General features: G+C 45.7%; 8 protein-coding genes and 2 long non-coding RNA genes across 42 annotated transcripts in view; 5 read left to right on the top strand and 5 right to left on the bottom strand.

Moving 5' to 3' along the window:
• LRRC55 (leucine rich repeat containing 55) overlaps window positions 1–5,403 on the top strand; it is a 9,568-nt gene extending 4,165 nt beyond the window's left edge. Inside the window, exon 3 of the mRNA XM_081852023.1 lies at window positions 4,182–5,403. Within this exon, the coding sequence (XP_081708149.1) occupies window positions 4,182–4,417 (236 nt within the window). The 3' untranslated portion in view covers window positions 4,418–5,403. The remainder of the gene's footprint in view (window positions 1–4,181) is intronic.
• A 31,153-nt stretch (window positions 5,404–36,556) lies between these two features.
• Window positions 36,557–41,551, bottom strand: APLNR (apelin receptor). The gene has a single exon (XM_081839640.1). The coding sequence runs from the start codon at window positions 40,388–40,390 to the stop codon at window positions 39,272–39,274; it is 1,119 nt and encodes a 372-aa protein (XP_081695766.1). The 5' UTR covers window positions 40,391–41,551; the 3' UTR covers window positions 36,557–39,271.
• Window positions 41,552–52,911: 11,360 nt separating this feature from the next.
• Window positions 52,912–83,599, bottom strand: TNKS1BP1 (tankyrase 1 binding protein 1). 6 transcript variants are annotated; one of them, XM_081877241.1, is made up of 12 exons: window positions 83,489–83,599; window positions 74,019–74,160; window positions 72,377–73,142; window positions 71,477–71,549; window positions 68,802–70,250; window positions 65,275–67,064; window positions 60,345–60,753; window positions 58,585–58,726; window positions 57,873–58,006; window positions 56,788–56,939; window positions 54,763–54,838; window positions 52,912–53,047 (listed from the first exon to the last, which is right to left on the bottom strand). In XM_081877241.1, the coding sequence occupies exons 1-11, from the start codon at window positions 83,513–83,515 to the stop codon at window positions 54,778–54,780; spliced, it is 5,145 nt and encodes a 1,714-aa protein (XP_081733367.1). In that variant the 5' UTR covers window positions 83,516–83,599; the 3' UTR covers window positions 52,912–53,047; window positions 54,763–54,777. The 6 variants fall into 6 exon arrangements, with proteins under 6 accessions (XP_081733367.1, XP_081733364.1, XP_081733365.1 ...); XM_081877238.1 differs by having other exon boundaries at window positions 83,423–83,560; XM_081877239.1 differs by having other exon boundaries at window positions 60,345–60,750; window positions 83,423–83,560.
• Window positions 83,600–94,938: 11,339 nt separating this feature from the next.
• SSRP1 (structure specific recognition protein 1) lies at window positions 94,939–108,485 on the bottom strand. 5 transcript variants are annotated; one of them, XM_081881087.1, is made up of 17 exons: window positions 108,327–108,485; window positions 107,594–107,877; window positions 106,068–106,253; window positions 105,462–105,567; window positions 105,093–105,283; window positions 104,778–105,008; window positions 104,308–104,411; window positions 103,506–103,634; window positions 103,157–103,378; window positions 102,578–102,650; window positions 101,840–101,981; window positions 100,422–100,467; window positions 98,767–98,887; window positions 97,718–97,888; window positions 96,972–97,063; window positions 96,655–96,835; window positions 94,939–95,459 (listed from the first exon to the last, which is right to left on the bottom strand). In XM_081881087.1, exons 2-17 carry the CDS (start codon window positions 107,645–107,647, stop codon window positions 95,391–95,393), a joined length of 2,118 nt encoding a protein of 705 aa, XP_081737213.1. In that variant the 5' UTR covers window positions 107,648–107,877; window positions 108,327–108,485; the 3' UTR covers window positions 94,939–95,390. The 5 variants fall into 5 exon arrangements, with proteins under 5 accessions (XP_081737213.1, XP_081737214.1, XP_081737215.1 ...); XM_081881088.1 differs by having other exon boundaries at window positions 108,262–108,442; XM_081881089.1 differs by having other exon boundaries at window positions 108,271–108,442.
• Window positions 108,486–112,750: 4,265 nt separating this feature from the next.
• Window positions 112,751–146,293, top strand: P2RX3 (purinergic receptor P2X 3). 8 transcript variants are annotated; one of them, XM_081877538.1, is made up of 12 exons: window positions 112,751–113,055; window positions 124,390–124,525; window positions 136,626–136,697; window positions 137,333–137,396; window positions 138,143–138,236; window positions 139,117–139,194; window positions 140,356–140,497; window positions 141,942–142,078; window positions 143,259–143,352; window positions 144,512–144,577; window positions 145,105–145,182; window positions 145,861–146,293. In XM_081877538.1, the coding sequence occupies exons 1-12, from the start codon at window positions 112,937–112,939 to the stop codon at window positions 145,984–145,986; spliced, it is 1,206 nt and encodes a 401-aa protein (XP_081733664.1). In that variant the 5' UTR covers window positions 112,751–112,936; the 3' UTR covers window positions 145,987–146,293. The 8 variants fall into 8 exon arrangements, with proteins under 8 accessions (XP_081733664.1, XP_081733667.1, XP_081733663.1 ...); XM_081877541.1 differs by lacking the exon at window positions 112,751–113,055 and adding an exon at window positions 123,041–123,123; XM_081877539.1 differs by lacking the exon at window positions 112,751–113,055 and adding an exon at window positions 124,261–124,280.
• Window positions 146,294–148,939: 2,646 nt separating this feature from the next.
• SLC43A3 (solute carrier family 43 member 3) lies at window positions 148,940–197,341 on the bottom strand. Of its 12 annotated transcripts, none has more exons than XM_081877465.1 (14): window positions 196,128–196,198; window positions 194,607–194,674; window positions 168,505–168,729; window positions 167,004–167,133; window positions 163,789–163,835; window positions 161,898–161,974; window positions 161,601–161,693; window positions 157,896–158,035; window positions 156,231–156,385; window positions 154,920–155,102; window positions 153,136–153,255; window positions 152,835–153,021; window positions 151,169–151,292; window positions 148,940–150,502 (listed from the first exon to the last, which is right to left on the bottom strand). In XM_081877465.1, exons 3-14 carry the CDS (start codon window positions 168,686–168,688, stop codon window positions 150,350–150,352), a joined length of 1,593 nt encoding a protein of 530 aa, XP_081733591.1. In that variant the 5' UTR covers window positions 168,689–168,729; window positions 194,607–194,674; window positions 196,128–196,198; the 3' UTR covers window positions 148,940–150,349. The 12 variants fall into 12 exon arrangements, with proteins under 12 accessions (XP_081733591.1, XP_081733592.1, XP_081733586.1 ...); XM_081877466.1 differs by lacking the exon at window positions 196,128–196,198 and adding an exon at window positions 195,734–195,835; XM_081877460.1 differs by lacking the exons at window positions 194,607–194,674; window positions 196,128–196,198 and adding exons at window positions 173,533–173,677; window positions 175,730–175,833.
• A 23,253-nt stretch (window positions 197,342–220,594) lies between these two features.
• On the top strand, window positions 220,595–231,572 carry RTN4RL2 (reticulon 4 receptor like 2). The gene is made up of 3 exons (XM_081851998.1): window positions 220,595–221,283; window positions 228,433–228,908; window positions 229,811–231,572. Exons 1-3 carry the CDS (start codon window positions 221,253–221,255, stop codon window positions 230,606–230,608), a joined length of 1,305 nt encoding a protein of 434 aa, XP_081708124.1. The 5' UTR covers window positions 220,595–221,252; the 3' UTR covers window positions 230,609–231,572.
• Window positions 231,573–260,481: 28,909 nt separating this feature from the next.
• Window positions 260,482–264,643, bottom strand: LOC309351109. The gene is made up of 2 exons (XR_014160694.1): window positions 264,280–264,643; window positions 260,482–260,576 (listed from the first exon to the last, which is right to left on the bottom strand). It is a non-coding gene; the product is annotated as an uncharacterized lncRNA (long non-coding RNA).
• A 44-nt stretch (window positions 264,644–264,687) lies between these two features.
• LOC309351119 lies at window positions 264,688–271,438 on the top strand. 2 transcript variants are annotated; one of them, XR_014160696.1, is made up of 3 exons: window positions 264,688–264,837; window positions 269,604–269,665; window positions 270,443–271,438. It is a non-coding gene; the product is annotated as an uncharacterized lncRNA (long non-coding RNA). The 2 variants fall into 2 exon arrangements; XR_014160697.1 differs by lacking the exon at window positions 264,688–264,837 and adding an exon at window positions 265,837–266,022 and having other exon boundaries at window positions 269,512–269,665.
• A 10,762-nt stretch (window positions 271,439–282,200) lies between these two features.
• LOC309350633 (immunoglobulin lambda-1 light chain-like) overlaps window positions 282,201–287,495 on the top strand; it is a 13,474-nt gene continuing 8,179 nt past the window's right edge. Inside the window, exons 1-3 of one of the 5 annotated variants that reach the window (XM_081877664.1) lie at window positions 282,201–282,315; window positions 285,231–285,296; window positions 286,876–287,195. In XM_081877664.1, coding sequence (XP_081733790.1) covers window positions 282,240–282,315; window positions 285,231–285,296; window positions 286,876–287,195 — 462 coding nt within the window. In that variant the 5' untranslated portion in view covers window positions 282,201–282,239. Of the gene's footprint in view, window positions 282,316–282,470; window positions 282,803–284,857; window positions 285,057–285,230; window positions 285,297–285,919; window positions 286,705–286,875; window positions 287,196–287,495 lie in introns of those variants that run through there. The other 4 variants (XM_081877663.1, XM_081877665.1, XM_081877667.1 and 1 more) reach the window with 4 other exon arrangements.

Raw genomic sequence — 287,495 nt, 5'->3', positions numbered from 1 at the left:
TAGTCACTGGTCAGCACTCTGAGGGGACAAGGGATTCCCTAGTTTCGCCGCTCAGGACTTTGGGACATGGAAGCTGGAAAAGAGCCCCCCTGGACCTTGCATGCATGCAGAGTCCTGGGGTTTGGGGTAGTTACTCGGGGGAGTCTCCCACGACACCTAATGGCATCGCCAGATGGAGTCGAGGCAGGCAGAAAATGCCGGGAAGCTCTGCCTCAGCCAGTTCCCATTGCCATCTCCTTCTGTTAATGTTAATAGTTTGGGGCCTAGTTTATCCACACACATCTGCCTCACTTTTTTATTATTTATGGGACAAAGGTGGGGCAAAGAAGCAGGTGCAGCATGGCGGCTGCTAAAAAGTCCTGTGGCAGCTCTAACTGCACACACAAAAAGGCCTGAACCTCATCACACACAACCCGACTCTTCACATCCACTGATTTCCAAGAGCGCAGTGAGGATCACCTCCCCATGTGGCTAGAGGCAGCGGCCCAGGGTGGATAAAAATCAATAATTTTTAAAAAATCAGGTTTTTCTAAATTTAAATCGGATTTTTTTTAATTTAAAATGGATTTATTTATTTTTTAAAATTTGATTTTTAAAATAAAATGCTTTTTGGAGGAAAAATCTTTCTGAAGATAGTTTTCTACACAGTCTAAGCCTTTAAAAAAAAAGTTTAATCACATCAGTTAACAAGCATGGATGCATATGCTATAATGTTATTGTTTTAGTTAAATAAATTGTTTAAGTTGTTATTAAGGAAATGATGATTTTTCTCCTTCTGATAAAGTACAGCAGAAAAGTTGTCCAAATATAAACAGTTAACATATTAAACCTCACAATAATTTCATAATTATCAGTCTGTGTATTTCTAAGAGTATAACCAAATCAGGAATTTTTGATATAACTGTAAAAACTACTCTGAAAAATTATTATTCCAAAAATGAAACCTTCATCTGGTTGTACATATTAAGATTATACCAGCAAGAATTAGTCTTTCTGTAAAAAAAATGATTTAAATCAAGTCTTACTGACTCATGATTTAAATCGTGATTTAAATCGTGATTTAAATTGATTTGATTTAAATCAAATCCACCCTGGTTAGATCCATTGCACAGAGAGCTTTTAAGGAGCAAAGAGACAGATGAATGAGCCCTTTGGTACCTGGAGGCTGGCAGTGGCAATGCTCACTTCACCATATAATTGGAGGCCACTGACAACCAGATTTCCACACAATAATGCCACCATGTGTGGAGCTGCCTAGTGACTGCCACCATGCTGCAAATGGCCTTTCAGAAGCACACCGAGGCTTTCTGCTCATTAAAGCCGAGATTTTGTCAGAGCTAGAAGGGAATGAGATGTGCTGTACAAGCTGCCCTTGTGACGTGTCATCACGCTGCTCTGCTCTCCCTGCGTCCTTGTAGTGACAGATCCCCAGCTCGCATTGGGAATCATAAATCAGCATCCTCTCCCACTCTCTATTGATTTTTTTCTACCCTCCCTGACATTAGTCCTTTCCTGACCTTCTTGCTTATCTCACGAGCTGCAAGCGAGGGGACCTGGAGACAGGAAATCCTGCCCTTGCGGAGCCAGAAGAAGGCAGTCCTGCTTTAGCAATCATTCTCATCTCCTTGGAGCATCAATTCTATTTACATTTCCCAGCCATCTCTGTGATTGATGCATAGCAGACAATGACGGAGAAGGATGCCATCCATCTCCAGCTTTGGCAGTGATGCACGGGGTGGCTGTTGGTTTTCTGATTTGGTGCCCTCATCCAATTGTGCACCTTCTTATAGTTTCTTAAGATGGCAAGTCTAAACTTCCCAGTGAGTTTTCATTAGTGCTTAACATTCAGGTAGTGGTTACCCTCTGCAAAGCTCGGTTCCGCTAGTCCAAACTGACTCTTTGCTGCTGAATCAGAGCAAACGTCTGTTGGCTTTTTCAAGGATTGACAAATTGCCTGCAGACAGCAAAGGCAGGCAGATGGAGCCTGAGAAAGTTCTGACAAAGTACCTTCTTGGGCTCCACCTATCTGCACCTTTGAGGAAGCCCCACACCACTTCAGCTAATGCGAGCCAGAGTGGTATTGGGGGGTGGGAGACTTCCTGTCCCCCAGCTGAGCAGTTCAGTGAAGCCTCTCTGCCCCTCTGACTCTCCTGAGCCAGAGTGGCATGGAGGCTTGCTCAGTAGAGCTGGGCAATATATCTTGGTTTCCCTAAGGTGGGGAGGAAGAAGCAGCTGAGAAACATTCCAGACATTGTGATATATCATTATATATCACAATGATCTCTACCCCCATCTCATTCTAATTTGTAACACAGACTATAAGACAGCCTTCTGCATCTTAGTGACCTCTGTTCTGGTTGCAGTGCAGTCATACCTTGGATCTCAAACGCCTTGGCCCCTGGATGATGGAAACTCAGAAGTGAGTGTTCTGGTTTTTGAATGTTCTTTAGAAAGCCGAATGTCTGACAGGGCTTCCAAGGCTTCCGATTGGCTGCAGGAGCTTCCTGCAGCCAATCAGAAGCCATGCTTTGGTTTCCAAACATTTTGGAAGTCAAACTGACTTCCATAGCAGATTCCATTCAACTTTCAAGGAACGGCTGTATTTAGTTGCTGAAAACCAGATATCGCCTAGCCCTACTCCCCACCAGATACACGCATGTAGGACCAATCTATGCTGGTGAGTTATAATGTTATAAATGTGTTATAAAATGTGACAGCAGGGGGTGCTGTACAGCAGTCAATAGAAAATTTCATTGAGAGCTATATAACGTTTTTTCCTAGTGTTTTTTTAGATCAGTGTAGATCCAGTCGTAGTCTCCCTGAACAAAGAAACATTGTTTATCAGGGAGAATATCAGTGTGCAGCCCTTCTCCCTGGCATTCTAGTTGTCTATGAACAAGGAGGATTTTGGTTTTGTTTTGCTTTTTTCTGATGGGGGAGCATTCAGAAATGTGACACACACACCTCTCCCGTCTGGCATGTTATAAGCCATGAAAAAAAACGCTTCACAGTGTGATTCTACTGCAGGTGTAAATTGGTTTTCTTGCAGCAGCTTTCTCCAACCTGGTGTTCTCTGAAAGTTTTGGATTATGGCTTCCTAGCATCCTCAACCAGAACAGAGGTCACTAAGATGCAGAAGGCTGTCTTATAGTCTGTGTTACAAATTAGAATGAGATGGGGGTAGAGATCATAGACTGGTGATGGGGTAGAAGAAAGAAAATTGAAGAATGGTTAAGGTGAGCCCAGTTGTTATTTCTTGAAAGCATCTACCTAATTTAATCTGGTGTGTGATACAATCCCTAATAGTTATGTTCTACTTCCCCTGTCAGGGGCAATGATGCTTCTGAATACCAGTTAATAATAATAACAATAATAAGCATCAATAATAAGGGGGGGCTGGGAGTATCTTCAGGGGTAGATAGGAAGAGGCACTTGCACACATATGGGGTGGAATAGCAAACAACACTGAAACTGGGGTATTAAAAAGAGACTAAAGTAGCTGTTTGTATATGTCAGGGGGTAATGTGAATTGAGAGGTTACTGTGCATAACAACCACTCATTGTGCACATTTACCAGACCTCATGGGAAATGTGCATTTAATCTCTCCATGAATGGATAGTTGTACACATTTCCTGGTCAATGTACATAATCTCCTGTAGGTCTTGGAGAGTGTTGACTGAATTTTGCACAATCTCTGGCTGTTGTTGTTGTTGTTACTCTCATTGTGCATAATCTCCCAACAGACCTTGGGGATAGCTGTGTTTTGATTTACCTATTGTTTCAGGAATTCCACACTGAATTCATCCTGCATCCCTAATTACAGCTAGAAGTCTGGGTGTTCATAGAACATACCTTGTCATGAAAACGTTTGAGAATTTATTGCCACCTGCCTCTTGGTTCTTAAGAGTCATTGGTAGAGCATCTGCTTTGCATTATTTGCACGTAGGACTATGATTGTCCCCTGCCTCACAAAACCCTGGAGAGCTGTTGCCTGTCAGTTTTGACATCATGGAACTAGATGGACAAAGATCTAATTTCCTATCTTCCTGTAGGCAGCTTCCTATAATTTCTGATGAGACCAGAGAGGCATGGGTTGGGAAAGGAGGAGAAATGGCGCTCTTCTCTGGGTGTTGCTCTGTGTTTGTGGGTGCTGGCATGACCTTCTTGGTTCTTGTTGCAGATACTGAGTTGGCGGAGTGCCGGGAGCCACCCGAAGTGGAAGGAGCCCCTTTGTTTTCACTGACGGAGGAGAGCTTCAAGGCCTGCCACCTGACCTTGACACTGGATGACTATCTCTTCATTGCCTTTGTGGGCTTTGTCGTCTCCATTGCTTCTGTGGCCACCAATTTCCTGCTGGGCATCACTGCCAATTGCTGCCACCGCTGGAGCAAGGCGAGTGAGGATGAGGAGATGTAGCCACACGGCCTGCTCCTTCCTGCTGCTCCTGCGCCACCCACTGCCAGGGGGGAGCCAAGGGCTATCAAGTTCAGGGAAAGCGAAGTGACTTGTCTTTTCCCTGGTGTGCCATTTCCTTGGGCCTACCCCCCAACCACCAACCCCTGTACAAGAGCAGCAGACTGCCGCTCACCAATCTTTCTGAGGGCTCATTCAGACTTCCTTTCATGCTGTGCTTCTAGGCACAATCCACACTTGTAAGAGCTGTGTCCAAGTGCTCCCGCCACTGAAAACCCGCTCTGAACCAGAGCAAATGGCAATCTGCGGAAAATCTGTATTGCCAATTCAGGCAACCAACCAACCGAATTCTCCAGCCTGTGCTTGAAGAGCAGGTTTTCAGGGGGGGGGGAGAGAGAGTGCTTGGACATAGCACTCTAAAGTGCAGACCTCTGCCTAGAAAGCACAGGGTGAAAGGTAAGTGGGACTGAGCCCTTACTAGGTACGGGGGATGGGGCCAGCCAGGGTAGGGAGACTGAAGCGTGCCTTGTACAATCCTCTTCGCACTGGAAACCGCCAGCAAGCCATGTCCTGGAAAACGACTGAAAGACATTGATAGACACTCAAACCATTCGCCATCCTTTGCTTTCCTCATCTCTCATGCCTTGTTGCACCTTTCTCAGTCAATGCCTTGAATGCACGGCTGTAGCATAAACACACTTTTGCACACGCACATCACACTGACTGGCCTGGAAAAATCAAAGGTTTCCTCTTTGGAGGTCTGAAGCGCTCTGTTTCTCGAACTATCCCATGCCATCATTTCATACATTCTTTCCCAAGCATGAAAGAACTGTGTTTTTAAAACCATTTTTAACAAGTCCCAGTGGCCCAGTCTCTCAATCTATTCTTATTTGCAGCAGTGCCATCAAGCTCCCCAAGCAGATTTTGGAGACCCCCAAAAATATGAGGGCCAGAGAACCCACCTCAGATAAAACTACTTTCCAGTCCAACTGCTAATCATTTAGCATAGATGGTGCTATGATTTATACAAGTGTCTCCTGCTTTTGTGACTGGCTCCTTGAAAGCTGTATATGGCTTTTTGTTTAGGTAGCCTTTCGTGGAGTCCTTCCCCTGAGAAGAATCTCCCTCTATAGGTGGCCCACAGAGAATCACTATATCACAGGAGGGGAAACCTTAAAACAAGTTCCCTTGCCAGTAGTGTTTAGCTCAGAAGGGAGGAGACAGTGCACAGTCTAGCCAAGTTGGTCTGAAGTGTACATGGCTGAGGTTAGACCGAGGCTATAGACCGGAGCCGATGATATTGGCAGACTCCCTTTGAAATTAAACATGAATGGAAAAAATATAGGCTACAAAGGGGAAACCCAAAGCTGCCAATGCTAAAACTTTTCTGGAGAAATATGTTTTTAATGGGGATAACGTGGTAAGATCTTGCCCAAGGAGTGAAGGGCTGCCTTGTTTTTTGAAACATGTAAGGATATGATATATTATGGTTTGCAAATCCTCCCTAGTATCTGCAGAACTGTTTTAGACTAATTTGACGAGGGTGCCAAACATTCCTGATTGCAGATTCCTATTACCCCAGAAGGAATGAGTGTTCAAGCACTTTAAGGGTGCTTCCAGACTTGTTTCTTGAACATTTGTCCTTCCTAATTTGTTTGCAGGGAGATTAGATGCCGCTGGCAATTTATTAATTCTGATTTGTTCGCAGGGAGGTTAGACAACGTTGGGGGGGGGGGGAAACCAGTCGACTAGAATTATGCAACCTGAATTTGCCAGTATGTGATTGAATCCCACCCTAAAATAGCAGCCTGTTTGTCCCTGGTTTGAGAGTTGTTGTTTTGTTGTTGCACTCAAAGCTCGGGCAGCAGGTGGTGCTACAAGTCAGGGCTGAAAGCAGCGAGGCACAGTCCAAGTGAGGGGGAGCTTGGAAGGACTTGTGAAGCTGAGTTCTGCTGGAGACTGCTTGTTTCTATTGATCACAACCAACTATTCTGGAGGGAAGAAAGTTTGCATTGGAAGGGAAGGTGACTCTGGCCAAAGCCATCTGATTCTCACGGCCCTTTGCTGTCTCCATTCATTCAGCATCCCCCAGAACATTTTCATCTGCCGTTATCCTTGCAAAGCCACCAAGGTGCGAGCAAAGGGGCAAATTCATATGGGAGTATAAAAAGAGGCAATGCATTTCCCAGGTCACATAGGAAGCCTATGTCAGGGGCGGGATTCAAATTGAATTCATCTCAACTTCAACCATTACATACACAGTCTTCAGTCTGCAAATCCGCCTCCTATAAATTGGTCTGAAGACCAGACGAATGCAGCCAAGGACCTTCATTGATGACTGCGCATCATTGTTCCCATCCAGACTCGCCGTGCCAAGGCTCATAGCAACAAAGCCGGACATGAGGATTCCAATGCCTAGCTGGCGTGTTAAACTATAAGACCACAGCCAATGTTCCCCGCTGGGGAACCACCTTATAAAGCCTATAACTATCTCTTAGAGATTTCTGTGTGCGCTGAGCATAGCTAACGTATTTTGAAACTTGTACTTTTTTTAGGTTTTGCATAGAAATAGGACCAAACAAGATACTGAACGCTGCAGGGATGGGGGGATTGGAGAGAGGAGGGTGGGAGGAGAGAGCACTTCCACTGTTCTCACCCAGTCTCACCCAAATCAGGAAGACAGCAGGTAAAACTGTCCTTAAAGGGCAGGATCTTTTCAGAGTGCACTCACATAACCATCATTTCTTCATGTGCCATGCTAGGATCTTTCCCCCTCAAACACTCCATGGTGAGATCAGCTTGGAGTTGAGTGTTTTCACCAACCGCAGCTGATCTTTTCATTCTTTAGGGTGAGGCAACCTGCATCAGGCAGAGGATGTCAGGCAGCAAGTTGTCAATCATTTATATGGATGGTGATGATCAATTCGACTATGAGGGAAGCACTTCAGTGTTCAGCTTCAGACATCAGAACGTGTTGGACTATCTCTGACACTGTTATAGATTCAGGAAACCTAAGAAATCGTCACATGCCCTTCACAAAAATCACATTTTCACACTGATCTCACTACCAAGTGATGGGGAGCACTGTGATGGGGGGGGGGTGATATCAAATGACCCTAAATGTTTGCCTTTATGTGATTTTCAGGATCTGGAAACTGGTTTATTCAGGGCTAAATTCTGATAGGCCTTCATTTGCGAGCTAGAATGGCATTATTGTTCCCATACCCTGTAGTGAATTGCCTGTATTTAGCTGTCATGAACTGCAGGGGACTATTTCAAGGTGCGCTTAAGGATCTCAGCCCCACTGCAGTTTTTTATTGGTATTGGCTTGGTTGTCCCTCTGATGGCCACACTGAGAAAATGGGCTTTCACTCCAGAGTTGCAGAAAATAGAACAACATCCGCAGACAGCCATGGCTAAGGGCAGCTCTCATTTTCATACTGAAAGTTCATGCCACCCTAGTGAAAAAATTATTTGGAGATCTTTCCAACAGAAAAAAAAGCAACATAGGTCTGCTCTAGTTAAAAACAACTACTACTACTACTACTACTACTACTACTACTACTACTACATAGAATGACATCTGGTACTTCTTTTTTTCTATTATGTATATTGAGAATAATGTCTGCTGGCCTGTGATAAGTAGGTTCCTCTCTTTCTTGTAGTTTTGCACAGCAATGCAAAACAGTAGATCTCATTCATCCCAGCAAGACTGACTTGATTTTTGTCCAACCTTTCCAAAACTCATTAAAATAACAAGCATCATTTATACATCAGGATGCCTTTCAGGCTGCGTCTTGGTTTTTGATTGCATTGACATAGTTGGTTCCGGTTTAAAGAGGATCGATGTGGTTTACCAGAGAGAGAGATCGAGAGAGATCATAATCCAGCGCTTGTTTGGGGGAAGTCAGAGGCTGGCAATGACCAAAAGGGCGTTTTGATAACCTGAGCAGAAGTTCAGCAGCAGTTCAGCTAGTGAGAAGGAGGTCATATGATTGACACGCTCACGTCACGCCTCCAACCACATTTACCGTCCCATTGCATAGTCACTAAAAGTGGGTCAGGTGCAGAGCAATAAATGTTGGTCTCAGCACAGATCCTCATGTCCATCTGCATCAAGCAAAATGTCCCAGATATAGAGCAGGAACCAACATCAATTCACAACCTTTTGCAATTCAGCTCACATGGGGCAGTTATGTAATCAGTGTGGAGCTGACCAGCAGCTTTTTGCTGGTGTAGGCATAGCTGTGTGAGAATATATTTTCTGGAAAGAAACCTAGTTTGATACCCTGATCCCAGAGGCTGGGAATCCACTTCCCAGGTCTGCTTCTAAATTAAAGATATGAGTACTCTTTTGTGTCAAGTCTGGATCTGAGAAAAGAGGTTGTGGAATCAATTAGTGCAGAAATATACAAGGAGAATAAGCTTTGCCATGCCTTCTGAGCTAGTTTCATGTATTATCCTTCTCTCTTTGCATTCAGCATACTGTATTTCTTCAGACACAGGGATCATTGAAAGATGATTTTGTGTTTTTTAGATATCCAGCAAAAAGCAACAACTGAGCATTTATGTATCCTAATTGAGTGGGACATAAATGCTTCTGCTTGTAAGCTGAGCACATTTTGCTGGTGCATCTCTTAAGGCTGGCTTCCCTCAAATTGGTGCTAAAGAGCAGGTTTTCCTAGGGAAAACCAGTAGGATAAAAGCAAAATTGCCTAGAAAGGTTCCAAGCGTCGAAAGCACAGGACAACTGCTTTCTGGGGTGCTTTCTAGGCCCAGAACAAACAGAAGTGTGGACAAGCCCTGTGTCTTACTAACACATGCTGTCTTCTCTCTTTTCTCCAAATATTTCACTTTTTGCTTTTGAAAGATTTGAGAATGTCATGAGACATAAAGTTGTCAAATAAAAAAAAATCCAAAAGCAAAACAGCCCACTTCAGAATTGCATCATCTCATCCATAAATATACCCTGTCAGGCTCTATGTAACCTTGTAATATGTTTTAAGGAATTTCAGAGCTAAGTCTTTGGAGCTTTGTGAACCAACAGCATCTGTTCTCCAAAGATAAGCAGAACTGAGCTGTCTGTTCAACGAAGATATGTGGAGAACTTACAGGGCTTCACTGAACATTTAAAACTAAGATCTAATTTGCATATCATTATATATATTCAAAATTCGCTATGCAACTCTGAGGGCATAGTCCAATCATCGGTAATGTTATTTGAATTATGGCCAAGCCAGGATTCCGTAGCCCAGAATCTGACTATCACCAGTGCTTTTTTCTTTTCTTTTCTTTTCTTTAGAAAAAGAGGTGCTGGAGCTCACCATTAACGTCTCCCTTGCTCTGCTAGAACGGCAATGGCACCCACCTGAGAGGTGCCAAAGCTGAGCTCAGATGATCTCTGGTTGAAAGAAAGCTTTGACTATCACAATTACATTTTGGTGCAATTCCAAAAATTTACATTCGCAGGATAGTTTTGAAACTGAAAGTATGGACAAAATTGGTCTGGGCACTTCTTTCCCCTCCGTCAAACTCTATGAACCTGATATTGCCTCTTTTTGTTGGCGATTCAGAGAGCATTGTTAACTGAGAGATAGGATCAAACATCCCTTTACATTCAAAGCATCTGGCACGGGCACAACCTGTGGCAGGAAGAAGTTCAAGATCACCAAGATCTGAAAGTGGAAAAGGAACAGAAGCCATGCATGAGAACTTGGAAAGTTTGGAAGCAAAAGTCATAGAAATGTTTGTATGTGTGCGCAAGCATGCGTGCGCACGCCAAAGTGTCAAAGTAGTAAGACCCCTATGTTAAAAATTACAGCGTGAGCTGAGCCAATTTCCTATAAGCTATGCAGGGACATTTAAAGCAAACCATAGGTAAGTAGAAGGAAGTACTAATTCCGTACTCTCTCATGAAAGCCACAGATTATCTCCAGTGTCAGAGGCAATATGCCAGTTGCTGAAGATCTGGAGAAGGAGAAGGCTATGGCTCTCATCCCCTGTTGGAGGGCTTCAGAGATGCATTTGGTTGGCCGCTATGAGAAGTATGGTTAGTCACTATGAGAATGCTGGACAAGATGGGACTTTAGTGTGATCCAGCAGGGCTTTTCATATGTTCTCTCCATCTCTCCCCCCCCCCTCCTCTTTCTCCCCCTCCCTCCCTCCCTCTCTGTTATGCACACATGCACACCCATCATTCAAAAACTGCTCCTCTTTAACCAATGCAACACTGATCCACTAGGGGGGGACCTGCTAGGGGAAAATTGGGTGGGGTGGGTATGCTACAGACTGACTAAAGGTTCATCACAAACATCCTCCCACCTGCCAGTGTTGCACTTGGAATACTCCCACCCCAAATTCTAGAAAATCAGTGCAGCTCATATTGGTGTAGCGCAAAGATTGTGCAATCTTAGCAGCCGATTTGATCCTCAGCTGGTGGATTAAAAGAGGAAATTCAATTTATTTATTTATTTATTTATAAATATTTATTAAGGTTTTTTTTATATATAAAAGAAATGCACAAATAATAAACAACATTAGTTATATCATAACAAAATCTCATAACTTCTTTGGACTTCCTCACGTCTCCTGCTCCCACTTACATCGTTGAAAAATTTTTTCAAGCAAATTATCATCTTGTTTACAATCTTATTTCCACTCATTTAAATATAATCTAACAATTCTCCAAAAGGTTTATGTTTTCCTTAATCTCACTTATCATCAAATTCCAGTCTAATTTAGTGGTGGTCAATTATTTTATGATCAAGCATCCTTCTTAACATTCAACCAAATTACAATATTTTTGTAAATAAATCTTAAATTTCTTCCAATCTTCTTCAATCCTTTCTTCTCCCAGGTCTCGGATTCTGCCAGTCATCTCCACCAATTGCATATAGTCCATCAGCTGCATCTGCCACTCTTCCAGTGTGGGTAGATCTTGAGTTTTCCAGTTCTTAGCGATGAGTATCCTTGCTGCCGTTGTTGCATACATAAAAAATGTTCGGCCCTTCTTTAACACCTTCTGGCCGACAATACCCAGGAGGAAGGCTTCTGGTTTCTTAGTGAAGGTATACTTAAATACCTTTTTCAACTCATTATATATCATTTCCCAGAAGGCCTTCACTTTAGGGCAAGTCCACCAGAGGTGAAAGAATGTTCCTTCATTTTCTTTACATTTCCAACATTTATTATCAGACAAATGGTATATTTTGGCAAGTTTAACTGGGGTCATGTACCATCTGTATATCATTTTCATTACATTTTCCTTCAGAGCATTACATGCGGTGAAGTTCAGCCCAGTGGTCCATAACCTTTCCCAGTCCTCAAACATAATGTTATGCCCAATGTCCTGTGCCCACTTTATCATAGCCGATTTAACCATTTAGTCTTGTGTGTTCCATTTTAACAGCAAGTTATACATTCTTGATAATACCTTAGTCTTTGGTTCTAACAATTCTGTTTCCAACTTCGATTTCTCCACCTGGAACCCTAACTTTTTATCATTTTTAAAGACTTCTTTAATCTGAGCGTAATGTAACCAGTCTCGCACTTTATCCTTCATTTTCTCCAAACTCTGCAATTTCCAATTGTCTCCATCTTTTTCTAATATTTCCCAATATTTTGGCCATTTGGCCTCCATATTGGGTCTTTTTCGGGCCTTAGCTTCCAGAGGGGAAAGCCACCTCGGAGTTTTGTTTTCCAATAAGTCTTTGTATTTTGTCCAGACGTTGAATACTGCTTTCCTGACAATATGGTTTTTAAAGGCCTTATTGATCTTAACTTTGTCATACCATAGGTATGCATGCCAACCAAAAGCATTGTTAAAACCTTCCAGATCCAATACATCAGTGTCTTCGAGAAGTAGCCAGTCTTTTAGCCAGCAGAAAGCTGCGGCTTCATAGTACAGCTTTAAGTCTGGCAGGGCAAAGCCCCCTAAAAGAGGAAATTCAATTTAAAGCACACACACACACACAAACACACACACACGTTTTCTCATGTTATCCATGAAGGAGTAGGGTTGCCTAAGATCCAGGATAAAGCACCTCCTTTCGGAAATCCCCCCCCCCCACGACGTCAATTCTGCCTTTGAAATCCCAGTAATGTCTGGGAAAATCTGAACATATGGCAGGCCTAGGAAGATGCCATAGAGTGAACGCTTACACATTTCAACCAGCAAACAAATTCCAGTCAGATTTCTGGAACATTTTCAAGTCAGGCAGCCTGATTAAAATAATGGATGGACTGATCCCCAACCACCATACAAGTTTTTGAGGGGAGGGATCAACATAATTGCTCTATATCCAGCAAATGCAAAGGGACTCAGGATTTCCACTGCTCACAAGAGATATCCTGGGCATTTCAATAGAAGGAGATGCAACTTTGCAAGCCAAGTTTGGCCCCTCTATTGCATGGGGACCTCATAAGAACTTAAGAAAAGCCCTTAGAAAGGAACCCATTCCTGAAGGGGCTTCATGTGCACATCATAGCACACAAGGAACTCTGGAGGTGAGGAATTAACTTGCACTTCAATCTTTTTTTGTATCATTTTGTCTTACAGTTTTTAAACAGTTAAATAGGTGCATCTATAACATTTTCACGGGTATTCACAACTGTTTTGGGGCAAAATCAACGAGCATTCAAAACACAAGCAACTAAAAGTTCAGAGTCTAGCACTTTTGTTTGGCAACAAGTAATTCCAAAAGCAGATAACATTTTAGCATGAACTAAAACTTTCACAAGGGACAGTATTTTCTTTTTTTAAATCTTGTAAAAATCTTGTGTTTTGTGATACTTCCTCTTAAGAGTATCTTGAGCTATCTCTCATGATGTTCTGCTTCCTCTTCATGAGGCTTTCCTTCCTATTTTCATTCTCCTTCCCTTTTGGTGGCTCTGTTCCATCTCTCTCTCTCTCTCTCTCTCTCTCTCACACACACACACACACACACACAGAGAGAGAGAGAGAGAGAGAGAGAGAGAGAGAGAGAAATGGTTGCACAAAGTAAGGTGAATTAAAACATGGACATGTTTTCCAGAATAAATTGAAACATTCTTAATTGTTTCTCTGTAGACCTAGAGATTCATGTAGTTTTTAAATCTATGTAGATTCAATATATAGATGTAGATTTGGTGGCTGCATATTATTATTTCCCATACCTCTTTTGAAACTCATGAATGCACAACTTGTGGCCAACTAAGCCAAATTCAGCCCATCTATTGTGGTGTGTTCATGCCTGGCAAACCCCATGTGGATCCCATGCTGGCAAAATCAAAGGAAAGGACAGCCAGCCACATGTTTCAGGGACCCTGTTCTCCTTGTCATTCATTGTTTTATGTATCCTGTTGAGGCCTTCCCCCCCCCCCCACCAATGACAATACAGCATTATCTCTTACTTGACTGGAACACCCAGTGAGTGCTTTTCATGTGCGAGTGGGTCATCAAAGATCAAATACCGCCGATAGCTGACACCTCAAATAATGACACTTGTCAGTGGGGTCCATTCTCATGTTCATCTCGGAGTCATCGAGTGACGAGGAGTCAAGCAATGTGTATTCATGTGTGAGTGTACACTGAGCTTGGCATCTTTACGAGGAGTCCTGAATGACAGTGTCATGGGTTGCAGGGTGTCTGTGTCAAGTCTGCTTTTCTGTTTATATCTGTGCAACAGTGTTTTTGGAGACTACCAGCCTGCCCGTCCATTCAACCTGGGTGGTCATAACTTTGAGCACAATGCCTGCATCATGCATATGCAGCCGTTCCTGCGAACTCGCAGCCTTGTGGTCTTCTGTGAGCAAGAGGATGTTCAAAGAAGCGAATGCCTACAGGGATGTGGCAGATTTTTCCTTGCTGTACATGTGCCTTCCTGCTCACACAGGGTCCCGGTGGCCAGACGGAAAGAAAAGTCCTTCTGTAGCTATAAAGGGAAAAAACAAAAAGCCACATGCAGTCTGGAGAGTGCATTAGGAGTGTTTTCCCTGGTTCTTTCTCCCGATCACACTTCCTGTTATTCTTCAGCACAGCTTTGAGAAGAGCCTCGCTAGATCAGGCCAAAGGCCCATCTAGCCAAGCATCCTGGTCTCTCAGGGGCCAACTGCATGTCTATGGGAAGCTGGCAAGGAAGACCTGAGTACACCAGCACCCTCTCCACTTGTGAATCCCAGCCCACCTCAAAAGGAACTAGATGGGTTAGCATGGTTGATGCTGCCATTGGTGCAAAAAGTCAGCCTCAAAATTCCTAAAGTTTCGTCTGGAAATTTTCATCAGTTTTCACTCAGGGGTTAATTTGGGGGTTCTTGTGAAGATTCCCTTTCACAATAGAAAATAAAACAGGAAAGGGATGTATAAAGTTTGCTTTCCTCATAACTTGGGGGGGGGACACACACAATAACCTCTCTTCCTAGTGTCTTTAATTTCCCACTATTCTCTGATGGCTATATTATCTTATGAATGTACCCATCGCATGCAGACAGGTTTATATTCCAGCACATTTTGAAAAGTCTTTCGGAAAACTAAAAATGTGAAGTATACAAACCTAACCACATTAGAATATTTGTGCAACGACAACAATCTGACCACAGCAGAAATGAAGGAAAAGTCTCCACTCTACTTGTCAAAAATGCTTTTGTACGAATTTTTGTCTATTTTTGATAGTTATTTGTCTGTTGGTTATGCACTTGCACACCTCTTAAGAGCTAGTAGCCAAATTTTCCATCATGGTTCCTGAGATTAAGGAGCAGGCCTTCATCTATGTTTGGATACAACTGGACAACATTTTGATTCAAGGTTGTGGACTGAACTTTTCGAAACTGCACTGAGTTTTACTCCTGATTTCAAAACTGCACAGATTTGGGGGTTTTGTATAATTCCCATGCAATGTGAGGTACAAGGACTGCTGGTGCTCTTTTTGCAACTGGAGAGCACATATGCTTAACACGGGCAAAGGTTTGTCCCCTTATGCTTTACTGAAAGAAAAGAACCATTTCTCCCAATATCATGTCTGCAACAAAAAGAACCATTTCAGGAACTACAATAGTAACAAGCAAATAATGCCACCTAAATCGCAATGAATGTAAAGATCAATAATGAAAACGTACTCCTTTTCTCTGGCTCTTTTATTTGGAGAGCACAGCGAACAAACACTCAACACAGAAAAGTGTAGAGTGCAGGACAATGTGAAATCAGAGCCATAACCCAGAAAATGGTCCCAAAATACACTTGAAAACAAAAATAGTACATTTTCAATTAATCATTCATCAGTGAAACATACCGATTGAGAGGCCTCGTTTCAAGCCATCAAACCACATTAGTCTGGGTTCTAAGATAAAGTTGAGCAAGTTCATGAAGGGAAAGTTTCCTGTCTGTTCCTTCTTCCTGTGACCCCCAAAATGCATATCTGTTGATTCCAAGAGGACATCTTGAAAAATGTATCATGAGGAGGCTGTGGATGGAGTATCTGCTTCTGGCAGAAGGGAAGAATCGCCTGAAATTGGGCAAGGGGTTGTGGGCTTTTGAAGCGTAAAAACGGACTGGATACTTTGAACTAAGTCTGGAGAGACCCAAGTTCAAATCCCCACTCAGCCATGAAGTTCACCAAAGTCACCTTAGGCCATTCCCCACCTCTCAACCTAATCTACCTCACAGGGTTGTTGAGAGGATAAAAAGTGGGGGAAGAACCATGTGTGCCGCCAATGAGCGAGCCTTGGAGGGGCTGTATTGCTGACCTGCCTTCCCAGACCTGCCTTCCCAGAACTTGCTGAGAGGCATAGATGCCAACTCCTTGGGGCCCTGGATGCCAGAGCACCCTCAGAATTCCCCATGAAGGGGCTGGGCACTCACAGATTTTGGTGCCAGGGCCATGCACATTGCGTGGCACCTATGGTCCTGAGCACCCACAGTCGTGGGGACAAGTTGGCACTTCTGCTGAGAGAGAGGGGCAAGGCAGTGGGAGCTCAGCATGGTGTGGGCACAGCATGGACACAGCATGGACACAGTGGCAGGAGACTGCCTCTGTTGCTGTGCCCACATCACTGACTGCTCCACTTTTCCCTAGTCGGTCCTATGGGCATCCACAGGCTAAGATTTTTCATATTAAAGACGCTGGGTAATTCAGGGTAGGAGCCAGGCGTGTGGAGAGCGACTGGTTTCTATTTTAAAGTTTCCTTCTAATGTGGACTCAAAACAGCATTTGAACATTAGCAGGAGTCAGAGGTCACTGCAAACATTGTGTATTTGGAGGCCACAAGTCTCAGAGGTCAAACAGCAGCTGGCACTCATGTCCTGGCGGAGATTACCTTACGAAGGCTTGCCTTGCCCTGCTTTCTTCCCCAAGGACCAACAATATATCTTATATCATCCCCAGATGCATTGTGCTGGCAACAGATTCCATTCACATCTCCTCGGCTCATTCATCTGCATCAGACCTTTCTAATTGTGAAGCTAAAGGTGGATTTTGGCCGGAAAACTTGAGGAAGTAACAGAAGTGAAGGCAAACAAAACTTACTGGGGGCGGGAGCTTAGGTCACTGTGCCATCTATTCTCAAGTGTCTTTTCAATTCTAGGCTAGTCGTCCTGAATCTCCGTTTAAATATTGCACTGGATTAATTAGTCAATGTTAATTACTATTAGGCTTACATTTGTCCACCCTGCAACACTTCTAACTGCACTAGTATATGCCACCCTGATTGTCTTCTAGAAAATGCTGGGAACCAAAGGGTTGGTCTAGCTGTGAATACCTGTCTTTGCTCGCACGACCCACTTACAAGGCAAATGCATATAATTTTTTCCAAGACTACTTGTACATAGCAATATTCATTAAGGGTAGGCATGCTGACCTACCTCCAAGATAGGGTTGCCATATCTCAAAAAGTGAAAGTCCGGACACAAAAGTTGTTGAACGTTTTTTGGCAAAGTTGTTGAGCTTCAAGATTATTGCAATAATGTATGTCAAGTACATTGAGAGGAAGTGTGGCAAAGTGGTCAGAGTGCTGATCATCTCTCAGCCCGCCCTACCTTATGGGGTTGTTGTGAATATGACACGGCCGTCGCATATGCAGACGGCTTCCATTGACCTGAACAACTGCATCCTCGTGTGGATGGGAATGGAGGGCACACCTGCAAGCCCACTCCCAAAGTCTTTGCACATGTCCCCAACCATCCTTACATTGCCCAAGGAAATCTGGAAGAGGTTTCTGCCTGTGCTTGCTGGAATGGGAGTAGCCTCCTTTGCACAACCAGGGACCTTGCTTTGTCAGGTGATCAGATCACAAAGAGGGTTCTTCTACTCACATTTAATCAAACCCTAGTAGAAACTCCCACATAACACAGGGGCAAAGAGGGCAATGCTCCTGAAGACATCTGAAGTGGAGTGGATGCCCCTGTCTCTACCCACACTTTCAGCATTTGCGCCTGCTCTGAATCTGAAATACCATCACGCACTTCAAGGGAGGTAGGAAAGGAGATCCATATTTCAGTTGCTGCTAGACCACCCCAACTCAGGTGATCAGTAACATGTTGCCGGGGGGGGGAGGACAAAACAAGTGGCCAATTTCCCTAATTGCATATGCTAATCCATACAGATCTAGAAATAATTTCTATTTATTATTTAAATAAAAAAGTAAGTCCTGTCTTACTATCTAGTGGCAAAGCTTCATGCTCCAGCACCAGGGGACGGAAAGCAGGCAGGGGCGGGGCTTGCACACATCCTGGGGGCGTGGGGCGTGTCCTGGGCATGTGGGGGCAGGGCTTGCACACATCCTGCAGGGGCATGGCTCCCAGCGTGGGCGGGGGAGCAGCTGCAATGGCACCCCAGCGGGATCGTGGTGCCAGGGGCAATGCGCTCCCCCCGCACTCCTCTTCCTCTGCCAGTGTTACTAACTTTTTAAGAGTTATTTGAGACGGGCAGCAAGGCTATAGAAAGAGGTGGTACAGTGAACTTTCGAAAAGCTTTCAACAAGGTAGCTCACCAAAGACTCCTGAGTAAAAGGACTCAGTCACCCACACTTTCCTTTATCCCTTGATTTCTTCCATTTGTCCCATGATTTCTGGGCACAGGTCCAAGATGCATTTCTTTTGTTCTGTCACTTTCCCCAGGAAAACCTGTTGTTTACAGCTGAATCGGAACAAGCATCAATCTGCAGAAAACCCTATTGAAGTTTGTTCCGATTCAGCAGTAAACAGTGGGTTGCGCAGGGAAACGGCAGGGCAAATGAAAAGCCTCTTGGACCTATACCTAAAAATCATGTCACAGATGTAAGTGTGGATGAGCCCTAAGCTTTAAAATCATGGAATAAGATAGGGCTGCCATGCGTCCTGGTTTTCCAGGACATGTCCTGGAATTTGCCTCTGAAAATGGTGCCCTGGATTATTTTTTGGAAACTGGCCAAATATCCCAGAAAACCGTGCCCCAAAAATGCCTTTAAAAGCTGCAAAACTCAAAAATTATTGTTGCTTTTACTAAAAAAAAAAGTTCAACAAGGTGAGCTTTTTCCTTTAAAAAGCACTTTCAGGGTGTCCTGGTTTTTACTTTTTGAAATATGGCAACCCTATATAAGAGGTGAGGTCCTTTTGTAGCAGGAAGCAGAGAGTGAACATAAATGGACATTTTTCTGAATGGAGAGATGCAGAAAGTGGAGTCCCCCCCCCCCACAAGGATCACTATTGGGACCTGAGCTTTTAAAATCTAGAGTTATGGAGTGAGCAGTAAGGTGACCAAGTCTGCTGATGGTATCAACTTGTTCTGTATGGATACAACAAAAAGGGATTGTGATGAGCTCCAAAAGACCTCTCCAAACTGAGTGAGTGGATAGAAAAATGGCAGACATGCGTTGGGGCAGGAAAATTCTAAATTTCACATATGTGTTCTTGGGGACTGAACCAGTGACTGACGAGGAACAAGATTTTGGAGTAATAGTGGACAGCTCAATAAAGATGCCAGTGCTATCATTCCTCCCAGCTTTTATGTTTGGAAGCAAGTTAACACCCCAGCTGCTGGTACATGTGTAGCGAGGAAATACATTGTGCTCCCACTGAACTGGTAGAGATGTATTTATTTATTATTATGTTTATATCTCACCTTTCTTCCAAGAAGCTCAAGGTAGCATATATGATGAAGAAGAAGAAGAGGAGGAGGAGGAGGAGGAGGAGGAGGAGGAGGAGGAGGAGTTTGGATTTGATATCCCGCTTTATCACTACCCGAAGGAGTCTCAAAGCGGCTAACATTCTCCTTTCCCTTCCTCCCCCACAACAAACACTCTGTGAGGTGAGTGGGGCTGAGAGACTTCAGAGACGTGGGACTAGCCCAAGGTCACCCAGCAGCTGCATGTGGAGGAGCAGAGACGCGAACCCGGGTCCCCAGATTACGAGTCTACCGCTCTTAACCACTACACCACACTGGCTCTCTAAAATATGGTCCTCTTCCTCCATATTTTATCTTCACAACAACCCTGTGAGGTAGGTTGGGCTTAGAGGCAATGACTGGCCCAAGATAAGGTTCATGGGGATTTTCAGTAAGGTTCATGTGGATTTGAACCCTGATCTCCCAGGCTCCCACATCCTCACCACTACACCACACTGGCTCCCATTTGAGGGGTTGCATTCCACCCCCCACAAAGCCCTTTTCCCAGGGGTCTTTTTGTTCTTCCCATTTTCGACTTGGATCTCACACACACAGGACATTCGGCTGTGCCTCAATAACTCAAAGAGGAACTTCAGAATAACATTTGCATCCTTTTGACTGTCACCTTATCCTGCTCAGAGCCCCAGAGATATTTATTCTTCCTGTTTGTCCATGTCACAGGTTCGTGACTGATTTAATGCTGCTATCTCAAGGCCATGTAGCCCTGGTTCACAGATGCTAAAGAAGAGTCTTCTCTCCAGGGAGCCATCAACAACCCAAAGACACATGGCAGAAAATTCCTGCTGCAAGAGTGCCAAAGAGTTATCAGCCACAGTGCTCCTGTTTGTTCCTAAGGGGGAATCAGCATCGTCTCCTAGGCCATTGCAGGCAGATGCCATGTCAGCAATTTGGGAGATAAAGAAAGGGAAAGACGGTAGCTCAGTGGCAGAACATCTAGGTCCCAGTCTCAAACCTACTTCTCCTAGAAATGAGAGTAGGTTATATCATTTCTTTATGGAAGACCCTGTCACTTACTTTTGTCTCCTCGGTTGTACATTGTCATCCTGAGCAACAGAATTTATCACCCTCTCCCAATTGTTAACATCCTCACTGAGTAGCAAAGCTTAGAATGACTCTTACTGCCATCTGCATTTTATTTGTCCTGCCCAGCAGTATTTATCTTTCCTGTTTGCTGGAAGCAAGAGGCCTGGAAGCTAATTTTCTTGAGCCTTCTTTCCTGGTTTACGGTTCCAGTTTGCTCCTTTTGTTTCCCACAGGGGAAGCCTGATCCTTAACAGCTGGGGCCAGATCTACCAAACACAAGGTACCATGGAGCCCTTTGATCTGAGGGTTTGAAATTCCTCACCTTGTCTCCCAGGAGGAAGGGAAAACAAAACAGGCTGGATTTCACTTTGCTGGCAGAGAGGTCCTCAGGACACATGTTGAGTTCATCTCAGTGGCACCTTGCTTGCAAGATTAGCGAGGCAACCCAAAGGTCTATGTCAAATTCAGATGTGGTTGTTTCACAGAGTATCTTATTTCACAGAGTATCTTATTAAATCATCATTTTAAAAGTGAAGGAAGCCACATGGGTACATGAGAAGAATCCCCAAACCCACAGCCACAAATCAAAATGTGTTGACTTCATATATCCCTGGTCACACACCCTTTGGTTAGGTTCCCTGAACAATTCAAGACCAGGTTACCTGAACGACCACCTGCCCCTGTATAGACCTGTGAATTACTTGGATCATCTGGGGAAATTATACTCATGGCACTGCACCTTACAGAATATCACATAGCTGTGATCCAAAAATGAGCATCTTCTGCCATTGCCCCTATGATTGATTGATTGATTGATTGATTGATTGATTGATTTACAACGCCCCTCCCTCTGCCACACTTGAAACATCACCCATCAGCTGCTTCAGACGTCTCAAGTGAACACATATCTTCTTGTCCCGCCTTTCCCTGAGCCCTGTTGTTACTCAATGCCTGCTTCATCTGCTTTTAAGTGGCACTTTAGCATACCACTCGGGAATACTTAAATATCAAGTGATTTAGAAATGCTTTAAATTCAATCAATAGATTGCTCCGTCTAGCATGTGTCTGTCCTTCCTTGTTCTTCATACTTGATTCTGCAGTAGCTTTGTGCTATGATGATGCCATCTCCGTTTTCTTCTCCCCCTGTTCTCATCGTTCAGAAGAGACTTACTTTGGCATTTTAGTTGGAAAGGGATTTTTAGACAAATTTGTGGCATATATAACTCTATATGCAACTTCTTGTATCTGTGAAGAATGGAACCTATGCAGGGAGAGGCAGGTGATCAAAGATTGACAGGTACCCAGAGGCAAACTTCAGAGGGTGGCTGTGAGCATAACACCCTACTTGTGAACTTTACTTCCACAGGCTTAAAGATGCCAAGTTGCACCTGCTGATATTCTTTTTTTCCCCACACAGCTGAGAGACCATATGGGGTAGATAGAGGTTAGCCTTCCCCAAGCCAAACATAGCACAGAATTGGGTTGTGACAGCTGGATTGCCTCTTTAGTCACATGCTTGAATCAGGAGGGAGGAAAGAAGATCTCTGGTAGTGGCTAGCAACTAGTATCTAGGCCTGCAGAGTGCAAACTTCATCTAGCACTTTCCTATATTATCACATATAATTGGCTAATTGGAGACCAAACTGACTGCCAAGTAGGGATGCCATACCCCCGGAAGTTCCAGGATTTGGCTGCTAGAAACAGTGTCCGAGTGGGAATCGCTTAAATGTCTGACAAAATCCGGACGTATGACAACCCATGTTGAGTGTAGATTTGGGCAAATTTCCTTATTGCAACCCTGCTGCCAAGCCTATTTTGAAAATTCCTCTCTGGCTACAATTTGCCTCCCAGCCTCTCTGTTTTGCCATGCTTTTGCCAAACGCAAAGAGAGCCTTAGAGCAGGGATGGGGGAACTGTGGCCCTCCAGATATTGCTGGGCCACATTTCCCATTGTATTCTGGTCATTGGCCATGATGGGTGAGGCTGATGGGAGCTGGAGTGACACTTGCAGGACCACAGCTTCTCTAGCCCTGTGCCAACGGATGATTCACTTATGGTTGGTGTTAAGTTGTGGGCGAACATAGCAGACAACACAGCGATTTCTCCAGAGCAGCTCTTTACTTGCAAGCTGGACAGAACTGAACAGCAAACAGCTCAGCCGGCCTGACATTGTAGCAACAACAACCCAGAGTTTCCCGCCTAAAATAACTGACGTGGACCTGAGTGAAAACTATCTACAGACCTGAGTGAAAACTATCTACAGTATCCCCCTGCTGGCCCAGGGTGAAACTTCACTACATAACAGTTGGATTGCCTGTTGTGCTTTCATGCTGAACAAATTTCAGCCTCAGTCTCTTTCTCTGAAGCACCCACAGTTTTTACCCTGGCAGCCTTTTTGAAATTCTCAGGCCCAGCAACTACAGGTGACCAATCTAAGCATGCAAGAACTGGTTCCTTTTTACTTAATGCAATTTTGAATACTTCTAACGGAATCTCATATGATTTTTATTTTTATTTATTGTGCTTAGAATCACAGAACTGTAGAGTTGGAAAAGAACCCAAGGGTCATCTAGTCATCTAGCAAATTTCTACCCCACCTCTTTCTCCAAGGAGCTCAAGCCAGTATACATGCTTCTCCCCCTCCTCATTTAATCCCCACAGCAACCCTTTGAGGTAGGTTTGGGCTGAGAAGCAGTGACTGGCCCCCAAGGTCACATCCAGTGAGTTTCATGGCCAAGTGGAGATTTGAACCTTGGTATCCTAGTCTGACCCTCTAACTATTACACTGCACCTGCTCTCCATTTGAAAGCTTCATTTGAAGGCTTGAAACATTGCTTGTAATGAACCTTTTGCGGGGATTTTGCTGTTGCTGTTGTTCATTTGTTTAATACAGAGCAACTGCAGCACTTCCCTCCTCCTATTTTTGGGTCATGCTCAAGCACAACAACACTTTTAAAAAGCTACTTAGCCCTCCTGTATTGAAGTCTGTGTCAAGAGCTAATTATCACCATGTACATCTACATTCTTTGTTTCCGCCAGCTTTCAGCATATGTGTGAAAATGGGAGTCAACTTGCAAAGGCATAAATGGTTGCTAGGGGAGGTGTGAGCTCTTTCCAGACTCAGCTTTGGGTGGGCAAGGAGGAATGGCGCCTGATGAGTGTTACTTGAAATATCCCAGTCGTTGCAATTTTGATAGCTTGGGTGAGCAACTTCAGGTTCTACATACACACCATACATTTAAAGTGCACACACACACACACACACACACACACACACACACACACACATATATATCCTGGGAACTGTAGTTTGCTAAAGGTGCTGGGAACTGTAGCACTGTGCAGACTACAGATCCCTACATTCTTGCATGGGGGTGCTTTAAACGTGCTTAAGACGTGCTTTAAATGTATGGTGTTTACACAACCAGAAGCCAGTAGGGCAGTCTCTCTCTCTCTCTCTCTCTCTCTCTCTCTCTCTCTCTCTCTCTGTGTGTGTGTGTGTGCTGCTGCAATATTTTTGCTAATACAATCTGTACATTTGTGAGGTTCCTTTCATTCCTTTTCCTCATCTAAGCATGTTATCCAAGGATACCATCACAAGGCATTCAGCATTATTGAGCATTGAAGGCAATGCCTTTTTAGTGGTGGCAACACAGCTGTGGAACACTCTTTCAGTGAAGATCCATCAGGAGGCCTCTCGAAGCTCAAGTCAGCAAAAATGGGAAAGTCTTACTTTCTACAGCCTTTCTACAGTGTTTGGTAGTGCTGTATTCATTAGCTATAGCAAGAGAACCAGGGAAAGCGAGAATCTAATAACTATTCATTATACACAAAGGTCACTATCCAAACTGCAACAGCCTTTTTATTCCAGGAACAACCATTTTGTGACAATGTGATTTGGAGAGGAGAAATGGCTAAGGAGGCTGTTGTTAAATACTTCATAGTAATCTGATCATTCTTGGAATAAATTAAAACCCCATATTATTTGGAGCTGGAGCAAGAGTCCTTCTAGTCAATTTCAGTTTCTGTCTACTGTGTTTCCAGCAATGAACAGCCCATTTCTGCGGGCTATGAAAAATAAAATGAGAATAAGTTTAAGTTATATAACCAGTGTTACTGTACAAAAACCTTCTTCCATATCACCCCATATTAAACAAATGTTCTTAATTAAGCAAGTATTCAAGGTTCTGTTGTGTGTAGGCTCTAAGAATGCATTTCACCATCACTTTCCAAACTGCAGTCCATTTTTTAAGGTGGATTTGTTACATGCTAGGGCAAGAGAGCACTTTAATCCACCTTAACCGTGCAAACCTAAAACTGTATATATGTGCTTGAATCCCTCCCACAATACAGACAGTTATGCTTTAGTCTCATTCAGATCAATAGAATAAATTAGTCATGACAAAAGTAAGTCTTATTGATCACAATGGGCCTAAAGTGTGACCAACTTAATATGCGTTCAATCTATTTTTTTCTACACAAATGAATACCTGTACCTCTCCCAGGGATTTTCTACTCTCTGTCCCCTTGCCATGCCTCAGGATGTTGTCACCTTTCTTATCGCCTTCAGACATTTTGCTGAATGTTGCTGCTTCCTCCCCACTTTGCCCCACTCCTCTTCTTGAGGCAATGTGCAGGTTTAAAGTCTCTGCTTCCTGTCATGTTGCTTAAATTCTCTCTTCTGGTGACTCCATTCAGGCCATTTCCCTCCTTGAGAGGAAATGGAAAATGAAGAGGCTGCATGACAATTCTAATAGATAGCACTCTGGACTGAAAACAACAGCAGCCCACATCCCTTGTCCCCACTCCTGAAAGGAAATAGCCGACAAGCTTCTTTCTCCCCCTCTTTTGCTTTCATTCTTCAGTGAGACACTTTGTTCATGGTCTTTCAACAGTTTCGTATCTTCCAAAAGATGTCAGATGAAAAGAGGTATATTTCTTTGACACTATGTCATTCAATATTGAGCGGTAGTGGAGAAAATGAGTGGGGAAAGTCACTTCCACCACCACTGCTTCCTCTTAGAGCAATATGCCTGCAAAAAGTATTGCAGTGAGTAGAGAGTCAGGCTGCATATACAAATTTCATTCTCTATAAGGCCACCATATGTCCAGAATTTCCTAGACATAGCTGGTATTCAGCTCTCGTAAACAGCGCCCGAGCAAAAATCGCTAAAATGTCTAGGAAAAACCCATGTCAGAAGTGTAGGTTTTATTCTGGCAATTTTTTAATTTTATTTTTAAAGAAAGCTCAAAAACTCTTTTTTCTTTCTTTCTTTTTTTAGATTTTTCAAAAAAAAAGGCTCAACAACTTTTGTGTCCGGATTTTCACTTTTTGAAATATGGCAACTCTACCATAGGAATTGTACCTTGATTTTCGAACAGAATGCGTTCCAGAAGTCCATCCGACTTCCAAAACATTCAGAAACCAAGGCACGGCTTCTGATTGGCTTCTAATTGCACAGGTGTGCCGGAAACAATAGCAAAAGCCACACTGGATGTCCAGCTTCCCAAAAAAAGTTCGAAAACCGGAACCCTCACTTTCTGGTTTCGATCATTTTGGGAGCCAAAACATACAAGTACCAGGGCATTCAACAACCAAGGTATGACTATACTGTAAATTAATTTAAGAAGCTGTATTCTTAGTGGAAGCCAGAAAACACCTGAGTCTTTATTACAGCCCCACAGTTTTTCATACAGTATGATTACAATACCAGATGATGATGATGATGATGATGATGATCTTCATGCTTCCTATGAAGCATCTTGAAGCAATTTCACCATACAATAAAACCATATACAAAATCATTGCACACATTAAAATAGTTAAAACAATTTCTTATATAAAAACAGGCAAAACTTATACACACACACACAAACACACACACTCAAAATTCAAAACAGATACTGACTGAGGTACACTTGTTGACAGAAGAAAGACTTGGACAGATGCTGAAAAGACAGTAGAGAAGACTGACATGAAGAGAGGGAGTTCCCAAAGTTAGATGCCACCACCCTAAAGGCCTGACTGTGTAGAAAGGAATTCCTGATGAGATAATATCTTTATACGGTATCCTGCAGAGCACAGTAGGGATGGGGATCTGGTGGTGACAACAGTCCCTGGAATACCAAAGCTCATTTTCAGCTGATTGCTTGCTATCACACTTTTCCTCCTCATCTAATGATAGATCTGATAACCAGGGAAGAGACTATTTGCATCAGCATTAGGGCACAGGACTCCACCCACCCCAGGGTTCTATCCACTTTAATTCATATTTTATTTTCGCCATTGCTGCCAAAAATAGTGGGCAGAAAAATTGGCTTATTGGGTGGAGTTCAAGCCCCAAAACTGGGCATTAGTCACCCCTGGTATGGAATTAGTCCTCAGGTCGCCTCTTGTATCCAAGTTCAGAAACTTAAAAACAAAGCAATCTACTGCACCCTTCCTTTAGCTTTGTTTCATGTTAGATCATGAGACAAATTAATCCCACTAGAGTTATGAATTTGGCACAAGGTGCAAAATTATGAGATCACCGTGATAAGAAAAGTCACACAAACAAGACCGAACAAAAGAAACCTTGCCAGCAGTATCAGCCCTGCATCCTTCCCAGATCTGAGCCAAGAGTCAAGAAACATAATTAGAAATTATGCATAGAGACAGAAAGGATAGAGACAGAAAGAGTCCTTGGCTTCTGGTTGGAGGTGGGACCCTCATTTTGCAGCGTTAGGAGGGGTGAATGCGCAGTGCGTCTGCATGAAAGTGAATGGGGTGCAATTATGTCAGAGTTCAGCTTTGAGTTTGAGGCTACAATCTGGAGAATTTGTTGGTGTCCAATCGTTCTTGCTGGAAAACCAAAACAACAACTACATAGCCCCTGGCTGCACATTGTGGGTGTTAAGAGCTTTCACTACAGTACTTCTGAGGGCTTTTTTCTAAAAAAAAAAAAAAAAGTTTAAGAGGTACTCTCATTTTGACTCAAGAAAATCACCATTTTATAGTTTAAATTGGGGGAAAATAAACACAGTAAATGGACAAAAGTACAAAGATTCACAAAAGTTTTGGGCATGGGTAGGCAAATTAAGGCCCAGGGGTCGGATCTGGCCCAATCGCCTTCTAAATCCGATCAGCATGTTTTTACATGAGTAGAATGTGTGCTTTTATTTAAAATGCATCTCCGGGTTATTTGTGGGGCATAGGAATTCGTTCATTATTTTTTTCAAAATATAGTCCGGCCCCTCACAAGGTCTGAGGAGCAGTGGACAGACCCCTGCTGAAAAAGTTTGCTGGCCCCTGGTTTAGGGGTATGTGTACTCCTGCGTCTCCCCAGAAAAAGAAGCACTGGATGACCCAAGGAGATAACACCAAGCTGCAGGCTTAGAGTTCAGCCCCCTGTATAATGAGAGGATAAGAATACTAGACTGTTACAAGGGGCAGTATGGTGTAGTGGTGCGTGTTGGACTAGGACCTGGGAGACCAGGATTCATTTCATCACTGGGCCCTGAAGCTCACTGCATGCACATGGGCCAATCACAAATCTCTTAACCTAACCTACCACACAGGGTTGTTGCAGGGATGAAATGAGTTTCTTGGGGGCAGAGGTAGAATATACTGTAATTTGAATAATAAATGAAAATTAAAAATAAGCTACTCTTGGGCAGCCACCACTACTCACCACAAATATGGACTGTATTTGTATTGGCATTAGCGTGGATTACTGTGTTTAGTGATAATAACCTTTTTCCCCGCACAATAAGACCTGCATGTGAAAAAGCATGCAGTCCCTGCCTTGACATTTGTTTCCTGTGGAAGCACAGGATGATGCGCTGCTGCCAAACCACAGCTATGATCAAGTCCAGCATTTCTGCATTGCCTGACACTTTTAACCCTGCTCATAAGAGACAAAAATAAAAAGGTATCCAATGTAGCAAGGAAGTCTCATTTCCAAACAAAGGGATAGTCTAGACTCCAGGCATTTTCCAAGTCCATGCACAGAGAAGTTGAAAGAGCTGGAGGGCCTAGGACTTGCCTCAGGCTGAATTTCTACACAATCTTAACTTCCAAGCTTTTCTATCTATCTCAGCAAGCAGCCTGGTCTACTCTAGCTTATTTTAAGCCTGTGTTAGCCAGCACTGAATTTAGGTTGGTTGAGCCATGCAGTATCTATTCTGAAAACACCCAGGAAATTGTGATTGCTCAGCTCTGTAGGTAAAGGTAAAGGGACCCCTGACCATTAGGTCCAGTCGTGACCGACTCTGGGGTTGCGGCGCATATCTTGCTTTATTGGCCGAGGGAGCCGGCGTACATCTTCCGGGGCACGTGGCCAGTATGACTAAGGCGCTTCCGGTGAACCAGAGCAGCACACGGAAATGCCGTTTACCTTCCCGCCGGAGCAGTACCTATTTATCTGCTTTCACTTTGATGTGCTTTTGAACTGCTAGGTTGGCAGGAGCAGGGACCGAGCAACGGGAGCTCATCCTGTCGCGGGGATTCGAACCGTCGACCTTCTGATCAGCAATTCCTAGGCTCTGTGGTTTAACCCACAGCGCCACCCGCGTCCGTAAAACTCAGCAAGCCTCAGAGACCCCCAAATGAACTCTGGTATTTGCCCATCATAGCTCCCATGACTTGGTCAAAGCAGGCTGCCCTTGTACCTTCTCCCTCAAATCACCACTTCTCTGGCCTGTTCCATCTGGTACAATGGTGGTGGTGGTGGAGGCTGTGTACCACAGTGACCGAGTTGAGTGGCTTTTTTGGTCATAGGATCTCAGCTGTATTACTTGGGAGAAAGTCCCATTGAATTCAGTAGGGCTTACTCCCCAGTAAACAATGCCCAGGTAGGATCAGGCTATAGGACTGAGTTCATAAGAGACACAGACTGAGATGCCAACTGGGCCTCTGGGTAGCCCATGTGGGTGGTTGTCAGCAGTTTTAGATTGAACTAGTAAGTAGGCTTCTTTGGCCCAGCTGCTGTCCTCCTCAGCACCTTGGCTGCTAGGTGAAGGATTCTCCTTGCCATCAGTACCATAGAGGCTGGGAATAGACACCCAGCCTCGGAAGCAGCTCCATGTAGGAGTCAAAAGAAGTCTGCCGAAGTTTCTTTAGCTTAATTTGGGGGAGGGAAGGAGACATTTCCCTCAGAGACAAGTGCACTTACAGCTGCTGCACTCTGAAACAACACTATCCCTCCCACGAGGGCTGCCTCACACAGGAACACAGGGAGGGCGAAGTGGGCGGCTGTTTGAGCATGCAACTCCCTCACAGTGTCAGCTTATTCTTTTCTGTCAGCAATGACCGTGAGAGGGGTGACTGAAGAAAATGGTTCTTTGCTGTGGACTGCTGCCCTGCTGGTAAGCGGAAGACCTTAGACCCAGAGCATTGTCCATCAATGCCTAAATAGACTTCAAAACAGTCTTTATTTCCACCCCCCACCCCCGGTGCTGTTGGCCTGCTTAGATCAATTAGCCTGGCCTGAGGTACTTCTAAGGTCTTCTTAATTGCCTTATTAGGTGTCAGTAGGATGTGTTTTTTCCTTTTGCCAAATGCTATCTTTAGTCTGATTTCCATAAGCAACTGTCAAGTGTTTGCTGTTTTGCTTGTGTGCAAAAAATAAAAAAGCAGAACCTCAATTAACCCAGCTGTAGCCTTCAAACTTTTCTTCAGATAAGAAGCAAACAGCAAACAAACACTCCCACAAGCCCAGCTTTTATATGTGTGGGCAGTAATTGCCTGACTAGCCTCATGGGGGCATGTTGAGGTTTCATCTAAACATATATTTGCAAGCAGGATCAGGTGAACTGGCATCTATTCTTGTTCCTTACCAGTCATTCTTTTTGCCCCACATTCCTACTCCACACAACAAGGGGGCGAAGTGAGGATGGGGCAATTCTAAGGGGTTGTCAATGTGGTGTCCATGGGGACACATGTGCTCACAGATGCCATCGTTGCTGTCCCCAAGATACACCCCCTCCCCTCACTGAAATTAGAAATTTGGAAGAATCATTCTGTGGTAACCCATAGAAGAGGCTGTTGTGCTGCAGTGGTGGGTGGGTGGTGCCCACAAAAGTTTTTCATGTTTGCAAATCTGTCCACAGGCCCAATAAGGTTGGTGACCGCTTGCTCTACACTTTTCCCATGGGGCAGGGGGCTAGTCTTCTGTGGCCAACCATTCAGTCAAAGCAATTTATCACACAGAGCAGGAATTTGGTACCACAATATGTGATGATGCCACCATGTTAGACAGCTTTCAAACAGGATCGGACAGACTCATGGAGGATAAGATTATCAATGGATATTGGACAGGATCTGTTACCTTCAGAATCAAAAGCAGTGTGCCCTGGGTTACCAGTCAGAGCAGCAGGAGAGGGTTATTGCCCTCATGTTTTGCCTGTGGGCTTCCCATAGACATCTGGTCAAAGACCATTTTGGGAAACACAATATTGGCTAGGTAGGTCTTCGGTCTGATAATGTAGAGGGGGTTTCTCATGTTCCTATGAAGGAATTTTATTGATAATGGCTTATCCAGTCTCTGTTCCTCAACTACTCCCTCTCTAAAATGGGAAACAGAGTGAAGGCAGCTGACTATTTGCCAAATTAGGGTGGGGGAGGTGTATGATAGGCACTGACCCACAAAGTATGTCAAAGACACAGGGAGTGAGCCCAGATTAAAACCAATGGAAAATATGAGGAGCCAAGTATAATCAGTTATACAACGTGTTTAAACTAGGGAAGAAAAATGGGGTTTTGGACCAAAGTTCACAGTATGAAAGACAGTTATTACAGAATAAGGACAACCTATAGTCTAAAATATATAAATTACTGCTAGAATGGGAAACAAAGGATGAGCAAGTTAAAGCTTCAATGACACACTGGGCAATGGATATAGGGCATAACATAAATCTAAATCTAAATCTTTGGGAGAAACTCTGGAAGAACGATTTGAAATTTACTGCATGCGACGCACTGAAAGAGAATCACATGAAAATGATCCATAGATGGTATTAAGCAATCTGAGTAGATTGCTTAAGATGTATAAAGTAGAATCAGATTTGTGTTGGAATTGTAAAGAAACGGAGGAAACCTTTTTTCATATGCGGTGAGCATGTAAAAAGGTTAAAGAGTATTGGGGAAAGAGTACTGGTCATCACTGTCAAATGGAAAGTTTTATTTGTTTGTTTGTTTGGTTTTTCCCAACCCCAGTTAACTTATACACTACTTTCAGCCAAAAGCCCCCCCAGCAGTGAACTGCACAGCAAAGTGCCATAAACCAACCAGCAAGTTTAGCCTCCCTAAACAAAAGGATTAAATGTACTATTTGATGTAAATACGTAGTTAAATAGTTATCTATAATTCAAGAGGTCACATAAGCACTGAGGTAAATTGCCTTTTTGATAAACAGTCGTCTGGCTTAATCCCAGTCACCCAGAGAATGTGCAATTATGTTGCCTGGTACCCACAAGTGCATTTGTTGTCTTCTGAAAATCCCAGGGGTGGCTATTTTGGCTAGTACGCTGCCTTTAAGGATAAGCCCTGTCTCTTATTACTGAAATCAAAGTGAGAAAACCAGGATAAACATTTTATTATTTTGCACTGATTCACATGGTATCCCCTCCTTCCCCCCCAAACCCACCACCGCCATTAAAGATACTTCATATTGCCATGTTTTAAGGCCACTCTGCACGTGAAGTCTGATCTTGGCATCTGTTTCAGTCAGAGAAAAGGGAATTAAGGCCTTGCCATGAAATTTTCTGACAAACTCTGTCACCAGGGATTCCCAAACTGGTGTGTGGGCCACAAGCTTCATTCAGGTGGTCCTTGACATTTCTGTGGACTTGGGACTGAAGATGGGAGATGGTGGGATGGGAACTGGGAGCCACTGCCTAACTACTTAGCAGTTCAGGTTTAACAAAGTCTATTTTATTTAATTTGCGAATGCTGAAGCTTTGGGCGGGAACTTTGCCTTGATCTAGCAGTTCAGATTTTAAAACCTTTGTTTTATTTTAAGGAGAGACTATTATACAACATGCTGGCTCTGCTTTGATCTAATTGCCAGGGACGCAGTTAACAGAACTCCAGGAAGAAATTAACATTTTGCAACACTTGAAGTGGAAACTAAACAGAAGGAAGGCAAAGTAAACAGATCCAATTTCAGGGACATGGGGAAGTAAATCAACCTTTTAAAAAAAAAACACACCTCACTAATCCACCACTCAAAGTGATCGTGTTGGTAGTTTTGGTACATTTAGGGAATGCTTGGCTGCAACTTTGTACCCATTAAAATTTCAAGATGCAGCCCAGAATCCACGCCTCTCCCGAAGCAACAAGAGAGGGATGAAAGAGTCACTGTGCCATCCCAACGCTGTTCCGTCATTATTACTGTTGTTCTCACTTCTCTTACACTGTAGCAAGAGAACTCCAGGTTTACCCTCAAATCAATGGATGCCACACCTTTTGTAGTCTTTCATTTCTTCTTCCTAGACATTCGTAAATATTACCTCCACCTCTCTTGCCTCTTCTATAACAGCATTTCAAAACTAAACATATCCATTTCCCTTGACCATTATTCATTTAACTTGTGCGCCAAACCTGGAGTTTATTCACTTATTTTTGCTCTTGATGCAGCTAGCCATTCACGGGCAGAATTCACTTAGCAAGTTCCATCAGCCGAAGCCCCTCTCCTCCCCCCCCCCCCACGCTTCAAAATTGTCTCTGCTTTTCTCTACCTGTAGTTGACTTGATAGGGTCCTGATGACAAATGTATCACAGAGCTGCCAGCTAGAGGTTTAGCACCATTTGCCCCTCTTTATTTTCAGGACAGGGAAGACTACAAAGGAAGAGCTGAAATAATTAGGTGGATTTGTTGGGTGAGAAGAAACGGATGGAACAGCAGAGGACTTTTGAGAGCCAGTTCACACAAACATGCACATCACTGGCTGAGCGGCTGCTGAATGTGTCAACTGCTTGTTTCCATAGGTGAAACAAGCACTCTTCAGGTGGTGGAAAAGTTCTTCCATTGATGGCTGACCTGATGCAGCTGTTTCACACAAGCAGAGCATCAACAGGGGATTCAGTTATTATGCCTGTGTGAAGTCGTGCAGGCTAGATAGAAATGAAACGGCTGCATATCCTCCGCCATTTGAAAGTGGCATTGGTAATTTGCTTACGGTCATTTTGTATGTCCACGTTGCTGTTCGCCTTTCTCCCAGTTTGGAAAAAGAGTAAATCTGGGAGACCATGTAACTCACCAGGTAATCTTGGGCCTGCCTCTCAGCCTCACCCACCTCGCAGGGGTGTTGTGGAGATTAAATGTGGAACTGGAGAGCCATGTGCATTGTGCAGCACCTTGAGCTCATTGGAGAAAAAGGTGGGATAGACATGCCATAAATAATAAACAATAAATCTTTCCCATAGGAACATCCATGTGCTTTCCCCAAGAAATATATAGCCCAGCCTGCACATTCTTCCCTGGCCCTAATACTCAACAGATAGCAGAAGCTGCCGTCAGGGTGATGCACCCAAGCCATGTGGAATGTCAGGATAGTATTGGTATAAAAGCAGCTTGCGAAGGGGAACTTGGTAAAACAGCATGTGCACTGATGCTACTGTATCAATTATGTGGTCACTTTAGTGTTATAGTGAAGCAGTCAAGTCAGATTCTTCATCACCTGTTGAACACAAAGCTGCCTGATACTGACTCTGATCATTGGTCTATCCAGAGCAGTTCTATTGACACTGAGTGGCAGCAACTCTCCAGAATTTCAGGCAGGTGTCTCTCCCAACCCTACCTGGAGATGCTGAGGATTGAAGCTGTGAGCTGCATCCCCAATCTACCGTTCTAACCTACTGGTGTGCCCGCTCCAAAGAATTTTTGAGAAGCTCTGTTAATTGTGTCTTATGACACATAAAGTACCATTTTAGATTTAGATTTAACCAACGTACCCACTTTAATTAGCACACATCTCACTCCCAAAATAAGTTTTACACTTAAAATAGTTGTGGTAGCAAAGTTCTGAAAAGGGGGGGAGCATGGTGGCAGTCAGATAGGTACAGTTACAATGCATTTCCATGCATCTCTGCTCAGAAGAGAGCCCCACGGAGTTTGATGTAACTTACTCCCAGGTAAGTGGATGTAGGGTCACAGCCCTCTCCATCAGCTAGCTGGACAGCGGGAATAGGGGAGAGCCCAGCAATGAAAGAAGGAGAAGGCTTCCACTTGTCCCATGCTTTCTAGGCACGATTCCAAATTGTTTTCTGCTTGTCCCAGTGCTTTACCAGGGAAAACCCGCTCTGTTAAATCAGAGCAAACATCAATCTGCTGAAAACCCGGTTGATGTTTGCCTTGATTCAGCACTAAAGAGTGAGTTTTCTTGGAGAAGTCTGTGGGATAAGCAGACATCTGGGAGCCCTAGGAGACATCATTGGTGTTTGTGACTGATGAAAAGCATAATGGTGAAGAGTAAGAGAGAGTGACACTCTTTGGGAATCTGAAAGTGGAAAGTTCAAGAATTCTGTGGTGAAGACACTGGGGCGTCTAGCAGTTATTTGCACTCAGGCATCAGTTTTTATCTCTTTTTGCATTTTGAATGTTTGGTTTCTCTTGCATCTGGCTCCAGCAAGGAATCTGGTAGCAGAGCAAACTAGATTGTTTGAGCTGGGGCTTTGTCTGGGAACATTGCTCTCTGAAGCTTTCTGCTATGTTTCTGCAGTGGGAGGGAGCAAAGAGGGCAATGCCACCATGGATGGGCAAGTCTTCCCCTAAAGCATCCAGAGGAGAGGTGTGCATATGGACACCTGGGTGGTTCCAGATACAATAGGCAAGCACCAACATGATCCATAGGCACTAAACACCAGAGCCAGTGCCTTCACTATATATGTAAGTTGAGCAATTAATTTACATAACTACCAGACATTATGCACATTAACCAGGCCTCATGGAGAATATGCACATAAAAGGCAACTGTGCACATTTCCCAGGCAATGTACATAATCTCCAACAAGCCTTAGGGAATGTCCATATCTCAGCCAAATGTTGTATATTCTCCAGACATTAGGAGATAATCTCCAACAGGCCAGATCTTGACTACATTTTGTATGTCCTCTGGGCAATATGCATAGTCTCCAAGAACCTCCCCCTAAACCATCTCTTGTTCAGAACTGTGCAATCTGCACCCACCCACCCCTGTTACCTTTGGGCCCTCTTACCCCCCCACAAAATACCCTTCCATGATCAGCTGAGGAACAGGAAGAAAGGTGAGACCCCATATTATTAATGTTTTTTTTCTGCAGTCTATTCCCCTTTTCACCACTCTCAGCTGTTCTCCAGTCAGCTGAGCAGCACAGGGAGCATCCCAGGAAGAGGAAAGCTTTAAATCCTGCCCCCCAGTTCTACTATCAAGCATGAGATCAATCATAATAAAATTCAAAGAGGAATTTTAACCAGATTGCCCTCTCCTATTCTCCTTTCTGCAGTCTTTTCAAGGCTTTAAGACAAGGGCATTGACAGCTCAGAAACACATCACATATGCATAATCCAAATTAGGGTGTGCACTTTCTCTGCCCAAGGAGAAAGAAGCTGACACACACAGAGCCCTTTTAGACATTAGCCAAAATCAATTGGGAAAGCTTGTTCTGGATTGCGTGCTTTTCAGGTTGCAGCTGGGGGTGGGGTTTCATGTTTAAATCCACCTATCTAAAACTTTCTCTTCATCTAGAAAACTAACATTCCATAGAGAATTGTTCAACCTCATATTTTCCCTGAAATGCTACCTTTCTATATCCGGGGAGGTTTTTTAAACATGAAACCTCCCACCTGCACCCTGAAATGGTACAATTCAGGGAAGGTTCTATCGCTTGGTTCTGTTAAATGCATCACAACCTCAGTCAGCAGTACGTCCTCTCCAGAACGAGAGCCATCTGCACATCTATTTTTACCACTGGGAGAGAGATTCCCCTCCCCCACCCTGCCCCAGGAAGACAGCAAAGATGTAGACTTCATACATTTTAAGATTCTTTAATTCAACAACAGAACATTACATTCTCAGGTGGAAAATGAATTTGGATTAGGCAGGATAAAAAAAAATAATGATGATGAATACTTTTGTTTCAATAGGATCTATACAAAAACATTTGCATTTCCCAGTTCGCTATTCTTTATTCAAGCAGAGTATTTGATTGCTAAAAGCCTCTTTCCAGTCTGCAGCACTTGCTAAAATTTTAAAAGGTCAGCAGAAATCTTATACAAAAAAAGTTTAGAAAATTAAACATGAGTCATTTTTAAAATAATCATTCAGATATAAAAAAAATATAGCAAGTGAGAGATTCAATTTATTTATTTTTTTTTTTTTTTTGCAATTTTGTCCTAGGGTCTCTAGATTAATAAGAACAGAGAATGCATTTTTAAGGTCATTTCATACATAAACCTTTTGCCAACAGACAAATTCCTCAAGGCTTGTTCATACGTTGCAGAGAGCACAGGTACAAGCTTTCTCTACACACTTGCAAGTCTTTGTGCAAAAGAGTGCAACTATCTGATACTGTATGTACAGCTCCACTATATGTGTAGACAGGTACACAGACTGCACACTCCTTGAATGCAACATGTGAACATGCCTATAATAGTGTTCTGGAGCATTTTGCTGCATGGCTCAATATACTAAACTGAAGAATGAACACAAGGAAATTATCAGAAAGTTGCCATTTGGTCCCAACCCCCTTAAAAGGAAGCTCATATGCAATAGTAACTGCATTTTGCCATTTCCGTTCATATTGCCTGCAAAGGGGGGGGGGGCGGGTTCTGTACACATTCTGGGAGAAACCAGCTCCCAGTGAATTGTGGGGAAAGAGGGGGATTATACCATAAAAAAACTGAAAACCCAAGAAGTCACTCCTACTAAACCATCCATAATTGTGTGTGTGTGTGTGAGGAAGGGGAGATAGTTTCTCACACCTCACATCTTTCCTTCACATCTTGTGGCAGGAAATAAAGTGGGAGGGGGTGTTAAGGGACAGGAAAAGAGGGAGAAGAACAAAGGGAAGGGCAGCCTGGAATCTGTTCTCAGTGTATCTTATAAGGCACATTTCAACTACAGTGGTACCTCGGGTTAAGTACGGTACTTAATTCATTCCGGAGGTCCGTTCTTAACCTGAAACTGTTCTTAACCTGAAGCACCACTTTAGCTAATGGGGTCTCCTGCTGCCGCCGCACTGCCGGAGCACGATTTCTGTTCTCATCCTGAAGCAAAATTCTTAACCCGAGGTAATATTTCTGGGTTAGCGGATTCAGTAACCTGAACCTTATGTAACCTGAAGCGTATGTAACCCAAGGTACCACTGTACAGGGAGCAGGCCGGAGACCTCTGTCCATGGTGCCAGTCCTAGTGCTGGATCTTAAAAAGGATACATTCCTTGAGCTGTGGTCATTTTGCTCCAGCGGAGGTCTAGAGCAACTGGGAGCTGTAAATCAATCACATCCCCAAGTGTCTCCTGAAGAAGAATGAATTGTGTGGGTGGTGTGAGGCAGGGAATCCTGACTAGAGGCTGGCTCAGACAACAGCAGCAGCAAAAGCAAAAAAGTAAAAAATAACAACAGCCAGCTACAGATAATAAGTTATTACTCCCAGGTTTGGTGTTATTTAGGGAGTGTGGGGCAGAATGAATTCTGACATTGCTGCATTGCAGGGGGTTGGACTAGATGACCCTTGGGGTCCCTTCCAACTCTACAATTTTATGGTTCTATAACCAGGGGAGGCGGGATTCACTATAAGCTAAAAATCCTTACCCAAGGTTGCAATCCTATGCTGCTTACTTGAAAGTAAGCCCAGTGGAACCCAGTGGGACACACTGGATGATACTGTCCTGATTTAATTGGAAATGAGTCCCATTAATTTCATGCGCATGGGATTGCTGCCTTTCTAGAATGCCCGGGATTTGCCTAGAAGTTATAGGCTGACTCCTCGGTGATCAAACAATCTGTGCAACCCCAGTTATGCCTGCTCAGAAGTCTGAGTTCAAGGGGACTCGTTCCCAACTATGTGTGCGTGGGATTGCAGACTTTGCTTGCCTCCTAAGACAGCGGGTCACCTCTTAAGGAACTAACTCATCTCTGCTCCCTCTTTCCTGCTGCCTTGCTACTGGAATGTCAAGTAACACGAATTAAGGCAGATTTATCTTTGCACCATATCCCCATGCCAATAAAAAGCACAGATGTGCAGAGGGGGGGACAGAAGCAAAACTGTATTGAAAGTGCTATGGGGCAGGAGACAGAGCCAGTGCCTAGCAGAGTTATGTTTCAGCAGCACGGCCTGTATTTTTTGCTCCAGAACAGCTGGCAGAGCTCCTAATTGTTCCTTGGGAGCTTAGCTCATCCCATCATTGCAGGATATTCCATCCTAAGAAGAGGTCAAGTGGCAAAGTTAAACATGGATGTTGGACCACATCTCCCATCACCCCTGACCTTTGGGCCATGATGGGAGGTGGGGTCCAGCAACAATTGAAGACCACCAATTTTTCCAGCTCTGGTTTAGGGGACGAGGTGGTGGGCAGAGAAAGACAAAGAAAGGCAGAATGGGGTGTAAGTCAGAAGGGGTAAGGGAACCCTGAAAAAGAAAATAGCATTAGAAAGGAAGGGCCCACAGAAGAGGGTGGAAGAGAGGAAAACAGAGCCCCTTATCTCCAAAGTCCTTTACATGTGTGTGTGGCATAGTCCAGCTTTTATCCCCGGAGCAGAGTCTCCTGGCTGTCAGGGCACTGCTTCTCCCTCTGTGCATCTGCTCCTTTCCCCAGGTGGTTCTGGCTGTGGCCGGAGGAGTAGCTGGCCGACTTGTCCCCGCCAGATCCTGCCAAATGCCCTGGGCTGCAGCAGAGGACGGCGGCGCAGGCCTGTCGGAAGCGGGGGTCAAAGAAGGCGTAGAGGAAAGGATTGAGGCAGCTGTTGATGTAGGCCAAGCAGCTGCTGTACGGGTGGAGGTTGCTGAGGAAGGCGTGGAAGCCGCAAGACAAGGGCATCACCCCCCAGTCCATCAGCATGTAGATGGTCTTCACAAAGTGGAAGGGCAGCCAGCAGATGGCGAAGGTGGCCACCAGGACGATGATGATGGTCAGCAGGCGCTTCCGCTTCCTCAGTGCTTCGGTGCGCTCCTTTCGGAAGTGGCCGGCAATGGTGCGGGCAATGAAGAAGTAGCAGGTCAGCATGATGGCAAAAGGAAGCACAAAGCCCAGGAGGGTGGAAGACAAGCCCAGCCCTGCTTCCCAGACCTGCTCGGTCTCATCAGTGGCCACGCTAGAGAAATTCATGTAACACGTCACTTTGTCTGTCCCGGTGAAGACGGTTGTGCTCCGGAAGATCATGGCTGGCAAGGCTAGGAGTACTGCCATGGCCCAGAGGGTTAGGGTCACCAAAAGCCCACTGACCTTGGACCTCAGCTTGGCATTTGCGATGGGGCGGACGATGGCCAGGTAGCGGTCAAAGCTGAGCCCTGTGAGGCAGAAGACACTGGCGTACATGTTGACAAAGACCAGGTAGCTGCTGAGCTTGCAGGCAAAAGAGCCAAAGGGCCAGTCGTAGTCCAGGATGACGTAGGTAGCCCAAAGCGGCAAGGTGACCACAAAGGTGAGGTCGGCCACTGCCAGGTTGGCAATGAATGTGTCTGCAGACCGCCGTTTCTCCTGGCCTCCACAGAAAATGGTCCATAGCACCAGGCCATTGCCGGTGGTGCCTAGGAAGAAAACCAGCAAGTAGATGGAGGGAATCAGGATCCTGGATGAACTCCAGTCCTCGTAGTCACACTCCAGAATGCCTGGGTAGCTGTCGGTATCGTTGCTGGACTCCATGCCTGCTCAAGAAGGAGAATGTGGAAGAGGCCTCTCTTCCAATCTTGTAGAATCCTTCACCAATCTGGATCCACTCCGTACAAGTTCCTTCCTTGTTGCAAGGAGGAAAAAGTCCCAGTGTCTCAGCTCATTTGACTCTCCTGCTCCTCCTTATCACAGCTTTAGGCAGATCTGGCCAGGGGCTTGCTCAGCCTGTGTGTCATCTCCTCCTCACTCTCACACACACACTCAGGAGGCTGCAGTTCCTTCCTTGGGATTTGTCTTAAAATCCAGGCGACCCAGCCCCCTTTCCCACCCCTCCCTTTGCTTTCACTCAACATCCTTATGTGAATTGGACGACTTGACCCCCTGCAGTGCTGGGCAGCTCCATCTGTCATTTGTATCCACCCACTTGCAAACAAACCATACACATCCTCTCATCCTAAACTCTCCAGAGCAAAAAAAGAAAGAAAGAAGGGGGGGTGGAATGCAGCTGAAGTCCAAGCAGAGATGCTGGTGGGTGCGGGTGGAAGGAAGGCTCACTGCCCCAGTTCACAAACGCCTTGCTAACCTGATCTAATTTGTCTGTCAGGTTCATCATGAGCCTCTCTTAGTTTTAAGAGCAGTGCAACATGGAACAAAAGAGTGCCCAAAGCAAAGAAAGCATCAACTTAAGTCAATCCTACTTAGATGCAGTAATGCTGTATTTATTTTGAGTGGCATTTGTTCATGCAAATAGGTTTGGTGGGGTCAAGGATAGTGTCACGAGTGAGCTTGGAGGATGCAAAACCAATCTGAATTTTAAATAGGTTCTGCTTGGTCCTTGGGAAGGATGGAGATAAGCTGGAGACAAAATGCAGATGCTGCTTATTCTTCCAGCAACATCTCAAGCCTAACTGCAGCTTATGTCATTGGTCCCAGAGATGAGAAAAAGAAGGCTTGGTGTGTGCAGAATATACGAGATGCATTTCCAAGCTTTAAGGAGGGGTGGGATTTACAGGGGGCCCAAACATCTGAAGAGCGTCATTGATCTAGGAACTCTCTCCCCACAGTCTAGGGCAAGGATAGGGAACCTGTGCTGGTCCGTGTTGTTGGACACCATCTCCCAACAACCCTTGCCAAAATGACCAGAGGTTGGCCGCCACTCCTCTGGACTAAACAGATTTACCTGTTCTGCACCTCTGAGATCAATAATGGCACCTTTTTATTTTTTAAAAAAATAATCCAAATAGCTTTTTATAAAAAAAAACCAAAAACCATTGCTGCAATCTTGAATTAGAATTTTGAAATCCAGATCTTTTCTATTTTTCCAAACAAAATAATTTACCTGAAATTGGCTGTAACTGATGTGGGCAGCAGTCCTTGCCATCTCCGGCATCAGTCATTTAATGCAGTAAAAGTTTTCCCGCAGCAACATATGTGAGTGGCATATGTATGTTGCATGTGCTACTAAGGAATCCAAAATGAAGTTTGTTAACTACAGTAAATGGTGATTCCAACCAGACACTACCCAGGAGGAGATGCACAGGAGAAAGAACGATGGTCTCTAGAGCCTGCTAACTCGCTTTCTAATATGAGGCTGCAGAGTAAAATATTCGTAGGACCGCAAGTCTCATAAAATGGCAATGTCCTCATACTTATAGGGTATGGCACTGTGGGTTAAACCACAGAGGCTAGGACTTGCTGATCAGAAGGTCAGCGGTTCGAATCGCCATGACGGGGTGAGCTCCCGTTGCTCGGTCCCAGCTCCTGCCAACCTAGCAGTTCAAAAGCACAGCATAGTGCAGGTAGATAAATAGGTACCACTTCAGCAGGAAGGTAAGCGGTGTTTCCGTGCGCTACTCTGGTTCGCCAGAAGCAACTTAGCCATGCTGGCCACATGACCCGGAAGCTGTACGCTGGCTCCCTCAGCCAATAAAGCAAGATGAGTGCTGCAACCCCAGAGTCGGCCACGACTGGACCTAATCGTCAGGGGTCCCTTTACCTTTTACCTCATACTTAGGGTAAAAACCAAAACAGAAATTCCATGTGTTGATTGGAAACAAACTGACTTACAAACCTTTGATTGAGATGAATACAAATATGGAGAATCTGGAAGAGCTTTGAGAAAGAGTTGCAGGAAACCCTATCAGACTCAGCCCCTGAAATGGTACCTCTGACCTGACTTGCCAAAAGGTCATATAAAAAGTCTACTCTGAAGACTAATTTGAACCCAGGTCACAGGAGATCTCAGGACAAGACCAGACCCTCGTTGCTAATAGTCAACAGCAGCTACAATCAATTTCTTTGAAGTGTCTACAGTAGTGCCATTGCTTATTGGATTTTATCTGCATTCCAAGAACATCTGGCTTATTGTACTAAAAAATGGCTTTTGTGCTGACCAGAATGCCATGCCTTATGGTCACGTATGGCTTTGGTGTTTGATCTCTCTCTGATCATTTTATCTGCTCTTTGTGTTTTGCTGGTCTGCCTGATAACTACTGATATCTGTCATAGTCAGCCTCAGTTCTCTTAAGTTTATAGTGCATGCGTTGTGATACCATCAGTATAACAAGACAGCCTCTATGCTGTTTAGGCTTAAGTTTTCCTCCCTGAAATGCTGGACTTCTCAATTGCTTAAGAAAACTAGGAAAGAAGTGTACTTTGATCTAGTTAAACAGACCCTGAATGCTTACACTATCTTGACTGTGATTTGCCTGCCTTCAAGGACTTCAGGGTGATATACAAATCTTCTCCCCACCCACCTCCAATTTATTCTTACAACAATCCTGCAAGGTAGGGTATGGTGGCCAGTCTAAGGTGAGCATCATGGCTAAGTGGGGGATTTGAACTTTGGTCTTCCCAGTCTTCGTCCAACCAATGCAACACACTGCCTCTCTCATTGTTTCACTCTGGAAGGATTAACAACAGATATCTGCTCAAGTCTACAGCTGGGGAATTAAAAACAAGAAAGCATGTCTGGCTTAGTCAAGGGAGCAATTTCCCCAAATCATGCAAGCCATTTGTTGAAAAGTAGAAAATCAAAGCGAGCCTGTGTGGTACTGATGTAGCAGGCCAGCTTTGATTATCATTATATGATCAAATACCATTCTTGTTTTGGAAAACATTCAGTCTAGATCCTTTTGCCAATGGGTAAACCATCTCATTCTCCTCTTCACATACCAGGGAATAAGCAAGATGTCATGGTTAGTGGGAGATCCAAGTCTCCAGCTGCAATAATATTTAAGAGTTATTTAGCACAACTGAATCATACACCTTTTTTCAGTAATTCTGAAGCATACAAGGTAGGTCAGAATCATTAGCCCTGTATGGCAGATGGCCAAGTGGCTGAGCCTATCAGTTTGCCTAAGGCTAACTAAGTAGTGAGTTCATAGCAAAAGGTGACATTTGAACCAGAGACTTCCTGATTCACGGCCCCCTTCCAACATTATCAAAACCACTAGATGAACTTGGGTATCAGTATATTATGGTGTGATCCTATACTAGCATCAAAAGAAGCCCCATTGAGTGCAATGAAGCTTATTCCCAGGTAAGTGGGTACAGTGATTGTAGATCACTAGGTAGCCCTTGGGAACATCATCATTTCTAGAAAACCTATCCACTTCATGTGAGGAACTAGCCAAAAATGTCAAGCCTCTCTTTTGCCTCATTTGAAATGAGAACACAATTTAGAATAAACCTCGGTATGTGTGCTTCATGAGCCAAGATCTACAGTTCTATGGCAGGCAAGCTATATATTGTGAAATACTTCTTCAGAAATGCTAAGCCATTAGGGGTTGTTTCACCCATGAATGAATTTCCATGGAGGACATTATGAAACTCTCACATGGAGTGGGTCACATGTGACAAACACGTGGGCTTGCACATGTACACACATCCAAATTCATTGTGTAGGAAAGCCAGTTTAGGTGATAAAGCCCTCAATATAATGTTTTAAAACACACAGGCAACTAACTGAAAGCACTGTTTTCACTAGCCTTCCAAAATTTTGGGACTACAACCACCAGCCCAGTCAGCATGAACATTTTGTTTTAAGTGGCACATAGATCACATCAGGGTAGCCTGTCTCTTGATGGAAAGGACATTGATCCCAGTGCTTCTGGGTCTATACTGCTTCCATACTGCATAAGAACATAGGTGCCTGCTGGTCAGACAGATGGTTTATTTAATCCAGCATCCCATTTTCCACAGTGGCCAATCAAATGCTTCTGTGAAGCCCCCAAGCAAGACACGAGAGCAACAGCATCTCCCATTCATGCCCACCATCTTAAGTTCAATAAGTATATTTTGACCTTGGAAGTTCTAAATGCATTCTACATAAAGACTACAATCTGCTATGCTCCATCACCAGCCTCAAGGTTAAAAATAAATTGAGAGATTTCATGTTCCAGCATTTCTCAGAGTCACTCCATACAATCTAATGGACTTTTATCTCCTGAAATTCAGAGGCTACTACTAGTCAGGGCATGTCTTGGGAGTCAAGGAGGCTGGAGGAAATGCTGTGCAGGTGAAAACAATCCCATCCTATTTTAAAGAGGTTAAAGATGTGTCATAATCACGTCTGACGCTTGAGCTATTCAAAGAGACACGTGGAACAGACCTTGACTTCAGTTCCTGTACCAGAAACAGGATTATTCCGAGAATCTTACAAACAGCATTTTTTCACCCCTAAATTGCTATTTCAAGCCTGTGATAAACAGGTAAGGTAGAACAGCAATTTGATCAGCAAAGAGCAGTTTTGTAAAGGTGACAAAATTTCAGAAACCTCCTGAGTCATTACAGCGTTACAGTCTAAATAGACTCCAGCAGATCTTTCTTTAACCCAATTGCTTAATTTTAAAAACACAATAACTTCAGCTAAAAAAATAGAATATGACTGAATTATCAGTCATTTACATATATGCTATGTGAAAAATCCTCAAAACAGCTATTTAGGCCAGCGATGAGGAACCTATGGCCCTCCAGAATGTTGCTGGAGTAAAATTCCCATCATTCCTGATCACTGATGGGAGATGGAATCTAAAAACATCTGGACAATCAGTGGTTCCCCACCCCAGCAAGGGACATCTTTCTTTCCACCTCCAAGATTAAAAAGCATATTGGGGGTGATATTTTGAGCTGGGAAATTGCCAGAATAAAAATGGTTAAGCACCCTTCCATCTGTCTTTCTCACACCCCACCTTGTAGCCTGCCCAGACCAAGTTTGGCTTTTAAAAACAATAATGAATGGAGAGGACTACAACTGTTGCTGCCACATCACGTGTAGTTTGGAGCTGAATGTTGGAAGACCCAGGACAGACAAAAGGAAAGACATCTTCACATATTGGATTCACTTCCACAAGTAATGGTGGCTACCAACTTGGGTGGCTTTAAAAGGCTAACAAGGGCTACTAGCCATGGTGGCAATGTTCTACCTCGACTAAAGGAGGCCACAAGTTTCTGAATACCAGTTGCTGGAAACCAGAGAGGGTGCTCTTGTGCTCAGGTCCTGCTTGCAGGGTTCCCAAAGGCATCTGGTTGGCCACGGTGAGAACAGGATTCTAGACTGGATGGGCCACTGTGCCTGATTCTGCAGGGCTTTCCTTATGTTAGGGCTGGTCCACACTCCCGTTTGCCCCATGCTTTCAAGAGATTTTTCTTTTGTCCCACCACTTTCCCTGAGAAAACCTGCTGTTTACTGCTAAATCTGAACAAATATCCATTGCATTTTCTGCAGATTGACATTTGTTTTGATTCAATAGCAAAGATTGGGTTTTCCAGGGGAAAGCAGCAAGGCAAAAGAAAAAGCTCTCAGACCCATGGCTAGAAATCATGGGACAAATGGAAGGGGGGGAAATGGAAGTGTGGAGAGAGCCAGGGGCTTGATTAAGGTCACCTAGAGAGCTTGTGGCAGAGTGCAAGATTGGTCCTGGTTCATCTAGCTCAATCTCATAGTACTGCAGGTACTCCCAGACTCTGAAATATCTTTTAAATTAAGTTGATGGATGGGAGTAGGAGCTTTTCTAGGAAAACAAAAGGTGTGCATGATGTGACTTTATCATTACTATTTAATATGGGTCTGGTATTGACACGACGTCAGATGTTAGACAGCTTTGGGAAAAGCAACTCGTATTTTAAATTGCAAATTCCAGCCAGGTCTAGTCTAGAAACTGGTGTTACAAATCAAGCTCAGAGAGGAAAGATTGTGAATTTGAGAGTGGCACAGATGAAAGAGTGGGGAACAGACACGGCAAAAAGGGGTTAGACGTGACTATGCAATAAATAAACTCAGAGAGCGGCATCTCCAGCCTCTGGTGTTCCCTTTGATTCCATGCTGCCCAATCTCTCCCGCCATGCCCTGGTCAATTACCTTATTATTACATACAAGCAAGTACAGTGGTACCTCGGGTTACATACATCTCAGGTTACATATGCTTCAGGTTACAGACTCCGCTAACCCAGAAATAGTACTTCGGGTTAAGAACTTTGCTTCAGGGTGAGAACAGAAATTGTGCAGCGGCAGCGCAGCGGCAGCAGGAGGCCCCATTAGCTAAAGTGGTGCTTCAGGTTAAGAACAGTTTCAGGTTAAGAATGGACCTCTGGGACGAATTAAGTGCGCAACCAGAGGTACCACTGTATGACCAAGTAACTGCCCTGTTTTCCTCAGAAGGGAGGGAACTAGAAATACCTGGGGGTATCATATTTGAAAACTTCACCTGTCTAATGCAGCCTTCTCCAACATGATGTCCTCAGGCATTTTGGACCACAATTGATAGCAAGAGCAGCCAGCACAGCCAGTGTTGAGGGATGATGGGAATAAGTGTTTGGTTCAACAACATCAAGGGAGGGTGGTACCTGGTTGGGGGAAGGCTGGTCCATAAATAAATGCAAAGGAAGATTCAACTTCTAAGAGATTTGGCCTTTTGTAAAAGCAACTCTCCTACACTCTCTTCCATCTTTGTTGGGGACACAGCTACAGTCCTACCCTCATACCATACATTTAAAGCACCAAGACTCCTAGAAACTCAAATTTACTTCTCGTAGGGCTACAGCTCCCAGCACCCTTAGTAAAATATAGTTCCCAGGATTCTATGGGGGAAGCCATTGGGCTTTAAATGACAGCCAGTGTGATGTAGCGGTTCAAGTCCCCACTCAGCCATGAAACTATTTGGGGAGCCTGGGGCCAATCACCCCAGTCTCACCTACCACCTATCCACTACCTTGAACTCCTTGGAATAAATAGAAATGTATGTTGTGTCAAAGAAATATCTTTCTTCGATTGCTGTCAGTGTTTTGATGTGCTGGGCTAGGCTAGTGAGCCAACAAGCATGCGCTACTAGCACAGAGGTACAATGCCAACCAGTTTAGCTGGAACATTCCCTTCTCTGCAGTCAGGCCTGGAAACGTCAGCCAGGCTCCTTTCGATCGATGGAGATGTGTAGCAACAGCTGCAGGGGCCTCCCTCCAAAGCGCCGGCTGCCACTCGCCTGTCTATTTCCGTCCCTTTTCCCTCAGTGCTGCAAGTGCGCCTGGATGTTGGAGAAGATGCCTGGCTGAGATTGAGAGGGGGGGCAGGAAATGGAAGGGAGACAGGAAGGAAAGGACAGGAGAGCTGGGGCCAGCATACAGTAAGCAAAGTATTTATAGCGTGTCTCACTGTAACAATGAGGGGATGTGAGCAGTGGAGAATCTCTGCTTGGATGCAGAGGGATGCATAAGGAGATAACAGAACTCTTTCCTCCCATCCAGAGCTGAATGACTATCCACTGTAGGCATTGCAGCACAAGTAAATAAGGCCCCAAGCCCATTATCCTTGGAGTGCCATAGACCTTCTCAGCACAACAGATAGAATAACAGAATTTCATAGGGTCATCCAGTCCAGCCCCCTGCAATGCAGGAATCTCAGCCAAAGCATGCAGGACAGAATGGGAAGTGAAATTCCAAAGGTATGTGGTCTTGCTATTGTGAGGGGAGGCAGCACTTGATGCTTTGCACTCCCAAGCACAGGTGAGGATTTGTGCACAGCCCTCAAAAACTGAGATACATCACTCTTCCCTATTTTGCCAGTTTGCATTCTCCACTAGATTGCTATAGTGTAGTCTCTAAATAATTTTGAAAGCTAAATGAAAAGGGTCTCAACTTAGCATAGGCAAGGGAAGCTTGCTGCTTCTCATCAGCCATTTTGCACACAAAAATCATTAAGCAGTTATGACTCTGATGCAACAGACATTGTCCACCAGGAAAGAGGAACCATTGACCCTCCAGATGTTGTTGGACTGCAGTTCCCATCATCCCTGGCCACTGGCCATGCTGGCTGAGGCTGATGGGAGCTGGAGTCCAACAACAGTGTAAGATTATCTACACCATAATTATAATATAAATGAATGTGCTAAGTGTTCTTTAGTGTAGCATAGCCTTATGGGCAGGAAAGGGGGAAAAATCATCTCAACATGCAATTCCAAGATTTTCCTCCCTGCCAGTTTAACAAACATGTTTTTAATTTGCACTAAAACAAATTTATCCACAATTGTATGCTTATGTCCATATGAAGCGGGAGGGGAGAATGAAACACGATGAAATGACGCTGATTGGAAACTTGGTTTTTTAATTGCTTGTTTTTATTAGCACAGACATGGTTTTTCGTTTAAGCGCTCTTCTGCAAATATTTCAGTAATTAAATATAATAGCCAAAAAAAGTTTTAGAAATGCAGCTAACACAATGCTGACTAGAAACATAATAGTGACAATGTGTGGGGATATATATGTGTGGTCTTGAGCTTGCACATTTCATATGACACTGCACGTATAAAAACTGAGCTCTTAACAAACTTTTGTTCCATTCTTTTAACAAAAAAGCCAGATTTTCTGCTGTTGGGCAGGGGGAGGGGAGAACATGGAGAGGAGGGAACACAGGACTATGATTTAATGGCATCGTATAAATACCCTGTAAAGAGTGGGTGAGTAGTGTGACAATTGCAAAGCAACAGTGGGCTTGACAGCATCCAAGTCACAAATCCACACTGAAATGAGACAAACACCATGACATCACATCATGTCTCTCTCCTCTTCACCCCCCACTCCTTGCCAAACACATAACACATACTTTACATAGAACAAATACTGAAAATGTGGAATGTTTGTGCAAGCGGAAAGATTTAGGAGCATCTGCAACATCTGTAGTGATGGAGAAAGCAGCGGAACATTCTCAGGCATTTTCATGCTTACCCAGGTCTGTTCAAAAGATGGCAAGGGGGAAGAAAGTGAAGTATTTAAAATATTTTTCAAGCTTTATTAAGGCAATAACATTCATTTTAAAATACGGCAATTTAAGACTTAACACTCTTGTTTTTCTGAAACCCTTGCAACTAACCATATCCATAAGCAGGAATACTGGAAACTTATATAAATTTGAATTTTTGCAAACATCGCATGTGCTTTCCCAAATACTTCAATAAAAATGATGTAGATTTCGAAGTGACCAAACATTTCTCTTCAGCCATAAATCTTGTAGAGGCCAAGAGAGCCCAATCTTATTGTTTTCCTTACTGGCACTTCAGTACTGTAATTCTTCTTTTTCCACTTTGGTTTCCAATGCAAGTTATCGTGTTTTGACCATATTCAAGTGTGCACATGGATAGAGCTGGACCACTCAGCATACAGATGGAATTATGTTGGTGGCCCCACTCAATTTTAACCCAGTTCAAGATGCATGTGGTGAGATAATTATTTTTTTCCATCTGTGGTAGAACTGCTTTTACTCTCTTGCTGTTTCTTACTGCCTTCGCTTCTCCTGTCCATCTGTAGCAACTGAATGCACAAAGCAACAAGACATGTCTGCTGCCAGTTTACAAGGTGCCACAGTGCCCTCTGGTGGGTGCAAGGCACAATAGTTTCAGGCAAATCCCGCATGTGCAATGGCATGTTTGAAAAGCAAAATAATAATAATAATAATTACACTATAACATTTGAAAATGGGATCAAGTTAAAGGCACTTCAAGATTGTGCTGTAGTTAAATCGAGGTGTGTAAAATCCAAAGTGTGCCTCCCTGGTAAACCTGTGTCCAAGAATGAATAAATCCTCTTTTCAGAAAATATTGTAGCTAAGGTGCTAATCTACTGTGGGCTCAAGTTCAATACTCTGTTCCACTAGTAAAGCTGGCTGATTTGCCAGCCATAGTGAGCAATGGTGCAACAGCCATACCAGAAGAAAACTATAGGACCCCTGCTTCAAGAATGGCATCTGTCATTCTCACCTCGTTGCTTGCAGATCCCACCGGGTGGGAGTGGGGAGACACATAAGAGTTCTGAGAAGGGGGTACCAATTTAAATTTGAAGACTGGCTGTATGCACACCTGCATAGCTGTCATCTAGGAGGAAGAGGAGGATGTTTGCACAACTACATGTTAAGGCCAGCTAGTATGTGTCCAAAAGGAACCCCAGACTCATTTAAGATTGAGAAATACTTGTCTTGCATAACTGAGGCTACTATGAAACTGGAGAGTGGCCAATCCACTTCTGGCACAGGCAACATGTGAAAAGTCTCTGTGTAACAGTGCCAGGTGTAAAATGGGGTTGTTGTACTTCCTAATGAAATTAACTGCATTAAATACCCCATGCTGTATTGTGACTGTGACCTGACTTATACCTGTTCTGAATCAGGGCTGGGGAACCACTTTTGGCTCAAGGACCGAATTTGTTGTTTCAAAGGTGGAAGTGGGCAAGCCACACCCACCTGCCCATCACCAGACATCAGGCAGAGGAAAGGTAAAGCCATGCCTGCAAAAGAACAATTAGGAGAATGCTGTAAGCCTTCAAGTGAGTTCTCGATTGTGCCTTTGCAGCTGTGGCTTGAATTTGGGGGTGTCTGAACACGGCGTATTTCCCCATAGCGCTACTTTCATCATGGCTCTGATATAGCTGCAGTGAGCAAGTGCTTTCATCCTCTATCATAAGTAGCAAAACTGGTGAAAGACACCTAATTTAGACGGTGTTGAATTCAAGTTGTGGCTGCAAAGGAACAATGGTGTCAGGAGTTGGACAGGTGGGAGAGGATCACCTAAAACAACCTCACAGGCCTACTCACAGGTTGGAGATTCCCTCCACCCCAACTGCTCTTTGGGGATTCAGGAGGTACGAGACAAAGCCAGTTAAAGAGGAGTGAGGATGTGTGCTGATGTATATAAAAGAGGGAGGGGAGAAATCTGGTGCAAGCTTTTCCCCCTGCAGAGCAAACCTGGATTCATCTCCCCCTACAGTGCCATCAGCACACATACTTACTAGGGATTACATGACTGAATCAGCCACAGATCTTGCCCCTCCTGCCATGGGTAATGTAAGCTATCTGACTTTTAAAAAATATATATTTTTAAAGCCATCACTTGTACATCTAAGCACTCCAAGAGTTTATTTGCTACCTCAGTCCTGGAGAGGATTACATATGTATAAGTAGGACTTGCAACAAAAAAAGTTGCATTGTGGATGGAGTGCTCCTGCTCAGGGGTCCAGCTCACCCTGCGTTGCCCTCTTAAAATGTACTCCATTCCATCTCCCTTTCTGTTTTTCCTCCCCACACCCACCCACTAACCAGCATCCTGAGCACACTGAAGATACTCAGTTCTAACTGGAACATTTTGGGTCTTGCACTCTGAGTTTTTTTCTAAGGATTTTTTGTGCTTGTGGTTCCCATATATGTGTGGTGTAGTTTAGATACACAATGATCAATACACCAAGAATGACCTCACTACTCGTACATAGGACAGGACAAGAAGACTGGTGAATGTACTTTCAGAGCTCAGAATCTTTTCATGCACATCTTCAGCCTTATGGGTTGAAGATGTACGGTTGGGTTTCTCCCCAGAACTAAAATTCTCCACATTTTAGCTCCCCAGAACTAAAATTCTCCACATTGATTCATATTGAAACTAGCTAATGAACCAAGTTTCATATTCTAATATTTACACTCATCCTACAATTCCCAACAGGACTAAGCCAATGAGTAGTAAAAACTGAAAATCAATTTTTAAAAAAGGTAAAACTATATTGAACAAGCGCCCTGTTTTTATCCACTAAAAAGCAAAACATCATTTCACCACCAGCATTTTATTATAACCCCTGTTTGTCTGCCCCTCTCAAAGAATAGGTTGCCAAGTAACAAGGCTGGCTCAGGATACAGCTCAGAGGATCACACACAAGCACGCGGGAACCACAGTGCCTCCTTAACCATAAAACCTTTATTTGTTTCAAGTGGCCAAAGGGGGAGAAATCCATTCTTCTTTTGTCTGAAATGCATTATATGGCAGCCGAGAAAGCAGAAGCCTCACCTCTTTGTCTTCCCTCCCTACCTTGGGGTGAAAGAAAAGGGGGCCAGCAAAAAGCTCCTTGACTGGTTACAAAAAAAGAATAAAGATACTTTATAAAAATGTATGTGGTATAAGAAGGAGGGAAAAAAGGAGAAAACAGCCAGGACAGCAGCAGAGAGCATCTGACCGTCATATGCATGAGTGACTGAATGTGATACAAAGTGCATAAATGTGCCTCGTCCTCCCTCTCCCCTCCCCACCTCCCCCCACCCCACCCCACCCCAATCCCTCTAAGTTGTTAGGTGGGGATTCTGGCTCCAGACCCAATATGCTGCCTCCCACCCGTGAACAGCTCACTGGAACTTCAGCTGTCAGGGCCCCAGTAGCAGGAGAGCAACACCTGCAACAAAAAGAAGAATATGACAGGAATTACAAAGCTTGGCAGGCTTATTTGCTATAGTGCAGGAATCCCACCTACAGATTTATGCATCACCGCCCAACTTTGGCTCATGGGCAAAACATGTTAAAGGCTTAGTCTCCCACACAAGCCTACACACCCTTTGGAGCAGCACGTTCAAATCAAGGTGACCTTTTGTAACTGCATAGTTATTTAGTATGCCAAATTCCGTCTTCAGTTCTCTTTCAATTAGAATTCCCAAGGAACCAATCTTCCATTTCCCCAACCAAAATAAACGGGAAGTCATGTGCAGCATTGCCCACTAGGTGGCAAAAAGTTCCTAGAATAACCTGCAAGTTGCAGACACAGGATGTTTCCCGCCACATGCGGTTCCAGCTGCTAGAATGCTACTCTAGTTCCTGGAATAATGGTAGTGTGGTGCAGCAAAGACAGCCCAAAGAGTAACAAATGTATTATGACCTAAACTTTTGTAGACTAGCATTCATTCTGTGCAATACATGGAAGTGCTATGCCACGACCTGTACTTTTTGCATTTCATTTGCTTCTATCCTCATACACCCACGCAGCCCAAAAGCGCACATGTGCATATATTGCATGCATGCACCTACTTAGGACAATATGTCTTGCATCTGACAAAATGGAGTCTAGTCTACAAACATTTGTGCCTTGATATACATGTAAGTCTTGAAGGTGACGGAAGACTGTTGTTTTTGCAACAATTCCCAGGTCAACCAGTGCAGCACTCATTGGGAATTGCTCTATACCAGTCACACTTCTTCAGCCTGGCAGCTAGTTTCCTCACCTACAATATGCACATACCATTTACACAGGAATCAAAGCACATGAATCATCCTGTGATGGTCATGTCACTTTACATTAACTGCAATGGACCTCTGACAGATGGCAAATGTTTTAGGCTCCTTTACTGCAGCTGGCTTTGGGATTACAAACAGCTAGGCAAGAGCATGATTATCATGAACATGCATGATAATTCACATATGTAGGAATCCAGAGTGCCAATTACCACAATGCAAGCACAGGTAATCCACTAGTGCAGCCTTCTGGGCTCATGCAGTTCTACTAACTATAGCTTTGTCCTTATAGTACCAGGATTAACCCAGTATACATTACCAGAGTGGTAAATGGAAAGGTCAAAAAGGACAGGAGGATTCCCCAAGCTCCCTATCCCCACCCACACAAACACAACAAAAATAAATGTGTACTGAAAAGCATTGTATTTGAAATCACACTTATGTGCTAACACAAGCAGCCTGAAGCTGCTGAGTGCAATCTGGACAAGACTTCAGTGAGAGCTCACGGAAGAGAATTTGGGGTATATGGATACTAGCAGGGAAGAGATTTAATGGCCACTCTTATAACTCTGTCCAACTGACATCTACTATGAAGAGTGCTTCAACTTCCAGGAGGCCTAAATGCCTCATCCTCTTCTCTCAGATAACAATTCAGAGGTCTTAATGCTTGATGTACAACAGCCACAGAGAATTTTCTGTGAGCATGCTTGACAAACTGCCAAAATTCCAACAAACTTTTCTTGCAGCTGCAGAACAAAAATGGCCAGCTGTGCAGAATGTAGTGCACTTGGAAAGCAATGATGATCCCACTTGCACAAATATTAGGGATCAGATGCCCATTTGGAAAGCTAGACTTAAGCCCTGCATCTGAGAAGAGAAACTTGCCTGAATGTTTTTATTTCAAGACTTCTTCTTTTTCAACTTCAGGACTTGCAGCCAATTGGGTGAGGATGTTTCTGACCTAGGGGAGTCAGGAAATGGTTAAAAGCAAAAGGTGGAACTACGATAGGAAAAAAAAATGGGTTACCCACATTCCAGAGGCAAAATGATGGACCTGGATGCTAAGAAATAGTCTGAATACCAACGCTCAGCATGCAGCCACACAGACATGCCACTGTATACAATTTTCCAACCCCTCCAACACTACACAGGCAAGGAGGCAGAGTGCAGAGAACAGGATCTAAGAGCCCTGCACCACTAATCCCCCCCCCAATCTAATATGACTCATGAGCTGTGGGCAGGAAGCCTGAAGGAGCAGGTAGCGCTGTGACCCATGGCAGAACCCAAAATCACAACACTAAGTAACAAAGTTTGCCCCAAAATTATATATTTATTATGTTTCTCATTTATTTCAGTTACTTCTACCTGCCTTTGCTCACAGAAGTGGGCTAAGGCAGCTTACAACAAGACCACAGCTACAGTCATAAAATACAAATCATAAATACAAACCAGTAAGACAACAGTTGAAAACAACAATTAAAACATCATGGAGAGAGGCCAGGTTAAGTGAGCACCTGCTGGAATAAGATGTTCTTCACTGCTTGCTGAAGGGCAAGCAATGAGGAAGTCAAGTGCATCTCCCTAGGCAGGCTGTTCCTTAATGTGGACACCACAACAGAGAAGGCTTTCTCTCTCTCGCTCTTTCTGTCTGTCTGTCTGTCTCTCTCTCTCTCACTTTCTTTCATACACACACACACACACACACACAGACATCAGCCCGTTAGTTGTATCTCTAACAGCAAGTGAATATAGTAGAGGGCCTCTGTAGCGGAAAAGGATTCCTGCGCAGGTTCTCATGGGAGAAGGCAATTCCAAAAGTAAGAGTACATCCAGTTTCAAACTTTTTGTAACATTAATTTTTGAATGCTCAAAGAGGGAGCAGACAACTGCAAAGTTTACTTTAAAAATGAGAAAATCCCATGAGGTCATTTGCTGGGAACACATCACTGAACTCCAAAATCTGTTTTAGGACAATACTTTTATTAGGCCAACCAAAAATGTCACAAAACAGCAGACAAGCTTTCAAGTTGCCCAGAACTCTTTATCAGGCTGGATGTTCAAAAAGCAACAGTGGGGAGAGAGAGAAGAGGAGGGAAAGGCCATGAGTCTGCATCAGGTAAGAGTCTTAACCCAAAATGCCTTTGTCCCTTCTCCTCTAGCTGAATGCCAACCACTAAGAGGTCTTGACTAGTTGGCATGCCAGAGTCTCATTCGATGCCAGCACTAAAAAGACAAAACATTCCACCAACTAAGAATGACTATGCATTGTTCAGAGCAGAGAAGGTGGGGCAGGGGAGTAGAACTTGTGGTCTTCCAGATGTGGATAGACTGCAACTCTCCTCAGCCCCAGCCAGCATGACCAGCGGTCAGGGACAATTGGAGTTTCAGTCTGATAACATACAGAGGACCATAATTGCCCACCCATGACTTAGAGGGGCACATGGTATACAGACACCTGTAACTGACCAACAATAGGCCAGCAAAGTCCATAAGATTGAACAAATGCCCTTCATTTGGGATTCCAGCTGTTCCATTTCATTCTTCCCCATCCCTGGTTTTCCCTAGTCAAGGAACATTATGTACTCATTAAGCACACTTAGTTCTCAATGGGATGTTTTTTGGGGAAGGAGCCATTCCCCTCAAAAAGGTTTCTTCCTTCATGATTTTTTGTACTTCTGCAAACCTGGGGTGCTGCCTCTTGTGCATGGGTGGTGATGTTCTGACTACATAAGCAATGGCACTTGGAGAATTGAGAACACTGATAGTATATATGATTTTATCCTAATTTCCTGTGTATTGTTGGCTGCTGCCTTTCTTCTGCTATAGTTGCCAGAAAGAGCTGCAGCACACTCGCGTTCTGCAGCAAGCAGGATAACCAACACATGTTATTTTCCACCACCACACACCTACCCTGAGGATTTCTCTGGTTTGGGTGGCAGCACCAGAGGCTTCCCAGTGATGTTGGCAATCTTGCATGATTTAGAGCGCTGAACATGGGTTTCCTTGGCCTCACTTTGTGGGTCCCCTTCCTCAGCAGAACGGTTTCGGCCTCGCAACTTGGCCTAGGATTGAGGACAACAGATTTACAAAAACAGGCATTTAGCAAAACACCTAACATTTGCTTAGAGTTGTCCTACTCCCTGATCTTTCATTGGCAATTTTCTGCTTTTTCTCATAACTGCCCCCTGCACTTCCTTTACCATCAGGGGCTGGATGTTAGATAGTAATCTCCTCTGACAAAGCAAAGACCTATCTCAAGTGTGTGGAAGTTTTTGGCTCCATGGGCCAGGATTGCCTTGCAAGCCAAACTGGACACAACTAACCCTGTGGGCCAAAACAAGCCTTGCAAGGCCACCCATTTGTCAATCACCTCACTAAAACAGTGAAAAACGTTTTGTTTTAGCAGGGCTTTCAATGCCAACACCTTTTTATAACAGGAGATTTGCATTGAACCTACTGCTAAAGCAAAGGTTTTTCGTCCTTTCATTTTAGCAGGGGTTTCAATGCATACACTTCCCTTCCTTATCACAATGGGTTCACATTGAAACTCCTGCTAAAACAATTTCCCCACCACCACCATTTTAGTAGGATTTCAATGCAAACCCCTTCCTAAACCCCTGAAACCCCTGGCCGCCTATAGGCCAGAGGTTTATCAGCTATTTAGTACAGCATCCTGGTTTGTCATAGTAGCTAACCAGATGCCTATCAAATATGAGTGCAATAGCATTCTACCATTGGTGATCCTCAGCAAATGATGTTCAGTGGCATGATGGAAGTAATGTTTATCCACCATGACTTGGAAGCATTGACTGTCTCATTCTCCATGAGTTTTTCTCCCCCCTCCTTTCATTCAGTACTTTGATTTCAGCTTGGAATTCTAACATAGAACATTCCACTATCTGATAGCAAAGGCCACTCGGTTTCTAAGAGCCAACCCATATTTTTTAACATTGTGTCATTCTTTATCCTGTCCCCAACCCCTTTCCAGGTACTACCTTCAATGCCGATGGGTTCAGCCCTGGGAAGAGAGGGACCTTTACCCCCTTTGACAGTGGAGATGTTCGTGACTTCCTGCTCCTTGGTTCCTCTGGGGCTTCTTCATCAGAGACCGCAGAAACTATTCGAGGCTCTAAACAGGGAAGAAAATGGCAATACCATAATGCAGAAGAACCCATGCTGACACCATGTGACGCATTTTAATCCATGCCCCAACAGGAGGAAAAAAATGACATAATCTAAAGTGCAGTGCCTAGAAAGCAGCAATGACAGGCAACCTAGGACACTCCTGTTGGAAACCTTTGTCACACCAAGTCATGCTGTATGTGGCACATCTGCTAAGCCTATTAACAAAGCCTAAGCACATGTAACTGAAGCAACCACATACTGCTGCTTTGGTTATCCCCTCTTCGCTCTGTCAAATTCTGGACTGCAAGCTCTAGATTGTAGCATAATATAAACTACCTTAAGATGACCTAACCCTAATCAGTGCCTCTGTAGTGAACGCTGCCTGGGAATCATATGCAAGCTGCCTAGAGCTTTTTGTGAAGAAAGGCAAGAATGTAAGTTAACAAAATAAGCCACGCACAAAATGACATAACCAAGAAAGACACAAAGAGATAACACATCCAAAATCGCTTCAGTAACAGGTGTTGGGAATACACCAATGAAGGCTACATGCCAGGCCCAGCATGCAACGCTCCATGCTACCTGTGGAATCTCTGAACATCCAATTGTCTCCGTCGTTCTCGGAAAGAGCCCCTCCAGAACGGGTGGCTGGTGCACGATGACCTCGCTTACGGCCCAAATTAACACGGTCGCGATACACAGTGTTGTCAAGAACCTCTGTATCCTGAAAGCATACAGAAGAGGAGAACAAAGGGATCAGAGAAACACATTTCTCCCTCAATGAATGCAAAGCAACACCCAGAGTGTCCCCATAGATCCTTCTCAGCTTCAGTTCCTCCAAGGAGCAGAAACTGAAGAGTACTTCATACACTTTCCAGCGACATGCACAGCTTGCAGGACCACAGCTAGCAAAGCATCCACATATTCCCACAAAGCCTGAGCTCAACCATTAACAACTTGTTCTTTCATTAAAAGGGACGCGGGTGGCGTTGTAGTTAAAACCTCAGCGCCTAGGACTTGCCTATCGCATGGTCGGCGGTTCGAATCCCCGCGGCGGGGTGAGCTCCCGTTGTTCAGTCCCAGCTCCTGCCCACCTAGCAGTTCGAAAGCACCCTTATGTGCAAGTAGATAAATAGGTACTGCTTTCTAGCGGTAAGGTAAACGGCGTTTCCGTGTGCTGCTCTGGTGCCGGTTCGCCAGAGCAGCTTCGTCACGCTGGCCACATGACCCGGAAGTGTCTGCGGACAGCGCTGGCTCCCGGCCTCTAGAGTGAAATGAGCGCACAACCCTAGAGTCTGTCAAGACTGGCCCGTACGGGCAGGGGTACCTTTACCTTTACTACCTCTTTCATTAAAAACTGTTAATATGTGTCGGTTTTCTTCTATTTCCTGACCCAAATACTCTTCCATGGTTGGCTCACCTTCTAAATTTTAGGTGAACGACTAACAGCTATGAGTAGAGGAAGGCAGGGAGAACAGCTTATGAATTTTTCCAACCAGATTGCACTGCATCAGGCTGCTTACATTTTCCTGGGATGTCACTCAAGTCTAAAGTGCGGGATGAGGCTGCTTACCAAAAGCCTGGACACACTAGCTCTGTCCATGTAGCACAACACAAGGGCATCACCAGGCTATGTGGGAAGGCTTCTGGGCAGACTGGCATGGGTGGTTGGCTAAAACCTTTCCTACAAATGATTTACAGCTTGCATGAAAATCAAGGGACAAAAATAACTTTGGTTCAAGGTTGCCCAACTGAAATGGCAATATTAGAAAAAGGATTTAGATTTCTCTTCTCACTCTCTAGTCTTCCAGCTTATTTCTACTTCAGCAGCAAGACATAAGCTGTTTGTTGGAGGAGTCATGACTCATGAGTCAACTTGTGAAGCCTGAAATATTATCTGGGGTCAGCCACCAAAATACAGCCAAAAAAGGCAAGGTTATGAGCTATTCTTTATACATAGAATCACAGAATCATGGAATTGTCATTGGAAGGGACCATGAGGGTCATCTAGTCCAACCCCCTGCAATGCAACATCTTTTGCCCAACGTGGGGCTCAAACCCATGGCCCTGAGATAAACAGCCTCAAGCTCTACTGACTTAGCGATCCCTCAATCCAGAAGCAATTATAGAAGATGACAAAACCCTTTGTAAAGCAGGTCTGAAATGGAGCATTTGCCTGAAAGAAAGCATTAGGAACCCATGTTTCTATATCAGCTACGCATTTAAATGTAATGTAAAAGCCCCTCAAACCTTAGAATTGCTGTGCACGTATAAACCCTTATCTTGCAGAGAAGGCTCAGGGGTCAAGCAGGTACCTCAGAAACATCTTAAGTACTACTTACCTCTAAGAAGATGAAGTTCTCCCCTTCAGGAGCAATAGCTCCCTCTGAAGCAGGAGCCTTCTGTGATATGGGCTGTGCAGCTTGACTTCCATTTTGCTCTGGATGATTCAACACTCTCAGGTCCACGGGTAGCTGACTCCCATTTCCACTGTCTAACTGGCTGTCCCCACCATCTGCAGCAGACAAAGCTTTTCCATCCTCCTTTGCTGAGAAGGGCAGTCCTTCAGCCCTTTCAGCAAGAGCCCCCTGGTTATTACGAAAGCTGCGCAGTATCCTCTCTCCTTCTGAATGGCAGCTGTGGAAGGAGGCAGGTCTCTTCTGCTGGGCCACCTCTTTGACAGCACTATTGGAAACCATGTCTTCCTGCAGGCAGCTGGGGCTGGAGAGTCGCTCACTACGGAATTTTCTGCTTGGATGTCAGATAATGAACGTTAGGGTAAGGTTCTTCTTAATTCTTATCAACAGGGCTCTCACTATCCTAGCAAAATTCCCCCTCCCCGACTCCAAGCATCCCCATATCTCCTAATCATCCCAAAGCCGTTTTTCTCCTCACTGTACAAAAGAAATGACGGTATGTAAAGGTCAGGACTCGACAGCCAAAGGGAGAATGAATACCTTACAAACATGATGCAGGCCTAAGGAGGCATCAGAGATGGACAAACCCACAACAGAGGATTCAAACCTACAATTGCCAATGGTCAAAGAGTACAAATACCTCAAAGAGAACTCAAATCATGACCCTACGCTTAAGCCACATGGTACAATCATCGTAGGGATATCCACTTCACAACGCAGGTGGAAGCTCATGTGATCCAAGGCAGCAACAGTTTGCATTAGAGAAGACGGGAGGAAAGATAAACCTGCACATTTCCAGACTGCCAAAATAAATACAGGCTATACTATATGACCATTTCAAAAGGCTGGACTGTAATGAGGAGTGTGGGATATGTAACTGTAGCTACCCCACAGACTACAGATTCTTCAGGCCAAAGGCTGCCGTTATGACATGTCTGCCCAATTTACAACCCACAGCCTGCAAAAACCCTGGCTTGACAACCTCCCTAGTTTTACATTCCCTTAAGGGCAACTCTAAAAGAACAATCCTATGCATGCTTACTGAGAATTAAGTCCCATTCTGTTCAATGAGGCTTACTCTCACATAACACACATAGTCCTGGTTAGCATGTAATGGTAAACCATAGCCTAAAATTACGGTTTACCATGACCCCATGTTTTTGGAGCGTTTTCAAACAAACCATGAGTAAGAAATCAAGGTTTGTCTTTGGTTTGCCACTTGTGGTTTGTTTAGTGGGAAACAAACCATGAGTGCCGGTTTGCATGCAATGCTAAGCCAGAAATGATTTGCTTCTGAAAAAGGACAAACACAGAGGTCACAATCCGACCACCATGTACAAGTATACTGCTTGTTTAAGATAAGCTATAGTTCATTTCAGAGCATGGCTGCTACATGCAAACTGGACAATAGGATTATAGCCTTAATCAACTTCAGTGAGCTGCTAGGCACCGCTGCATTCTGTTCCCTCTGTGGCCTGAAGAATGTAAGTATGAAGAGGGGGAGTACCCAAGACACGACACATTAATTAATTTTCATTCCATTTACACTGGTTTGGATGGTGATACTTCCTGGTTTCTCATTTTGAGTTGCAGGGATTAGCAGAGAGATTCAATCACTCCATGCATGGCTTAAGGGTGTCAAGTGTACAAAATTACCCAATATACAAGAAAGCCTTTGTTTGGAAGTTACGCAGCAACCAAAACAGGCAGAGGCAGCTTCAAAACAAAGAGTATGACTACGCATGCACAGGAGAAGGATTCCCCATCAGAGAAAGGCAGCATGCTAGGCTTGGACTAGGGAGCCCCAAATTAATATCCATGCTCAGCCATGATGTTCACTGGGTGACCTTGGCTGTACCCTCAATTCTCTCCATCCCCCATTTTAGCCAAATCAGAAGGCACATCCTTTAGGTAAGAAGAGTCCTTGAGTGAAACCTGCACCTTTTAAAATGGCTGTGTGCATGACATTGAAAGTCACACCTTGTTGTTCTCCTTGAATTCTCTCTACAGTTGCCAAGGCCATCTCTATAACTATCCATTTTCATTAGGTTACAAGGACGAGATGATGGCAATCAGTTATTTGAGATTAAAACTGACCCAATTCTTCCCAATTTCTACACATATATGGAGGGCACGATGAGAAGACTTCAGTTCTTTCCCCAGGCCTTTCAACGTTTTCAACATATGTTACCAATCAGTGCTTTTAACATTATTTTGTTTTGTTTTGATAAACTTGATGACAATGAGGCTTATGCTCAAGAGGAGTTTAGCATTTAGACTGTTTGTTTGCTATGGTTCATTTTTGCTGCTGTACTTGATTAAATTTAATATATTTAATTTTCACTGTTGGCCACTTGGGGCTCCAGCATAATGGTGACTAATAAATAATAGTTTCCCCTGTTTCATGGTTAGCTTAAAAAGTGCAGCACTGCAAACTATCTTTCTTGTCCCTTTTGCTTTCCATAATCACAATCCAATTTGATGACTTCGCATTTAAAAGAGCTCACAATCTGGAAGTCTTATTCCAAGCAGTGACATGGGTTCCTCAAATGATAGAACAGAAAGATGCTGGTTATAACCCACAGAAAGTGATAGAAACATGACAACAGCATTAGCTGTATACAAATAAAATTGTTTCACATTTAGGAAAGTGGGAGAAAGGCGACAAGGGTTTGTGCGGTCTGCTACTCCTACTCTGTTTTGCATTTCAAAAAAGCTGGACAGTCATCAAAAATGTTATTTCCCCAATGAAAGCAATACAGGTATGGATCCTGTATTTGAGGGCTGGGGGGGGGGGAATAGCTACCACTTCATTCCAGGAAGAGACCACAAGGGCCTGATCCAACCCCTTCTGACCTACTTCAGTTATGGGACCTGTTCCTACCTCTGAAATAGTGTGCCACTTCCACATCAGCACAATCCTTAAGCCATACTTGCTGCTGGTCTCTTAAGTACCTAGTTGTGGAGAATGTATTGCCAAAAAAGAGGTGCTCAAAAGCACATGTTCAAAGGAGGGAGCAATGCCACCTCACATCCTGACAAAGCACTCCTACTCCAGTCTAGAGCAGTGTTTCACAACCAGGGGTCATATGCTGGGGCCCAGGATATTCCAAGGGGGCCACAGGAGAAAATTGCGTAAATGAGGGACCACAGCAAGAGGCATGGGGGGCACAGAGGGAAGTGAAACATTTTTTAAAAAATACTAGTCAGCAAATCCAAGGCTGAAGAGAAACAAGTGATGATGAAGAGAGATGTTTACAGAATACAATATAGGAAAGAGAATTATAGATACTGTCACTCATTTTCACCCATAACAAAGAGGTTGTGACTTCAGAGCATACTGAATGAGAGTGCTAATTATGTGCATAAGACATGGGACCTGCTGGTACAGGATGTTGCTGAAGCAAGACAGCTAATTGAAAGCCAAACACTAGAAGCAATTCATAAAAGAATCCGTCCTCTTCTCCTCATTCCTGCTGAACATGGCACCAACCCAAGACAAGACAGTGGAACTGATCATACGACAGCAAAGGTGACAGCTCTTGCAGAACAGCAGCTGTATCATTAGGCATTTGCCTGGTCAGCTAAGGAAAGTAAAAATATACCTCCAGGTAACCTGCTGCAGCCCCCCCCCCACCTGCCTGATTTCATTCTGCAACAGCCACAGTACTCTACTGTGTTTCCACAGTTAGGAAAACAAAACAGTGCACATCATGGCTACTGGGTGTGCAGTCGCTGTCATGACCAGCTGGAGGGTAGCAGTGGAGCATCACTGGATTTTCTCACCAAAGAAACAAGAGTTACACACTATGGTTGTTGCTTCTAAACCTCGGAGCCATATTCAACTAATATGTTGAGCTAAAGTTCCATCACCACAAGGATTTTATTTGTTGGATGGAACCTTCTCTCTCTCTTCTTCCCTCTCCCACACCACCAAATGTGACCCATGCCATCCCCAAATCTGCTATGGAGAACTGGGGGAAAACCCATAGTAGATTTAGGGGCCACACAGGGAGTGAGGGAAAGAAGTTCCATTGCCTGAGCAGTGTTTCTACACTACAGCACCATAGAAGTTGCCTATCCTGGTTCCCACAAAGATTTCTGGCTTCAAGAGGTAGCTGTAAGGCCTACCTCAGCAGCTGTGCACCACAGACACAAAGTAATATGTGGTACTGGCGTGAAAGGGAACGGTTGCAAATCAATTAAAAGTGTGCAACCGTGCTTTTGACTTTACAAAAGGAATTTACAAAAGGAAATCAATGCAAAAACAAAATCAGTACTTCAATTCCATTGTCCACTTGTATTCATTTAGCCTTCCACTTCCATTCTAACTTTCTTAAGAGACATGGGGCTATGCCATCACTTGCTTCACTCACCAACCCCCCTCCCATCTGACCCACATTAATGATGCAGTATAAGCCTCAGTGGTACAAAGCAAGGAGGAGGGGAAGCAGAGAGCACAACAGATGCTGGGGAGCTGCTCAAGGGGTCCCGACTGTTCCTCTATGACTCACTTGGGCAGGTCACCTGCTTCACTTCCCTTGTTGTCTGACACTGCTGAGGCTGAAATGGCATCACTGGTGTGAGGTGAATAGCAACGGATGTGGCGGCAGCAGCAGGACAGCTACTGGGAAGATGTCCTGGCAATTCCTCTGCGGATCGCCTGGGCAACCTACCCACCTGCCTTCATCTCCTCCTCCTCCTCCTCCAATACCACTGTGATAGCTCTCATAGGTCTGTTGTCACACTGCACTGCACTGCACTGCACTGCACAGCATCACCTGTTGGAGGCCAAGTGAACTGAAGCATGAAAACATCCGAACCTTCTTATAATACATTAGGATACAGCCTTTACCTTTCTCCAGAGACTCCAGCTGCTCTTGGATGCTCCATCTCATCACCATCCAAAGGTGTCGCTCCAAACTGATAGCTGCTGTCCTTATGCTTTATCCCAGTTGCACCTGTCCAGTCCATCTGTATTAGATCTACTTCCTCAGCCCCATCCAAAGCCTTGGGCCTCAAATCAGACACTTCCATGCTTTCAGTGCCAGATCTGTAGGCCAAATCTGCTTGTCCCACACCAGGTTCTCTGGTCTCCTCTGGATTCACAGTCCTTACATCTGATGAAGCAGACAAGGTTTCCAGACCCAAGGAAGGAAACCAATGAAGCTGCTTCTCTGTAGGTTTTTCAGATGCATCTGGAGTCCCAACTTTCAAGTCTTTTGAGAGATCCATACCTCTGAGGCCAAGATCTTGAGTCCACTCAGGCTGCCCCTCTCCAACTCCTCTAGGCTCATCCATAGCAACTGCTATTAAGTCTCTAGACTGACCTACCAGGCTGCCAGCTGTCTCCTCCAAATCCACTGTCACACTTAGACTTGGTAACTCTATTGGACCAAAACTACCAGCTCGGTCCTTCCCTATAGCACCTAACTGGTTATTTTGTTTAGCTGCTGAGAGATCAGTGTCTCTGACCCATTCTCTTGTGGCAATGGGGAAATCACTATCTTGTAGATCAGATTCCCTAAGGTTGTAATCATCAGCCCAGACTGGCTTCCGGGCACAGTACTCCAGATCACCAGCCTCAAATTCAGTGGTGCTGCTTCTGCTTGCAATGCTGAGTTCTCTTTCCCAGCGTGTTTGATTATCATCATATTCACTGGCTCCATCTGGTTTTTCAGCACTGAACACACCATCATGGCTTTGGGGAATACCCATGACATATCTGCTGGGCCAATCAGACTGTTTGACACTCAGTTCAGACTCCTGACAGCTGCCATCATCAAAGCCATATGTATTGGGTCGTAGTCGCTGTTGGATGCTAACCTGGGATTCTGGATGATTGGCACTATATTCACTAGGTTGCTCCACCTGGTTGGCATGGGACTCTGACTGCACTGGGCTAGCCCTGCTGTCAACATTGGAATCACTAGGCCAGCCTGACTGGCTGGCACTGGATGTGGCATCCTGAGAGCCAACATTGACAGCACTGTGATCACTGGGCCCCTCTAAATGCCTGGCACTGAGCTCTGCATCCTGGTGGCTGTGAGTACTGTATTTGCTAAACGCATCTGATGATTTTGTGTTAACCTCCAATTCTGGACAGCTGTCCTTTTCTTCACTGTATTTATTGGGCCAGTCAGTTCTTTCAGTAGCACCAACGTGATAGGGGCTGCTCCAACCCATTTTCTCAGCAGCAGACCTGCTGCTCTCCTGATCATCTTCATTACTGCAGAGTCTGGGCCAGCCTGGTTTTCTCACATATGGCTCTCGGTCCTGACACTCAGCAGTGCTGATGCTATATGTGCTGCTCCAATCTGGCTCCTCAATCTTCTGGTCACCACAGCTGCTGCCATAGGCAGTGATCCAATCTTCTTGCCCTGGATTAGAACTGTCCTGCAATGGTGTTCCTCTGGTCCAGACTTTCTGGCTGGAACCAAATTCCATATCCTGCCTTTTGGCATCACTGTACGAGCTCAGCCACTCCTGTGGGCCAGTGCCAAATTCTCGATCCTGCTCTGTCTCACCAGGCCAAACTACCTTGCCAACACCAGCAGCCCAACCCATGCCAAAGGTAGCAGACCGATCAACTTCTACAAAGCCAAACTCGCTGTGAAGATCCTTCCTTGACCATCCCAGAAGATCCTAATAAAGAAAGGCAAAGAAAATAAAGCAACATTGGAAAGGCATGGGACAGTGAGCCAAATTTAGTGGGGAATTTGATCTAGTAAAGATGTCCCTTCTCCCAACAGTCCAATATGAGAAATACATTAAGAAGACAGAAACTGAAAATGTAAATTCACTAAGCCCTTCCTGTATTTATTTTTTTAAAAAACCAGTTTGAATATATTTCACTTAACATGCACAATTTAGGAAAGGGCCATTACTGAGTAGCAGCACGTTTTGCATGTAAAAGTGCTAGGTTCAATCCCTGCCATCCACAGACTGGGCTGGTAAAGATCCCTGTCCAAAACCTTGGAGAGCAGCTGGTCAGTGTAGACCATTATATCTTCAAAAATGGGCCAGATCTACTACCAGATCAACATGACTGAAGGTGGGCTCAACAACTACATCACAACCTTATAAATATATGGTAAAAAATTAAGATACTTATGCCCAAAAGCATGTTTGAACTAAAAATGGGTCCCAGGTCTAAACTAGACATGAACTAGAGGGATCAATGGTCTTGGTTCAGTCTAAGGCAGATTCCTATGTTACTAACACTGCAATCTTCCATTTAGAAAGTTCCTCCAAATGGAAAAATATATCAAACCCACATGTATGATTTTAGAGGAAAGTTTTCCTTTTATTCTCTGTCATCCATTGTAAAGGCCTTTGGCTATATACAATAAAAAAAAAATTGACCATACATAGAGTGATAAGCCTGCACTTGGTAATCATCCACTCATGTGTAGATGCAGCAAGTTACATGCATTTAGTATAGAAACAATTATTTACGTAAATGTGTATCGAGGGGGACCTGGTGGCAATTCTTTCTTTGGTCTTTCATGCTTGCTCAGTTTCCTACATAGAAGTGTTTTCTATGTAAGGAAATTATAGCTTGAAACATGCCTGTTAAAAATTAGTTTTCAAAAATAATTTGGAATTTTGGCAAGTTCCATATTGGTAGAATGCAAGGAAGATTAAAGAGGTACTTATATGGCCAGGAAAATAAACTAGTAGCCACTGGTACTGAACTGTTCACTGGCAAAGAACCCCCTTGCAAGCCTGATCAGAATGTGAGACTTTTGGGCTTTCAGAAGCACCCCCTATTATAACCACCTAATGAACAGTTAATTCTTGTTCGCTAGAGCACGTGAGCCTACCAAGGTATGCATATTAGTTTTGGCATACAACCCAGTACATTAAGTGATGTGCCTTGTAGCTACATAGCTATGGAGCCCTACCAAACTAAGGAGACCAATTCATTCTTAGGCTGAGTCTGCTGGAGCTCAAGGCACAATTTCTTGGTGGCGAAGAGGGCCAATCAAACAGACAAAAGTAACTTTGATGTGTACGGGCAGGCTGGATTCAGGGAGGTGAGGGAAGCTGCTCCACCCAGGATGAATGGAGGATTACCCACGCAGCAGCACCTTTTGGCTCAGCCTCCTCTTTTGCACGCTCTGCAGCCATCTAACCTGTTCAGCCACTTTTGCGGTTTACTTAAAAACCAAGACCCGCCCTTCCCAAAGACAAGTTCAGTCTCTGTTATTTAACTGGGCAGGAATGCACATTCACCTAGCCATGCTTGTGCCCATTTAATGCCTTCTTACCAGGTTCTAAAAGCACTAGAAATAGGAAGCCAGTAGAACTGTCTCCTTGCAACCCGTTTTGTGGTCTTCAGCCATCCACCCATCCCCGCACTAAATACAGTTCCTTTACCTCCGGTCCTGTAGGGTCTTCTGACTTGGGCGTACTTCTCTTCTTTATGTCATCAGCACTAGGCGGAGGAGATGCCAGCAGTTCATCAAGCCAGTGTGAGCCTGGATCAGGGTCAGCCCTCCTTTCGGGTTCAGCAACCCCCAACTTGCCTTCACGTGCCAGACCTACAGCACCATCATCTTCTTGGCAGGAAGCAGCTGTCCGCACCTGGACATCTTCAGAGAATAAGATGCAAGGCTCTGCAGGAGGGGCAGCCTGCTCTACACTTGGCAATGGCTCCATTGCCCTTAAAGCCCCTTCCTCAGGGGTTGGGACCAAGGGTAAGAAACCATCATGCTCCTCTTGACAACCAACCTCTGCTGCTGCTATAGGGCCCTTGAGCTTGGGGCTAATAGGCTCCCTCAGAGTTGAGGGACCTCCAGGTGCTGATATCTCAAGGGCTGAAGGGGACTCCAGCTGGTCCTCAGCCTTTCTCCTTATCCCTGGGGAACTCCTGGAATTGCTGTGGCAGAACAAGCTCCCATAAGCCTCAGTCTCCTCTCCTCTCTGGCCCTCTGAACCTCTTTCCTTATAAGACCCTTTGGGGCTGAGGCTCTCTCTATCCAATTCTGCCTCCAAGAGACCAGTATCATCAGCCTCCTCAATGGGAGATCTTGGAGGAGACCCCAGTCTCCTTCCACCAAACTCAAGAGCCCGGTTAGGGAACGACCATTCAAAGGACTGTGACAAGCTCCAGTTGGACTCTCCCCCTGCAGCCTGCTCTAAAGCTGGGTCCCCTCCTCTTGGCAAGACAGCCAAAGACCCTCCCAGCTCCTCCTTGTCCATTTTTTTACCCCGTGGTTGCAACACCCCTTCTGAGGCACGCCGTAGAACCAGTTGAGATAATTGGGGGTCTTTACCCTCAAATGGTAATGTTGGTGCTTGATTGTCGAGGGAATCCTTATCCCTGGAGAGTAAGGGGGAGGCTTGTGCATGAGAGGGAGAGCCAGGAGGTTTATCAGAACTAGCAAGGTACTCAGAAGGAGTGCTTGGGGAGCCAGGGGACTCCGACACTCCTCGGAGACCACAGGGAGGTGCCAGGCTGTGCTCAGCAGGAGGATGAGTCAAACTGGCAGATGGCCCAGCACATCTTGCAGAAAGGTCCCCAAGACCTGAAGACAAGGAGTGTCCTAGGAAACCACTGGGGGATCCTGGGGGGCAGGGATCAGATAGGGCAAGAGGGGAACCTGGAGCCTGGGCATGACCAAGGGAGACCTTAACAGGAGATCTGAGGGGTTCAGTAGGTGCATCAGGAGAGCCTGGGGGAAGCTGAGCTTCAGCACTTGGGACATCTGCTGGAAAATGTGGGCTCTCTGGGGACTGGGCTGATTCAGCAGGGGCATCAGGGGACCCAGGAGTGACTCGAGAAGAAAGCTTCGTGAGGAGTTGATAGGTCTTGGGGAGAGAGACCTGGAGAGAAACAAGGGAAGAATGGGTTTTTAAAATATGATTCCTCCCTCCCTGGAACCTTCCTGAGCATCCTAATCTGTCCCCTCCAGCCCCAAAGAATACAGGATGTCTCCTCCAATCCTAACCTCTTCCCTCTTTTTCTAGACCTTAGAGATTGTCCTTCATGTCTTGGAAGTTCTGGTTTCACTACAAGACCCCACAAGACCCTCCCCAACAATATTTCTGCCCGAAGGAAGCCAGAAGGAAAGGAAATTCAAAGAATGGAGGAAGGGGAAAAGAGAGGCTGAAGAAATCGTTCAAAGTGTTGCAGTAACAAGGCTGTATGCCCCACCCCAGGACCTTGCCTCCTCTCCAACTAGGCCTTCAGAAAAGTGAAGAACTAAGCTAAGTAGATCACACAATAGGCTGATGACCTTCCTCCCCCCCCCCTCCTCCTCCTCCTCTGGGAGAGGCAAAAGGAGTTAATCATTACCATCACCCATCCCTGAACAAGCAGCAAGAGGTTATAGTGCTTTCACTGCTAGATTATTTGGCCACAGGCCCAGCTGCTGGGATCTGCTTCATACATACCTTGTAGGTCACCAAATTGTATTCACTGAGTCACAGCTGCTCCCTTCCCTCCAGCTAAGGGCCTGGTATTCTGCATTAGGCTTCCACGCTTTGCCTGGGCTAGGCTCAGGTTAGCTAGCTAGCCTAGGCCAGAGTTTGCTCTCTAAAGAGCTGAAGAGTCACAGATCCATTTTTCTCATTTATTTTCTAACTCTTCCAAAAGCATAAGGCAGTATTGGGACTGTTAGTGGGAGTGCTATGTGCTATACCAAATGCCAAGATTATGCTCTGGATTTTTCAAAACTGTACCATGCAAGGTAGAAAAATGAAGACTTCCTCAGAGTCGATGTCACCATGTCTTGCACATGAGGTTAGGGGATGAATCTTTCAAACTGAAGGCACCTAGGTAAGCCAACCCATGGGATTTTGACAAGGACATACCCAGTTACTGAAAAAGCAACAAATATGGCCTGGGACACCCCATAGCAGTGCAAGATAGTGCATCGTTTGCTTGGGCTACCAATCTCTTCTTGAAGAGAAGCATTAGTAGAGAAAGGAGACACGCACCCTACAGAGAGGGAGCCCGGAAGGAGAGAGGTGGCAGATACCCCTGAGACAGAGGAGAGCCAGGAAGGAGAGAGCCCAGTGGAGGAATTGCCGTGCTGCAGATAACTCACGCCAGGAGGAGACAGTAGACTGCTATATCCAGGTTGGCCTCCATCACAGCTCATGCTAGGTTGACTGGAGCTGCTGAGAGAAAGATTACATCACCATCAGGAAACAAGCCTGATTACTGATGGAAAAAAAATGTATTTCTAAGGCAGGAATGGAAAACCTGTGGCCCTCCAGATGTTGCTGGGCTACAAATCCTATAATATCCAACCATTAGCCACGTTAGCTAGTTGTTGATTGGAGCTGCAAGTCCAACAACATCTGATGATCCAGTTTCCCCAAAGCCTGCTCAACAGAATTGTGTGCTATTTTTGTCACAAAAGGGTTTTCTGCCTGACACTAGGTATCACATAATGAACGGGAGATGGGGAACCCCAAGGATCATCTAATCCAACCCCTACAATGAAGAAATGCTCCAAGCATCATCTGAGTTCTTCTAAAATCAGTTACCTGCGCCTGATCAACCACTCACCTACAAATAAATCCCAAGAGTTGCTAACACTCATGACATCATTGTAGGATTTAAGATTACCGAGATTTCACAGAAACTATAGTTGGGAGAAGCATGCCCAATTCTAGCCACTGAATTCAAGTTGTGATTAATTCAATGGTATTTATTGCCATGTATGTAATGCCCAGGAATGTAGCCTTCAGTTGTGCCAACCCTCAGTTTTCATTCTTAAATCACAAGAATAATTTAGCTCTGCTAGAGCCAAATGTGAAAGAACAAAGAAAGAACTGCCAGCAGGTCACCTTCTAGACACATTTACTGTATTGCCTTCATTTTCCTAGCACTGTTCTATAGTTGCTGACCTGCATCCCATCTCAGTCCTTGACAGAGGGCACTCTGTGATGTATTGCAAAGCTGATCTTCTAAGATTATGTGGAATGAATCTGAACCTCACCTGTCCTTAGAGAGTAAATCTAAGTTTCTCTCCGTTGCTCTTGCTGGTAGCTCAGATTCAGGCAGATGCTGACCATTTGAGCTTGTGATTTCCTCCTTGTTCCTTGACAATATGCTGTCCTCAACTTCACAAGAGGCTCTGCAAGCAGGACCCTCCGACTCTGTTTCACCCCCTTCTCCACTGGAATATCTCCGGAATGCAGCATAACCCTTAGGCCCCAGGTGGACAGCTGTGCTACTATCCTGGCTGAAGAAGGAGCGTACCAGCCGAGGCCTGTCAGGGCTGCTTCCCCCTTCTTTGTTGGGCTTCTCCATCTTGGCCAAAATCTCCTCCACTGTGGTCCCAGGAAAACGCTCTGGTTTGGCTGCTACTGGCACTGGTATTACTTTGAAGGGAACAGCACCCTTGCGAACACTGGAGGACTCTCCACACTCCTCTCCGGTTGCTCCCTCCACAGCACTTGACTTATTTGCAGACCCAGTTCCTTCTCCATCTCCAGCTGGTTTGGCTGTAGTGGAAAATGGATACAAAACCTCCTTCCCATTGGTAGCTTCTCTTGGAGAGGTCTTTAGACCAAAAGAAAGACGCTTAACAGCATTGCCAGCCCCACCACTATATGGCTTGGGCCCAGCCAACAAGTTGATCTTTTCAGCAGAGGGCACCTCAGAGAGAGCCTGACGCTGTCCAGGAACAGGCTTCACTGGCAGGGCTGGCTTTGGCAACACACAGGGCTTGGGTTTCACAGGTGGCTTTGGACGGGCATCCCCTGAGGAAAAAAGGATGTGGGGAAAGATGCATTTTATACAGAGCTCAGTCAGAACACAGGGCAACTAAATTATATGGATCAAAATGATAATCCATTGCCTAAGTACACAAAAAATAAAAATAAAATGAGCTCTACTAATAATCCTTGCTAAATTTCCAAACTACTTTGCAGGAAACAGAGAAGCCACTAAAACTGCATGCAGCTTTGGACACAGGTCAGGCTAGAGGATCTTCTAGTCCATTAAACCAGAAATAGCAGTAATAAAGATTACCAACAGAAGCCATGAAAATGCTTTTGGAATGCATTTAAATTGCAAATGGTAGTATTCAGAGTAGACCCACTGAAAGTAATAGCATTACTAAGTTAACTCTATTACTTTCAATAGCTCTGCTCTGAATATAACGTAGTTGCATACCACCCGTTGTTCTCAGGTCCGGCAGTGGGATCAGAGCCTTTACGTGATTAGCAGAACTGTGTGGTGCAACTTTTAGGGACGACACCACTTCAATTATAGGTGCAGGGCTGCCTCCTGGGGCAAAGAGGAATCCCCCATGCACACAGAAAACAAGCATGTCAGGAAGAAAGGTTCTAGGTTAGCCTTCTCCTGGACACAATAGCCTCCATGTTTTGTTTTTCACACATTCAAATATGTTGTCCCCTACTTTCAGAATGAAGAGCTACAATCCCTCAAGAGCTGCATTAAGTGATTCTTCTGCTTGCTATTTGATTCCATTCTTCATTCTCTGGTGCACCACCACCCAACATAAACAGAAAAAATTAAATACCTAGCAACTTGGCACACCATCTCCCATATTTAGCTCTCTCAAACCATCAACTCAGTTCTGCTGAGCTGAAGGCTCACAATGCAAGGCATACCTATCTCCGGACTGCTTGCTAGTTGTTTGGGTCCTCTCCGGCCATTAGCAGCAGTACAGGGAAATGGGGAGCAAAGCGACTGAGGATTAGAGTCCATCACATCACCGGGCTGGGACTCTGAACTCAGCATAAATGTCAGCCCCTAGGATACAGGAAAAGGAGTTTAGGCAGTCTGCAAAACTTGTAAAGATAGCAAAGACCTTCAATGCAACATCAGACCATAGATGCTTCCTCCCAGAATGCAAGTTTTCCAATATCCTCCTTTGTTCCTTTGAGAGAGGAATTTCTCTCTCTCTCTCTCTCTCTCTCTCTCTCTCTCTCTCTCTCTCACACACACACACACACACACACACACACACACAGAAAGAGAGAATGTATCATGTTATGCCACTCCCAGGGCAGGCTTGAACAAGGGTGAAGGAAGCAAGTCTCCCACAAATATCCAGGCCATGAGTCATGCTAAAGGATGGGAATCTCAAACTTATAAAACTTTGGCTTTCTAGCTGACTTGCTCCACTCTCCACAGGGCCACCCCTGCTCCACCTTTCTGTCACACCCTGTCCTTCCCAGCCAACTCGCTATCACTCCTTCCCTGCCTTTCTCTTGCCAGGTCCAGTCACTTTGCCAGAACATTTGGCTGCTTTTCCAGTCAGAATCTCCTTTCTGCTCCCACCCCTTCGCAGCAAAGCCGAGTTTCTGCTCAACCCAATCCCAGCTGTATACACTCCCAACCCGGATATACTGAGCAGGGAGCAAACATCTGGAGTACTTCCCCCTCCCACCCCCCCTCCAGATTTCTCAATCGCTTGGCACAGCCCCTGGAATTCAATGAGGTAAAGCTGGGGCCTGCTCCTGTCACTACGGCAACGGCCTCCCGCTAGATTTCAGGAGAGGGCCAAACCCTGGCTAAAAAAGAAAAGCAAAGCCAGCATCTTGGTTACAAGGAGTGTGTGCCTCAAGAGATTGTTCTAACAGAACTGATCCCCATAATGAGGCAGGAGGAGGAGGGGGGCCTACCAGTAACTCCCCCCTCCCTTAGTATGACAGAAAGAGCTGGAACAACAGGCATACAGCTGAATTTAAGGCATAGCCACAAGATTGTAAACAGCCCCCTCCTCAGCCTCCATCTATACATTATGCCATCAAGCCTCTCCTTCCAAAGCGAGGGTGATTTAAAGGCACAGTGCCTCAGATGAGGGAAGGCAGATCAGCCGCCTCTGCTCTTTCTGCTTAGGCCCCTCCTAGTTTAATCTTGATTTATAAAAGATGTTTTTAACATCATTTTTCAGCCCTAACAAGGTCCCCCGAGGCAGTTTTACATAAAAGAACATGCCAAACAAAACCTGAAAACTTAAAAGGAACAGAGCTAAAAGCTTCAATCATATACTGAAAACCATTAAAAGCCATGCAGAATAAGAATGTTTCCCCTGCCAGTCGAAATGTCATCAGAATGGGACTAGTCTCTCTACAGACAGGCTGCTGCCACAAAAAGGCCCTGTCTCATTTCTACAAGGATACAGCGCCTTAGTCCCATCCCCTACTTCTAGCCTGGTAGCACCTAAGCCCAACATTTGCAAAGCCCCAGACCTTATTTTTGCCTAAGCTACTTGTTCATATAACCTCTCTCCCCTCATATTCATTTGCCTTAACTTAAATCTTTATTGCAACTTTGCACACCCCTGTGTCTGAGGTACCATTCTGTTTATCCTACTCAGCAAGAACTTCCTGAGTGAACTATTGCTTCTGAATACAGAATCCCCTGCAAGGGGGAAAGAGTTTCATTTAGTGGAGAAGATAGCTGAAGGAGAGCCGATGAAACCTAAGTGGACATTGAAAACCAGCAACACATTAAGGTACCCAGAACCCCATCCAAAATCTATTAAGGCAGTGAATACCTGACACACAATAAAATACGCAAGACAAGATGAGACTCTCTCCAAATTCAGAACTAGTATAACTAAATAAAGGTAGAATAAAAAAAGGCAGAGAAACAGTCCAATCCTATTTCCTCAGCTCTCTTACTTTTCTTCATAGATGAAGTATGGTTTTTAACCTGTCAGGCAAAGAGGCTCCTGAAACAGACAAGTCCTTTCTACAAAATACAAGGAAGTACACAAACTATATTTCATCAAGCAGTTAAAACTGCCAAACATGTTGTTTTGTTATCTACACAAACATTATTTCTATGTGGGAAAATGAATGCATGGTCATTTTGCCATGGGTACATATAAAGAAACATGTGTCAGATTAGATGGTATATGCTTGTTCCTGTACTAAAGAAACAACAATGTCAATGCAGGAAAATCATCAAGAGTAAAGCAGCCTTCAAAGAGGAAATGCCTTGGTAAAACACATATGCATACACACAATAAGCTAGTAAACAAATACCAAAAAGAAAGATAAGCGAGGGTGGTTACTTTTGGCTTCTAAAGTGAGGGGGGAAGGAATATTAAGAAAAAACTGCTTTATATTTAGACACTGACTGACAACCCATCCTATATACATGTCTACTCAGAAGCAACTCCTAGAGTTGAATGGGGCTCACTCTCAGGTAAGCAGGTATAAGATTACAGCCTCAGTCTTGAAATGGAAATTATCACAGTACAATTTCTATTTTCCCAAGAGTGTATCTCATGTTATGAGAGACTCCTGAGGAGAGAATTCTTTCACACTTGATCAAAAAAATTAACTTGCAAGACCCATAAGATAAAGTGACATTCCACTTATGATCTTTTCAGATAGTTGCAAAATCTAGTTTCAGCGCCTGGACTTTCTACTCAGCCAGATGTGCGGGGTATAAATAATAAATTTATTATTATTATTATTACTACTACTACTACTACTAACAGAAAGGGGCATATATACCCAAATGGTACTTTCTGCCCCAGCTGCAACAAAACGTATCTTTCCCACATGGGTCTCCACAGCCACAGCAGGCGATGCAACCTTCCAACAACTTGACCTCACCCCCAGAGGCACACTCCTCCATTGTCTCCTGAGACACACGGATGCCAACCAGACTTTAACTTTAATAGTGATGCATTATTAAAGACAATCCATAATTGTTTCAAGAAAGGAACAGAGAGATCAGAATTAGAAACCGCTTAGGAAGAAGGAAGCACATAATATTACAGCTGAGCTTTGGGCTACCGTGATGAAACAGAGATATGCAGAAAGGCAATTTTTAAAGATCAAGAGTGAGGCAATAGAAGGCAGAGAAGACGGGCAAGTTCACAGTGTAAAGAATAGAAAGGAATATCTAAAGCAAAATAGTTGTTTTTGTCATGTATATAGTTGCACCTCCACAACCCTATGACATAGGATGAAGAAGGCACAGACTTCTAAATGAGTACAACTTGCAACAGAATCCACTCCTGCTGGAACCCAGAGATTTTCAACTGGAATGCCACAGGAAGGAAACCACTCAGAAAGACTATAATAAGGATTTGGTTAAGGTAAAACCAGGGGATGAACAAACAGCAGATACGATGTGGGAGAAAAAGGCACCAATAGGTGTAGGTAAAAAGAAGAAAGTACAAAAGGTGAGCCAAGAAAGTAATAATAATAATAATAATAATAATAATTTATTATTTGTACCCCGCCCATCTGGCTGGGTTTCCCCAGCCACTCTGGGCGGCTTCCAACAGAGATAAAAAATACACTAAAATGTCACATATTAAAAACTTCCCTGAACAGGGCTGCCTTCAGATGTCTTCTGAATGTCAGGTAGTTGTCCATCGCCTTGACATCCGATGGGAGGGCATTCCACAGGGCGGGCGCCACCACCGAGAAGGCCCTCTGCCTGGTTCCCTGCAACTTGGCCTCTCGCAGTGAGGGAACCGCCAGAAGGCCCTCGGAGCTGGACCTCAGTGTCCGGGCAGAACGATGGGGGAGGAGACGCTCCTTCAGATATACTGGACCGAGGCCATTTAGGGCTTTAAAGGTCAGCACCAACACTTTGAATTGTGCTCGGAAACGTACTGGGAGCCAATGTAGGTCTTTCAAGACCGGTGTTATATGGTCTCGGCGGCCGCTCCCAGTCACCAGTCTAGCTGCCGCATTCTGTATTAGTTGTAGTTTCCGGGTCACCTTCAAAGGTAGCCCCACGTAGAGCGCATTGCAGTAGTCCAAGCGGGAGATAACCAGAGCATGTACCACTCTGGCGAGACAGTCCGCAGGCAGATAGGGTCTCAGCCTACGTACCAGATGGAGCTGGTAAACAGCTGCCCTGGATACAGATTTGACCTGTGCCTCCATGGACAGCTGTGAGTCCAAAATGACTCCCAGGCTGCGCACCTGGTCCTTCAGGGGCACAGTTACCCCATTCAGGACCAGGGAATCCTCCACACCTGCCCGCCTCCTGTCCCCCAAAAACAGTACTTCTGTCTTGTCAGGATTCAACCTCAATCTGTTAGCCGCCATCCATCCTCCAACCGCCTCCAGACACTCACACAGGACCTTTACCGCCTTCACTGGTTCTGATTTAAAAGAGAGGTAGAGCTGGGTATCATCTGCATACTGATGAACACCCAGCCCAAACCTCCTGATGATCTCTCCCAGCGGCTGCATGTAGATGTTGAAAAGCATGGGGGAGAGGACAGAACCCTGAGGCACCCCACAAGTGAGCGGCCAGGGGTCTGAACACTCATCCCCCACCACCACTTTCTGAACACGGCCCAGGAGGAAGGAGCGGAACCACTGTATGACAGTGCCCCCAGCTCCCAGCCCCTCAAGACGGTCCAGAAGGATGTCATGGTCGATGGTATCAAACGCCGCTGAGAGATCCAGCAGAACTAGGAAACAGCTCTCACCTTTGTCCCTAGCCCGCCGGAGATCATCAACCAGTGCGACCAAGGCAGTTTCAGTCCCATGATGAGGCCTGAATCCCGACTGGAAGGGATCCAAATGGTCCGCTTCTTCCAGGCGTGCCTGGAGTTGTTCAGCAACCACTCGCTCAATCACCTTGCCCAAGAATGGGAGGTTTGAGACTGGGCGATAATTGGCCATCGTGGCCGCATCTAAAGATGGTTTTTTAAGAAGCGGTTTAATAACCGCCTCTTTCAGCGGGTCTGGGAAGGCTCCCTCACGGAGGGAAGCATTCACCACCCCACGAAGCCCATCGCCCAGTCCTTCCCGGCTAGCTTTTATAAGCCAGGATGGGCAAGGATCCAGGAGACAGGTGGTTGGCTTCACTCGTCCAAGCAGCCTGTCCACATCCTCGGAGGTAACAGATTGAAATTGATCCCACACAACTTGACCAGACAGGACTCTAGCACTCTCCCGCCCCGGCCCTGCTCCCACGGTGGAGTCTACTTCTTCCCGAATCTGAGCGATTTTATCTGCAAAAAAATTTGCAAAATCATTGCAGGAGAACATGTGGCCCGTACTGGGCCCCGATGTTACAGGTGGTTCCGCTAAATTGCGAACCACCTGAAAGAGTCTCCTGCTGCTGTTTTCTGCAGATGCAATAGAGGCGGTGAAGAAAGTCTTCTTCGCCGTCGCTATCGCCACTTGGTAGGCTCGACGTTGAGCTCTAACCCGTGTCCGGTCAGATTCAGAATGAGTTATCCGCCACCGGCGCTCTAGCCGTCTCAATGATTGTTTCATTGCCCTCAGATCCGTGGAAAACCACGGGGCTCTCCGGGCTTCATGCAATCGGAGAGGGCGCTTCGGAGCCAAACAGTCAATAGCCCTGGTTAACTCCACATTCCAGCGGGCCACCAGGGAATCGGCTGAAAGGCCATCAACATGGGATAAAGCATCCCCAACCACTCTCTGGAAACCATTTGGATCCATTAAGTGGCGGGGGCGGACCATCCGAATCGGTCCCACCTCCCTGCAGAGGGGATGGGTCGCGGAGAAGTCCAGTTGCACCAGGAAGTGATCTGACCATGGCACTTCTTTCGTTTCGCTTTTACTTAGTGTCAGATCACCAACATCCGTAGAGGTAAACACCAGGTCCAAGGCATGTCCGCGGCTATGGGTTGGGCCACACTTATTCAGGGACAGCCCCATGGAGGCCATGCTTTCCACGAAGTCCCGAGCGGCCCCTTGTAAGGTCGTGTCGGCATGGATGTTAAAATCCCCTAGGACGACCAAGCTAGGTGTCTCCAGGAGAACATCCGCCACGACCTGAAGCAGCTCGGGCAGGGAATCCTTGGTGCAGCGGGGAGGTCGGTACACCAAAAGGAATCCTGTACTGCCCCTATTGCCCAACTTCCAGAACATGCACTCAGAAAACTGGGTCTTCCCAATAGGACGCCTGGTGCAAACTAATGACTTCCTAAAAATCACTGCAACCCCCCCTCCCCGCCCACATGACCTGGGTTGCTGTGCGTAAGAGAAACCTGGTGGACAAGCAGCGGCAAGGACAGGCCCATCTGCTTCATCCAACCAAGTCTCTGTTACACATGCCAGGTCAAGTCCTCCATCCATGATCAAGTCATGGATGGCAGTGGTCTTATGAGTCATTGACCTGGCATTGCACAGTAGAACTGAGAAAATACCTAAAGGCGATGGCTTGATATCTACAGAGGCTCTTCTTGTGAAGCATTTATACCTCCAAGACATTATACAAAACTTCTCCAGCAGAAGGTATATGAAGAAGAGGAAACTATACAACTCACACCATGGCTGCAATGTTCAAAACTCCCATTGTTCTAGGCGCATTTTGCGACAGGGAATTTCATTAGGGAGAGCAGTTTCTGAGTTCTGGGCGCAGTACTGTGCCTAAGATTTCAGATTAAAACTGCAGAGTGGAAGGAAAGGAGGACCTTTTTCTGCCTCCTCACTTCCAGCTACTCTCTGAAGACTGGAGAAGAGACCCTCTTAAGAATATTATGTGGGTGGGTAGGGGAAGGACTAGACCATGTGAAAAATGAACATAATATTTTAGCTGCAGTTCATTCATTTTCAGCTTTGTATTCTTGTTATAAAAAAAGCGTGCCTAGACATTCCGTTGTTGCACCATAACCTAGGTTTAAGGTGCCATTTAGCTCCTAACTTTCATATCTCAGTTTCTAACACTGCATGGCTGGACTACGCATCAATGACTACTCTCCCGACATACTATGAATTCAAATCAAGTTGGGCTATAACTTTGTTCCTCTAGAACTGTGCATCATGAACAAAAGAGTCTCTAATGCCACAGGTGGGTTTAGATCTGGGACCTCAATAAGACTCTTCTCTACATTAGCCCCTCTACCCAGTATAAATAAAAGTTGCTTGCTTATTTGTTCTTTAGAATCCAGACAGCAAGTCTCCCAAATGGCTGCATTCCCATTCCCAGCCCATGCCAGGATCATACTACTTTCTTAAAATGCTGGTTTGTAGTCATTTTTTAAAGCTTCAACAACTTCAACTGTAAGCACAAATGTTTCATGTTTCAGTTGAAGTAGCACTATTTCCTCATATGGATAACCAGATTCCCAGCACTGATGCAATAGGACTGCGGAGGTGAAGATGGTAAAGCCTTTGAATTGCATTTACAAGAAGGTGAAACTTGGCAACAACAACAAAAATCAGTTAAACTGCTTTCTTCCGCCATAGAACATCAGAAACAATGGTGTCAAGGGAGCTCTTATGGGAAAAGAGCTAAGCAAGTAAAGGTATCTAAGAAGCAATGGTAGGTGCTCTAGTGGGGGGTGGAGAGTAATATGGGTGCAACTTTCCCCACCCGCTCTCTCTTCTGAAGGTGCTGCATTGTGCAGGGACTACCTATTATGCAATTAGCACTGAATCAGACTACTACTTGCACAGCTTTTCATCAGCACTTGCATTCTGATAGTTTGCAGTCGAAGGAATGAATAAGTAAAAAGACAGCACACGCTTACTACAATGTAATTCAAGGGATCCCAGCTGCCATAGTATCTACTAAATGCATCCAGACAAATCCCTTGCCATCTTTGGGCTATTGTTTCCCATGCCACCCTGCCTTTTCAGCCTGTAAGACCCTTGCAGCAATCATTGTCTGCCACTTTGTCTGCACAGTCCACATATGAAGGGGACATTAATCTCAGCATGTCCATAGAATGCACACATACCATGTTAATAAAAAATAATGGATAGGAAACAATCACAGAAGGATAATAAAAAGGAGGCTCTTCCTCAAGGAGCAGCGGTAGAAAAGAACGGCACCAGGAACAGATGTATTTAGGTAAACATGGCCCTTTGTGAAACAAAACTGGCTTATTACAAGGCACAGATTATGAATTTATTCTAAAAATGTATTGCTCCCTATTTCCAAACAGAGAAGATCAAATAAAGAATCCTAAATAGAAACCAGGGCAGATAGGAAAGAGGTTATCACAGCAATTGGAAAGGGGGCCACTAGATTAGTAGTTAATGGGCTAAGAAACTCATAATTCTATTAGGGGGAAGAATTATGCAGAAATACAGGAAACAGAAGGCATGTGGGAGAATGTTGACACGCGATTAAAGTACAAGAGAGGGGTGGATATCTCCCAACAGAGAATAAGTTTCATTGTAAACAATAAGCAACAACCAACACTCACAAATGGCAGAATTTTAAAAGCCAGTTTAGACAGTCCTCATAGCCCAGTTCAGACTACTATTTTCACAAGCAACAAGGAAATATCAAGAAAGAAGATGGGAGCTCAGCAAGCATGAGGCAGTGTTTTGTGGTGCAGAAATGGGTACAAGGAGAGGTCACAGGGTGTACTTCAGGTTCATAAAGCCTGTGTGCAGTAACTGGTTTTCAGCAAGATTTAAAGGGAGCTAAGTATTTCTAAGTTGGGTGTTCTTGGAATCACAGCCAAGAAAGGGAGGGAGTGGTGAGAGGCAGAACTGCGGGAAACTCCAGCCAAAAGGGGGCGGAGAGCAGCTTCAGGACGCATTAAGCAGAAAGCATACAAAGAAGGCGAGCAGGGGTGCCAGTTAGCAGAAGCGAGGAAGCAGGGAGACGGCCCGAGGACAGTTACCCCTGGCCAGTGTAAATGACAACCCCGCTTACAGCAAAGAAGGCATACAAGCTACCTTTAAGAGCATATGGGCATACCATATGGTCCTAATTGGCCTTCCCTCTACGACCAATCCGCCATCCCCGCTCCTTAGACCATCCTGCAGTCGGGTCTCCAGGCCAGGCCTTCCACAATCCCTGCAGCAGCGAAGGGGCTACAAAGAACAATTGCTGCCCCGGCCACCATGACTCGCCTCGACTCAATCCCGAAGACGACCCACCCGCACGCGGATCCACAGCTCCCCCGATCTACCGATTTGGGGGGCGAGGGGGGGCACCTGGCCCTCCTCCCCCTAAGCTCTTTTCCCCAGGGCCCTCCGACGCCACCTCCTTATCCTCGCGGTCCGTTTCCTTCGCACGCCTCCCCCCGCACGCATCTCCCCCCCCCCCACCAGCGACCCCCGGGAGGATCTCCTGCCAGCCCCACCTCGGGATGTGGGCGAAAATGCACAGCCCTCCCCGCTGGCGGGGGCTTCTTCGTAGGCTCCCTTACCAAGCTCGGCGATCTACGGCCCGACATAGGCGCAGCAGATCTTCGCACTGTGCATATTCATGACGTTCGAATCAAGGCCAGGCTCGCCCCGCCCACTTCGATGCATATTCATGAGGCATGCAAATACAGAGCCACCCACCCCCACGTGTCACATTCCCGAGACTTGCAGGGACTCCAACGAGGCTGGGCTTGCAAGGAAGCTTCGGCTTACACATTTTATGAGAACCTCGCTGCCTCCGCCTTTTTAAGGGGAAAAAAGGAGGTTTACGAGCACGGCCAAAGGGCGGGGCTTTGGAGAAACCCCACCCCACTCTCCAGCTCACAGGCCCCCCCCCCACTGGCATGTGAAATATTTCTCCATTGTTTAATTTTTTTTTTTCTGCAACCCATCCCGGACTCACAAGGAGCTTGGAGTCATGTGGTTTTTATGTACACACAATAAACAATTGCTTTTCATTCTTGTTGTTGGTTTCCTTTGTTTTGGGTTTGGCCGAGGATCAAAACTTTAAAGAAGTCCCTGCAGGCGCGGGATCCGCACCTCCCTTAACTTTCTCCCACTTTTCCCACGTGTTGCAAGTGATGGGCTAATTAACAGCACTACTCCGGTCACGAAGGGTCGGACACGAGTAAACGACTAAACAACAAACAACTCCGGAGTCGAGGTGAGCCTCTCGACCCCTGTGCCTGTAATGTACTCCGAAACTGAAGCCCCACCCCGAGGGAAGCTTTGCAGGGAAGGGCTGAGCCGCGCGGCTGCTGTGTTACACATAAAACGATCAGCAGTATCATCACGCCTTCTTACTAGGGAGATACTGCTAGATCAGATTATGGCAACCACATTACGGAAGTCCCTCCTGCAAAAGGTGAAGTCCGCCCCTCACCTCTTGTGGCACTTTTTCTTCCTTTTTTTTTATTCCACCTCGTCTTGAGGCTGCAATCCTACACTTAACCCCCATGGAAGTGGGGGCTTTCTTCTGACTAGACACAGATAGGACTGAGCTGCGAGCGATGTATTTTTAAACTGACCCACTTAGAATCCTGGAACTATAGAGTTGTACGGAATTTCGTCTAGTTCCAACCCCCTGCAATGCAGGGGTCACAGCTAAAGCAGTCCTGACAGATGGCCACCCAACCTCTGTTTGGCAAACTTCAATGAAGGATAGTCCATCTCTTCCCAAGAAAGTGTGTTCCTCTTACCACCAGAAAGATCTTGTTTAGGCGGAATCTCCTTCCGTTTAATCTGGATCCATTGACTCACATCCTACCCTCTGGAGCAGCAGAAACAAGCTGGCTGCATCTACCATGTGACAGCCAGTCAGATCTTTGAAGGTGGCTATCATATCGCCTCTCAGTCTTCTCTTCTCCAGGCTAAACATTCCAGGTTGTCAACATCCTTCCTAAATTGTGGTGCCCAGAACTGGACACAGTACTCCTGGTGTGGTCTGACCAAGATAGATTATTATTATTATTAATAATAATAATAATAATAATACCCTGCCCATCTGGCTGGGTTTCCCCAGCCACTCTGGGCGGCTTCCAACCAAATATTAAAATACAGCAATACATCAAACATTAAAAGCTTCCCTAAACAGGGCTGCCTTCAGATGTCTTCTAAAAGTTTGGTAGTTGTTGTTCTCTTTGACATCTGGTGGGAGGGCGTTTCACAGGGCAGGCACCACTACTGAGAAGGCCTTCTGCCTGGTTCCCTGTAACTTGGCTTCTCACAGTGAGGGAACCGCCAGAAGGCCCTCGGTGCTGGACCTCAGTGTCCGGGTAGAACGATGGGGGTGGAGACGCTCCTTCAGATATACAGTACTGGGCCGAGGCCATTTAGGGCTTTAAAGCTTTAAAGCACCAACACTTTGAATTGTGCTCGGAAACGTACTGGGAGCCAATGTAGGTCTTTCAAGACCAGTGTTATGTGGTCTCGGCGGCCGCTCCCAATAACCAGTCTAGCTGCCACATTCTGGATTAGTTGTAGTTTCCAGGTCACCTTCAAAGGTAGCCCCACGTAGAGCACATTGCAGTAGTCCAAGTGGGAGATAACCAGAGCATGCACTACTCTGGCAAGGCAGTCTGCGGGCAGGTAGGGTCTCAGCCTACGTACCAGATGGAGCTGGTAAACAGCTGCCCTGGACACAGATTTGACCTGTGCCTCCATGGACAGCTGTGAGTCCAAAATAACTCCCAGGCTGCGCACCTGGTCCTTCAGGGGCAGAGTTACCCCATTCAGGACCAGGGAGTCCTCCACACTCACCCACCTCCTGTCTATTACTTCCTTTGAACTGGACACTGTACTTCTGTTGATACAGCCAAGGTTTTTTTTGCTGCTGCATCACACCATTCACTCATGTTAAGCTTGTGGTCTTTCTTTATGTTTAGCTTGTTGTTTGTGGCCCAGGGATTTGTTAGGTACAGTACTTAAATGACTGGGGCACAGAATGGTGGCACGCATTTGTATGTTTATGCATGCAAATTTGGGGTGATTTTCAGAGGTGATGGTGAAAGACCTCTGGCTCTTGGTCCTCAGGTTTACTGTGAGTTAATGAGGTACCAACAAGATTTTATGGGCCTAGTACACTGTATAGTACTCTGCAAAATAAGATGGAAAGTTGCTGTGGTCTCCCTAGCACTGCACTTTGCAATGGGTCCAACTACTCTGAAAGCAATGTTTAAAAGTTTTTTTTTAAGAGGAGCAGAAGATCCAGGGCCCTGAGCCACTGCCACCCTACCTCCCTGTTTTGCGCCTCTAATGCTGCTGCTTTCATATTTTCCAGATTCCCACTCCGAAGGAGCCTGAGACGGTAGTAACAATGAAAAGGGCCTTTGCAGTTGTGGCTCTCCACCTGTAAAATGCTCTCCCTAGCAAGGTCCACCTGGCACCTTCTCAGACATCTTTTTGGCACCAACTAAAGACTTACCTGTGAATTGTAGTTTTTTTCTGGATTTATCAGTGTACGGATTTGTTAATGGCACAGTAATTTATTTATGTTTGTTCTTAACTGTGTCGTAAATCACCCAAATATGTTTATGTAACAAGCACGTTAACAAGTATAATAAAAAATATTATTTATGTCATTATTTTATGGTAGTTTTGTATTAAAACTAGAAGCCACTTTACAGACTCTCTGTGGAGAATTTTTCTAAAATAAATAAACGAATTCATGGCAAGGATGCATTTGGGATACTGTTTACAGTTGTGATTATCCCTTCTGCAAAATTAGAGCCTGTAGCTGGAAAAAGAAAAGGCTAATACAGATGATAACAGGTACTACACTTGATCTTAGCCAAAAGGCCGAGAAGATACAGAGATATATCTACACTCATAGTAAATAAGATTTAGTCGTTAACAATTTGTAATTCCCATCAGCTATGATGTTTACAAAAAATCAGTATTAATGCAATTGTTCACAATAGCATCATAACTTGTTGTAAGTCTAATTCAGCAGCTAATTCTTAATGCATTCATGTGATTTGGGATGCATCACGTTATGTAGCTATTGGTCAAAAATTCTGTTTGTGTTACCAAGAGTTGGATGCGTGTTTGTATTACAAACAATGACTTCATGGCCTAGATAAAATAGCTCAGAGTCCAGAGATTTTGGAGTAAAGCTCAGTATGCTACTCTTAATAGTACAACTAAAAATAGTGCTCTGTTCCTTCTGATTTAAAGCCACACAAACATTAATTTGAACCATTTTGCCCCATTTATACCCTGAACTTTTTCAGTTGTAAATTCTAATTGTATAAGCAGTTTTCTTTGCAAAAATAAATCAATACAATACACATGGAGGGAGGTGTTTCTGATACAGAGGTGTTTCTGATTTTTTATAGCTTTCATTCACAGTATGCTTTATTTTAGACAATGCTTATTTTGAAGTGGTATTTTTTAAGCAGGCTGAGTTGTCAGCAGTGGCCTGCTGTAGAATTTCATTAATCGATCTGGATCTGTGCTATAACTGCAATCCTGTATACATTTCCCTGGGACTAAGTAAAATCTGAACTCTGGATTAGGCTAAATGAGGAGGGGCAAGGGAATATTTCTCTTTTAAGGGCTGCATTCATTTGGAGGTGATATGAGAATAGATGCTAGAAATATGTGTAGCCTCCCCCTTTTCTCTAGCAAAGTGCATCTCCCATCTCCCTGTGTTCAGCTCATTACAAAGTGGCAGGGTCATCTTTCTATAGATTAATGATTACACTGAAAATAGAAAATCTTCCCACTTTGATACTATTTTAATTACTGTTTTTTATTAGTCACCTGCAGAATACTGGGAAATAAAAAAGAAAAAGAAAAAAAAATAAAAAGAAAAAAAATACAGATGATAACAGGGGGCAAATGGCTGCTGTGGTGCCTTCCCTAGGTGGAAAGGGTAAATGGGTATTTTTGGTTTAGAAATAAGAAAAGGGACAGGACTGAGATCTATCTGAAACAATTAAGCTTGGCTTGTAGAAAGTGGGTAGAAATATTCAGTTTCCTTTTTTCTGGGGTAGCTCAGTTAGTAGGACATGAAATTCTTAATCTCTGGGTTGTGGGTTCAAGTCCTACATTGGGCAGAAGATTCCTGCATTGCAGGGGGTTGGGCTAAATGACCCTCATGGGTCCCTCTACAATTTTGTGATTTTTGTTTATTTATTTATGTATATTTATAACATAACAAAGTACAGTGGTACCTCGGGTTACATATGCTTCATGTTACATACGCTTCAGGTTACAGACTCCGCTAACCTGGAAATAGTACCTTGGGTTAAGAACTTTGCTTCAGGATGAGAACAGAAATCGTGCAGTGGCGGTGCGGCAGCAGCAGGAGGCCCCATTAGCTAAAGTGGTACCTCAGGTTAAGAACAGTTTCAGCTTAAGAACGGACCACCAGAATGAATTACCGGTAAGTTCTTAACCTGAGGTACCACTGTATAATGACATGAAGTAAAAAGAGATCTTCATCCAAACATATAGGAACAAATTTCCATACCAAAGTCAAACATAATAAATTAATATCACAATATTCCTCTCTGGAACTTGGGGCCACTCAAAAGCACAACCACAGAGTCAGGAAAGCAAAAGAATACTTCATCCCAGAATGCATAATTAATTTTATGGCAGTTGCTGCCGCAGGATGGGGTGATAGCCAAAACCTTAGATGGCTTTAAAAGGGGATCCAGTAAATCTGTGGGTAGATTGGTTAATTAGTAGGCACAACAGTTAAATGGAACCTCTATGCTCATAAGCAGTATACTTTTGAAGGTTAAGTGGTACAGGACAGACAGTAGGGATTGGCTATTACTTTCAGGGTCTGCTTGTGGGCTTCTCAGAAGCATGTGGCTGGCCAGTGCATCAAACAGCCTGCTAGAACCTGCATACTCTTGGCTCTGATACAGCAGAGCTCTTAGGAAATCAAACACACTACAGAGACATGTCTTTATTACTGGTTCATTGTATTTCATGGGTCAGCCCCAGTTCAAGCAGGATGGTTGGGTGAGCATTTCTGTTTTAGTAGATCACATACATGCTGCCCAAACATCCCCAACTTACTGACATGTTGACAGTGCCACAGGAAAGGGAAAAGGACCAAATCCTTTATTGTCAGTCTCAAAAGACAGAAACATATCCTTGGGCTCAGTCACAACCATGAACCCTAGGTGGCCAACATGATGTTCTCCAATCATTGGTGGTCTACAACTCTCCCCTTGGAGGTCATCCATCAGGGTGACCAAGGCAGATTCAGTCCCAAACCTGGTCTGAACCCAGATTAGAATGGGTCTGTATCAGTGGTTCCCATTTGGTGGTTAGCAGACCATGGGGGGGGGGGAGTCCACGTAACCCACTCAAAAGGTCTGTGGCACCATTCTCATAATACAAACTACCATAGAGATATCAAAATTTTCAAAAGAAACAGGGAGTCTGCAGCACTTAGCTAATTGGAAACCACTGTTCTAAACAATCAGTTTCCTCCAGGAATGTCTGCAGCTGTGTCCCTTCTTAGGTACCTTGTCCCAAAGCGGGTAAATGTAACAGGAGAGTAATTACTGTTGCATGCTAGTAATCTCTGAGCAGTGCAAGATTCCAGGGGTTCCAGGCACTTGTGCAGAGTTGGTGTTCCCTCTTGGAAAGAGGCACAGCAGAGACTGTGGTGTCGTTATGATATGTGGTTTATTTACACATGCATACAACCTGAGTCTGCGATGGAGGAGCACACAGCATTAACACCCCAAAGCATCCTCCTGCTTCCTCCATAGCCGCAGCCTTGGATTCCAGCAGACATCAAGCCTGGAGCTCTCTCTTTCTCTTCCCTCTTCCTCTCTCTGCCTTTCCAGCCTCACGCTTTGGCATCCAGCATCTAGCTCATTTCACTCAGCTCTCAACTCTGGCCTTTTGTCTTTGTAACTTACCAGGGAGCCCACCCATTTGTTCTCTGGCACAGAGCCACTCCTTTGTTCCCTTAAGGACCTATACTTATCAGGCCACTGCCAGGCAGGCCTGGCTATTCCAGAAATTGAATCCTTGCTGGGTCCAGGAATTGGATGAATCCTGCATTCAGCCTACTTCCTTTGGGGTCCCCCCCAGAAATGGTCACAGTGCCAGGGGTCAGGCAAGATTTACCTCGCCTGGGCCGGTTCACTCCAGCAGAGATCCCTCCATGGGCCAGATCGTGAGCACCCGTGCCCACAATTTCTGGCACTGCGGAAGCGATTCCCCACGCCATGCTATGCCGGTTTAGCGCAGTGCACGGGGACTCGCCAAGTGCGCGGTTTGGGGGTGGCTCGTGGTCTGGTTAAACGATCCCCGTGGGCCACTTATGGCCCATGGGCCTTAGGTTACTGACCCCTAGGTCACACTATCACCTCCTTCAAGGCAGCCAGCACCTCGCCCAGAAACACATTCATCTTGGCCTGAACCCACCCACCTAACTTTAGGAAGCCATGAGGGGCAAGGGCCAAGAGGACACAACTGGATGCATACTCGCAAGCACCTTCCCAACAACATCAGGCTGCAAAAACTGGAACTGATCACACAAAACACCACTTGATGGGGCACTGGAAACCTGCATCACATCTTTGAAGTTTCCCAATTGGCCAGACTAGGTAAATCTAAAATGAGCACATGATATCTATATGGAAATCTTCTGCTGATTCAACTGTAGATCTATTTGGGATTATATTTTTTTGAACATGCAGACTTCCTTAAGTGACTCCTTCATGGCTGAAAGTTGCACCGATATTTCACAATCCTTCGCAGCAACATTAACCGTAAAACATGCTTTAAATCAGTTTGAATACAAAGGTAACAGGGAATTATCAGTAGAAAATTGTATTTCCCACTAGAGTGTATATGCTCCTGCATAGGTTATTTTATTGGGTAAGCTTTAAAATTATTATTTTGGCCACTAGATGGGGACTTAAGACAGGTAATAGTCACACTCATCTAGAATATTAAGGTATTAGCAATTAGGAATCCTCAGCACTCTTGCTGGCTGGGTCTTTTAGTTATTTATTCTCTCACACTCCCACAGCATGGAAGGTTAATGAGGAACAGAATATATATATAGGTCTAAAAGACAGTCTTCCCCTTAAAATAGTTAGAGATTCTAAACCATTCACAGTCATTGCTGCAAATGTGGAAAGGCGCTGAGGTATCAGGAAGAAACAGAGTATACTCTTAAACAGAGTATTTGAATTCTCTCTTTTGAAAGCAGGCACAGCTATATTCTAAATCAGCAGTCAATTCTCTCATGCTCAGAGTGCATGAAAGCTACCTCACCTCTAGATAAGCATCAATCATCTCATCTGAATTCAGAACAAGGTTAGGGTGGGACTAATCAATTTACATGCCCCTTCAGAAACAGGCCCACATTATTAAGGCTGAAATGGGTATCCCATTGTTTAATGATAATACCTAGTAGACCTAGAAGTGAAGCATTATCTATCCTGTGCATCCTCTTTCCCCCAGGGTTTTGGGTTTATAAATGAGATACAACCTTACAATGCTTCTTGGGGATGAATAAAGACTGAGACTCTCACAAAAAAGCAGACAAATCCCCAGAAGAACAGCTGTGTGGTGGCCAAAGCAGCACCCAAAAAATTGTCATGAGCTTCTATACACAACAATCAACTTCATCCATAATCCATCCATTCCCCCCCCACCCCACTATCTTTTATTCTTGGGCTACAAATCCTATACAACTTTAGGACAGTAATTCCATTGAAAACCACAACTTATTTGCAAATACAGGACTACAGGACTGCATTAAAGGTAAAGGTAAAGGGACCCCTGACCATTAGGTCCATGTGGCCAGCATGACTAAGCCGCTCCTGGCAAACCAGAGCAGTGCACGGAAACGCCATTTACCTTCCCGCCAGAGCGGTACCTATTTATCTACTTGCACTTTGACGTGCTTTCAAACTGCTAGGTTGGCAGGAGCAGGGACTGAGCAACAGGAGCTCACCTTGTCGCAGGGATTTGAACTGCCGACCTTCTGACCGGCAAGTCCTAGGCTCTGTGGTTTAACCCACAGCGCCACCCACGACCCTTCTCCCACATATATACCACCTCCCTAAAATCTTTAATTCCTATTTGCTGGGGAAGTATTAGAAATATCAGAGCCCTATCCTTTATTTCATCTGGTCAATGCCTAATTAGCCAACACTCACAAAGGCAAGGTAAACTAGTTAACGCCTACCATGGAAGCTGCTGTCCAGCAAAAACAGAAAACAGGAAGACCATCGGATAAAAGGGCTGCTAGGACCACAGAATAGGAGGCTGGCCATTTGCTTGCCAACCTCAGCTGTTCAGTCAAAAGAGCAGCATGAGGCAAGATACTACAGTTGCAGGGTAGCCTGCAGGTAGATGAAACCGGCCCCCCATTTATTCTTGGCAGCCTATGCACATTTCCAGTAAATGACTTATATAAAGCTTGGCCAAAGCAAACACATGGACCTCAGGAATTTTACATTTTGTGTTGGTTCCAAGTGTGCAGATAGGAATTTGCTGCTGGCTTTAATTGCAAACTTACTTACAAACCCTTTGGAGCACTCCTGCGCTCAATTCCTAGCACAAGCAGGAGATAGATTCTTCCGTACCAGGTCTCAGTAAAACAATTCAGTGCTTATTCAATTATCCCAAAGCAGAAAATGCTGTCTGACTCACAGGTGATTGCAAGACAGCTCTCAAAAAGGTTCCCACAGCCATTTTAATGGATGGCAGAGGACCGGTAATCCACACTAATTGGATCATGGTTCAGTCCCCTAGCTCAAATTAACTGTCCTTTCAGGAAAAAGAACTTCAGGCTGCTTTAACAGTAATGGAGCTAGATAGAAAATCCACCTTGCTACTAATTGCCACCTAGCAGTTAAATTTGCAAAAGTTGATGGGGTAGAGGGAACTAGAGTAGTGAAGTGGGAAAGTAAAAACTCGACTTTTTAGTGAGAAGGGGGCAAGAGCTATTCCATATCTACACAGTTTGGGAAGGATTGAAATCACATAGTGCTCCAAATGATCAAACCAGTGAAAATGATAGGTTGAAAGCTCAACTAGATATGACTGTGGCAGGTGTGTCATGCTTGATATGGCATTCTCCTTAATCATGTACAGGCCATGGGACTATTTGAAAAGCAAAAGAAGCATGTGCATGAGAGGAGCTGGAAATACTCTTTCCCCACTAGACCCTGGCTTACCCTGTCTGTAGCCAATCTTTCTTCTCCACCACTACCCCTCCCAAAAAGTGCTTTCATGCAGCCAAGATCACTTCCAATGTCAGAGAAAAGCAGTCACATAGAGAAGCCACAATAGGCTGAGTGATTGGTGTAGGAGCATTCTGCAGTCCTTACCCACGTATGCCTTTTGGGGTTAAAATCAGACACATTCCTTAGGCAAAACTGGGGGGGGGGGGATTCTTTGGTTAAATACATTGAACTGCTACCATCACATCTAGTCTGACCCCTGGTAAGGCCTGTTTTTCTCACTGTGGGTTTTCTCACTGTAGGTTTTGATGATTTTAAGTATACATAACTACAGAATGTCTGAATTGGTCAGAATCTCAGGATGAGCACCAAATATAATATTTACTAAATGTTATAAGGAAAGTTGAAAAACACAGCTTCCATCATAGCACCATCATATAAAAACCTATGGTATGTGCGCACATTTAGTAATGTGTGTGCAGTTCTGGGAACCTCAATACAAAGCCCTACAGCTGTCGAAAGAAAAAAAAACATGAATAAAATGATCACGGGGAGCCCACCTACCTTACAAAGAAAGTGTCAATCATTTGAGGATTTTAGATTTGTGTGAGTGGGAAGTGTTGAGGTGGGACAAGACTGGCATGTAAGGTTATGAGAAGTACTGGGTAAGGAATTTTGAAAAGTTGCCCACTCTAAAAAAACAAGAGTTCACAGCTCTTCATTGGAAAGGATATATAGCTGGTTTTAAGATAAATAAAAGTAATCAAAAGAATGCATAATTAAAATATGAAACCTACTGCCAGGGGATACCGTGATGGCCAACAACATAAATGGCTTTCTAAAGAGAAATACAAATGTTAGCCAAAGCAGCAACTCTCATGACTAATAACAATACAGGATGCAAAAGATTAAACATGATTGATTTGATCACCATGCCCTGCTTTTATGTTTCCCAAAGGGCTCCCACTCTGTCTAAGGGGCACAATACCCCTTTGTTTTGGCCCAGCACGCCAGTTATAGTCAAAAGAGGCTGATGACTTCCATGGGTTGAGCCATTAGGTCCAATTTGATTTTAATTAGCCCCATATCATTTTAATACTGCTCCTGAATTCCCAGAGAGCCACTTGCCAAGCAACATCCCTGCCAAGGAAACAGCCATTGGCAATCCATCCAAGGCCAGCTGAAGTCCACCTCTATTCCTTCTGTACACACAGTCACATGGATACATGTCTCCATACTGGTTGATATAAGATGATCCAATAGAGGAGGCGGGGGGGAAGGAAGCTGCCTGTAAGCTTCTTTTGCCTTTAAGGAAAAGCAAAGCACAGAAGCTCTCACATTGCTTTAAAGAGTGCCAGCAGTTATCCATCGGGACCAGACGCTGTCCCAAGTGTTAATGTTGGCGAGGTTCAAGGATGCTGTTATTGCTGATGGAATCTCAGGCACTGCCAGGTTTCATCTCTATTGACTGCTTGCCTACATTAGCCACATCTCATCAGCATGCAATGGCCCTTTAAATACAATTAGTGCAGCAGCTGCTAATGGAAGGTACTACAGTTAAGCCCCTTGGCCCAAAGCATTAAGATGCAGCTCCTGTACAAAACTCTACATAAAGATCACTGGTGAAGGTTGCGCAAATATACATAGGTCTTTCCCTGCTGTTGCAGAAGAAATGGTTTGATTTGCTTTGACATACACCTCCATGCTGGAAGATGCTTTTCATTTGTCCAGGCTGTTGCAGGGTGGGGTGTCACACAAGAACAAGTCTCGTCCAAATTCACTTGATTTTTATTAAATCAGTTAGCCACGATAAACAAAAATGCAAAGAGAACCTTAAAAAAGAAAAACCAAAAGACATCAACTGAATCTGACCAGGGAAGCAACACAGTGCCCCCATCTTCCAGCTGTATGCCACATACCACCACTGAGCCCACCATCTAACAGGACACAGTGCATCTATGGCAACATGAAGGCAGAAAAGGGGCAGGGGTAATGGACTTTCTCTGTCCTCTTTTAGCACAATCCATTCTCTCTGGACGGGACAACTGGCCCTGACTACAACCTGCAATACTGGGAGGGGGAACAACTGAAGCATTGTAGTGGTGCCAGCTCTCCATCCATCCTGCCTAGAACAACGTCCTCTTGGCCTCACCTCCACAAACAGAACCACCACAACACCTGTAAAAAGGGTGGGGAATCGGGGTGTTTGTGTGGGTGTTTCTTGCTAATCTGAACCAGATGCAGATTCTGCTGAGCTGGGTGGGGTGCTGGCGATCTCCTCCTCATCAGAATCCTAGAAAAGAAAGAGGCACAGGTATTGTTAAGTTACAGATAGGTAGCCGTGTTGGTCTGCCATAGTCAAAACAAAACAAATTCCTTCCAGTAGCACCTTAAAGACCAACTAAGTCAGTTCTTGGTATGAGCTTTTGTGTGCATGCACACTTCTGCATGCACACGAAAGCTCATACCAAGAACTGACTTAGTTGGTCTTTAAGGTGCTACTGGAAGGAATTTGTTTAGGTATTGTTAAGAGAAGGGAAAGATTCAAGATTAGCTGCATGCCTTAGAGTCTAAGCCAACAGAATCAGCGCCGGAAAGGGGAGCTGCTGGGTACCACTGGGACCAGATCAATTAAGCTTCAGCTGAACAGCCAACTGCAGTAAAAGCATACAATAAATGGAGCAAACAGGATGTTTAAGCTGCATGAAGATGCGGAAATCTAGAAAAGCCTGCAATGTGCTTTTATTTACTATGCTAGAAACACAGGAGTATGTACAATGTAACGGGAATGAATATGGTTCAGCAAATAGCAGTAAAAGGACAGGAAAACATGGAGAAACCAGGGAAAAATAGAAATAATATGATATATTATTAAAGCCAATATTTTTCTCCAGCTTGAGCACTTATACATAACTGGCTTGGTATTCTTAAAAATAGCAAATTTCTAGTCTTCATGGTTGCAGAGCATAGTAAAGCAAAGGCTTAGAAACCAAGGGGGCTTTAAGCAGGTCTTTGCAGTGGTGTGCCTTTTACCAACACCAGACGTCCATGTTTTTCCCATGGCTCTCCACCTATGTTCCCTGCCTCAATATCTTTCCTGCTGTCCTTTCCTCCTGACACTGTCCTATAAGACTACAGACCGTGAAAAATGTTATTAGCACTGAAATACAAATTCCATAAATACTTATTCGGCAAATTAAAACACATGAAGCAATGCAATGTCTCAAGTGTGGAGACTAATGAAAGTAGGAAGATTATGGATTGCCATGTTCACGGTTAGAGGCACTCTTCCATTTCTAGTGGCCACAAAAGGACCATCCTGTAACTTGTGATGAAAACATCATGGGGGGGGGGAGGATTGGTTGCTCTTCTGCAGCAAGAACTGGCAGCAGGATTCTGACCTGAATGGAGCATGTTTTCATTCCCCTCCTTCCTAGCTCACTGGCAGTGACACTGCATTTGCCACCACAGAGTGCATTGCCACTCACCTCCTTCTTGTCCTCGCCTGAGGAGCTATCATCACTGGAGACAAACTCCTTGCTCTTGAAACTCTCTCCAAGTTGTTTGGAAGGGCTCTTGCTCACAGACAATTTTGCAGATGCAGGTGCCTTCTTCTCTGGCTTGCCTTTCCCTGGCTTCTCTGGCTTTTTCTTCTTCTTGGATTTTTCCCTGTTCATGTGAAGAAAGAGATAGTGTGCTGTAACGGCAGAATTGGCAGAATCCCTTTGGGGCAACAGAAGCACTATGGAGAAATGAGGATGGGAGTCTGTGTTCTTGTTTGTGGGGCAGGGACGCAGCTACTCACTTCTTGGAGCTGTCCGACTTCCCTCCTTCAGTGTAGTCCTTCATTGCCTTCTCGTAGTCCCTCTTGGCATCTTCAGCTTTGCGATCCCATTCCTTCATCCAAAAAGAGAACGTTTTACTCACTACTCACGTAACCCACAAAAAGAACAACTCATGCACCATTTCTGCTACCACCAGGAGCATGTGTATCCCATGCAATAGAAACTGAAATTCAAAAACTCAAGGAATGCAGAGTCCTGGAGTTTTATTTTAAGCCCGTTGTTTTTTTCGTTGTGCCTGGGGGTCAAGGCCGAAATGGATTCAACTGAGGTTCAAAAACCCAGAGCTGGATTTAGTGACCAAGTGGAAATGCATAATCATCAGGATAAAACAGGATTTAACTATCTTGGGACATTAGGGAATTCCTGCTGGATCAGACCAAGAGTCAATTTGGTTTAGCAACCATTTCTCACAGCAGGAATTCCCTAATGTCCCAGGGTTTGAGGCAGGAATCCTTTCCAATCCTAGCCTGACACAACAGGGATTGAACCTCTGATCTACATGGAAAACATGTGGTCCACCACTGAACTACCACTCTTCCAAGACACTTCAGAGAAACCTCCAGAAAGCAACAGCCCTCTCCCAATGTTTGCCTCCCACCCACCCCCAGCAACTGGCATTCAGATGAACAAATCACAAACAACTCCCAAAAGTTACTGGCACACTTCCACATCCACAAAATGTTATCATTATCAACTCATCACCCACCTCTTTCTTCTCTTTGGACATTCCTTTCCAGAGTTCTCCGGCCTTCTTGGACACATCAGTGACACTCATGCCAGGACTATCTGCCCTGATCTTGTCACGGTTAGCATTGAGCCAGAGCATGTAAGCAGACAAAGGTCTCTTTGGGGCATTGGGGTCTTTCCCTTTCTTACTCTGTGGGAAAAGGGAGGGTGAGAAGAGAGAAAAAGCACAACACTTCACCTCCAGGTAAAGGGAAGCCCTGCCTATTCCACAGATTCCGGAAAAATCCCTTCCTGTCTACCAAAGCCACCTGCATAAAGACCTCTAACTTGACTTCTGACTGTAGCCAACTGGCCTTCCAACAATCTGCAGCTCTGCAAAACTGCAACATAGTTTTTGCTCCAAATCCTCTTCTACTGCCCCCTTTCCCCCTTATATTCCCAAGACCGGTTTTCATATTCACTGCACCACTAATAAGCATGGACCAACTTGGCCCCCAGTGCCATCCCTTAATTTCAAAGCCCATCCCGCCGCAGCTCTCCCCTACGCGAGCAGATTCACAGGGGAAAGGCCTGTTAACCTCTCTATGCAAGGAGAGATTTTGGCAGTGCACTCTCCTTAGGTACCCTCAATAGCTTTACTTAAGTCGATTAATGTTTGAATGTGTTCAAGCATTTTAAAACAGTTCTTGTTCCGGTCTCAGCTAACACAGGCACAAGTTAACACTGCTGGTCCCGATTTGGTTCAAAATATGGTCCCTTGTCAATATATTAACTGCTGATTTGTCTGCTTGCTAGGTGTTTGGGTACCACTGAGATCGAGGAGCAGGTTCCCCTCTGTTTGGATGCCCTTTTGAATCAAGATGACAGAGTGCACCTTTCAAAACTGCACTGATTTGTTTGGTTTCTTAGGAACTCCCAAGCAATGCCCAGTGCAAGGCTGCTTGATTTATAACTCTGCGCTTGTTTGCTTTCTCACAAGCACTTCCAGCTCTGACAGGAAGCACTCAAAGAAAGCCAGGAAGAGAGCGGCCTTGAATTCAACAATCTCCACATCCTGGTTGCTCTCACCTCAGATGGCTTCTTGCGAGGCTTGCGTTCTTTGACAATTTTGGCTTTTTTGGCAGGTTTCTTCTTCTCGTCACTGTCTCCTTCGTTACTAGACGAGCTGGCTGAGGCATTACTGTCAAACCTGTCACAAGGAAAAGACACCCACAGAAAGAGGTGGGTTCACAGCTTCCTAAACCCACAAATAAATCCCAATCACTTTTAAAATGATAGCACACACTCAAGCTTGAGCAACAATATCCTCACCCTAACTTTTTTTGTGCTTAACTCTCATGTGTCAGCTACACTACATCAGTGCGGTGTAGTGGTTAGAGTGCAGGACTAGAAATAGGGTAACTAGGGTTCAAATCCCCACTCAGCCTAGCTTACCTAACAGGGTTACTGTGGGGATTATATAAGGAGGGGGAGAACCATATTAAACACCATCTCCATCTCCTTACAGAAAAACTGGGAAATAAATGCAGCAAATAAATTAATAAGTCCCAAGAATGACTAGGATGCCGCAGTCATTAAAATCAGTAACAAATATCATAAACAGATAGGTCTATATAGCCCAATTAGAATAAACAACATATAAAATTTACAAACACTGGAAGCCCTACCACGATTGCTAAAAATTGTTAGACATTACAATATAGGATTTCAATAAGCTGCTGCATAGACTTGTCAGAAACTATTCTAGCAAGAGTGCCCAAAGCAGCAGGTATCAACTGACTGTTAACCATTGCATGCAAACATCAAAAACAATGGCCATCTATCTAACCTGCCCCAATGTTCATACTTCAAAGACCATCCAGACAAGCCTTTTAAGTAAGCTGACGTTCTTAAAGCATTTGAAATAGAATGGGTCCATTATCATGACTGCCCACCCTGCAAGATGCTCTCCAGCAGCTTAAGTGAAAGCATGCCCAGATTACTAGCTCCCAACGTTTTCTTGAATATTCAACCTTGTGTACAATTTTAGACTGATGAAAGGACAGCATATTTCACAGACGAAGATAAAAAGCACAAGACTGTCAAAGTGAGTCGCAAAGTGTTGCCTTAAATTTAGGACTCAGATTTCCCCATTCATTTTGATAACCAGTGGTTGCACCCAGTAATGCTGCTATACGAGTGGAACAGGCCTCCACTAATGCAGTGGGACTTCCCCTCCTCCTTGCAGCTCTGACTGCACGCCGTCACAATTGCGCAAGAGGCTTTGGAGACCATCCTGAGCAGATCTGGGTGGGCTGACAGGAGACAGAGAAAAGGAAGCACGCCACCCCTGCAAAAGTGGAAACCTGCTCATGCAGCATGAAGTACAACCCCCATTTCCTACTCCCCAAATGGATCCTCACAACATTATAACAAGATGTTCTTCTTCCCATGTCACCCTACTATTGTCATCACTCCAATACAGATGATCCAACTTTCTTCTGTTGGAAGTCTCCTAATCATGTGATTTGCCTGCCTCCATACGGTCCTATTGAAGACCCGCAGAGACCTGGTCACAGTTCCAGATGTTATTGCATCCTTCAGTGATACACTGGTCCCTTCCAAGCACACAGCTTCCCCCAGTATTTATTAAAATATTAATATCATGCCTTTTGATTCCTAACAGAGCCTGCAATGCAGCATTCAACAACACTATCTCCAGCAGGCCGAAGCATTTTACTTACTCTTCTGCCACATCCTCTTCCTCCTCCATAGGATTGAATGATTCATCTGGAAAAAGAAAATCTCTGTTTTTAAACCACACTGATGAGAATGAAATGTAAGGCATGAAAAGGCAAAAAGGAATGGATTTGGCCACAAACCAAAGACAGAATAGGCCAATCTCTGTATCTCCAGGCTGCAGAAAAGCTATTTATTCATTTACTTATTTCATAACATTTAAATAGCTAACAAAAGAAATGCATAAAATAAGCCTTTTTGCAGACATTGTATCAATTATGCTATTGAATCCAAAAGTTGCAATGCTCATATTACTGAAATGAAAAAACTAAGCAATTATGCTAAAGTGTCTGGATTCAAAATCAGCAAATCCAAATCAGAAATAACATAAATGGACATTTCTCCATCTGACCAATCAATCATTCAAAAACAGATAGGTTTTTAAATCTGCTATAAGGAAGTAAAATATTTGGAAGCCTAGGTAACAAAAAACCTGTCAGCTCTAAAGAAAGCAAACTTTACACCATTACTTTTACAAGTACGATGGGATCTTAGATCTTGGGAAAACTTACATTTAGCATGCTCAGGACACATAACCATCTTTACAGCAGCTATCCTTCTGAAATTTTTGTTTCTCTTTCAAGTGCTGATAATTATGTTTACACCCAAACAATTTAAAATTTGGCAGTGCTCAATGAACAAGTTCATACACGAAGGGGAAAAGTGCAACTAGGCTCCAGAACTATGTATGGAAGTGTTCAAAGCAGCAGATTTGGAATCCCACACCTCCAAACTTCTAACAAAGCCTTTCAACTAAAACATTTGATGCCATTGATGAACAGTCAAAAGAGCAAACCATGGGCATATATAGAAATAAGCTTGACATACAACAAAACAAGTGAAATGTCTCCTGCACTAACAGTATTTGGCTTATGATCCCACCCACTCAAAATTACCCTAATGTTGATCTCTTAGCCTTTCTATTGACAGCTGCCTGTATGGAGATAGTCAGATGCCAGAAAACTGGTGTTAACAAGTATAGTCCATAGCATTGGCTTAGATATTGACATGTCAAGTCGAAGCGGCAAAGGGCAGACACTATCTACATTCCTTTTATAATGTATGGCAAATGCTTCTTGAAAACATAAATTGTTGAGACCGTGGCAGAAATCCACCAAACATTCATGGGGAAATGTGGCATGATCTTTTAGCGTAATCAAACACAACTTTATTATATAACATGACAAAAGTTTGAAATATGATCAGTACAAGTTATTTGTTGTTTACTGTTGTAACAACGGTTTTCTCAAAATGTATCTTCTGTGCCATGAAAAATAAATATAAACATATTTTTAAAAAGTTATATACTGTTCAATTATTTAAAAAAACAAAACCCAAAAGAAATTTTCAAAAAATGGCTTACCCGTCTCCTCCCCAGAGTCTTCACTGCTGTCATTTGCATGCTCCTCACGAATTTTGCCCTCCTCCTTCATACGCTCCAAGTAAGCATCATGTGAGTCCTCATCCGAACCAGCATAATCATCATAGGGCACACTCTTCATGCCCTAGAAACATAAACAAAGCATTCCATGTAAGCTTCCCAACTCCAGTATTTGAGCAGACAGTCTCTCTCAACACTTTCCACACCCAAAACATGCAGAGATTCTAAAACCACAACTCCCAGCATGCTTTTGAGCACACATACTGTATAGAAAAGGCTTCTGTTTTAAACACACACACACACACACACAGCAGATTCCTCAAGAACTGAATGCATGCTGTCTCCTGGGTCTGCTAGAACACACCTTCTCTCCTCAGAGGAAGGGAAGAACCATGCTAGTAAGGTGGATTAGGTGGAAGCCACTTCTTGAGCAGAGCAGGCTGCTGCCCCTTGCCTGTGGTTCATGCAAGGTTATACTACTATGGTGATTAGGAATGTTCACCACAGCCATGCAGAGGAGACCTGAACCAAGAGGAGGAGGAAGAGGAGGGGACAATCGCACAGACCTTTTTCTTCTACAAGGAGAGAACAGAAATTGAGAAGGGAGAAAGCTCCGGAGAGACAGAGAACCCCCACCCTTCCCCAGTAGATCAGGATCAGGACCAGACAGTAGTTGCCTTTCCCTGTCCTCTCTCTTGCCCACCCTCTTGTAACAGGTACCTCCTTCAGTCCTCGGTTCTTGATGTTCAACTTCTTGGTATTCACAAAGTCAAATAGTTTGCCATATTCTTCTCTGCAAGGAAGAGAAGCCATAGATGCAATCATCTCGCACAAGACTAATACTCACTTGCCTGTGACAAAACTTCACAGAACAGCAGTGAATCAGTTGCTGCCAGGGAAAATAGATCCTATATTGTGAGGGCACAGAGGGGAACTGGAGAATGGAATATTGTGTTTTTAAGACCTACCTTAGTTTTATGGCTTTAAATTGTTTTGAATATTGTTTTTAACGCTGTAACCTGCCCTGGGACCTTAAGAGTGAAAGGCAGGTAACAAATTAATAAATAAGAATATATGCATGATGCAGCTATTAAAATGAAAACATCTGAAAATTATAGGTCACACATATGCAAGCAGCATAAAGAACTGTCTTTCAGAATGGGAAGGGCTCAAGGGCAGTGGCAATTCTGCCCCTTTGCACCACAATGGAAAATATTATACAGCTATAGAGGTGGCTGAGATCAAAAGCTGGTGAGCACACTTGTGTCTCTATGGTTCTGCTACGATCCATTCACTCACCTCTCTATGCTGCTGAAAGTGTATTGCATTCCCTGCTTGGTTTCTATTTCGAAGTCGAAGGAGCGTGTGGTTGTGGTCCCACGGGCAAAGTTCACAAAAGAAATCTCGTCAAAGCGAACATGAACGGGTGGCTTGTGCACGTAGATGAAGCCACGCTCTAAAGGGTACAGGAGGCCCGAACTAGCCTTATAGGAACAAGTGATACACTGTGCCCCGGAATGCCTGTAATAGGGAAATAAGAGCCATGCTCAATTTTGGCCATACCATTCTCATTCATACCCTGGTCAAATCAATGACAGCCAATGAATGGTTCACAATTCCTCTAACCCAGCATGGAGGCATTTCTCACCCTTGGAAGTTGCCAGGCACGGTGATCTTCCGGTTGACAAGAGCTTTCATGACACGACTGACCATCTCATACAGGGAGCCAGACATATTCTTGGTGAGCCGACCCTCAAAGCGCTTCTCTACTTCATCCCTGTTAGAGAGACAGAATAGAAGTTAAGAAAGTGCCAGACTCAAGGGGCTGTTGAAAGATGTTTTAAATACTAAGTGTGCATGCTTATGTATGTACAGTTGACTCACAACTTATGCACATTTAACTTGAGGGATCACAGCTTTATGCTGAAAAAGCACAGTCAGCAATTCCACCTGCCATTGCATTCACTTTGGGAGAGCATTCTGAGGTCCAGGGACAGTCTGCAGTAAATGCTGCACTGTGCCTTTTATAGTTTCTACCTTCCCTGGACGTAGCTCCCACATAAGCAGAGAGTCACCTGTGTGTGGGTATGCACAGGCATATATGTACACATGGGGGTAGGGGTTGAGAAAGGTAATAATAGGGAGCAGGTGGAGACTAGAACTAGCAGTCTTAAAGTTAGAATGTTGCACTGGAAACTCCAAGGTCTCCTTGTGCAAGCCAGTCTCGTTCTCATTCTCTCCCTCTCCATACAAACACACAGAACAAGTTTGACAGAAATGGAAATGCAAGAGACTCCAAAGATTACTACAACACCAATTAATTGCAGCAGTCTGTGCAACTGGGACAAAAAAACACTTGGGCACGACAGGTAGAGTCAAGCTTAGAAAGCATCTAGGTGAAGCAAACACAGATAGACTGTAAGGAATACAATATTGTGAATGGTACGCACTCATTCATGTTGAGGGTCAAGGAGATGTCCTCATCCTTTGAGAAGAGTAGGATAAGAAAGTGGTAACGTGTTTGGCCTTGCTTTATAGGAGGATCTAAGCTGATCTGGAAGGAAGCAGAGATAATCTTCACCTTCAGCAGGAGCCCTGATCTCAATAGGCATGAAGCTCAGAAGCGCAGGTGCTGCCACACTAAACAATCAAGTTCTTACAAATCTGGAACAGGTATTATGTGGTCCCCGCAGTAGTGCCAATTCCACCGATCAAAGCAGTTGAGTGGGTGCACGTGTTAGTAAAGAAATCTCTTACGTTAACTGGTCCCAAGTTTTCAAGGGATGAAAGGCCCTGGCCTCTCTCGTAAAGCACAAAGGGGAGAAGGAAGAGAACCTATGAATGGAGCCTACTGCATGAAGTAACCATCATTCTTACTCCTGACAGGCAACCCCTTCCCCGCAATTCCACTGCTGCTCACCACGAAGAACATCTGGCGTTGGTCTTTATGGGGCAGCAGAAAAAGCCGCAGAACGGTGGTGTAGGGGATCTTGTAGTCAAATGTCTTGCCATGGAGGTGCAGGAAGGTAGGGTAGATGCGGATGTCATATCGACCACGAGGTGTCAAGCACTGCAGCTCTCGGAAGATGCAGATGGCATCTCCGGTGGCCTGGATGACGTCTGCCTTGGATAATACATTCTGGGCAAATGCCTGCAGTAAAGAGTGGAATGAAGTTTTTATCAACTAATGCTCTCTCTCCCACCCCAACATCATCTCTACTCAGTTCTCACTCACCTCCACAGGATCCACGCCATCCTCCTGAGTGGGTGGCACGTAGAAGCGCACCTCCATAAGCGACACTTCAGTATCGTCATTCTGGTGGAACTCCAACGTCACTTCATTTTTGCCAGTTGTGCACTGGGAGACATTACTGAGTGGGATCTCAAAAACTGGCTGCTCACCAATGTCAAAAGAGAGAAGCTGCCCTGCAAAAGACCAACAAGGTATCTTCCAAGAGAAAATAATAATACATTCTCAGTCACTCTCCAACCCAAAGTAAAACAAAAACAACCTTCTCCATTCTTTTCTCTTAGCTCTGTCTTCGAGACACAGTGTGCCAATTTCCCTTGGGGTCGGGGTACCACCCACCACACCCAAACATACCTCCAAACTTCACTGTCCCCCAGTTCCACCCCTTCACACACAAGTCTTTTTCAGCAAGGTCTAAGTGAAAGTGTGTCTTGAAGAAATCTGAGAGTTTGTCAAATTCCTATGGAAGGAAAATGCATAATCAGGGAACAGTCAGTTAATGCACTAGTGAGGCAGCGGCATACAGAGTAGCCATTTGCTGTGAATAGCTTTCTGCACCTTGGAAATTAAAATAAGCTACATATCACAGGCCAGAGCAAAATTATGTCAATACTAACAAGTATTTTTTATATAAGCTAAGAGTTAAGAATTGCATGCTACAAGAGATGCATGAAACTAGAAATCCCATTGTAGAACCGACATCTCCTTTATAACAGCCTGCAACTAAGGCAACACACAACCATAAGGCTAGAGGGAAAAGGCACTTTTGTAAGACCAAACTGGATATGCAAACTGGTGGAATTTCAGGCAAAAATAAACACCCAATGGCAGATGCTGCACAATATCAACCTGTCTTGATCCGTAATACAAAAAACCGCTCACCCCACCAAGTCCTGAAGACCTGCTGAGGGCTGTACTGTATCATGCTCAGAAGCAAACTCATTCCAAAAAGAACCTTACCGTCTCTCTGAACCCATCATATTTGTAGACGTGACCGTTCTTTGTCAGGAGTTTGAGACCATGTCCCAGTGCCACTCGTCGCCAGATGCCCTCTGCCAACTCTGATGCCTGAATATTGTCCACTTTTCCTGTTTTACTGTTCTTGAAAATCACACCTTGACGGTTCAGTCGCAGGCGGCCATCATTCTGACCCACAAGAGACAGAAGGTTAGCGGATGCTTTAGCTCCGTGGCCTCTCAAAAGCTTGATAGGCTCTTCTAAAACAACTCCATTTATTCCTCAAACTGCCACCAAATCTCCTTTTAAAATACTATTTAGAACAAGTTGGACAAGACATATGATGTGGTTTTTATGGCAACTATCCAACAACTACAGTAATTCCTTCCACTATAATTGTTTTCTCCCCAAACATTTGGAATGGGACTCAAACCACTCAGTAAAGCAGCAGTGGGGAACCTCCAACCCACAGACCTAATTAGGTTACCAGTAAAGCAGCAGTGGGGAACCTCCAACCCACAGACCTAATTAGGTTACCAGACCTCCCCATTTTGCCTGCAAGCCACACCCACCTGTCTTACACCTGATGTGCTATATGCTATCAGGGATAGAGAAGGTCAAAATGTGGCTGGTCCAAAAGTGGGGTTGCAGTGTGCTTTCTAAGCACTTTGCTAAGTGATTTGCCTTGGCCTACGGTCGATTTCTAACCATATAGGGAAACACCAGTGACTTGATGTTGCTGTGATGTCAAGAGACTGACAGGTGGGTATCCCCCCCCCCATCTGTCAAACTTTGCTTTGGCAGCGAGAGGAATATGGAGCCAATCTAGTGGCCAGATCTAGTTTTCTGCTTCTACAGTAAAGTGTCCAGCCTCAGAACCTTGCTTCATATTCAACTTTAAATTAAGCAAATATTTGTGGCTAGGAATCACATTTATATAGATCTATAGACTCTAGCTCACAAAATCTTACACCATAATATATTTGTTAGTCTTTCAGTTTGCCACAAGAGTCTTTGTTGTTTTGCATCCAGAAATAATCCCAAGTGATATACAACCAGCCTGCCAAGTAATCCCCCCAGTGGCATTAACAATGCTGAATAATAAAAAGGCTTTAAGGCACGTTTCATACCCAGCTGAAGTCTCAAGATGCATTTTAGTGAGTAAAGAATTTGCCACCCAAAAAAGTTATTTCTCCACAATCCTCAGGAGTCCAAAGCAAATGTGGGCTTCATCACCGTCCTAAATAATGTATTCTCAGAGGCCCTCCTGCCATTATGTTTAAAGTATTAACTTCACTGAACCCTTAAGGGGCAGAGCAATATTATTTCTTACTCCCCTTTAAAAGATGGCATACCAGAACACGACAGATCATACAACAAACTTGTGGCAAAGCACTAGGTTTCTAAAGTGGCAAGGTGGCATCCCATTCAACAGGTCAACCTTCCTCCAAACATACTGCTTGTTCCTCACATAGCACCATATGTTACTTTCCTCCTTTCAGGCTACCACCACCACCCCATTAACTCACCATCGATCCCTTCACCTCCTGGTATATTTCATTGAATTCCAATGTATCCGCCATCTTGACAGCACCTCCACCCACCTCACCCCACTATGGCAGGGGTTGAGGCCACACCAGCAAAACGTGCAGAGCTGTTCTTGGGGGAAAGTTTTGCAAACGGACCCAGGCAGGGAGAAGACAAGATGTCTTAGTCCTTCCTGGAACGTGAGATCTTCTCCATCTAGTACTAACAGAAGCAAAGGGAACACGAAGACACAGAGGACTAGAAAACACTTGGGGGGAGGCGAAACCTGGGGAGAAAGTAGAAAATGTTTTGTTTATACATGGGAGACGGGAAGAAGACGACGACTTCTAGCCAGCTGCCTTGCTATTCACCCAACTCGGCTAAAAACCACCCCTGCCTCACAATGCCTACTAAGAAGGACACACACCAAACCCCGCACCCAGGAGCCCCCGACCCACAAGATGCTCAGTGCCGCCACAGCGCAACGTTGTCTATTTGCGGGAGCCAAAACTCGCCTCCTTACGGAGCAGCAACAGCGCACACCAGCCGCCTACTCCTGCTGCTGCTACTACTACTACTACTACCGCAGTTTCCCATACCAACCGCGTTTAAACCGAAGACAATTGCCCCCCCGCCCTCGCACGCCCGGCTTTGAATCCCCCCCCCCCACCAGACGCACTTTCCCGCCTGCGCAACACGAGTCACATCCTCTCCCCTCCTCTTTGGAAAGCTCACCTCACTTCCTCCTTCCGGGGCCGTTGGCTTTCGGTCGCTTAGTGCTCTCTTGCCTCTCCGGTTTGAAAAAAAGAAAGAAAATGGAAGCAGGCGGCACGACTCTCTACGGAAGCCGTGGGACGCCGCTCTATCGCGCAGCGCCTCTATGGTGGGACGTCTGAAGAGCGTGCCGGAAACGCGCTCCGTTGTAGACCGGAAGTGCTCACGGGGGAATCTTGTTTGAGGAGACGTTTGCCTTTTCAGCCTGGAGTAGTGGGGGGGGGGGGTTATCGGCATGGAGAGAGGGCCGGTCTTTCCTCCCTCCCACCCCGTCTCTATGGGCTTTCCATCCTGGGAGCGAGGCGCGACTCCCGTGAGGGGTGGCGGTGTGACTCTCTTGATTGGTTAACGCGGGACTAGGATGTGACTCTGGGACTCTAGAGCGGGGGAGAGGGGCTGCCTGTTCAGTATTGCTTTTGCCTCCTTTTGTTTCCTTAATCCAAGTCGTTTATAAAGGCATTGAACAGCAGGGCCAGGACAGAACTCTGTGGCACCTCGCTTTTTTCCAGGATGATGAGGAACCATTAGTGGCCACTCTGGGTTCAGTCAGGCAACCAGCTACATACCCACCTAACAGTTACCTCGTCCAGCCCACATTTTACCAGTCTCCACAAAAATGGGGGTGGGGGGGACGACTTTGTCAAAAGCCTCACTGAAATCAAGGTACACTACATCCACAGCCTTCCCATATCCACCATGCTTGTAACTGTCCAAAAAGAAATGAGATTGAATGATTTGTTTTTGAGAAACCCATGCTGGGTGTTAGTATTCACAGCATCCTTTTCTAAGTGCTCACAAACTGTTAAATTATCTGTTCTAGGAGTTTTCCTGGTGCAGTCATACCTCGTGTTACGTTTGCTTCATGATACTTTTTTCAGGTTGCGTCCCACAGACGCACAAAATGACGTCACGCACATGCGCATAAGCTGCGAATCGCAACCCACACATGGTCAGACGTGCAGCTGCGGTTTGCGTTCTGCTCATTTTGCAAACGGGGCTCCGGAACGGATCCCGTTCACAACCAGGGGTACCACTGTACAGTATTGACTTCAAGCTGACTTGGGTCTTCTTTTTTCCATTTTCTGAAGACGGGGACAACATTTCCCTGCCTCCAGTCTGCGGGAACCTCACCTGTTCTCCAAGAATTCCAATACATAGACTCAGGCTCTGAGATTACATACACAATCTCTTTTAGTACCCTTGGGTGCAGCTCATGGGGCCCTGGAGATTTGAATTCATTTAAAGTAGCTAGGTGTTCCCTTACCACCTGTTTTCCTGTCTTGGGCTGCAGCTCCTTCCTTGCATTATTTATTCTGTTAGCACCAGGTTGGGCACTGCTTTCCTTTTTGGGTGAAGACAGAGGCAAAGTAGGCATCTGTCTCTGATCCCAGTAAGAGTTATTTGCTTCAAAAATTCTTGCTGTTCCAAAGTTCACAGCAAGTCCTGAGTCCAGCAGCTTCTAAAGTCCTTGCAGCTCTTCACAAAGTGTTCCACTTCCTTACACAATTCTACACAATTCTAATCGGTCTCTGCTGCTTAGATCTCCCACACTTTTCTGGCCAGCACTGAACAGCATCTTTTGCTCTTTATCCACACGGGAGCTACCTACAAATTCCTCCCAGCAACAAAGATGAGATGGTCACCAAACACTTGCATTGTGGGGAATGACTCAGCATTTGCAACTCATGTGCAATTAATCCATTGAACACTTTCTTTAACATATAAATCACTTTTTCTTTACCTGTCTAGCTGAGTCCCATCTCTCAGATGAAAGGGTGTGTCACATGGGGCTATACCCCTTTGGTCACAGTGGGCCAAGGACATTTTGCTGCTAGAAACAAAGCAAAATCCCATCCATCATCCACAGCCCACCCTCTGCTGCGCACCAGCCACACACCACTCACACATGCCACTGTCCAGGGGTGGGGGGGAGTAAAAGGAGGCCAGAGAGGAACAAGTGTGCAAAGGAGGGGGAAGCAAGGGGCATGCTTCTTGGAGGCCAAATCTGCCACCTCTCCAAGCTGTCCAGAGCCTGCCACGCTGAGACAACTGTCTCACCTTGCCTCACTGGAGGGCCTGTCCTGTCTATGGTCATATATCACACACACCTGGAACTCACAAAGTGTAACTCTGGGGATGAGAAAATGGACGATGGTGCAAGGTTATTTTCTCCTTCTCCGAAGGCAAACCAATGGTTTCAAGCAGTGCTTTTTTCCTAAAAAAATGTTTAGGGGTACTCTCATTTTCCTACTCATATTTGAAATATGAGTAGGGGCCAAACTTAGATACACAATGGGGCCAAACTTAGATACACAAAATGTTTAGGGGTATGCGTACACCTCCATCCCAGAAAAAAAGCACTGGTTTCAAGTTACAAGAAAGGAAATTCCTATTAAACACCAGGGAGAATTTTGTGACGGTAAGAGCTGTTTGACAGTAGAATGGACCCCCTGGGAAGGTGGTGGAGTCTTCTTCCTTGGAGATTTTTAAGATGAGGTTGGATGGCCATTTGTCATGGATGGTTTAGTTAAGAATCCTGCACTGCAGGGGGTTGGACAAGATGACCCTTGGGAACCCTTCCAACTCTTGATTCATAGAATCATAGAATTGCAGAATATCACTTAAGCAATGTAACAGACAATAAATAATTTGAAGAGCTGAAACTGTACAAGACTTTTTGCATATAAGGCTCCATTCAAAGTCTTTCTGTAGATCAATAATAGTTGCTTTTAACCTTTTCTGACCCTGAACCTACCTTTTAATCTCAGCCTGCAACTTCAGTTCTGGTTTTAGTTTTTAAAAACTGTATATATCACCTTTCTTCTTTCCTCTCAGGCAAAATTCCCATACTGTGTGCCACAAGAGAAATGGGAGTGTGCTGTGAGAAGCAGACAATTAAAGGCTGTACAAGTCAGTGCTCTGGACTTGCTATCTTCCTACTGGGGAGGTCACATCCAGAACACTAACTTCTGTAGAAACCGGGGGGGGGGGGTGTGCCATGCTTATTTTGTTCACTCTTCAGAACAAATCTTCTCAGGCACAATAGTCAAGTGATGTTGTTGGACACCAACTCACATCCGCCGCAGCCAGTATGGCCAATGGTAAGGGATGATGGGAGTGTTGGGCCATGTATATGCCATGGAAGCTCAGTCAAGAGTTAAGCTCACCACAGAAAACAGTTCTTTAGCAGACTTGTCTTTACCGGTCCAACGCCAACACACACACACACACACACACACACACACACAATTTACAGATGTTACAAGTAGTCTTCTCTCTATATCTCTGAGCCCAGAGAGGGGTCTTTGCTTCAAAGTCCTTGTTGTGTTAAAGTCCACAGCCAAGTCCTTAGTCCAGTTGCTTTCAAAGTTCTACAGTCTTTCAAAAACTGTTAATAGTAATAATAATAATAAATGTATTTATACCCCACCCTCCCCGGCCAGAGCCGGGCTCAGGGCAGCTAAAATTACAGTAAAAACATTGTAAAATTACAATGAAAACATAATGGGGGGGGATTTAAAATACAGATTAAAATACAATTTAAAATGTAGCCTCATTTTAAAAGTAGCCCATAGATCAAAACCATAAGGGGAGGGAAACATAAGGGTCAGACTGAATCCACACCAAAGGCCAGGTGGAACAGCTCTGTCTTGCAGGCCCTGCGGAAAGATGTCAAGTCCCGCAGGGCCCTAGTCTCTTGTGACAGAGCTTTCCACCAAGTTGGTGCCAGTACTGAAAAGGCCCTGGCCCTAGTTGAGACCAGTTCCAATTTTTCTTCTTCAAACTGCTTCACACTGTCTCAGGCAAATTCTCCTACTGTCCCTACTGTCCCACAAAACAAATGCCGTAAACTGGACCCCTGGACCTAGCCTAATATGCTTCCTTTTTTCGGCTACTGAGCTTTGGTAAGTGAACTTGAATTGTGCGTCTTGAGACAGATAGCCCAAAGGAATAACCAGGAACTTCCTTTTGCGGTTGCTCATACTGTCACTGATTTGGGACTAGGATCCCACTGTTTCCAATGCAGGCAGCATCTTGTCAGAATGATTTCCCATTTTCCAATGTCGTCTCCGGAGGGGAATATTATTCAGCTTTCTCCTCCCCCTTTCCTTCCTTCCCCTTTGACTGATGTTGCGAAGGTCTGACACAGCAGGGGCACTATCTGTAGAGCTGGAACACCACTCAGAGGAAATGTAGCAATTGCAGATTCATTATTTAATGCTCAGATCTCTTCCATCTAGGCACTCGCTAGAATCCAATTTGTAATTGATGAGCTGGAAAGCCCCACCTTTCTCTGACTGCATCACTGGGTGTTGGGTAGGGGTGGGGGTGGGGAAAGAGATCTTATAAAAAGGGGTCCCAGCGTCTCAAGCATGCCCAGAGTAGCAGGAGACAACAGCAGGAGGGAGCCAGCAGAACTTCTTCCTTTCAAAAAGCTTCTGAATGTTCTCCCTGCGCAGATTACACCTCCGTGTCTACCACTCATAGACCCATCACAACACCCTTGACATTCCAGTCCGGTCTGCAGAACATCTTGGATTTGCTCCTCGGCGCCCAGGCTTTCCTTCGGCATGAACTGTGTGGCAAACTTCTTCACCTATGAAACCACCAAATCGGTGGTGGTAAAAAGTTGGACCATCGGCGTGATCAACCGGGCCGTCCAGTTGCTGATCATTTCCTACTTCATTGGGTGAGGAATGGCATGTGAATGGGGGAAATATTCTCACTTGGGGGAGGGAGGGCGGCTGTAGGAGAAACAAGGTAAGGGCTTACACCCCACAAATCATCATCGCTCGAGGTGACAACTTTTTACACAAAGGTATTGGTAGAGGACAGTAGAACAAGGAAAGTGTTGGGGAAGTAACCAAGAACAGCTTGGCTACCTTAAAAACCTTGCCTTATTTTTGATGGGTGTGAGAAACCAGGTAGATAAGGCTGCTAAGTCAGGGCTTTTTTTCAGTCAGAAATCACCGAAACTCAGTTCCAGCACCTCTCAGGTGGGGACCATTGCCACTGTAAGAGAAAACAAGGAAGGTGTTCATGGTGAGTTCTGGTCTTTCTTTTTCTAGAAAAATAGCACTGTGCCAAGTGAATGGTTCTAAATGTAACTTGTTCCTGTAAGGGAGACTTGAAATACATAGAGATTTTCACTTGGATTCTCCAAACTTGCAAAGATCTCTAAGGAAATAATAACTCACATAGGCATGCCTGTCAGCTCTGGAAAAGGAACGTGCAGTTGCAGGTGGCAGGAAGGCTTATGTGGTCCCACGAGGCTGCGGACAGTGTTGTCTCTGGCTTGTGGGGTTTGGGTAGCGGATAGAAAATGATTACCATCTCTCACAAGTCTAGAGTTGAGGAGCTGTTTGGAGAGCCAGGAGACTTGGATTCAGGGCCACAGCAAATTTTATTTGTGAAGACCCTGTTTCGTTTCATCATCCTAAGGGGATGTTGTACAAATTCATGGGCTTCTGCCCTTTGATAGCCCCAAGGAAATCATAGACAAAAAGGAGCTACTGCTGTTGCTGCTGCTTTTTAACTGAAGAAGTGCTTCACAATTATTTGCCTATTGTGCCATGTGTTTACCTGAGACCAAGTAGCTGAATTCATGTTGTCCCTTCAGAGACTTTGTTTGGACGTGTGATTATGTAGGCAAGCTTGTCCACACATACTGTATAGTCATTTCTTCCAGCAAAAGAAGGATTCTGATAACTCTTTGCACTATGCTGTGCCATTGCAAACTTGCCACCCGAGCCAGAGCATCCAGCCCCACAGAGAGGCTGACTTTACCACATGCCATGATAAAATTTGCTTTACCAGATGGCAAGAGGCTCCTGGTGGTAGTTTTAATTCATTCTACTCGTGGCTTTTATGGGTTGGGTGTTCATTTGAATGTGAGCAAAGAAGAGGGACACGTGCACGTTTGAACAGACAGAGATGGGGGAGCTGCGTGTCGTTCCTGGAAAAGTAAATCTATCAGTGTGCTGAATGTGGGAGATCTGTAAGAATAACTGAAGCAAGGACGTGATTCATAGGTTAGTGGCAGACAGCACATGATTTGACTGCACAAAGCCCCCTGCTCCATCTCTCCACATCTTCAGGGAAAAGGATTAGGGAGCAGGTGATGTGAAAGAGTTCAGCTTGAGACGCTGGAGAGCCACTGGCAGTCAGAGTGGGCAGTGCTGGGCTTGATAGCCAAAAGGTCTGGCCTGGTAGAAGGCAGCTTCCCACAGTTCTCAGGGGAGCTGGGACGGTTTGGGAAGGAGGCGATTAACAGTTCACTTAACTGCTTTGGGATGGGTTCTGTGTTCTGTTTTTCCTGAGACTGTTTATACCGGAGTAGTCTCACTGACATCTTAAAGTTGTTTCTGGGAGAAAAATATATATTGGGGGGTGGGGTAAAGGAGGGGAAGCCTTTTGGGGGATGACTGCATGGGATGGTAACTCTATAAGAAGGTACATTAGTGGATTGTGAGCAGGCTGACCAACTTTGAACTACTTCAGCAGGAAGGGTGTGTGTGTGTGTGTGAGAGAGAGAGAGAGAGAGAGAGAGAGAGAGAGAGAGATTGTGCACATGGAGATCATAGCTGCAGGAGACAACTACTATATAGGGGTAGAGGTTATGAGTAGTTGGAAATTATGGAAGCCAGCAGCTACCTAGGGAACAGTGACTGTGAAGGCCATCTGGTGGCAAAAAAAAGAAGTAATATGGAAACAGCTTTTGCTGCACACAGAGAGATGTAGAGGGGGTGGGGGGAATCACTGCTGGGTATCCTAGTGCCCTGGGCTTACTATTATTGATTACAGTTAAATAGGTCCATGATATGGTTTTGCCTTACATGCGAAAGAATGTTAATGTCTCCTAATGGCCCGTGAAGGTCTCTTTATGGGAGATAATTGTTAGGAGATGGTTTCTTCTAGTTAACAGAGAGCTTTCTGGAATGAGTAGGACGGGAAAGCCAGCGGAATGAGGGGAAGACGATAAAGCCTCAGTTTCCCCAGGCAAGGGGTGGGGGCTGTTGTGAGATGTGTGCCTGTGTATGCTGTAACAGAATAAGCACTTTGAAACTGATATTGTTGTGAAAAGGCAGCACCTATACTTTGGAGCTTCCCGCCAATTCACATCAGGCAGGCACCTTCACTGTATTTTTTCTGTAAGCAAGATCCAAACAGGTAGATGTCAATATGCTTTAATTTCTTTTTAGCTTAGTCCCAATTCTACTTGTTTTTTTAAAAATGTTTTTAACTACTTGTTCTTAACTATTTTTTACAGAGAATGAACATATCTTGTAAACCCCTTAGTTTCATTACAAACAAGCAGTACATTTTTTTTTTGTAAAATAAATATTTGCAGGTAAGAGGGGCAGGATTCAGCTAAAAACAAAAACAAAACACCGCTGCTGTGAGTCAAGCAGTGAAATGGAGGGCCTTGAATTTGGAGCTTTGGGGTTCAAGATTTCTAGTCTGGCCCCACATAGGTCCCTGACTGCAGACCTCAGTCCCTGATCTGTTAAATGGAATGATGGGTTGCTTGTGAGGATAAACTCTACAAAGTCTGCAAAGCAGATTAGTGTTGTCTAATTTCCAGGAAGTCCCATGGAGATAAGTGGGATTATCCCTGTATAAACAGTGTTGGGAAGAGGCTATAAAAGTACAGTATGAAATAATAATTACGAGCTCTATTCTGGGTTGTGAAAGGGGTGGTGAGAGAGGGCAGCTATATTAGCAAGTGTCCTGGTTATATGCAGAGATGGTAGTAGTATATGGGAGCTGCAACAGTGGACACTTCCAGATGAGCATTGAACCTGAATTGTTTGTAGGAAGATTAGGTGATGTCTGTTCATTGGGTATTCACTTTGATTTGTTTCTCATGACCTTAAGATGACCATTTCATCAAGCATACCATCCAGTGCATTTTCCCGGTCACTTTCCTTATCTCAAAAAGTGGGAGTGGATTTGTCATGCAGGACACCAAATCCACTTTAATTGCACAACCTGAATTTGCTGGTGTATGATTGAATCCCACCTGAAAATAGATAGCCTGCAAGCACTCAGTGCCAGAAGATTGGTGGGAGTTCATTTGCTTGATGAGGCACAGACTTGTTTCCTGGGCATCCTTCCAGAGGAATATGAACGGAGGGGCTGATGGCAGGAAATAGGTGGAGGCCAAGCCCCCCCCCCCCTGCCATCTTTGCTTGAGTGCTTGGACAGAATTGTTCCCCACCCCAAGCCTGATGTTGTTAACCAGAGTTCCATTAGCATGGCTAGCCGCTTGGGCCTTGCCCATTACTTTCTCTCTCCCCTATGCATACTCCCCTCTTCCGGGGGAAACACAATTTCTTATCCGCTACTGCATTGCTGGGGAAAACTCGGCTGTAAATCCTGTCTTCCCTCTCCACTCCCAGGGGTCTAACAGACTAAAGAACATTGTTCTTCTTGAGACAATTATTTAGCAGTGCAATAAATGCACAGGCTCTAATCCAGCATTAGTTCCCTATGATTAAGGCTGCAGTCCTAAGCACATTTACTAGGGAGTGAAAACCGTCAAAACATAGTTACAGGTAGGGAGCCGTGTTGGTCTGCCGTAGTCAAAACAAAATAAAAATTTCCTTCCAGTAGCACCTTAGAGACCAACTAAGTTTGTTATTGGTATGAGCTTTCATGAGCATGCACACGTCTTCAGACACCTGAAGAATCTGAAGTATCTGAAGAAGTGTGCATGCACACGAAAGCTCATACCAATAACAAAGTTGGTCTTTAAGGTGCTACTGGAATGAATTTTTAAATTTTGTTTTGTCAAAGCATAGTGCAACTTACCGTATTTTTCTGTGTATAACACGCTCCCGTGTATAAGATGTCCCCTATTTGGGGGGACCCAAAATTAAGAAAATAGGCAGATATTGCCCAGAGTTGTTGAGCTTTTTTAAGGGGGGATTGCCCAGGGCCGTTCAGCTTTTGTGGGGAGATTGCCGAAATTCCCTTGCCCACCTGAGCAAAGCTTCCTATTGCAGACGACGCAAAAGCCACCAAACATCTGACCGCAATCCGCCAGCAGCTGCCTATCCCCTGCCCAACTGAATTGTCGCTGCAGCAGCCAATTTTAAAAAGCCCTTGCCGCAGCCAACAATCACGCACGATACCACCGCAGACAATCTCCAGCTCCCGGTGGCAACCAATCCCCGATCACCCCTCTGCACTACCCATGTATAAGACGAGCCCAATTTTTCAACATTACTTTAACATAATTAATAATAATAATAATAATAATAAGTATTATTTATTTATTTATTTATTTATTTATTTATTTATTTATTTATTTATTTATTTATTTATACCCCGCCCTCCCTGGCCAGAACAGGGCTCAGGGCAGCTAACACCAATAAAACTACAATAAAACATTAAAGAAAAAACAGTTAATTAAAATACGGGTTAAAATACAATTTAAAATGCAGCTTCATTTTAGTAGTAGCCCATAAATCAAAACCATAAGGGGAGGGAAACATAAGGGTCAGACTGAGTCCAAACCAAAGGCCAGGTAGAACAGCTCCATCTTGCAGACCCTGCTGAAAGATGTCAAATCCCGCAGGGACCTGGTCTCTTGTGACAGAGCGTTCCACCAAGTTGGGGCCAGTACTGAAAAGGCCCTGGCCCTAGTTGAGACCAATTTAACCACCTTGCGGCTCAGGACCTCCAAAGTGTTGTTATTCGTGGACCTTAAGGTCCTCCACGGGGCATACCAAGAGAGGTGGCCCCGTGGGTATGAGGGTCCTAGGCCACATAGGGCTTTAAAGGTCAAAATCAGCATCTTAAACCTGACCCTGTACTCCACTGGGAGCCAGTGTAACTGGTAAAGCACTGGATGAATGTGATCCCATGGCAAGGACCCCGTAGGGAGCCTCACTGTGGCATTCTGCACCCACTGGAGTTTCTTGGTCAGCTTCAAGGGCAGCCCCGTGTAGAGCAAGTTACAATAATCAAGCCTGGGGGTGACCGTCACATGGATAACTGTGGCCAGATCAGGGCGAGAAAGGTAAGGGACCAACGGCTTGATACGGCGGAGATGGGAAAATGCCAGCTTTGCCGTGGCTGAAACCTGCGCCTCGATGGAAAGGGAGGCGTCGAAGGTTACACCCAAGCTCTTGATAGAAGGTGCTGGCACTAATTGAGCTTCCGCAAAAGATGGAAGTTGGCCCCCCCCAACCCCATGTCGTCCCGACCCAGCCAGAGGACCTCTGTCTTCAAAGGATTTAACTTCAACGCAGCCATCCATAAAAAATCCTCATCTTATACACGGGAAAGTACGGTACTTCTGCGTAAATATGCATAAGATTGGGCCATCCATCTTATTGAATGCAATCTGACCTCAGTCACAAGTTGTTCTTATAGTAGTTTCAATGGGCCTCATGCTACAATGCTATGGAGACCTCCTTGGGAGTAAGCCCCCTTGAACTTAGTATGATTTACTTCCAATAAACACGCATAGGAATGGGCTGTTAGTCACCACACACTGTAGCTAGATCAGGACTACAGTGTTTTACCCATCTGATGTGTGGGGTCCTCAAGGTAGTCCATATTTCACATACTTAAACTGCAGTATGTTGTCACTGGTAAAGATTCCCCGCACCTGCGCATGCACACAGTGCAATTGTGGGACTTGTTAGATAGCACATGAAATCTCTCAACCGGCAAGTGAAATAACCACCCTGTTTCATTTCTGTGTGATGCTATGAGCATGGGCGATTTGCAGTGGTGTTTCCCAGAGAGTTGAGGGTAGTCTGAAAGATAAGTTGCTGCTTGCAATGAGATTCTCATCACACTTTCACAGCTAGAAATGGGTTTGGGAGGGTTTTGTATTGTGCTGCAAAGTTCCTTGTTCTTGACACTTTGATATGCCTGATCTACTTCCTGGCACCACCTTCTTTGAGGCTTCTCACTACACCTGTAGCTGGCCTGGCCTTTTAAACGGGTGTTCAGCTTATCCACATTGTTCTGCCTTCTGAGCCGGAACGCTCAAGAGCATTGCTTCCTTACTGGAAGAAGAACGCATCAGCAACACAAACTCAAAAGTGATGCTGCCTTTGGCTAATCTTTGCCTAATTAATGTACAGAACAGATACACCCTTGGCCACAAGAATAAAGTGCAGTGTGGTAGCAGTCTCACTTAGCGCTGTCTCAGAATTCTGTTGCATCCCATGCAAAATAAAAGTTTAACCATATCACTAGCCTACTTGGGATGTTTAGCAATAGGTAATTGCTGTCTTGCTATCCAAAAATAATAAATAGAATGTATGTTTATTTATTTATTTGTTTGTTTATTGCATTTAAATCTCAGCTTTCCTCCAAGGAACTTAAGAGTGGTATACATGGTTCTCTACCTTCACATTTTCTCCTCACAACAATCCTATGGGGTAGGTTAGGCTGAAAGATAACAACTGGCCCAAGGTCACTCAGTGAACTTCCTGACTGTGTAGGGATTTGAACCCTGGTCTTCCAGGTCCTATTCCAACACTCTAACCAGTAGGTTATATATCTTACCTCTGTGGAAGGAGTATGTGCACATCTGGCTATGTGTAGTTCTTCATCAGCCCCTAGGATCAGCAGCGCAGTGGAAGGGGAACTCAGGGGAGCACAGTTCCATGATATTTATTCTGAGTAGTGTGAGGGCTATCAGGTGCCAGAATAATTGACAGACTTTCCTTATTTTGGCAAGTGACTGAGATGACAGTGAGGTTTTCCAGTTTGATTGTGGCAGAATAACAGAAGTCAGAGAATGAGGGAAATAAGCAAAGAACAGATACTCCTTTCCTTTTCTCTGAAGGATGCCAACTTCATGCTAGTGGTTTGAACTTCTTTGCAATAATGTTTGCATTTCGTTTCTTTCACCCCTGGTTAAAGCATATCTCTTCTGCCAGGCACCTGACAGCTGGTTGATGACCTATTCAGGGTGTTTTTTTCCAGCTGGAACCAGTGATTATTTTTCGGGGGGGACGCATACCCCTAAACATTTTGTGAATCTAATTTTGACCTCATTGAGGGGCAGTATTTCAATATGAGTAGGAAAATGAGAGTATCCACAAACATTTTTAAAGAAAAAAAGCAGTGACTGGAACTCACCGGAACTCAGTTCCGGCACCTGTCAGGTGAGTGCCATCACCATTATAAGAGAACAAGGGAGGAGTTCATTGTGAGTTCCAGCACCTCTTTTTCTAGAAAAATAGCACTGAACCTATTGGATTAAACGTTCTTCTGCTGAGTTTGTGTGTGCCTACATTTTTGGGCTCCACTTGAGGGTTTGGTTGTGAACCTCCTGCAGGTATTGCTGTGTGAGCCATCACGACGAGCTCCCGCACTTCAGCCTTTAGCTGCCTGTGATGCCTTATTAGATTCTGCACAGATCGAAAGGATACATGATACTCCTGTACAAACCACAATTAGTTGCAGGGTCTATGCAGGCTCTCAAGTTAACACATGTAGATTGGGGATGCTGCATGTCACAGCAATCCTTTACTCACTTAGCATGAAAGACCTTTAAAAGAGGATTCGACGTATTCATGGAGGATAAGGCTGCGCAGCAGCCGTGTTGTTGGCTGTGCACTTCCTCCACCATTGGAGACAGCATTTCTCTGAATACCAAGTGGGGAGAGTGCTGTTTTCATTCCGGTCCTGCTTTTGGGGGCTTTCCATGGGCATCTGGTTGGTCACTGAGAAAACAGGGTGCAGGACAAGATGTGCCTTTGACCTGACCCAGAAGGCTGTCTCTTCTCACCGTCTTATGTTCTTACATAGTAAATGTGGATTGAAAAGGCTCTTGTGTCACACGATGCAGGTACTGCTAACCCCCCCCCCTTCACAGGGTTTCATTTGGCTCACAGCCTAGCGAAGCATTTGCAGTCTGTGTAATGGACCTGCTGCTCCAAGCTGGCGCATGGAGTCTAGGAATTGGCATGACATTGATTGTACCACAAAGCATGAAATACGTTTGTGGTCATGGATTCCATTAGCTTCTGAGGAACCTTCAGGAACTTCCATTTTACTAAGAGGCAGGTTTATAACTCTCGATTGTGGGGGAAACTCCATGCTTATGTTCTAAATTAGGGCAAGAAAAAAGAAAAGGGGGGGCTGGGTAAGTATTTGGGGAGGGGGACTTCTCAGATCCAGCTACTGATCTTTTCCCTATGCAAACAGATCAATCCCATCCCAAGGAAAGGGGATCAAATCATCCCCCCCGCTAAATATTTAAATCAGGAGACCCCCCAAATGGAGAGTTTAAGTAGGTAGACACTTGAAAGCAATATGCTCTTGTTAGCCCTCATTCCACACCTTGTTGGCATCCATCTGTCTCGGGAGACAATGGAGGAGTGTGCCTTTGGGGGTAACTGCTGGAAGGTTGCAACTCCTGCTGTGGCTGTGGAGAACAATGTGGGAGAGACATGTTTTGTTGCAGCTGAGGCAGATGAAGGCGTCTGGTTGGTTGTGCTGCTGCAGATGCACCGTGGCATGAATCAGGAGACCACCACCTCCAAACAGAGAGTTTAGGTACGCACGCACTTGAAAGCACTATGCTCACGTTAGCCATCATCCTACAGCAGTAGGTGGAGACAGGATGCATTGCCATAGAAGGGATAGACATTGGCTTCATTCGCTGGATGGGTGTGGTATGGTTCAGATGCCAGGGTGAGGGAAAGCACATGGTCTTCCTAAAATGAAAGATTATTATTGCAGGGTGATGGTATATACCCAGCTTTTACCAATCTGCCCCCCAATGTTTTGGACTACAACTCCCATGAGCTCTAGCAAGCATAGGCTGGTGGTAGTTGTAGCCCAGAACTTTGGATGGGGGCCAGGCTGGTATAACCCATCTAGTGTCTGACTCTCTCTTGCCTGCTGCCGCACTGGAGTGATGTGCTGGGGTTGTTCTTAGCCTTGCTAGTTTGTAACTACCAAGTAGTCAATATAAAATGGTGTTGACCCAGCAGAGAAGTTGTCACCATTTCTGAGCCTCATGCTGGCAAAGTCCCTTCCACACAGTACTTGCAAATATCAGCATCCTTGCTAGAGGGACAGGGCATTTTTCCCAGTGACAAAACTGGGATGGTCTGAGTGCTGGGGAAATGTGTGACATCCCTTCAATAAAAGCTCTTCCTCAAGAGGAGGGGACTGGATTCTGTGCGTATGTTGCCTAAAACATCAAAACTCCAGTTTTTGGCAAAGGCAGTAGGAAAGGAGTGATGTAAGATAGGATAAACCCTTCTACTTCTTCTGAGTTGATCAAACAGAGGGAAATAAATGGACCATTTAACTGCTTCATTTCAAATGACCGTGTGCTTAATGTTGTTAGCATTTTACCAAGTTCTAAGTGGGTATGGAAGGGGGGAAATATCTAATTTAATTTGATCCATTAGTGGCTTCCAACCTTGAATGTTGGCATCTGATACTTCATGAGGTTTTTTTTTTTGGGGGGGGGGTTGTTCTCCTTTGTGATGTTCAAAGGCTGTCATTCTGGTATGGATGGGATGGCATCAGCTGTGCCTGGCTCACATGGTCTTCTTCAGCAAGGGAAGGGATGAACAAGGAAGTGATGTCTCATAGCGGAGGCCATTTTTTAATCTCTAGGCAACCAAAGAGGGATCCAGCAGGGAGACTGAATCCCTCAGACTGGAAATTAGCTGCAAACATTTAGCCGGGAAGATAATTGGCAATTGGAACAGTTTGCCAATGGATGTGCTTGATTCAGCGCTAGATGTCTGATATCCCATAAAAGGTACAGACACTATCTAAGAATTACTGGAGGGATAATATATGCACCCTGCTGTATGCCGGAAATCAGACTGATGATAGAAAGGCCCTTTACAATCTGTGATTCACTGAAATCCAAATTAGACAAACTGCATTACAGATTGCATTCTTAAGCACATGCTCTTATTGGGGAGCAGGCTTAATTGAAATCAGTGGGATGTGCTGCTGAGTAAATGTGTTCAGGTGACATTTTTCCATTTGGCCAGTGCTGATATGCTTCCTGGCCTCCTTTTTGGTAAAGTCACAGTTGTCAGAGCCATCAGCTGCATGGATGGCGTTTCTATCTATCGCTGTGATAAATCAATATAAATCTGAGCGCTAGAGGGCAGCACCCAACAAAAAATGAGATGCGAAGTAAAAATTGCCTTACAATTTGGTTTGGACAAAAACATTCTTTTAAACGCCCTCCTACAGGGCTTATCGTCATTTATTGCTTAGCAGGGAGGCCTGTTGTGGGAAACAGCATTTTTTTGGAAGCAATAACTGGGAGGGATCTGCTATTATGGGGCACGGGGCTAATGGTATAGATAGGACAACGTCTGAACTGGAAAATAGTATGTTTATGGTTCAAACTTCATTTTAAAAGGACCTGAAAGCCTCACATCATCACTTCCTTTGCTTGCCAGAGCAAGCAGAAGCTGTCAATTACCCTTGCGCTCCAGCAGATCACCTCATCACTCCTTCTCTGAAGAAAGCCCCCAACCCCCCAATTCTCATAACAAGGCAACCAGAAGAGGCTTTTGAAATGCCAAACAAATTCATAACATCTGTACTGACTGCAATAGAAATGGATTACGCCCACCGGGAGGGAGCTGGAGACCCCAAGATGAGATAACCGGCTGGCAACAGCTGAGAGAATGGAAGATGTGACCTCGCTGCCACAGGGCTATGCAGAAGCATGAGGAGAAGCTACTTGACCCCAAGATCTAGTAGTCATAGGGAGCTATTCCGTTAACAATGCTAATGCTTAGGACACCAAAACAGGGCTAAGCAGTGTGCTGGACTCCAGCTCCCATTATCTCTGACCATCCGCCATGCTGATGGCAGTTGGAGCCCAACTGCAGTGGGAGCACACTAACTTAGCTAACCCTGCAGTAAAAGATCAGGGTGGTTTTTGCTCATGTAAATTAGTCCACCATTATTTTTCATGCCTTGTGATTTCATACAAGGCATGCCTAGCACTAGAGGACTTGCTAACTGGTTTATTCCCCCCCTCCCCCCCATTCCGCAGGTGGGTGTTCTTGCACGAGAAGGCCTATCAGATAAGGGACACCTCCATTGAGTCCTCTGTGGTGACCAAGGTGAAAGGCTTTGGCAAGTACAGTAACCAGGTCATGGACACGGCTGATTATGTTACGCCTCCACAGGTAAGCCTTCACGAAGTTCTCGGGGAGGGAGTTGGGATGAAAGGGTATGGAGCTCTTCCGAGGCTGAAAGGTGGGTAGGCCGTTTGGTTTGTAGATGTCTGGATAAATCGATCATTTTTATTTTTGTCATCATGATTTCAATTTAATAGTCGCTTGCTATGTAAGGAGTCTCTACGTTACTTGAGAGCATAAAGTATAATATAAAATCAGAAAAAAGCAATACAAGCTATACAATAACGCATAGCACAGACCCAATAAAGCAGCAGCAAACCCTTCAGCAGCTGAGTATGGCTTCAGCAAAAACTTGGGGTGGGGGTGGGGGTAATGTGGCTCCCCTCTCAGAAAAATATTCCCTGGTATAGTTTGTGCACGACTGTGCATCACTTTCTGTAAGAAAAATTACTATATACCTGATTACTAGCAAGGGAATGCATATGCTGACTGATTCCATGGATTAACATTATTTGCAAAGTGATAAGAATGTTCTAGAACCGTGGTTCCCAACATGGGGCACATGCCCCACAGGGGGGCAATTTGATTGGGGGGGGCAATTCGAGAATGAGTTATTAGCAGTGAATGGCCTTTTAGGCTTCCTCCAAATGTATATGAATTCACTTTTTGAATAATAATAATTATATATCACGGGGGGGGGGGATTTTAGAGATTCTTAGGTGGGGCATGGCCAAAAAAAGGTTGGGAACCACTGTTCTAGAACGACCCATTCAGCATGGCCGGCCTGCCCATGAGGCTGGTTGAAGTAGCTGCCTCAGGTGGTGGAAGTTGAAAAGACAGTGCCCCCATGGGTGCCCCCTGCCGTGCCGCCAGTGGAGAAGTGGCACTGGCACTGACATCAATTCTCCACCAGTGACTGTCCTTCAGCTTCCCAGGTATGGGCAGCATGGTGACACGTTCCCATTTCATCTCAGGAGGCAAAACAGGAAGCGCTGCCCCTGCCATTCAATCATCCGAATCACCCCCTGATGTTGCAGCCATCAAGTGATAAATGTGCAGGCATGAACCAGATATACATACATAATATTTTAATGGTGCAAATGAGCCATTTGTGTTTGCATACGGTGTCTGTATTTTAAAAGAACAAACATGGTTGCACAATTTCAGATGCTCAGTTGTGAGTATTTCCTGCCCTGGGGAATCACACCTGAGTGCAAACCTTGTTTAAAGCACTTCTAAATGCCTTCTTGGAAAATAAGTGTCTTAATGATTTCATGCCTGCTTACTTGCCACGGCAAACGGTGCCATACAGAAAGATTGTTGGTAGCAATACAGTACAGATGAAGGTATGAAGAACCTTTCTTGTGGATCTAAGGCAGCAAGTAACTGGCATCAGCAGAACTGTAGATAAAAGTTTATTGGAGTCTTGAGTCGGAATATTCTATGGATATGCGTTCAGATTTCATTGTACCTTCAGCATCAAATCTGAGACAGGTCAGTGAGCACAAGCAATTGTGTTCTAAATATATACACACTGTACTTCTCAGGACCGCAGATAACCCTTCTATGCTGTTCCCCCCCAACCCCATTGGAACTGTAACAGAGTTCTAACGTTGCTCTCATGTTCCCCAACTGAGCAGGAAATTCCCAAAACATGTTCAGGCCCATTAGGAATACAAAGAATGCAGAAGAAGAGTTCCATGAATAGAAAACATTGCGGGTAAGAACATGAGCTGGTCCCACTCCCCACCCCCAAAGATGATAGGAACAACTGCTCCAAATTGTGGAGCCACCAACTTCATCCCAGTTGTTTCTGATTTTTGCTGCATGTTGCAGTGAAACTGATGGATGGGGTGGAATCCAAGAGTAAGGCTTAGTCAAGGATATGGCGTCCTGAGGTCCCTGCCAGCTTTTGCAAGTGGACTGAACCCAGGCAGCTGAATGTGGACCTCTGCCTGGGAGTTGGGGACAACAGGATAGGATTGTCAATTCATTTGACTTGGTCACCGCAAACTGAGTTTTCATGGGGCTTAATAAAAGAGCGTTCATGTTCATTTATTTGATTTTAAAATCTTTAAACTGCCCTTTGTCCAGACAAATCCTCGGGTGGTGTAGAATAAGAACAATATACTGTTGTGTGCCACCCCAAGATCCAATTGGTGTGAGGTTCCAAGGTTTACCCAAGGTTTGTGCTTCCTTTGAAAAGAGGGACAGCGGAGATTGTGGTGTTGTTATGATATATGGCTTATATACAACCTGAGCCTACGATGGCATTAACACTCCAAGAGGGCCTTGTTTATCCCATAGCCACAGCCTTGCATTCACACACAAATCAAACATCACTCTTACTTTCTGGCTTCCCAGCATGCAGCATTTTTCCAGCTTCTAGCTCACACCCTTCAATTCTTCGCTCTCACCTTTGTCTTTCTAACTACCAGCAAGTTTTGTATCTGGCACAGATCCACTTCCTTTGTTCTCTTAATGTCCCCATAATCTAGGCTATCACCTCACCAGGAAGCTAGGCTGACTCTTCTAGGAATTTTAATCCCAGTTTATATTACACTTGCTGGACAGGGGATAGAAGAGTTTCAGCATACAGCCTACTCCCCGCCTTCCCACCACCAGCCAACTCATAACAATACAATAGAATCAAAACAGAATTCACCATAATAAAGATACACACACCCATTCCCTGTTACACCCCACCCAAACTCCCTGCAAATGCCACACACTCTTTTTTAAAGAAATAAATTTTATTTTCCATTTTTTTCCATAGGATTTTGACATAAATACAATCCAGTATTTTTCAACAAATATATGCAAATACTACAGTCTTAAACTGGCATCAAATAAATTGTAAAGCCCAGCTTTTTGGGGATGGGGGGGGGATTGCCATGTCAAATGGGTCCTGTGCTGTTTTATGGCCTTAAAAGTACGCAGCAGGACCCATCCGTATATCTTAATGACTTTTTATGGTCTCCTGAATGGGCAGTTTGCCTGCAGGGCTGGAATATGGGACAGTTCTCAGCAGTTGTGTACATGAGAAACAGCACTGGCAATTTAAATAGGCAACAAATACAGAGACTGGCAGGATGGAGAGAAAGTCAGACTCTTGTGGTTGGCTGGAGTTAGCTGGAACTGGAACTGGGGTGTTCAGCAGCTGCTACCTACGTGTGGGATGTCTGTTTGCCTCCAGACTGCTTGCCTATTTGAAGGGGGAGGGGGACAAATATTGCAAAGAAAACCAGAACTCAGTTGCTTTTGTACACAGGGAGAACTCATCCCAGCAGCAGAGCCCCTGAAGCTCTTTATCACTCAGGGAAACAGCAAATGTGTAATCTCCTAGCACACACCTTCCTCCATTAGGGGTGGGGATCAACCGCCCCCCCCTTTTGCTTAGTGCTAGACCAGGGGTCACCAAACTTTTTCAGCAGGGGGCCGGTCCTCTGTCCATCAGACCTTGGGGGGGGGGCAGACTATATTTTTGGAGGGAAATGAACAAATTCCTATGCCCCACAAATAACTCAGAGATGCATTTTAAATAAAAGCACACATTCTATTCATATAAAAACACGCTGATTCCCGGACCATACACAGGCTGGACTTAGAAGGCGATTGGGCTGGATCCAGCCCCCGGGCCTTAGTTTGCTTGCCCATGTGCTAGACTGAGCAGTTTGCATTCCTTCATCCTTAAGCATTTTTAGAAAGTTATCTGAAGGCATTTCCTGTTCTGCATGGCAGGACATGGGTCAGGAATTGAAATATACTCAGAGTCGCAAAGTGATTTCATGCTCTTTATTCAGCTCATAGTGGTGAGGAGGAATGAATGAATGTCCCCTCAAAGTATCTGCTTTATATACATTATTTACACAATGGGCTGCACATGATTGGCTAATTCCAGGATTCTACTGTAGGCCAATCAGGTTGTGGATTCACTTCTATCTGGAGCATGACTGGGTGGTTCCTGCTAACCAATCATACTGCTGCATTGTTCTAGGACCAATCAGACTGCTGCATTCTGAATCCTATTGTTCTAGGACCAATCAGACTGCTGCCTTTTGGAGCCTATTGTTCTAGGACCAATCAGACTGCTGCAGTTTGGATCCTATTCAACTCAGTACATAACACCCCTCCCCTCTAAGTTCCAGTCCTGCCCGGAAGGTCGCATTCATAGTCCTCAAGGTACGCCGGTGGCCTACGTGTGCGTTGCGGCCTGGGGTGTTCCCTGGTCCGGGGTTCAGGTTCTGGCTCGTGTTCCAAGGATGGGGCTGTTTGGTCTGGCGCAACCGGCTCGCTCAGTCGTGGTTCTGGTTCCGGTGTCCTTTCGGCCTCGCGGGTCCTCTCTGTATTTACTGATTCTGCCTCTCCTGCTTGCCCCTGCTGCTCTATGGGCCTCACTGCCCCACTGTTCCCTTGGGACTCCTCTGACCTGTCCTCCTCCTCCTGGTTTTCTCCCGGGAATCGTCGCCGTATCTGGTCGCAGTGGCGGCGCCAGCATTGCCCCCCATCTGTTAGCACCTCGTACGACACGGGGCCCGTGACCCTGGTGACTGTGGCAGGTACCCATGCAGGGCCTGCCCCAAAATTCTTTGCGTACACTGGGTCCTGGGCCTCGAAGGTCCGGGGGTTCCTGCCTTCCCCCACCACTACCTCATCCTGAGCTCTATCGGGGTGAAGGCGGTCCAATCTGATTGCAAGGCGCCGACCCATTAGTAGTTCAGCGGGGCTCCGGCCAGTCGTTGAGCTGGGGGTGCTGTGCTGTGCTAGAAGGAATGTGGCAAGGCGGTACTCCCAATCCCCTTGCGTCATGCGGCGAAGGGTGTCCTTGGTGGTCCGCACCATGCGTTCTGCTTGGCCATTGGTGGCAGGGTGGAATGGCGCCGAACGGATGTGGCGGATGGCGTTCTGCACTGTGAAGGTTTGAAATTCTCCTGATGTAAATGCAGTCCCGTTGTCTGAGACGAGAGTGTCAGGGAGCCCGTGGGTTGCAAACAGCCTGCGTAGTACCCGGATGGCTGCGGACGTAGAAGTGGACGGTACCAGTGCGACTTCCAGCCATTTGGTGTAGGAGTCCACCACTATGAAGAATGTTTTCCCCTGAAAGGGGCCAGCGAAGTCCACATGCAGGCGTGACCATGGTGCTCGGGCGGACTCCCAGGACTGGACTGGGGCCCTTGGGGGATCTGGGCGGGATTCCTGGCAGGCCTGGCAGTGTTTGACCCAGGCCTCTATCTCTCCGTCGATCCCCGGCCACCACACATAACTCCTGGCAAGGGCCTTCATTCTTACTACCCCTGGGTGTGTCTCGTGTAGGGCTGTGAGGACCCTTTTGCGGAGGGGCTGGGGAACAACGACCCTGCTTCCCCATAACAGGCACCCCTTGTGGGCTGACAGTTCATGTTTGCGGGTTGTGTAGCCGGCGAATTCTGGCCCGGGGCTGCGGCTGGGCCATCCCCTCCACACCCAGTCCAGGACCCGGGAGATGACCCTATCTTTCTTGGAATGGTGTGCAACTTCTTGTGCCTGAATGGGGCGGTCAGGAAGCAGCTCCAGGCTCATAACCTCTTGTGCAGGTGCTGGGTCGGGGCCTGTTTCCGGTAGTGGTAGCCTGCTGAGGGCGTCTGCATGGCCCATCGCCTTTCCAGGGCGGTGAATCAGTGCATACTGGTAGCTGGCAAGGAAAATTGACCACCTGAGGACGCGAGGAGACAGCACTTGGGGGGTCTGCTTTTCGGGGGCAAACAAGCCAAGCAACGGCTTGTGGTCAGTCACCACGGTGAAGGGCCGCCCGTACAAGAAATCATGGAATTTTTTTACTCCCTTCACGATTGCCAGACCCTCCTTGTCGATTTGCGAGTAGTTCCGCTCGGTTTCGTTGAGTGTCTGGGAAAAGTATGCTACCGGTACCTCTCTTCCATCCGGGAGTTGGTGTCCCAGGACAGCGCCGATGCCATAGGGCGAGGCGTCGCATGCTAGCACCACCGGCAGCCTCTCGTCGAAGTGTGCCAAGACCGAGTTTGAGACAAGCAAGTCCTTGACTGCCTGGAATGCGGCCTCCTGGCGCTGGCCCCACACCCAAGGGGCCCGCTTGTCCAGGAGTCTGTGTAGGGGCTCCGCTACCGCCGCCTTGTGGGGAAGGAAGGAATGGTAAAAGTTCAATAATCCCAAGAAGGCCTGAAGTTCAGTCTTGTTCTTGGGCGCTGGGGCATCACAAATGGCCCGTACCTTGTCCCCAGTCGGGTGAACCCCTTCTGCATCCACCATAAATCCCAGAAAGTCCACTTGAGGCACTCCTAGTAGACATTTTTCCCGCTTCACCTTGAGACCCGCCATCTGGAAACGGTGCAGAACAGTGCGGAGGCGGTCCTCAAACTCCTCTGGTGTGGGCCCGGCAATCAACACATCATCAAAGAAGGGGGTGACACCAGGAATCCCTTTAAGGAGAGAGTCCATTAGATTCTGGAATATGCCTGGTGCCACGCTGACCCCGAATTGCAGCCGCTTTACCCTGAACGCTCCTCTGTGCGTCACAATCGTCTGTGCCTCTGCTGTGGCCTCATCTACTGGCAGCTGTTGATATGCTTGGGCCAAGTCCAGCTTGCCAAAAATTTTCGACCCAGCCAGGGTGGCAAGGACATGGCTGACCACTGGCACTGGGTATGCATGGGCCATGAGGGCCTTGTTTATGGTACATTTGTAGTCTGCGCAGATGCGGACCGAACCATTAGGCTTGACGGGTGTGACGATTGGGGTTTCCCAGGGGGCATTAGGCACCGGCTCCAGCACTCCTTGCTCCACGAGTCGGTCCAATTCCTCGTCTATACGGGGTTTCAGGGCGAATGGGACCCGGCGGGCCTTGAGCCTGACTGGTCGTACTGCGGGGTCAAGCTGTAGAGCAATGGGGGGGCCCGTATACTGTCCCAATTTCCCATCGAAAACCCCCGGAAACTCCTTGCATATGACGTCCACGTCCACTTGTAAGCTCATGTGGTTCACCCCGGTGATGGCTAGTCCCAGTGGTCCAAACCATGCCAACCCCAGTAAGCTAATGTAGGGGCCCTTGACCACAAGCAAGTCCAGTTGCCGCGTCCGCCCTCGGTATTGCACCCTGAAGGTCCCCACCCCCATTGTGGGGACCTTACGTTTCTGGAAGTCCCGGAGGGTGAATGGGGCCGGCCTGAGTTTGGGACCCCCAGTAGGACACAGTTTCCTTAAGGTCCTTGCCGAGATTATGGATAGAGTTGAACCCGTGTCAAGCTCCATGCGGCATGGGGCCCCCTCTATCTGTACCTCTACATAAATTTTCTCTACGTTGGGGTGGGGCAACTGGTATACCTGGAAGTCTGTGAGCTCCGTCGAGTTGCCTTGGTGCGTTGGGCCCCGGGACCTGGGGCTCTTGGATTGGTCATCTGATGCCTGGCTTCGGGTGGGCCGAGCCCGACACACCCGGGCGATGTGTCCCAATTTTCTGCACTGCCTGCACTCTGCGTTGCGGAAACGGCAGGTCCTCCTCTCGTGACTTTCTCCACAGCTTGCGCAGTTCCCTCCTTCTCGTCGAGGCAGCTGTGGTATGTGGGCTGCTTGAGTGCGCTGCTGTACTCGGTGCACCTCCTCCCTGTCGGATCCCGAGTCGTTGGTGAGGTCTTCGTGGTGGACCCTCGGTTGGGACGGCTGGCTCAGCCGTGCCTCTTACGTCGACCTCTCAGCAGCTTCCGTTGCCAGGGCCTCCTCCAGAGCGACCTGGAACGTTAGGTTCTTCTTAGCGTAGAGGCGTCGTTGCAGCTTCTCATCCTTCAGGCCACCGACGAGGCGGTCACGAAGCATGTTCTCCAGCTCTGAGAAGTTGCAGAACCGGGCAGCTTGGCGGAGAGAGGTCACAAACCCAGTTATGGTTTCCCCAGGGGCTTGCCGCTTTGCGTAGAAGGCATTTCGACAAGCCACCACTGAGGGCTGTGGCGAAAAGTGCCCCTTCAGCTGTTCCATTATTGTTTTGTATGGAACAGTAGCGACGTCTTCAGGCGCAAGGAGAGCCCGGGCGATTTCAAATGTCTCCTCTCCGCAGACGCTGAAGAATATTGCCCTCTTCTTGGCGTCTTCTTCATCGGTGACCCCTTTGGCTTCTAGGAGGAAGGTGAAACGGGAGGCGTACGCTTCCCAGTCTCCAGATGCTGGGTTGAATGGCGAGAAGCTGCTGTCAGTTGCCATTCTGAGTTCCTTGTGTCCCGGAGCTGAAGCCTGGATACACGGTGCGAGGCAGCGGTGCGGCAGGTGGCGGTGCTGCGGTGCTGTGTGTGGCAGTCAGCTCAGCGGGATCCCACCTTCGTCGCCAGTGAAATATACTCAGAGTCGCAAAGTGATTTCATGCTCTTTATTCAGCTCATAGTGGTGAGGAGGAATGAATGAATGTCCCCTCAAAGTATCTGCTTTATATACATTATTTACACAATGGGCTGCACATGATTGGCTAATTCCAGGATTCTACTGTAGGCCAATCAGGTTGTGGATTCACTTCTATCTGGAGCATGACTGGGTGGTTCCTGCTAACCAATCATACTGCTGCATTGTTCTAGGACCAATCAGACTGCTGCATTCTGAATCCTATTGTTCTAGGACCAATCAGACTGCTGCCTTTTGGAGCCTATTGTTCTAGGACCAATCAGACTGCTGCAGTTTGGATCCTATTCAACTCAGTACATAACAGGAATGTTGGGTGGCTGTGAAGGGGCCGCCCATCTCCTGGGCCCAGTGCTCCTGATTCTGAAGGAGCTGCAGCCAACATTTCAACTCCCCGCCCAGTTTCTATCGGGGAATTGGGGGGGGGGGTTAAATGGCGGCTCCCAGCCACAGGCAGTGCTTGCCAGCTAGAGCACTTTGTCATGTTACACCCCCAGCATCTGTCACCAAGGTAAAGATGGGGGGGGGTTAAGGTGAAATCCACCAGCATGCAAGTTGTTGTATTTGAACATCATTAATGGGTTATAGTATGCTTTGCTGTTTGTCTTATGGTTCAGTTTTCCTGCACCCCGCCCCCCACAAAAATGGGTAACACATATATTTGATACATTAAGTTAATTTTGTTTTTGTTTTTTATAATAAAAAAGACGGCACCTGAACAGGGTAGAAAATCATTCTGGCTTGCTGCTGTGCCTTTTAACAGCATCTTAATCAGCAGAGATCAGCAAATGAAAGCTTTTATGTCCTGGAGATAAGCATAATAATCTGCTAATGTCTTTACAGCTACAGTGGTACCTTGGTTCTCAAACTTAATCTGTTCCAGGAGTCCATTCGACTCCCAAAACTGTTTGAAAACCAAGGCGCAGCTTCCAATTGGCTGCAGGAGCTTCCTGCACTCAAGCGGAAGCCACACTGGATGTTTGGCTTCCGAAAAACGTTTGCAAATCGCAACACTTACTTATGGGTTTTCAGCGTTCAGGAGCCAATTTGTTCGACAACTAAACCATTTGAGAACCAAGGTACCACTGTATTCATAAAGGCATAAAGGACGGAGATGGTGTACGCAACATCACTTGTTTAAAATGCAGCTAGGTCATTTTTTTGGCTGTGGAAACATCCACTGCGCTCCCACTGGTGTTCAGAATACAGTGTGCACACAGCATTAGCCGCAATCCATATCTTTCCTGCACCCTATCTCTCCCCCCCCCCCCAATAGTGTGTTTTGATGTGTTTCCTCCCAAACCAACTTCGATCCAATATCGATCCAACAAAAAGGACAACCTTGCTGCTTTTTAAGCTGGTAACATGTACACAGTTCTTTTCTCATTTTGGATCGAAGCTGGTTTGGGTAAAATACATCAAAACTCAAGATTTAGTAAGGAACGGCAGGACTGATACAAGATAAATATGGATTGTGGCTAATGTGTGTATCCTGCTTTTCAAACCAGCAGTGGGAGTGCACTCTAAACGGAGTAAAGGGAATGTGTGGTTCAGCGAAGGCTCAGACATGGAGGGGACACCTCCAAACTCCAGCATCAGCCAGAGCCAAGCAGCTTTTCAGAGAGCTGCAAGGGGGAGGAAGAATCAGCAAAAAAATGCTTCCCCCCCGTCCTTCAGCAGAAACACCCCAACAGTGGAACTCTGTTCATAGGAGCTCAAGTTCTAAGCCACATGTTTCAATTTTGCTTGCCGAAAACTGCAACAGGGGAGAGGAACTGCCATAAAATGTTTTGGAAACTCCGAGTAACCTTTTTCCTTGGCAGACGTGGGAAAGTTGTGGCGCAGAAGAGAACTTTCCTTCTTAACTTATTGGAAAATTCAGAGTAATTCCAAGCACAGACTGTTTTCCTGCCCAGTCCCGAGGCAGATGCTTGAAAAAGGGAAACTCATTTTCTCCTAAGAGTTGCGGCTTCTTATTTCCAGACTTGACATTCCAGAACATAAGGGCTGCTCTGTGCTGTTTGTTTCAAGGTGGGACCTTGTTTCAGGATTACTTTACATGGAAATTTAGTTACTTCATTTTATGAACCAGGGATTCCAGGTAAGCTGTGCGGGAGAGGGGGAGATTTGAATTCGCGTCTCCCCAGTTTCATGCCAATACTCTAACCACTACACCACATTGCCTCTCTTACTTTTGTTTGTCCATCTATGTAAGCATTGTGAGGAGCCAGGGTCAATCTCAGTTCCTAGTGCCTGTGTGAAAAATGCAGCTGCAAGAATTCAGTTTTTTTAATCATGTGAACACCTTTAGGTATTTAGGCACCCCTAGGTGTGGAACATTTTACAAGTGTGCCATACAAATCCTTAGATTATATTGAAATTACACAGCTTTTAAAAAAGTTATTATTTATTGAAAAATTAAAAGGATTTTTGTACCCAGTATAAAATTGCAAGTGAAAAGAATAACAATTGTTAAAATACACCTGTGAAAAGAAGATTGTACTTATCCTAAACGTAACCTAATACTGTGTTTATACAGATGATTTCTAAATATTGTTAATTTTGTCCTTGGCAAGTCTACATTTGTACTTGTTTGTCTATTCCCAGTAACAAGGCTGGTGGACTGGCTGACTTGGCTCCCTCACCTTCTTGCTTGCTTACTCTGAGGCAGCCTTTGCTCCTGGCAACCAGCACCCTCTGGCTGGCCCCAGAGGCTCCTTTCGCCTGTGGCCAGGGCTGGTGCAGTAAATGGCTGTGCAAGCCTTTGGGAGGCAGAGATGCAAAAGGGCATCAGAGGAGGGAGGGGAGGAAAGAGAGGGATGGAGGCCAGTATTGCCTGCGGCACCCCTGACCGTTATTCAAGGCACCCCAGGGTGCCACGACACACTGGTTGAAAACCACTGGTGTACAGGATGCAGGTTCTCTGCACAAGTTCCCTTTCAAATGTTAAATGCAAAAGTGACTGTGCATATGGCTGAGTAGCTGCAGAAGAACAGCCAGAGAAAAGGGAGGGGGTTAATGTTAATTATTATTATTATTATTATTATTATTATTATTATTATTATTATTATTACCCCGCCCATCTGGCTGAGCTTCCCCAGCCACTCTGGGCGGCTTCCAATCAAGTGTTAAAAACAATACAGCATTAAAGGTTAACCCTTTCTGATGAAAAAAATCCTCCCCAGCAACTTTTCTCCCTGAGAAGGAAGGGTACCCCCCCAAAAAAACCTTTTCCTCCCCAGTGGTGGAAAAGCTTGAGTGAGTGCTCAAGGGAGGAAGAGGGAGGGGTTTTTTTTTAAAGAAAAAGAAAAGTGTTGTTGTTTTAAAAAAATATATGCACAATTGCATCTCCTTTCCAATTCGTTGCCTCAGGGTCTTATTTTTAAAATTCTAATCCATTACAAAAATAGTCACAGGTCTGGTATGGTGAATTTTTGCAAACTTATTGAGAGTTGGTTGCAGCTGACTAACATTGGTCGATGTGGACAGGCAGGCTCATAAAAAAGTGTTTGCTTGTCCCAGTCTCTTAGTCTGTGCTTTGATCCTTGCCTGGATGTTCTCTGATTCTTTCCCACCCATTGCTTCACTTGGCATACTCTTCTTCAACTTGTCGTTTGGGTTTAATTTTGCATTTTATTTTCTTGATCTGTGACCGCAGTAACTCATTTGTTCACCATTCTTCTGTCTCTGTGCCCTTCCTTGCGACAACGTGAACTTTCCTCTCCTTTCCCACCCCGCTCCCACCTGCTCCTAGGGAACATCGGTCTTTGTGATCATCACCAAACTCATTGTGACGAAGAACCAGTTCCAAGGCGTCTGCCCTGATGTAAGCAGGTCAGGCAAGAGAGGGTGAAGGGAGGTGGCATGGGGCTGTGGTTTCTCCTGCCATGTCTTCCGTGCTCTAGACAAAAAGGAGCTTAGCCTTTTGTGCTCCCCTCCTTAGCTATTCCTTTGAGAAGACTATCCTGGTGGCAGAGGAAGCTTTGCAGCAGAAGCTGTCAGTGTGGTGGGGCAGAGCTGCAGAGCCTCCCTCCTGACGCCATGTAGCTTGCTTGAAGCGGATGTGCTGGGGCACAGTGGCAGCAACGTGGGTACAGCCAGTCCGGTGTTCTTGCTGGTGGCAGCTCTGACGTTCCGCACTGGCCTGTTCATTTTGGAGTATAAAAAGCTGCCTTCACCGTCTAGCTCAGAACTGCTCACACTAATTGGCTACATTGGTGGCAGAGAAAGGGGCGGGATAGAGTTCATGGATTTTATTAATGGGCTCCTTCCCCCCAAAAAAGAAATTTAAGGACTGATTGTGAATGAGACAGGGTGAGGATCGGGAGCTAAGATATTCTTAGCTCCCTCAGGAGTCTGAGCATCTCAGAACAGGGGGACAAGGTAACTGGGAACTAATATTGGAAACATTAGAGGTTTATTCTCTCTGCCCATCTCTTCTCTTTCCTGTTTCATAAATAGCCGGGGTACAAGTGCATGGGGGACAAAGACTGCAAGAAGCCCGTCCCCACCGCCACAGGAGCAGGTAAGCAACGGACAACAGACAAGGAAGGAACAATGTATAAATGAAAGGCTTGTCTTTACCTTTCATTGTCACTGTGAAATGTATTGGCTTTGGCTCATCGCTGGCAGAATGATCTATACACCATTGACCTACTTTTTTTCATACCCAATGGTCTGAGGGCACATGAATGATGCTGTGACAGTCCGGGGGGGGGGGAGCCAAGCAGGGGCTGGTTGGTACTTGGATTGCTCTGTACAGAATTTTATTTTTAGAACAATTTCTGGAATGACAGGAAGGATAAATAGTTGGAATGTGTGGAACTTATTTTTCCCACCATACGTTCTTGAGTTGTGTTGAAACAAGACAGGCACCCAGCACAGGAAAAATGGTGGTTTAAAAAGAATAATGTGGCTTTAGAGATTATTTTGATTAAGACTGTCCGCAGGCTCTAGCTGAATCAGCTCCCAAACCAAATCAGGCCAGTTCAGGTTGACCTGGGGTTCAGCCAGGTTGAGGCAGTCTTGGATTGCCCCACAGTGGATTGGATGTGCTTGATCAAAAGGCGGGTGGTTGGGTGGCGGCTGAGGAGAGCGTGGAGACTGCAATGGACCCCTTATAATGAGCTGGAGAGTTCCATCCAGTTTTGCTATTTGAGGTGAACTACAAATTCTCAAGTAGTCTTTAAATGAAGGCATGGCTTCCTGACATGCTGAGCTTTGCTTTTTTTTTACCATGACATTTTCCTGATGGAGTGTTTCCTTCTGCAGGGATCCTGACGGGCCGATGTGTTAATTACAATTCCACTTTCCAGACCTGTCAGATCCAGGGTTGGTGCCCAGCAGAGGTGGACAATGTAAACGTGTAAGTGCTTGGACCATGATTATTTCAAAGAGAAGGAACATTGACCCCACTGTGAACCTTCAATCAGAGCTGGCACCCTAGTCAACTGACTAGTCAAATAATGCCCAGCGGACCCACCAACTCTTGCCTGTAGTCAAATATTTCTTGAGGCCAAAAATGTCCTTGCGTAGGTGCTGGCTTAGCTTTTCCATTCGTTTTAATCTGACCTGGAAGGACAGGATGGTTCTTTGACAGTTATCCCAGTACTGATCCAGTGCCTTCTTAAGACTTCCAGCTTCAGGTGACTTGAGCATCATAACCAGGCCCCAACTGGTGGATGCATGAAATGTCTTAGTGCCTCACAGACAAGTATAGGCTTGTTCCTGATTTAAAATGAGGAAATCCCCCATATACAGCAATTTTTTAAAAAATAATCTTGCACGGAAACCTGAAACCTCAACATGAACTATATTGCCACTATCAGAGATCATTGAATCATAGACTTGTAGATTTGGAAGGAGTCCCAAGGGTCATCTAGTCCAACCCCCTGCAATGTGGGAAAACTCAGCTCAAGCATCCGTGACAGCTGGCCACCCAATCTCTGCTTAAAAACCTCCAAGGAAGGAGTTATTTCATCTTATTTCACCTGATTATTTCATTTGATTAAAAGGTGGTGATGTGGTCATATCCTTCACCACATCTGAGTCAGCAATCTTCTTCAAGAGGTCGAGATATGCCCCACTGAAAGCACAGAGGGAAATGGCTAGCAGGGCTTAGGAGGAATAGCCAGGAGACATTTGCCACTTGAGGCAGTCCCCTCACTTTGCCTAATGGCTGGGCCAGCCCTGCAGTACTCCGCCCTGTTCCAAATAATCAATTTCCTTTACTTTTCTCCCTGCAGACCTGTCATGCTAGAAGCAGAAAACTTCACCCTCTTCATTAAGAACAGCATCCGTTTCCCCCTGTTCAATTTTGAAAAGTGAGTAAAGGGGCTCCAGCCTATAAACCTGAGTGGGGATGGCATTCAGGAATATGGCTCCTGATACACTTGGTCTGAAAGCTGCCCTTTGGAAATTTCCCTTGGCCAGAGGTTTTCCTCATCCCGCTGGAATTGTGTTCTCTGGCAGTTGCAGGAGGGCTCCGTGCAAAGGGTGGGAAGTGGTGGCACAGACTGATAGTGGCTGGGTTGCAACAGGCCTCCTGGGCCATCAAACCAGTCTGCAGCATAGGGCAGGGACAGGGAACTGTGCGGCTCTCCCCCCACCAATACTCTTGGACTCCAGCTCCCATCAGCCCCAGTCAGCATGCCCAGTAGTCAGAAATGATGGGAACTGTTCCTTATCTGCAGCATAGCCATAGCCACTGGATGGCATTTGGTTGAGTATGTCATCTCTGTCAAGCACAGTCTGATGCAGATTCCCAAATCTGGTGGCCACCAGGTGATGGGAATTGTAGTCTGGAACACCTGGAGGGCATGGCTAGTGTGCAGTGTAGTGGGTGCAGGTTGCATGTCAGCAAAGCAGGCTCTTCCACACCAATATTATTCTTTCCTCTCTAGAGATTCAGGTTTGGGGGGGGGTTGCGAACAGTAAGAATGTGAATTGTGCCAGCAAGCATCTGTGGAGAAAGAGAGAGAGAGAGAGAGAGAGAGAGAGAGAGAGAGAGAGAGAGACCCCTATAATGACCTCTCTCCCTCATAGTGTCTCCAAGCAAGTTATTTTTATTTATTTTATTTCATAAAATTTATATATTTAGCATTTATTGATTGTAAGGTGAAACCTCAAAGCAGTCCATATTGACTCTGCATTCCCCTTGGCCACTGGGGAGAGTCAGGGCTTGCTGTTTCATTGTTAAGCAAGTTGTGCCGAAGAAGTAGACTGGGAAGGTTCAGAGAGCAGCTCACACATCCCCTAGCAAATGTTGCAGTTCTTCTGGCCGGTCTCTTTCACCCTGTGATGGCTGTGGCTCTAGTGTCACCTCCAATTACTTCTAGGTGAAAGGAGCAGTAGGGCAGGCTCCTCAGACCGAGTTGCATTGCACCACCAAGCCCTGACTTTTCTTGCCTCTGACTTTCCCCACTCTCTTCATTTGGGGCTCAGCAGTTTTCGTCTCAGTCTGACTTGCTTTGCCTCCTTCCCAGGGGAAACCTCCTTCCCAACCTCACAGCTGAAGATATCAAGAGATGCCGCTTCAACCCGGTGGAGCAACCATTCTGCCCCATCCTGCGCCTTGGGGATATAGTGAAATTTGCTGGGCAAGACTTTGCCCAATTGGCTGACACAGTGAGTATTACTGCTGCCAATATGAAACACTAGGATGGGTGCTCTGTGGCTGCTGTGGGGTAATGGCCAGGATTGCAGTTTTGAGCATTGGAAGCCTAGTTTCTGACCTGAATCTCCCCCTCAGCTGTGATGCTTTCTCCGTGGTCTTGGGAACTCACTGATACACAGTCTGTCCTACCTTGCAAGGCTGCTGAAATTCTAAAGTACAGCTCTGATCTCCTTAGAGATCAGAGCAGGGATATAAATGTACATCAGAACCACTGAAATAAATGGTGCAACAGTGGTACCAGGATGAAAGCATTTGCAAACAGAGATTGCAGGGACCACAGGCATGGGGATAGGGTAGATAACTTTATGGTGATGTTCATAAGATTACACCCCAGTACTTTGGAGATGCTACTCTTCAGCCCCTCCAAATAGAGCTCTGAAATCCTGGAGAGCTGCTGCCACTCAGTGTGGACAATATTGAACTTCATGGACCACTTTCTGGAAGCTTGGGTGCAACTCAGCTTACAGAAAGAGGGAGTTAGAACAGATAGTGTAGGAATCTGGAGGTTGCTTACTCTAGCTCTGTTCCTTTGATCTCTACGCTGACTTCTCTATCTTTTGGTATTAAGACTGATATCCTTAAGCTGCATCCTCTCTAACTTTCGCCTCCCTCTCCCTCTCCTCTTTTGGACCTTGAGATGAGAGGTCAACAAAAGAAGCAAGCATATTATTTCTCCAGCCTAGTTAGCTTAAAACTAGAACCTCTACCCTACCCAAGTTATGTGCTTCCCATAATAAAATCATTTGCTACTTTTCCTCAACAAGGGTCTGTGTGTGACCATAACAGGCAAACCTTCACACTTACAGTTACAAGCTGTCTCAATTCCATTACTGATGGTCTCTGTCTCTGTTTAAAGCAGATTTCTATCATCCTAATGGATCCAGAATAGCTACCACTCATTCACAATCCATTGGTAGCCAGGATTAGAACCCTTCACACCATGTGTAAGCATGAATTAAAAAGATGGTGGTGGGGAAAACCCATCCTTGTACTATACAGTGGTACCTTGGTTTTCGAACGTAAAATGTTCCGGAAGACCGTTCGAGTTCTGAAACGTTCGAAAACCCAAAACTCAATACAGAAGCCTTAATACAGAAAACACAGTATGGAAAACTCAGTACAGAAGCCTCATGGCATGTTCGACTTCCAAGGTGCATTAGAAAACTGAAATGTTTGTCAACAAAGACGTTTGGAAACTGATGTACCACTGTATTTTAGTGACCCTAATTTGCACAATAAAATAAAACATAATTTAATTAGTATGACGTGATCTTGGGCCACATGCCTTTAGAACTGGCTCTGTGTCTATGAAGTTCCTTGTCCCTGCTTAGTGGCCAGAAACTCCCTGCTCAGCTTGTAGGGAGATTTTGCCTGAGGGTGTGTTTTTCCGCACAGGGTGGGATAATAGGGATCAAGATCGGATGGGTGTGTGACCTGGACCATTCTTGGGATCGCTGTGTCCCCAGCTATTCATTCAACCGGCTTGATGGTGTCTCTGAGAAGAACAAAGTCTCTAATGGATACAATTTCAGGTAAGTGCACAGCTTCTCAGCCCTCAATCAAAACCAATACTCGGAATCCCTTCCCCTGTTGCAATGACTTTGTAAATTAAGATTCCTCCCCACATTCTCACCCTTGCTGTGGCTTGTGAACATGCTGTCCTGTGCACTTTCGCGCCCACCCACACATCTTCCACCTGCTTTTCCCCCTGTGCAGATACACCAGAGGCAGCCCTCATTATATATGACTTTTCAGCTGCAGAACTCGTCTCACACATAAGACAAATCTGCTCTGTACATAAATGCAGGTGTCCTTACTCTGCCAGCCACACACAGAGAACAAAGGGGAAGAATGGCAGTTCAGTAGCAGAGGGCACAATTTGCATGCAGAAGGTGCCTGCTTCAACCCTTGCTATTTCTAGGTGAATTATCAGATAGGTGAAAGAAAGAAAAATCTGTTTGAGAATTTGAATCGCTTCTGTCAGTCAGAATAGACCAACAGTCATCAATATTTTGAGACCTGGGACCCACCTTTAACCCAGACTTGCATTTGACACCCATTTCATATCCTTTTTACCACATATTTTGTATGATAGTTGTGCTACTGTTGCAGCCCATCTTAGATCAGGCTGTGAGATAGCAGTGTTTCCTGACACACCCACAGCAGACCAATGGAGTAGAAGGTATTGAGTCTAGCTCATTTTGAAACAGCTTCCTGTGTATTTTGGGGTCCCAGCACCTTTAATTGTTTCATTTATTTCTCATGGTGTGATAGGAAGTTTTGTAACTAAGTACTGGTGTGTTGAGGCACTCAGGGTTCTATCCAATGAAGTTGCCGATTTCCCCAAAGACTTTTGCTTGTGCAACAGAACTTCTCCCTCTCCCTGTACACCCACCCATTCTGTCCCCTTAACCTTCTAGAGCACATGGGAAGTGGAGAGGGAAGGGAAGTCCTTGTGTGAACAGGATGGCTCTGTTGGATACTACCCACAGTTTGCAAGTAACAGCCTTAGTGCCTTCTAGCTGCTCGCTGGCAAGCATTCTATTGCAGGTTCACAGCCTTCCGACTCTCCTCTTCTACTGTTACAACCATCCAATGGCACCTCACCGTTATGTTTATCTTGCATGGATGTGTATGTACATACAATCATGTATTTGCTGTCGGCCTAAACAGACCCATGGACTTGTGTGTGTCCCTTTCTCTCTCCCACAGATATGCCAAATACTACAAGCAAGAGAATGGCACAGAGTTCCGCACCCTCATGAAAGCCTTTGGCATTCGCTTTGATGTTCTGGTATACGGGAATGTGAGTGGCACAGGGCAACTGCGCAAACAGAAAGCAATGGCTAGGCAGAGGCCTTATGGGATATGGTGGGAGAGAGTTAAATCTTAACTAATGCCCAGGGAGTTCAAAGCCCAGGTCCTTATGCATTTACAAAGGCAATATGTCTTGCAAAGGGTACTTGTAGCACAATCCTATACATTTCTATCCTGATGAGCCTCATGAAATTCAAGGGAATGTACTTCCAGGTGTCCAATTGTAGGATTTCAGCTACAGTATTTTAATGAAAGGAATCAGGTTGATCCAGATTGAGGCTGCAGTCCTGACCATGTCTATTCAGAAGTAAACACTATTGGATTCAGTGGGATTTACTAGCAGTTCGAAAGCACGTCAAAGTGCAAGTTGATAAATAGGTACCACTCTGGTGGGAAGGTAAACAACATTTCTGTGTGCTGCTCTGGTTCGCCAGAAGTGGCTTAGTCATGCTGGGCATGTGACCCAGAAGCTGTACGCCGGCTCCCTCGGCCAATAAAGCGAGATGAGTGCAGCAACCCCAGAGTCATCAGCGACTGGACCTAATGGTCAGGGGTCCCTTTACCTTAAGTGGGGTTAGGATTACAGCCCAAGTTAGTTGAAATCAGAAGAGCAGCTTTTGGGGGGCGTTTTTAATGAATTCTATATCAACGAAACATAAAGTAAAACAGTGCTAACAGAAATGAATCTCTAAAGTAAATAAGAAGTGGCAACGTTAGGATCTTGAAGGATATGCACACATTCAAAAATTATTCTTTCAAAACATCACAAATAAAACCCATCTTTTCACAAAGGTGTTCAGATGCTGCTGGTTACCCATTCTTCTGTAGTATGTTAATTAATCAATAATTCCATATTGAATTATTATTGTGGAACTGTGGATCCTTGACCATCAAAGTGACACCAGTGGCTATGGCAAAGATGGTAGCCTGGAATGATTAAGATGGCAGTGGCATCCACGACTGTGGCCCTTCTACAGAGCGCTGCAAGCTAAGGTAGAGGTGCTTTCATGAATAGCCCAAGAACGCCTTTCACAACTGGAGGGGGAGCCATTTTGGTGGTATCATAGTTCACTGACATTTATTCCAATCCTCTGATTCTTCAAGGAGAACTGCTTTTGGTATGCTAACGTTGTCTTGTGTTCCCTCAGGCTGGGAAATTCAACATCATCCCAACCCTCATCAACACAGTGGCAGCCTTCACGTCTGTTGGGGTGGTAAGCATTTTGGATTGCCCAAGGTTTTGTCATGTCTTCTCTCCTTTCATTGTTTAGTCCAAAGAACTGGTTGGATTTCACCATTCATGGGTTTTAGTTCTCAGAACTTCACACACCTGATTAGGACAAGGTTCTCTAGAGCAGTGTGGACACATTTTCAGCCCAAGAGCTACATTTCCTTCTGGACAGCCAGAGTGCTCTTGTCCAAACTTCCCACAGGCATTTGGCTGGCCACTGTGAGAACAGGATATTGGACTACATGGACCATTGGCCTGATACACCAGCCTCTCTTTATGTCCGTATGGATTCTCTGACTGGGGATGAGAGTGGAAAGTGCTGGGTTTTAGGAAGCTCCGGAGGATCAAGGATTTGAGCTTCCTTTTGGACAGGAAGCTTTTTCTAATCTGAAAATGTTGATTAATGCACCAGTCAGTCAGTTATGCCCAGAGTTGCTTCTTCTGCTGTACCATTTTGCCTGGCCACTTCTCCTGTGAGAGGCCATTTCACCTGTTCTCTTCTCACTTCAGGGGACAGTCTTGTGTGACATTATTCTCCTCAACTTCCTGAAGGGAGCAGATCAGTACAAGGCCAAGAAATTTGAAGAGGTGGGTCTCTACAGTACACAGTTAAGTTCATTGCCAGCAAAAGTACCCCCGTGCCAGTAGACCTCAGCTTTTTCAGACCAGGAGCCTCTTATGGTTGCAGTGCTGCTGTTGTAACCCATCTTATGTCAAATGATGACCTAGCAGTGCATCTTGGCCCACCAGCTGAAGATCAATTATAGTAGACTCTGCTCGCTATGGGGAAAACTCCCCTCTACTCCCCTTTTTACCTCCGCCCCCAGCCTTGTTCACACGTAACACTGAACCAAACCATGACTCAGTGTAAATGAGCAAGTGTGCTGGTGCACAGTTAGAACACTGCAGCCTCTTCACTTCTTCCCTGCTCTTGCCCTGTCAGAAGGAGTTAAGTCACAGTCTGCAGAGTAGAGCATGAGAAGAAATGTTCAGGATTGTGCAAGCTAGTGTGGAGCAGGGGTTAAGAGTGTTGGGCTAGGCCCTAGGAGATCCAGGATCAAATCCCCACTTGGCAGTGAAGCTCATTAGGTAACTTTGGGCAAGTCACTGTGTCTTGGCCTAACTTAACCTCTCTGGGTTGTTGTGGGGAGAACCATGTATGCCACCTTGAGCTCCTTAGAGGAAAAGTATGATATAGAGGTAATAAATAGGGATAATAATGATTCCTCTAAAAGGTAACAGCTTTCTGTCTCTCTCCGCACCCAGGTGTCAGAGAAAGTGTTGCATCCAGACACTTCTGGAAGCCCCATTTACCAGAACAACCAGACCCTGGGACGTCGTTGTGAGGAGAAACAGTCAACTGATTCAGGCACCTTCTCAATTGGACTCTAACAGACAGACATGTGAAGAGGACATTAACAAATTTCCTGCATTGCTCTGCTGTCATGGGTGCTGCCCCACATAACAGCCCTTCAATTTGGATCCTTCTGTCACATCGCACCACTGGGGTTGAGGGAACTGGTTGGTTGGTTTCAGTTTACTTTGTGCTTCCCAATTCTCTCTCTCCCCCTCTCTGTTTTTTTCTCAGTTTCACATCATGGCCCACCTCTCCCAGGGAAGCTTGTGAGTCTTAACTTGTCAGAGACTCATATCCCCTCTCACCTCTTTCTTGAGAAAATAGCCACAACAAAAAGTGTTACTTAAAGAAAAGGAGATTCCTGGGTCACCAACACCAGTGCATTAAAAGTGGGTGTGGGATGATCATCCAAAAAAACTCTTAAGAGTTCCAGTAGAACAGGAAAATGTATCAGTGGAAAACTGCTTTTCACACTGAACCCATGAATCTCAGATTCACTATGGGGTGGCATGACATCAGCATCACATCTCCACCTTGTGAGCTGAGCTGTACCATGTGGTGACATTACATAAGAACACCTAAAGTCCCAACTAGACCAGCATCCTAGTCTCACAGTGGCCAGACACATGCCTGTGGGAAGCACACATGCAGGACTTGTGTGCAGCAGTCCTCTCCCCACTTGAGAATTCCACCAACAGGAATACAGGGGCAGCCAGTGGATGTTGGACAGAGCCATGATGGCTAGCAGCCATTGATAACACTCACCCTCTTTTAAAGCCATTCAACTTGGTACCATCATTACATCTAGTAAGACCAAATGTCATACTTTAACTGTGCAGAGTGCAGAAGTTCTTCTTTTTGTTTCTCCCAAATTTTCCAATATTTAACTTACTGGATGGCTGAGTTCTAGTATTATGAGAGATGGAGAAGTTTTCTCACATGACCTTTGTGTTGATCCATGTGACAGTATTTTATGCAGAGATGGAGAAGTTTAAAACACTGTCACATGGATCAACACAAAGGTCACGTGAGAGGGTGGTGGTTAGGGAGCTTTGACCACTCCTTCGCCTACCAAATGGCCAGGCCTTTTTGGCAAAGTGATGGAAGTTTCTGAATAAAAATAAATATGCATGCGTAATCTATGAGGCAAGAAAACATGGGTGTGCTGTAAATAGTGGTGGGTTTGTTTGTTTTTCATTCTGTGAGAACGCTGATAGGTACTCCCTACTCCAAGAGCAGTGGAGACAATATAGCCTTTGGATGAGAGAGAGCCAGAGACTTACGATGTCTAATATTGGTTCCATTTTCAAATGTAGAAGCAGGGTCCAGTGGAAGAAAGTCGGCCCCTGCAGCAGACACCACAGCTCCTAATCCTACATCAGGTTCCCCAAAGGAACATTAAAAGCTGCCTTATACCCAGCTAGATCACTGGTCCATCTAGTCCACTACTGTCTTCATTGCTTTGCAGTAGCTTTCTGAATTTTTTCAGATGTGAATCTTTCCCCCCCTACCTGGAAACTGAACCTTCAACGTGCAATTCAGATGCTCTATGATAGAGCTAAGGCACTTCCCCAAAGCAACAGTTGGGACCACTGGAGCCTCTCCTGCTGCTTTCAGCCCACTAAACTTGTAGCTCGATCTACCCCACATTCAAAACTGGCAAGTGCTTCCCCACCACTCCAGCCTCGCTATTGCCAAGCACTGACCCCAATCTCAGGTGACCTACCCTTTCAGGAAAAACAACCCCCAACTGTTTGCCTCCCCCCAGGAAACATCCGCTCATCTTCTCATACTGGTAGCAAACACTCCGCCCAGGAAAGGATGGTCATCCGGCAGGTGTAACATGGATTTATGATGTAAATTCTTTTGGAAGGTTCATAGCTTGATCAAGTGAGAGCAATATGCGTGTCCTTCTGCTGGATTGGAAACTGTCATGCATGCACTGTCGTTCGCATTTGATCACTGAATGTCATAATCAAGGCTGTGCATGCAACTCTCAGTACCAGATTGGACTGTCACATAGAGCGATGGAAAAATGGTTGGTGGGGTGCTGTCTCCTTTGACTCTGCTAATCACCTATTTGAGAGGGGTAGGCTCTGCTGGAATCAGCACTTTCTTTTGTATTCTAGAATCCTTCAGGCTGCCTGACTCACAGGCAGTAGCTTCTGTCTTTATGAGAGGCAGGAACACAGGCAGAGACTTCAGATGGCACAAATGGTCCCCTTAACTTAGGGCACAACACGATGACAGAGGAGATGATGCATACTTTCCCATGTTGCTGGTGCAAGCTTATACGTAGATGAGCTTGCAGAAGACAAGCATCAGCTCAAAGAATAATGACTGTGAATATTCGTGAACAGTTAGCTGGTGCTTGAGCCAGAAACACAAACATCCCATGTTAACCTGCCTGTAGCAGCAAATCCACAGTTCTACCATTAACAGAAATCTCTTTCCGGGCAGTCATAATAAACTGCTATTGGCAGCAGGCGCCCCGGATTCTGCCCCAATTTGTGGGTGTCTGGTGCATGTGGAAGATGTCATGCGGCAGAAGGAGGCCTGACGGGGCCCGTCGCAGCCTCTGGGGGGCCTGACGGGACCCAGCATGGCTGCAGGTAGGCCCAAGGGGGACTGCGCCACAGTGGGCATACTGACGTCAGACACATGCTCCCCTGTGGCATGCGTGGCTCCGGTGCAGAAATTTGTGGGTGCCCGGCCCCCTCATGGGGAATGTTGTGGGGGCTTGAGCACCCAGCCCCCCCCATCCAGCATCTATGACTGGCAGAATTGATAACTCCTGGGCTTTTGAGGAAATGTTCTTGTTTTGCAAAAGCTTCTAGAAGTGTTAAAACTGCTGCATGAAAAACTACTTTGGAAATCTCTCTTCAGCAGGGAGGAAGAGCATCATGCAGCCTTCAACTTAAGTAAACTTTGAATATAAACATAGACGTCAGTATGTGTTTGATAGAAAGAACCAGCAGCATATAAGCCGTCTCAACAAGCTTAACTTTTTTAAAAACAACAACAAACCATTGGCTTTATGTCTCATTGAAGCAATTCAAGTCAGAAGAACACAGTATGAATGTGTGGTAAAAGGATAAGCTTCCAGATCCATAATCCTACAGGTCCATCAGCCCCATCCATCTCCTGCCCTGGATTCAGATTCCCCCTCCTGCCACAAGCCTCTCTATACAGGTGTCTTACTTATTTTGAGACAGCACTAGTGATCTGTTTAGTCCTTTAAATTTGCATCTCATCTTTTTTCCTGCCATGGAACCCAAGGCGAGGAACATGTGGTTCCTAGGCATCCTGTCAGGAACCACATAAAAAGGAGGAGGCTAGAGCCCCTTCTAAGGTTGGCTGGTGAAATGACCCCACCCCCAAGGGATGGGTCTGGCAACACAACAAAACCTGCTGTTGTAGTCAGTGCTATAATTGATACAATTATAGTACCCAACAAGTCACTACACTTTCTTGCTGTACCTTGAAAGGAGAGTTTATCTGTGATGGGAAGAGCTGTGCACCAGTGTATGTGTGTGTGTTTGTGTGTGTGTGTGTGTGTGTGTGTAAGAGAGAGAGAGAGAGAAAGAGAAATTGATGCTGAACATCAGGTTTCTTATTCTTCTGCTATTCTACAGTATTTATGAACTTTCATTACAGTTGGGTTCCCTTCTGAATTTAATTTAATATTGGACTTCTTAACTGCCACACAATGACTTAAACTAGTGCATCTTTCCACAATTGATTTTTTTTACATATATAAAAAAGACAAGCTTTATTGAAGTATTCAAATGGCATAGGGTGTTGGTTTTTTCCATTCCATGACTTTAAAAAAAATTTTTTTTGAAGGAATATCTCCCAAGCTGTGTAATGGACATTGGTTCTTAAAAACCAGTATCAAATATATCTATTTAATAATTCAAAACAATGAGGGTAGACTGTTTTTCAACTAATTCAAAAACTTCATGGGAGACAAAAATGTTAAGACGTCCACTTTAAAGAGTTGCATTTTCTGACATATTAAACATCCTAACTTGGTACCTGCTCTAATACTGGCTTGTTTGTATGATTCACAAAAATATAGCTCTGTTAATAAACAAAATAAATGTAAGTGAAATACAACCTAAATTCCCACAGGAGGAGGATACAATATAGGTTTGATTCCTAGAAAAATAACACTCTGGAGAGAGGGAGCAATAAACTGTGGTTTGGCAACACAGATATGTTTAAGTCCATTTGTTTCAAGAGACTTAAGCACACCTGACTGTGTTGGACTGTGACCAGATTTTGCTGGGAATGAAGCTCAGAGAGAGAGGAGGCTTCTTCCTCAGTTCCCTTTTCAAATCTTCTTAAGGTTCCCTTTTGATAGGAGAGATTCGCAAAGTCTACACAGCGAAGGGCTCAGATAGAAGACTCCAGGCCTTCCTTCTTGCCTGCAGTTAAGGCTGGGGAGCCTGCAATGTTATGTTCATTCTGCCGCCGCTTGCACTCCAACCACACCATCACTGGGTTGACCAAAGCCAGAAACATTAGGACTACGAGACCAATATTCACCTGGGGGGGAAAGATGCACTATTAATACTCAGGCGGCAGCTTCTAAAAATGTTCCTTTCTGGGGGGCTCTAGGAAATGTGAAGTGTCTGAGGCTGGCACCTAGCCTAGAGAGCTATCTGGGTCTCTATGCCTGCTCTGCATAGAGGCAGAAGGGTATAGATGTATGCAGAATGAAGGCTTTGAATCAGCCAGGCCTATGGCAGCCACTTATGCCGCACCAAAAAAGAGAGGAAATGCATCAGCACCACTCCCCGCCCAAAGGACAAATGAGGACAGAGACTTGCATATTTCCATATGCTAATTTATAACTATACGTGCAAGTTCAAAAAATGACTATTTCAAATAAAAAATGCAATATATCTAGTCCTACTTGGGACAACAGACCAGGTGCCCTGTATGCTGAATTTGCTGTCCAGGTACCCTGCCCATTTAAACTCGACTTGGAGTAATAGACTTCCCCCTGAAGAGCAGGACACACTCAGATATATATTGCAATACATGGGGCCTGGCCTTTTGCCTGGTCAACAAAGTAATACGTCAGGTCTCCTAGCTCCCTGTTCACTACCGTCTGCAATACAACACTGTTCCTGAAAGAAGTAGAGATCCCCATTTGGGGTACTGACTGTCCCGTGGTGAAACAGACTCATTAGGGCACATAACACTCACATAAAAGGGATCCCCGTTGAGTGGGCCCCTGATGAGTGAGAAGCAGGGGTATTGCAGGAGAGACACCACGGCTGAGAGCCCCATCACCAGGCCGTAGAGTTTCCCAAAGTGTTCCAAGGGGAAGCTGCCAAGACACAGAGTGGGGGAGGGGGAGGAAGAAGGACATGGAAATTGTGACACGGCATGTCTAAGCGGACTATCCTCCTCACAGTGACTTGTCGCCATATGCTGCTTCTCCACCTTCCATCCTTCTATATTTCTATTTCTTTTCTTTTTGACTTCCGTGTTCCTTTCCTTCCTCATCAGGAGAAAGGACAGCAGACCTGCATCCCTCATATGGTCTAGGAACAGGGCAGGACATTTGTTTACAGCGTCTGCATCACTATTTCATGGCACCCACATACCGTCCAACATTTCTCTGATGAAAATAGGGACGTCTCATTCCATAATGATAATTTTACTATTTATACCCCACACATCTAACTGGGTTGGCCCAGCCACTCTAGGCAGCTTCCAACCAGCGGCGGAGCATGGGGGCGAGGGGGGCGTGGTGCGGATGGTGCCCTCAAAGGGGGTGGAGCGAGCTACTCATGACAGACATTTGGCACGCCACCTATCTGCAACTCCCAAGCCTCCCCCCAGCTGTCAAAATGAAGGGGGAAGGGGGGAATGCCACTGGCAAAGCGGTGCAGCCCCCCTTACCCCGATGGCTCAATACCCGGGGTGGCCCGCTCCCACCCACCCCCTTCCTATGCCCCTGCTTCCAACATATGTAAAGACATAATAAAACATTAAACATTAAAAAAGCATCCCTATACAGGATTGGCTTCAGACGTCTCAGGGGTCAGATAACGCCATACCCTCCAACATTTCTCCAATTAAAAAAGGGACATCCTAAGGAAAAGTGGGGCATTCTGGGATCAAATCAGAAACTGGGACAGCTTCTCTAAATCAGGGACATCCCTGGAAAATAGGGACACTTGGAGGGTCTGCACCCACACTGCAACAAAGAGCTTTTCATTAAATCTATTGAAGGAAAATTCCATGCTAGCATGTGGCCTGCCTCCTCAATGACTAGCTTAAAATGAAAACAACCAGCAGATTTAGCACTCATACTAAGCCCTTTCCTCATATCTGCTTTCTTTAGTATTTTAAGCCAAGTGCAACAGTCACTTCTCATACGCTGCCATCATAGCATAACTGCAAAACATTAAAATGCCAGATAAATAGTTCATCTTGTCCAGTCTCTTGCGTCTGACAGAGACAAGCTCTAGAAAGGTATCTCAGCAGGGTTCTACAAACCCAGAAGACATAAATTGTGCTATGAACTGTGGAAGCTGCTCCTAAAGCAAGATTCTGAGAACTGCAGCCATTTATTATTAGTATAAATTGATATTTTTAGACCTCTTGCGTGTGGGGAGAATCTTGAACAGCCTCTGTTTCTGCTAAAAAATTCAAAACCAGAGGAGTCGGTAGAGAGGGGAAAAGGATTTCAGTGAACAATTTTCTGTAATTGATTGTTATTCTGCACTACTACCAGTTCCTCTCAGTGGCTCCAAGTACCATTCACTGAGTATCAAAACTTCCTTCTGCTTTCATCCTTCCCTTTCTCTTTCCCCCTCCCAAACCACAATTTCCTCTTTTCACAGAGAGGCCAGTTACTTACGCAATGGCTAAGAAGGCAGCATTGCCCCCGTAGAGGAAGGAGCGGCTCAGAACCTGCAGGATAAATGTGGCGTACTGCACAGGCAGCACCGGAATAGAGGCACAAATTGAGAAGGCCACGCACTGCAGCACTGTGATGACCAGTGACAGCACACAGGAGCGCAGGTCCGCCAGGGAATCTGGCACCCCTGGAAACAGAGAATACAGACAGAGGTGAGCAGGACCAAAGGAGACCTCGGGGCATCAAATATCCTTGATGGGCAGTCTCATGAGGAAAGCAAAACACACACAATGGGACGTACCTTGCGAACTCCCTTCCTTTTTATGTCCACGTTTGTGACGGTCCAGGATAAGCCCATTCCAGGGAGCACAGATGACTCCACAGAACTGGGTGAAGGCAAAAGCATTGGTGTAGCTGCTCACTGTTGACAGAAAGAGTTAAGACAAAAGGATGACAAAACCCTCTTCCCGTCAGCACAAATATGTGCCAAGATTTTCATACCTGTAACCCATTATTAGATGATGGCAAGAGATTAGGAGGAATCAAAGGTCAGGAGGCCTTAGTTCTCCAGTAGTTCCAAGCAAAATATTTTGAAGAACTACCTCTTCTTTCTCAATAGGAAGACTATCACCATCAGGAGGGGCTTCCCCTCAACTCCTAGACCAGGGCAGTCTCCTGGCACAGCTATTTAGCTAAGTCATTACAACACCATTTAAATTCTATTTCAGCAGCTTTTTTCTTGAGGTCAAGAGCACTGCTGAGACAAGATGGCCTTCCTCTCATGGTGAGAGAAAAGGGAGTCAGCAGCACCAAACACAAGAGCATGAAAATGGAGGCGTGCCTCAAAATTGTACTGAAATTATGTGGGCTGTATCCACCATTCAGTCATATTTAGTGTAGACTCATTGCAATGAATGAGTAGAACTAATTTAGGTCCATTCATTTCAAGAGCTCTACTCTAAACATAACATACCCTCCAACATTTCTCCGATGAAAATAGGGACATCCCATTCCATAGTGATAATTTTACTATTTATACCCCACACTTCTTACTGGGTTGCCCCAGCCACTCTGGGCAGCTTCCAACATATAAAAAATAAACATTAAACATTAAAAAAAACTTCTCCATACAGGATTGCCTTCAGATGACTTGGGGGGGGGGTCGGGTAACTCCATACCCTCCAACATTTCTCCAATGAAAATAGGGACATCCTAAGGAAAAGTAGGGCACTCTGGGATCAAATCCAAAACCGGGACATCTTCTCTAAATCAGGGACGTCCCTGGAAAATATGGATACTTGGCGGGTCTGACAGAACTTAAGTTGGCTATACTGTATATGGAACTTTGATGAAACAGAGAAAAGCCCAACAAGTTTCAATGGAAACCTTCCTTAGGTGCACAATAATTCAATTTATTAATTCCAATTACAAAACATCTCTCATAGTGTGTTTTTTGCCTTCTATACTCTTCTACCTACCGAAAGACAAAGGGCAAGACCCAATGTTAGCCATAATGAGAATAGACCCATTGCAAACAAAAGACTTAGGCCCACTGATTTCACTGGGTCTACTATGGCTATGGCTTAGTTGGATCTCACCCAATAACTCTTATTCATCTCCACACACATATTTTTGTTTGTTTCTTACATATCCTAAATTTGGGGCTAAATTTTCCCAAAGGAGCCCAGGGTGGCAAGAAACAGCATCAATACAACATAGTTTAAAAGAAAGTAATAAAAACACTTAAAAACAGACACATAACCTCACAGCTAATAATTTCAACAACAACAACAATAATTTTATTATTTATACCCCGTCCATCTGGCTGGGTTGCCCCAGCCACTCTGGACAGCTTCCAACATATATAAAAACATAATAAAATGTCAAAAATTAAAATAAAGTTTCCCAAGAACAGTATTTTTCAGCTATCAAATGTGTGGGCGGACAGAAATGTTTTAAAATTCCTCCTGAATGTTTATACTGAGGGTGACAGCAAAACCTCACTAGGGAGATTATTCTGCCAACAAGAGAACCTCTTAATCCCCACCCAATGGTTCCCTGCCCCTTTCCCAATACTCTCCTTACCAAGGTTGGGGTCTCCCTCAGCCAGCTGTGTCAGCATGGGGTTGAGGGTGCCAATGAAGAGATAGTGGCGCAGCTGCATCACCGAAAGCCACACCAGATGCCAAAAAAACAGTTTGGAGAAGACACAGCTCCAGAAGGAAACAACAGCTGGAGCCTTGAGGTTTGCTGCAGTCTCAGCATCTCCTAAATAAATCAAAAAGAGGGGACAGGAGGCATGTGTAAAGTCTGAAATGATCTTTATGTCACACAGTACCTTGCTACTATTTCACTGCTGATAGTCATACCAAAGTGAGAGCCCTTTCGAGGCACAAATCAAATGCACATCCATTGGTTTTTATGAGGGCTTCTAAGCAATTAGCTCCCCATGCAGAGGCCTAGAGAATCTCTCACCCAAGGGTGACAAATGGGCATGCGAAGCTGGTTCTGGTATAGGACTTACATTTTGTCAGTAGTGATGCTATGGATAAACATGATTAAGTATGGCTGAAATCTTCCAGTCATTAATTCACATGCCCTGGGGAAAACCACTAAGAGTAAACAAATGAATTAACTCTTCCTGCTTGCCTGCCCACCCAGAAAGGAATAGCTGACTGTGATGCTTCAGAAGACATGAGGTCTTATACTCTAGCAGGAATGATGAGCATAGATGACTGCCTGTGAATTACTAGTAGCGCAGGGGTGGGTGCGTAGGATCAGGGCCGGATTTAGGTTTGATGAGGCCCTAAGCTACTGAAGGTAATGAGGCCCTTTATATAGCAGGCGGGCCCCATTACTTACATCATAGGAGCCTACACAACACAAAACACTGTTGCTATATGTAGGTTTTATTTTATTTGTTTTTTATATTATATTTTGGAAATGTACATCCAGGTTTTTTTCCTTTAATTTTTTTTTGGGGGGGGCCAAGAGGGTGGGGCCCTAAACTATAGCTTGTTTAGCTTACACGTAAATCCGGCACTGGGTAGGATTAAGAAGGGTTAAAGGAACTGACTTGACTCTTGAGGTCCCTGGTATTGAATCCCCGCTTGCTCACTGGCTCTGCTAAACACAGCACTTTCAGACATTTGAGGGTAAGAAATGAGATATATGAACCTGACTACAGAAACACATAAATGCACACAGAACCTCTTCTTGGAACAAATGCCAAGTGAAAGGTATATCTGACACCCTCAAGCCCCCATAAACTGCACTACTTTGCAGCAGATTTACTCTATTTTTTAACATATTTTCCCAAATGCAACATTCCCATCCAATATTAAGGCCCAGCTAGAATCTCTAACCACCAACCTTGAAACCGTTCTCAGTCCCTACCTATGCCAACAAGCCCTTTGTTGGTGGAATTTTCTTCGAGTGCTGGGTCAGCATGCAGATTATCCGAGACCTCTGCATCATTCTCATCCAGGACTTTGGGGCTACGTTGCTCCTCATAGGTGCGATACGAACTGGACCTCTTGTGACAGCTCACTCTGCAGACACAATCAACATAACTGGTATCCTAGGGACTTATTTCCCATACAAAGAATGAAAACCCAAGTTCCACATGTGCAAAGTGAGAAAAACAGGGCGGTACAAATACAATTTATTTGTTCTTTCAGATGATGTACCATGACAGAAAGGTACAAAATCACAATGGCATTGATCAGAAAGCCAAGTAAATAGAAATTGCCATTAAATGCATAAACTATAAATGGATGATTCAACATGTAAGAGAAAAGGAGTACAGGAAACTGAGAACTCAGCCTCAGATTAGTTTACAGTATCTCTATTGCAGCAAATACTTTCACCATGTGTTTGAGCCAACAACATTCCTCTCTCTCTTCATTCCTTCAGTTTTCTTATTTGATAGTGGTGAGAAATTGGAAGTTTCATTCCAAACCAGTTCACTGCTCACCAGTTTAGGCTGGGAGTCCTCTACAAACTTACTTGGGAGTGAGTTCCATAGAACTCTGAGATTTAAGGCTAAACGACACATTGCACGCAAACAGATTTAACTATAGCCCAATGAACCTTTTCGAAGTGGCAATGCTGCTTTCAGGGAGAACAATCAGGAGCATAGAAATGGTAGGAGGGAGGGAATATGTGTTTAAAACCCTACAGGGGAGGGAATTTGCTCCAGGGGGTAATTTGGGGCAGAAAAAGGGCAGGTGGGAAAAAGGCTGAGTATCTTCCCATCAGATGCTTCTCTACTCTGGATCACACACACCCCCCCCCAGGCTTTACTGCTTCGAAAAGGGCTGTAGTCAACATGTATTTGCTTGCTGTGTAGTTTGGCCCTTATGTCAATGTAAATTTCCAACTAAGCATGCAGAGGTCTGGGGTCTTAGGGATACCTGCCTCAACTGCAGGCATCCTGAAACAATGGGTTCACTTTGGACTATATTTCCTGCATCCTTTCAATGAAGGCCATGCAGCTGCTGTTTAATTAGGGCTTTTCTGAAGATGCTACAAAATGGCACCTGAGCTGCTCTCCAAACTGGTGTTTTTCCCCCCAATGGAGCTTGGGATGGTGATGTTGGGAGACAGCCACAGTAAAAACTGTGCAGGGTGTGAATCCTATCTTTATTGATTGGGCAGAAGAAGTTGTTAAACTTCTCTTTTATCTTTAATAGCAGCACGTGAAGAAAGCCTACAGATGAAGCTTTTCTCATCATGGATATAAACATCACCTGCCAATCAAGCAGTATGGTTACAGTGGTCCCTGAAGAGTTGGCAACCCTATACGAATCCCAGAGCACTGTGCCTGCCTGAAGAAGCATTCAGAAAGCTGAACTGTCTTTTAAAAATAACAGTGGATGGAACCCACTGGGGACAGCTTCTTTCTTCTACCACCACCAGGGTTTTAGGCAGCACTTTGCGAGCTTGAAGAAGGAAGGAAGTAAGGAATGGAAGGAGATAGAAAGGGGCTCAGGATCTTAGCGAGGGCACACAGGGGAGAGAGCTGTGTATCAGACTGAAGTACAGGCAAGTGCAGCTTACCCATATGTATATCCTGGGGGCAGTGGATACGGAATATGGCTGCGGGGCATCAGAAAGAAAGTACGGATCAAGTGCCAGGCACTGCAAGCAGACATGAAGAGGAACATGGTTCTCAGCGAGAGGCCTTGTTCATACAGCAGCTGTAGACAAATAGCACAAACTTGAGTTAGCCAAGCTCTGCATTGACTGTAATCTGTGTGGTGCACAGATTGCTTGCTTGGCTTTGGGCTCATGTAGCAGATTATCTGCCTGTCTTTTAAGAGTGGGAGACAGATCCAACCCACAGGGTACAATTCAATATAAGCAGAACTACTGCATCTCTTCTGCAATTCCCATTCATTTGAACAGGAAAACGTACTGGTGGACTGTGCTCTATTTTTAATTATGATGAATCTCCACCTGAGACACCAAAATGCCTTGGACCAGTCACTAGCTCTCAGGCTCATTCTTTCATTTGCATAACAGATTTATCTGGTCACTCAATTTGATTTTTTTATAGAATTCCCCAGGCCCAGCTACTGTTTCTAAGCAGCTTCTGCATGTCATCACAATAGAGCCAAACTATATGCAATATCAAAATGTGTCTGCATTTAATGTGTAGTGTTTAATAGGGGAAAAACACAATAAAAATGTACTTCTTGAAAAACCTTACTTCCCCATAACAATAGATAGCACAGTGCTTCCAGTCACCGTGCCTAAGTACCATAAACCACCGTCAGCAAATCATGCCTCATATTCCCTTCTTAGAGCACAGTTTTGCCATGACCATGCTCTCAGAAACATGGATTTGAGAAGCAACATAAAGGCAAAGGGACCCCTGACCATTAGGTCCAGTCGTGGATGACTCTGGGGTTGCAGCGCTCATCTCGCCTTATTGGCCAAGGGAGCCGGCGTACAGCTTCCGGGTCATGTGGCCAGCATGACTAAGCCGCTTCTGGCGAACCAGAGCAGCACACAGAAACGCCGTTTATCTTCCCGCCAGAGCAGGACCTATTTATCTACTTGCACTTTGATGTGCTTTCAAACTGCTAGGTTGGCAGCAGCAGGGACCGAGCAACAGGAGCTCACCCCATCACGGGGATTCACCAACCTTCCAAACGGCAAGCCTTAGGCTCTGTGATTTAGACCACAGCGCCACCTGCATCCTGAGATGCAACATGGTCACATGCATATACAATGCTGAACCACAGCTGGAAATAGAACCCATGTGAGCTGACGTCTTCCACGCTAACTATAGCCCTGCTTCCTCTTAGCTGAAATCACGCTTAGGATACTGCACCCTTCCTCTGCTTTCACTACATCCCCATATTCTCTGTCCTCGTGTGGCTAGATTTTGGTTTGTCTCATCAGGAGTGCTGCCTGCTGCTTTCTGTGTGGTGGCTCATGTGCTCTCTCTACAGAGAATGGTGATCCCTTAGCTCAATGCATATCTGAACAGTCTTAATGAAACTGGTGAAAAGAGGCAACTGTTAATACTAACAGCACAGAGACTGTCTTCCACCAGGTGTATGGAGCCTATGATGTTGATGTTAATTATTGCACATACAGTATCTCCAGGAATCCAGTCAGGAGGCTTTGGGCTATATGAGATTCTACAGAAAGACCCAATTGAGAAAATCAAAGTTGGCCAATAAGTCAAAGGCAAATGGTAAATGAGGATATCCACCATGGTTCAAAAACATCTAGGGTATCCTTATTTACCCTACAACTCCCCCTATCCCTGAGCATTGGGCCATGGTGCCTGATGCTGATGGGAGCTGCAGTCTAATGACCTCTGAAAAGCACACTGGCTATCCCTGGGTGAAATGTTGTGATCACACATTGAAATTGAGTTGCTGAGTCCCTGACTAGCTGAAGACACAGGACTCAGAGCCAAACAAGATGCATCAAGCAGATGCATTCCCCCCCCCTTATGTTGTATTTGTTATCTTTACTGAAAAATAGTCCAGAGCATTATGAGTTTAAGAGGATGAATGGAAGAGGGTGTTTAACCTTTTTCCTTATTCCTGCTTGCCCACTCAAAATTGCTGCCCCATCCAGCAGTCCTCCCAACTATGAAGGAAAGAGTGTTCCTCTGCAGGAGAATAGCGGCTGGAGGATATTTGGAGTAGACAAATGCCAGTAAGAAAAAAAAAAGGTTGAACAGCCTCTCTCCCATTATGATCAAGGCGGCATTGTTGTTGTTGTTGTTTAGTTGTTTAGTTGTTTAGTCGTGTCCGACCCCATGGACCAGAGCACGCCAGGCCCTCCTGCCTTCCACTGCCTCCTGCAGTTTGGTCAAACTCATGTTGGTAGCTTTGAGAACACTATCCAACCATCTCCTCCTCTGTCGTCCCCTTCTCCTTGTGCCCTCAATCTTTCCCAACATCAGGGTCTTTTCCAGGGAGTCTTCTCTTCTCATGAGGTGGCCAAAATATTGGAGCCTCAGCTTCAGGATCTGTCTTTCCAGTGAGCACTCAGGGCTGATTTCCTTCAGAATGGATAGGTTTGATCTTCTTGCAGTTCAAGAACACTCCAAGTGGATTCCCCAAGAATCCCGAGAACTGTAGTTTGTTAAAGCTGCTGCGAATTATAGCTCTTTGAGGGTTAAACTACAGCCCCCAGTGTTCTTTAGGAGGGGGGAAATCTGCTTTGATTGTACTTTCAATGTATGGTGTGTACTGAGTCTAGCTCACAGCTGCCCCGTGCTGGTTTTCACAGGGAAGACAAAGAGTGTTGGAATAACGAGACAGGTGACTGTGCCATATCTTATTATTTGGCCTTGACCTTCAGCTATGACCTAACTAGGAATTAGCTGAAAGCGCAAGGATGACCCTTCACATACAACTTAGCTACTTATCGGATTAATAGTCTCGAATTGTCTCAGGGTCACTACAAGCAGCCTACTTAATTCTCCACTGTCCTGCAGCAAAGTGACCAGCAGTTTGCTACTCTAGTGCTCTTGAAAAGGCATGGGTTAGCTTATCTATGGTACAAGCATAATACAACAGCTTCTGAAAGAAGTGTTTTTTATCATTATGTAAGTGGAAAATTAATCAGGTGGGGATGAGACAAATGTGTTGCATATGTTCTTGCTATTAAATGTTGAGAGTTAATCCAATTTAGAAGCCCCCAAAGATTAGAGGAATAAGATACCTAGCACTTGCCAATTCTATCCATGCAGACACCCAGATGTTCAATAAGAAAGACATATCACATGATGTCAGAGAGTTGTAGAATTTTTCTGACCAGAGAGGTTGAAAATGTATCTACTGGAGTTGGGACCTTTTGGAATCTCAAAATCTTTCTCCATCCACCTGTTTTCCTGTCTTCCTGTTTTTCCTCATTCTTCTCCCTCCACCCACTTAAATCACTATCTTTCCTCCTCCCTTCCCCCCCATCATCTCCCATCCTGGACTGTTTGTTTCTTTCTTTCAGTGTCCAAACCAGTTGCCATTTTAGGCCATTCAAGAGCTAGCCAGTGGTTCAATCAATGCTATTAAGTTAGGTGGGACAAAAAGGTGGCGATGCTTGAGTCCAAACTTCCCTTTCCTGTGAAATTTCTGAGGGTTCTATGACTAGGCTGCTGACTCAACATCTTAGAGGAAGAAGAAGCACTGTCATAACACACATCATTTCTTAGGAGGAAAGCCCACCACACAGGATTCTGGTGCTTGTTTTTCCTAAGTGTGGCAATTTTTAATTCTTTAGGAAACAGTCACTAACCTTGATGACAAGAAAAACTGCAGAGGAAGAGTCAAAGGCCCCATTGTAGAGGGTAATGATAGTTGAGCGGTGTTTTCCAAACAGATTCCCAACCTGGAGAGACAAATAAGATCTCAAAGCAAATTGACTACTTTCCTGGAGGGGGTCAGCAGATCACAGCCAAAGGGCCTAGTTGCCGGTGAACTTTAATATGTTAGAGTATGGAGGCAGGGACAGGGTGCCCCAAAGGTTCTCCTGTAAAGAATTTCCTCTCCCAGCTCCCTCCCCATTAGGATGTGTGAGGGAAGAGCATCAAACCTGCATGTTGGTGAGGATAAAGAGGATCCCACCGACAGAGAGAAACGTCAGTGCTGGGAACAGCATCAGCGCAGTGGCTGTACCGGAAGAAAAATTGATGGAAGGGCATATCAGCAACATAGGCCTACCATGCTCATAAAACAAGACACAGCTGGGCATCACATCACCCTAAGCAGTGGTGCCACTGCAAACTTTGAACTGCAGGAACTCATAACAATCCCTATAGCAGGCACGTCCAACAGGTAGATGGTGATCATTGGACATCTGTGGTAGATCACTGGTAGATAACTGGCTCCCCCCAAAGAAGATCAACAAGCCCTGAAAATGGACCTTCCTCCTCCCTAAAAAAAGCTCAGCAACTTCAACCTGAACCCCAAAAAAGGGGGTAGATCACTGCCAGTTTTTAACTCTGAGTAGATTGCAGTCCCTTGGGAGTTGGCCACCCCTGCCCTATAGCAACATCCCCCTAGATATATTACACACACACACACACACACACACACACACACAGTGCAGCAGTACATAGCACAATGCCCAAATTATTAGGACCAGTTGGCAATAATAGAAAAGTGAGTCAGCAAAGTTGTAATGATTAGCATGTTGAACTTTGGCTGTGGAGACCTAGGTTCACATCCCCAATCAGCCTTTAGCTTTTAAATTAGAAATACAAATAAACTTGCAATTAAGTATTATCTAGCATGAAGTAGGAACCCCATCCAAGGAAAGGAAAGAAGTACCCAGCCTCTGCTTTACTGGTTCCCTCTTTTTCCTTCTTTGTTTATCTGGCCCCAAAATGTCTGAAAGCCTTGTTATCACCTTGTTAATTTGCCAGAGTAAGGAGAGAATATTAGTCATCCTGACAAATGAAAAAGAAGTCCTAGTGCTGCATTCTCCTCTACTTTTGATCCTAAATTTCTTTTTCTTCTTACAATCTTGCTGGTGTGTGCACACAGAAGCAGCTCAGTACTGAAAAATGAGACGTTCCAGTGCAATAAAAGGAACTCGTACTCCTCAAGCCATCTCTTCCTACAATTCTCCAGTCAACATTAATACAGGGCAGCACACTGTGCCATTCTAAATTTCTATGCCAGCTCAGGAGGCTCAGGGGATGAATCCAGTTCCCTTGCTTTTTGGTGTTTAGCATTTGAAAAAGACTAGCACAACATGCCAGGAGTGTGTGGAAAGAGGCAAAACAGGAACTTACTACAAATATAGATTGTAGTTAAGATCCCACCTCATATGATTCCCCTTTCCAATCTTTAGAAATATTTGGAGGATCCAGCATAATTTTGGGAGACCTACACAAGCAATAATAATAATAATAATATTGGACTGACAGCTATCTAGCAACACACAAAGACTGAACGTCTCTCAAGATGGAGAGCTATAGTAGCATGGTTTCTCTCTCCCTGCAGCCATTGATATAGACATTGAAACTCTTGTACATCACATCATACATGTGTACTTAACACACACACCCCCTTTCTCTTCCACATTTACAGCCATCCCTTGATTATAGGTGTTGCTAAGGCACACTTCTAAAACTCAGGTCCGCACTACAGACAGACACACACACCCCTTCCCCATATGAAGACCCACCCAGTCATCTTTTGCTCCTCCACACAAAGCCATACAAAATGTATTTAATTAGGTATATGTTAAAATCATTTCTACCCCACCGGATGCACTGAATGGGTGTTTTCACATACACAACTCTGCATCAAGCTGACCCAGCTTGCAACATAACATAGTATCACATCTTTGATTGTTCTGAAGGACAACAGCAACAGTTCCCAACAGTTCAAGCCTAACACTGGAACTATTGTGTCCAGAATTTGTACCTCTACAAATCTACCTAAATAAGCCCAGTTCTTCATCCAAGAACACTCACCTGCTGAGGAGAATGCAATGAGGAGAGTACCAGTGGTGTAGGCAGATCTGGAAGACAAAGAGATGCCCTGAGCTACCAAATGGGCACTGGGCTGTGGACACGTGGGCAGCAAGGTGAACTACTTCCTCCCTTCATCCCCCATCAGACACAGTGAGCATCCATCAGCTTCCCATCCTTTTAGTAGACAGGCAGGCAGCTGTGGGAGCCATGGGCATCGGAGGAAGAAAGATGAATCAGTAAGATGGAGATTGGAATTGAGAGATCATTTGAAAATAGAAATAGACCGGTGGGGAAAAGATGAAGGAAACCATGCTGAGGAACAGAATAAAAACTGAAATTAGAAAAGAGGAGAGACTCAGGCAAAGGCACAGCCTGGAGGGAGTTGGACCAGGGGCAGATTTAGGGGAGTGTGACTAGTTCTGTTGTACTGGGTGTGGAGTTTTAGGGGCGCTGCCGAGGACACCACAACTAGGATTTACAATGGAGTGCAAGAGGCACCGAATTTTGGTGTCACACAGGGTGCCACTGAAATTTGAGACCCCAAGATCCGCCTCTGGTTGGATCATTAAAAATTGTCCTCCATTTTTGTTTAGGGTTATGAGAGAAAGAATGATGATGATGATGATGATGATGACGACGACGATTTATTACTTATACCCACCCACATGAGAATGTGAATGAGCATTAACTCTAGTTTAGTTTTAGTTCAGATACTGATAGACAAACTACATGAAAGTTTCTGTTTGTCTTCTGTCTCTAATATACAGGTTCTTCTTTTTAAAAAGGCAAATGGCACTGGGTGGGTGATAATTATTGGAACTTAAGCAGCTGTGGAGAAACAATTTTAACCATATCCTCCCCTGCTGATTCCTTGGGGAGTCTTCTGATGTTTTTGGAATGCTGCACCCATTAACATTTTTTTTTTGTACTAGATAACACCAAGCAGATAACACCAGGTTAGGAAAACATTTCCACAGCTCTGCTTAGTTGGCCTCGTGCCCTGCGAGAAAAGAGGGCAAGGACCCAAAAGAGCCACCTCAGCACTACTCTCCTGCCCACATGGCTGATCAGTTCACTCACATGAGCCACATGACTTTGCCCACTCCATTAATATGCCCAGCCAGTTAAGGAACCTCACAAACTGCAGTCACAGCAAATACTAGCTTCCTGCATGTGGTCATAGGAACCCTTGGACTTCCTGCCTCATAGGCTGGCATAAACATTGCTTCACTTGGGTATCCAGCTCAAAGAACAGGCACTGCAAAGGGCTCCCTGTTTGCAGCTGATCATAAATAAAATCGGTATCAGACAACAGGGCTAGATTGAATATTGACACCTCACTGCTGTAGGCTCACTAACCTCCCATCCCAGAAACTGTCCTCCCCACAATTTGGCATGATCACCAAGGGTTTGATTGGTTCGATTCACAGCTAAAATGTACTTGGGCAGAAGTGCTGTATATAATCAGCATGTTTTGCAGTGAGTTTCATATGAATTATTTGCCGTGTGAAGAATCATTTTATTTTGTCTGCCCTAAATCACCTGCCAGTCATTTCCATTGATAACTACACCACACCCAGTTATTTTATGGTGAAAGAGAGGGGGAAGTGTCATTGTCCCTCTGTTCTTCTGTCACTATCAACAGATAGGGAATTTAGAACAACCTGTCATCTTCCCTGAAACATCGGTTCAGGCCCATGTTTGTGAAGGGTGAACTGTGTGCATTTCATGGATGCACCAGGTTCCCTACACATGTGAAGAATACGGGCATTTCAGATTTTATTTCAGGTAATATTGACTCCAGAAGCACATCGCTTCTATTCCCCACCCCCAAGGTGGAGAAATAAGATTGGTTTTGAAGCCCTGAGCATTAGAAGGCTCAATGGTTTCAGTGTGAAAACTGCTACTAATTCAAATGCAGCTAGGTAAAAAAATGTAAAAGTATCCAATTTCCACCTTTAAAAAAAGTCCAGGAGCTCGTTATACCTGTTGCCCACAGCCTAGCCAATCTGTGTCCAGCACAAGCCTGCACACTTGCTATTCAGCTGGTTCTGTACACAGCCCAAATAGAAGTCAGAGCTGCCAGAGGAAAAACTGCAGCTGCCACAGTCTCAAGGAGTCTTATGAATAGGCCCTCCAAGCCATGGACAGCTGCTAGTTACTTTTCTAATACTCCTGCTCATCCTGTGAGTCCCTATCTATCCCCAGTCAGCCTGCTCTCCCCTTCACTGCTTCAGTCAAACTTTTTTTAATTTGAGGAGACGAAGGAACTGTCTTTCAGAAACTGAACACGTCAATGCAAACTAAAAATGTGCATGCATGTGTACTCGGTTTCATATCCTGTTCATTTATTACGTAAGAGGGAAGCTGATGTTTTGTATGCAGTAGTCTGCAGTAGTCCTCATCCAAAAACTAGCAAAAGTTTCTGACCTTCCTCCCTTGGGTATAACCTCCCGCTTGACAGGAGCAGCAAGCTGTTTATTAGAGTTATGTGAAGATTAGTACTAAGTCAAGAGAAACTTTGCAGTACTCATATGGAGGCAGTCTGGGCTGTTAAAGATAACAGGCATTTTATCATTCTAGCTGTCTGACAGCATGCACAAGAACATGGGTGGAAGATAAGGAAAGAATCAGGCAGGAGGGAGGGATAGAAATGTGCATAGAAGTGAATTTCTGACCATCACAGTTCCTTTCTGCCCAGCATATGCCAAGTGTTTGGGACTCCACCCATCCCACCTAAAAAAGGGACTGGAAGAACAGACAGTAAGAGTGGCCTGAACCACTTCAGACTACAGGTAGGCATCACATTTTAAATGATAAATAAATGTTGGGGAATTTTTGTGCAGATTTGTGTCTACTTTGCTCCTCTTTTGGTGATGCAATGTGAGTAGTCACCCTAGGACCCACCCTCCAGAACACTTCAGTCCCTGAATCAAGTTTCAGAGAGTGAACTTACTTCAGTCTAGGATTACTCACTCTTAATCTATAAAGGATTTTAAGTGTTGCATTGCAGGGTGGAATTCAGCAGGTTCCACTTCTCACATCTTCTGTGGTGGTGGAAGAGTTCACTGCTGCCCAGTTTCTCCCCACTACATGACTATTAAAGGCAGGGGAGCTCTTTAATGGCAGGAGCTAGCAATCCTGCTTCAGTTCCACAGAAAAGGCAGAGAGCTCCAAGCAGGGAAAACGAGAACAGGTTGTGCCCCAACACTTACATGGCAAGCAGACGTGCTGCTGTGGTACCAAAGCGGTCAAAGATGTAGCCTGTCGGGAAGGTCATGAAGTTGTTCATGAAGGAGCCAATGGTGAAGATGAGGGAAAACTGCTCATCCTGAGCACTGCAGTCTGCAAAGGGACAGAGAATTCAGATATGGTCCCTAATGCAATTCAGTCCTATGTATAAATCCCCAAGCACATATTTACTGTGTGCAGAGCTCAGACTCAACCTTCTTTATATTTTTATCTACTGTATGTCTCCCAGCCTAACACACCCTGTCCCACATGCAAAGCAAACCCCTAGCACCATACTGTTCATAGCCAGTACCCAGTTTCCAAAAGGAGAGGTGCCAGGATCAAACCCTCCTGATGATAGTTTCACACCTTCTCATTTGACAGCCCTTAACCTCAGATTCCTTAAGTGCTGGCAATGGTTACTTAAATGTTTTGAAAGGGCACTCTGTGGGTATTTAAAAATACTCACTTTATTACTATGGTTGAGCCCTGACACTGAAAGCCTGGCATGTCCTGGGGAGTATTTGGTGTTGCATTAGACTGAACCTACATCAATGCTCCCCTTCCAGCTTTCAGTTCAGGACATGGAAACAGCAACTTTCTCTCCACATCCCAAAATGTTCCCTGTTCTGTTCCTTGAACTTTTTGCAGTCTACCCATTCACAAAATGTAACGCAAGAATTATTTTCAAGCAAATGCACCAGCCTGCGGTGTGGAGTGCTTGCTAAGGAGCACATCTGTTAAGGCAGAATGGGCTCCAGCTGCCACTCAGTATGTTAGACTGCATTCCTTTTTTCAGATGAACCAAACCTGCCATTCCAAGCCACAAAGCCTGCATGAGAGGAGCACAGTAGGAAAGTTTGTATCCCTGCAATGAGGTGCTCACATCACAGTGAGAAAACCTACAAAATGAGTGTTGTACTCACAGGGGCATCACTTGGGATGATGTATGGACCACACTAGGCAGTCTCCAATGGTACTTCTGAACCAGCATGAATGTCTCAACACATTCATGAGTTCAGGGGCAGGGAACCTGTGACCTTTTGTGGACTCCAGCTCCCATCATCCCTCTCCATTGGCCATGGTGTCTGGGACTGATGGGAGTGAGGAGTCCAACAACTTCTGGAGCACCTCACCTCTGCCATAATTCATACACTCTCACACCCACTCTCTGTGCAGTTCCCAACTAACTCCCTATGTCAGACCTGCTCAGCATGTGACCCACCAAGCTGAATGTAGCCCACCAGCTATGCATGGTTATCTGCCGCAGGCTTGGTAAAACTCCTTGGTTTCTGCTGCCTGCAAAAGCAGGGTTATCAAGCATCTGGCAGCTCACAATACATGAACAACAGTCTGCATTTGGCTTGGTGGGATTACAAGTTGTGCAGTCCTGCCCATACAGCTGTTTGTGACTCCCAACTAGCCCAGTATGTGTATAAACTCAGAACTTCCCTTCAGAAGCAGACCCCCACCATCTGATCTTACCTGTGACATTGCTTGTTTGATTGGCAGCTGCAGACATACACAGATCCTCAAAGTAGTGCATATCCTTGAGGACGTACACCAGGGATGCCCATCCAAAAATGACACCCGCAAAGCACATGCATTCCACTAGACCTGAGAGTAGTGTGGCCAGACGTTTGGCCGTGCTTGAGCCCCGAAGCTCCATGGCACTTCCCTGTTGATCCTGAGGAAATTCCTTTTCTGATCCTGCAACCAAAGAGAAAATGTAGTCAGTGAAATATGTGGAAAACTAAGCAGGGAGTATCCAAGTTGCTCAGTAGCAAGCAGCTGCTTCTGCAGTGAAATGTGTGACAGCATGCATGAGTTTATAAGGGGAGGCTGGCTGAAGATGCTGGACCTAGTAGAGAGGCAAAGGGGGAAATGAGGAAGCAGATTAGTGGTAATATCATAAGACCATGAGCAAGGACCAAGCAAGCTCTCTACATCTACGACACAAGGAAACAATCGTAAGAAGAGAAAGAGACAATATAAGAATGTGTAAAATGGACACAGAATAGGTTTGTGAATAGCTACAGTGATACTTGGGTTTTGGCAAAGCACCCTATTTTTAAATAGAGTGCTTGCAATAATAAAGAGAATTTAAAGCTCAGGCTGCTTACAAAAAACAGTTGGGGAGTTCAGTTATGAAGCTTCCAAGGACAACTAGCTTATGGGCAGATGCAGAACAACTTGGCACTGCCCTTCTCTATTGATCTGTTGTGAGAAAGCCCTAGCTGCACCTCAGGAGCACAGAAACGAGACCAAACTCGCCTAGCAAGTCAGAGGAGAAAGATAGCTAAACTTACAGGATTTCATGCACTAATATTGGAAGAATCTGGTGACCTAGGACTGCTGCATGTTGTTGAGTGCACCCAGTTCCTTTGAACTCATTGCCTCTCTTCAGTGTAAATATATTGCAATGGAGGTGGGTAAAATCTCTGGAGCGTACTCCATGACATTATAGGGTTCTCCTTTATGTAACTTTGTTCTCCTTTACCTTGCAGTGGGACAATTCACTCCGACAATTGCCTACCCAGTGACCTTCAAGGGGGTAGGGTTTATACCCTACTTCCCACATCAAACACTCAAGCAACCCTACACCACACCATGCCATACAAGCCCTCTTGCGGCAATGACTTTGCTGCAGGATTTCTCCAGGTCTCTGTGATGGTAGGGAAAGCACTCTGTGCTTTTGCAACAAGACTGAGCTGCTGCTGCTGCTGCTACATTGGCTTGAAGTATACTAGTTAACAACAGTGTTTTAATAAATGTTACATTTCATTTAAACAAAAAAAAAAATGATAGTTTGGCTTTCATAGAAAAGGTCAAGAAAGCTGTATCTGGGAGGGGTGGGATCTGCTTCCCCCCCCCCCTTTACTACAGATTCCACCAAAATGTGTCTCTCACACACTTTTCTACAGAAAGAAAAGCTGGTGAGTGATTAACAGGGTGAGGTGGGAAGTCCTTGATCAAATCTCTCCCTGGCCAAGAAAGTACCGTATTTTTTGCTCTATAAGACTCACTTTTTCCCTCCTAAAAAGTAAGGGGAAATGTGTGTGCGTCTTATGGAGAGAATGCAGGCTGCGCAGCTATCCCAGAAGCCAGAACAGCAAGAGGGATTGCTGCTTTCGCTGTGCAGCGATCCCTCTTGCTGTTCTGGCTTCTGAGATTCAGAATATTTTTCTTCTTGTTTTCCTCCTCCAAAAACTAGGTGCGTCTTGTGGTCTGGTGTGTCTTATAGAGCGAAAAATACGGTACTTCTTTGCCTTAGGCAACCCCGTTGTTTTTCAGAGTCAAACAAGATAGGCGCTGCCATGGAAGATTTTTTTTAAAAAAAGAAAAATGGCCAGCACATGGGGGCTGAGTGAAATTGGCACCAAGGTATCAAGGGGGTAGGGGTTTGATCCTTTGCCTCACCGTAATCACAATCTTCCTCCTTGCATATTTACAGTGGGAAGAAGTTAGCACCAAGGGCCTCTGATCAAGGGCAGACATTGGTAATATGGCACCCTGGGCAAGGACAAGATCCCACCCCACCCCGCCCAAATATGCCTTATTTTCACAATAATTTCTTTTGGTGACTGTACCCATAATGTTTGCACACACACCCTGGCTTGGCACCCCATGTAGAGAAAACCACCTGCAGCACCCTAAATCTGGCACTGCTCTGATCAGATCAGGATCACAGTGTGGGGGGTAAGCTTCAAGTCTCCCTCCACACCATGGTTCCAATTATAAATAAACGTTGCATTATATCCTTGCTAAATTTCATGATAGAACAGCAGCAGGCACACACCCTAAAAGCCACTTCGTGCATTACCCTTACACTGTAAGAACCTGCATGTCGGAAAAAGCATGTGTTGACATCACATGTGGCTATTGCACAAACACATTTCACTGCCTGTCCACACACAGCTTCACAGTACTTATACATGAAGCAAAATAAACATGTATACAATCACTGTCTGCAACGATGTACATCCAAGCGTCACACTTTCTCCTACACAAAGAAGTCCTTAATACAAAACAATGAATTCAACATTGGACAACACAGCCACACTTTTCTAATGGTATCTGAAATGGAATACGCTTTTGAGTTTTGAATCCGCACCCTGTACAGTTCAAGCAAGCAAAGACAAGTCATTGTTAACAAAATAATAATAATGCATTTTTATAGTGCCATCAGGGTATTCTTCACTTAACAGAGAGAGACCCCTGCCCTGAGAAGCTTACAGTTTACATTTAGACTACTGGCAGCAGGAGAGATTACAGAGAGATGGAAAAGTGTGACAAGGGTAAGAAGGCATGAAAGATGAGCTTGTGCAGTTACACGTGATAATTGATTGCACATATGATCATTGCTAAACAGGAATGCACCCTCTCAAACTCCCTCCAACATTCACAGATTCACATCCTGCCATCTGTTTAACTTAAGACACCCAACTTTCTGTCAATCACCTATCCTCCTGCTTGACATGTGCCTATGCCACCAGTTATCCCCTCACTTATCTATATTTCTACCATCCTCCTATCTTTTGCTGGCAAGCTCATCACCATGGTATTTCTTCAGTGCTGTATAATAAGCAGAGAGATAGGTTTGGTCTTTGGTTATTGTGGTGGGTTGCATATGTTGAGAGAAAGTAAGTGTGTGTGTGTGTGGATGTGGGGCATGTTGCATTGTATAACCTTCATAGCTGCAGCTTTGTCTGTGAATCATTAATCACACATTCTTTTAATAAAAGCCTGTTCCCTCTCAGCTGTGGGTGGTGGTAAATGTTAAAAATAATGTTCCACATTTCTGGGGCCCGTTCAATCCAAGCCCTATCAACATGTTCCACCTAAATTAACTACCCAAGCTGAGCTTTAATGGCTGGTAAATAAACTACATCACATCTCAATCACTTAGAAGAGAACTGGGACCCAGCTCCACAGGGCTAGACCTAGTTTGATCCAGGTACTCTCTGCTCAAATAGAGACTCAGGCTTCTTCTACTATAAACATTGGGACCATGCTGAGTAGGATGTGAGGGAGGAGTACCAGAGCAACAGACTCCCTTTGGGATACTGATCTCACTATAGGGTGTCTCAAGTCAGGAGGATATTGTCAAAAGCTAAATAAAAACCCAAGGATGAATTATTCTACTGGAAACATATAGTAAACAGACTAGTAGAGAGCTAGTAAGCATCACTTCCTTTCACTTATCAGTTCATCAACCCAAATCAAAACATCTTACACATGCTTGCCCTTTATTTGCCTTCTTTTCTTCTCACACCACTCAGCAGTTGGACTCGAAAAGCCAAAGTAGGGCAATATTTATTTATTCATTTATTTTTTGTTAAAACTATGTGCCACTTTTCACCACATGGGTCTCAAAGTGGCTATAATAAAATATACAATGTACAACATTAAAAACATAATTAAACCTCCAATAAACAAAAATTAAAGATTTTTGACCAGGAGTCCAAACAGCAGGGGCAGTGCCCCAGATGTGGGAGGGAGTGCCATAGAGTTGGGCCCACAACACTGAAGGCATGGCTCTTCATTGGCATGTCCTGCTTCTGACCCATAGGGAACCACTAATAGTGCTCCCCACACACAATGACCTTAGTGACCAACTTGGGTATGCAGGGTAAGGTGGGCATTAAGGTACCTTGGACCTAAGTTATTCCGCTATTTGTACACTAGTACAAGAACCCTGTTTAATTTGACCCAGTTGCAGACAGAAAGCCAGGGTGGGTCTTTTTAACACCAGCGCCATGTGTTGGCAGTAGTCTGTTCCAGCCACCAAACTACTGTTGACTGCAGCATTCTGCCCCAGCTGAAGCTTCCAGACCAGACACTAAGGCAGCCCCACATACAGCATGTTACAATAATCAAGTATTGAGGCCACCAGTGCATAAACCAGAGAAATCAGGTTATCCCTATCCAGGCATGACCATAACTGACGTACCAGGCAAAGTTGATAAAAGGCTCTCCCAGCCACAGAGGCAACCTGAACCTCAAGTGACAATACTGACTCAAAAAGTACCTCCAAAGTATGGACCTGTTTGTTTAGAGGGGGTGCAACCCCACCCATGACAGGAAGCTAGCCTTTTGCCTGGATGTGAGAACTGTTCTCCCACAAGGCCTCTGTCTTCCCAGGGTTCAGGCTCATCTTATTGGCCTCATTCAAGTCCACCACTCTTCACAGCCTCTCCTGAGTCAGATGTAAAGGAGAAACAGAGCTTGGTATCCCCACAATACTGATGAGACCTTGCCCCAAAACCACCATTCCCAATGGCTTCATATAGATGTTGGACAGCATTGGGGAGAACAGAGTGCCCTCCAGGACTGTATACTGCCATGGGGCTGAGAAGCAGTCTCCCCATCGTGCTACTTTCTGGACATGACCCTGCAAGTAAGAACAGAACCACTGTAGAACAGTGCCCCCAATAACCAGCCTGCAGAACCAGGCCAGGAGAATCACTTGCTGAGAGATGCAGCAAAAGAAGTGGGGTTGCAGTCCCCTACCTTTTTCTTGATAAAGGTCATCCATCAAGGCAACAAAGGCTGGTTCAGTCCCAAACTCAGATGTGAAACCAGACTGAAATGAATCTAGATCATTTGTCTCCTCCAGAAGTAGCTGCAGCGGCTCCACCACTGCCCTCGCCACCATCTAAAAAAATGCAGTGTTAGCAACTGGCCAATGGCTGTTGCATTCCATTGGGTCCAAGGTTGGCTTTTTAAAGAATGGACACACTACAGACTCTTCGAGGATGGGGGTGGGAAGCAATGCCTTTCTCCCACTCTTGCTAAATTGCTTCCTCCAGATTCTTGCTTAATCACATTTCTTCCACTACCATGCCACCACACACCTCGATACCTCTCTGCATCCCTCAGTTATATTTATTACCCACTCAAGTCTATCCAGCAAGGACTCTTTTTACTCTTTGATCACCTTCCCTCACTTTCCCGAGTCATTCTCAAACTCCCAAATACGTATCTCTGTTCCTTCATGCCTCACAGCATCTGGTTCCCCTTAGAATCATTCAGCTATTTTCAAAACTTGCTCATATTTTCCCCACAAAAATCTTACCCTTGGCTAAGCTCTCATGGGCTGGACACCTGCCAGAGAGTGAAGAGGGGCAAGAGATGCTGCTGACCTGCATATGCGCCTCATGTCTCAGATGTGACATGGTTTTCCACAAGCCACTCTCAGACAAGACCCGAAAGACACACAGCTGCCTCCAGAGAGTGAGAGCTTTGCCAATGAAGGCAGGTCCAGTCAGCAGAATAATGAACAACAGGAAGCAGACACTGGACTGGGACCACATGCAACTTAAGAGAATGCCCAGAGTCTCTCTCCTCCCTTATGTCTCCTCCCTCCTTCCCTAGAGGAAGGAAACAAATGTTGAAAGAGGAGATCCTCTGGTGGAAGAAGTCAACGTTACCTCTTAGTCAGACAAACAATGGCACTTGTGATGGGTACACTGACACATATTCACCAGTACTGTCACATCCATGCATAAGCTGCTGCCCCAGATCTGTCCCTTACTCAGTTTCTACCCAGATATTTCACACAGCATTGGCTTTTTCCTGTGAGATACCAGGACACTTCATGGGAAGCTGAGGTACACGGCAACTTCCTCACCCATGAAATAAATTAAATACATGTGGTGCACTTCACAAGTGGTGAAATGCACATTTTGATCTATGCTGGAATTTATCTCTGCAAAAGAAGAATATTTCACCACATAAAATGACCCCAGAAGACCTTCCTGTAGTGCAGGTCTTCTTAAGTGTGACCCAGCATTTGGTGCTCAAACTGTGTGAAAGGGGTGCCAAAACCTCTAGCTTACAAATGTAACACCTTCCTTAAAGCTTATGGCTCAATATCTTGTTCCCCAAAATGCTGACCTTTTTCTCAGAAAATTGAAAAACCCTGAACTCTGGGCTTAATTTGAACAGGAGCTTGATTCTTCAATGGTTGGCAATTATATGGCACAACTGTAGAACTCTAGAGTTGCTAGGGGCAACATTTTACAGATGAAATTACACATTGCTGAAAAGCTCTACTCCAGATCTACTGCTTTTGTTTATGTTTATGTTTATTATTATATTTCTTAGTTGCTTTATCTTGGCCAGGGCAACCCAAAGCAACATACAACCAACTCTACAAGAGCCTCTCTGATTCAAAAATCAGCAGGGTGTTGGATTGTTTGGTTAAAAATGTCCTGCAATATGGTATCAACAGTTCAAAAATGTACCTTAAGCAGCTGCAGTGTGTGTATGTAAAATAGCACAAGACCTTGGTGCACACATGCATGCTTTGACATCAGCGGAGGGCAACTTGTGGCTCTTGGCATAAACACCATGCAGGTGGCAAGGAGGAGGAAAATGAGGGGAAAGGAGGGAAAGAGAAAGGAGTGGCAGAAAGAAAGAAAAGGGGCAGCTCCAGCTTCACACAGATTTGATTACTAACCCACCCACCATTGGTTTGCAGAGCCTCCCCCCACTGAATGTGGACCCTCAACGGATTTTTTAAAAAAGGATTCACCACCCTAATTTACATGGATGTATGCTAGAGGCAAGATGCATCCCCCCTCCTCCCCCATTTCTGCAGACGTGGAGTAGGCAGCTGAAACTCAAAAAGATGGCATATCTAGGAACTCCCCCTAACAAAGTTCAAATAAGGCATTTCCCCAGCAAAACAAAAATAGGCACTTACCAGGGGCTAGAACAGAATGAGGGACAGTTGGCATGTATGCAGAGGTGCTCTGAGCAGGTTCAGAATGCCTTATGCTCAACAGAGCTAACGCCCCACAAATCTAACAACTGCCAAAACTTTCCCCTGACTTTGCTGCTTCTCCACACCCTTCCCTTAGGTCTACAATATGTGGAGTAGACAAATTCTCCGTTCCTATCTACCCAGACCCAGAAGTCTGCAATCCCTCTGCTCCTTATCTCAGCCACTTGACTAGGCTAGCAACCTAGTTATGTAATGATGGGCTGGGCCAGCCCCAGCACTTGACAGAGAATCATAAATGGGCAACAAATTAGTTACTTAATTTATTATGGTAATTTTTTTAGTGCCAGGGAGTGGGGCAGGGAGAAGTACAGTGGTACCTCGGGTTACAGATGCTTCAGGTTACAGACTCTGCTAACCCAGAAATAGTTCCTCCGGTTAAGAACTTTGCTTCAGGATAAAACAGAAATCATGCAGCGGCGACAGCGGGAGGCCCCATTAGCTAAAGTGGTACCTCAGGTTGAGAACAGTTTCAGGTTAAGAACGTACCTCTGAAACGAATTAAGTTCTTAACCTGAGGTACCACTGTACTTGCAGGATTTTCTGCTGCAGATGCCAAAATAACTCAACCAACCTTGAATACTAGGCACCTTGACTTGGGAGAGGGGTGCTGTTTTGCCACTCTGCCTCAGGTAGCAAAATGCCTTGGCCTGACTGTGGCCCACAAAAGATCCCACAGGCAGAAGAGAACCTCTTGCAGAAATTCCTCCAGTTTCATTTACAAGGCTATGATCTTAATAGCATTTGCCTTAGAGGTCACCAATGAATTACTGCTGGATGCGCCCCTTTAGCTTCCTGCTATTTCTCTTGGGATTGTTTAAATTAAAATGAGATGTCAAGCTCAAATGGGTTGGAGGGCTCAGCTCTCCACATAGCAGATACACAAGGGCACAGCTACATATATTTTTCCATAGACAAAAGAATTATAGCTGTGCCCTTGTACATCTGCTAGTCAGTACTACATGAATTCACCTCCATTAGATGACAAGTTTGAAATAATTTTAAAAGGTTTGATGCCCTGCCCTAAGGTTTTGTGGGTACTTTGTAGAAACATGTCACATAATATGCCTTTAAGGTACATTCCCTGAAACATTTGCAGAAGGATAGATACAGAGGTTAGGGAATTTTGAATAAAATCAGTATATTTTTTGCATTTTTAATTGATTTTCAAATATAATGTAAAATCAAAACAGAAGGAATGAACAAAGCAAGTCTTTGTGGCTTTACAAAGTCCTAGATTCTTTACTGCTCAATTTGCCCTAAAGTCACAAAGCAACAAAATTGGTTAGGATTTAGGTGGATGAGTTCCTCCCCAAAGGCAGTGCAATTGGAAGCGAAAGGAGAGACCTGGTAAAATTCATACCCTGACTGGCAGCTAGAACTGCAAGTCACAGAATCCCTCCCCTACTTCCTGCCTCTTTTGTGTTTGGTGTTTTCAGTTAATAAAGAAGTAGGACAAGGTTACAAAATATATATTTTAAGAACACCTTAGGAGACTTCCCAAGATTCTAACACTGTTCCAGAGCTTCGGAGCTAGGCAACTACACCCTAGACTGCCTTGGATCCAAGCTATTTTGGATTCCAGGTATCTCAGAGATGAAGATCTGCAAACTCTGCCTTTTCCACAGAAACTACATACTATCTTGACTGTTCACAGCACTGGGACTTCAAGAAGTAGGACTGTATTAACATGGTGTGTGATGGGCATCCTAACCCTCTTACAGAGGAGTTTCCAAAGGAGACATAATGTTGACCAAATAAAGTTTTAAGTTAATCTACCAAGGTAATGAATTAAAAAACACTGAATTTGTGTACACAATCTTTAGTGCTTTGCTATGAACTATCGTAACGGAGACTACATAGTGTGGATGTGTGTGTTGGGTATTTGCAGTATGGTAGCGCAGAGAGCTTGCTGGGGAGACCATGCATTAAAAAGGGACTCAAAAATAACTTAAACAAGGTTTTAATAGCAAAAACAAAAACTCCATTTACACTAAATACATCAACAACAAACCAGACCCAACTACCAACCCATCCCCCAGGGTAATGGGAGAGCTAGGTGCTGCTCCTTATATATTACACCCAAATGCTGACACACCTTAATCAGTACAACTCAGCAGCACCTGCTGTGTTTCACAGCTGTAAAGCTGGGTCTCGTTATTTAGCTCTGGCCCTTTCTCTGGCCCCTTAAAAACATACACATCGGGTGGAACAATGATGAACCTTTACATTTAAAGAAACCATTCAACAGTGTGGAGGAGGGGAACAATGCAACCCTTCACTCTTTAAGGCAAGTGTGAGTAACCTTTGGCCTGCTAGACATTGCTAAGCTACAACTCCCAAGCATGGCCAATGGACAGGGATAATGGGAGTTGTACTTCAGCAACTCCTGGCAGACCAAAGGTTCACCACGTCTACGCTATATAGTGAAGGGCCAGTTAATAATCTTTTGTGCCTGTGAGTGTGCATCCAGCTCACCATTTATTTTCCATGATCTGCTCTTCGTTGTCACACAGACCTACTTAAAAGGAGTGACAGCTACCATCAAGGCCACTTTGTTGCAACTCAGTCATGAAAATTCTCTAGATATTCTCTTTTGCCCTCACAGAACACAATTACTGCTCGCCCCCTCCAAGAGGGGGACAGGGTTTGCGACACCATGCAGCGGTTCCCGGGACCAGGGTGCCATCCACCTTGGCTACAGGGTTGCCATCTCCCCGTCCCCATCTCAGCGGGTCAATGGGCTGCAGGCTGGGGGTGGGGGGGTGAGGGTCGGAAAAAGGCCAATGCTCTTAGGCCCAGGCTCACTTTGTTTTCTTTCCAGGTTCACCCCCCCCCCCCATAAAATATAGCATGGTCTTCTTTTGCAGGCTAACCTCTTGCTTCCTAGGTCAACGGGCGCTGCTATAGTTGTAAGATGGTTGCTGTGTTCAGAACCGGGAAGGAATTTCCCTGCATTGGCAGGTTTTGCCTTCCCCGTAGCAATTTGTCACAACTTTGGTGGTTTTGGGCCTTGGTCGGTATTCTATAGTCTATCTTTGAGATGCGGGTAGCATCTGCATGCACCCCCATGCGGCGGCGTCAGCAGGATCCATGAAAGGGTTGCTTGCAGGAGTCACTGGCACTAGAGCAGCAGCATACAGTCAAACTCCCAGCTTCGGCGAAGTGGGAGGGCACACTGTGTAAGTTCACGCTTTACAGTCCCCTCCCACAACACCTGACTGCCCTGCACATCCTCAGCCTATGAGAGGAATACCTTCCAAGGCCTAAGCCAAGGTTCCTACACCTGAAATTCGATAAAGTTGTGGCCTCATTTAAGCCCACACATTGTTGTCATGTCTCATTCCTGGCAGGTAGGCTCCAGGGACAGGGTTTAGCGTGTGGGCTCGCAACATAACCCAGACTGCAAGCATCACAAACTAGATAACAAAAAGTCAAGGGGTTAGGCTGCTTCATATCTGCAACTTAGAACTTAATGCATATATCTTCCACTAAATAAATATGCAGCAAGATGCCCACTCTACTTCTCCACCCATATCTCCACACCAACAATTCCAGGATATTTGCATTTCCTGATTACTACACAGGTGGTGCAATCCCTTCTGCCTTATGAGCCCTACAAAGAATGGTACACGTGCATCAGTTTACCAAGCAACAGTATGTTTAGACTTAACAGTTTTGTCATGGAAATGAGGGACAGAAGACAGCCCACTTTGGTTGCACTTGGAACTTTTCTGTACAAAACCACATCACTCTCCTAGTACACAGTAAGAATTACAGTTGTAACATGCCAATTGACCTAAACCTGGGGAAAACTTACATGCACCTCAGAAGACCACTAGCCTCTCTTCAAAGCTGGAGATGTACCTACGTTGCTTTGTGTCTTCCATTGCGCTGCACGTTGCACCATCTGGATGTTTTAGCTCAGGCATGTCCAAAGTCCGTTTGGGGGCTTAATCTGGCCCACCGGTTGGTTTAATCCAGCCCCAGTCCCTGTGGCAGTTTATTTCCTGGGGTAAAATCCTTTAAAAAGCTCAACTACTTTGGTCGGCCCTCACACATGTTCACTTCATCAAATCTGGCCCTCTTTGAAAAAAGTTTAACCCCCCCCCCCGTCTTAGCTGAACTCCCGCATGTGTGCCATTAAGCAAATCTCATGGGGTGGGCATGTGTGTGTCTTCCAAGCCATTAGCGCTGCTCCCACTCCAAGCTGCAAGAAGCAGGGACAAGCACCTTCTGCTACCGCTTACAGTTAGAAAGACCTTTTAATTCCTAACGAGACTTTGCACCTTACACTTGTTTATTTAACTTCCTTAATGGACCCTTAATGGAGGTACATTATTGCAAGGGCTTGTGAAAAGTCCACTTAATTATGCCAAAGGAGTTGCTTTCCAGCACTAAAGATTAACTTTGGCCCAGAACTATCACTCTTTCCATATGCCTGGATTTCCCTTTCCCACTGCACTGATTGTGTGTCATTATTGACACCGACTATGCCAACATTTGTAGGTCACACTTTCTAAAATCATTATGATTCCCTCAGTAATTTTTCTGTTAACCTTTCCGTCACGTCAGGATTTTTTACAACTGTGCAGCTGGCATGGCAGAGTGATGCCTGCACACTTTGGTCCAGGGTGGTTGAATTTACCACAGTTTAGGGACAGACAACACATATATCTGAGATTAAGGTGTCATTGGGACACACACTCCCCCTGTGGCATAATAAACTGTCTATGCATGGGATACACAGTCCTACCCGCCCGCCCCCCCACATCCTATTAGCATCTCTAGACAAACACAATGCTTATTTAATGGTTAGTATAGCGCTTCAAAACCTGACAAGACCTGTTTGACCCGAGAAAATAGAGCAGGCATATTATTTATTAAATAATATCCCACTTTTCCTCCAGAGAATTCAAAGCAGCATACAAGATCTTCCCCATCCCTCACTCTAATTTAATCCTCTGAGGTAGGTTAATGTGAGAGGTAAGGACTGGCCTGAGTCATTTCGTCCACTGAACACAGTGCCTCCTTGCACAGTGTTTAAATACACTGACAAAAGAATACACCTTTTATTTATTTTGTTTAAATATGTATAAGCACACTTTCATATAAAATATTGCAAGGCAGCATACAAACTAAAAATACAATACTATAATAAAAACAAGAAAAACACCAGGCAAACCAGCTGATTGGCAAAAAAAAAAAACAAAAAAAAAACCCTCAGGTTCAAAAAGCCTGTTTTTCAGAAGATGTCTAAAAGCGAGCAGAGATGACTCCTGCTGAACCTCTACTGGCAAGGAGTTCTGCAGGTCAGGGTCTGTCTGCCACACTATAGTCTCAGTTTGTGGTGAAGGTCAGCTGAACTGGGGTTGGCCTCCTCTGCCCCATCAGAAGACCTCATTGATCAAGGTGAAGCTTAAAAATGTGGTGGCATGGATGGAATAATGTCTACTGCTATAGTGCAAGTACATTTTTCAGTCAATTTTAACATTGCACTCAATCTTTTCTATTGCTATGCATCAAATTAATCTAGGCATTCAGATCATATTCAACCTATTCTGAGAACCAGGCCAGGACATTGAGGTACCCGAGGCAAACCACAAAATGGTGGGGGGACTCTGCTAGGAAAGAAGGGGTGAGTGAAGCTCTACATCCAGGAAGGGGGGGGAGAGAGATTTACATTGGGAACAATGGGGGAAGGAGACCAGCAGCCCCTTCTATTCGCCAAGAGGCCACTCTAGAGCCAGCATAGGAGGAGCTGTTGAGGAGGTGACAAATTCAGCCTCCAAGGAGTGCAGCACAGTTTTTGCTGTCACTGAGATGGCGGCGGCAGCAGCAGACTATGTATTGAAAGCCAGATCTGCTGCCCCTGTGGGATCCTGCTGCCTGAGGCAGTTGCCTCACCTTGCCTCATGGGTGGACCAGCCCTGCCTATTCTGCACTGATTCCAAGTCAATTTGATGTGCTGGCTTTGGCTTTTAAAACCCTAAACAGTTTGGGATCAGGTTATCCAAGGACTACCCTGATCTCCAGCCTGTCACTAGGAGCTGTTAGATTGCTGGGTAACAGATATAAGACCTTTTGGCCCCACACCTTTGGAACTTCCTCTCCATGAAAACACGTACTATTGCTTCATTATTTATGTTTTAAAAGAAATCTCTGAAGATGTTTTTATTCCAGTCTGCACTTGATTAATTAATGGGCTATGCCTGAAGGTTTTTAGCTGTTGATAGTTTTCAGTTAATATTAATGATTAAACTGCAGTCGCTGTTATTTTCAAGTGTTTATCACCTCAGAAGAGCAGCGTGTCCTAAAAGACGTGATACAATTTCTTTACATACACATTTATGTAGATTTCATAATTACATAAAATCATTTTGAGCAAGACTCCTTACAGAGGGAAAATGCTCAATTATGGCTTTTTAAAAAGTTTTTAAAATGTGTTTGTTAATTACAATGATGACAATTTTGTGTTTTTGGTCTTTATTCTATGCACTTATACCATATGCAGGGCTTTTTTCAGCTGGAACTCAGTCCTGACACCTCTCAGGTGGGCACCATTGCCATTCTAAGAGAACAAGGGATGTGATCATGGTGAGTTCTGGCACCTCTTTTTCTAGAAAAATAGCACTGACCATATGCAGATATTATTTGAAGTTTTGAAGTAAATTAGTTTTTTTATTATTAAATACCTTTCCCTCAAGTATATTGTCTTTATATAATTTGGTAGTGTAAATCCTGCCAGAACCCACTGAGAAGGACAAAAAAGGTGTACTTCCTTCATAGGTGACCTTATATGTTAGCTGATAAATTAGTGTTATCTAAGTACTGGGGAGGAGTATGAAACTCACGGTGGGGGGCAGAAATACAATACAGAGAACTTGTCAAACACCTAGTAGTCACAAAAAATAGGTTGTATGCTACATTTAACTCTGTGGATCACAAGTAACTGTGCAAGTCTTTAACAGCTGGGTGTATGAAATCCATGGTCAACCTTACAGCCAGACTGTTTGGTTCTGCCCTTGAAAATGGGAAACAACAGCTGGTCCAGTGGTCAGGAATGGACTGCAGAGTTTGTGCAGTGCTAGAAAAACTGCACTGGTCTGGACCACAGGTTAGTTTCCAGGCACAATCCAAGGTGCTAGTTCTTTTACAGTCCTCAATGTCCTGGACAAGGATACCTCTGGTAGCACTTTTTCCTACATAAACTGCCTTGTGTGATTGATTTGTCTCCCAAACCCCTTTCCTGGCCTGCCACAACCAGAGCCAGCCTGAGGCTAACCTGTGTCTCCTCCCTCCCTGCCAGGGAAGATGAAGTGAGTGAAGATATACATGAGGAACAAGGGAGCAAGGAAGATTGACATCAGGATCTGCTGTCCCCAGGGATACTGTCACCTCATCTGGCCTCATGGGTGGGTGAAACCTGGCCACAATTCTCAGAGGCAGAGCTGGCAGCTACAAGAAACAGGCCCTTTTGGGCAGCAGTACATATGCCCTTTAGAAATCTGTCCAGAGGAGCCCAGGTTCAAAAAGAAGTTGGCAACCCTAACCACCACATTTCCGTGTTTAGAGGGCAGTGTCTCCAGATGGAAAACGTAACTTCCAAGCATAATGGAGCCCCAGTATTTTAGAAATGTACTGTTTCTTTTACTGATTTTTCAGAGGAGAGCTCTTTATTCCACTGCACACCCTTCCTGTACTGTCCAGTTGACTAAACCAGGGTTGCCACATTTCAAAAGGTGAAAATCCAACCACAAAAGTTGTGTGTTTTTTGTGTTTTTTAACTATTTTTAAGAAATATCAGCAAAAACGACACTGCCGCCATGGGTTGCCATATGGATTTTCCAGGACATTCCACCGATTTCTGCCCAGACACTGTTTTCAACTTCAGTATTCCGGGTATGTCAAGGAAAATCTGGACATATGACAACCCTAACTAAACTCTTATATAGTGTGTATACTCTGTGTTTAAAATGTAGAGTGAGTAACATCTCAGTTGTGGTGCATATATTTTCAGGTTAACAGATAGCTAAACAATATGTGTGGATTATCAACAGGTAATGTGCACAGAAAAGGAATTCTTAAGAAAATGGTCTCTTGGAGAGGTCCAATGCAATTACGTATGTCATATCACAGAATCATTTTTTTTTAAAAAATATTTATTAAAGTTTTGAAAGTTACAGAAAGAAAAAAGAAAAAGAATCAAACATAACAAAACCATGCAATACAATATAAAAACAAAAATACCACATATACATAACAAAAATAATACAAAAGTAATTTAAAAAAAGAAAAAAGAAACACAACCTATACTTTCAATATTATTAACTTTCTTTTACTTGTTTCAGCGACCTTCTCACACCTCCCTTTTTTTGTATTCCACTTCGATTAATTGTTTCAGCAAATCCTTTCCATCTTCCTCAAACTTCTGTCCTATCATTTAACTTAACAAATTCTAACATTATTTTTTCCTTTAATCCAATTACAATCTATTATACTTAATTCTTTATAACATTTCTGCTAAAGCCATGTAACTTCATTCCAACATCTTTCTAACATTCAATAATTTTACAGTGTTTCTGTAAATAATCTTTAAATTTCTTCCAATCTTCTTCCACCGACTCTTCTCCCTGGTCTTGGATTCTGCCAGTCATCTCAGCCAGTTCCATGTACTCCATCACCTTCATCTGCCATTCTTCCCGGGTGGGTAGATCTTGTGTCTTCCAATACTTTGCAATAAGTATTCTTGCTGCTGTTGTAGCATACATAAAGAAAGTTCTATCCTTCTTTGGCACCAAGTGGCCGACCATGCCCAGGAGAAAGGCCTCTGGTTTCTTCAAAAAAGTATATTTAAATACCTTTTTCATTTCATTATAAATCATTTCCCAGAAAGTCTTAATCCTTGGGCATGTCCACCAAAGGTGAAAGAATGTGCCTTCGGTCTCTTTACATTTCCAACATTTATTATCGGGCAAATGGTAAATTTTTGCGAGCTTGACTGGTGTCATGTACCACCTGTAAATCATTTTCATTATATTCTCTCTTAAGGCATTACATGCTGTAAATTTCATACCTGTGGTCCATAACTGTTCCCAGTCAGCCATCATAATATTATGTCCAACATCTTGTGCCCATTTAATCATAGCTGATTTTACCATTTCATCCTGAGTGTTCCATTTCAACAGCAAGTTATACATTCTTGACAAGTTCTTACTTTTAGGATCTAACAGCTCTATTTCCAATTTTGATTTTTCCACCTGGAAGCCAATTTTTTTGTACAGATTATATGCCTCCATTATTTGATAATAATGGAGCCAATCCCGCACTCTATTTTTTAGTTTTTCAAAACTCTGTAGTTTTAATCTGTCTCCCTCTTGTTCCAGAATTTCCCAATATTTCGGCCATTTGGCTTCCATATTGAGCTTTTTCTGAGCCTTCGCTTCCATTGGTGACAACCACCTTGAGGTTTTATTTTCAAGCAAGTCCTTATATCTTATCCAGACATTAAACAGTGCTTTTCTGACAATATGATTTTTAAACGCTTTATGTGCTTTGCCCTTATCATACCACAAATATGCATGCCAGCCAAATAGGTTGTTAAAACCTTCTAGATCCAACACGTCAGTGTTTTCAAGAAGCAACCATTCTCTCAGCCAGCAAAAAGCGGCTGATTCATAATAAAGTATAAGGTCTGGCAGGGCAAATCCACCTCTTTCTTTAACATCAGTTAGTATCTTAAATTTTATTCGTGGTTTCTTGCCCTGCCAGACAAATCTAGAGATATCTCTCTGCCACTTCTTGAAACAATCCATTTTATCCAAAATTTGCAATGTTTGAAAAAAAACAGCATCCTAGGCAATACATTCATTTTTATAGCAGCAATTTGGCCTAGCAATGATAGCTTCAGATTGGACCATATTTCTAAGTCCTTTTTCACTTCCATCCAACATTTTTCATAGTTATCCTTAAATAAGTTCACATTCTTGGCAGTCATATTAACCCCTAGGTATTTCACTTTCTTAACCAGTGTTAATCCTGTCTCCTTCTGAAACCTCTCTCTCTCTCAATCACAGTTAGGTTTTTCTCTAACACTTTAGTTTTCATTTTGTTCAGCTTAAAACCCGCTACCTGACCAAATTCTTGAATTAGTTCCAGTACTCTTTTAGTACTAGACTCTGGCTCCTGTAATGTCAATACCAAATCATCAGCAAATGCTTTCAATTTGTACTGTTTAGCTCCAACTTGTATACCTTTAACCAATTGGTCCCTTCTAATCATGTTTAAAAGAACCTCTAGAACTGATATAAAAAGCAATGGAGAGATTGGGCAACCTTGTTGTGTTCCTTTCTCTATCTTAAATTCTTCCGTCACTACATTATTCACAATTAATTTAGCCTTTTGTTCTGAGTAAATTGCACCTATACCATTTCCAAACCCTTGACCAACCCCCATCCCTTGTAAGTTTTTCCTCATGAAACTCCAAAAAATATTGTCGAAGGCTTTCTCCGCGTCTACAAATATCAGAACTGCTTTGGTATTAATATTCACTTGCAATTTCTCTAAGATATTAATTATGTTCCTCGTATTGTCACTTCTTCATTCCTAAACAAGGTGTCGTTCATTCTCCATCTAAAGGAACCAATTGGTGTTAGTTTCATTTCCATCTTCACAGCATTATGGTCGGAGCAAGTTTTAGAACAAATTTCCACTTTTCTGATCTTCGGAGCCAGCCCTCTAGTTGCCCAAATTTGGTCAATTCTTGTCCATGTCATTTTGGCTTCAGAGAAGAACGTTCCCTCTCTTCCCAGAGGGTTCTTCATTCTCCAAGTGTCAACTAAATCCATATTGTCAGTCATATCAAAGAAAGTTTTTGGTAGTCTACTATCCTTAGTAACTACCTGTCTCTGTGCCTTATCCATATTTGTAGATACCACTCCATTCATGTCCCCCATCAGAATCATATTGTAGTCCATGTAATCCAACAGAGTCTCATGTAACTTCTTAAAAAAAATTGATTTTCCCTCATTTGGTGCATAGATGCCTACTATCAAAAATTTCTCTCCTTGTGATTGGATTTCAATTGCAACAAATCTTCCTTCATGGCCCAATCTTTTATTACTCAGTATTTTCCTATGTAGCCTTGTCACATGTGTTTCTTGTAGACAAATCAAGTCCAATTGTTCCTTTTTCAATAAATGAAAGACTCTGCGCCTTTTTTTCAGGGGAATTCAGTCCATTAATATTCCAGCTTAATATTTGCAATGCCATGATGTGATTACTCTGATTTTCCTGTAGTGGTTAAGAGCGGTAGTCTCGTAATCTGGGTTCGCGTCTCCGCTCCTCCACATGCAGCTGCTGGGTGACCTTGGGCCAGTCACACTTCTTTGAAGTCTCTCAGCCCCACTCACCTCACAGAGTGTTTGTTGTGGGGGAGGAAGGGAAAGGAGAATGTTAGCCGCTTTGAGACTCCTGAAGGGGAGTGAAAGGCGGGATATCAAATCCAAACTCTTCTTCTTCTTCTTCTTCTTCTGTTGGCATCTCTGAATTGTCCAGTCCGAAGCTTAATTTTGCTATGTCCAGTATCCTTTTTTTGGTGGTCTTCTGTCCAATGCTTTTTGTTCTGGTCCTCTATCAGGTGATCTTCTGTCCGATGCTCTTGACTCTTTTCCAAGCTCCTTCTGCAGATCTTCTTCGTAGTTATTCAAAAATTTAACTTTATCTTCTACTGATTTTATTTTTATTTTCCTTCCTTTGAAACTAAAGGATAGGCCTTGGGGAAATTCCCACCTAAAGTTGATTTTGTTCTTTCTCAGCAGGGCAACCAAATCACTGTAATTGGACCTAAGATCCAAAAGGTATTTCGGGATATCTTTAAAAATCTCCACTCTTGACTGTATTACTTCCAAAGGATTCTTGTAGTGCCAACCCAAAATTTTATCTCCTTTGGTTCGGAGGGTAATCAAACAGTCTCTTATTCTATTCTTCTCTTTCCCTCCTCTTCCAAGTCTAAAGGCAGTCACGATTTTAAATTCGTCCTGTTCCAAACCCAAATCCCAAAAGTCTACGAATTCCTGCATGAGAAAATCTATCAGACTGTCCTTCTCCACTTCAGGTACAGCTCTGATCCTCAAATTGGTCTGTTTTCCCTTAAGCGCAATCATAGAAAATTTCAACTTGTGGTCTTCAAGTTGTCTCTGCAGGTCTGGGACTCTCTCTGTTTCAAGTTGTGTTACCTTAACTTCCATGGCAGCAACTTTTCCCCTAGCTTCCTCTGCGGTCTGTCGTATCGTGGTAGATTCCTGTATCAATTTCTCAATGGTTTCTGTATTCGTATTCACCTTTTGTCCCAAATTATTTAAGCTTTCTGTGTTTAGCTTAATTGTAGTAGTTGCGTCCTCGACTTTCTTATTAAGTTGTTCCAGTGAGGCATTTATCTTACTTAATGCAAGCGCCAAAGCTTCCTCCGATGACATTCCTCTTGGTTTAGATTATGTTGGAACAGCCGCCGATGAAGCAGAAGAGCCAGATGCTGACGCTCTTCACTGCCAGGACTTCCCAGACCTTGTTGTTTTGTCTTGGAGTGGCAAATCTACTTTTTCTTTCCCATCTGCCATAACACTTAAGATTTCCAAGGTCAGTCCCACAGTCACACAGTCACACAGTGGAAAATACCCCAGATTCAACTCTTATAACAGTTTCAGAAACTTCCTCTAGGGGGAAATAGTTACTATCTGTACAAATAATTGCTATCTGTACTCGTGTTGCTCCAAAATAACGTCTTTTAAAACACAGCTCAAGGAAGAAAGTTAGTTTCAATTTTCAGTTACTTTTCCTCCTTTTTTCAGAAGAAGACAGCCAAAAACAATGTATCTCTCTATTCACAGTCAGAGCACGTTCCAAGACGCAACAGTCTCATTGTCCTATTTATAGCCCGTTCCCAGGTTCTGAGCAGTGGAAATTTAACTTCCTCCCCTGTCTCTTGCAGGTATATATAGTCCAAGCTTCCCCCCCCTCTTCTCCTGCTTCCAAGGGGGGGGGATTCACTGTTTATTATAGAGCTGGAAAGATTAGTCCTTTCCGATTGGTTTTCTGAGACTTTAGCTTGCAGCCTCTTTGCTTTGATCTATTTACAAAAGCGGAAGGCGGACTTCCTGTTTGAGCCTCCCCGCTTCGATGCCAAATTAAGTCTTTCTCTTTAAAAGCTTCCAATTTATTCTACTCACAGGTAGTTGCTTTTAAGATCAAAATGTCCACAGGAAAAAGTTAGCGCTCTCCGGCAACGGCTGTGCGGCTTCACTCCGTGGAAAAAGCAGTTGATTCACAGCACCGTGCCGCTCACCCCACTTCGCTCCAGAGCCCCGAAATCGGGTTTCCCCACAAGTAGGGGAGGCGTGAAAGGTGCCTGTCAAATCCCACGTTCACAGGCTTCACCCGCCTGTGATTTTTGAGGGGTCTCCGCCTTCGCCGTGGCGGCCAGACCCGGTTCCCACAGAGCAAATTCCTCCTATTCAAAGGAATTCCGCCATTACCAATGGCGCTAACCCGGAAGTCTCCCATATCACAGAATCATTAATGATAACTTTTCCTAAGATGTTTGGAACCTGATGGATCTGCCTGCTGTTAACCAAGTAATTTCTAGCAGTAATTTCTTATGAGACTATCTCGAGAGCAGGGGTGGGAAACCTGAGGCCATCCAGATGTTCCTGGACTATAGCACGCATCATCCCTGAACATGTCAGCTGGAGCTGTGGGAAACTGGAGTCCAACAAAATCTGGAGATACACAGATCCCCCGTCTCCCAACATATTATGTCACAATGGATAGAGAGTCTATGTTGTGCAAGGCCCTTTAAAATGCATGGGAGTTGTATAGCAGCACAACCACGTTTTATCACTGCTCACATCCATTTTAATTGGGCTGTGGAAACAGGAAAACATCCTAGTGTACAAACCATTTTAACCAATACATGTGGCAGGTGTCTGTTTTGTCTTGAGTTGCAAAAAGGCTGTAGCTATAAAGCAGTGAAGAAAAACTAACCAGATCCACCCATTAGTTTTGAGAGGTGGCGGAGGAAGGGAGACAAGGAAGGTGTTTGAAATGCATTCATCATAATCATCCAGATTGTTTTGCTTGCAGAAAAAGCCTAAGAGAGAAGAGGTAATAAGGCTGCACGGCTGGGAAGGAAGACTGAAAGGAATCTAATCACAAAGTAAAACAGAATCTGTGTGCAAGGTATAGGAGCAGCAGCAGATAAGTCTGACATAAAGAGCAACATGCTGATGACAGTACTCTGTCATTTAAACCATGAACAGTCAGTGGGGCTGTAAAACAAGAATACTTTTGTGGTAAATTATCTGGAATTATCTGGGAAAGCTACAGTAGAGGCTCCTCATTATACAGATTGATTGTTTCTATTTTAAACCTTCGCAGGCACGCACACACAAAGCCCTAAGGCCACTACTTATGCACCTGAGACAGTCATTCAGGAATGCAGACTCAGGTGCATTGCATTTCAGCAATCCCAACGGAAGCAGAATCAGTTCCTCAGTCATCTTTGGGGGAGGGGGTGCTTCTTTTGGGCTGTGTCCCACAAATCATAATTTCAGCATTTTCTTCCACTTCTCTGTTTTGTTAGTACTGTATTGTGTAAATAAAATAGTAGTAGGGACATACATTTCATTTCATAACTTACATTGCAAGTAAGACATGTTGAAATGCTGGGTTGCCAACTTTTTAAGGGCCCTGTTCCCTTCTTGGTAGGGGTAGCCTGGGGGGGGGCAGGGAGGCTATGTTACCAAGTGGAGCTTTCCTCATTACTTTTGCCTCCTTGCCAGGAAAAGTTGTTAAATTTCTGCTCATTGGACTGCAGTTAAATGGTCAGGAACAGGGCTGGTATGAATGTTGGCAACCCTAACAGAAACCTTCAGATGTTCCTATACTATGCATAACAAAGCTCTTGCTTGTTTGTTTATGAGGGGATAATCATTTATACAAGAACAATAGTAAGTTGCATTTAGAGAGAAAAGACAACCCAGATTTACCCCAAAAAAGAATCTTGAACCTGTAAGCAGAACAAACAAACCCTGGGAGAGTACAGTTTATGGTCTCTTTAGGGGAAATGAGGTACAGCTTGTGGATACCAGGGCTGAAGGCAAACTCTCTACCATCAGCCTCTTCGCCAGTCCAAATTCACATCTCTTTTGGATATAAAAGACTGGCTCATTAAATGCCAAGCATGACACTGCTGGAACAGACCAAAACTGTCCAGCATATGACCCCAGGGACTGGTTTCCTTGGATTATAAACAGCCTATTCATGGTGCTACAATGCACACCTCCCCCTCTCAGAAACACTTCATAGTCCTCTCATTCCATACAGAGCTCCCTTCTGTGCTACAGAGACAGACTCTCTCTCCAAAATCAGTCTTGCTCCTCCTCCTCCTCATGAAGTACAAGCCCTCTTATGCATCTGCCCATATCACTGCCTTTCCAGGTCTCCATTTTCTTTTTTTACTGACCCTATATTTGTACAGTACAGTACAGTAAAAAAGGTATGTTGCAAATAAGTAGATAAAGTTTTTTCTCATCACTTGTATCTCCTTGTTTGTTTGTTTTTAAAAAATCACCTGCAGACTTTCTGCTTGCCAGGTGTTTGAGGCAGAAGAACATGATTGTCAAAAATAGTTGCTGATCATGTTAAGACTAAAATAAAATTAAAAAATTGGTGCCTTGAAGCATTCTAATATAAGGAACAGAACCATTAAGATGTATGCAGCGTAACATAAAAAGAGATCATTAATTGATTTGAGTTTGGGAAGAATTCACTTTCAATTTGTGAATAATTAACTACATAAAACAGAATGGAGGGACACGAAGGTCATAAGTAGAAATGCATTGAACAAAATGCCCTTGCTGGTCAGTAGGTATGCTGCTAAGCAACAACCAAAGGCTCTGATTCAGCAAAGCATTTAACTCAAATCCAGCCACACTGTGAAGCATCTCCCCTCTCCTTTAAAAGGGTGTGGAGCAGGAGGTGAGGGGCTTGAAGTGGGCTGTGGGGAGACAGGTGGGTGAGGTGTAAAGAGGTGTTGGGGAAGGGTAGTAGACAATATCAACAAACAGGGATGGCAGCTCCTTGTATGTTTGATACCCTTTTAACTGGCCAGCTGAGGTGTGTCTGGCTGCTGAAAAATAGTCCTGGGAATTGCAGCTTGGCAAGAGTGCTGCAAATAAAGTTAGACTTCTCTAACCTCTATTTACATAGCAATTCCTTAAGGAGACAGAATTATGGTTAGGGAAAATCTTGTTGTCTTAAACCAGCTGAGCAAGTAGCCTTACCCCTTTCCTCTGCAGAATATCAATTCTCCTCACAGAGGCAGCAATACAATCAAAATTATCTGCAGAGAGGGATCCTATGCAGGCCTACTTGGAAGTGTATTCTGTTGAGCTCAATGAGACTTGCAGTACAGTTCTATGCATGCCTACCTAGAAGTAAACCCTTGATTTTAATGAGACCTACTTCCAGGTATGCAAGTATATTACAACCTAAATTCCTAGTAAGTGCACTTAGGATTGGAGTATAAAGACAGGGCTAGATTGACTTAAGGTCAATTCAAACTATAAAGTATCTAACAAAGACAGCAATTCTACACCCACTTACATGAAAGCAAACTGCACTGAACTCAGTGGCACTTGCTTCCAGGGAGACATATATATGATTGCACTGTTTGTTCCAATTACATTTTAGTAGTTGTGTGATACCCTTGGAAGTCCCTTTTCTGTGACAATATTGAGATATCTTATCCACCCAAAATTACTAAGAGGTGGCAATAGCCTTACTGCTGCCCTTCAGCGATTCTGAGATGTGGGATCAGACCTACACAGTAAAACAAACTAACTAACCCTCCTGAAAAGTTTATTATGGCTCTTATCTTCAGTGATAGCCAAGGTCAAATCCACTAGGGATTTCTTCTTGACTAGCTCCAGGCCTCATTTATTTTATCCTTGTTGCTAATTTCAGCTGCTATGTTGACTTTCCAAACAGCAGAGTGGGGGTAAGGACATTTTCCAAGCTTCAGACTCCCCCATCTCCTGGGTCAACAAGATTAAAACTTTCCACAGGAACTCTGATTTCACAACATATTATCATGGCTATCAGATCAAAAAGAGAAGAAGGCCTACAGCTTTAATTATCTCACAGAAAAGCTTTTCTCACCCCTTGCTGAAATCCCCTTTTTCAACAGAAACCCTCTCCTCTTTTGCATCTCACCTAGGGCTTTCAAAGGTGGAATTGACGGGGGGGGGGGGAGAACAATTTTGTGGGTTTCCTTTAAAAATGCTTTTGGGGTATCCTGGTTTTTAATTTTTGAAATATGCCAACCCTGTCTCACCACACTTGCATTCTGTTTATAGAATGGGGGGAAATATGTTGCAATTCAGTAGTGTCAATGTGACTGTTTTGTACTCATGGGTCTTTACAGTGTAACCTATAAACTAATTGCAAACTGATTTTATAGTCAAAATGGCAACATTCACACACAAACAGGCTTGGGGAAAACCCGAGGTTTATAGCAGTGCAAGAAAAATATTTAGAGGGAAAACCCTACAGGGATGAGGGGTAAACACACAGAGAAGGGGGGGGGGGTGTTCAGTGAGGACTGAGCATGGCCAGTAGGCACAACATGCTGACTTACAGTTAAAGAGAGAGAGAGAATAGAACAGAGTATCCTAGAAAAGGTTTGCTGGCTGGCATCCAGCACACCACATTGCAACATTTTGTTGCAGGTTCCACTTGCTGATCACTCATTTGGGAGAAGAGTTTTTCCATGCACAACTATCCCTCTCTACACTTAGTACCACCAGCAGTCAAACACACATTTACACAGCCTGCCACATACCTAAATAATATGCACTACACTCTTGTGTATGCATGCCTGCACATCCAAGTGCACCTTGTTTCTGCAAAGGAGGGAGTGAAGGGAAGGCCAGGCACATTTCACAGCATTCTGGCTTTCTAAAGCAAATAAATGTACAAGTAGCCGTGAAACATGTTTTAAAAAATAAGGAAAAACAAACACTGCCTAATTTAACTATACCTGCGGTTTCCTCAAGGTCTTGGTCATCCCATGAGAGAGCTTTCTCCTTTTCTTTTCAAAGAGGGAAGTTAGCTCATGCTCAGAAGCATAAGGTCCATTCAGAAATGTCCACAAGCAGTGGACAGGACCTAAAGGAAACACAAGTCTAGGGGAATTGACAACTGCTCTAATAGACCATACTCCCATTTAATTCCATTTTCATCCCAGCAAATAGATTAGAAAGTAGTAATTGATGCAAATTGTTCTCCTGCTGATACAAAAGGGAGGTGCTTGGATATTTGGTTAAATGAATAAAAAGACAAGGTTCTGTGCAGTTTCTGACCACCTGAGGCATAGACACAGATGACAGTGTCCATTTCCTGAACAGCACAAACTGCAGGGCCTGTATAAACTTTTAGGTAATAATTGAGCAAGTGGAAGATAAAATGAGGACTTTGCAAAATATATGATTCAGCAGACCTCAGTAGGGCACAAAATCATGTGTTCTTGCTTATGAGCCAGAAAAAGAGGCGAGAGAGAAGTCTGCAGATATCGGACAAAGACTGATTCTTTTCATTATCTCCTTGCCTGCCATTTCAGGACCACAAACAGTGGACAGGACCTCGGATAAATACTGGAGGCAGTGTTTTTTTGGTTTTAAAAAGAGGAATAAGGCTGCAATGCTGCACACACTTACAAGGGAGTAAGTCCCACTGTACTCACATATTGCTTTTGTCCCACTGTTGCCTCTGGTCAAACAGTTGTTGAAACAATACGAAATGCTGCAAAACCTGTTTGTCAGACATAACAATGGGATGAGTGCATATGCCCTACTCATTGGCATACTCTATCTGCAACTCTGAAAAGCAAGCAAAACAAATCACTTGTCTCACACTAAAGAGCTTCTCTTGGGATTCCAGAGACCACTTCTGAGCAAGGCCTGTCTTTACCCAGAATCCTCCTACCTCAATATTTCACAACAAAAACTCTTCCTGCTTGTCCCAGGGGTCTAGAACACCACCAGGTACTCACCTGCTCCAAAGGATACATGCTTTTCTCTAGAGAGCCAGACCTGCCATGAATTCCACATCTACTTATGCTAGTCAAGGCTGTTAACTTTCAGCATCCCAAAACCACAACACGGAACAATTTCCAGGTGTGCTGTAAGTAGTACATGTTTGGCTTGGCTTGGCTTTCAGAGCAGAAACAGATATGGGGGCTATTTTAATTTTCTGTAGAACTTTATATTGGGTCGAGATCTTGGCCTGTTGGTTTCATTGATCTGTTTTCAGTAATGACACCTACCCTGGAGACAGGACAATTAAGAAACCTAAATAAATACACAACACATGGGGTACAAATCCTTCCTCACAACGACACGTCTGCTCAGGTAGCCCGCCTCTCATCTCTGAATAGTCACTACCTGTATCCATATAACCTCAGGCAACCTCAGGGCCAAGGGTTCGAGCCCCACTTTGGGCAAAAGATTCCTGCATTGCAGGGGGTTGGACTAGATGACCCAAGTCTACGATTATGATACAAAAAGCAAGAAACATCTCCCTTCTATTTTTTGACCACCTTTCAGGGCAACCTACTCCCAGCTGCTCACACACACCTGTACAAGTCCAACTTTCTGATGTCTTGCTATGAAGTTAAGCGCAGAGGCTGCTTCTCTCCCCACATTTTCACGGCAGTAGTAGCAGCCCGACAAGTGGCTCATTTATTCAGAAGTCTCCGAGGATGCATTCAAGGTAGGCATGCTCAAATATCATTGCGCCGAGAGCAACCAACTTCCAAGATCCCTCTAACAAATAGGAGCTTTTAAGGGGCACCTGGCGCTCCAGACATACCTCCTTCCTAAGGCTCAGGGCCCCTCTTCCACTCAGTCCAATGCGAAGAGGGGGACGTCGCCAACCCCGTGTGGCCAAAGGACAGGCTGCTCTGGAAGAGACCACTATCCGTGCCCCCCCCCCTTGGAAGAGACCACTATTCCTCCTACCTGCACATATGCGCGCTGGCAACCTCCCTCAGCTGCAGGTACTTTCCCCTTCCCTCCCCACGCGCCCGGAGGTGTCAGTCACCGGCCCCGCCCCCGCCCTGCCCCCCCAGGGGCCCCTCGCCGATTGGGTGGCCGCCTCTCCCTGCCTACTCCCTCCCCTGCTCGCACGAGGCTCCCGGCGACAGGCCCGCCCCAGCCCCACATGAAAGGAAGCCGCGCGCATTTGTTCCCGCGGAGAGACTCACCCTGCCCGCGTCAATCCGGCCGGCCGACTGTGGTCATAGCGGTGGGTCGTGCAGCCCTGGCCGCGCGCCACGGGTGTCCTCCATAGGCAGCGCGGGGTGCTCTGACGTCAGCGCGGAGACACGCCCCTCCCGCTCGCCGTCTCTTCAGGAGCCGCGTATTGGACCTGCCCCCGCCCCCCTGGGCCTCGCCAGATGAAAGGGATTGTTCTCCTCGCCACCTTCGGCGCGCCAAAACGGCCGCGCTTTGCGCCATTAGCCCTCCGGAAACCCTATATATAGGCTCCTGCAGCCCTATGGGGGGGGGGGGGAGAGACACGTGTCAGAAAGGGAGTGGCGGCGTGCCGGTGTGACAAAATGAACTAGGCCACTTCAGATGATCGCTAACAGCAACAGATCGGAGCAGCAACACAACAGTGATGGTTTTGAACCACTGTTTGTGACGCCCTCGATCCAATACAGGGTTTCTCAAATTTGGGTCTCCAGCTGTTTTTGGACTACATCATCCATAGCTAGCAGAACCAGTGGTCAGGGATGATGGGAATTGTAGTCCAAAAAAACAGCTGCAGACCCAAATTTGGAAAACCCTGATCCAATACATTTTGCTCTCTGAGGCAGACATAAGAAGCTGCTTTTTCCTGCGCCATACCATCGGGTCGATCTAGCTCAGTATTGTCTACACTGACTGGAAGCTGCTGTCCAGGATTTCAGACCAGGATCTCTCTCAGCCCTACCAGGAGATTGAGCCTGAAGCCTTCAGGTCAAAAGGCAAACACTCTAACTCTCCCCTAAGTTTCACACTAAACTGTATACCTCCTTCCTAAGGCTCAGGGCCCCTCTTCCACTCAGTGTGAAACTGTTTAGTTTCACACTAAACTGTGATAGTGTGTTGGAGAGAGGGTTACATCTGTATTTCTCCCCTAAGTAATTTTGGACACATCAGGCAAAAAAGAAAGGAGGCGCCATTTCCCCCTCTTAGTAAAAATACAATAATTTCCCCCTCCTTAGTAAAAATTTCCCCCTCCTTAGTAAAAATACAATAATAAATAACACTTTGCTTCCCTGCCAAATCCGCCACCTGAGGCAGCTGCCTCACTCCGCCCGTAGTCCTGCTTTTCTGGTGTGCTACTTTCTTGTTTTCAGGGATTTTGCTCAAACTGGAGGGCAGGGAGAAGTATTCAAAAGTGGAGTCCCATACCTGTTGCCAGAAGTCGTACAGAGCATTTTACCACCTCCACATTTGATGTCCTACCATGTAGTTCTTCTGCATGTGCTGAAGACCCAGTACTATCTAGAGATCATACTTCTGTCACCCCACCCAGGAAAAGCAAGTGAGGATTTGCTATTTTGATAACTGTGTGTGCCAATTTCCTACACGCATGTGCCAAAGTGACTCACAACACAAAAAACAATGATACAATAACTGCAGTACATATAACTGTTACAAAAAAGCCTCCCTTTAATTCACTTGAAAGGCAATCTGGCAGGCCACCAACTGCTGGGAAAGAGGGGAAAGAGCATCCAGCTGTGCAAAGGGAGATAGGAGCACAATTTTTAGTGAGCCCAACATGTTTCAGATCCAGTTTATCCTCAGGGGTGCTCTCAAATCAGGATTGTCAATATAGTATTGAAATACTGTTACAGTTTGCTAACCTGGCACTCTGCATTTTTCATGTTAATTGAATCTTTTTCATGAACAGTCTGAAAAAACTTGGACCGCCATTCATAGACTCATGGAATTGTACAATTAGAAGGGATCATGAGGGTCATCTAGTCCAACCCCTGCAATATAGGATTTTTTTGCCCAGTTTGGGGCTTGAACCCATGTCCCTGGGATTAAGAGCCTCATGCTCTACCGACTGAGCTATCCTTGTGATTCATCTGCTTTTACATAAACTGGTTACTGCTGAGAACTCTGTGAAGTTCTTCCAGGTTGGAAGTAACTGTACAGGAAAATACACAGGAAAGCAGATAAGGAGAGACAAACCAAAGAGAGCCAGATAAAAGTGACCAGTGGGCCCTGATTTGTTGTAGGTTTGCCTGTAACATGCCCACATTTTCTCTATCTTTTTTTGGGCAGGCTCCAGAATGTGCAATGATCAGAGCCCAGTATACACATGCCTGGTTATTGGCATGGTGTGTGTAATGTGTAGCCAGCCTCTTGAGCTTGCAGTTTTTGTTGAGCAGAAAAGCTGAGTATGTTTTGAATTGCTAAGAAAATGCTAGTGGTTATGATGGGCAGAGTGTGTGGCAGGTAATCTAAGAGTTAACCAGCCAGAGAACTATTGTTATTGGTGGCTATAAATATATGTGAATGAATGAATGAATGAATGAATGAATGATAGATAGATAGATAGATAGATAGATAGATAGATAGATCGGATGAGACAAGCTGCATCAGACCAAAGGCTGTCAAGTCCAGTATCCTGTTCCCATATTGGACAAGCAGAAGCCTATTGCAAAACCACATCCAGACATGAACACAAAAGCATTATCCCTATTGTATATAGTATACTTCGGAGATCTCTGGGAAAGTGCACCGCAACCCTTAATGGAACCCTTTTCAGAGAGAGCCAGGTCACCCAATGTCAAGGTGAAGGGTATGTTTTGCTCTCACCACAATAGTATCAAATACAGCACTTTGCCTAGCAAGCATTCACTTATATAAGTGGGGCTAGGCAAAAATATTTTGCTGCCTAAGGCAAAGAACAAAATGGTAATGCACCCATTCCACATACAAAAACCTGACAGGACTGCCAGCTTAATCTTCTTTCAACATTGGTGGTGGGACATCTTCCACCATACACAGCTTAGGAGGTACAGGACTAACTTGCTTAGGAAACTCAGGAATGGAGGTGGGAGTGCATCTACCTCCTGACATCTTCCACCTGAGGCAGCTGTCTCATTCTGCCTAATGGTAGGTCTGGCTCTCTGTGTATAAAAGGGGATACCAGCAAGTGGGGGCTAAACCTTATGCCTGCTCCTATATTTGTGGGATGTAAGCACAGGAGCAGTCAATGACAACATTCCTAGAGTGTACATGTTAGAACATGGGGAGGGATGTCTGTCCAGCAAGCAGGTAAACTTCCTGGGGACGGACTTCCTCCGCATGTGACCAGAGGTGGGTGTGGCCTCACCTGTGCAGGTAATGATAAAAGCACAGGGCAGGCAGCCACTCTCTCTCTTGCCTCTTGCCTCTTGCCTCTTGCCTCTCTGCCATCTTCATCTTCTGAAGGAGCAACATGCCCTCTTGGCTCCCAGCCAAGAGAGGACAGTAATATCTTGCTACAAGATAGATTCTAACTGCATGTAACCTTTTTAAGCCTGCCTACCTTCTGGGATCATATTGTGAACAGAACGTGAGTAAACTCTTTTATACTTTTATAAAGACTGTGTCGTGTCTTGTATTTTAAGAGGGAACAAAGGGGAAATTACCAGAGTAATTATTATAGAGGTTCTAGCGAACCTGTGCAAGCGTTACCGTTGCGTACTTAAAGGGGAATGTCTATAAACTCTGCTGATATTTTGGGAACTTGTTAGTACAAGTTGGATAAGGATATAATTAGTCAATATATCCTCTCCTGCACCCCAGAACATTCCCACAAAGGGTTATTGGCCCCAGTATTGTATATTTCTGCGTATTTTTGAAGGATTGCATTGGATTGTGATTTTGAGTTGAGTAGTATTTTTTCTGAGTTAACTTCCTGGTAAGCACATGGTCCTTTGTTCCATTGTGCAGTGGGGATTAAGCACCCCCCCTTCCCTCAGAGTTCACAGTGACCCAAGGCAGTGAAGAATTGTTTTGCATTTTTTAGATTTTTGAGATTTTGATTTTAAAAATTTTGAGAAATTTTGAAATTTTGAAGAATTTTCAAATTTTTGGATTTTAAGATGGCTAGAGCAGCTTTTGATAGTGATGCAAAGCTAGGAATGCCTGTGCTGAATGAACACAATTTCATACACTGGAAGCAGCGCTTGATAGCATGTTTAGATTATAAGCACATTTTGGAAGCTTTAAACCCTCAGCCTACAGGATCGTCTGAGGAGGATTTAGCCAAGATAAATGCTTGGAAACGCATGAACAGCGAAGCTAGACACATAATTTTGAGTGGACTTCGTGATGAGCAGCTATCACTAATAAATAGTACAGATGATGCATCTCAAATCTTAAGAGATATTGAGCGCGTGTATGGAGAATCTAGCATAAACTGCTTCAGAAACTTGGTGTGTAAATTAACCAGAGTGAGGATGAATTCAAAAGAGGAATTCACAGAGCACATCAACAAGTTCACTGAGATTATTCAGAGAATTGATTTGACTCCCAAAGCTTTTGATGAAGATACAAAGATAGCATTTTTGTTGTCATCACTTGGACCACGCTTTAGCGCATTTGTAAGTTTGATGGATCATAGACAAGGTCTGACTTTTAAAGACTTGATTGGTTATTTAAAAGAAGAATGCAGAGATAGAGCTGAATCTCCAGTGAGAAATGCTAGAAGCAAAGACAGTAGTTATGCATCTAGGCAATTTACAAAGTCCAAAGAGATGCCTAAGAAAGTGATTTGTTTCAATTGTAACAAAGAAGGACACATTGCAAAGAATTGCAGGGCTCCTAAAGCCAAGAAACCCCACCCCTTTCAGCCAAAAGGAGAAAAGAAGGGGAAATGTGAATGCACATGGCTACTGCAAGAAAGGAATTTAACTGTCCAGAATCGTGAAAATAGACGTAATAAATGGATAATTGATTCAGGTGCCAGCTCGCATTTTTCATATAAAAAGGACTATTTTAATGAGATAAATGATGAAGAAGGATCTGAAATTGAAATTGCAGATGGGAACATTGTTAAAGCAAAAGGTGCAGGTTCCATGAGTCTGAAATGCAATATAAACAATGAATGCATTGAGAACACAATCTCTAGAGTTTTGTATGTACCAGAGCTGAGCTGCAATTTAATCAGCGTGTCCACTTTGGACAAGAAAGGTTTCCAGATCACATTTGGAAATGGAGAATGTAAAGTGACTAGAAATGGCAAAGTGTTTGCTCAAGCAGAGCTAATCAATGGTGTATATGAGCTTGATCTTTCAGAGAATCAGTCTGCAAAAGTGGCACATTCCAGCCAGAAGGATGAAGCAGATCTGGACCTGTGGCACAGAAGGCTTGGACATAGAGACACCAACGTCATTCTGGATCTACAGAAAAGAGATCTTGTAAGAGGTTTGCAGGTAAAGCAGAGCAACAAAGCTCCAGCAAAGTGCATAAGCTGTATTACTGAGAAGGCTGTAAAACCTTCATTTCCACGTTGTGCAGAACAAAGAAGCAACAAAGTGCTTGACATAGTGCACACTGACATGTGTGGACCCATGAATGTTCCCTCACTGGGAAAGAATAGATACATTTTAATATTTCTGGATGACTTTTCAAGATTTTGTGTTGTGTATTTCCTCAAAGAGAAGAGTGAGACAGTGGACAAGCTCCAGGAATACATTGCCATGGTCAAGAATAAATTCCAAAGAGCTCCAGCTGTGCTAATGAGCGACAATGGAGGTGAGTACTGCTCAAATGAAATGCAGGCTCTCCTGGCCAAGGAAGGAATTGCACATGTAACCACAATTCCTTACACACCACAGCAGAATGCCATAGCTGAGAGAAAGTTTAGGTCCATTATGGACATGACAAGGTGCATGCTAAAGGATGCATGTTTGCCACAGAAGCTGTGGGCCGAAGGAGTGTACACGTCAGTCTATTTGCAGAATAGACTGCCAACTAAAGGTGCAGAGCGCACACCATTTGAACTTTGGCATGGGAAAGCTCCCAATCTGTCGCACATACGTGTGTTTGGAAGTCCGTGTTACTTCCACGTGCCCAAGGAACACAGACACAAGCTTGACTCCAGGGCAAAAGCAGGTATCCTGGTGGGATACGCCTCTGGAGGCAAAGGATATAGAATTATGGACTTACAAACTGGTAAGACAAATGCATACCATGCGGTTTATTTTGATGAATATGGAAAAGTAGACACTAAGAACACTGTTGTGGATTCTTCTGATGAGTCAGAAAGGACTCAAGAATTTGTATATTTCCCTTTTGAGACCCCACAAAGTAATAATCTGCCTTCAAGTGTTACAGCGCCCCCTACAGGCGACACACCAGAAGACGCAGAGGACCAGAACCCTGGCGGCACCAGAGACGAAGATGAGGACTCAGATGGGGACATGCCTGCGTTGGAGGAGGATGAGGAAGCTGATGCGGTCGCAGAACCAGAGGTCAGGCGCTCGTCCAGAACCAACAAAGGTGTCCCACCATTACGGTTGTCCTACTTTGCAGGGTCGGTGTTTCCACAAGAACCTTCCACTTGGGAAGAGATACAGGAGATGCCAGCTGCAGAAGCCAGTCTCTGGAGGAAGGCCGCGCAGGAGGAGATGGATGCACTGCATCAGAACAAGACCTGGACACTCACTGAGCTGCCTCCCGGTAAGAAGGCCATTGGCAGTAAATGGGTTTTCAAGGTTAAGAAGGGGTCAGAAGGAGAAGTGCAGCGCTACAAAGCTAGACTTGTAGCACAGGGATTTTCACAGCGTTTTGGTGAAGATTATGATGAAGTTTTTGCACCAACTGTGAGGTACAGCAGCGTAAGAATGCTTCTAAGCATTGCAGCCTCCAAGAAAATGAGAGTGAAACACATAGACATTGCTACCGCTTTTCTACATGGGCAGATTTCTGAAGAAATTTACATGAAGCAGCCTAAAGGTTTTGTGAAACCACATGAGGCACATTTAGTGTGCAAACTGCAGAAAGGACTTTATGGACTTAAACAGGCTGCTAGAGCCTGGAACCAGAAGTTGCATAAAATGCTGACGCAACTTGGGTACAAGCAAGGCGACGCTGACAAGTGCTTGTACAGTAAGTCAAATAATGGACAATTCTCATATATCTTAGCATTTGTTGATGACCTGATTATTGCCACAGCAAGTGAGAAAGACTATACACAGATAGTAAAACACCTTAGCAAAGAGGTGGAGGTCAAGGAGCTAGGAGATGTCCAGTACTACCTCGGGATCCAGGTGGAAAGAGAAGAGGACGGCTCATTTCTTCTCAGCCAAAGACAGAAGATCCACGAGCTGATTGAGCACATGCAGATGCAAGACGCACATCCAGTTGCTACACCGATGGCTACTGACTTCCTGAAGAATCAGCAGGATTCGAAGCAGTTGCCAGACAACAATGACTACAGGTCGGCGATTGGTAAACTTTTGTATTTAGTTACCACATGTAGACCTGACTTAGCAAATGCTGTGGGGATTCTTAGCAGAAAAGTGAATTCTCCCACTGAGCATGATTGGGCAGGTGTAAAGAGGGTGGTGCGATATTTGAAGGGTACCATGAATTGTAAATTAAGGTTACCAGCCGTCAGAGATCCTAAGTTGGTTGGGTATACTGATGCGGATTGGGCTGGGGATAATGCTGATTATAAATCAACAAGTGGTCATGTTTTCATGTTTGGTGATGGACCTGTTTCATGGGGCAGTTATAAACAGAGCTGTGTAGCATTATCTTCCACAGAATCAGAATACGTTGCAGCAACAGAAGCCTGCAGAGAGATCGCCTGGCTTGATCAACTCATAAAGGACTTTGGGTTGGTGAGAAAAGGGCCTGTCAGCTTGCTAGAGGACAATCAAAGTTGCCTGAAGCTGACGCAGAGTGAGAAGTTCCTGGCCAGAACAAAACACATTGGGGTTAAATACCACTACATACGCCAGATGATCCAGGATGGACTTGTGGAACTATCCTACTGCAGCACCCAAGAGATGACTGCTGACATCCTGACGAAACCCCTACCAAGAGAGAGTTTCCAGAATCTACGTGTGAAGCTGGGACTCTGGGTGGTTGAATAAAGTTGTTTATGTTTTGTGTATGTTGTATTGCCTGAGAAGGGGTATGTGGGATGTAAGCACAGGAGCAGTCAATGACAACATTCCTAGAGTGTACATGTTAGAACATGGGGAGGGATGTCTGTCCAGCAAGCAGGTAAACTTCCTGGGGACGGACTTCCTCCGCATGTGACCAGAGGTGGGTGTGGCCTCACCTGTGCAGGTAATGATAAAAGCACAGGGCAGGCAGCCACTCTCTCTCTTGCCTCTTGCCTCTTGCCTCTTGCCTCTCTGCCATCTTCATCTTCTGAAGGAGCAACATGCCCTCTTGGCTCCCAGCCAAGAGAGGACAGTAATATCTTGCTACAAGATAGATTCTAACTGCATGTAACCTTTTTAAGCCTGCCTACCTTCTGGGATCATATTGTGAACAGAACGTGAGTAAACTCTTTTATACTTTTATAAAGACTGTGTCGTGTCTTGTATTTTAAGAGGGAACAAAGGGGAAATTACCAGAGTAATTATTATAGAGGTTCTAGCGAACCTGTGCAAGCGTTACCGTTGCGTACTTAAAGGGGAATGTCTATAAACTCTGCTGATATTTTGGGAACTTGTTAGTACAAGTTGGATAAGGATATAATTAGTCAATATATCCTCTCCTGCACCCCAGAACATTCCCACAATATTCACATCTCCACCTCTCATATTCATATTCTTAACCTGTGTAACCCCATCCTGTGTTCAGTTTCACACTAAACTGTGATAGTGTGTTGGAGAGAGGGTTACATCTGTATTTCTACCTACCTCAGTGCAGCTAATGACCTTGTTATTGTATATAATATGAGACCTGTGTCCTTTAAATAATTCACCAAAAAGAGGACCACGCTTTATTGCAGGGAGAGAAGGCCAAACCATTTGACTAGACAATTGTGGAGGCTGCAAAGTTTTTGTAATTAGGAAACCTGAATGAAATATACAGTTTTACATCTGTTGAAGTAGTAGTGTGCACAATGCATAAATGAATCCAGTGGGTTTTAAAACAAAAGCAAAACACCTGTAATCAATAAATAAGTAAATGACCTCCAGAACTATTTGAATACTGGTGGAGGGGGCAGGTAACAAAAGGATAAATTCTCAGCTGATCCAGAAGTAGTGTTGTCCTACTCCCTTTAACACAAAGAACAGTTGGTGTTATGTGGGGGCAAGGCTTATAAAAGGGATTAATCCAGCTGATCTAGAATGTATACTGATGTCAGTATGGTTTGGATTTTACTACTCCACTTTGAGGACTGAATGTGATGTGACAGGGGCAGCCATGTTTACAGTCCATGTTTCCAGACCTAGTGTTGCAGTGAGGGTTAGATTTCAAGGCTATAGTCCAGAGACCCGGGGGGGGCAGGGGGGAATTGCCACTCAGGGCATGGCAGGTTATGGTGGCAGTGGCAAACCTGCCCCATGTTAGCAGCTAAGCCAGCATGCTGGGGCTCACCTGGACAGGTGATCACTGCTGCAGTATTCATTTTTTTCTTATTTTAATTTTTTTATATAGTTGAGAGCTGTGATCCATCCTTAAGCACTCCCCCTCTCCAGCTCCAATACCAGAAGGAAGCCCAACTCATGGCTATGTATACATTGGTGCCTTGAAAAGCAGTGAGGTAGCTTCCCTCCTCGCTGTAACTGACTTTCTTAAATTGCTGTGTACACTGAAGAGGTTTCTTCATCCCGGATAACACTGGCTGGTTTCGTTCCCCACACCGCATTGCTGCATATATGCAATGCACACCCCTCTGCTTAACCTTAGCTTTCCTTTTTTCTCATCAAATGGAAGCTGGTTTAAGGGGAAGTGCATCAAACAGGAGTATTCCTTAAGAAGCTGCAGGATTCAGATGCATTGTGGCTAACATCATGTGTGCTCAGCTTCAAGCACCAGCAGTGGGAGCGCAGTGCAGTCAGAGTAAACCATAATGTGTACAACACAGCCTAAGAGAAAAGTGTCTGAAGCAATAGGAGAGGCACTGCCTGGGAGGATCCAATTTCCCTCGCCCACATGCTTCTTGAAGTTAAAATCAGAATTCACTCTCCCTTTATATGTGTGTGTGGTCAGAACAGACACATCTATAAACAGATGCCCTCATCATATCCACTTTGCTTCTCAGAGGAGCTCACTAAGTTATCAGTAGCAACATGGATGGGCAAAAAACCTCTCCTTACTGGCTCTGGTGCTGAAAACCTGACACATTCTGACTGAAAGCCACAGCTGCTTCCACTGCTGAGCTAGGCTATCTGTCTCACCAAGTCACATTCTCCCAATACATCACTGCAGAAAAGCCACTGAACCCAGAAGCAGGCAGACAGGGAGCCGGGCCAGCCCATGCACTCTGGCAGCCACTCTGCATGATGTGCCTACACTGCTATGCTCCTATGATGCATGCTGGCCTCTATGGTTGCATTAGGGCATGTGCTGGAGCAGTGAGCAAGTGGCAGTGAAGTCTTGGAGGACAGAACTTTGTCACCAAGAATACTCTGCACCCCCTTAGGTAGCCTGATTCTCTCAGTAGAGGACACTGTCCTGTTGCTAGTGCAGAAATAAGAGTCAGCTACCAGTCCTGAACCAATAGGCTTCTGTACGTGCCATGGGCTGATGTGGGGGCAGCCCTGTGCTTCACCTTAAGGTAGCAAAGTGCATTGGTCTTGCTACTGTGAGCCAGACATACAACAATAGCATATGCTCTGCAGTCCCCTGCACCATCATGGGTGAAAATTGCACATGTGCCTGTTTTGCAATCATAACATATATTTGGGACATATATTTGTTATCTGAAGAAGTGGGCATGCACACGAAAGCTCATATCAATAACAAACTTAGTTGGTCTCTAAGGTGCTACTGGAAGGAATTTATATATTTGGGAGTGACTGTAGCTGCTTCACACATCTCCCTTTCATATAGGAGATATATATCCACTATTAAGTGTGAAGAGTTCATGCATGTTTATTTCACTTCATGAGCACATAGCAGGACTGTGGTTGCAATGAAAAGGCATACACATGTTCCTCCCTACATGATAGTAGAGAAGTACTGCTGGCACATCCTATTTCCTACATGAAAATCATTGATTCAATGTGTGAAGCATCCTTACAGCTTGCAAAATCCTGTAACTGAAGCAAAACTGCTACTGAGCTCATTCAAGAGGGTATGTGTATGTGCACATATTTTCCATGATGCGTGGGTGTTTTTTCATATTGAAAAAGAAGTTATGCATGAAGCAGCCCCAGAATGAACACCAAGTATTGAAAACAAGAAGAGTCTTATAATACCTTATAATAAGACTGAAAGATTTATTATGGAAAAAGTATTTAGGGACCAAATAAATGTTATGTCATCATAAATCTGTTTGCCTTTAACATGAAACAAGATACTATGTTGACTTTTCTCCAATAGACTTGGCTAACCCCTCTGGAAGTTGTTGCCAAGTTTTGAAATTTTACCAGCAGCCAGCAGAGGGGGCCTTAGGCCCATGTATATGTATCACTGCAATTTGACATGCCCTTTACCTAGTCTGTCTTCTGCATTATGCATAATCAGGCAAAGTGCAGAAGGGTGCAAGCATGTATTTGAGGCTTGAAAGGTCTAAAACAGGTAAGTTTGAGAGGCGTTACTAGCAAGATTTACATCATAGTTCTTCAGCTGAGATCTGATGCACAGCAGAGGAACGCTTTGCAGATCCAACAGTGATGGTGGAAAAAATGCTGGAGATGGATCGATGGCTCATTGGACGCATAGTGGGTGCCCCAAAAAAGAACCACCTGTTTCGTGCAAAGTACTCTATGTGCTGTACGTAAAAAGAAATACCTGCAGTATCAGAAAGCCTACTTGTTATTCATTTGTCTGTAGCTTTAATTTCTTTTTATGCTGTATTGTAATATTGTACACCACCACAGTTGTTTTCAGATGGTGGACAATTAATAAAATTATCTAAATAGAATATGCAGATAATCCATTACATGGACAGAAGTCCCATTGAAATGAGTTGGCCTTTCTTTGAGTAAACATGCTTAGAGTTATTGTATTGCACTTGTTGCACACAAATCAGAATTTTTAAAAATGGGGAAGTGCAGCAATTCAGAGGCAAATTGAAGGACTATGTTGGATTCTGTGGACAGAGGAAAGATGTAGTTTCAGATGGACCCCCGATGTCTTCACTGTCAGGTTTTAATGATCGAATGTGTAGCATGAGAAGAGAAAGCCTGGAAACATATAAAGAGTACATTTTCAGAGGAGGAGGAGGAGGAGGAGGAGGAGGAGGAGGAGGAGGAGGAGGAGTTTGGATTTGATATCCCACTTTATCTCTCCCCTTCAGGAGTCTCAAAGTGGCTAACATTCTCCTTTCCCTTCCTCCCCCACAACAAACACTCTGTGAGGTGAGTGGGGCTGGGAGACTTCAGAGAAGTGTGACTAGCCCAAGGTCACCCAGCAGCTGCATGTGGAGGAGCAGAGACGCGAACCCAGTTCACCAGATTACGAGTCTACCACTTTTAACCACTACAGCACACTGGCTCTCTGCATCATTGATTAGCAGTAGAAGGGCCATAGCCGAGTGCTAGAGCATCTGCTTCAAATGCAGAAGGTCCCAGGTTCCATCCGAGGCATCTTCAGGTAGGATTTTGGGGTATCTCCCATCTGAACCCCAGAAGACCCATTAAAAGTCAGTGTCACCATTGCTGAGCTAGATGGATCAGTGGCCTGATTCAGTACAATGCAGCTTCCTATGCTCCCATCTCTGGTGAGGGGCAGGGCTTCCAGATGAGATAGTGTGGTTTAGAAGCATGTTTTGTGCAAGCATTGAAGAATCAGAACGGAACAGACATTCCCATCGTTTCCTGTTAGTTGACAAGTCCATTCCAGCCAGGTCCTTTCAGAATCTGCATAGAGATGAATGGTGCTATTTAAACTCATTTTTGAATGATCTCATACCAGGGGTTGGATAGTAAGATAACCAAGTTTGCAGATGGCATCAAATTAGTATGGATGATAACATCAAACAGACTGTGAAGAGCACCAAAAGGGTCTCTTCAAACTGGGTAACTGAGCAACAGATGGCAGAGGAGATTCAACATAAATAATAAGTGCAAAGTAACATACATTGGCTATTGGGGAGAGGGGAACAGTTCCAACTTCACATATATATTCCAGTGGGGTTTGAAATGACTGCCTTCACCTGTAAGAGATCACGGGGTCATGGAAGTAACACTGAAAAAGTCAGTCCGTTGTGCTGTGGGGTTTTTTGTGGCTTTGTTTTAAAAAGGCAAATGTGATGTCAGAATGGTTGGGAAAGGGCCCAAAACAAAAACAGCAGATACCACATGGTCATTATATAAATCTCGTGTTCCCACATTTAGAATACTGAAAGCAGTTCTGATCGCCCCCACCTTGGACATGGTGGAGAGCTGGAAAATAACTCAAACGGAGGTGGGGTATTGATAATTGAAGCGTCTTCCCTCTAGGAAAAATTCTCGGGAATGTAAGGTTTTGTTTTGCTTCTTTAAAGAAAGGAGTAGGACTAATAGGGTTATCCTAACTATGTCTACTCAGAAGTAACTCCTATTGAATTCAGACTCAGAAGTAAGTCCTATTGAATTCAGACTCAGAAGTAAGTCCTATTGAATTCAGACTCAGAAGTAAGTCCTATTGAATTCAGAGGGGCTCACATCCAGGTAACTAGGGTCAGGATTGCTTCTTTACTCTGAGATTTACACGGAGGTTTATAGTAACCATACATGGAGAAGAACGGCGAGGGGTGGGGTGTTTTTCTCTGAAAGCCCTAGGACACTGATGGACAGGTTCCTGACAAGCAAATGGATTAATTTATGGAACTAATGGCCACAAGATGCGGTCGTGGTGACCTGCCTAGATGGTAGAAAAAGAATTGGACACAGCATTGATAATCAACTATCAGTGCTTATTAGTGCTAAAACATACACACAACAGCGGTTAAACGCCGCGTTTCCCTGTTTGTCAAACGCTAGAGACAAACGACAGGGGATGGGAATGCGGTTCACGTTCTGCTTCTGAACTTCCAGGAGACATCTGACAGGTCACCATGGTTGGGCAAGGATGCTGGGCAGCAGAAAACCCGATTCTGTGTATTGTGGGTGCCAAAGTGTCTTCAGGGCAAGCACAGTACTTAGTAGTTGCAACGAATTGGGATGGCCAGGTGAGACTAACATCACCTGCCTTGAGCAGACCAGGAGAAGAGTCTTACCTGTGTGGGAAGCGAAAGGGGTGTGGGATGGCTTTATGGGCAGCTAGCTTGAGGGACTCAACGCAGGAAAGAGGGGTTCTGGATATAGAAGGCTCTACAGAGGATGGGGAGGAAAAGAAAGGAGGAGGGAAAGCCACGCTCCTGATGCCAGGTGCCCATGCTTGGTTGGCCCCAGTGCATTGTGGGAGCGATCCTCCCTCCCTAAGCGAGCCGCATATGGCCAGCCAAGCGGATGACGGCCCCCCTGAGTCAGCCTGAGCTACCGCCCGCCACCGCCCACCTGCACCCTCACCGTCTGTCTCTCCATCTTGTGATATTTCACTCCGGAGGCAGCGAGGCAAACAAACTCGGTGCCAGATTGTACTGAAGAGCCCCTCCCCAGCCCTCCCTACGCTCTACAGAGCTCTTCATCAACATTGGGTGGTAGAATCTTATCTCTCTCCCCCCCCCCCCCAACTAACACACACACTTTCCCCCTGGACCTCCGACTTGCCCCCTCCTCCCAAGCCATGCCAATCAGAGGCGCATCTCCTTCGAAATGACAATTGCGGCCCACTCCTCTGCATCGCGCGATGAGGTCATTTACACCGAGAGCTCTTTCTCCCGTTACTTAATGCAGATTAAGAAGATCCTGCGTGTACGTTCTGTCACTCGATTAAAAAAAAAACCCATTAAAAACTGGCATGTTCCAAGTTATAATAACTAAAGCTGTTCGACGTGGGTTGATTTTTGGTCACAAGCTAGCATTTTTGTAAATCCTAAAATGTTCAGCTTTTGCCAGAACTTCCAAGTCTATGACACAATTTGACTGGAGGGTGTTTTTAGTTTGTTTGTTTTGCTTTCGCCCAGGTTTCTGGTAACCAAAATGGACCAAACCCACAAATCCTTCGTCTTCAGAAACGGCAACATTTCCATTTTTAAACCCCTTTCAGTTTACTTGCCACTGCATAAGCTAGCCATGCCAAGGACTTGTAGACGGATCCGTCGGAGTACCTGATCCCACCTGCGTGAGCGTAAAACAAACTTCCAGTCTTCAGTCTTATGCATATTATTACCTGGAAGTAAGTCCCATGGGTCTTATGAGACTAACTCCAGATTTCAAACATGCATTGGATCGGTTGCGTGGCTATTAGATGGCGATCCTAAAGCATTTACTTACGATCCATGTGATTAGGGATGGGCTGTGATCTCCAGGCATTTAAAACCCGCTACTTTGTATGGCAGTGGCGCAACCTGCCTTCTTGAGGCCTAACTCATATCCTCCAACATTTCTCCGATCAAATAGGGACGTCCTATTCAACAACAACAACAACGCCACAGTAGTTTCAGGAATTTCACCTAGATTGGGTTGGCTCCAGATTTATAGCGGAAGCTCCACCATGTCTACTCGGAAGTAATTCCTTTGGAATTCCATGGCCTTGCTCCCAAGTAAGGGGGCGGGTCAGGATTGCAGGCTCAGTCCTGATCAGAACCGACCCATGGAAATGAACTGGAGGTAACTAGCTTAGACTCGCGGATTTCACCGAGCCTACTCTAAGTCGGTCTCTAACCCATCTTCTCCTTGCCCTACACCAACCCTGAGAGCTTGGCGGGAAGGACGATGCTCCGATCTGCTTGAAGCTAATCGAGGACCATCTAGGCGAGAGTGGTTTTGGCTCTGAACCCAAAAGGGTTTGACCTTCAGCTCGCACGCCCTTACACCCGATCCCCTGCGCGTTGACTCGGGTGTAAAGCGCGCCAGGATCGCAGCTCTGACCACTCCGCAGTCTCCGCTCCTACACCGGCTCTCCGCCTTCGGTCCATGGGCCTTTGCATAGAAGCCAACTCCTGGGAGCTGAGGTCCCTTCGACCCCCCCCCCCCAATAAAATATTTGAGGGGGCTGCCCCGACCCAAAGTTGATGGGCATTGCCTTTCAAATGGTGTGCGTGCACGGCATCTTATGATCGATTATGCGGGGCGGGGTTTACCTGCCCCCCCTCAAAAAAAATTATTCAAGAGCCTTTGACATACGAATCGGTTATTTTATTTTATTTTTTAATGCCTGATGGAGAAAGTCCTGCGAAGGGAGAATCCTGACTTTTGCCCCCGCCCCCATTTCACGTGGGAATCGAACTGGCCCGAAAGCAAGGGAGGCGGCGGCTGCTTCCTTTCCTGGGAGAGCAGCGATTCTTGGCAAGGGAGTCTTTGGAAGAGCTTCGGCCAGCTGGCGCCTCTTCCAGGTTGTCAGTTGCGCGGGCTCCTTTCTCCTTCTCCTCCACCTTCCTCCCGCTCCTTCCCGAGTCTCCCCTTTGGTTTTGGCCCAGAGAGACTCCGTTTTCTTGGCTGGCGTCTTTCAGGTCCTCCTCGCTCACCCGCACTCCGCCACAGGGGACGATGATGGGGGGGGGCACAGAAACCTGCCCCGGGGGAGCCCGGCCCCTCTCGCGAGCGAAAGTCCTGTCCCGTCGTCCGCTTTCCTGGTTTCCTTTCTCCCCATTCTACCGCACAACAACCCCGTAAGGTTGTTTAGGATGAGCACTGGGGACTGACGGCTCAGCATCACTGGGTGGAAATTCATGGCTGGCCCGCATCCCGATGCTCTAACCATTGCACAACACTGCCTTCCCCCTCCTGGTAGGCGCTGCATCATACGACGACTCTCCAGGTTTTGTCACGTTCTGGCATGACTAGACAACTGGATCTAGTGCTGCCGCGGTGCAGTTAGGTACCGTGAGGCTCTGGGCTGAGTCGTCTTGCGCCCTCCTCCGCCCCTGGGACCGGGTTTAACCTTTCCGACCCTGCTGCGCTTGGAAGTCCTGGACTTCTGTTCTGCCCCCAATGTCCCACCCCAAAGGCAACAGTGGCTGGTGACAACTGAAACTGGTAGGGCGGGTGGCAGGGAGGTCACCAGTAGGTGGAGCCAGAGTACATGAGAGCCAAGTCACTCTGGTTTTGCCCCGCTCTGCCTCCCTTGCTAAAAGGCAGCGCTACCTACTGGACTGGAGGCGGCAGGCAAGTCGGGGGCTGGCTGAGAGCAGACTGAGGTTGGGGGGCACTGCCCCATCCTATCCGCCCGAATGGGTCGCCAGTCTTCACTGCAAAGGCACCGCAGCTTCTTGTGTCCATCACCGTTGACTGTCTCCGACCCTAACCCATCCCGCATAAGATTCCTGCATTGCAGGGGGTTGGACTAGATGACCCTTGCGACCTTTTCTAAGTGCGTCTTTGAATGTCTACGACTTAGACGTTCTGCCTGTGCTCTCATCCCGCCCATCGTAAGGACGAGCGTCCTTCTGTTTAACTATCCCGATGAGCTTTTTCTATCTGGGAAAGGCAAATCTTGTCGAGATGGCATCTTCTAGTAGGGGACGCTTCGTTTTGCGCTGTAACCTGTCTGCGTCCCCCAACCACCCTCTTAAGTAAACAGCCCTGGGGACGTCTGTTGAAAGGCGGTAGAGAAATTCCAGTTGCGCAGAGGCTGGAATCCTGGACGCACCGACTGTGCGAGCAAGCGCAATTGAGCGCAGTAGGGGCAGCAGACTTTCTCTTGGTTTGCGTTTCCTGTTTCCATGCTCTTCCCATACGGCAAATTTTCTGGATGAGCCATGGGGTGAGGTTCTCACTCCCATCAGCCCTAGTCAGTATGCCCTGTGGTCAGGGATGATGGAAGCTGGAGTCCAGCAACATTGGAAAGACCGCAAGGTCCCCACGCCTATGCGTCCTTAAACTTGTTTCAGCCTTATACACCGGCTGTTTTTCAGTGTAAGCGATTTCCCATCTGCTCCTGCTCCATGGAGCTGTGTTTTATTCTGCCCCCAATCTCTCCCGCTAAGTGTATGTGTGTTTTGGGGAGAGCGAGTTGGCCAAGGTCACTTGCCCAACTACTTCGAGTTGGGGTAAGTAGGCGCTGGTACTCCGATTCCCCACCCCCACCCCGCTCACTCTGTAAGGCTGCTGAGAAATACCTCGACATCTTTCCAATGGAAACGAAACCAGATTTCCCAACCCTAAAGAACAGTCCCGCTTTTTGCAGTGATACAAGCACGATATAAACACACCGATCAGAAGATCAGAAACTTCTCCCCACTGTTGCTCTGGGGAGCTGGGGATGTCGCGCTTCCTCGACAGCCGTGCCCTCTAATCCCTCTAGCCCCCGCCTTCAGCCAAATCCAGTTGCAGTTCCTATGTAGAAGGGAAACTCTGCACATGCTCAGAAGCACCCTCTTTCTATGATCACCTAGCGTGCGGCGGGCGAGGCTTACGCCCTGGCCTCCAGCCGCTTCTCAGAAAATGCTTGGCTACACAGTTCATCAGGAGGCGCAATCCGCGTTTGGAGCCATCGGGAAGGTGCGCGTCGGAACAGGTGTACTGGTGGGGGCGCATGCTCAGATCTCCTTAACTTTTTCTTTCCCCAACCATTCATTCACCCAAGAAAGCACCGGCTTCAATGGGAGCTTACTCCCAAGTAAGTGTGCACGGGGTGGGGCAGCTGGGGGGAGTGTCTCCCGTGGGGACTGAAGCGAGAACGTTTAATTCGTATTAATTAATGCGGAGTGCAAGTTCTGGGCGCGTGGCGCCGATTGTTGACTTCCCGCGGGCGCCCCGTCCCACCCCCCGCCCCTTTCCAGGGGAAGGGTGTGGGATGTAAACACAGGAGCAGTCAATGACAACATTCCTAGAGTGTACATGTTAGAACATGGGGAGGGATGTCTGTCCAGCAAGCAGGTAAACTTCCTGGGGACGGACTTCCTCCACATGTGACCAGAGGTGGGTGTGGCCTCACCTGTGCAGGTAATGATAAAAGCACAGGGCAGGCAGCCACTCTCTCTCTCTTGCCTCTTGCCTCTTGCCTCTTGCCTCTCTGCCATCTTCATCTTCTGAAGGAGCAACATGCCCTCTTGGCTCCCAGCCAAGAGAGGACAGTACTATCTTGCTACAAGATAGATTCTAAGTGCATGTAACCTTTTTAAGCCTGCCTACCTTCTGGGATCATATTGTGAACAGAACGTGAGTAAACTCTTTTATACTTTTATAAAGACTGTGTCGTGTCTTGTATTTTAAGAGGGAACAAAAGGGGAAATTACCAGAGTAATTATTATAGAGGTTCTAGCGAACCTGTGCAAGCGTTACCGTTGCGAACTTAAAGGGGAATGTCTATAAACTCTGCTGATATTTTGGGAACTTGTTAGCACAAGTTGGATAAGGATATAATTAGTCAATATATCCTCTCCTGCACCCCAGAACATTCCCACAAAGGGTTATGGGCCCCAGTATTGCATATTTCTGCGTATTTTTGAAGGATTGCGTTGGATTGTGATTTTGAGTTGAGTAGTATTTTTCTGAGTTAACTTCCTGGTAAGCACATGGTCCTTTGTTCCATTGTGCAGTGGGGATTAAGCACACCCCCCCTTCCCTCAGAGTTCACAGTGACCCAAGGCAGTGAAGAATTGTTTTGTATTTTGAGATTTTTGAGATTTTGATTTTAAAATTTTGAGAAATTTTGAAATTTTGAAGAATTTTCAAATTTTTGGATTTTAAGATGGCTAGAGCAGCTTTTGATAGTGATGCAAAGCTAGGAATGCCTGTGCTGAATGAACACAATTTCATACACTGGAAGCAGCGCTTGATAGCATGTTTAGATTATAAGCACATTTTGGAAGCTTTAAACCCTCAACCTACGGGATCGTCTGAGGAAGCTTTAGCCAAGATAAGTGCTTGGAAACGCATGAACAGCGAAGCTAGAGACATAATTTTGAGTGGACTTCGTGATGAGCAGCTATCATTAATAAATAGTACAGATGATGCATCTCAAATCTTAAGAGATATAGAGCGCGTGTATGGAGAATCTAGCATAAACTGCTTCAGAAACTTGGTGTGTAAATTAACCAGAGTGAGGATGAATTCAAAAGAGGAATTCACAGAGCACATCAACAAGTTTACTGAGATTATTCAAAGAATTGATCTGACTCCCAAAGCTTTTGATGAAGACACAAAGATAGCATTTTTGTTATCATCACTTGGACCACGCTTTAGCGCATTTGTAAGTTTGATGGATCATAGACAAGGTCTGACTTTTAAAGACTTGATTGGTTATTTAAAAGAAGAATGCAGAGATAGAGCTGAATCTCCAGTGAGAAATGCTAGAAGCAAGGACAGCAGTTATGCATCTAGGCAATGTACAAAGTCCAAAGAGATGCCTAAGAAAGTGATTTGTTTCAATTGTAACAAAGAAGGACACATTGCAAAGAATTGCAGGGCTCCTAAAGCCAAGAAACCCCACCCCTTTCAGCCAAAAGGAGAAAAGAAGGGGAAATGTGAATGCACATGGCTACTGCAAGAAAGGAATTTAACTGTCCAGAATCGTGAAAATAGACGTAATAAATGGATAATTGATTCAGGTGCCAGCTCACATTTTTCATATAAAAAGGACTATTTTAATGAGATAAATGATGAAGAAGGATCTGAAATTGAAATTGCAGATGGCAACATTGTTAAAGCAAAAGGTGCAGGTTCCATGAGTCTGAAATGCAATATAAACAATGAATGCATTGAGAACACAATCTCTAGAGTTTTGTATGTACCAGAGCTGAGCTGCAATTTAATCAGCGTGTCCACACTGGACAAGAAAGGTTTCCAGATCACATTTGGAAATGGAGAATGCAAGGTGACTAGAAATGGCAAAGTGTTTGCTCAAGCAGAGCTAATCAATGGTGTATATGAGCTTGATCTTTCAGAGAATCAGTCTGCAAAAGTGGCACATTCCAGCCAGAAGGATGAAGCCGATCTGGACCTATGGCACAGAAGGCTTGGACATAGAGACACCAACGTCATTCTGGATCTACAGAAAAGAGATCTTGTAAGAGGTTTGCAGGTAAAGCAGAGCAACAAAGCTCCAGCAAAGTGCATAAGCTGTATTACTGAGAAGGCTGTAAAACCTTCATTTCCACGTTGTGCAGAACAAAGAAGCAACAAAGTGCTTGACATAGTGCACACTGACATATGTGGACCCATGAGTGTTCCCTCACTGGGAAAGAATAGATATATTTTAATATTTCTGGATGACTTTTCAAGATTTTGTGTTGTGTATTTCCTCAAAGAGAAGAGTGAGACAGTGGACAAGCTCCAGGAATACATTGCCATGGTCAAGAACAAATTCCAGAGAGCTCCAGCTGTGTTAATGAGCGACAATGGAGGTGAGTACTGCTCAAATGAAATGCAGGCTCTCCTGGCCAAGGAAGGAATTGCACACGTAACCACAATTCCTTACACACCACAGCAGAATGCCATAGCTGAGAGAAAGTTTAGGTCCATTATGGACATGACAAGGTGCATGCTAAAGGATGCATGTTTGCCACAGAAGCTGTGGGCCGAAGGAGTGTACACATCGGTCTATTTGCAGAATAGACTGCCAACTAAAGGTGCAGAGCGCACACCATTTGAACTTTGGCATGGGAAAGCTCCCAATCTGTCGCACATACGTGTGTTTGGAAGTCCGTGTTACTTCCACGTGCCCAAGGAACACAGACACAAGCTTGACTCCAGGGCAAAAGCAGGTATCCTTGTGGGATACGCCTCTGGAGGCAAAGGATATAGAATTATGGACTTACAAACTGGTAAGACAAATGCATACCATGCGGTTTATGTTGATGAATATGGAAAGGTAGACACTAAGAACACTGTTGTGGATTCTTCAGATGAGTCAGAAAGGACTCAAGAGTTTGTATATTTCCCTTTTGAGACCCCACAAAGTACTAATCTGCCTTCGAGTGTTACAGCGCCCCCTACAGGCGACGCACCAGAAGACGCAGAGGACCAGAACCCTGGCGGCACCAGAGACGAAGATGAGGACTCAGATGGGGACATGCCTGCGTTGGAGGAGGATGAGGAAGCTGATGCGGTCGCAGAACCAGAGGTCAGGCGCTCGTCCAGAACCAACAAAGGTGTCCCACCATTACGGTTGTCCTACTTTGCAGGGTCGGCGTTTCCACAAGAACCTTCCACTTGGGAAGAGATACAGGAGATGCCAGCTGCAGAAGCCAGTCTCTGGAGGAAGGCCGCGCAGGAGGAGATGGATGCACTGCATCAGAACAAGACCTGGACACTCACTGAGCTGCCTCCCGGTAAGAAGGCCATTGGCAGTAAATGGGTTTTCAAGGTTAAGAAGGGGTCAGAAGGAGAAGTGCAGTGCTACAAAGCTAGACTTGTAGCACAGGGATTTTCACAGCGTTTTGGTGAAGACTATGATGAAGTTTTTGCACCAACCGTGAGGTACAGCAGCGTAAGAATGCTTTTAAGCATTGCAGCCTCCAAGAAAATGAGAGTGAAACACATAGACATTGCTACCGCTTTTCTACACGGGCAGATTTCTGAAGAAATCTATATGAAACAGCCCAAAGGTTTTGTGAAACCACATGAGGCACATTTAGTGTGCAAACTGCAGAAAGGACTTTATGGACTTAAACAGGCTGCTAGAGCCTGGAACCAGAAGTTGCATAAAATGCTGACGCAACTTGGGTACAAGCAAGGCGACGCTGACAAGTGCTTGTACAGTAAGTCAAATAATGGACAATTCTCATATATCTTAGCATTTGTTGATGACCTGATTATTGCCACAGCAAGTGAGAAAGACTATACACAGATAGTAAAACACCTTAGCAAAGAGGTGGAGGTCAAGGAGCTAGGAGATGTCCAGTACTACCTCGGGATCCAGGTGGAAAGAGAAGAGGACGGCTCATTTCTTCTCAGCCAAAGACAGAAGATCCACGAGCTGATTGAGCACATGCAGATGCAAGACGCACATCCAGTTGCTACACCGATGGCTACTGACTTCCTGAAGAATCAGGAGGATTCGAAGCAGTTGCCAGACAACAATGACTACAGGTCGGCGATTGGGAAACTTTTGTATTTAGTTACCACATGTAGACCTGACTTAGCTAATGCTGTGGGGATTCTTAGCAGAAAAGTGAATTCTCCCACTGAGCATGATTGGGCAGGTGTAAAGAGGGTGGTGCGATATTTGAAGGGTACCATGAATTGTAAATTAAGGTTACCAGCCGTCAGAGATCCTAAGTTGGTTGGGTATACTGATGCGGATTGGGCTGGGGATAATGCTGATTATAAATCAACAAGTGGTCATGTTTTCATGTTTGGTGATGGACCTGTTTCATGGGGCAGTTATAAACAGAGCTGTGTAGCATTATCTTCCACAGAATCAGAATACGTTGCAGCAACAGAAGCCTGCAGAGAGATCGCCTGGCTCGATCAACTCATAAAGGACTTTGGGTTGGTGAGAAAAGGGCCTGTCAGCTTGCTAGAGGACAATCAAAGTTGCCTGAAGCTGACGCAGAGTGAGAAGTTCCTGGCCAGAACAAAACACATTGGGGTTAAGTACCACTACATACGCCAGATGATCCAGGATGGACTTGTGGAACTATCCTACTGCAGCACCCAAGAGATGACTGCTGACATCCTGACGAAACCCCTACCAAGAGAGAGTTTCCAGAATCTACGTGTCAAGCTGGGACTCTGGGTGGTTGAATAAAGTTGTTTATGTTTTGTATAATGTTGTATTGCCTGAGAAGGGGTATGTGGGATGTAAACACAGGAGCAGTCAATGACAACATTCCTAGAGTGTACATGTTAGAACATGGGGAGGGATGTCTGTCCAGCAAGCAGGTAAACTTCCTGGGGACGGACTTCCTCCACATGTGACCAGAGGTGGGTGTGGCCTCACCTGTGCAGGTAATGATAAAAGCACAGGGCAGGCAGCCACTCTCTCTCTCTTGCCTCTTGCCTCTTGCCTCTTGCCTCTCTGCCATCTTCATCTTCTGAAGGAGCAACATGCCCTCTTGGCTCCCAGCCAAGAGAGGACAGTACTATCTTGCTACAAGATAGATTCTAAGTGCATGTAACCTTTTTAAGCCTGCCTACCTTCTGGGATCATATTGTGAACAGAACGTGAGTAAACTCTTTTATACTTTTATAAAGACTGTGTCGTGTCTTGTATTTTAAGAGGGAACAAAAGGGGAAATTACCAGAGTAATTATTATAGAGGTTCTAGCGAACCTGTGCAAGCGTTACCGTTGCGTACTTAAAGGGGAATGTCTATAAACTCTGCTGATATTTTGGGAACTTGTTAGCACAAGTTGGATAAGGATATAATTAGTCAATATATCCTCTCCTGCACCCCAGAACATTCCCACAAAGGGCAGGGCGTGCGACCCCCCGCGGAGTCCAGACGCGATGACGCCTGCAGGGTGGGGCGAGGTGCGTGGGCGGGAAGCAGGTGGGCGGGGCCGAGTGAGGGGCTGCCGGGCAAGGTGGGCCGGGCGGCAGTGGGCAGAGAAGATCGGGGAGGACGAGGGGGAGGACGACCCTCCGTCCGTCCGTCCGTCCGTCCCGCTCCGAAAGGGTTAAAGCGCGGCCGCGGGGGGGCGGAGCCCCAGCCGGCCCTGGGAATAAGGCGCCGCCGCCCGGCCGCCTGCGCTCCCTTTCGCGGAGTGGTTGGCTGCGCCGGGGCGACGCGCGCGCGCCGAGCCGAGCGGAGCAGATGGTGCCAGGCGGCTCGTCCGGGATGAAGCCTCCGTCCGGCAGCTCTCGCCGGCGGAGCGGAGGGTAGCGCCGCCGCCGCCGCCGCCGGGCCAAAGGAGGGTGGCTGGCCGGCCGGCCGCTTGGCTGGCTGGCCCCAGGCGGGCCATGATCCCCCGCAGGCTGCGCCCAGACGCGCCCGGGCTGCCGCGACCCCTCGCCTTGCGCCCCGTCGCGCAGGAGCTTCTCTAGGGAGTCCCGGGACGCCGAGCGCGTTTGCTCTCCAGCGAGGACTTCCGAGGCGATCGCGACCCTCCCCGCCCCCCACCCACCCACCCACCCGCCGCCGCTGCTGCTACTGCTTTCTCCTCCTCCTCCTCCTCCTCCTCCTCCTTGTCTCTTCGTTCATTCCTTTTCTTCTCCTGAGGTTTTGTCTGTCTTTCTTATTTTTTGCCGTTTTCTTCCGTCCCTCCACCGAGCCTGCCTGGCACCATGCGGCTCCGTCTAGGACCCACCCTGTACGGTAAGTGAGGAGCACCCACCTCCACCCCCTCCATCCGTTTTCGGGAGGTCTGGAATGAGGGACACGAATGTTTTGATCGTGAGGGTGCGCGAGGAACAAGAACTTGGTGGGGGGGTTATTAGGGGGCGGGGAGATGGGGGGGGGGAGAGAGAACGGGACCTCGCGTGTAAACTGGCTGTCAAAGCGAGGGGAGAACGGGGCACGATCGGTCAGGAGTCCATATGGGGGTTGTTCCTTTGAGTTCAGAAAGGAAAGGAAAAAGCGAAGCTTTATTTCCCATCCCCTTGAGATGTCCCTTTTGAGAACACGGGAAATATCTCGTGGGAATATACACGCAGGCACACACACGAAGGCACTCGGTTGTTTGCCCACTCCAGCCCCAAGGCGACCTTGAGGTGGCACCATTTCCAAAGGCGCTATTATGCTCACGTGGACTGGAGATAATGGGCGTCTTCTGGGGCTGTCCAGTTATTCTGTGCTTTGATTGTTCTGAAATAACTGCTCTTTCCCCGATCGGGTGCCTTAATAATGTGGAGGCACACAAGCACCACACACTAGCGATGATGTCCTGGCGAAGGACGCTGTGTATGTGTGTGAGAGAGAGAGAAAGAGAGCGCTACTCTTCGGATGGTTTTAGAAAAACCATCTCGGATGGATAACCCCAAGGAAGATTACAGGAGTGGTCTAATTTGCCTGACTCAAAATTGCTCAGAAAGCCTCATTAGCAGCAGCACCACATGCCACCTGGACAGGATTGTGCAACTTCTAGAGGGGTATCCATTCCAAAGTGGCTCCGGAGGCCAGGAGGTGGGGTTCTGTAGGCACAGAGGAGGCTGGAGACCTTTCCCCCCTCTAGCTCAGCAAGGCCAGTTCTCTTCTCCAGCAAGGTGAAGTGTCCTGAAGTTGGAAGGATGTGCACTGCCTCTTCTTGGCATTGAGAGGAGATTGACTCTAAAGGTGATGGACAGGGCCAGTGTGTGTGTGAGAGAGAGAGAGACTGCAATGGGCTTCTCCATCTCTGGAGGGCCGATCAGTGCTGAATTCATAAAGGACGGAGGATGTGCGCTGCCAGCGAATGAGGCAGGAGCCAAGGAATGGCAGGTGCTGCAGATCTCCCTGGCACTGCTGTCCTGCAGGACAGATGCATGGCCCGTGTGGGTCCCAGGATCAGGAGACCGGGCTAGAGTTCAGGCGAGGCAATGGCCCTGCCTGGCTGGCTGGCTGGCTGGAGGGATGCCGGTGGCTTTCTGCTTTACTCTGCTTGTTGCCATTTATAGCCTGGCCCCCAATGGGTTACGCAACAACAGGCAGCTGCTTATTTTGGGGGTGTTAAATTATGGACGAAAGAGGAGTTGGGTTGTTTTCAGCTTTATCCGCGTCACCAGCTACGTCAGACCTGCTACCTCTGGCCCCTCCCAGGGACACTTGTCTTAACCCCCCCAGCCTACGCATAACTGAGTTGTCATTTCTGATCTCAGCACCCACCATGGTTCCCCAGATTCAGGAGCAGGGCTTGAGTGTTGCCTGCCTTGGTATCCGATCGCACACTGAGTAGCGCTTCCTGCCAGATCCTGCACTGGAACACGCAGGCACCCCAGCTCCTCGGATGGGTCCTACCCTGGACAAACCTTGCTTGTCCTATGCAGCTCTGCTGATTCCGACACAGGATTCTATAAACATTGGAACATGTGTACCTGGACCAGCCATACAGACAGCCGCAAACAAGGATATATGTGACCAGGGGTGAAAATCTGGACTCCCCCATTGATCATGTCAACTTGTGGCTCCAGATGGAAAATTGTTCAGCGTTAAGCACCCGGGTCTAGAGGCAAACCATGCGATGTGGTGGTGGCGAGAGGGAATCTGTGGCATTCTGGAGTGCATTATTTATTTATCTATCTATTTATTTATTTATTTATTTATCTATTTATTTATTTATTTCCATCTGATTGGATAGAATGCACAGATCTTTTGTAAGCCCATATCTTCTGATTCAGTTTATTCTTCTAATTTCAAAGTTAATTTCCTCCATGTTTCTTGTAATCTACACTGCAAACATAAAGAGAAAGTTCAATGCTGGGGGAGGGGGGGGACCCTCCCCAAGACAACAATAGCTAGGTAGGCTGAGCCTGCCCACTGTTTGCCTCCCACCTTGAAAGCAGGCCAGTAAACAGATATGTGAAGCCCTGACCAGCCATTAAACCCCATGGGGATGGAAGGAAGGAGAAGCATTCCCTCTGTGAATGGAATCACTCTGGAGGGCCAAATCCTTGACTTTTCTTTCCCGGAGTGGCCAGTTGCCACTTTAACTGCAAATAGGTTGGCAACCGGCAAGTCAGATGGCACCCCTCTTGAGTCTGGGTCTGTCCAGCTGCCAATCTTCCAGCTTCCTGTAAGGGGTAAGCAAAGGCTTTATCCAAAAAGAGCAGTAATGCTCCATAGTAGGGGAGAGTTCTGGTGTGTTAAGATGGGAATCAGCACTTGATTAATGGTGCACCAGTACTGCTGCTATCACGGCATGCTGGACCCTAACCTGGCGCCAACACATTTAAAAGATCTCCAAGGTTTGGAACAGAGGCTGGGGGAGGGAAGCGACGGGATGATGAGCTCAAAAGGCTGACACAAAACATGGCCCATTGAATATAGCTACCTTTTTCAGGAGAAGCCCTTTGCACCCACTATTTGAGTATTCATCAGGGTGCTATTTGTTTATTTAAAAAAAGATTTGAGAACCTTTAAACCTAGTTGACTTTTCCAGCATTAAAACTTTGGAGATCAGCATTACTTTCTTCTGGCAGAGGAAGACAAAACCAACAGCTGGCAGCTAAAGGAGCAGATAGGCCTCTCTCTCTCTTCCTCTCTCTCTCTCTCTCTCTCTCTCTCTCTCTCTCTCTCTTCCTCTTCCTCCCTCCCTCCCTCCCTCCCTCTCTCTCTTTTATAAAGCCAGGGTAGCTGTACAGCATCTAGAGGAGGGAGGGCAAGGCTGTGAGAAGAGGCTCTCCCCCTGGGAGGATCCCAGTCAATACCATGCCCTGATTTTTAGAAGAGATGTTCAGCCTGCAGGAAAGGTGGTCTGATGTGTGTTTCTGTAGTTCCTCCCTGCTTGAGAGAGAGCAGGTTCCTCATGAGCTGCAAGGATCAAGAGGTGGAGGTCAAGATAGGGAGGAAATAGTGTCCCTTAAGAAGCCAGACTTTCTGCAAGAACTGGAAATACTGTCTCATTTCATCCCCTTCCTCCTGGGATTGAGAGCACATCTACTGCCATTGATTTCACTCCTACCTCTTGAGTTAAAAATGGAGCCAATCTAGCTGTGCATCCCAGGTCAGACCTTCAGTCTTGACGTGGTGGTAGAAAACTTCTGTATTAATCCTTCCCCTCCCAAGTTCTTCCTGGCTAGTAGGCACAGATCTGATTTATTTTCGGTTTTGATTATTTGTTACCATTTTTATCCTGCCTTTCCCGCAGCAAGTTGTTTCTCCTCTCTTGCCCCCACAACAGCCCTGTGAGGCAAGTTAGGCTGGGGGGAAAGGACTGATGCAAAGCCCCCATTTTGCAGGCCACTACAGTGTTGTGTTGCCCAGTTGGGGGAAAGCAACCCATCCCGTCCCAGCTTCCCACCACAACTCTTCTTCCTTTCAACTATCCCGGGAACTGAGTCTGTCTGGCAGGATGTCCCACCTCCTTCCTTCCTCTGTGTGAAGGAAAGGCCCTCACCTGCACATTCACAAGGCACCAGGTTGGGGGAAATGGCAGGGTCTGCTTCCAGCTTCCTCCTCACCTCTGCCTTGGAATCCTGCTGCATATGACCCATGCCCCCACCCTGTTCCTTTCCATCATGGGGCAAGTTGTTCCTGCGCCTTCCCAAGGGAGTGGTAAAATCCATCCATAACAGTGTGTTTAAAAGCCAGAGTGCATTGAGGAGCTTGTGCTATTCGTAGTACGGACTGGAATCCTCTCACAAGGTTAATGAACATTTGGTGAAGTTTTCTTCTGAGGGAAGGATCAAGGGTTTTAAATCTCAGGAGACGCAGTTTAGGAGGGAGAAATGTCTTTAGGAGCTTGGATGGGGATTACAGGGCACACATTCTTAGTGCTCTAGCCAAGAACATCTCCTCTCATTGCAGTTTAGCAACAAGGGTAGTAAAATAGCTTTTTCTTTGGTCTCATACAAATGCGCTCGGTCTCGTCTGAGTCGTTCAGCTTTTCACCTTGAAAATTATGAATGAGCACCTCTTGCATTTCCTGGGGGGGGGGGTTGGAATCGAAGCAAAGCGTTCCCCATACAATGATGATTTTGTGGGGGGATTAGGTTGGAGAGGAGACCGGGAAGGTAACTGTGGGTGGGTAATTCCTGAGAATACTGGGAAAATGTGGGGTGGGTGGAACTGAGAAGGAATTTGCTGCGAAACCCCCCATGAGATTCAAGGGTGGGGGTGTGAGAGTTGGCTGGGGTGGGGCATAGGGAGGTCAGCAGTATCTAGAACTTGCCTGCAAGCCTCCCTTCCCCCTAAGATGAGGCAGAGAGGCCAGAGGGCTTTTATGGGGAGAGATGCAGAGCTTCCAATCCCTTTCCCCTCTGCTTTTTCTCTGCCCAAGCTCCAGCGAAAAGCCACAGGCCTGAATTATGGATGAGACTCCTTGGGTTACAGCCGGTTCCACCGCACCAGAGAGAGAGAGAAAGAGAGAGAGAGAGAGAGAGAGAGAGAGAGGAGTCCAGAGACAAGAAGCAAGCAGTCAACATTAGTAGCAGCTGCAGCTCCCTCTCTTCTCTGCCCCCAGCCCTCTGCTCAAGATAAAGGCTTTTTCCCTGTTCTCCCTTGAGGGAAAACTGGCCTGCCATTATTGGAGGAAATGGCCACTGCTGATGGCACTGAGGAACATAGGCTTCCTTCCACCCCACCCCAGGGTTTTAGGGGAGGTGTTTTAGCAGGAAGGGAGCAGGGAGGTCAGGGCAGATTTCCCTCCCTACTTCAGGGGTGAAAAACAGGTCCTGCAAACAGAACTTTGCCTCATGTGTCTCTTTGGTTGTGGAACATGCATGGTTGCTGCCTACTCAAAGCCATGCTTTTGGAGCTATAAAGCGACATGTATTTTTGTGACTATCAGTTCTGTAATTTGATTCACAACCTGAATTCCAGTCCTGCTTTGTCATATCCTGCCAAAGCTGTGCCTGTTATTGTCACGAAGCCACCCATCAGTAAAAATGGGGTGGGGGAGACACTCCATTCCTTTCCTTGGCATGGCATATGTTATGTAAGTTAGGACTTTTTTTGTTGTTGAAAATTTATGTTTCTTTGCTACCAGCTTGCAGTAATAGTTCCAAAACTGAGCGCAAACAGAATTCTTAAAAAACTGGGAAGAGGGGGAAGAATTGAATTCTGTGGTGGATTTGGGAGGGAGGCAGCATTTCACCTTGGCATCTGTTAGCAGCTGTCTTGCAATTCCCTCTTGTCTCACTGGCCATTCAGTCTGCCCCCCCCCCCCCGTGCCTGCTCTGTTTAACTGGGTCAGTGCAAGACTTCTGCTTGTAATCTTACAGCAAAAGGAGGGGTGGGGCAGGGGGTCCTGGCCTTCTCAGGTGCCACACTTGTGAATCTCCTGACCTGTGGAGTGAAACCCTCCCTTAAAGAATTCTGAACACTGGGATTTGTAAAGGGTTGCTGAGAATTATAAGCCCATGAGGAGGAAACTGCAATGCCCAGAATTCTTTGAGGTAGCGAAATGGGCTTAAATTGTGCTTAGTGTGTACGCTACCCCTATCTCCCATCTATGACTGGTGTAGCCAGAAGGAGGCTTTTCCCAGTATGCTTCATGCAAGTCCCCAAACAGTGAACGTATCAAAATTATAAAGTTAAGCTGGCAGAGGGGTATGTGATTTCAGGTGTCTCTTATTTGAAGGGACATGGGGACTGTCATATTCCTGCCCTGGAGAGGGGGATTTACAATGTTGTTGATGCTGGTAAAGATGGAGCTGTGTCGAAGCATTCTGGGTGTTGGTGAGGCTACTTGAAGGACTCCTGCGTTTGTGCGGAGCTTGTCATGAGCAGCATGGAGGCTGGGGAGAGTGGGAAGGCAGCGTAGGGCCTGCGTGGAGGTGGTGTGAACTACCGAAATGGCATCGGCAGCTTGTGTTACTCGTTTGCCACGTCACACTGCCCACACACATGCATGCAGAGGTTGGGGAGCATGCACACTTGCACGAGGAGGAGGGGTCTCACGTGAGAAATTGCGTGCAAAGTATGACATCTTTGGCTCTCTTGCCTAGGGGAGCATGCCTCCTCATGTGGGATTACGCCTTGCAGGGTTGCCAGCTCTGGTGACTTGTGAGTCTCACGGTTTGGGATCTCTCTCTCTGCATCGCAGCTCTTGAAAAGTGGGAGGATTTTGGCTTTCTTTCTCTTCTTTTCTTTTAAATCAAAGTAATAGCCAGTAAATCAAAGATAAAGAGCTGGGAAATCTAAGTGACCCGTCAAGAACACCATGTTGACATTCTGTTTTGATCTTTCAAAATCATGTTTTTAACTGGAAGCCTGACAACTGAACCTTTGAAGTATCTGGGTAGTATGTGTGTATTGTGGGGGGAGTACTAAAGAGAGCTAGTGTAGTGTAGTGGTTAGAGCAAGGGTGGGGTGATGATGATGAAGATGAGGAGGAGGAGAATAATGGGAATAGCCCCCTTAAGCTCTCAAGAGGAAAGCTGGGGTATAAAGATTTTAAATCAGGGTTTCCCAAACTTAGGTCTTCTGATGTTTTTGGACTACAACTCCCATCTTCCCTAGCTAGCAGGACCAGTGGTCTGGGGTGATGGGGATTATAGTCCAAAAACAGCTGGAGACCCAAGTTTGAGAAACCCTGTTTTAAATCATGAGTAGGAAACTTATTGCCCTCCAGATGTCATTGGACTCCAACTCCTAGCAGCCCCAGCTAGCATGTCCAGTAGTCCAGGATAATGGGAGTTAATAGTCCAACAAAATCTAGGCGGCCACAGCTTCCCCAGCCCAGCTTTAAATAAATAGCTGTCTTGAAATAGCAATGCAGTGGGTGGACAGGGAAGGCGGGACCACTCCTAGGATATTCCACATAAGGGCGGGCGGGGGGTGATGGTTGCTGAAGGAAGCATCACATTGCCTGTCCTTCTCTGCTTCCAGGCTTGGCTCCCACCTTCCTGCTCCTGTTGGCCTTTCCTCTGGTGGCCGCCATGTGCCCCATGCTTTGCACTTGCTACTTTTCTCCGCCCACGGTCAGCTGCCAGGCCAACAACTTCTCCTCGGTGCCACGGGTCCTGCCCGCCAATGCTCAGCGCCTCTTCCTGCAGAACAACCTGATTGGGACCCTGCGGCCTGGCATGTTTGGGCCGAGCCTCGTCACCCTTTGGCTCTACTCCAACAACATCTCCTCCATCCAGCCAGGCACCTTCCGCCACCTCCAAGCTCTGGAGTGGCTGGACCTGGGGGACAACCGCAATTTGCGCACCCTGGACGCAGACACTTTTCGCGGGCTGGAGCGGCTGCAGTCTCTGCACCTGTACCGCTGCCAGCTGAGCAGCTTGCCGACCACCATCTTCCGTAACCTCTTCAGCCTCCAATACCTCTACCTTCAGGAGAACAACCTGCTTTGCCTGCAGGTGAGCCAGAGTGCTTGGTTGTGGGTTAGCGTGGAACTTGGGCCACTGCCTCTGGCGTCTAGGGGGAGCTTGTTCCCAGGTGGGTAGTGGAGGTATGGACCCCTTTCTCCTCTGGTGGTCCTCTGGGATAAATTCCTTTTGACCTTGTGGGGCATATTCTCAAGGAAAGATGATGGGAGTGGGAAGGAAGAAAAATGACTGGCGCTGGAGCCTGAGGACAGATGGGGAATCTCCTCTGAGTTTCCAGCAAGCAGATGGATAGGAGAGCTTCTCACTGGGCAGAACAGGGAGTGGGTCAATGAGGCGAGGTGTTGACATGTTTCCAGATAGATGGTTTAAGATGTGCCTTCTGAGAGGGCAAATGGAAGCCTCTCCACCATTTCTCTCTGAAGACCGGCAAGGAACTGGAGTTCCGCTCAGCCTTCCACCCCCACATGGCTGGTCCTCCCCTGAAGGCAGGTTCTCTGTGCCCTGCCAGCGACTCACTTAAAAACCACATGCCTATCCGGCCTCAGGCGCGCTGTGGCTTAAGAGTAGGGGAGCTGCAGCCTGGCCTGCAGCAGCAAAAATGCATTTGCAAATCATGCCTCAGTGCTTCAAGCCACATCCTTAGCAGGGGAGGGCAAAGTTTGTGGGTGGGGGACTTGGGAGCCAGCCTGTATCATTTCTTCAACCAAAGCGCAGGAATCAACTTCCTCATAAAACTCTGGCTTTGCGTCCAACAGTAAATCCTGTGTAGCTGCGTGGGAGAGATCTGGAAAGGTGGGGAGGTAGCAATGAATGTCTACAGTCTTGAGTTGACAATCGGCCTAGAATCTTCCATATGGAGGAAGAGGCCTTTGGGGCTGTTCCTTTTGCCAGTGGTGTCTTCACAGCTTGTCCTTTCTTCCTGCATCTCCCAGGACGACCTTTTTGTGGATCTGGCAAACCTGAGCCACCTTTTCCTGCACGGCAACAAGATCTGGCAGCTTTCCGAGAACGTCTTCCGGGGTCTGTCTGGATTAGACCGCCTGTTGCTGCACAGGAACCGCCTGCACGCCGTTCCGACTTGGGCCTTCCGCGATCTGGGCAAGCTCACCATCCTGTACTTGTTCAACAACAGCCTGACCACCCTCTCCGGGGAAACCCTCTCAGACTTGCCATCCCTGGAGTTCCTACGCCTCAACAACAACCCGTGGGCCTGCGACTGCCGGGCCCGATCCCTCTGGGCCTGGTTCCAGCGCACGCGCGTCTCTGTCTCGGACGTCATATGCACTTCTCCGGCCGACCGCGTGGGGCGCGACATGCGCCGCCTCAACGAAACGGCCTTCCGAGGCTGCCCGCCGGGCAACCACCACCCTGTAGGCTTTGACTGGGGTTGCAGGCCCGAGTGGGAGAATGGAGCAGCTCACCCCCACCCCCACCCCCGCCCTCACTCCAATGGCTCATCCAATCACCTCTATGGCCTCGGAGGGTCGCCTCCCGCTGACCCTTCCTCCTTCTACAGGGACGTGCCGGCAAATGACATCCGCAGCCCCAAGTATGACCCACCCACGGAGGACGGCTACTGGGGGGGCTATGGCAACGAAGAAGGGGGGCAGCTGAAAAAGGGGTGCCCAGGACCTGGCTGTTCTTCTCTGGACTCTGGAGGTACCAGGATTGGCTTCCTGTTGCTTCCCTTTCCCTGGCTGTTGATGCTTTGGGGACCTTCCTGGTTTTGACAATGGAGGGTGGCTGCTCTGCTGGATGCTAAGCTGCCTTTTGAGAACTGACTCTCTGGGAGATCCAAGCCAGGATGGGTCCCCACCCAGCGCTTAGCTGAGGCCAAAGGGATTAAGCTTCCTCCTGCTACAGGGACAAAGGGAGACTAGATCCGTTGCTGCTGCTTTCCTGGCCATTTGTGAGACTTAACACTGGAGCCACTTTCTGGGTGGTATCTGACATATTTTGTGAACATATGGCAAGAGCACCCCCTTTTTATTTCTGGGGTGTTGCATAATTCCGCTAAAGATGTTCCCTTAATGCTACTGCTATCCAGGGCTGTTACGAGGCCTTCTGTGTTTTCCATATCCTGGAAAGAGCAGGGATCTCTTCTGTGCATGACAAGGAAGTGCGGAATGAATGAGGATCTGATCTTCAGAGGTTCTGTTCTTTCTTCAATATCCTACCATGCACATAAGTGCCTGCTTTGTCCAGTCGGATAGGATATCTCAACTCAGAAAAAAAGAAATACCATTCTCCTCCTGAGCCGCAGAAGGCTACAGGAATCTTGGGCCCTTATCACTCTTGACTCCTCCCCCATTATTTGGTATATGTTTTGGGGTTTTTAGTTTAAACACCAGGGGACCAACTCACATAATCAGTTCAGGTAATAATTACCCAGTGCAATGTTTCACTGGGTAAGCTAATCTTCATTGGCAGGGATAGTGTCTACATGATGATGAAAGTGGCTGTGTTGGCTCTTCCATACTACCAAGTCTTAGGCAACAGTTGCAGTTATCTCATGATAAACACGATCATGTGAATTGGCCCTTGCTCATAACTGCTGGTCTTCATTTTTTGTGTGGCTGTGTCCTCTCCCCACCCTACCCTTGGTGCCTCCATGTCTTCCCCTGCCCCTATTTTCCCTTGAAAAAAAGGCCAAAAAATTGGTTGGTTGGAGAACTATTAAACTATTTTAGTATGGCTTGGTGGACTTGGTCACTCAAGGAAGTTTGTAATGGGATACGCGGAAAGAACCATGATGAGGTGTAAGAAGTCCGTAATGGCTGGCTGACTAGAAGTTAACTGGAAATGAGTAGCTCATTCTTCTGCCAAAGGTTGCTCATTTCTCACTACACATTCTTGTTTGGATACTTCCTGGAGTAGCCCTTATGCCAGTCATTTGGCTATTGAAAGAGATCCAGTCCATTCATCCATGGTTTCTTCAGAAATTCCGTTATTGCAACTGGTCTTCACTCGCATTGAAGTTGTGGCCTGTGTCTGCTGCCGTGTAACCTGCGTTTGGTGCAGTGTGCTACACTTGACAAAGAAACACAACTGAGTCCAGCTTCCCAATGTGTGCCTTTTCTTATACAAGTGTTCTCATAATCACATGTTTACTTTATAAAAGTGTACCTGCTTAAAACAGGCCCCAGAGCTTTGGAACAAGGGCTCCTTTCAGATACATTAGTCCACAGGTCTTTCTAGGCTTAGTTGGGTTGAAACAGCTTCTACTTCTGTCTTAGCCTGCTGCATAGCTTATTTACAGTATTTATTTATATGCTGTCTTTCAGCAGAAAGTTAGCAAAGTGGTTTACAAAGGAAAAATGGACAACAATTAAAACACCCTAACTCTAAAGCTTTGGTTACACTTTATAATCCACCCTCTTCCATCAGTTGAATGTTACTTGAAGGCCTCACTGGAGAAATTCCAGTGGATTATTCTCACAAATCCTAGAGATGGAGGCTGTCAGAGATGCTGATGGGAAGGAAGACCTGAAGCCATCTCCTGTTGCTGTTGTAGCCTGGCTGGCCCCATAGTAACCATATAGTGTGGTCCTGGAAGTGTTGTTGCATATATAGCCCAAGAGGTTAGTGTCCGAAAGAGCTAGGGGTAATATAAAATCTGGCTAGGACATAGCAATTTGGAAGAAATTACTGGCAGCAAAAACAAGAGCACTGTAGCATAAAACCCAAACACATTTATTTTGGCAATGGATAATACTCCTTAAAGGTTTATGCTTCCACAAGAAGCAGTGATTGCCACCAACTTGGATGGCTTTAAAAGATGATTGGACAAATCCATGGAGCATAAAGCTATTCAGTGGCTACTAACTCTGATGGCTATGCTCTGCTTCAACTACTGTGTATCTGAAGAAGTGTGCATGCACACGAAAGCTCATACCTAGAACTAACTCAGTTGGTCTTTAAGGTGCTACTGGAAGGAATTTTTTTATTTTGTTTTGTCAAAGGCAGTATGCCTCTGAATAGCAGTTTCCAGAAGCTGCAGGAGAGGAGCTTGCTGTTGTGCTCAGGTACTGCTTTTGGGTTTCTCACAGACATCTGGTTGGCCACTGTGAGAGCAGGATACTGGACTAGATGGGCCACTGACTTGATACAGTGGGTGGGATCTTCTTATGTTCTTACGCTGTAATAAATGTGTTATAGTCTTTGAGAGGTTGGATGGACCCTTAGCCTGTTTAGCAGCAAGAGCAACACACCCTGCTACCTCCACTGAAAGTTGCTTCTATAAGCAATGTGGACCATAGAGAGAGGAAGCTATGTCAAGAGGGAGGGTCCTCATAAGGCAGGGATGAAGAACCTGGTCCTCCTGATGTTGGGGGTCTTCAACTCCTGCCAGCCTGCCAGTGGGTAAAAATAAGGAGTGTTGTAGTCTAACAACATCTAGAGAGCTACAGGTTCCTCATCACAAGGTTTTTCCCATGGGTGTATGAAAGCTTTTGGTGGGAAAGAATCATTTCATTTTCAGAGCATCCTAATAATTTGTTCTGGCCCACCCTGAAGAAAGATGGCCTCCTCTCAGATTGAAGGGAAAGTCCTTACAGTCCTGGAATGGGCATCAGATGTTCAGAATGCTAGTAGTACTTACCTCCCTTTTCTTGAGCTCTTACTCCTGTTATACAGTGGTACCTCGGGTTACAAACACTTTGGGTTGCAAACGCTTTGGGTTACAAACTCTGCTAACCCGGAAGTAGTACCTTGGGTTGAGAACTTTGCCCCAGGAAGAGAACAGAAATCGTGAGGCAGCAGGAGGAGGCACATTAGTGAAAGTGCGCCTCAGGTTAAGAATGGTTTCGGGTTAAGAACGGACCTCTGGAACGAATTAAGTTTGTAACCCAAGGTACCACTGTTATTGTATATGTTTTGGGTACAAATACTTGTACAGGGCTAATATTCTAAACAGAGAGGCTTGTGATTGATAACTGGAAGGGGATCAAAAATTGTCTTTTGGGATGCCGTGTTAAATTGAAAATATTCAGTGTTGGCATTCCTCACACAGGTTTCTTTTTTAAAAGGACATGTTCTGCTTAATTCTTTTGATTATTTGCCGAGAGAGTCCTCCTTTGGCAACATGATATGTTTTTTTAAAAAATAGCATTTTCTCCTTTCATGTCCCCATTCCCCTGTTAAGTTTGCCAGCAAGAGAACTATCTGCATCTTAAAACTCTCCAAGTCTCTGCAACCAGTCCCCCACCCGTTTTTTATTTTTAGTTTTCGAAATAGGCTGCAAGCATGTTTTGTAAAGATAGGAGCGATCCCAACCTTCCTAAAATAAAAATTCAATAGAGCCCTGGGGTATGTGTTCAGGGAGAGTGTGGATCAGGTGGCTAGCACCAGAATGCTTGGCTTTATAGTGCTTAATATTGCCCTGGGGTGCCTGCAAATTGTGATAGAGAGAGATGGTGCTAGAGAGGCTCTTTTTTAATATGTGGAAAGAAGGGCGGGGTTGGGGTTGAAGCAGCAAGAAGAGCGTGTATATTATCCCACTCTAAGGGCAGCAGCTTTCTTAATTTAACTTCACATAAGGGAGAGAGGGGATGTTAGAGCTGGAAGAGTGGGTTATTTTTAGCAGGTAGAAGGCTGCTCGTAGCCAAAGTTAAATGTGAGAGTACAGGTGTGAGGTATGCATACGTGTGTGTGTGTGTGTGTGTGTGTGTGTGTGTCTGAGGCAGGTTAAATAGGCAGGTCCGTTGAAAGGGGTTTTAGGAGCTGGAAGGTGAGGAGAATTGAACACACACACACACACACACACACACGTTGGGGTGACTGAGCAACAGAACCAGCTCTCTGGTGTTCCTGTGGAAGGGTGGGCAAGGGAGTGAATGAGTATGAAGTTAGGGTTAATTGGCAGGGGTGCAGGCAAAGGCCAGAGCTGCAGCGAAGGCCATGCTGAGCCGTGAAACGGGAGGAAAGTGCCATTAAATCTGCCAGCAAGACTCCAGCGGGCTCAGTCTTTCCAGGTCAGGTAATTATCCTTGTGAAATATTCATGACCCCTTATCCCAGATGCTATTTCAGAGCAGCAGGGGGGGGGGGAGAGGGATGTGAGAATGAAGGCTCGGGAAGATACAAACACACATACGCATAGCTACATCGCAGCATGGAATCTTTACAAATTACACACCGTCTCGTGCCTCCTGCCCACCCTTCCTCTTAAACACAGGCAAACATCCACGAGATTGTGCAGGCAGGGCTTCCTGTCCAGACAGAAGAAGATGGGGGTGACCTGCTATTGTCGCGGCAGTCAGCAGCCCGCCTCATCTTTGCCACAGCAACAACCCCCCCCCCCCGGAAAACATAGCGTCTCTCTTGCTTCTTTTGTGCGGAGCCGCTGTGGAAACTGGAAGACGCGTCGTTCCAAAAGGCTTCTGGGGGCTTGGCTCTCCCCGAGAACTGCCACCCAAACTGGCCTCTGCTTGTGTGAAGAGATGCGCCGAACTTGCTCTCATTAGTAATTACAGCCACTGACGTCTGGGTGACCCATTTGTTCCGGTTGCTAACCTTTAAGTCCAATTTGCTCCTAAGCTGGGCATGGGCGATCCTTAGGACGAATGGCAAAAATCTGTGTGCTGGGATGAGTCACAAATTCCTATGCCTTGCTCAGTTGCAAAGGTGGACTTTGATAACATGGTGCTCTGAACAAAGGCAAAATTTCCTCCCTCCCAGTGGCATAGCGTGGGTTGTCAGCACCCGGGGCAAGGCAAGTAATTTGCGCCCCCTAACCCGTGGACTTGCGCCCCCTAACCCTAACCCCCAGATGTTGCGCCCAGTGCAGCCGGGGCCCCCTGCACCCCCCACACTACGCCACTGCTCCCCCCCCAATATTTCTTATTTTCTCAATAATTTCCTTTGGTACAGTTGCCTATTTTATGGATCTTCTTAGTAGATACTCATATAAATACATTTGTTGTTGTTTGTTGTTTTGCACCTACTAATCTTGGCACCCTGTGTGGGAAAACTGCCCACATTACCCTGAAACTGGTGCTGCTTGCTTGCCATGAGGAGTGCAGTACCCCATATAGGGCAGTGGCGGGGAAGCTGTAGCCCTCCATATGCCGCTGGGCTCTGACACTCCCAATTCCTAGCTATTGGCCATACTGGCTGGGGCTGATGGGAAGCAGAGCCTGATAACTTCTGGAGGGCCAGAGGTTCCCCATCCCTGCCATTGGGCAAAATAGACCTCTGTCCTCACTTTCTCCTGTGTGCTGAACTATTACAGCAGGGCAGTTTGGGGAATAGGAAGCTAAATGCTTTGCGTACCTTACCTCAGCCATCTTTGCAAGAGCCTTGTTACTCAGGATGCTTCCCAAATTTTAGGTTAAAGGGTATGGCTTGATGCAGGGGTTGAGATTTGAAATTGGGCTTGCTGCAGCTCAAGTTCTGTATTTGCTCTTAAAATACCTGGCAGCAACTCCTCCAGACAGGTACTCCTGAATCGGGTGTTAATCCCACACCTTGTCGACTTGCTGTTCCTATGAGCTCTCACAGACTCCTAAACAGAAGAAGTATTTGTGTACCACTGCCCTGCTTAGCTACAGCTCAGCTGCCACAGTCAAAGGACTGGATCCTGTGGCCAGAGTCCTGTGTGTGCAGTCTGTCCACTGGGTGTGGCGTCTACAGTTGGAGTGTTCTGCCCTGGACAGGGCCAGTGGTGGACCTAAATTCTGGGGGCCCTGAAGCTCAAACAGTCATGGGGGCCTCTTTACAAACAGCAACAAGGTATGGGTAACCAATGTTATCTTCTTCACTGGGGTTGTTTACAACATCTGTGCTACTGACTCTCAAACTTTGGGATTGTGTGTGTGTGATCCATTAGAGTCATGCAACTCAGATTGGTTCTACTAGACCCAATGTTTCTAAACAAGTAGTTTCTGCCGCCCTGAAGCTTAGACTTCATTAGTTTCATAGTAGATCTGCCCCTGGGTAGGGCCTAGTGAAGGGCTGTAGCTCAGTGGCAGAGAATTTGCTTAGCAAGCAGAAGGTCTTGGGTTAGATCCCCAGCTGGGAGATACCCCTGTCCTAGAGAGCATGGCATCAGGCAACTTTCTATGTTGTTCCTAACTAGGGAGAAGGAATAAATGATGCAGACGAAGCCATTATTCAGATTGTCTTGTTGTGAACAAGTGAGTCAGAAACTGCAGCTTGTATTATTACCTTGCTGTAGAATTTCCTTTTGGGTGCCTGCACAGCATCCCCAGCACTGCCTGTGCTTATGTCCCTTCCGTAAGGGAGACCAATTCCAAACACTTTGAAGGGAATGTGGGAATGTTCTGGGGTGCAGGAGAGGATATATTGACTAATTATATCCTTATCCAACTTGTACTAACAAGTTCCCAAAATATCAGCAGAGTTTATAGACATTCCCCTTTAAGTTCGCAACGGTAACGCTTGCACAGGTTCGCTAGAACCTCTATAATAATTACTCTGGTAATTTCCCCTTTGTTCCCTCTTAAAATACAAGACACGACACAGTCTTTATAAAAGTATAAAAGAGTTTACTCACGTTCTGTTCACAATATGATCCCAGAAGGTAGGCAGGCTTAAAAAGGTTACATGCACTTAGAAACATGCACTTATAGGAAGATAGTACTGTCCTCTCTTGGCTGAGAGCCAAGAGGGCATGTTGCTCCTTCAGAAGATGAAGATGGCAAGAGGCAAGAGGCAAGAGGCAAGAGAGAGAGTGGCTGCCTGCCCTGTGCTTTTATCATTACCTGCACAGGTGAGGCCACACCCACCTCTGGTCACATGCGGAGGAAGTCCGTCCCCAGGAAGTTTACCTGCTTGCTGGACAGACATCCCTCCCCATGTTCTAACATGTACACTCTAGGAATGTTGTCATTGACTGCTCCTGTGTTTACATCCCACATACCCCTTCTCAGGCAATACAACATACACAAAACATAAACAACTTTATTCAACCACCCAGAGTCCCAGCTTCACACGTAGATTCTGGAAACTCTCTCTTGGTAGGGGTTTCGTCAGGATGTCAGCAGTCATCTCTTGGGTGCTGCAGTAGGATAGTTCCACAAGTCCATCCTGGATCATCTGGCGTATGTAGTGGTATTTAACCCCAATGTGTTTTGTTCTGGCCAGGAACTTCTCACTCTGCGTCAGCTTCAGGCAACTTTGATTGTCCTCTAGCAAGCTGACAGGCCCTTTTCTCACCAACCCAAAGTCCTTTATGAGTTGATCAAGCCAGGCGATCTCTCTGCAGGCTTCTGTTGCTGCAACGTATTCTGATTCTGTGGAAGATAATGCTACACAGCTCTGTTTATAACTGCCCCATGAAACAGGTCCATCACCAAACATGAAAACATGACCACTTGTTGATTTATAATCAGCATTATCCCCAGCCCAATCCGCATCAGTATACCCAACCAACTTAGGGTCTCTGACGGCTGGTAACCTTAATTTACAATTCATGGTACCCTTCAAATATCGCACCACCCTCTTTACACCTGCCCAATCATGCTCAGTGGGAGAATTCACTTTTCTGCTAAGAATCCCCACAGCATTAGCTAAGTCAGGTCTACATGTGGTAACTAAATACAAAAGTTTACCAATCGCCGACCTGTAGTCATTGTTGTCTGGCAACTGCTTCGAATCCTGCTGATTCTTCAGGAAGTCAGTAGCCATCGGTGTAGCAACTGGATGTGCGTCTTGCATCTGCATGTGCTCAATCAGCTCGTGGATCTTCTGTCTTTGGCTGAGAAGAAATGAGCCGTCCTCTTCTCTTTCCACCTGGATCCCGAGGTAGTACTGGACATCTCCTAGCTCCTTGACCTCCACCTCTTTGCTAAGGTGTTTTACTATCTGTGTATAGTCTTTCTCACTTGCTGTGGCAATAATCAGGTCATCAACAAAAGCTAAGATATATGAGAATTGTCCATTATTTGACTTACTGTACAAGCACTTGTCAGCGTCGCCTTGCTTGTACCCAAGTTGCGTCAGCATTTTATGCAACTTCTGGTTCCAGGCTCTAGCAGCCTGTTTAAGTCCATAAAGTCCTTTCTGCAGTTTGCACACTAAATGTGCCTCATGTGGTTTTACAAAACCTTTGGGCTGTTTCATATAAATTTCTTCAGAAATCTGCCCATGTAGAAAAGCGGTAGCAATGTCTATGTGTTTCACTCTCATTTTCTTGGAGGCTGCAATGCTTAGAAGCATTCTTACGCTGCTGTACCTCACAGTTGGTGCAAAAACTTCATCATAGTCTTCACCAAAACACTGTGAAAATCCCTGTGCTACAAGTCTAGCTTTGTAGCGCTGCACTTCTCCTTCTGACCCCTTCTTAACCTTGAAAACCCATTTACTGCCAATGGCCTTCTTACCGGGAGGCAGCTCAGTGAGTGTCCAGGTCTTGTTCTGATGCAGTGCATCCATCTCCTCCTGCGCGGCCTTCCTCCAGAGACTGGCTTCTGCAGCTGGCATCTCCTGTATCTCTTCCCAAGTGGAAGGTTCTTGTGGAAACGCCGACCCTGCAAAGTAGGACAACCGTAATGGTGGGACACCTTTGTTGGTTCTGGACGAGCGTCTGACCTCTGGTTCTGGGACCGCATCAGCTTCCTCATCCTCCTCCAACGCAGGCATGTCCCCATCTGAGTCCTCATCTTCGTCTCTGGTGCCGCCAGGGTTCTGGTCCTCTGTGTCGCCTGTAGGGGGTGCTGTAACACTCGAAGGCAGATTAGTACTTTGTGGGGTCTCAAAAGGGAAATATACAAATTCTTGAGTCCTTTCTGACTCATCGGAAGAATCCACAACAGTGTTCTTAGTGTCTACTTTTCCATATTCATCAAAATAAACCGCATGGTATGCATTTGTCTTACCAGTTTGTAAGTCCATAATTCTATATCCTTTGCCTCCAGAGGCGTATCCCACAAGGATACCTGCTTTTGCCCTGGAGTCAAGCTTGTGTCTGTGTTCCTTGGGCACGTGGAAGTAACACGGACTTCCAAATACACGTATGTGCGACAGATTGGGAGCTTTCCCATGCCAAAGTTCAAATGGTGTGCGCTCTGCACCTTTAGTTGGCAGTCTATTCTGCAAATAGACCGATGTGTACACTCCTTCGGCCCACAGCTTCTGTGGCAAACATGCATCCTTTAGCATGCACCTTGTCATGTCCATAATGGACCTAAACTTTCTCTCAGCTATGGCATTCTGCTGTGGTGTGTAAGGAATTGTGGTTACGTGTGCAATTCCTTCCTTGGCCAGGAGAGCCTGCATTTCATTTGAGCAGTACTCACCTCCATTGTCGCTCATTAACACAGCTGGAGCTCTCTGGAATTTGTTCTTGACCATGGCAATGTATTCCTGGAGCTTGTCCACTGTCTCACTCTTCTCTTTGAGGAAATATACAACACAAAATCTTGAAAAGTCATCCAGAAATATTAAAATATATCTATTCTTTCCCAGTGAGGGAACATTCATGGGTCCACATATGTCAGTGTGCACTATGTCAAGCACTTTGTTGCTTCTTTGTTCTGCACAACGTGGATATGAAGGTTTTACAGCCTTCTCAGTAATACAGCTTATGCACTTTGCTGGAGCTTTGTTGCTCTGCTTTACCTGCAAACCTCTTACAAGATCTCTTTTCTGTAGATCCAGAATGACGTTGGTGTCTCTATGTCCAAGCCTTCTGTGCCATAGGTCCAGATCTGCTTCATCCTTCTGGCTGGAATGTGCCACTTTTGCAGACTGATTCTCTGAAAGATCAAGCTCATATACACCATTGATTAGCTCTGCTTGAGCAAACACTTTGCCATTTCTAGTCACCTTGCATTCTCCATTTCCAAATGTGATCTGGAAACCTTTCTTGTCCAGTGTGGACACGCTGATTAAATTGCAGCTCAGCTCTGGTACATACAAAACTCTAGAGATTGTGTTCTCAATGCATTCATTGTTTATATTGCATTTCAGACTCATGGAACCTGCACCTTTTGCTTTAACAATGTTCCCATCTGCAATTTCAATTTCAGATCCTTCTTCATCATTTATCTCATTAAAATAGTCCTTTTTATATGAAAAATGTGAACTGGCACCTGAATCTAAAATCCATTTATTACGTCTATTTTCACGATTCTGGACAGCTAAATTCCTTTCTTGCAGTAGCCATGTGCATTCACATTTCCCCTTCTTTTCCCCTTTTGGCTGAAAGGGGTGGGGTTTCTTGGCTTTAGGAGCCTTGCAATTCTTTGCAATGTGTCCTTCTTTGTTACAATTGAAACAAATCACTTTCTTAGGCATCTCTTTGGACTTTGTACATTGCCTAGATGCATAACTGCTGTCCTTGCTTCTAGCATTTCTCACTGGAGATTCAGCTCTATCTCTGCATTCTTCTTTTAAATAACCAATCAAGTCTTTAAAAGTCAGACCTTGTCTATGATCCATCAAACTTACAAATGCGCTAAAGCGTGGTCCAAGTGATGATAACAAAAATGCTATCTTTGTATCTTCATCAAAAGCTTTGGGAGTCAGATCAATTCTTTGAATAATCTCAGTAAACTTGTTGATGTGCTCTGTGAATTCCTCTTTTGAATTCATCCTCACTCTGGTTAATTTACACACCAGGTTTCTGAAGCAGTTTATGCTAGATTCTCCATACACGCGCTCAATATCTCTTAAGATTTGAGATGCATCATCTGTACTATTTATTAATGATAGCTGCTCATCACGAAGTCCACTCAAAATTATGTGTCTAGCTTCGCTGTTCATGCGTTTCCAAGCACTTATCTTGGCTAAAGCTTCCTCAGACGATCCTGTAGGCTGAGGGTTTAAAGCTTCCAAAATGTGCTTATAATCTAAACATGCTATCAAGCGCTGCTTCCAGTGCATGAAATTGTGTTCATTCAGCACAGGCATTCCTAGCTTTGCATCACTATCAAAAGCTGCTCTAGCCATCTTAAAATCCAAAAATTTTCAAAATTCTTCAAAATTTCAAAATTTCTCAAAATTTTTAAAATCAAAATCTCAAAAATCTCAAAATACAAAACAATTCTTCACTGCCTTGGGTCACTGTGAACTCTGAGGGAAGGGGGGGGGGTTGCTTAATCCCCACTGCACAATGGAACAAAGGACCATGTGCTTACCAGGAAGTTAACTCAGAAAAATACTACTCAACTCAAAATCACAATCCAATGCAATCCTTCAAAAATACGCAGAAATATGCAATACTGGGGCCAATAACCCTTTGTGGGAATGTTCTGGGGTGCAGGAGAGGATATATTGACTAATTATATCCTTATCCAACTTGTACTAACAAGTTCCCAAAATATCAGCAGAGTTTATAGACATTCCCCTTTAAGTTCGCAACGGTAACGCTTGCACAGGTTCGCTAGAACCTCTATAATAATTACTCTGGTAATTTCCCCTTTGTTCCCTCTTAAAATACAAGACACGACACAGTCTTTATAAAAGTATAAAAGAGTTTACTCACGTTCTGTTCACAATATGATCCCAGAAGGTAGGCAGGCTTAAAAAGGTTACATGCACTTAGAAACATGCACTTATAGGAAGATAGTACTGTCCTCTCTTGGCTGAGAGCCAAGAGGGCATGTTGCTCCTTCAGAAGATGAAGATGGCAAGAGGCAAGAGGCAAGAGGCAAGAGAGAGAGTGGCTGCCTGCCCTGTGCTTTTATCATTACCTGCACAGGTGAGGCCACACCCACCTCTGGTCACATGCGGAGGAAGTCCGTCCCCAGGAAGTTTACCTGCTTGCTGGACAGACATCCCTCCCCATGTTCTAACATGTACACTCTAGGAATGTTGTCATTGACTGCTCCTGTGTTTACATCCCACAGGGAAGCATATGGAGAAGATAATTAAGGAGCGATCTGTCCATTCCACATTGTTCCGCTTTCAGTTGTTGGAAGAAAAAATAGGAAAGCAGTGGAATATGAGGCTGCCCCCTCTGTGCAGCCAGCTTAACAAGTGAATTAACTAGTCTCTCTCTCTCCTCTTTTTTAATCCACTATTTACTAATGACGGTTATCAGGCTTTACAGAGGGCAAAGTGACCTTCCTATCCTCCCCAAGCGGTATGTAAATAAATGAAGGAGTGAAAACTATTGACATTTCTCTTCTTCTAAATGAAGCCCTGATGAAATGTAGATTGCCACTCCGAACACCACCTCTTTTTTCCCATTGTTAAAGGAGGAAAGAGGAGGCTCTGTCCTTTTTCCGCAAGGGCATCTTGAATCAGCCAGTGGTAACTGTCCTGTCCTATGCATTCATCCCCTTAACTCTGCCCTTCTGGACCATGCAGTGAGAAATTTGCAATGTCAACATCCCTGGAGTGACTTGTTTCTGTGCAGCTCCCTAAATTTCCTGAATCAGTCAAGAGCTGCATACAAAGGAACTTGGTGTCACAGATGGAGAAGTGCCATTGGGGAGAGCTTGCTTGAGCAAGCCCTGGCATTGTAAGAAATTAAATGCAGCCAGGTGTTCTAGTCATCAAGATATTGTTTTCCTTTCCAAGCTTAACTGAGCTGGATCGATGCAAGTGGCTTATCCAGTCCCTTTGCCAAGGGGTCCCATTAATGGTTAGCACTGAAAAACTGCCAGTGCCACATTTAGGAATAGACAGTGATGGGGAACCCTTTCCAGGGCCACATTGCTTTGTGAGATACTTTCCAGGGGCCACATGCCAGTGGAGGGCAGGAGCAGAGGCAAAAGTGGGTGGAGAAACTCTCCTGACTGCTCTGTTCCAGGCACATAAAAACCAGGAACAAGAGGCAGTGATGGCCACCAACTTGGATGGCTTTAGATGAGGACTAAAGCAGCCTCTCATTGGTTGCAAGCCAGAATGGCTATCTTCTGCCACCTTTATTGGTGGCTACTGAAAACCAGTTGCTGGAAACCTCGGGAGGCAGAGTGCTGTTGCCCTCAGATCATGCCTACAGCCTTCCATTAGGCAAAGCCACTTCCGGGCCTGCCCCAGGAGGTGGGGTTGCGGGCTTCACGCCCACCCACGCGAGCGGGGGCTGGCCCCAGCCCCCGCGAGAGCAGGGGGATCCCCGTCTGGCCCGCCCCCCCAGCCGGCCAATCAGCTGGTCGGCGGGGGGGCGTGGCTTGACCTATTTATTGCCGGCGCGGAGGGGGCTCGCCCTCTTTTCGCCGGCTCGCCCCCACGTTTCTTTCCCTTCCCACCCTCCCTTTAAGTAGGTTTAGGCTTAGGCAGGCCTTTGACATTGCTATGGACTTCGGTCTGTCGCCGCAAGGGGCATGGTAGGAATTTTTCCCAATTGGCAATTTCGGGCCTTTTGGTTTTTCGCCTACCTCATAGCAACTCGTCACAACTTCTCGGCATTGGCGGTAGGCATTGGTAGCGGTAGGCATTGGTAAGAAGGGGTTAAGACGATGTGTGGGGGGGGAGGAACGCCATCACCTCCCCCCAGCGAGCGAAGGGTGGTCCGTTAAAGGACCCCGGGGGGCGTGGCCCTGTCCGAAGCCTATTGAGGTGTGGGCCAAAGGCACGCCCCAGAGCGGTGACCCGGGGGAGCTCCTAGCCGACGTGCCTCGCGGGAGTCTCCCCCGATATAAGGTTAACCCTTCCCCGTGTCTCCAGCAAATGGGCTGGAGCCGGATAGCCGTTAGGACCAATGCCTAGGCCAATGCCTCTCATTCCTGAATTCAATAAAGTTGTGGCCTAATTCGCCCAATTAACCTTACATACAGTGTCTGGTGTCTTTATTTATTCTGGTGGGGGCGGGAACTCGCCACGCAACTGGTTGGCCACTGTGACAATAGGATGTTGGACTAGATTGACCATTGGCCAGATCTGTCAGGGCTCTCCTTTTGTTTTAATTTTCACTGTTCAGGGACATGCTCTAGCCAGGCAAAAGAAGTCAAGGAGGGAACAAAGCAGTCTTGGGGATGTGGGGCCTGGGGCATGCCCTGACAGCTGGATGGAGAGGCCTGGAGAGCTGCATTTGGCCCCAGACCTGAGGCTTCCCATTCCTGCCGGTGGTCCTGAACTTTAAGACTCTTAACCCATGCCCTAAAGAGTAAGCACCACAGAACTTGGTGGAACTTCCTGCTGGGTAAAGATACATAGGATCAGCCTGCACAGAAACAACCTGGATTGCAAACTGCTTCAATGCTAATGGTGTCACATAATTTGAGAAAATATATTGATCTAGCTATTCTGTTTTCCTTTTCTGAAGCAGTAAGCTAGAAAAGAAAGCCTTTTCTCTTATTCTCCACATCAATATGGTGCTTTGCAAGCAGAAAGTTAAACTGGGCTTAAATGCAGAGCTTCTTGGTGCAGTCATGGAGCAGGATTTAACTTGAACCTGTGCTCACTGCTGGAGCCTACCAAGTGGATAGCTAATGCCGTTGTATCAGTACTTCAGATCTGGATTCATCTATATAGAAAATGGGCTCTCCGTGTAAGGTGCAAGGCTCAGCTCAGAGAAGGCTTTATCTGGTATTTAGTGGCTTTGTGACTTTAGCAAAGTGACTGTCTTGGTGGAAACTCAATGATGCCAATTATAGAGGCCAGATGTATGGCCCGTTTGTTGTTAACATGTTCTGTACATATGTCACTCACTCGATAAAACAAAGCAAATTCCTCTTTTTAGCATGGAACGGCATTCTCTGGAAGAGCACTGCTGTGCTTTGTCAAACAAAGCAAATCACTGCTGAGTTGAAAGGTCAAGGATGCATTTCAAAGGCTGACGTGCTTAAGTAACAGTCAAGGCTACCGAAAATAATCAAAATTGAAATGCATGTGAAAGACCCCTCTTCATTCTGTCTTGCTGATTGGGTCACAAACTCTTTTCCTAGCAAAGCACTTGTGCCTTAAACTGCTTTCTGACTAGCATGTCAAAAAATTTCCTGTTGTGGTTATCTGCATGCTGGGGGCAAGGAGCTGATCTACCAAATTTCTTCTTTTTATGCAGCTGTTTAAAGGTATCTTTGGGGTGGAGGGGAAGCTGGCAACTCAACTTCCCAGTTCCCAGAAGGCCGTTTCAGAAAGGAGTTGAACCACTGAACCTTTGGTGTTGTGGTGTTTGGGCTCAACTGTGACTGAAGTTCTTCTGGTCTGGTTTAGAGCCAGCCAGATTCTTAGCCAAAGGGAGGCAGCTGCCTCAGGCAGCAGAGCCAGAGAGGCAGGGAGCAGTGGCAAGGTGGTGTTGAGAAAGCAGAGTTGTGCATGACACACAGCCTGACCTGCAGCTCTTAAATCAGCCTGCTTGTCTCAGCTGTAATGGCAGACCCGGCCAGTAAGATTCAGTTGCCAAATCAGTCCAGTTGGCTTTTTTGGTGATTTGTTTTATATTTATAAATGGCTTAGAAACCACCTTGGCAAGTTGCAGTATGTAAACGATAAATAATAAAAGAATGAGGGAAACACTATTTTGGCCCTTGCTTTAGACAGCATAATGCCTGGGGCTGGCCCTTTCAGTCTTGCAGGGGGTCAGCAGAAACAAAGCAAAATTAATGGATCTAATTTGTTGTCTCTCTCAGAGCTTCTAGAGTGGGAAACAGCTATACGAGATACTATAGACATAAATCACCATAAATACACCCTTTGGCAGGGAACTTGCTGTTGAATTAACAACTATGTGTATGTGATTCTTGCATCAAAGGTGAAAAAAGGGTTTTTTCAAACTGCTGTCCTCTCCCAGTCATGGGGCTGGCATTTGGAGACTGGCGGGAGAAAGGGAGAGGAAAGGCAAGATTTCAGCCAAATTTAGAGACCTGACTCTTTGCTAGATTTGACATTTAATTGCCCCTGCAAAAAAAGCATCCTATTTTAAGAGTGTGTATGTAGTTAAATATTTCTATCTCAGTATAATAAGAGCAATAGGATCGTTACAGGCCAAACAATACACTTTTAACCTTTGTTTTAAGCAGAGGGATTTGCACTTTGGTCTGTTTAGTTATAAATAACAATTGTTCAGCAAGAACAACTGCATGTGGTCAACACCCGCTCCAGCTTTGGGGAGGGAGAGTCCCTTGGGGGAGATGCCCTCAGTGGGCCTCCACCTCTGATCAGGTCCACCTCTTTTTTGCCACTTGCCCCACTGCCCACTTCCTTGCCCTCCCCCCAATGTGGCCAAATCTACACAAATGCTTGGAGAGTGCGAAAGCACATGCAGAGGATGCTACTCCTCCATTTCCTCCCTCTGGCAGCTGCTTCTATGCTCAGAGAGGGCATATTACAGGCAGATGAGGAGGAGGAGCAAGATCAGGAGCTCAGTGGAGGGACCTCTGCTCAGGAGGGAAACCTCAGCAGGTACCAAGTGATGCTGACCCTGTCCTGTCTGAATGGGGGAGGGAGGAGAGACCAGAAGGATTGGCTCCTCTCCTTTCCCCACCTCACTGTGGCATCTCTGCCATTGACCTGTTTGCCTGCCTGCTATGGATATCCATCACATAAAAGCAACAGGACTCTGGCATGCCTGCAGTTTCCCAGAGGGCAGGTACTGATGGACAAAATATATATTTTAAAAGAACCTCCCCAGACTCTCTGGTTGTACATCTCCATGATGCTTTCTGATGGCTATTAATGAGTGTGCCATCAGTTTCTATTTCAAGTCAAGCCCACACGGCTGAATCCGTAAGCCGATGCCTTTCCACAGCTCCCATTTGGGTTCAAGGAAGTAATTCTCAGCCTCACACAACAAAATTTTGATCTGCTTTCAGTTCAGGTTTGCTTGGACTCTCTTTGTCAGGCAGCTAATGTGGCTGCAGCGATCCCTGCTTTGAGCATTGCCTTTCAGTGGAATAGCTGGAATTCTGGCCTTGGACCTGCATATTTCACATCACTCCTTATGCTGGGTTTCGCTGCTGTTGTTGCTTTTAAATCTAAACGCTGGCTTCAAGGAGTGTGCAGACTTGATGCATGATTTTCATACTTCTGATCATGTCACACATCAGGGAACCGGGGGCCTGGCTTCCAGATCAGAGGCCAGCTTCCCAGAAGGCTTCTCCCCACATATGGCTTTTCTCTCTTCTGCCCTGACCATATTCTTCTTCTACTTTTCCAATGTAAATAGTCTGCATAGGGCAGAGGGAGCCAGAGTGGGGATGCACTGGTTGTGGTGGTGGTGGTGAGCTTAAATACTCCTGCATTGTTGTTGTTGTTGTTGTTGTTATCATTATCATCATTATTAGCATTATTTTTTCTTTACCATCCTTCATCTGAGGATCCCAGGGCAGTTTACAATATAAAAACACAAAAATACATACCATAGCAACAAACAGTAACTCCAACACACACAGTTTAAAAGGCCACTGAATGTTTATTTACCCAACGGCCTGGGAGAAAGGGAATGTTATTGCCTAGAGATAAGTAGTGAAGGTGCCAGGTGAGCCTCCCTGGAGAGAGCATCCCTGCAGCAGCAACAAAGAAGGAGACTGAGCTGGACGCAGCTGCAAGTGACAATCCTTGTGTCATTGCCCCATCAGGTCTCCATGTCTGCTCTTTACTTTTAAAAGCCGTTCACATAAGTGCTTTGAGGGCATAAATGGCATTTCATCTCGTTTGGCCCTTGCATGAGGGAAGCAGTAGCCACTTTTCTCATCTAGGAAATAAATGCATCATGCATTCACGGCTGATGGGCGACTGAGGGTACAGCTCCTTACGCTGTTCTATGAAACACTCCCATCCTTGTTCTCTGCACTTCTGGTTTTAGGAGGAAATGAATTGCCTCTCTTGAAATGGCCGTTGGGTTCTTGTTTTGTCTCTGACACTGACCGATTGTGTGCTCTTGGGTCTCTTTCCTTCCCCTCCCGCATGCGTTTGGCACCACTGAGGGAGGAGAGTCTTTCTCATTCTCTCCCACCACCTCTTCAAGGACAGAGGATGCTGCTATCTCAGTTGGTGGGGACTGAACTGCAGCTGGTCATTGCTCAGCGGCTCACACCCATCCTGCCCTGGTTCAAGGGTCAGCAGGGAATTTGGTCCCCTTGCCACAACTCATTGGGTGGTCACTCAATCTAAGGTTAGTTGCATTCCAATTTGATGGAAGAAACAGCTGTTCGGAGGGGGATCAGGAGGATTAGGCGGCAGGAAAGCAGAAGATAAAGGCCTTAAATGGTTTTGTATCTTAAAGACATAAGACTATTAAGATGCTAACATGGAAAGGGAAAGATATTTCAAGAACCCAGGACATCAGACAGCAGCGCCGAGGAATCCAGTTAGCCTGGTGACGAAGGCAGAGGCAGAGGCAGAGTCCCACCTTTGTAAGAATGGGGATGCTGTTTGCCTGGACTGACCTCACAAAAGGAGGCCCTCATCTTTTAGGCATGATCCAGGCTATTGCCTTTGTCGTATCATCAGTCATACAGATCCATGTTTTCATAGGATGATCCTTTGTAATCCAGGGATTCCAGTCCAGTTTTTGATAAATGCACTTATTAGGAAGCCAAGCTCTCTGCATCAGCTCTGAGCAGGTGTTGCTAGAGTGGCCAGGTGTCCTGTTTTTACAGAGGACAGCTCTCTATTGGAAGGGCTGCCTGGTTCAATATGATTTGACCGTAGGAAGAGAGGGTGAGCAGTGTTTGTGTGTGTGTGTGTGTGTGAAGTTGCCCATCAACCTCACCTGGATGGTAGTAGACTGAGCAAGTCAGTCTTCCATTCTATGGTGGGGATTCTTCTGCTTCTATTTAAATTATGCCCATTATTACTAAATCTGCATTTATGCAAGTAGCAGACAGGACAGGAACCTGTTCTCTCTTGTCCTTGTATTGGTAGGGCCTTTCCTCTTTTGCAGCAATGTGTAATTTTAGGCAGGAACCCTCCATGGGTCATCTTGGCTCGGAGACCCTCTGCTGAACCATATGCTGGGTCCTCTCCCACCACCGAAAGCCATGCCATGTTTCTGCAGCTGGCACCATTCATGCCCGCCTCTGCCCCTCCTGACCTGAAGAACTTCTGCAGCCCAGAGTGTAAGCCAGCTGCTGCAAAATGGCTTTCCCCCCCACTTCCTGCCCTCCACAGCGGCTCCCCTTCTTTCTCTGCACCCTCCTGCCCCCCTGCAAAATTTTCTTTCTGCAAACCCTTCAAGATGACCCCATCCCTGCTCTTGATACAAGAACTTTTCCCTCTTCTGACACACAGAGAGATGGAATCCGAAGGCGAGAGATGGCACCTGGCTCCTTCAAGCTCTCACGATGTGGAAAAGAGACAGAACTGTGCCACTAAATATTGGATAGGCCCTTCTTTGTAAGAGAGACGAGAGGGGAGGGGAGAGCCCACTAGCTGAACCACAGGTCAAGGTGCCTGAAGGCCTGTCCTGCTGCATTCATTTGACTAGGCTGTCGCCTTTCTTTCCCCTTTCTGTCAGCCACCTTGCTCTAAGAAGCCGGCAGATCAACCCAGGCATGATTCAGCTGCTGACAGAGTTTATATAGTACTTAGGGCAGAAGCTTGCAACTACTGTCAACTCTGCTGGGCTCAACAGGGCTCTATAAACACAAATAAATCTCAATGATCCCGGTGGCAGGAACACTCCGGCCAAATCGCAGCTGGAAGTCCTGCGTTTGTGAAAAGCCTACGGACCGCTGCATTCCCTTCCCTTCCCGCTCCAGCTGCAGAGGAATAATGCAGGCTCTGTGAGAGCCACGCGACCCGCAGGGGTAAGCATTGATTCCAGGAATCCCCCCCCTTCCCGCCTCAGTTCTCGGGGTCACTCTGGCAGGAGCGGCAAAAGGAGATTGGTCTTCTGGGGAAGGCGGCCAGGATGAGCGAGCAGGTTGGAGCAGAGAGGAGCGTAGGCTGGCAGGCAGATGCGGGGAATGCCAGGAAGCCATTCAAGGGAGCTTTCAGAAAATAAATCAATCGAGAAGTGAGAGAGCAGCCTACAAAAAGAGGGCATGGGAATGGTATGGAACTGGACTCCATACTTCCCCTGAGCCTTGACGTGACAGCCAGCTGTAAATTTGACCTTCCCAGAGACATCCGCATGATGGCTATTAAAAGAACATGAGGCGCTGGGAAGTAAGTCAAACACATCTATTTGGGGCAGCAAAATTACTTCCATTCCCAAGGCAGAAAACATGTGTGCAACCTCTCTTGCGGGTGGAATGGCACATTATCTTGGCCAAGTCCTGCTGAAATCCCTTCATTTACATGCAGAAGTCGTGTCCTCTTTTGCATCTGGGCACCGCAGGATAAATCAGTGGGTGAAAGAAGAGAAGGGTGCTAAACTTCTCCTACACCTACACTAAATTTTGAAACCTAAATGATTTGGAATGCAGACATTGCCGTCCAGCACAAAAATGACATGTAGTGCTTAAGGACCAAACTAACGTCCCAAAGTCTATGCTGAATTAGGTGACTGTTAAACCACCATGAAGTGAGAGGTCCATGGACTGGCTCTTCTGACATCTTTTTGTTTGCTTAAAAGCAGCCATATAGAGGAGGTGGGGTGGGAGACATTTGGGTCCGGGCTGCCGTGCTATGGAAGCAAAGTTGAACATTTCCCCCTACAATGTTTCCATGATTTTATCAAATCTCACATGCCCAGCTGCTGTTCATCACAGAAGGGAATAGTAATGCCTGTGCTTGTTTGACTCCATGGCTAATAACAGCATCTGGGGGGTGTCTTATTTGATCAGGGAAACAGTGCAGGAGGAAGTGGTCTTTCCTCCTCCTTTCCACCCAGCACTGTAACCACAATCCAAATCCAAACCCCTTCTTCACAGATGCTTTTAAGCAAATGAAATGACATTACAGAATCCAATTTCCCATGTCATGTGTAGTTTGTTGTCCCTGAGACATCTTTGAAATCAATGGTCTTAAATGTGCCTCTCTCTGAACTGATCTGTTTTCAGTGGACAATGGCTATTTGAAACCCACTGCCATAGGATTGGGTGAAAGACAACCATCTTCAGAGAAAAACTAGACAGGTAGGTATCAGCAAAGATGTTCTGGGCATTTCCTGTCTTGTGGAGGGTAAAGCATGAACTACTGGATAGAAGGAATGTGTGCTGGAGACCTGCTAATCTGTATTAGTGCCCTGGGCTGCGCTATGCTTCTTCCAAGGCTGCCTGCCCTAAGCTGGTACCTTCCAGATACTGTAAAACAGCAACTCCATCAGTGCCAGCCGGCATGGTCAGCGATGGTGGGAGTTATAGTTCAATAACAATTTAAGGGCACCACGTTGAGGATGGCTGTCCTAAGGCATCTGAAACTGACCATTATAAGGTGCAATACACTGGGCTTTTCAAAAATCTCTTTCTCATTTAAATGCAGGCTGCTTCTGGAGTAGGGGATACACGGCTTATTTAACAACTGGAGATGCAGTTTGGAAGTATGATTTTGTATTCAAGTCATCCAGCACTCAGACATTTTCCTCACCCAAATGATTCATACACAACACTTTCTGAGATAATTTCAAATGTATTTCTTGCTGTCGTTGTTTTTTAAAGACCTGGTGGTTTCAGAAATATGGCAGCCTTTACATTCTTAAAAGTATGGAGCACCGCAGGATAAATCCCACTTCCACCCAGGTCCATTCAGACACAGGCCCTGCTACACACCCCCAAGCTAACCTGCTGCCTTTGGGTGTGATGGAACATCACCAGACTAACATCTGACTGGATTCTGACCATGAAATGGAACCAGGGTGGGGTTTTTTTTGTCTCAGGTAGCAAAATGCCCTGTAAACACCTTGTTGTTGTTTAGTCATCTTAGTCGTGTTCGACTCTCCATGATCCCATGAACCAGAGCAAGCCTTGGAAACTCTCACTTTCTTCTCAAAGCTTCTCCTTTTTATGTCCCTAGAGTTTTCTTGGCAAAATACTGGAGTGGTTTGCCAATTCCTTCTCCACCTGTAAACACCTACTAAATAGCAAAATTATAGTTACCAATTGCCTCCGAACTTTTGCTGAACAAACTCTCCACAGTTCAATTTTGAACCGTCTCAGTTTTTACAAGCTTTCTTGGGGTTGCGGGGTGTTGAGGGGTGGTGGTTGAGAGCAATATCTGTTTCTGGCTCCTAATGTTGTTTGTCACATGCATTCTGATGGTGCCAGGCACACAGACCTTATCATATTCATCCTCTGGGGAATTGCAGTTCCCTGCATCATCAGCCATGGTTCAGAGCCACTTGCAAATGTAACCACCCCTCCCTTGCCAAAAGCAGACTTCGTTCAGTGGCAAGATAGGGTATTAGATCTAGATGGGGGACAGCAAGCAAGTGAAACACTTGCAACAACAGAGAGAGATCGGACTCCAATCGGGAGACCCTCTTCCTAAGCAGAAGACTGCTTGGCTGGCTAATTTGGTCACGTAGTTCACAGCAATCAATGAGTGTTTCATTGAGAGTAAGGGGCAGGCATTAAAGAATTTCTGCACATAAGCTATGAAGCAGCTGGCTTTGTTATTCACATAGTTTCATGGTGATCAATGAGTTTCACTGAGAGTAAGGGGATAAAATTAAAGAACTTACGTGCATGTGCTTACAAAGCAGCCTCGTCAGCCTAAACTCTGACTGCCCATGTGCAGAAACTCATTTTACATTCTTACCCAGAGAAGATCTGGAGGAAGTGACTCTCGATTTCTAGTTGAGCATTACAAGCCGGACAAATTCCTACTCCAAACCAGGGAATTAGGAACTCCGCCAGCACATCTCTGCTCCCCAACCCACACTGATTCATAGTTTTTTCTGCTGCCACTAGGAAAAGGGAATCCTTTTCCTTGAAATATTTGAAGGTGTCAAACTTTTCAAGTCCACAGCTGGACTTGGCCATAGCAGGGCAAGAAACAGGCTGGCCAACAACATTCTTGCCTCACTGAAACAATATTATCCATGTTTGAAGTAGGTTCAGTGGGTTTATTCCCAGGTGAGTGTACATAAATAGCAGCCAGAATAATATTTATTAAGTCCCCTCCTCACCCCTGTGGCATAAATGCTCATTGTTATTTTGGAATACTAAAGGTGATATCCAATTAAACCATACTCAGAGTAGACCTATTGAAATCAGTGTCAATGTACTTAATGACACTGATCAGTGGATGCTGGGCCATTAGGGTGAATGGGGCACTGCCCCACCACACTCAGCCTGTCCTCACCCAGTCCTCATCAGCCTACCTGCCTGCTCAATAGCCAATCCATGGAGAGATCTTGGCTGTCAGCTTCCTCCTTCTTAGCCTCAGTGTTGTTCTTGTAGAACTCAGCAGGAAGGAGGATAGGGACAAAACCAGAATTAGTTGGCTCCACCAGTCATTAGCTCCACCTACTGGTGGCCTCCCTGCCTTCCACCCTACCAGTCCCAATGGCATCAGCCATCTCTGAGTACACCGATCTCAGTGGATCCAGTGGCGTAGCGTGGGGGGTGCAGGGGGGGCCGGCCGCACCGGGCGCAACATCTGGGGTTAGGGCAAATCCACGGGTTAGGGGGCGCAAATCCACGGGTTAGGGGGCGCAAATTACTTGCCTTGCCCCGGGTGCTGACAACCCACGCTACGCCACTGAGTGGATCTACCCTGAGTATGGCTTAATTGGATATATCTCCCAGAGTGCTGCTTGACTTTCTTTGCTGATATTTTCTTTTAAAGGGTGTTTCCATCCATAGTTGTTTAAATACAGAAATATTAATCTGAGAATGAATTTAAAGAAATCATTGTTCCTTCATCCACATCTTCCTTTTTCTATTTCATTGGAAGTGTGTGTGTGGGGGGGGTAATCCCTGGTCCTTCCAGTACAGAACAGGTGAGTCTAGGTTTCATAACTAACTTTGATTTGCAAAAAGGAAACATTTGTCAGGTTTCAAGTCCTGTGCAGAGCTGAAGAGGGATTTTCAGAAGCTGCACTGTACAGGTGTGAAAGTTTCCACGATTATGACAGCCATGGCGCTACAAAGCTGCCAATCAAATTGTGCAGGGATTCCTCTCCAGCCCAACAGGAGGCATCACCACCATCTGTCTTCAGAACAGGGGAGACCAAATACTTATAGGCTTTCCACAAAGAATGTCTCCCTAGACAAGCAGTGGGTGCACTTCCCCGGCTACAGTAGATTTAAAGTGATTCTCCTTGTATTGTTTAGCAGTGGCTCCAGCTCTCCTCCCAAGGGCCCCTTTCACTGTAATTCTAACAGAGCACTGAAGTGTGACATCACAGCATTGCAGTGACCCAATTTCCAGCCAGTCAGCAAGAGCCAAGGCAGCACCGGGTATGTCCCTGGGATTCAAGAGAACTTTTCACACATGCCCTGTACATCTGCTCTCAGTCTCTCTTGCACGCTACACACGCACCTGCGCTTGCACTTAGAAGCCAACACACACACACACCAACCATCACACTGCATAGCTACAGAGGCGTGCAGAAGATGCTGTTACACACATTTGTAGTGCTAATAGCACGCGATGGTGTGCTTTTGCCTCTAAAGGCAGTGGCTGCTTCCACACTTGCTGTTTTCACCGGTTGCTAGATTTGCTCACTATATCATAGCAATTGCAGGGAATCCGAACTGGCTGCTGACAAGCTGTTGCATTCCAGTTTCGGGGTTTTTTAAAAAATAAATGTTGTCTTCACCTTTGTCTTTAAAAAAAACCTGTGCCATTTTTCTGATTTTCATGTGTGGACTGGCAAAGCTCTACAGCTGTACCAGGCATAAAAAGGCATAAAAAGGCAGGGAGATTTGACTAGGTTGTGTCAAGCAAAAGTTACCCCAAACTTTCCAGGGCACTTTCCTTATTATATAAAGTCCAGCCCCAAATCAGCTTTAATTGCACAACCTGAATTTGCCAGTACAGTATGCGACTGAGTATCACCTGAAAATAGTGATACATTTAGAAATCATTGCTATAATTGAAATATGAACACATCTCAGCCTGGATAGCTCAGTTGGTTAAAGTGTGGTGGTGATAATGCCAAGCTTACAGGTTCAACCCCCTTACAGGACAGCTGCATATTTCTTCATTGCAGAATGATCCTCAAGGTCTCTTCCAACTCTGATTCTAGTGAAGAAGGCTGTGACCAGGTGACATGGAGAATTTCAAGGCCCCCCCCCCACTGCATCACTCTCCCTTCTTAAGGTTCTTCATTCTTAAACTGCCTTAGACTGCCCTATCAGGATGCATGATCGCCTGTGCTCTGGTCTGTGTGATCTGGAAAGATGTCCCTGTCTCTGCATAAAGTGCAGGAATATGTAATTGCTTCCTTTCAACTCAGTGGACATATCTACACCATAATATACATACAGTGGTACCTCAGGTTAAGAACTTAATTCGTTCCGGAGATCCGTTCTTAACCTGAAACTGTTCTTAACCTGAAGCACCACTTTAGCTAATGGGGCCTCCTGCTGCTGCCGCGCCGCCGGAGCACGAATTCTGTTCTCATCCTGAAGCAAAGTTCTTAACCCGAGGTACTATTTCTGGGTTAGCGGAGTCTGTAACCTGAAGCGTCTGTAACCCGAGGTACCACTGTACTGGCTTGGTGGCCACTCTTTCCCCCAGGGAGCCTTGAGAACTGCAGCCCTGTGGGTGGGGTCTGGCAATTCCAAACAGAATTCTCAGCATTCAACTACACTTCCCAGGATTCTCGTGGGGGTGCGATGGGGAGAGCTGTAGCGCCTAGACACGCCCTCTGTGCTGCAAACACACACACACACACACACACACACGCTCCTTGCCTATCTCCAAAGCGCAGAGGCGCTGTGTTGCGCAGCGCGGTTCCCGCTCTCTCTTCCTTCCCTCTCCCTGGAAAGCAGCTCCCAGCTCCCAGCCTCCAGCCCGATCAGCTGAAGTTTGATACTGCAACCCTAGCCGGGCATTGAGAGAGCGCTTGTTTTGTGCCGTCTTGGTCTGGCGCTTTGATTGGGCACTGGCTGGGCACTGTCGGCTGGAAGCTCTCCGGTCTCCCTCCCGTGACTGGCAGTGCCCATTCTTTGCCTTGCAACCGATGCAACGCGATAGCGGCTCAGTTATCAGCCGGCAGACAATGAGAGCCGGCGGGGGTGGGGGCAAGTCGGGGGGGGCACTCCAGTTACCGCCATGAATGTTTAATGCCTCCTGCCCCGTCAGACCTTCCGAAACCCGAGAGAGGGGTCATCTTCCCATCCTCCTCCTCCTCCTCCTCGCCCTCGTCCCTGGTTGATCCTTGCCTAAGAAAGTTCTTTCCAGGAAAGGGCCTTCCTCCGACAGTCCTCGCCCACCGCGCCCATCTCTCCGCCACGTGACTCTCCAAATTAAGAGGCAGCTCTTTTGTTTGCCGTATCTGCCTCTCTCGCCACCTCCGTTTTCCCCACCACCAGACATTCCCCAGCATTTGGGGCGCTGCTGGGCTCTTCTCTGTCTCCCCCAGAGAACAAACTCCGCTAATCCGTATTTATTGATTGTGACGAGTGACCACATGAGACCACTCCGGATTAATTAATCCAGATCGAGCCATTCAGATTAGCGCAGGATTGCGACTCCTGACACCACTGCCTCATCAGCAGGAGCCGAAAGAGGAACGGCGCACTTTATCTCATTCAGATTGGGCGAGGGTGCAAAAGGGGAGGTTAAAAAAAAAAAGTTAAGGAGTTAACTCCTTCACAAGCCCGTAGTCACGTGCGTCAAGAGCTGTGTTTAACCCTTGCGCTCCTTCCCCTCCCTCGCAGTTTGTGACCTCCGGAATCAGCCCTCTCCCGGTCCCTAGAGACGCTCCCTCTTTTATCATCCTGCCCAGATCTGCTCCGCCAGCGGCCTGGCCGATGTCCTCTCTGCGTCCTCGCCCGCGCACCTGCCTCTCAGCTCAGCGCTGCGCCAGGGCGGACAGGGCAAGGTAGAGGCGGGGCGGCTGGCACAGTAGATCGGGGGGGGGGGCGGCGGTGAAAACCTTCGACAGGGTCAAGGGGACCCCTTTGTCCGGCTTGCATCCCAGGGCCGTTTAGGAAGAGGCAGCTACTGTTCCTACTACTTTGGCCTCGCTTCCCCACCATGCCCTTCAGCTCTTGACCTGCGGCGGGGAGGAGAGGGGGCGAGAGAGAGCAGGAACAGCACCTGGGGAGCAGGACCAGGAGGCAGTTGGCTGAGAAATTCGCGGACGGAGGAAGGGAATGCAACAGCACTGGACTTTTTTCGCCCCTAGCAAAAGAGAAACTGGTTGGGATTCAGCCTAGATTGGGTGTGGGGCGGGAGGCCATTGCCCTTCGCGTCGGGCTGCAGTGCGGTGTGAATGGGGCGCGCGAGACAGGATGACACCTTCCCCGGTGGCTGGTAGGGCGGAAGGCAGGGAGGCCAACGGTAGGTGGCGCTAGAGACTGCCAGGCCATGCTGCGTCCCAGGTTGTCACCTTCCTCCCTCTCAGTGTTGCCCTGGTGGACGTCAGCAGCGTGGAGGTTGGGAACAAAACTGGAATGAATCGGTTCCGCTTGCCACGGCTTCTGACTCCCCCGGCTTCTGGCCTCGCTGCCTTCTGGCCTTGGGGCACCCGTCCCCGCTGTAACCTAGAGAGGAGACACCCTTTGGATTTTATGCTTCAGGAGCCAACAGCTCTTGGGTTAACGCTTCCCGCATCTGCACCATTGGATAGGTATATTTCCCCCAAAGCAGCGGTGCAAAAATCCTTGGGCCTTCCCTGCTCTGCACCCCCTTCTTCCACCTCACCTTTCCTTTTTTCCTCCTTTTCCTCTCTCCCTTCCCCCCTCATCTGTATTCTGTCTTAATTAACACGTTTCCCCCTTTCTATTTGCGATCCCCAGAACATGAAACACGTTCCCTGGAATTTGCAGTCATGAGTAAGTGGCAACCAGCTCCTTCCCTCCCACTCCCGAATGCTCCAGTGCCAAGGATTAACCCTTTCCCTTACATATAATTATAATAAACATTATCATGGCTAGCAGCATAGGCTCCAGAAAGTTATGAGGCCCGAGAGAAGTGGAGACATCATAGCCTGGCTGGATTCTGGATTCACTGGCTGAACTTGGGACTGGTCATTTCTCCTTCTACTCCTTCAAATAGATTTTCTTAAGGGTCCAGACTTGACAAAAGTAACCACAGGGCAGTTAACCATATGTGGTGTGATGCAATTCAAGTGCCATATGGAAGCTTAAGCATCAACTTGGTTAAGTCCTGCCACAGCCTTCTTCACATGGACAGAGGCTTTATGGTGGAGGATGTGTCAGTTCCTCATGCCCAAGGTTTCATATTTGGAAAAAAATGCAAGTAGCAACCTTCCTCAGTGTGAGAAAAGTCTGTATGAAGTCTAATAAGGCTGCAGTCCTGTGCACACTTTTCTGGAAGTAAGCACCATTTAACTTAATACAGTGGTACCTCGGGTGACATACGCTTCAGGTTACATACGCTTCAGGTTACAGACTCCGCTAACCCAGAAATAGTGCTTCAGGTTAAGAACTTTGCTTCAGGATGAGAACAGAAATCATGCTCCAGCGGTGCGGCGGCAGCAGGAGGCCCCATTAGCTAAAGTGGTGCTTCAGGTTAAGAACAGTTTCAGGTTAAGAACGGACCTCCGGAACAAATTAAGTACTTAACCCGAGGTACCACTGTAAGGGCTTACTTCTGAGTAGACATGTATGCAGCAAACTACCCTCTCCTTGAAAATGCTCCTTGATGTGGGAATTCAGTTTGAACTTCTATTGGCTCTAATGGGAGGCTGCTTTATGCACAGGGAGGAGCAGGAAGGGAGGTAGACCTGGACAAAAAGGCCCCCATGGACCAGTTCTGGCCCACCAGCTGGAGGTTTGTATAGGATTGCATTGTGTATTACTTTGCAGGAAGAAAGGCGGGATAGAGAGATGGCTTTGCTTTGGTATTGCTTCATTTCTTAAAGGGTCATAACCTTTTGCTCTGATAAGCAAGGTGCTATCTATCAGCCAATACTGTATTCACCATTTTGATTTGCCTATTATCCCTAGGGAACTGTATTAAAAGACGGAATGCCACCTTTTAAAATGTATAACGGAGATTAACCTGTAGGGTTTTCTTTTCTTTTTAAAAACTAGCTCCATGCATCCATATGTAAAACAATTCACAGTAGAGAAGTGAAATGGTTTAGCCCTCACTTCCTTGGATTTGAAGGCCATGGCATCATTACTTTTAATGATTTGGGATTGTACCCATTATCTCAATTATGCAGATAGGAAAACAGAGGTGCAGGGAGGAGAAAGGTGATCCTTGGTTGGAGTCATGCAAGAGAGCAATGTTAGGGCACCCAGATTTCCAGAACGATCGTTTTTTAAATATTCTGTCTCTAGGCAACATCCCCTGTGATTTTCTTGCTCATAGGACATTTTGGAAAACGCAATTAACATTTTGTCACAGTATTGGAAACCGAAGCATTTGTCTGTTCACAGCCACCTTTTTCTTCTGCTACTTATGGTCTCCTTTCTGTTTTATTTTTTGCAAACCTAATCTATTTTGAAATTTTAATGGCCTGGAGCTCCTTACCCCTCATTTCAGACAGATTGTCTGAAGAACAATTTTCATACTGCACTATTACTTTTGTCTCCAGTAAGTGTGATACACTGAAATGTTTTCCTTTACTTCAAAATGAATGTTCATTGTTTTCTTTGGAACTGGAAATGAGGTTTAGGAGGAGGTCGAGGAGAAGATTATTTTGCTCCTCAAAATTTCAAACTTCTCATGCAGATATTTGCCAGTGTAATAACAACAAAAATAGATTTCCTTTTTAAAACTTCATTTTGGTGTTTCATTATTATAAAAAAGCTGTTTTCCAGTAAAGGTGTGGGGCTTGTTGACATCTCAAGCGATTCTGTCTCCGAAGCTCCTCCTGTAATGCATAATAGTGGTTAGAGACCGTCAGAACAAAAGTGGGGCAATGAGGGTGAAAATCCCCACTGGGTGACCTTGGACCAGTCACTGTCTCTCAGCCTGGGCCTACCTTGCAGGGTTGGTGTGAGGTTCAAAGGGGAGAAGAAAGGAGGGGGAAACACTGTGTGCCATTCTTGCATTCTTTGGAGAAAGGAGAGGGTGGAACAACTCGGATTTTTGAAAGAAACAATGCATGCCCATCATCAGCAGGGCCATGTTCCATGGGGGGGGGGGTCTTAGCAATGGGACTATGCATGGGCCTCCAACGCTACAGCCTTTGTTTTCAAGGCTTTCTGGCCTTGAAGACCTGACCACTGGATGCTATGTCTGTGCTAAGAAAGCGAGACACCCAGAGGCATAGGAGCCAATGTCCCTTTGGGCCCTCTCAAGCTGATGGGCACTGCCATTCAAATAGTGTGCGTGTCATGTGATCGATTCTCTCCCCCCCCCCCTTTTTATTCAAGTTGGCACCTCTGCCCAGAGAGACGGGGTGGGGGTGGGGTTTGCTGTGCGTGGCGATCCTGGCACCACGCGGCGGGCGACGAAGGAGGTCTTCCTGGCCAGGAAGAAGGCGCCGGGCCAGCCAGGATTGGCGTGTGCTGTTCTGCTCAGGGCAGGACTCCTCGCTGCTGCTCTTGCTGTTTTAAAGGAAAGAGGGGAGCGGCCCGCCTTGCCTTGCCTTCCTGGAACCGACGCCCGCGCGTTCGGGAAGTCCGTGTTCCCGAATGGGCGGCGGTTTAGTGCCGCGGATCGAAATGTACTCTGCACGCGCCCCGGAGACGCGCGCCCCGAGGGCTTCGCGCCCCTCCCCTGCAAGGAAAGAGGGGCTGACGAGCGCTTCGCGCGCAGACACTATCCAGCCTTTTTGGGACTTACTTGTACTGTAATAAGAAGATAGAGCAAGCCGAAGCTCCCAGCTCAAGCCGGGCTCCAGGGGATTCTCCGGCTTCCTCCTGGCCCGCTCCCTCCATGAATGAAAGGGGCAGGGGCGGGGCCTGAAAGAGAACCCGCCCTTCCTGCTAGCTCCCCATCGGGAGATGAGGGGTTTAATCCTTCCTGGTGCTTGTCTCTGCTGGGCCCCCACTTCCATCCATCCATCGCCCCCCCCCCTCTAATCCCGGCCCCCGCAGGAGGAGATGCAGCCCTTTCGCGCCATCTGTTCCCTGTTAAGCAGCAAAAAACACGTTGTTTTCCCGTTCTCAGCCCCTCCGTTTGCTCATCGCTGCTGCCTTCCCCCGCGCCCCGGGATTATTATTATTATCTCGAAGCATATTTGTGGCGGGGGGTGGGGGGGAGAGGAGAGTGATGAATGGTCATCAGATACTCCCCTCACCTGCGTTTCTCACGGCTCCTGCGCCTTTAAGAGCTAATCGGCAGGCAGAAGTTCAAGAAGTAAAGCTGGGAGGGGTTGGCCAGAAAGCTGCACCTGTTGAGCGACTGCCTGTTGGGAAGCACTGAAAAGGCTTCGGGTGCGGGAGGGATATATATAATCTCGACTGGCCTCAGTTTGCATGAAGTTTCTTTGAACCTTGAATTAAACGCAGGAAGAAAGTCCAAAATGCTTCCTCTCTCCGTTCCCTTCCTATACAAGGGAATGGCTCGGAGGTGGGCAGAGAGAGGAGCCGGCAGGGCTGACCTGACACCCCCGGAAACGCCTGCAGAGTTGTTTGTACACTGCGCTGCTAACCTTGCCTAAGGGCTATTCTCTTTAAGGGCACACTCAGCGCCACCCCACTGTATCCATTGCATTGTACCCCCGCTCAAGAGATCCTTATGGAGTGGGTCTCCGCCCCACACAATACGCCCAGGCATTCTTCTAATAATCCATTGTGAACAGAAAACGAGCAGATGGTAGTTATTCGGACTAATGAATCCCAAGTCCCCAAGATGAAGTATTTTCTATGTGGTGGAAAGATGGTTACACTCTTTTATTCCAGATTAATTAACCGCTAACAACTCCCTCCCCCATCCCCTGTTAAATGTCTTTAAAACCACTAATACCTACCTACCTATATCTATCTATCTATCTATCTATCTATCTATCTATCTATCTATCTATCTATCTATCTCTCTCTCTATCTCTCTATCTCTCTATCTCTCTATCTCTATCTCTATCTCTATCTCTATCTCTATCTCTATCTCTATATCTATCTATCTATCTATATCTATCTATCTATCTCTATCTATCTATCTATCTATCTATCTATCTATCTATCTATCTATCTATCATCTGTTCACTACGTGTGTGTGTGCACGCGCATTTGAATGCATTAGCATCGCCATATAGATAATAACGCATTACAAGAGGAGGGGGAATCCACTCTTTTGCCAGCCCTCGATCATTTGGATTTCTTTCTTTCTTTCTTTCTTTCTTTCTTTCTTTCTTTCTTTCTTTCTTTCTTTCTTTCTTTTCCCCGATCCTATCCTTTTAGCAGCAGCCTGGCTTGAAGAAATGTAGCAAGCTAAACCTGGCATTCACCGGCTTCGTTTCTGCTTGCAGGGTGCTGCCCAATGCTCAGGAGCCCCGCTAGAAGTTGACACCCATAGCCTCGTTCCACAGTAGGAATCGTGGCTATTGGGGGCCCAGTTTCTGATCTATGTGGTTCCTTACAACCCACAAGGGTCGTAGCACAGCTGAGAAGAGCCGTAGCTCCGTGGGGAGAGCATCGGCTTTGCACGCAGAAGGTCTCAGGTTCAGTCCCCGGCATTTCCAGGCAGGGTCCTAAGAGACACCTGCCTAGGGGTTGCTAGTCCAGGTATGGGGAAGCTTTGGCTCTGCGGATGCGGCAGGACTCCAGCTACCGTCATCCCTGTCCGTTGGCCATGTTGGCCAGGGCTGGTGGGAGTCCAGCATCATCAGGCGGGCTTCAGGGAGGTGGATGGGCCAATGGTCCTTTGGCTTCAGCTTCGGACTATGTTCCAGTAGTGGTTGGGGGCTAGCATGCCAGCCTCCACTAGGTAAACCAGAGGTGTGGGGCAGGGGACAGACCTGGGACAGCAGATCAGGCTGTGGGGCTGGTCCCCTCGACAGCTCAACGGGCCAAAGGGGGCTAATAATAACACCACTGAACTCATCACTGAACTCATGTCTCACAGGAGGGAGAGCAGATAGGCAAATGGGGAAATAGTCCAAAGTCTTTGGGAAAGACTATTGATTGATTGATTGATTGATTGATCATCTTAGTGTTTTTGGAAGCCACGAAGTTGTAGAAGCACATGAAAAGCTCCTGGTTACTGACGAAGTCAAGACTTCCTTGCTTGGTCCTTCTAACTGAGGGGCACTTCTTGCGAAAATACTGTAATGCGGACTTTCGACAACTTGATAAGCATCTCTTCACCCCAGGTGTCGCGGTGAGTGCCTCTCCATACAGAGAGCGCCTACGAAGGGCTAAATACTAAGTGTGTGGGGGGGGTACCTGCGGCATTCCATGTTTCTGCATCCCATCTAACATTGAAATGTTAAATTACTAATACTTCATTTCTGCACACGTTGCCGCCGCTAAATTATGCATTCCATCTCTTGAAGGAGAAAATGCTTTAATAAATGAATGAGAGCTGGATGTGAGCTATGTTGGCTGCGACAGTCCCCCCCCCCCCGTTTTACGCGGGGCGGGGTCTCTGTATCCCCCCCACCCCACCCTCTCACCCATCCCCTATCTCACCTCTTGACTGGGCGCTGCTCCCTTACTTGCTGCCTCGGGAGGAGAGTGACATAGTTCCGCAGTGCCACCTGCTGGACGTAACTTTCCACTGCACCGTCAAACGCACCAAACTCTGCCAAGGCATGGCTTAAGCGCCGTTAAGCAATTTGCTGCTCTGCGCACATGAAGAATTGAAATGATGCTTCGTTCCTGCTTCAGCCACAATATCCTGGAGCATCTGGGCCTGACGGTCCCTCCTCTGCCATCTTGCCAAGGCCTGCCATTTCTTAATGCCCCAACAGGGCCTCTTTTGCTAGCGACAACACCCTCTCTCTCTCTCATATCAGTCCCTGGCTCAGCATCCTCACTGCTCTTCCTTAAGTCTTATTCCTTATCTGCTGGTGGTTCTCACTCGCTGGTGTGGAGAAAACAGATAGACACAAGTTTTTCTTCTCTCTGCCTTATCATACTAGAGTTCAGGACGAACCAACGAAACTGAAGGTTTGAAGATTCAGGACAGATGAAAGAAAATGCTTCTTCACTTGGCATATAGTTAAACTATGGAATTTGGTCCCACAAGTATGTATGTATGTATGTATGTATGGCAGGCATGGCCAAACTTGGCCCTTCAGGTGTTTTTGGGACTACAATTTCCATCATCCCTGACCACTGGTCCTGTTAGCTAGGGATGATGGGAGTTGTAGTCCCAAAACAGCTGGAGGGCCGAGTTTGGCCATGCCTGATTTATAGCCTTTCCCTCCAAGGAGCTCAAGGCGGCGTACATGGTTCTCCCCCGCCTCCCCCACAACACCCCTGTGAAGTAGGTTAGGGCTGAGAGGCCAAAACCAGCTCAAGGTCACCCAGTGAGCTTTGTGGTCCAGTGTGGATTTGAACCCTGGTCTAACCACTACACCACACTGGCTCTCAAGCAGTGACCGCCACTGCCTTGGGTGGCTTTAAAAGAGGATTAGATAAATCAATGGAGGACGAGGCTGTCTATGGCTACTAGTCATGAGATTCAAAGGTCGGGAGAGTGCTGTTGCTCTCGTGTTCTGGGCTTCCCATGGGCATCTGGTTCACCACTGTGAGCATGGAGGCCGCAGCAGGATCCAGCAGGACTCCACTTAGGGAGCGTTATAAGAACCTGAAGCCATGACTGCGAAAGTTCAGCTTCTAACAGAAGATGGCTCCAGGCAATGGTCTTGGGTTGCATTCTATTTTAGGGCTGCTAATATCATGGCATTTGGAGCCTCCCACCCATACTTGCCCCTCCCTTAGGGCAATGGGCACAGGCAATGATGGCAGGCAGGTTTTTTTTGCAGTGGCCACTTTTGCCTGAACCCAGCATCAAGCAGACCTAATGAATCAGGGGGAGTGAGGGCAGGGTGCGTGGGTTGGTGGGAGAACGGGCAGCCTGCATGAAATGACTGCACTTGTTGAAATTTCTACAGGAGGCTCTTGAGAAATAAATGATGGCTTCTGGGATACCCGAGCACTAATAATAAACAGAAGGGATGAAGGATGCAATCTCCTTTATAGCACTAATGCGTTGGCCCTCTGCCTCCTCGTCTAGCCAAGACACTCATAGAGAGGAGTCAGGAGGAAGTGTGGGCCTCTTTGGCAACTGCCCCTGCTTCCCTAGGGAGGCCCATCTCTCCTTGCTGTGGGATCCGCTGACCTTGGGCTGATTCACACATGCTCACTCATCGAGATCACTTGCCAACTGCAGCATCAGCAGCTGCATGTGCGAACAAACCATCCCAGGTAGGTAACCCTCGTGGGCAGAACTTCCACATAGCAAAGCAAAGTCACACAGTCTGCGTCAAGTGCAGAGAAACAGCTGTTTCCCTTTCTGCAGGGAAAAGTCAGCTCCATGCTAAGAAAAGGGCAGATCTTCCCGGAAGAAGTGTGACCTACTTAAGACAGTGTGGTCAGGGATCTTCCACCCTTTCCCCTCTCTGCTCCTTCCTGATCCTGTGCCAGGTTGATTCATAGCATGAGGCCACACCTGACACCTCTAAAATTCATGATTAATATTTTCCTGGTGTTTTTAAAAAATTCTTTTTATGGCAGCCCTCCCCCAATACAGACACATTTTCTCCTTTTATTTCAGAGATGGTTTATAAGGCAACGTTTGGTTTTAATTTAGCTCCCCCTTCTCCCTCCCACCCCCGATTCAATCCATAGTTGTTCTTTGCTGCATTGAGATCCTGCCTTGTAACTTTGGCCTGATCTGAGTCTCTGGGCCGGAGGCTGTTGTTCTCTGGTTATGTATGCAATAAAGCCCTCCATTGGTTCTACATAATTCACCCTGGTAAAATATATTCTCATTCAACAGTACTGCAGAGGGATTTGAAGCAGCCCATCTTAGCACCGGTTTCAATATGCACTTCATAGTGACTCATATGTCTTAATGGCTGGCCCATCTCCTTGAACGTCTTTAAATCTTGATTGCTCGCTCTGGTAGTCAGGGCATTGATTAGCCAAAGGAGCAATAATATATACTCACCACTAAAATGTTTTGAGAGCATCTCCCTCCACCCTGTTAATTCTGGGGGCTGGGGAGGGGACAGCTGGCAGGGAGACAGGAGGAGAATAGAACTAGCAGCTTAGCACATCAAAGGGTGGAGCGGGGAAGGGGCTTAATCAGTTTATATTTATTGCATATTTATCCCAGACTGGATTCCAGTTGCTCAAGGCAAGTGCACACATAGGTCTTTTTACCTTCACAATAATAACCTTTTTTATGGAAGGTTAGAGTGTAAGATCACCATGCAAGCTTTGAGCTGAGCATCGATTTGAAGCTAGGGTTGTGTATGCACCACACATTTAAAGCACACACACATCAAGACTCATAGGAACTGTTGTTTAACCCTCAAATAGCTACAGTTCCCAGCACCCTTAACCAACTACAGTTCCCAGGATTCTTTGGGGTGGGGAATGTGCTTTTAATATGCTTAAATTGTATGATTTGCCCCACCTAGTCCCCCAGATCATAGCCCTCTAACTACTGGACCACATCAGCTTCCAAAAATATCACACTCTCCTCTTGCATGAGATTGAAATAGTCTCCCATCCAAGGATCCACACCTACTTAACTTTAGAATCACTGCAGCATCAGGTATTCCCTGACTATTCACTGTACTTGAAGGCCTCATTCAGCCCCGTATTTTTAAAAAACGAGGGCAGCCACCATGGGAGAAAAGTATGATGAAGAAGAGTGTGAACCATACTGTAAGGAAGGAGCTGGGAATGGATTCATTTTCTGCCCACAAGGAATTTCATTTTATTTGTCCAGAAGAAGAGCTATTTGTTTCCCAATGGGAAGGATCCAGGAAACTGATGATGGCAGAGATTCCAAACATGGCAGAACGAATCCACACACCATTCACCTATGCAAAATGTTAACAACTAGATCCTTTTTAATCCTTGAAGAAACTAACAGGAAAACAAAAAGGGAAATGTCAGAGGGGGGCAGAGGCATATCTCTGTGTGCCCTTGTGCCCTTGGCAAGGAGCTGAGAGCCAGTGTGGTGTAGTGGTTAAGAGCGGTGGACTAGTAATCTAGTGAACCGGGTTCACGTCTCTGCTCCTCCACATGCAGCTGCTGGGTGACCTTGGGCTAGTCACACTTCTCTGAAGTCTCTCAGCCCCACTCACCTCACAGAGTGTTTGTTGTGGGGGAGGAAGGGAAAGGAGAATGTTAGCCGCTTTGAGACTCCTTCGGGTAGTGATAAAGCAAGATATCAAATCCAAACCCTTCTTCTTCTTCTGTATCAGAAGGTTAGAGTGCAATATAGTGCAAACTTTGAGCTGAGCATGAAATTTGAACCTTCTCCCCTCTCTCCCTCTCTCTCTCAAAAAAGCACTTTATCACAATAGCCAACTTAGAAATAACAGTGGTACCTCAGGTTACATACGCTTCAGGTTACATACTGTCAGAGCTGCCTCTAGGTCCCAGCTCACAGAGGACCAACACCAGGCTGATGTTATGTACAAAAGTCTTTATTGAAGTTTAATTTCCATTTCAAAGCCAGAGCGTGCAGCCCTACGTCTAAACTCTAGATCGGCGAAGTCCCGTCTGAGTCTCCGCCCCTTCCACACCAGTTTAAGATCCTAGCCCTGCTCCACCTCCTGCGCTGCTCTCTTCTCCTCTGGGTCCTCCTGCCCTCTGGGGCATTGCCCTTTCTGGACTCTTCTGACGCTGAGTCGCTTAGCTCCTCCCCCTGCCTCCGGCGTGCTTTAGGACCCAGTTCCCAATCCTCACTCTCTGCTGTCCCGCGCTCCTGTACATTTGAACTTGCTTCTCGCGCCAACCCAGTGACCTTTCTCCTAACCGTTACACTACTTCTATCACTGCTTCCCTCTTCCGTGACACTGGCCGGATCTGACCTCCCTTCCGTTGTCTGACTCTCCGAGGAAGGCGTGGTAGGCTCTGCCTCGTCTCCTCTCCCTGGTGGGGAAAGCACTGGCCCCGATGCCTGGGACTCTTCCCCCCCACTCTGCTCTGGTGGGGAAGCTGGTCCTGATTTCCAACTACTGCTCTGAGAGTCCCCGCTGCCCCCTTGCTCCTGGGGCGTTCCCCTTGGGACCCCCCTGCCCCTGGCCACTGGCGCTCCCCTCTGTGAATCTTCCGATTCGCTGGAGAGGCTCATGGAATCCCTCGGACCACTGTCCCCTCCTACGCTCCCTTCGGATTCCTCCCCCTCGCTCTCCATCTCCCATCTTCCCTGTGCCTCAGCTCCTGAGCCCCTGACACATACGCTTCAGGTTACAGACTCCGCTAACCCAGAAATAATGCTTCAGGTTAAGAACTTTGCTTCAGGATGAGAACAGAAATTGTGCTCCGGCGGTGCAGCGGCAGCAGGAGGCCCCATTAGCTAAAGTGGTGCTTCAGGTTAAGAACAGTTTCAGGTTAAGAACAGAACGAATTAAGTACTTAACCTGAGGTACCACTGTACTACATTTTACACAACTCAGGTACTCAAAGTGACTGCAGTGAGAAGAGGAGGCGAGGAGGAAGGGCAAAAAAATTGGCATGAGAAGGATGGGAAGCTTCTCCCACGTTTGATTTCGCCACAACAGTGGCAACATGTCACCACACACATATGTGTCCTGCACACCATAGTCTGATACATGATTTGTGTGCCTGTGGCAGGAGCCAATCTCACCAACCCCTAGTGGTTGAGAGGGCTGTTCTGGCCAACATCTTCAAAGCCTTGGTTACACCTCGCCCTTCTCTGCACTCACCCAGGAGCCATAGAGATTTGGGGACTTTGCATACAATTGGGGCTTTCACCTGAGTCAACATGCCTAGAATCGGACTTCTTTTCCACCAGCTTGCAGGAACAAGTCAAACCGCAGAGCAGCGAGAGGAAGTGAGGGCTGAGATGTCAGCAAAGAGAACGGTAAGTGCTGGAGGGTGTCATGAATTAGCCTCAAAACCACAAACAGCAGCAGCAGCAGCAGGTGCCGCAGAGGAAGGCAGCACGTGTCAATGAAAGGGCAAAGCAGGCACTCAGAGTATCCAGGGCCGGCCCTACCATTAGACACAGTGAGGCAACCTCAGCCAATCTGCCTGACCCACACCCTGCAGCCCAGGATTAAAGGGAACATAAAGTGTGGTAACGGCCTATGTGAGAAGCTTGCTTATTCTATCATGTCATTTTGATTAGGCTTCCTAAGGTATTGCCTGTTGGTGGCACTTGTGTCTCAGCTCAGGCTCTGCACTAGTCTTTTTGCTTAACTCCTCACCCAATAGGAAAGAGTCCCACCCTGTCGCTGTGGGGGCAGCACATCCTGCCCAACCCCGCCCCCCTCCACCCAACATCAACCACTGCAGGAAACTGAGCAGCTTCCGGTTTCTTTCCAGTTGCTGTTGCAGCCCCAGACTGACATGGCTGCAGCACCAGCTCAGTTCTCCCAAGGCTTCTTTAAACTCTGCTCCCTCATTTTCCTTGTAATCATTTGGTGTGGTGAGTGTTTTCATGTGAGCATGGGCCTGACTCTCAAACTCAGGGTGGTGGCCTGGGCCATTGCCATCCTTGGGGACCCCTATATCCTCCAGTGTGTCTGGAACTGGTGCCCTTTCTTACTTAACCTCCCTTGGCTCAGTGAATCCACAGTCTCTCTCCGGGGATTTTCTTCCACAGCCCCACCTGATTTTGCCCTTTCTCTCTATTTAGCTTTGTTGGGCATTGGAGCTAGAGTGAAGGTCACCCAGGAGCCTCTCTTCGCCAGCATGTTGCAAAAGGGGAGCCAGACACTCAACTGCTCCCATTCAGAAAGCTCAGCCTACAATTTCTTCTGGTATCGCCAGCTGCCTGGGAAGAAAGAGCTACAGCATATCGGGAGCCTCTTTGAGTACAATGAGAAGCTGACCGAGTCAGAGGGGTGGCTGAGTGGGAATTGGCTGGAGAATGGAAAGAGAATGAGTCTTGTTCTTCAAGGTCCTCAGCCTAGTGACACAGGGCTGTATCTGTGTGCTGTAAGGGACACTGTGAAACAGGCAGGAACTGCGGCTGGCATCAAACAGTCCCAGCTCCTTCCTCGTGCTGCTGGCACACTTCCAATATCACATAAGTGCAGTATCACTTCCCACAACCAGTGGGCATCCTGGTGCCATCATATGCATCAGGGACACACAACGCAAGGAGCTGTGCAGAGGAACAGTCCTGATGTCAGATGTGCGCAACATTACTTCCCATAAACTGTGTACACTGATGCCATAATCTGCACCAGGGTTCCCCAACCCAGTGCCCTCCAGACGCTTTTTTGAACTACAGCCCACATTATCCCTGATCATTGGGCCTGCTGGCTAGGGCTGATAGGAGCCCGAGTTCAACATGATCCAGAGGGCACCAGGTTGCAAAAGGCTGATCTATGCCACACACGCAGCAGCCAGCTCAATCACTTGTCACATGGAGAGGCTGTTCTCACTGACACTGTTATCTTTCAGGTGTCTGCTGGTCCCCACATTCCAGGCCAATTCATTCATATCACCACCCTTGATAGCTCCTCGCTCACCACATTACTCACTACCTCTGAAACAAAAAATGCAGGTAGGAAATTATTTTCCATTGCACTTCACAGTCTATCAACAGTACACACGTGCTTTTTGAACTTTTTTCATTATTGATAGCCAAGTTAGTTAGCTATTGCAGGCAATGAACAAGCTGCTTTCAAAGGGTGGTCTTGGAGAATACAAACTGTTTTCTGGATTTCAGATGCTTTTCTAAATCTTGCGTTGTTGTTTTTTTAAAAAAAGAGAGATATATGAATAATTACTTGCAGGAGCCAGATGGCAGGAGATATTCGCACTCCCCACCCCACCCCCCACTCCCAGAATTCCCCACTCCCAGAAAAGTGCTAGCAACCAAGCAGTTGGAACTGGAAACTGATCACAGTGGAGCTGAAGGCTGTGTGTTTAAACGTTATTCCAGCCTTGGTGTTAGACAGGGTAAGGCAGGCACTTGAAGAGCTCACAAAAGGGCTGTTTGCTATTTAATTTTGTTTTATTGGACATATACTACCGGGGGGGAGAGGGGTGCTTGTCTTAAGTGTCACAGGTTATTGTCCTATAGAGAAGAAGTACAGAACTTCTCCAGATGTTGTTGGCCTCCAACTCTCATCAGCAGAGCCAATGGTCAGGGATGGTAGAAGTTGTAGTCTAGCAACAAATGGAGGACCGCCCCCATCTTTGCTGGGTAGAGAAGGTGAGGGGGAAATGCTCGTTTGAATGCTGCCCCCTTCCCTATTTAAATATTTTTAGATTAGTAAAGGTAAAGGGACCCCTGACCATTAGGTCCAGTCATGACCGACTCTGGGGTTGTGGCGCTCATCTCGCTTTATTGGCCGAGGGAGCTGGCGTACAGCTTCCGGGTCATGTGGCCAGCATGACTAAGCCGCTTCTGGCGAACCAGAGCAGCGCATGGAAACGCCGTTTACCTTCCCACCAGAGCGGTACCTATTTATCTACTTGCACGTTGACGTGCTTTCGAACTGCTAGGTTGGCAGGAGCAGGGGCCGAGCAATGGGAGCTCACCCCGCTGCAGGGATTTGAACCGCCAACCTTTTGATCAGCAAGTCCTAGGCTCTGTGGTTTAACCCACAGTGCCACCCACGTCCCAGTCTTTCTTAAACAGTTTCCTAAGATCAGATGTACATTTTAAAAATATCACACTGTTCAGGGAAGAAACCATTTTAAACCATGACTGCCATATAAAATTCATACAAAAAGTACATTCTTTTAAATATTTATGAAATCTTGCAAAAATATGTGTGAATTTGAGCAAGCAAGAGAGGATAAAACATTTGCAACAGTGGGAAATCTCTCACACACGTTTTCCTGTGGACCTTAGAGAGAAATACTACAAAAATGCTATCTAGTTTCTATTGCACCCCTTTAATTATGTTTAAAATAAATAAGAACCGCAGCCAACTTGTTGGAAATGTCAGAAAGAGAGACAAATTGTACCTATTAGAGATGGAGAATTGATCTTCTATATAATCACCACTGTTAGAACCACATACATACACTAATTAATGGTGATAAATGAAAAAGACCCAAACTACTGAAGAACGGCTGGATAAAAATGTGGAAACATGATTCAGTGACCCAAAAAAACCCAAAAACCCTAATTATGTTTGTGCTAAACAAACAAGACAGAAATGGGAAGGATTCACCAATAACTGGACAACTAATTAATTTCAGTAATGCTTGCAGAAATTATACAGTGACAAAGTTCATTTCATTCTTGAGCTTGGAGATCATGAAGGCGGCTACCGAACTGCATGACTGCATGACATTTGATCTGGGCTCCCTCACTTCTAAGCTAATTTATCTACTGCCTCATATAGCATATGCCCCCAATAAAAGGTATGCCTCATACTATACTGCTAATGCATTAGACCTGGAAGGCCTGGGTTCAAAACCTCACTCAGCCATAAATAAAACAAATCAAGGCTGGATCAGTTGTTGGTTTTGTGGGTCAAGGCTGGGCCAAGGCAACATTCTACAGCAAGGATCACTGGATTATTCCAAGCCGTGAAATTATGGAAATCAAGCAAAATTATGAACACACAATTATGAATACAGTACAAGCAAAATTTGTCCATCTAATTCAGTACAGTCTCCACTGACTAGCAGAGGCTCTCCAGAGTTTCAGACAAGGAGTCTTGTGATTTTGCCTTCTTTTTCTGCTTTTGCCCGCCAAGGAGAGATGAGAAGCTGTGCAACACACTAATGCTTTGAGTACTGTAGTTCCTGCTCTGTTCCCCAGGGATATCTGACATTTCACAGGCACTGCCCACACATTTTCATGCATGCCTTTGCAATCCTAAGGACTAAAAATGCAGCGTGAAGGGAGAAGCAGGGAAGAAAACATGCAGCCCTCACTCTGGGGTCAAAGGTTTCGGAGAAGCACCTGGAATGGAGAACGGCATCCTCTTTGAAACTATTTATAGCCCAGAAGCAGGTGCAGCCAAACCACCACAATCCACCGGCTTCCTTGGGAGGAGTCAGAAATGCAGGGGAAGAAGAAGATGAAAAGAGCTCTGTGCTGAGACTGTCCACTGAAATCCCATCTCTGCTCAATAAAGAAATGATGCCATGCCGGGCACAAAATCTACATACAGTGGATGCCTTTATTCAAGTTCATCTAGAGATGCAAAGGCCTGGAGGGAAACTGAAAAGTGGGGGCAGGTGGTTCTCCCCCCCCCCATTTTGCAGAAATAAATGGGGGAATTCAGAAGAATTGTGGGGCACACTAAACCTTTGCATTTCTAGGTGCATCTAATGAAACTGGGGTTGAGTCCATGATAGCTCATGCTAGAATGATTTTGTTTGTTTTTAAGGATCCTGGATTGTTTTTGCAGCAGACGGTGACCCCAAAGAAAGTGTTATGACTTATTTATTCATTGAAAGCATTACAAATTCACCCCTTAGCCAAGAATGCTCTCACAGCTGCTTACAAAAACCAGTCGTTGGTCCCTGCTGAAATGTCATGAAACAGTGAGCAAACATTTGAGTCCTCTAGAGCTCTTCATCCAGCTGGATGTGAAACACCAGTGCTTTTATCTCAGGGTAAGCAGTACTCTCTTTTTGTTGTTAAAAAGTGTGGCACTTACTGCGACAACTCCACGTTGAGTACCGGCACCTATTTTTCTAGAGAAAAAGCACTGTGAAACGTTATGGGGGGGGGATGCTGGCGATGTTGAAGACATGGAGCCTAATCTAATGAAGCCTTCCATAGTTCCAGTTACAGATAGGTAGCCGTGTTGGTCTGCCATAGTCAAAACTAACATATGGCATAGTTTTGCCATAGTCAAAACTAACATAGTCATCGTCTAACATTGTGTATGCCATAAAATGCCAACAGTGTCCTTCAGCTCTCTATATTGGACAAACAGGCCAGACCTTACGCCAAAGAATAAACGGACATAAATCGGACATCAGGAATCACAAGACAGAGAAACCAGTAGGAGAACATTTCAATCTCCCAGGACATTCTATACAAGATCTCAAAGTAGCTGTTTTACTACAAAGGAATTTCAGAAATAGACTGGAAAGAGAAGCTGCTGAATTACAACTTATCACCAAACTCAAAACCATGGAAAAACCTGGTCTGAACAAAGACCTTGGATTCTTATCTCATTATACATGACAAAGCCATTTTTCACCTTTTCACCCCTTGCTTTTTCCTGTAAGACCTATTGCAGTCGTTAAGAGTCGTCAACAGGCTCATCACAGCTATCTGCCAATCACCCATTCCCACCACCCTTCTGAGTAATACCCCTCCCCACCTTCTCACTATATAGAAGGGTCTGGAAACTTCTGTTTCAGTGTATCTGAAGAAGTGTGCATGCACACGAAAGCTCATACCAAGAACTGACTTAGTTGGTCTTTAAGGTGCTACTGGAAGGAATTTGTTTTGTTTTGACTAATGAAGCCTAAAATCTCCTCCCATGTTCCACTTCAAGCCTGTGGCTTCCATGTAAACTCTGTTAGCTTTGGCATCAAGTCACCCATTTCTTCCCACCTAGTTCTAACCCCCAGCTTGATGAAGAATTCTGGAGAATTGCAGAAGCTTGCTCATTCTATCACGACATTTTGAGGTGGTTTTGATGGTGGATTAGGATCTGCTCTAAGCTTCTTGCTCAGCTCAGAACCAACAGAAAGCAGTATTACCCTGCCTCTGTGTGGGCAGGACATCCTGTCATGAACACCTGCACCCATGACAGGAAGTGAAGTGGCTTCCAGGTTCTTGCCAATTCCTCTCTCAACCCCAGACTGACATGGCTTCAGCCCCAGCTCAGTGCTACCAAGAATCCACTAAACTCCTCTTCCTCATTGCTGTGTGGTGTGGTAAGTTGGGCACTTTCCATCCTTAGGTATCCCTATTCATTGAAATATGGAATAAACAGTGCTGTGCAGTGGCACTTCTCTGGCTGAGCTCTCTCCCCAGGGACAGCTCTCTCACGTTCCCTCCCTGATTTTCTCATTTTCTTCTCCTCAGCTTTACTGAGTGGTGGAGCCACAGTGAAGGTGACCCAGGAACCACCCTTTGCCAGCTCCTTCCAAGGGGAGAGACAGGAATTCAAATGCTCACTTTCTGGTGGCAGCAGCAGCACCTACCATTTCTTCTGGTATCGCCAGCTACCCGGAAAGAAAGAGCTACAGCCTATTGGGACCTTGTATTATCATGGTGATAAGCTGCAGGAGATCTCTGATCACAACCCAAAGGACTGGCTGGATGGGAAATGGCTGGAGAAGGGGAAGAACATGAGTCTTGTTCTTCAAGGTCTTCAGCCTAGTGACACAGGGCTGTATCTGTGTGCTGTAAGGGACACGGTGAGACAGACAGGAACTGCTGCTGCTGCAAAACTGAGCGCCAGCGTCAAACAGCCCCAGCTCCTCCCTTGTGCTGCTGGCACACGCCCAATATCATGTATATACAGTATCACTTCCCACAACCAGTGGGCATGCTGGTGCCATCATCTGCCTCGGGGACACACAAGGCATCTCAGTGCACGCAGCCTCACTCACTCTGGGCCGGCGCTGAAAGCAACCCTTCCACCAGTGCAGAATTAGTAGCACACAATGGGTTTAGAGATTAGTTGCGTTCATGTCAGAGGAAAGCCTCCTGAGAATTCCTCCATGCAAGCATGGTGAATGGCTCATCCACAAAAAAGTATAGGCTACCACTGTAGTGCTTTGCAGTAGGAACTGGAATAACGAGGGTTCAAAACCTACTAAAATGCTGTTGGAAAAGTATATGCTATTCTTAACAGTCCATTACAAAGGTGTGGAATGGATGCAAAGGTGTAAGGGGTAATTCTAGACTCTGGACTTTATGAATCTTACAGAGCTGTGACTGGAAGGGGTGGCGTAGTTTATCCAAGGTTCCTGCCCTGGGTGAAGCTTCTAGAGGGGCACCATTGAGGCTCCCAGCCTCCCAGCATGTCTGGGCTTCAGCTGGAGAGAAAGATGAAAAAGTGAATGGCAGCCACAAGCTCCTTCCTTCCACTTTCCCCATGAAGCTGAAGAAGGTTCATTTACAAGGCGACACAGGGAGAGAAAGAGTTGTTATTATTATATTTATATGTTTGTGCTCAAGAGAGCCCAGGGACATGCCATCACCATTGTTGTCATTGTTTTAACCCTCATAGCAGAAGGAGATCAAAGGAAGGGAAACTCAGTGCAACTCTGTGCTCAGGGGCAACAGTCAGGTGACTAAATAGGGTTGCCATATTTGGAAGAGCAAAAAAGAGGACACATTTGCCAGTTTCTACTTTTAACTATGGCTCTCATTTTACATACCCATGAAAAAGAGGACATATGACAAGCCCAGCCACAACCATCAACAGAAGAGGTGCAAGCCTTATCTTTTGGTTCACCCAACTGCTCTCAAATAAAACAAAAGTCCAAATCGAGAACAGGCACTTAAAGCAAGACACACACGGATGGGTTTATTCATTTATTTCACTTATTTATAAACCACTCAATCACCCAAGTTTCAAAGCGGTATACATAAAGATTACAACAACAAAAATATACAGTGGATAAGCCCAAATAATCCCCTCACTCCTCCCACACCTATCTGCCGACCCCTCCCACCCATACCTATACACTCAATACCTACCTTCAATACCCACTACCTTTCCCCTCCCTCACACTTGCTACAGACCTGCCCAATTCACCCTTACAATCTTACCCCTAATACCCCCCCCCGTTCTCACCCCACCAGCCCTACATAGCCACACAGATATCAAACCAAAATAGGGACTTATTTCCTATCACCCTTTTAGAACCATGACACTAACAGTACCCACTCACCCCCTTAAGTCATTAACAGGCAAAACAAATCTAGAACCAGTCTAAGGGTGGCGCCAGAGTGTGCCATGTAAACATCACACCCCTTTCACCCAAAACCCCACAATGTTGATACTACGACTGATAATCCATGCGCCACAGAGGCTCTCGATGTTGTCTTGCTGACCATCTCCTATCCTAAGCGACAGGGGGTTCAGCCTGTTCTTACACAGGGTTTTCCATGTCACTCAAGACAGCCCAGCACCATATTACAGGTCGGTAAAGCCTTGAGAATGGGAGAGGCTCTAGCTCCTTTGTTGACATCAGAACAGGAGCTACACCTCTTAAAGCAGGGCAACTGAACCTTTGCATCAGTCGCTTCCAGAGGCCTGCTTGTTGAGCATTCATCCAGATTTGTTTGTGAGGAGGTGTGGCGATCACACAGGGTCTCTGGACGTTTGACGGTCTATTGATCCCTGTGCCACCACTGTGATTGCTTTCTTCGCTGCCACCAACCCATTTCCCTCGGGTACACATGGAGTCCAGACAGTTGTTAACATTAACTAATAATCAAGTTTATTTTTATAGGCATGAACATGATTATGGTTTCAGTTAATTTTTCATGGCAGTTTCTTAATCTTATAATAATAATAATAATAATAATAATAATAATAATAATAATAATTTATTATTTACACCCCGCCCATCTGGCTGGGTTTCCCCAGCCACTCTGGGCGGCTTCCAAAAGAATATTAAAATACTGTGATACATTAAACATTAAAAGCTTCCCTAAACAGGGCTGCCTTCAGATGTCTTCTAAAAGTCTGGTAGTTGTTGTTCTCTTTGACATCTGGTGGGAGGGCGTTCCACAGGGCAATTGCCACTAGCGAGAAGGCCCTCTGCCTGGTTCCCTGTAACTTGGCTTCTCGCAGTGAGGGAACCGCCAGAAGGCCCTCGGTGCTGGACCTCAGTGTCCGGGTAGAACGATGGGGGTGGAGACGCTCCTTCAGGTATACTGGACCGAGGCCGTTTAGTTTCTATACTGTCCTATTTGTTCCTAACAAATTCAAACTGATTATCCCAACTATCTATCTATCTGACTCCACCTAACAGTTCCTCTCACTCTCTCACCACACACAACTTATCCTCCCTCTTCCTTATTCAACTCCCAACTCTCAACTGACTTTCACACAACTCCCCCTCTAACCCTAACTCCTCCTATCAGTTTCCACTGGCCAATCATATCACACTCATTTTAACCTTTTCCTTATGACCCACCTAGGAGGCAAACACCACAGGAGGTTATACAACAGGTTGTCAAACAATTGTTACCCCATACTCTCTAGTGGATTCCCCCATCGCTTTACTTATCTCAGAAAGTCTGATTGTCTTGGGGTGGGGGGAAGAAGCAAGTCTGTTATTATGCAAGAGTGCCAAATCCACTTTGCAACTGAATCCCACCTGCAGAACAGTGAGTCTGCTTACTAGAGACCCTTCCAGCTGGGAATCTCATACTGTGCTTTGAAGCTCCCACATCTGTCATCCCTGCCATATTTTTCAAATTAGTCTGGATTTGTTGCCGGGAAGGAAAGCTCTATCTTAAGGTTGTCAACTAACACAGAAAAATGCTATCTGGAATTTAACTGTGTATCCTATGAAATATGCATACACTTATTGCAAATATATATATATATATCTCAACTAAGGTGCGTTTTCCGAGAATACAGATTGAAAGTGGCAGTTTCTTAAGCGTCAGGAAACTTGCTCAAATTTAATATGCCTTCTGCTCATTGCCAGAAAAGGAAAAGCCATTTAAAAATATATTGTCTTCCTCAATTTTGGGAAAACAGAATTTTCCTATTATAGCAACGTGCAAAAGGGCTTCAAAAATGAACATATTCAACTTCCATCACTATTATGGAAACACTTGTTTTAAAATATGTGTTGACATGTATTTCAACCTAGCATGCATATATATATATGCATATTAGTGATATATATATATATCACTAATGCTGTCAATTTCAGCTGCCTGTGCTTCTTATTGACAGGAGTTTGTTAGCATGTTTTTTTATTAAAAAACCCCCACACAGAGTGCAAAGCATCTGCTAGGGTAGGATGCAAACTGTTAGGAAAAGCCATCCTTATGTTTTGCCTTTAACATCTGGCACAGAGGAGACAGCCACACATCTGTATTGCCTCTCCAGCAGCAGGGTTCTCAAGCCAGGCATCTTCCTGCTGGTAGTCTGGAGGAATTTTAATCAGCAAGCAAAGCTTTGATAGATCAAACCTATTAGCCCTGAACCAGCTGAAGTTAGTCACAACAAACCGTTGCTCCTGTTCTTTTGATGGGACGATACAGCTCAATTCTACTTAGCTGGCACTGAATTCCAGTTAATTGAGTCGGACTCACTCTGCATATTAGAAAGGTCTGCTTGAAGGAGACTAACTGAGCACATTTGTAAGTTCCCTCAGATGAACAGAAACAACTTTCTAGTGAACGCACCGAGGATCTGACAGTCAGAACTACTTTTTCACTTGAAGAGTAATTTAGCAATCAGATGTGTTGCATTGGATCCGGACTAAATAAGCGGTGCACAGTGGCAGACATTGGGCTGTAAAATTTCAACAATGCCCTGTGCAATGCCAGAATTGGGTACCCCACCTCTCACCTTCCGCTGTTCATCATTGTCATGGTGCCCCTGTGGCAACCTCTCAGCTCAGCGCCCAGTGCAGGACAACCAGTTGTGCTCCCCTAAATCTGCCTGTGCTGTGTGTTAGTCCCACTGAAATCAGCAGTGCCTGCATAATAATAATAATAATAATAATAATAATAATAATAATAATAATAATAAAAATTATTATTTATACCCCGCCCATCTGGCTGGATTTCCCCAACCACTCTGGATTTTCCCAACCATTCTAGTCATGGTTAACTAGTCCTACTGATTTAAAGGGATTAAAGCACATGAGGAGTTTCCCTTCCATCTTTACTAAGGTTCCAGTCTAGATCAGGCTCCTCCTTTCACTTCTGCCCATCCCCATTACCAGGCAGAGGCTTTCCTCTACCTTCTAGAAGTCCACTGGGTCTGCTGGCATGGCCCCCAGCTTTCCTATTCACAGAGCTGTTCACTGTGATCATCAGCCTGATCTTTTTCTTTTTTCTTTTTTCTTTTTAGAAGGCATGGTGGTTAAGTCAATTGCCCTCTCATGCTGGGGCTGAGCAAACCATCAACTGCCCCATATACTGTCACCGGCATATGCAGTGGTGGCTGATGTCCATTAGGACTGGTGGAGGTAAAGGGATGGAGGCCTACAGTAGGTGGAGCTAGAGCCAGTGACAGGAGCCAATGACTGGCAGAGCAAATTAATTTTAGTTATTTCCCCATCCTCCTACCTGCTGAGTTTTGCAAAGGCAACAGAGAGACTGAGCAGAAATAAGTTGACAGACGACACCACCCTCTGGACTGGTTATAAGTAAGAAGGCAGACAGGTGGAGGCACTCTGAGGGCCGACAGAGCTTGGTGGGGCAGAGCCCCATCTGTCCTAATAGACCAGCTTTCGCTGCATGCACAGTTTTGAAATGATCCACCAGTTGCCATGAAAGGGATGGGAAATGTTGCATGTCCTCACCAAACACATGATTTCCTTTTGCTCCAGTGACACAAAAATGCACCCAGTAGTTTCTGTCGCCTTTGGGCCCGTGCTGTGTGTTAAATACACAAATATAACACAGTCCTGATGCAAGAACCAGGCATCAAACCTATGCAGAAAGGAGCTCTGAACACGGCACAAAATTCGCAACTCGCCTTGCACTCTCTGCTCTCAAACCTCTATCATTGTGCACCCAAAAATGTTGCTTCCTTCGCCATCCAGATTATCACAGGGACACCCTCCTTTTTCAAACTTACCACCGGAACTGAATTCTAATGCTGTTTTATTTGTCTCCTTCCACACTTTCCTTCGCCACACACTCACACAACTAGAAAGGCATCGGGTGTCTGTTCAAAACACTTTTGCATATAATTGATAATTTTTATTGTTTTATTTTATTAATTAATTGCATTTAGGGCCCACCATTTTCTCCAAGGAGCTCATGGTGGAGTGCTTGGTTCTCCCCATCCTCATTTAACCCTCACAACAACCCTGTGAGGTAGGTTAGGCAAAGAGGCAAATAAGAGGCTGGCTTGCATATAACACTCTAAGTAAAATGTTTTAGATTCCTTCCTCTTTAATAAACCTGCCTGTTGCATTGAGGATTCTTGTCTCTGGCTTCCTTTTTTTCTCTACATCAGCTGCTAGTACTCTGGGAGGCCCAGTGTCCCAACATATAAAAGATCCTCTACATCTTCAAGTTGCATTCCTGTGAGAATGCAAACCCTCACATAGGGAGGAACACCTTCACCACATGTGTTAAATAATGTTACTATTTCAGAACAATGCAATTGAACTGTAATGAGTTGTAAATTCATTATTTGTATCAAGAGAGCACTGAAATGAAAAGAAACTAAACCTAAAAATGACTTGTCGTTGGCCCCCTTATTTTATATATACACACACAGGGTAGGAGAGAGAGAGAGAGAGAGAGAGAGAGAGAGAGAGAGAGAGAGAGAGAGAAGGAAACCACTGGCATCCGTTTTCCGCCCACTGGCAGTTGCTTCAAGGCTGAGATGGCGGCAGGGCTGCCTCAGTCCCGCCGTGGGCTCTTCCAACACCTGCTCTTCTCCCTCTGGGTCCTGCAGGGTGGTAAGTACCTGGCGTAAGTAAATGGCAAGGGCACATTTGGACCCTCCGTTAATCTTCATGTGCCACTTCCAGGACTGTCTCCCCTTTGATTCAAAGCGTCCACACTCCCTGGTGATCTCTTACTAATTGACAGGACATCGTTTCTCTCCTCCTAGGCCTCCGAACCAGCGTCTCTGGAGTGAAAGTAACCCAGCACCCACCACTGGCCAACAAACCAGAGGGCGAGACTGTGAAGCTGAGCTGCAACGCTGATGTAGACAACTATCAGTACTACTGGTACCACCAACGCCCTGGACACACGAACCTAAAGCAACTTGGGGTTATCAAACCATTTCCGATTAGAGAGGGGGACACATTGGAGGAGAAACCAGGTGGCGAAATAAATAGTCGTCTGAGTGGCAAACGAGACGGCAGAACAGCAAATTTGATTCTTGAAGGCCTCCAGCTTAATGACACAGGGCTGTATCTCTGTGCTTCAAAGGACACAGTGACTGTGGCAGCCCCAGGAGCTGTCACAAAACTGACTACCAAACAACAGTACGTCTCTCAACGTGCTGCTGAGAAACACATCCTCTCTGTTTATGAGGGGATGCCATTAAGGCATGTTGTGTCCTGGGGGCCCACTGTCCAGCTCTGTCCAAATTGTCTCTGTCTGTTTCTCACACCTAGAGAGCCAACAGGAACAGTTCAAAGGCCTTAATGGAGAGACCCGCCACCCAAATTTCTTCATGTGCCTGAGAGTCATGAGGCACAATTGTGCTGCATCTGCCACCCCAATAACCCTACACTTCACACAGATCCTTACTGATATTTCATTTTCTTGCTACAAACAGACTTCTCTAGTCCCTGCTTGTCTCCAGTGGTGGTTGGTGCCTGCTGGGTCTGTCAAGGCATAAGGCAGAGAGGGCAACAGAGTCAGAAGCAATGACAGGTGGAAATTCATTTAGTTTTGTCCCCCGTCCTCTTCCCTGCTGCGTTCTACAAAGGAAACACTGAGGATGTGTACACATTACCAACTTAATATGCAGCCAGGTCGTTCTTTTTCTCAGCGCAGATCAAAGCTGGTTGCAGAGGAGGGGGGAATACACCAAACACAGTATTTCATAAGAAACAACAGGGCGGATACAGGAAAAATATGGATAGTGGCTATCCTTGTGTGTACACTGCTTATAAGACCGGCGTTGGGAGTGCACTGGATACAGAGGAAACAGGAGGGTGCACACAGGGTGAGACTAAGGAGGGGGAAGCTGATAGCCAGACACCCACCCACCCCTCGGATTGGTTGTAAGCAGGAAGGAATGCAGGCAAGTGAGGGCTGGCTAAGGGCAGACTGAAGTTGGTGAGTCACTGTGCCCCATTTACCCTAATGGACCACCTTCCACTGCTTCTCTCCCACTGTCTGAAGCCCACAGGAGTCATAATGCTCCTTCCCAGTTTCTGATTTGATCCTGGATCGTCCTGCTTTTCCTTAGGATGTCCCTATTTTTATCTGAAGGTATGGAGTTATGTGGCCCACCGAGCCAAAAAGATAAGTTAACTATACAACTTTTAGAAGACATCTGAAGGCAGCCCTGTACAGGGGAGTTTTTTAAATAAAAAAAGTTAAATGTTTATTATGTTATTATATATGTTTGAAGCTGTCCAGAGTGGCTGGGGCAACCCAGTCAGATGTGCAGGGTATAAATAATAAAATAATATGAGAAATGAGGTTGCAGGGAACCAGGCAGACGGCCTTCTCGGTAGTGGTGCCTGCCCTGTGGAATGCCCTCCCATCAGATGTCAAAGCGATAAATAACTACCTGACTTTTAGAAGATATCTGAAGGCAGACCTGTTTAGGGAAGTTTTTAATGTCTGATGTTTTATTATATTTTTAATATTTTGTTGGAAGCTGACAAGAGAGGCTGGGGAAACCCAGCAAGATGGGCGGGGTATAAATAAATTGTTGTTGTTGTTGTTGTTGTTGTTGTTGTTGTTGTTGTTGTTGTTAACCACATTTTCACTTGGCTCACATTCCCCCAGTCAAGGCTAAGTTGATTTTAAAATTCACAAAAAACATAACTGAATTCAGATCCAGTTTCATACTTCAGGTGTTTCCTAATGAAGAGTTTTCTGGAGCTCATTAACACTGAACTATATTTATAATCTGGACATTGGGCAGTTTCTTAAATATATCAGAATAGTTTCAAAATTGATGCAATGGTGTAAATTGCTGATTGAACAGATAACTTTTACTCATGATCTGTGCCAAGCTGCCTTTGAATGGAAAATAGAAACTAAACATAAAAAAAAATACACCATCAAAAAGCAGAAAAAAGGAAAAAGGATAAAGAACAAGTCAAACCTATACATCACTTACTTACATTCACTTATTTCCTTGATCTCCTCACACCTCCCATTTTTGTATTCTAATTCAATTTGTTATTTCAGCAAATCCTTCCAACCTTATTTTTATCTTAATAATTTGTCTTAATATACTATAATTTTTTACACACACAAATCAAATCTGCCATTGGTGTCCTCCTTTAGGAGAGAGAGGGAGGGAGGGAGGGAGGGAGGGAGAGAGAGAGAGAGAGAGAGAGAGAGAGAGAGAGAGAGAGAGAGAGAGAGAGAGAGAGAGCCAGGAGCATCCGTTTTCCTCCCACTGGCAGTTGCTTCAAGGACAACATGGTGGCAGGGCTGCCTCAGTCCCGCTGTAGGCTCTTCCAACACCTGCTCTTCTCCCTCTGGGCCCTGCAGGGTGGTAAGTACCTGGGGATATGAGGCCAAGGGCACATTTGAACACATTGACCTATTATTTAAAAACCACTTGCAGGACAGGGCTAGTTCACTGACCATCTCCCTTTTGTTCAGGGTGTCCACAGTCCCTGGTGATCAACTATTATTCATTGATGGAATATAATTTCTCTCTTCTTAGGCCTTGTTACCAGCAACCCTGGAGTGAAAGTGACCCAACACCCACCAGTGGTCAGCAAACGGCAGGGTGAGACCCTGGAGCTGAGCTGCGGCGTCAACCAAGTAAACTGGTTTTTCTATTGGTACCGCCAGCAACCTGGAGAGCCAAAGCTACAATACTTTGGGACGTTCAGCACCTATAGTAGCGATTTAGAGGACGACACAAAAAGTAGCCTCGATAGTCGGCTGAGTGGCAAACGGAAAGACAATGAAACAACTTTGTACTTAAAAGACCTCCAGCTTAACGACACAGGGCTGTATCTCTGTGCTTCAAAGGACACAGTGACTGTAGCAGCCTCAGGAGCTGTCACAAAACTGACTACCAAACAATATTACACTTCTTCGTGTGCTGCTAAGAAACATGTCCTCTCTATAAATTAGTGGCACATTTCCCACTACAAACAGGCATTGTGTATATTCAGGGCCCACAAGGAGCTCTGTTCAAATAGTAACTGTCTGTGGGTCTGTCAGTCTCTTTGCTTCTCTCTCACACACACAAGCACAGCTAACACAAGCAGTCCAAAACCCCTGATTCAGAGATCTACCCCGCACATGTGTGAATCACAAGGTGCAATCCTGATACTTCTGCCTCCCCAACAATTCAGCTCCTCACACAGATCCTTGTTGATGTTTCTGCTCATTTTCTTCTTGCTGCGAGAGAGGGGAACCGTGTATTGAGATTCCTGCTTTGCAGGGAGTTGAACTAGATGGCTCTCGGGTTCCCTTCCAACTCTACAATTCTATGATTCTATCTCCCTGCTCTCAAATGCAACACTGAGGGTGTGGGTGGGTGGATGTGTACAGCCAGTAATGCTACCTAAACTGGCTGTAAGTAAAGAAGCAGGCAAGTGAGGTCAGGCTGAGGGCAGACAGAATTTGGTAGGACACTATGCCCCATTCACTCCAATGGGCCACCATCCATGGCTTCTCTCTCTCTGAAGCCCAGAGGAACCATAATGCTCCTTTAACAGCTGGATGAGCAGCAAACAAGCTGCCTTTTTCTGGTATGGAAGTTTCAATGAAGGGCAAAGCTTCCTTCGCTTCTTGCCAGTCACATGCAGAAGTTGAAAGAGCTGGCCACACCTTGGGGGGCAGCCATAGATCATAGTTATTTAAACATATAAAAACTGTTTTACCATTAATGAATTGGTGTGAATCAGTGGTTTAATAGATGACATCTTGCTCATTAATTTTGCCGAGCTGCCTTTGAATGGAAGATAGAAGCTAAATAAACAGAAAAGGTCTCCCTTTAAATCCTCTTCACACGAGAGAGAGAGAGAGAGAGAGAGAGAGAGAGAGAGAGAGAGAGGAAACCAGCAGCATCCGTTTTCCTCCCACTGGCAGTTGCTTCAAGGACGACATGGTGGAAGGGCTGCCTCAGTGCCGCTGTGGGCTCTTCCAACACCTGCTCTTCTCCCTCTGGGTCCTGCAAGGTGGTAAGTACCTGGGGATGTGAGGGCAAGGGCACATTTGGACCCTCAGCTAATCTTCAGATGCTACTTCCAAGACAGGGCCAGTTAGTGCCCTTATTGTCTCCCCTTGCTTCAGGTTGCCTCCGTACCTGATGATCATCTCTCACTAACAGGACATCATTTCTCTCCTCCTAGGTCTAGTAACCAGCATCTCTGGAGTGGAAGTGACCCAGCACCCACCACTGGCCAACAAACGGCAAGGCGAGACCCTGGAGCTGAGCTGCGATGTCCATCAAAATACCTATCATTACTACTGGTACCGCCAACTCCCTGGAGAGATTAATCTAGAGCACCTTGGGACTGTTTACTCTACTGCAGACAAATTGGAGGAGATTCCAAAAAACGATCTGAACAGTCGTCTGAGTGGCAAACGGGTTGGCACAAAAGTATATTTGTACCTAAAAGGCCTCCAACTTACTGACTCAGGGCAATATCTCTGTGCTTCTAGGGACACAGTGATTGTAGCAGCACCAGGAGCTGTCATAAAACCAAACAATAATGCATCTCTCCATGTGCTGCTGAGAAACACGTCCTCTCTGTACATTAGGGACATTACTTTCCACTACATATTATTAGCAAGGCATCTTGTATACTCAGTGCCCACTGGCCAGCTCTGTACAAATAATCTCTCTCTCTCTCTCTCTCTCTCTCTCTCACACACACACACACACAGAGAGAGAGAGAGAGAGAGAGAGAGAGAGAGAGAGAGAGAGAGAACAGTGGTGGATCAAATATCTCATGTGGAGACCCATGTG

The sequence above is a fragment of the Podarcis erhardii genome, assembly GCF_964252035.2.
Source record: "Podarcis erhardii genome assembly, chromosome: 1".
Taxonomy (NCBI): domain Eukaryota; kingdom Metazoa; phylum Chordata; class Lepidosauria; order Squamata; family Lacertidae; genus Podarcis; species Podarcis erhardii.
Note: the sequence above shows the minus strand (reverse complement) of the source record. Positions and strands in the feature narration are given on the sequence as shown.

Excerpts from the sequence above, each read along its gene's own strand:
- APLNR (XM_081839640.1), bottom strand. The coding sequence starts at position 40,390 with ATGGAGTCCAGCAACGATACCGACAGCTACCCAGGCATTCTGGAGTGT.
- TNKS1BP1 (XM_081877238.1), bottom strand. The coding sequence starts at position 83,515 with ATGTCGGGCCGTAGATCGCCGAGCTTGGTAAGGGAGCCTACGAAGAAG. Across the intron at positions 73,143-74,018 it reads AGCAAGCAGTCCGGAGATAG|GGGATGCCCGTCCAAAGCCA; the intron begins GTATGCCTTGCA and ends TTTTTTCCTCAG. Across the intron at positions 58,727-60,344 it reads AGAACTTCATCTTCTTAGAG|GATACAGAGGTTCTTGACAA; the intron begins GTAAGTAGTACT and ends GTATGCTTTCAG.
- SSRP1 (XM_081881087.1), bottom strand. The coding sequence starts at position 107,647 with ATGGCGGATACATTGGAATTCAATGAAATATACCAGGAGGTGAAGGGA. Across the intron at positions 104,412-104,777 it reads AACGCCAGATGTTCTTCGTG|ATCAGCTTAGATCCTCCTAT; the intron begins GTGAGCAGCAGT and ends GCTTCCTTCCAG. Across the intron at positions 103,379-103,505 it reads GTGCCTGGCAACTTCCAAGG|GCATTCCGGGGCACAGTGTA; the intron begins GTGAGAAATGCC and ends TCCCTATTACAG.
- P2RX3 (XM_081877537.1), top strand. The coding sequence starts at position 124,193 with ATGCTGATGGCAGTTGGAGCCCAACTGCAGTGGGAGCACACTAACTTA. Across the intron at positions 124,526-136,625 it reads ATTATGTTACGCCTCCACAG|GGAACATCGGTCTTTGTGAT; the intron begins GTAAGCCTTCAC and ends ACCTGCTCCTAG. Across the intron at positions 143,353-144,511 it reads ATGTTCTGGTATACGGGAAT|GCTGGGAAATTCAACATCAT; the intron begins GTGAGTGGCACA and ends GTGTTCCCTCAG.
- SLC43A3 (XM_081877455.1), bottom strand. Across the intron at positions 156,386-157,895 it reads CCCCCAGGATATACATATGG|AGTGAGCTGTCACAAGAGGT; the intron begins GTAAGCTGCACT and ends TTGTGTCTGCAG. Across the intron at positions 151,293-152,834 it reads GCTGCCTTCTTAGCCATTGC|CTTCCCCTTGGAACACTTTG; the intron begins GTAAGTAACTGG and ends GTGTCTTGGCAG.
- RTN4RL2 (XM_081851998.1), top strand. The coding sequence starts at position 221,253 with ATGCGGCTCCGTCTAGGACCCACCCTGTACG. Across the intron at positions 221,284-228,432 it reads TCTAGGACCCACCCTGTACG|GCTTGGCTCCCACCTTCCTG; the intron begins GTAAGTGAGGAG and ends CTCTGCTTCCAG. Across the intron at positions 228,909-229,810 it reads ACAACCTGCTTTGCCTGCAG|GACGACCTTTTTGTGGATCT; the intron begins GTGAGCCAGAGT and ends TGCATCTCCCAG.